The sequence below is a fragment of the Ochotona curzoniae genome, unplaced genomic scaffold, assembly GCF_017591425.1.
Source record: "Ochotona curzoniae isolate NIBS_2020 unplaced genomic scaffold, NIBS_Ocur_1.0 contig_2321, whole genome shotgun sequence".
In the NCBI taxonomy this organism is placed as follows: domain Eukaryota; kingdom Metazoa; phylum Chordata; class Mammalia; order Lagomorpha; family Ochotonidae; genus Ochotona; species Ochotona curzoniae.
The window spans coordinates 13,218,108-13,490,442 of NW_024465421.1; the positions used below are offsets into that span (position 1 = coordinate 13,218,108).

Below are 272,335 nucleotides of genomic sequence, written 5' to 3' on the forward strand. Positions count from 1 at the left end.
CTGTCAGCTTTTAGGTCAGCCCTCCTTAAACACCCCCCGTCACTAGTTTGGATCCTTCCGATCTGGATCGACCAATGAGACGGCGCCTCGCCCGGGGCCGCTCTAGGCTCAGCGCTCGGACTTCGGGTGCCAGGGGACACATGTTTGGAGGGATGTGTCCATGGCTGTGTTCTGTGGGCCGGCGTCTTGCTCCTTGTCCGCTTCTCGCTTGGTGAAGCCTTCACTAGATCCTCAATCTCCGTGAGAGCAGGGGCCTCGTCCAGGCTGTGTCCTCCAGAACAGGCCGGCGATGCACGTCCGTGGGTTCGAAACCCAAGCGAAAACAGCGAAGGACCATGCCCGCGTGGAATTGACTTTTGGGGGCTAGTGTTTTGTTTGAGAAGTGTTTTCTCTAGGAGAGTGTGTGCTTCCTACAGGAGCAGGAAACTGCCTGCCCACAAAGGGTTGTAGCTTTCGAAGGGAATGATTGTGGAGCTGCCAGGCTAGAGGTTAAGGCGTGCTACGGGCCCCGTGTTTCCCGCTTGGGAAACAAAGTACCAGCAGGGATATCACTTGGGAGTTTTGTTAGAAATGTAGAGCCTCCAAGTTCCCCCATTGGCTCCAGTCTGGATCCTGAGGTGGCAGGTGCGTGTTTAAAGTTTCAAAAGCTCCGGTCATGTAGACGTTAGAAGGCCTAGCCAACGGTGGACGGCGTGCCCAGTTGCACATGTTGGATTTGGCAATCCATTGGCGCCTGCAGAGGACATCTGGTACCGTAGCACAGGAAGGAGGGCAGTACAAATTGGTCAACTACCCCAGCCAAGCATCAACTGCAAGTATCTGGGTGAATGGAGACTCTAAAGCTGGACAGTGTCAGCCAGTGGACCTTGGAATGAATTCCCCCTCATCCTTGGAGTAGTGAGATCAAGCGCATTTCAGAGCTATGGAAGCCACTCTAGCAGAACCCTCAGCATGCTCCACATGGGGACCCTGGATGACACTGAGTGGCTGTTCCGCATTCCGGGGTACAGAGGCGGGGTTGGGAGGCTAGGTGAGGCTTCTCCCCTAATCCCCCCTCCCTTCCCCCAGGTACAGGAGAAAGAAAAGGAAAATGTGTAAACAAAGGTCTCACCCACTTTTCCACTTAGCCTTCCCACCCTAATCAACTATGTAAACATCAAAAATAAAATCAAAGAAAGGAGGCATGGCTAAATCTGCCTTATTTTTGCCTTGTCGCAGAAATTCTCCACATGTAAATATGTCTCTGCTCTTTCTCTCCAGCGATCTTCCAATAACCAGTTATGAAGAATCTGGTCCATTCTAGTATCTTTTTTTTGAAAGTCAAAATTTTTTTAAAATAAAATATTTCAAAACCAAACAAAAAACTAGATGAAGCCCAGGAAACATTTTTTATGTGAATAAAATATTAGTATTCACATTTAAGAAAATTTTACCCAGAAGGCAGAGGTTACAGAGAAAGAAGCAGTAAGTCAGCTGTCTTCCATCTGCTGCTTCACTGCCCAGCTAGCTGTTACAGCCAAGACGGGCCAGGCCAAAGCCAGGAGCTTCGTTCTGGTCTCCCAGGGGTGTGGCAGGGCCCCAAGCATTGGGCTCATCTGCCACTTTCCCCAGGAGTACTAACAAGGAGCAGAATTTGAAGTGGAGCAGTTAGGAGACACAAACCAGTGTTCAAATGGAAGGTTGGTGCCCAAAGGTGGTGGCTTGATATGCAACACTACAACTCTGGCTTCTACTGTCATGTTAAAAAAAATTAATTTGATAACTAATGAACATAAAACAAAGCAGCGTGCATACTTACACTGCTTGGACTTACAATGCCCGGCAGACGCCATGGTGTCGGGGAGTGAGGGCTGCCAGTGCTCAGGTCTTTGACTTGGCTTTAGGAAGGCACTCGGGAGCTATTGGGACAAAGGCAAAGAGTGAGTGGCAAGTGTTTTATTGGGAAAACAAAGATACACACTATAGAGAGGAGGGGCCTCAGGAGAGTGGCCCTTACCAACTCATAACCACCCATCCAATCCATACTGCATGATATGTTTATTTGAAAGGCAGAGTGGTGAGGGAGTGTGAGATCTTCCATCTGCTGGTCAGGTAATTTCCCTTCATGTGGTAGATTTACATGGTGCATCTGATGGTTTCAAACTGGAACATGAAAAAGCACAGTTCCATTTTAATAGTTTATTATGGCAAGCAATGCTAATTATAAGCTTCCTCTTTAAAGACATTTACAAAAGGAAAAGTTCATCTAAAAAATGTTACATAGGGGCTGGTGTTGTGGTTCCGCAGGTTCAGCAGCTGCTTTTGATGTGCATCCCATATGGGAGTCCTGATTCCAGTCTTGGCTGCTCTGTTTACAAGCCAGCTCCCTGCAAATGTGCTTGGAAAGGCAGTGGGTTGGTGGTTCAAGTGCAAGGGTTCCTGCCACGTGGGAAATCAGATTTCCAGTCTCCCGGCTTCCTCTTAGCCCAGCACTAGTTGCTGCAGCCATTTGAGGAGTGAACCAGTGGGTGGAATATCTTTCTCTATTCTGGTGCCCTGACTTTGGAATACATAGATCCTTTAAAAAATGTTAAGCAGCTCTTGGTGATTTGGATACATGGCAAAATTCATGAAAGTATTGTACTGACAAGAGAAACTCTGGAAATGCTCATAAGTTTTCTGTACTTCAAACTCTTCAATGATTTAGTTTTTCAGCATAAAGTTCAGTTTTACTCATGTGTCGTACAATACTATTTCTAACACTTTTAAAAAACTTACTTATTGGAAAGTCAGATATACAGAGTTAGGGAGGAACCCGTACCCTTATGGGATCTCCACGCATACAAGGCTAGAACTTTAGCTATTAGGCTACTGTGCTGGGCCCTGTTTCCAACACTTTTAGATTACCACTCCCAGCTTAGAATCTGAGCAGTGGAATGTTATCATTTCGCAGTTCAGGTAAGATGGCAGTGACACACATCTCCATGTACCTGGGCACAGACATGTGCTATTAAATGTTCCCTTATAGGGCCCTAGCGCAGTAGTCTAGCGGTTAAAGTCCTCACCTTGCATGTGCTAGGATCCCATATGGGTGCCGGTTCTAATCCCAGTGGCCCCGTTTCCCTTCCTGTTCCCTGCTTGTAGCCTGAGAAATCAGTTGAGGATGGCCCAAAGCCTTGGGACCCTGCACCCATGTGGGAGATCCGGAAGAGGCTCTGGGCTCCTGGCTTTGGATGGGTGCAGCTCTGGCCATTGTAGCCACTTGGGGAGTGAATGAGAGGATGAAAGATCTTCCTCTCTGTCTCTCCTCCTCTCTGTATATCTGACTTTGCAATAAAAATAAAATCTTTAAAAAAAAGTTCACTTATAACCCATATTGTAACCCAATCTACAAATGTTACTGTAAGCATAATCTCCTAATGAATAAAGAAAATTCTATTCATTCTGTGGGGGAATTTGAAAAATTGGTATAGTCTGATAAATTATAAAATATGTAGTTGATCCAGTGGTTTTTTTTTTTTTTTTTTTTGAGCCAGTGTTTTACAGTGTTGCACAAGTTCCTGTCAAGCTTCAAACACACAAGAGTGCCATCCTGTGGTCAAATCTACTACTGCCATGTCAAGTACTCCACCTGAATTGGCTCTTGTGGAGGGCTCTGCCTTACATGGTCAATTGATATTTAACCTTTACTTCCTTTAACTAAAGAAACAAAACATGACTGACGTTTTCAGACATAAATAGAAATTGAAAGGCTAGTACAATGAACTCCTTCCTCTTTATCTGTCACCCAGTTTCAATCATCATATTTTTCTCTGTGTTGAATTTCAAGTTCCTTAATGACACGATTGAAGGTGGCGTTTGTCATAAGTGAAGTGCCAGGATATGCGTCACACCTAAGGGAGGGTAAGGCACTGGTCTTGCTACCCTCACAGGGTATATGTGGCTAAATCCAGGGGAAGTGTCGGGCCACAGGATCTGAATCATGCATAGATCTCCATAGCTAGTGTTCTTTGTCTGTCTCTCCCCATCCACCCCATTCATCTATCTCATACACAAATCCATGTATCTCTATCATTTGCAAGTGACTAAATAAGTCTTGGAAGCATCGTGCTGTGTTACTCCTTTTCTTCATTCTACATGAGATTTCTACTTGAGTCTTCAGCTATGTTCTCCCGGTAACCAGGTAAAGATGTGGTAGTAACTATGTTACTAGGCAATGTTACTTGTGGTAGAAACAGACCTTGAGAAATGATAGCTGGACACGAAGAAGCACACACACCTGACAAAGAGGCCATGCCCTGGGCATCCTGGGGTGTAGTGACCTTTGTCACTTGGTCTTGCCTATTGTGGAGACTCTGGAAGCTCAGCCTGTGGGATTGTGTTTCAAGAGAAATGGGCACTTGTGAGATATGAGGCTTCAAAGCCAGAGATTTCCCTACCTGCTATGAATTGTCTTTTAGTGCCTTTAAAAAAATGTTTTTATTGGAAAGTCAGATTTATAGAGAGAAGGAGAGACAGAGAGGAAGATCTTCTATCCGCTCACTCGCTCCCCAAGAGGCCGCAAAGGCCAGAGTTGAGCTGATTCAAAGCCAGGAGTCAGGAGCCTCTTCCAGGTCTCCCACATGGGCGTAGGGTTCCAAGGGTTTGGGCAGTCCTCAACTGATTTCCAAGGTCACAAGCAGGGAGTTGGAAGGGAAGTGGAGCAGCCAGGATAGGTACGGGCATCCATATGGGATCCTGGCGTATGCAAGGTGAGGGTTTTAGCCACTAGACTGTGCCACGCCCTTCCTGTGCCTTCTTACGCCACAAGAATTTTAGAAGAGCAGTACATAATGCCAGCCTGCCATCCTGCTAGTTTCCGCCCTGTGTCCCTGAACAGACAGACGTACCAAGTATGGCCTTTGATAATCTTATGAAGTACATACATATAAAGACAGTTCTTGGTAAGCTTATGATGGATCCACAGCCATAGAGAGTGAGCTGGGCCTTTTTTTTTTTTTTTTATCACAGTTATCCCATATCCGGTTGCCTAGAATCAAGTCTTAGCTGTGCCGCTGACTCCAACTTCCTTCTATTGCACACCTGGAAGGCAGCAGGAGATGGCTCAAGTACACCCCTGTGGGAACTACGGAGCACTGCTTCCTGCCTTAGCTGGCTTAGCCTTGTATGTTGTGGGCATTTCAGTAGGGAACCAGCAGATGATAGATCTCTGCCTCTCTCTTTAATCTTCTAAAAATGAGCAAAGGTTGCAAAAGGAGCTAATCAGGTCGTAGCAGTTACTGCTAGAGAGAATCTTGTTTGACTAAATCCTCTTGAATAAGCACCCGGTCTTAAGATTAGAATGGGTGAGGGGAAAGCCATCCTCTCACCCGAAGTTATCGATGAGTTTATTGTAAAGTCACCTCAGAGAAGGGCACTGACTACATTTTTAACAAATGGCCATTGTGGCCATTTGGGGAGTCAATCAACGGACTGAAAATCTGTATCCCCCTTTTTCTGTAACTGTCTTTCAAATAAATACTCTTTAAAAATATATTGAGTACCTCCTACGGACTGTATACTATGTCAAGTATTTTATAGTCTTACTGTGAACAGCATGTCTGTCTCAAACTCGAAAGTATCAGTAACCATATGAGTACGTCCATGTCAAAGTGCTGGTACATGCAAGGCAGATGCTTGAGGTCTCATTAGTTAAGCAGGAACATGCAAAATAAGGCCAAAACTAGTTACATTTTATATCCATTTAAGGAACATATTTGGTTGCAGGAGTTGGACAGGATGTGAATCAAGGTCTTTGACAAGTTGGAAGGGCTAATGTGAATCACTGCAATATTTTTGGAAGATAACTTAGCATCATGTTGTGGAAGTTGAATGCTTCCCTACTTTGTCACTCATGATCTGCACTTCTGGGTCTAGTGACTAAGAGATGATTTTACACTAGCACAAAAGCACCTTGAAGGGCATTACATTGTGTAGCAAACAGGAAGTATCTTCAGTATTCGATAATGGATTATTGAAATTATGAAAGATTAACTATACTTATGCTGAACAGCACAGTTGAGTCTTAGAAACTGCTAATTTGAAAAAAAAAAAAAACATTCAGTGACTACATACAGTATGATGCCCCTTTGGGGGTTCAAAAGGAGGAACTACACAATACAGTAAGTGCATGTGTAAATGATTTAGACTAAAGAGAGGGAACAAATCCCATAATTAGTAAAAAAAAAAAAGGGGGGGGGGAAGGGAAAGGAGATAATTTGGTGTGAATTAACATATTAGTAGAATCTATACGGTGAGAAATAGATCTACAGATTCAATGCAAACTAACCAAAATCTTCAACGATCTTTTTACAGACACTACGAAGGTGGCTCTAAAATTTACATGGAAAAGCAGTTTTAAAAAGGGGTGGTTCAGATGCCAATATTCCACATTTAAGTGCTTTGGTTCAATTCCCAGCTCCAGTTCCTGACTGTAGATCTTCCTGCTAATGCAGACCCTGGGAGAAAGCAGTGAGGGTTCATATGGTTGGACTCTTGCCACTCTTGTGGGAAATTTCATTTCCAGCTCCTGGTTTTGGTCTGGCACTGTCATGGTTATTGTGGGCATTTGGTGAAGTGGACCTATGGAAGAAAACCCTTTCTGTCTGCCCCTCAAACAAATCACATTAAAAAAAAAATAAAGTTGAAATAACATAAAAGCAAGGTATATAAACTTGTAAAGAAACAGTGAATATAGTAGCAGAGTCCTGGGAAAAGCAGAGGGGAGAAACTATTAAATAAGACATTTTTTTTTCCAGAGTCTAAGAGTTTATATTCAGAGTCTGTTGGGTGACAAAACGATTAAGATGTTAGTAATACCAACAGTCATTCTCATGAGTGTCAGGGATAGAGGGGGAAAAAAAGATTTGAGGGAAGCCAAGAGCTGGCTTTACCTCCAAAGGAGTACTCATCGGTAACTCTAGATGTCAGGAGGGAGACTGCAGAAATATCCTCAATAATTTTGAGAGACTACTCAAAGTAGGATCCCATATATCGACACTCCTTCTTCCCCTCTTGACTAGATTACATGTGATTTTACTCTGGCAACAGGATAGTGGAAATCAACAATTAGGAGAAGTGTACCAGGAAAAATGGAATCCAGGAGGATAATTAAGATGCCAGGATGATGATGCATACAAATTTAGAACCCTTGTTCCATGCATATGAAAATTTGGCTGCTGGTCTTTCATCTTTTTTATCAGATAACTCTGACCACACTTTGTCATTTTCCTTAGCCTTCCTGAGAAATCTGTAGTAGACGTCTGGTGACGGCCCCTTTTCCTATGCAAAATGTTAGCACCCGTGTCTCCATCATCCTCATTTCTGTGGCAGTTGTTCTACTTTTTTTTTTCTTTTTTTAAATCATTCATACTGTTTCTAAGGTTACAATCGATAGAACTCAAAGAACAGGATAGAGGTAATCTACAATGTTTGGAGAAATTTTTCCAGAGGGTAAGACGATATAGATATTAAAGATAGATATTACTGGGACACACTTTTTCAGGAGTCTCTTGCATTTCTGCATGAGTTATAAGCAGAAGTATTCGCTAATTTTTGTTCTAGACTATTTTATTTTTTTGTAAGCATGACTACAGAACAAATGGCCTTTGAAGAAAGACAGTATCTGCCTCTGGACAAGAGGAGAGATTTATTTTAATGTTCAATATAACGGGTGTAATAAAAGTATTTTCTTCCAGAGCAAACATCAGGCAGGTTTGCTTACTGACTGTTATAAAGGAACTGGGTCCTGCAAGCTCAGGATTTCTCTCCTATCATAGAGCAAACATCATTTAGCTCTTTGGCTGCACTGTGAAAAATGGGGACTGTTGGGAAATTGGCACTGTTTACATTCTTTTATTGCGATTGCTGTGATAGAGTTCTCTGATGTTGTCCCAGGATTGCCCATGTGTTTTGCCATCACCAGCAGAAGTGTGGGCAAGCTGATTTGTTAATTTGGAGGAAAGGGAACGTCTCAGATTCTCTCTAGTTCTTGACAACAGGTCACTCACTTTAACTCCCCCAAATGGTGAGTTTTCTTCTTTGGAGTTTCAGTTTGTGTTTGCTTGTGCGCAGAGAGTGCGAGGCCCAGGGCAAGAGCTCAAAGGAAGAGTGAGCGCAACAGAGCGATTAGCATCTCTGTGCAGGCAGTGGCAGGCGGAGGCTGAGATACAGAGGGCGCTCACTGACTGGAGCTGCATGTCACAGTTGATCTGTTATGATCATCTTGCATTTGATCAATATCAGCATAAGTCAGGAAGATTTCTTCCAGTGTTATCTTGCTGATGGAATAATCTTGTAAACTGAATAACACTTTTGCTTCCTCCAAAACACGAAACACCTTTAACAGAAAAGGAAACCATGTTGTTACCGCTGCAGTATTCCCACACGAACCCACCCACCCCCACTAGCATTCCAGGTTTATGCTTAGGGAAGAAAAGAACAAAGAAAAGAAAAGAAAAGGCCCAGAGCCAAAATACAACCTCTCCTCCACCAAACCCTAAACATCCATAAGGGGAAAGTAAAAAAAAAGGAAAAAGATGTCTGAAAATCAGGAGAGGAAGCAGTTTTATATTCCCATTTTCTTGATAGGGATGGAATGGTAATAGAGTTTAGGTTCAGAAATCTCAATTGAAGTGCCTGGAGAAGTCTCTGAACAGTGATTTGCAGTGTCTGATCCTCGGTCACTGTCAGGATCCCAGTCCAAAGGCTTCCTAGCAGTCCTCTATTAACACATGTTACAATCATACTGTTTCTACAATCACCTTTCCCCAGCAAATTTCCTCACTGGGAATGTGGCAGAAAATAGTCCCTTGATATTCTTGGTTTATGATGTTACCTAATGAAGGAAAGATTTTGACAAGTGAGTAGTGAAGAGAAGGTCCTTATTTGATAGAGCTTAACAAAAAAATCTCTAAATAATTCAAATTCCAATTATCCAAACTAATTGAGCTCAGAATATAACCCATATGCAGTGAGTATATAAACCAGCTATGGTATATAACCCAATTATAAGCCAGGAAGCATTTATTTTATTTTTGGTAAAGTTAATGTAAGTAATACTGTTTTTCACTTTAAAAATTCTGTTTGTCTACTGCTGGTGTACAAGAAAGTGAAATATTTCTTTATATTAACATTGTCTTTACCCTTACTATATAACAGTTTATTAATTCCAGGAGTTTTTGTCAATTCGTCCAGGTTTTTCTACATAGATAATCATGTTCTCTATAAACACAGTTTAATACTTTCTTTCCCAAACATGCATAGATTTAATTCTATCTTTATCTTATTCTATGGACTGGGTCGTATAAGTAACGGTGAGACAGAACACTGGCCTTGTTCCTGATCTTAGCAGCAAAACTGAATTTCCCACCACTGAATAAGCTAATTACCATTTTCATACACATACTTTTTGCAAGTTGAGGAAGTTTCCCTCCCTTCCTAGTTTAATCAGAGTTTTTATCATGAAGTTTGGTTGGATTTTATCAAATAGTTTTGCTTTCATTTATGTATACAATTGTATGGTTTGCTTCTTTAACCTGTTTCTGTGAAGCAGTCTATTAATTGAATTTAAATGCTGAAGCAGACTTTCATATCTTGGATAAATCTCATTTGGTCATGATGTATAATTATTTTATATACATTTGGGTTCAGTTTAATAACGTTTTTAGCTAAGGATATTTGCATCTCTATTCATGAAAGATATTTTTCTATGGTTTTCTTGTAAGATCTTAGGTTTTTCTCATATTAGCATATTGTCAGCCTTATAAAAATACTAGACAGTATTCTCTGTATGTTCTGGAAGATGCCAAAAAGAACTGGTACAATTTTTCTTTTAAAACGATTGGTAGAATTCACCAATGATCCCAATGGGACCTGGTGCTTTCTGTCTTGGAAAGTTGCAAATTACTTATTTCAGTTTCTTTAAAAGGTAGAACTATTCAGTGTCTTTATTTACAAGTTTTGGCAGATTTTATTTTTCAAAGAATTGGTCCAGTTAACCTGCTTTCAAATTATTGTGCACAGAGTAATTCATAAGATTCCTTGATAATACTTTTAGTCTTTATGGATCTATAGTAATATTCATTATTTATTTGTGATATTAGTAATTTTCAACTATTTATTAGCCTGTTTAGAGGTTTATCAACTTTATTGTTTTCTTTTGCTTTTATTGTTTTTAATTTCATTATTTTGACTGTATTTTTATTTATAATTTTCCCTTATTACTTTGATTTTGTTCTTCTTCCAGTTTATATGGAAGCTCAAAATGCATGATTTTAGATATTTCTTTATTTCTAATAAATGCATTAAATGCAGCAAATTCCCTTCTAACCTCTTCTTTCACTGAGTCACACAAATTTAGATAAATTTCCACTTTTGTTCATTTCAGAGTGTTTAAAATTATTCTTGAGATTTCCTTTGTGAGATGTTATTTAGGAGTATGTTTAATATCCAAATATTTTGGGATTAATCAGTTATCTTTATGATACTGAATTCTAGTTTAATTACATTATATTCTGATGCCAAGCATTGTATTTGCATTCTTTTAAATTTATTAAAGTGTGTTTTATGGCTTGCAATGTGGTCTGTGTTCGGGAGTATTCCATGTGAACTGCAGAAGAATGTTTCAATTTTGCTATTCTTCATTAGGTCCAATGTCAGTGTTGTTGATTTTTGCATGAAACATCTGTCCACTTCCAATGGAGGAGTGCTGATGTCTCACAACTACATTTTAAAAAAAGATTTATTTATTTTTATTGGAAAGGCAGATATACAGAGAAGAGGAGAGACAGAGAGGAAGATCTTCCTTCCAATGATTCACTCCCCAAGCGGCTACAACAGCTGGAACTGAGCCCATCTGGAGCCAGGAGCCAGGAGCTTCTTCTGGATCTCCTAAAGCTTTGGGCCGTCCTCGACTGCTTTCCCAGGCTACAAGCAGGGAGCTGGATGGGAAGTGGGGCTGCTGGGATTAGAACCGGCGCCCATATGGGATCCTGGGTGTGCAAGGCGAGGACCTTAACCACTACATTTTCGCTCCAACTACATTAATGGACTCATCTCTCTCTGTTTGCAGTCTTGTCAGTTTTTGCCTGTCGTATGTTGATGCACTTTCATGGCAACACATGCACTTCAAGGGCCATTATGTCTTGTTTCAGAATTAATGCCTTTATAGAGTAACCCTCTTTTCTCCTCACAACTTTCTGTCTGAAATGAACATAGTTACTTCTACCTTCTTCTGATGAACATTAGTATTGTATATAATTCTCCATCCATTTAACATATATGTGTCTTTATATTAGTGTGTTTGTTATAGACAGTGTACAGGTGGGTATTCTTAGATCCATTTTGAGAACTCTTTTTTTTTTTTTTTTTTTTTTTTGGTAGAAACCCATGACATTCAGCAGGCTTACTATGTTTAGGATATTTTATTACTATCTGTTGCTCTTGCTCTTTGTTCCTATTTTTGCCTTTCATCCCTTTTGGCCTTTTGCAATTTTAACTGAGCATTTTATATGATTCCATAGTCTCCACTTTACCATTATATTAGGTATGCTTTTTAAAAACATTTTTGTTCACTTTTACTGGAAAGGCAGATTTACGGAGAGAAGGGGAGACAGAAAGAAAGATGTACCATCTACTGGTTCTACTCCTCAAATGGCCAGAGCTGAGCCGATCCTATCCGTAGCCAGGAGCCAGGAGCTTCTGGGTTTCCACGTGGGTGCAGGGTCCCAATGACCTGGACCATCCTCTGTTTGCTTTTCCAGGTCATAAGCAGGGAGCGGGATTGGAAGTGGAGCAGCTGGGACATGAACTGGTATCCATATGTGTTACTGGCATTTGGAGGTGGAAGATGGGTTAACTGAGCCATCGTGCTGACCCCTACAGTTCTGGTTTTTAACTTAGGCCTCTGTTACTTGTGCGGACGTTTTGGCTCCTAGATCCTTCTCCATAATCTTTGGGGTGTTCATTGCCACTTTCACATATTTTAGAAGAATTGATTTTTCAGCCTTTTTAAGTGTTATGAGGTACATGCTGTAGGAGATAATTAGGATTAGACGAGGCTGTGAGTGGAGCCCCATAATTGCACCTGTGGTTTTATGAGAAGGGAGAGGTGCACTTGCTCTGTCCTATCATTTTATGCAGGAACAAGGTCCCCTCACAACCTGCTGAGTAGATAACAGTGTCATACACTTGGGCTCCCTAGCCTACAGAACTGAGAACTTTTTTTTTTTTAATGTCCCAGTCTCTAGTATTTTATTGTAACAGAAAATGGAAAGGTACCGGGCCTGGCGCGGTAGCCTAGCGGCTAGAGTCCTCGCTTGCAGGCACTAGGATACCATGTGGGTGCTGTTTCACATCCTGGTGGCCCTGTTTCCCATTCTGCTCCCTGCTTGTGGCCTGGGGGAGAGCAGTCGAAACGGCCCAAGGTTTTGGGACCCTATGCCCACGTGGGAGACCTGGAGGATGCTCCTGTCTCCTGGCTTTGATTGGCTGGGCTCCAGCCACTGTGGCCGCTTGGAGAGTGAATCAGTGGACAGAGAATCTTCCTCTCTGTATATCTAACTTATCAAATAGAAAATAATAAAAAGATGGAAAGGTACCTATCAAATCAAAATTATTAAAATGTTTGTTATAAATCTGTTTAATGATTAGAATAAAGTAGCAGGGATAGAAAAAAAAACTAGATGCTATAAATGACTATTGTACTGTGTGTGCAAGGGTGACCGACTGAAGTCAGCACATGAAGCAGAATGATCTTCATGCCACTTTTCTTGGTAATTTCCTTAAGAGGAGAACAGGGAGTTGACTCTCCCTGTTTATATTTCTTAAGAATTGGCTGATTTAGGAATCAGGAAAAGGAAGAGAAAGTGTGCTTAACAAGAAAGGAACTTGAATTAATTAACAAAGATTATGAATAAGACACTGATCCCCAACAATTTATCTTTACACAAAGACAGAAGAATAGGTTTATCTTATTGGCTGATTCCTATAAGATATTAGCGAGAACCTCGACCATTCTGTGCAAGCTTCTTAGCACAATTGTGACAAGTTCATAGAAATTATACAAAATGAGCTTAATGTAAATGCTCAATACACATCACTGTATTATTGGAAAAATAATTATTTAGGATATGCAGCAGCTCAAATAAATATGACTTAACACAATCCCCACAAGTCAGCCCTACTTACATTACCTGGAAAAGTATTTTCAATGAAATTTTTGAACATCTGTAATTTTTCTTCATTCTTATCAATATTAATTTTTGCTGTCAGAATGCATATATTACCATACTTTATCCTGAGGTGCCGAGGGCTGCCTAGGTAGGTGAATCTGCCTTTTGCCATGATGGCGAGCCTGGTACAGAGGGCCTCGCATTCTTCCATGCTAGGAGAACAAAGGAGACAGGGCTGAAGAGACTTCCTTTCAGAGGACAAATACTGCACTGCAAACAGCCAGGACTGGAAGACTTAGAATTAGAAAGCTTAGAACTTTATATCTGGGAAGAGATTTTAAAGTTCAAAGTAATCCATTAAATCGATACTAGGAAATTAATTGCTTTATTGTCACTCAATTCTTGATTCTAATTGCTCAAATGAGGATTTCTGAACTACTTATGTAACATGTTCAGCCTCTACCCACATGCCCTCCTCTGCAGTTCATCTAGAGTGACTATATTCTTGCTCCAATTAATTCTATTTTATACTGATTGCAACCATTTATATCGTTCAGCTGAGCCTCCCAATGTGCCGTACCTGTGAGAAGTTAGGATGATAGCTTTACCAGTTTTACAGATCCATTTAATGGTATCCCAGAGGAGATGCCGGGCTATTGGGTCCATGCCAGTTGATGGCTCATCCAGGAAGACGACTGAGGACTTTCCCATGAGGGCGATAACAGCGTTAAGTCTACGTTTGTGTCCTCCACTTTGAAGCCAAAGAAGGAGAAAGAAAAGTGGAGGGGAAAAAAAAAAGATAAAACACATGTCATTAATTCGCACGACAGAACTAGCTCATACACCTAGAATGCTGATTTGGTAATGACTAACAAAGCACACTGACATCCAAATGTATGTATGTATCAATTCATTTTCATAGAAATAATTTTTTCAGTAATTTGTTTCAACATCATCAATGATGAACTGCTTTTGTTTTAGGGGAGATGACAAAATAATTCATGGAAACAGAAATAAAGGTGTTCTTTTTCTTTTTTCTAAATGCAAAGGCTATGGTTCATGTCAGTAAAAAAAAAAATCAACATATAAGTGGGATTTGCTTTATTACTGGTATCTGAACCTTGACAGCCCATTAGGTTTATTTCACAGTCATTGGTTCTATGTGATTGGGATTTAAGATGAGTTTGCAGGCTTGATGCTAAACAGTAGAGTCAAGTATTAAGTATAATCAAGGATTAAGCATGGGTAGGCAGCTTACTACTACTTGCAGCAGTGTAAAGTCTCACCTGTATGTGTAAACAAACTTGTCGGCATAGGCATCCAGGGACACGGAATGCAAAAAGGCTTCCACATATTTGCAGATATCTGGCTCAGGGACCCCCCACAGCCTGGCATACATGACCAGCAGTTCTCGACCTGTCATGTGGTTCAGCATGGAGTCAGGCTGAGGACAATAACCAATTCTTGACCTAACCTGAATCAATAACACAACCGTAAGTCACAGACCCACATTCACCAATAAACCCAGCATGCAATTCACAGAGATGAAATTGAAGACCTTCAAGTTTTTGACTCATGACATTAAAAAGAATCTCATCATGAATTTTTCATAGACCATTCACTAAGAATTTTTTCTCAGTTCTATAGAATCTTTATAGCTGGAACTTACGGGGGTAAAATGGAATACTAACATTCATAACTGGGATTTTTCAATACATGCATGCTATTGTGCACCCAAAGGTTTTTTTTTTTGTTGTTGTTGTTAGATGAAGTTGCATATCCAAATATATTAGGAAAACGAGGGGATGTTGTGTTACAGTGGGTTAAGTCACTACTTGGGGTGCCCAGATCCCATATCAGAGTGTCTGAGTCCTAACTCCTCTGCTATTGATGCAGTTTCCTGTTACTGTAGGGAAAGCAGAGGATGATGGTCCAAGCACTTGGCCCAGCCCTGGCTGGTGCAACCCTCTAAACAAGGAGCCAGTACATGGAAGATTTCTTCTCTGATGCTCTGCCTTTCAAAGGAATAAATAAGTGTTAAATATTACTATGAAACAGTTCTAGACATTAGTATGCAGAATTCTAATTCTAGTAATAGTCAAATAACATCTATTAGATCAATGCTTTCAAAATAATTAACTGTAGCTCATATATTCATATGCCCATGAATCTATTGTATGTAAGGTATGTATAGCTAGCTATACAGTAGATATTATGTAAAATACTTTATACAAGTTAATGCTATAAAAAAGTGAGATATCAGCTAATGACTAATACAAAGTTTTGATGTGTGAGGTTCAGCTATCTTAAATGCCTGTTGAAAACATTCAAAACTACTTGAAGGAATATAAAAAAATGAAAGCATTCTACAATATATTATCACAAAGTTAAGGATGCAATCAAAACTAACTGAAAAGTGAAGAACCAGGCAAATACTACTCTTACTTCAGGGAAAAGAAAATGGAGACTGATTCCCAAATAATCAAGATAGCAAGATGATCAGAAAAAGCTTTAAAGAAATTCTTACAATAATGCTCAAATAAGTAAAGGAAATTAGAAAGAAACTTACATCCCACACAATAATGTCCCAGCTCTGCTTCTAGCTTCCTGCTGTTGCACATCTTGGGGGCTGACAATAGATGGCTCAAGTATTTGAATCCCTGCCACGTACCTGTGAGACTGTAATCAACTTTTGGGCTCCTGGCTTCAGCCTAGTCCAGCCCTGGTCCCTGTGGGCCTCTGAGGCAGTGAACTGATGGAGGATCTCTCTTGATCTATTTCTCTTTATCGCACTGTCTTTCAAATAAATAAATGCTTTTTAAAAAACCTGATAACAGACTGAGTAAGTTTGCACTACATACTGGCAAGCATGGGAACCTAGGTAGGGGGCAGGCCTGGTGGAGGTTATGGGGAATCGCCCCGACTAGGCTGCAGCTCCTACTGTTTTGCATAAGGGCCGAGTATTAAGTGGTCAGGATTGGGCTGGACTGCAACACCCACTGGTTCACATGCAAGACAGGGCTGGGAACAGAACTGACCCAGCAATTGCAATCACCAGCATATGCATGAGCTGACTGGGATGACAGACTGTGCTGGACCCTGTAATTCTTGTGCACTATGAACCAACTAGAGCAGGTAACTCCTTGACTATGATGGAACAAGACACAAACAAGGTTCTGCACTTATGGACCTGTATCTATGCACCTATAATCTGTACTTTTTCTAGTAACAAAAATTTGTTTAAAAAGTTTCCAAAAAATATTAAATTGACCAAAAAAAAAAAAAAAGAAAAGAAAAGAAAAGAAAAGAAAAGAAAGAAAGAAAGAAATATGGCTACTCCACGACTATGGCGGAAATAAAAGGGAATCACAAGGAGATTAGTAGTGGCACAGGCAGGACTCAATGGGCACCCATATGAGATACTGGCATTGCAGGTGACAGCTTTGCCTGTTAAGCCATAATGCCAGTCCTGTTCCATTAATTCTATTTTCATAACTTTTTAAAAAAATAAAATTGCTGTTTTATTTCAAACTCTATGCTACTGCAGGTTAAAATGCAATTACTATTCTTCCTATTTCCAATTTGACCGTCATGCTTACAGATGTCCCGCAGCCAGAGGAAGGCTTGCCTTTCCTCAAAGTCAGTATGTTATCACGCCTATCACTGCTCATTAGACTTTTGTTACTTTCTGAAAAATAAAATTTATAGTTTCAAGTCCCTTAGTTTTCTTTCCATGTCCCCCATCCTGCCTAGTTACCTTCTTTAAAGCACCAAGTCAGTGACGAGGTTGAAAAAATACTTTTCTGGGGTCCAGCATGATGGCTCAATGGCTAAATCCTTACCTTGTAAGCATCAGGATCCCATATGGGCGCCAGTTTGTGTCCTGGCTGATTCACTCTCCATCCAGCTCCTTGTTTATGGCCTGGAAAAGCAGAAGGTGGCCCAAAGCCTTGGGATCTTGTAACCACGCAGGAGACCCAGAAGAAGCTCTTGGCTCCTGGCTTTGATTTGGCTCAACTCCAGCCATTGTGGTGATCTGGGGAGTGAACCAGTAGGCAGGTATTCCTATCTCTCCTGCTCTCTATAAATATGATCTGCCTTTCCAATAAAAACAAGTAATATTAAAAACAAGAAAAATACCTTTCTGATATGTTCAATGATGCTGATGCCATCAATTAATACAACTCCAGAGGTGACAGTCTCATCTCCAGTCAACATTTTGAATGTGGTGGTTTTTCCAGCTCCACTTAACCCAAATATTCCAAAGCATTCTGACTTTTTGACTACGAGGGAGATATTTCTTACAGCTTGCACAACTGGACATTTAAAATAAACCTGAGGAAAAAGCACATACACACACACACACACCACACATAATGTAAAGCAGCACTGACTATGGGTGGTTAGCAACACCATAAACTGACAGATGGCCTCCTGTGGACAGTTTCACAAGAGTTCTTTCCTATTAAGCTCTCTATTTTACCAGAATATGTATAGCAACTGTGGCATTCCAAATGAACTAGCAGGACCAACCACAAATTCTTGGCAAGAAAAACAGGTACGGCTCAGGGCGATGGTGACTGCTTTACCTTTCCAAGTTCTTTGATAAGCAGCGGAGCTTTCTGTGAGATTTGAAGCATATTCAGTGCTTTATTTCTTTCATTTTTAACATTTTCATCTTCATAGTGTTCGGTTACTTCGTTGGACACTGTGGCCTGCATTTTCAAGACAAGGATTATAGATGTGAGTACTCTTTGGACGACTCATTTAAAGTGAGTTGCTTGAAATGATATAAGAATGTCAACTCCCAGAAGTTGGAAAATGCAACTTTTTGGAGCCTTTCCACCAATTTCCTGGGCTCAAACACATTCTTGGCTTGTTTACATTTGGCTTGTTTATATGTACAGTCATGAGCAAATGTCTACAGCTGTAAGTAGGCAGTATGTTCTTGCCAATAACTTAGACAATTAATGGAAAATAAATCTGATACTACTAATTAGTTATTGTTTGATGTGATTTGTTACAATTAAAATATATTCAAGACACCATAACATGCAGGAGAGGAGAGAATAAACTCATTTTTCCCTCTGAGAGATGGTTTTTTCATGGGTAGAGTATGAACTGAATTTGAAGAATAGGCAAGAATGTATTCAAAGAATGAAGATTTCAGAAAAACTGAAAAGCCACATTAAAAAAAGACTGTAGTAGAGACTTAGGAATACATAAGAATGAAATAATAATATGGTATGTTCTGTGAGCAGTAATTTGTATTGATTGGGCAACATCTTACCAATTTCGGCATCAAGTAAAGTATTAGTTAAGGAACATTTAGGCTGAATCTGTTCAGTTAAGTCTACATGCTAAGGAGGAGAGCTACCTTATGGTGTATAGTTGTACAGGAGTGGAGAAAACTGTCATTCTTGTCCTATTTTCAATCGTAGCAGGAAAACATTTGGTCTTTCACCACTAGGTTAGCTGTAGGCATTGCATAGATGCCATTTATTAGGAAGAAAACTAGCTCCTTTCTTTTTAACTATGCCATTGTTCCCCTCCCTGAGTGGGTACACCATTCCTGGAGGTACTGCAATGCCATGTCAATGCATGGAGTGGAAGGAGAAAGCCCCTATTCCAACTCTTAATTCCAAAAATCCATTCACTATATTTTTCTTGGATAGAGGCCATATCAGATATTAAACTGATAGCAGAAAGTATGCTGTTATTATGGTAAATGAAGTTGAAAAATTTTAAATGCTTTTTCCTGAAATAATTGATATGACTTTTTATTTTTGTTTTTATTGGAAACTCAGATGCACAGAGAGGAAGATCTTCTGTCCATTCACTACCCAAGTGACGACAACTGCCAGAGCTGTGACGGCCCAAAACCAGCAGCCAGGAGCCTCTTTTGGGTTTCTCACATGGGTGCAGGGTCCCAAGGCTTTGGGTTGTTCTCAACTGCTTTAACAAGGCCACAAGCCTGAATTTTAGCGAGGACGTTAGCCACTAGGTTACCATGCCGGGCCCTGATATGACTTTTTTTTTTACTGAAGATATTGAATATTGTGGAATACACTGATTCAAACATTAAGCCAACCTTATATTTGTGGAACAAACACCACTTGTTCTATTATTTCTTTCACATTCATCTTTTACTGGATTATATTTGTGACTATTTTGTTAAGCATCTGTGTATCTATGTTCATGAGGAACACTAATGTCTTGCATTGTATTTCTCTAGTTTTGGTACCATGGTAATTATGACCTCTATAAAAGTTGGTAAATTCTCTTTTCTCTTTTACTTTCTGGAAGAATCTGAGTGGAAAAGATGTTATGTTTATTTTAAAAAGATTTGTTTTTATTTGAAAGGCAGATTTACAGGAAGATGTGTGTTTGTGTGTGTGTGTGAGAGAGAGAGAGAGAGAGAGTGAGAGAGAGAGAGAGAGAGGCACTGACTCTTCCATCCACTCTTCACTCCCGAGATGTCTGCAATGACCACAGCCGAGCCAATCCAAAGCCAGACAGGAGCTTTTCTGAGTCTTTCACATGGGTGCAGGGGGGCCAAGGACTAGAGCTATCTTCTCATTTTCCTAGGCCAGAGGCAGGATGCTGGATTACAAGTTGAACAGCCAGGACACTTATATATGGGATGTGCTATGAGTGGAATATTAGTTTGCCATCATGGTGATGCCAGCTTAGTTTGGGAATAACTGAGTGATATTCTATGAAATAATGGAGGTATGCAAATGTAAATCTATACCCTCTGGTATAATATTGAGCTTTCTTCGAATTATCTAAAGTCCACATTTGTTACTCACTTTTCTTTTTATGATTTTCCTATAGACATCAGACACAATGTAATAAAAGATACAACTTTTCAGGCTCCATAGTACAGTCTCCAGAAGCAAAAGCAAGAGGAGGAAAAATAAACCCATGACAGCCAATGTAATCAGGAACTTTGCAATTCCATGTTCTCCAAAATTATAGACATCATTCTGAAGAACTGGGGATGACAGGAAGGTAGCCTTACTTTAATATCTGATCTTTAAGATGGAACTAAATAGTAAAATATATAGGATGACTTGTTCATGAGTTTAAAGAAATATATATAGAGAAATACAGAATACAGGAAACAAGTAACTGCATTGATGCACTGTTTGATCTTCTCTGATATCCTTGATTATTAAAGTTCTTCAGTTACTCATCCTTGTTCTGGTTTAGTATCAGCTTTGGTAATAAAAATCACATAGAAAATGAATTTTAAAGACTGAGCCTGTGTGAATAGAATACTTAGTAACTGAATAAAGCATATAAAATAAAGGTATCTAATCCTTACTATAGACCACGCAGATATCCTTAAGGACCTTCAAAGATAACTCTATTCCATAAATATGGAAAAAGTTTTAACAGAGCATACTCAAAATAACTTAACAAAATAAAATTTAAGAGCACTATAGCTGAAATTTTTTTTTTTTTACCGTACTACAGAGAAAGTTTTCTAACAAAAACAATTCTATTCTGGATATGAAAATAAGGGACATCACTGAGAAGCAAAGATAATAAAACCATCCTCTTTTTATAATAATTGTATTTTTTGTCAAATCTACGTTAATATACAGAAATGCACTATGAATTTGTTTTATTGTAATATTTACCTTTAAAAAAAGATTTATTGGAAAGTCAGATTTACAGAGAGAAGGACAGACAAAGATCCTCCATCCGCTGGTTCACTCTTCAAGTGGCCACAATGGCTGGAGCTGAGCCAATCTGAAGCCAGGGCCAGGAGATTCCTCCAGGTCCCCCATGTAGGTGAGGGTGGCAGGGCCTTGGTCCATCCTCTACTATTCTCCCAGGAGGTTGTAAAATGTGAGCTAGAGCTCTCAGCTCAAGCTGACCTCCCCATGCAGCTGTGTTTACACTTTCATTACAGTACTTTCCAAACTCTTCTCAAGTATACATATTTCTCAAATTGGGGCTTGTTAGAAACGGCAGGAAGTCTTCCACATGGCTTTGCATATATTCAGCAGTCTGACATCTTACGGCCGCCACAGTCAGAGCACAATTCTGTTCTTCCAGTTGATCTTCAATGGCTCAATACATACAATGGCCATCTGATGTTATTTGTTTAATTTCCAACTCTCCAGCAGCCAATATTTGAGCAAGTTTTCACTTTCTGTATGCCTAGCTCCAGATAAATCCTTAATTTCAGCTTCTGCTATTCTTTCCTTCCCTCCTTTTCCAGTGCAGCTTCTTTTTTGTCCTTTTTTTGTGCTTTGGGTATCATGGTGGCTGCTTCTCCAATGCTAAGTTTGAAATGTTATCAGCAACAGAAACTATCCTGTTCTCAGACATTAGCTTTAATAGACCTAGCTCCTCTTTATGTGTCTGTTCCGGTTCTCATTCCAGCCTAGCAACATTTTCAGTGAGCTGCTTCTTCCTCTTTTTTCATTCTTGGGAACAGCAGTTTTTTTATACCCTGAATTTCGGCTTGCAACCTGTTCTCTTTAGGATGCCTTTTCAACAGCAGCTCCTCTTCATCAAGTTCTTTACCAGACACGGCCTCCACCATGCCCAGGCAGCCTGGCACATGTGACAGAGGAAAGCCTTGGGTGCTGTAAGCAGACACCTTCACCTGGGACGCCATTGGCTTTGGGCAGTATCTTAGTAAGTTTTCTATGCTGTGATCTCTTTATTTATGATACTAGATTTTCTATCTTTGTCTATATTTACAATTCTGTGATCTATTTAAACAGCAGCATGGTAAATCTGTAGCTGTTAATAAACAATAAAAAATACGGGGGAAAGTGGTGGGAGCAGAAATTGGGGAGGGACAAAGTTGGAGGGAAAATGGGGAAGCCCTATACCTACAAAATGTATCATGAAAAATAATAAAAATAATTTAAAAAGCCTAACATTATGTTTTCTTTGCATTAAATAATATTTCAATTACTGAAGTGATTTTGAAACAGATAAAGTCCCTCCCTAGTTATTCCTAAAATCAAATATTTATCTATACACATTTCTTACCTCAGTCTTAAAATAGTTCTTTGACTATTCTGTGAATTTACTGCAGCTAAATTTCCATTTAATAATAAAAGATTAAATTTCATAATTGCCTTCATCTACTTGACATTAATTCTGAAGTCACAATCTTAGTGAAATATACTCAGCTATATATATTTATTATACATAAATTAATATTGAATGTTACAAAAAAACCCCATATAATACTGGACATAAAACTACTTGCACATCGTAGGTGAGTGACTAATACTGATTTATTCTAAATATGGTAATGACTTACCGAAATTTGTCTTGGATTCTGAGTTTTCACTCTGAAAATAAGACACAAAATAGCCAGTCTTACTTGTCTCCTTTGGAGTGATGACAGCTTTCACTTACCGTTCACACTCTGAACCTCAGTACAAAAGGCTGTAATGGAATACATTGTTTTGGGGAACCTGAGGAGTCCAAATACTCACATGGTTCACTGCAGTCCAAGTAAACATTTCGAAATGGCTTGGCACACAGCTTTTTCACCTCATAGTCATCAAACAATCTGCTGATACTCATTGCAAAGTTGTATGTAGGAAGCACCATTAATACACGACTTACGAGGTTTTTAGTGGGGTTTGAAAATTCAGTCTCTGTGATTGAAAAGATGATGGGTTATCTTCCATTAAATTAAAAAAATATATAGAACCTGACTAGAAAAACAAACTCCTCCATCAATGTTTAAACCATTCAGAGTTGCCAGTCTACTAGATGATCCTAAATTTGTTTACCCAGACAGTTTGTCAATTACAGAGTTCAAAAGAGAAGCATTTTTTAATAATATTTCCCTGGGATCTGTCTTCCTCCCTTGTTATACTGCTCCCTTTTACCCCTCCCCCTTTTCCAGTCATCCTTCCCTCTCCTTCCTTTTTCCTCTTTCTCATTTTGCCCAGACCTATGCGCACGTATCCACTCAATAAACATTTATTGATTTCCAAAAAAGCACAGGCTTTTCAAAATTTTTACATATTTTAATCTTCGACCTTTTCATCCCAATGTATTTAAAAGTATTTCCCCCCCCCAAAAAAAGGAAAACTGTGTCAGGTTCTTACCATGATTTTTTATTACAGTGTGAATGATGATACTGAAAACGGTTGAAAAGTAGTTAAACAAAGTAATCTTGATGTAGGCAGTGGTACTACTAGAAAACAGGAAACTTCCAAGATAAATGAAAGGAACGACACACCAGCCGTACAGCATAAAGATCAACACTGTGTCTAGGAAGTGGTAATCTACCACAAACGCATCCACGTCACAGAGCACAAATACTACCTGGATTGCAGAGCATAAAGGCAAAAAGCAAAGTCAAAGAAAGTGTGCGATAAGTCAAGACAGAACACTTAGTAAGGAAAAACACTTCATTACAGCACGGGAAATTTCCTAACTTAAATCCCTTTGTTCATAGTTTCAAGAGTCTTAACTTCTTGAACCTGAAGTGAACAACCCAGTCCTTCCTTAACAGAGAACATTCCGGTCAACAGAATGACTATAATTGTTTTCTCTCTTCACTGTAGTTTTAATTTTTTCCATGACCAAAGTAAAAAAAAAAAATTACATATGCATAAAGTCGGTTTTTGAATTATCCTAGAAAAATGCATAGGAAGTCAGTGATTGAAGAGTTTGCCCTACTCCTGGCACTTGGACTGCACCCTGGTCTCTGCTCTTGTCTCCATCTCAGTAATTTGGGTCCTGGATTCCTGAATTATTCTTTATTGTATCTGAGAATCAGACAAGGGAGCACAAATTTAGAATGGATTACAAGAAGAAGAGAGAATCTCAAGAGTGATTAAAAACTGATTTTAATTGGTAAAGTTTCCCCAGTTATAGCAAAGTGACTGCCTCTTTTTGAGTGATGAAATAATTACTCAGAAGGCTAACTAATAGAAGGAAAGAAGAGTCAAAAGAATAAAAACATCTCTAGAAGTTTAGAAATAGTCTTTAAAGGTAGTATATCAAGATAATAGTGACAGAGGGTAAAAAAAAAAAAAAACCTTAACAGTTACAATTATCGTATGGTTTCCCTCATGCCAACTAAGAGGAAATCACAAATTTAGTCAGAGAGAAATGCTGGATCACTCAGCAGCACCTTTGCTCCAAGGTGTGTGAGGTTTGCAGGTTCCTCAGCTGGAACCTCCTTTAAAGAAAACTGAAATGTGTATTTGAGGAAATTGAGGCATTCACCACCACTCACTGTTAAGCAGGACCTGAACACAAGAAAAGGTAAATTTTCCCCAAATGAGTGTAAGTAAAAATAGCAACGGAACTTTATTTTATTTTATTTTGGAAATAAGATAAACTGATTTCAAAGTTTATCTATAACATGTAACTGCCATAATTACTATAGACTGATAGTGGTACACTAGAGCTATGTTAACTCAACAGAAAAACAATGTAAGATACATTGAATGAATACTGTTAGTCAAGACGAAATGAAAAGTGTTTCAAGACCATGGAAAACAATGTTCTTTAAATTAAAATTATTTTTATTTACTTTTGATTTTTCATGAGAAAACAGTGATTTTTACAAAACATGTTAGAAAACTAGATTAACTCTTATAAAAAAATCTTTACTTGGCTCTGCATTTAAAAATATGTTCATGAACAAAAGGGAAATGGAATAATATGAAAATGGTAAAGTTGTGACTGATGCATTCTGGCCTGGAAGGGGGAAAAATCTTCCTATCGACTTTCTAGTTCTAAGCTGTATGATGATGCGAAGGGCATAATTTTGAGGAATATTTCCAAATCAATACTGAATTATCTGTGTAATCCTTTGGCAAGACCAGTAATTTTAATGCTGACTAAAATTTATCAACAGATAAACCTTGTCTATTTTCTCTCTGCTGTATTCATAACAATAGCAGGAGCTCAATGTTTGTTGTATAAACAGATAACTGTTTACATTCAGGCAGCCCTCCAAATAGAATTTTTGTGTGTTGTGAAGGGACAAAGAGGATTAGCATTGGAATTCAGTAGACACTGGTGACAGATATCATTTAGAGTTTCACAGGGGATTTTGGCACAATGATGAGCAAACATACAGAATGCCAATGTAAGACAGACTTTACAAAGAAAAACGCTATTCTTGAAAAAGAAAGTTTGTGCCAAGGTGGTGGCACTTCAGGTGAATTCTCTACCTGTAGCACTGGCGTGCCACCTGAGTGCTGGTACTAGTCTTGGCTGTTCCATTGCCAATCCAGCCCCCTGCTAATGCAACTGGAAAGGCAATAAAGGATAGTCCCCAAGTCCCTGGGACCCTGCACCAACATGGGAGAACTAGAAGAAGCTCCTGACTCCTGGCTACTGGCTTTGGATCAGCTCAGCTCCAGCCATTATGGCCATTTGGGGACCTCTTTGTCTCTCCTTTTCTCTGTAACTTTGCCTTTGAAATAAAAATACATTTTTTTAAAAAGAGAACATTTGCATAATGAGGTTTCTATAATACACTCTGGCATAACAAGACAACATAATTTCAAATCTTTGACAAGCATTAGTTTCAGGATACGATTAAGTGGACAGGTTTTTCTTGAGGGGGGGCGGGAGAGAACATAAGTAAAATGACACTTGAGATTAATTTCAATTAACACTCACCAGTAGTAAGCAGCAGGAAATGAAGAAGCTGATGAGATCCCACAACAAAGCAGAAAGCCAGTAAGCAAGCACATAGACCCCACTCACAAACTGGATGTGCTTTGTTTTACTGATTCTCTCATTCACTGTCTGAAGACAGAAGTTACCCACCACAACAGAAATGCCAAAAGCCAAACATAATACTATTTGTAGTCCATTTGTAGGCCTACAGAAGATGAAATAAAAGTGAAAATGGTGATTTCAGTACATGTTTTCAAATAAAGTTGCCCAGACATCAACAGAACATCTTAGGGTTCAATTTCAGCAAAAAGAAAAAAAAATCATACATACACCATGTTAGAACCATAGATGGGGAGGGGTTGAGGCTTGTTGGAGACTCTGATGGAGGCATTGAAGCCAGAAAGTGACATAAAAAGTACGTTGTCTAACACCGCCAGGGATGTTGGAGCTGAATGATACGCTTCATTGTTGAACAAAACAGTCAATACTATATTGTTTTCCTCAACTTCAATGGAAAGTGCAATAATGCAGAGCTCACGACACTCATTAGTTTGGATAATGAAATCCTTTACATTGCCTAAAATAGAGAAGTCGGTCAATGACTCAGTATTTAATATATCACCTACTATATATATACTATATATATACATATATATATATATATATATATATATATATAGGAGAGAAAGGATAAAAAATCATTTTTGGTAATTCATTATTGCTTTTTAAAAATTTCCCATATTGGTTATTTCAAATATTCATCTTTTTCTTCAAGAATTTGGTTCTATCACTGATCCCTATAGTAATCTCAGATACAGTCGACAATTCAATAGAAGTTAAAAAGTTTAGTTGGGGCCCAGTGCTATGACCTAACGGCTAAAATCCTCGTCTTGAACGTGCCAGGTTCCCATATGGGTGCTGGTTCTAATCTCGGCAGTTTCACTTCCCATCCAGCTCCCTGCTTGTGGCCTGGGAAAGCAGTCGAGGACAGCCCAAAGCTTTGGGATCATGCATCCATGTGTGAGACCTGGAGGAGGTTCCTGGCTCCTGGCTTCGGATCGGTGCAGTACTGGCCATTGCGGTCACTTGCGGAGTGAATCATCGGATGGAAGATCTTCCTCTCTATTGCTCCTCCTCTCTTTGTAATAAAAATAAATAAATAAATAAAAATAAAAAATTTAGCTGAATTATGATAGAAATTGACACTGAATCAAGATAAATTTCGGAAGAAATGCTACCCTAACAATATTTAGTCTTCCAATCTCAACACAAAGTGTGTCTCTGTGTATGTTTACTTTTCCTCAACAATATTTTAAATGTTTCCAATTTTCATTTCTTTTAACTTCATGAATATGTTTTTGTTTCTGAAGCTATCGTAAGTTTTTTTTTTTTTTAAGAGGCAGTTAGAAAGGACAGAAAGGATACAGAGAGCGAGAATCTTCTATCCACTAGTTCACTCTTCAAATGGCTGCAACGGCCAGAGCTGGGCCAGTTCAAATCCAGGAGCTAAGAGCTTCTCTGGGTCTCACACAGGGCGGGTAGGGGCCACTTGGGCCATCTTTCACTGCATTTCCAGGTGCATTAGCAGGGAGCTGGATCGCAAGTGGGGCAGCTGAGACTAATTGGTGCCTATACGGGATGCTGGTGCTGCAGACGCTGGCTTAACCTGATAAGCCACAGCACTGTGCCCAGTACTGAACACTTTGGATTAGAGGATTTCTTTCTATGTGTTTTCCTTTTGGTGATTCTTCATTTGTACCTTTTTGATTTAAGTATATATTTTAGACTGTAGTGTTTTAAGTTCCTTTGTTGTTTGACTCTCTAAAAATTTTATATTTGGAAGATGGGACAGATATACCAAATTTGAAAGTTGCTGGTTCATTTCTTAAGTGCCTGCAATAGCTAGGGCTGGCACAGATGGCAGTCAGGAGCCAGGAACTCCATTTGAGTTCCCCACATGTGTGGCACGGACTTAAGTACTTGGAATATGGCTGACTGCCTCCTTGGTGCAGCAGAAGAAAGTTGGATCAGAAGTAGAAGAACCAGAACTTAAACGGGCACTGTTGTATAAGGGGGCATCTCAAAGCAGTGGCTTAACCTGCTGTGTCATAAGGCCTGCCTGCTTTTTAATATTTACATCTGTTACGATTTTTTTTTTTGCCAACAGATGCTCTCATTTCTTCATATGTAGCAGATTTACTGTCCAGTTTCTTAATTTCGGAGTGAACAAATTTCTTTAATATTTCTCAAAGGTAGCAAAGTTTGCTGGTGATAAATTCTATGTGTTTACATGGGAATGCCTTTCTTTTCACTTGCTGAAGGAAAAATGTATTAGATGTAGGATTTTTTTTTAAGATTGATTTATTTTTATGGGGAAGGCAAATTTACAGAGAGAAGGACAAATAAAAAGATCTTCTGCCCACTGGTTCACTCCACAAGTGGCCACAATGGCCAGAGCTGAGTTTATCCAAAGCCAGGAGTCAGGAGCTTCTTCTGGGTATCTCACGCGGGTGTAGCATTCTAAGGCTTTGCGCTATCCTCTGTTGCTTTCCCAGTTGCATAAGCAGGGAGCTGGCTGGGAGGTGGAGCAGTGCCCATATGGGATCCTGGCATGTGCAAGGTGAGGATTTAGATTTACATCGACATGGGAGACCTGGAGAAGGATTGGCTTAGCTACAGCCATTGTGGCCATTTGGAGGAGTGAGCAAGTGATGGAAGATCTTTCTGTGTCTCTCTTTTCTTTGTAAATCTATCTTTTAAATAAAAAATCTTCAAAAAAAAAAAAAAAGAGTCTGACCATTTTAGAATGGCCAATAGAATTAAGGTCAACTTTCAGATTTTGGAATCAACATTTTAACCTGTCAGAGTTCAGCGACATGTTTGAATATAACCTGGTTAGTTAAAATAAAAATTCTATGCTGTTATACTATAGTATTTTGATTCTGAAAGCTAATGCAAGTAGCTGGAAGGTCTCCTAAAGTCAAAACATATACACTAATTATTAAGTTTTGCTACCAACTATCTTTTAAAATTTTTTAATATTTATTTCTATTGGAAAAATAGATTTACAGACACAAGAAGAAGAAGAGAGATCAATCTTCCATCCTTTGGTTCACTCCCCAAATAGCCACAATGGCTGGAGCTGGGCTGATCTGTAGCCAGGATCCAGGAGCTTCCACCAGGTATTTCACACGGGTCTAAGGTCCCAAAGCTCTGGGCCATCCTTTGCAGCTTTCCCAGACCATAAGTAGGGAGCTGGATGTGAAGTGGAGTAGCTGGGACATAAACCAGCACTCATATGATGTGCCAGCAATTGCAGGTAGAGGATTAGCCAGTTAAACCATTGTGTTGGCCCCACCAATATATCTTGAATTGAATCTTTTTTTTTCTTTTGAATTAACAGTCTTCATTAAGGTTGAAAAAAAAATAAACGAGTAACTGTAAACTACAGTTAAGTCCTTTCCAAGAGATACAAAATCATCTTCTTACATGCTACCCTGTGGATTTTACCTGGTACTTTTTTTAGTTGTTGGTTCTTGGCGTGTAGAAAAATCTCAAGGTTCTTTATGAGTTTCAGAGCCAGATCAGAATTCCCTGAAAGTGAGTAAGGAACAGTAGTTCGACCGTATTGACTCAGATCAATTTCTCGGGAATGCACACTTCCTACTTCCAGACTTAATAAGAGATATGAAGTAACAACTAAAATCACTATTAACTGTAGCAACATAAACTTCCAGTTGCGCCAACTGAATAGTGCCCTTTTTATAAACATGGAATAAAATTGCTGGAGGTAAAGTGGAAACTAAAAAAGAAGAAAACATTACAGTAGTTAGTGATTCAAGTAGGATATTCATGCTAAAAACCATTAATATACATGCTTAAAAAAACATGGTGAAAATATATATACTTAATATTATTGTAAGCATTAAAATGAGCCCAAGAAAATAACAAAAATATTATATTTGTTTAAGGTATTAAGTAAAAGGATTAAGACCTGGCTTAATTGGAGTCTTGTTTCTTACATCTGCAATTGGATATCCACTTGCCCCAACAGCATTTATTGAAGAGACCAACTTTTTCCCTTAAGAAAATGGTTTTCCAGACCCAGTGTGCTAGTCTAGTGGCTAAAGTCCTTGCATTGCATGTGCAGGGTCCCATATGGGTGCCGGTTTGTGTCCTGGCTGCTCCACTTTCCATCTAGCTCACTGCGTGTGGACTGGAAAAGCAGTCAAGGATGGTCTAAAGCTGTCGGACCCTGTGCCTACATGGAAGACCCGGGAAAAGCTCCCGGTACCTGGTTTTAGATTGGTTCAGCTCTGGCTGTTGCAAATACTTGGGGAGTGAACCAGCAGACAGATCTTTCTCTCTTAATATCTGCCTTTCCAATTAAAAAAATAAATAAATCTTTAAAAAGGAAAAAAGAAAATGGTTTTCCTTCATGAACATATTACATATTTCAGATGATAATCAAAATTACATATTACTTAATTTTAAAAACAATTATTTCTTCTGCCTCATAAAGAAAACATCACCATATAAATATGATTTTTTGCCTGGTTGTTACAATTTATGGTGAGAAAAATGTTCTCAATTTGGTAAAAAAAAAAATCATTTGAGTACTGTATTTCTAAGTTCTGGCCTTGTTAGAACTGAACAAAGGGTAAATTTGCAAGGCAAACTTTTAATCTGAGAAGTAACAATGGTGAGAGCAACAGCTGTAATCTTCATCTAGAATCTATTTCTTTTGCATCTCTTAATGGGAGTTATAGTGCTCACTGGCCCAAATGTTTTTCTAAGGATTAGATAAAACCAGTGTGAAGATCTTACACCCCAACCAAACACATTTAGTATTTTTAGTAAATATACTTACCCCAGTATTAAATTTAATGGCAGCAGTGTCATGCAAATTGAAAGTAACTGTTCTTTCACTTGTTCTGGGTATATTCATATTCTGATTCTGATTCTGCTTTATGTTTTGGGCTTTCAAATAAAGGGAGTTGAGAGCCCGAACTTTTAATTCAGATGTTGCCAGCTTATTGACCCTATAAACACACACACACACAAAGCAGAAAGTAGCTTGTTTCAATCATATTCTCAGTCTCTTACTTGAATGTTGAAATTTTAAATATAGAAGATTCACTCATTTTTCTCATTTATTGGAAAGAAGAACACTGTATAGAAGTAGTCTGGTGACAGTGATTCCCAAGAAATAAGTCTGAGAAATACTGCCGATCTCTGGCAGGGTTCCATCGTTCCAATCGGAGTAAAATGCACACGCGAGGGAAACAGTTCTGATATACCGTATCTCATTAAGTTTAACTTGTTTAAGTTAAATGACTCACATTTAAGTTCTCCTTTTGGGGGAATTCATTTTGAAAATTTTATAAAATGATAGAGACAACTGAAAAAAAAAGTCTTTACAACTTCTGTTATTGTTTATGTCTGAAGCTTGGTCTTCAGGTGTGGATATTTAAAGATTAAAGAGAGATACACAAACAGTTATCATCTAAGGAGGGAAATGCTCAGGACAGTATTAGAAAGAAAAATGTGACAGCCTAGCAGAAGAATGGAAAAATTATTTTTAACAGTAGAAGTGGTAAAATGCTTAGTGGAAAATAGTTATCCAAAAGGTATATTCTAAATCACAGAGCTATTACAATCATGTATGTATCTTCCTGATGGCAGTTACACAGAATACAACATGAGTAAACTCTCAACTATGAGGTTCACAATGAATAAATCGATGTTTTAGCTGACTTTTAAAAATCAAAAGTCAAATACAGATTTTAGAACTTCAAAATGTCCTTAAAGCTTGTTTTCTTGCTTAATAGTAAAATGACGACCATGTGCTGTAACATATAATTACTGAATATTTTATCACTTGTAAGTTTTTAAATTATTTATTCACTGACAATAAATTTTCACTGGGAATATCTCATATGAACTAGCCAAAGAATCTCCAGATGCTATGTCTAGGTGGCTAGTATGTACTGCCCATTGTTGACCAAAACATTTTATGTGTCACATGATTGTAATGCAAAAAGTGACATATTTTGGTTTATAAATAACATCTTTCCATTTGTTTTCCATTTGCTCTCATTTACCTTTTAACTTTCATTTGGAATCATCAGATTTTACTACAGTTTTACATTTTGTTGGCTTGTGTATTATAAAGTCAAATGGTTACCCTAGAGACACGTATTTTTGAATTACTCTGCTACAAATGAATGGTTGACTACTTTCAAAATAATACAAACACCTAAACTAATTCTACATATCTATCCAATGTATCTTTTGCAGTTTTGTAAACTTTTTAATTTTATACACATATTTTTAAAATTAAAAATTACAGTAAAATACCTATAACATGACATTTACTGTATCACTCATTTAGATGCAAAGCTTACTGATATTAAGTACATCTGTATTCCTTTTTCTTAAGATTTATTTTTATTGGAAAGGCAGATTTTACAAAGAGAGACAGACAGAAAGAGCTTTCATCCGTTGGTTCACTCCCAAAATGACTGCAATAGCCAGAGCTGAGCTGATCCAAAGCCAGGAGCCAGGAGCTTCCTCCACATCTCTTGTGTTGGTGCAGGTTCCTTGGGCCACCCTCTGCTGCTCTCCCCGACTACCAGCAGGAAGCTGGATGGAAAGTGGAGCAGCTGGGACGTGAATTGGCACCCACATGGGATCCTGGCACTAGTAGGTGGAGGATTATCCAATTGAGCCATTGTGCTGGGCCCAAGTATATTTATATTTCCATGTAATGATCACTGCCATTGATCTTCAGAACAGAATTGTAACTAGAGCAGCCAGGACACAAACTGGTGCCCATATGGGATACCAACACTGCAGGTGTAAGAATAGTTCCACTGTGCTGGCCCCCAATCTATTTCTTTTAATTGGAGAGTTAAGATCATTTATACTCAAGTTTATTATTGATAATTACTTGCTTTTCATCAATCTGTTTTCACATTCTAATATTGAAGCGTCATCGTGTTCCTTTTGGGAAGTCAAATTGCCTTCCTTGTTCATGTTTGTTCTTTCTATATTTATATTCTATATTCTTCTTTTTCTATATTTATTTTTTGGAACCACTTGTTGGTTTCCTCCTTTGATGAAATGTTTTTGACTTTGAACTAGTCTGTGTCTTTAGGGTTTCTGCTCCTTCAGTGGATATCTAAGGATTCTGGGTAGAGATAAGGGAGCTTTTAGCCAGTGCTCAAGAATGGGACAAGAGCTAAGGTGACACTCATATCATTCACAGAAAAATTCTATCAGCAGGATGTGGGATATGATCTAAATGGCTGCTGTCATAGCATCAGCTCTTCTCTGTCACACACACACACACACACACACACACACACACACAGAGAGAGAGAGAGAGAGAGAGAGAGAGAGAGAAAGTTGTATCTTCCATCTGCTTGTTTACTCCTCAAATATCTATAACAAACCAAGCGGGGCCATTCTGAAGCTGGGTCTTTATTACTCACTTAACATAGACATCTTCCATGGTAGTGACTGAAGCACTGAAGCTGGCAATGCCAAGGTCTTTCTGTTTCACTTCCAGTTCATTAAACAAACCTTCAAATCTAGAAGGGCAGAAGAAATAAGGAACTAGGATTAGATTTATTAGGTAAATTTTATTTACTTAAATTCACTTTAATTGAATGAAAAATGTGAACACTTCTCATTTAATATTTCCAATTGTCTTCTTCCCTATTATCTTTTATTGTAGTAGATTGTGTAATGTAAACATTTGCCATTTAAATTAAAATTTTTAACCACTGTATGAATTTTATCAATAGAGTGACACTAATATAAGTTGAGGTGGTCTTGTTCACATAACACAGGACTTTCTGCCTTATAGAAATTATGTACTTATTTATTCCTCCTCTGTTTCTTGCCCAAAAATCTTGCCCGTTTACTGAAAAAACTCTGTAGATTTGTTTCCCTCTGAAGAAATGACAAAAACTGTTGAGTGCACCACCTTATCCACCCTATCCATGGGAGAAATATATTCACCCAGATAGAGTATTTTGTTGGCTCCATTTAAAATTATTTGAAGTATACAATTTAAGTACCACTAAGTACCTTCACAATGTCATACAGCCATCAACATTACCTAATTCTGAAACATTTCTGACAACCCAAAGTGAAACTCTATATCCATTAAAGAGTAATTTCGCTCTTCTCCTTTCCTTTTAGTCTCAATTCTTCATTTCTTTGAATTTCCAAAGAATAAAATATTCATCTTTTCGTGTCTGGCTTATTTCAATTAGCATACTTATTTCTGGATTCACTCATGTTTTAGCATACAGTACATATTATTCCTTTTTCTAAAAAAAGACTGAATAATATTCCTTGTTATATATTGTATATTGCTTATCTCATTTCCAAATTTTGTGTACTGTGAATGCTGCTGCTGTGGACACTGGTGTACAGATCTGTGCTCCAGTGCCTGTTTTTAGCTCCTTGGGTTATTACATACACCCAGATGTGGAATTGCTGCATTACATGGTAATTTCACACTCTTAGTTTCCACTTATCTTAACTAGGATGGTCATTCCAGCTAAAATCATCCTTTTCTGTTCCTTCTACAACTAATCTGGCTAACTGCTGGGGTCAATCTTTGTGTCTTTGTCACCTCTAACTCCGAAAATAGTTATCCAAACTACCTTTTACCCTTATCATTTAATACATTTATACAAGAAAAGTGATACACTATGAATATATTACCATGAGTTATCCTTTAATAACGCCAATAAGCAATAGCCACTAGGTTGCAACCTCTCCCTTACTTCTCCCTGCTCATCATCATTCCCCCCTCCAAACCCAAGCTAAAAAGGAAAATATCAAATATTGCTGGGGTCCATGTGGTGGGTGTGGAAGACAGCAGGGTGCGAAGAGTTCCATTGTTCCATTACAGGCAGGGCCTCAAGGAATTTCCCTCTGCTGCACCACAGGGCCCACCTCCCTTTGCATGGACACTGGACAACCATGCTGAGAATTCTGTTTAGGCCTTGTCTACCACTGCGGGAGTTGGTGTTTACTACCAATGTGAGCTTGGAAGTTGATGTTGCTGATACTGTTTCAGCAAAAAGGCCTTTTATTATTCATGCTGTTTCGGCCTTCCCCATTGAACATATGCCAACCAAGGGTGTTAAGTCCCCCATTGATCATGTTAATCAAGGGTATAGCAGGGACCTATGCTTAGGGTTCTCCTGCCCCGCACTGACCATAAGCTGATCAAGGGTGTTAAGTCCCCAGGTGGAGTGGGAATCTATTCTTTCCTCTCTTCTTGATCTTTAGCTCCCTCCTCCTGTGATGCTTTCCCTTCCTTAGCTGATTCAAGACGAAGTTGTAGAATGAGGATTGTAGCAGGAATGTGTTATTGATTGATATGTGCCATCTACTGCAAACTTCCTGACCACATATTGTGCCTCAAGGAAACATGTTGGCATAATATCCTTAGGAATACCCGCTTGACCAGGTGTGAAAAATCTATACCAGCCTTTGTGATAGCTTCTGTATAAATAAAGCGGACAGCTTTCTCGCATTGTCCATTATGATCCTGGAATTGTAGTGGTCTGTTTCATTTCTCTTTGCGTCTCATCCACACACCCTTCACGAGTTCTGAACTCAGCTGGGGCTGTACTCCGGCAAAATATGTCTTGAGAATACTGAATATACAAGGCCGTCTTTTGTTTAGTGAGAGGTATCTTCAGCTAAGAGCATCCTAACTCTAGGTGGTGAATGACAGCTGTTCACTGGAGACTTTTTAGTTACAAAAACATTGCTCACTAAGCTTATTAAATCTACAAAAATTAAAAGAAAATGATTACTGGCCACTCCAAAACTATTAATCTAGAACTCTCTGGATCCATACCTTGTTGTATATGCTCTGGGCAAGATAAATGATAATTCGTCTTCATTATCATTCTCCATAGCGGCATTTGGAACATGAGAACGAATCACTGCGGAGATCTTTTGTACATCACAATGTGGTCCTTTCTGCAAAACTATATGATATCCAGCACCTGAGAGAAACCATTTAGAATAACAAAGGAAGAAATTTCTAATTCCCTTGTTGGGATCAACTTTGGCTGCCAAGGTCCACAAAGAGGATAGTGTGGAATGTGCATGACATTTGGTTATGACTCTAACAAGGCTCATATTTAAAGCTTCCAAATGATGTTTTAAAAAACTGATATCATAATAAAAACATACTTCCTAGCCAAACAAGACAGATAATTGAACAGAATGTTAAGGAAATAGAAAGCAGATAAAGGACATATAAAATGTTGAGGAAACATTATTAAGCTGAGACAAAGGTGTGCAGGTATTGTGACATCCTGTGTTAAGCTACCACATCCTACGTCAAAGTGACAGGGTTCCAGTTCTGATAACTCTTCTAATCAGGCTCCTGAGAATGTGCCTGGAATGGAGCAGGTGATGGATTAAGTTCGCGTTTCTCTGCCTTGCATGAGGGAGACCAGAGAGTTCTAAATTTTTGCATTTGGCCTGGTCTAGCCCTAGCTGTTGCAGATATTTGAGGAGTGAACAATAAGATAAAGGATCTCTTTTTGTCTGTCTTTGCTTTTCAAATATGTAAAACCATGCACTGAGAGGATGAAAAGCCAGTTAAATAAATCATCACCTAGAAGGTCTATACTTAAAGCTTATGATCGATTTTTTGGATCTATGTAAGAAACATAAAAACGTGTTAGGTCGTCATAAACTCTGAACTAATTAATGGGTATTTAAATATGATGGTAGGAAAGTTTTGTTGATATGTCTGGGTGAAAGTTAGGTATTTTATAAAGTGAAGTTATTATTCGGAATTATTTTCAATAGAACTGGGTAGTATAACAATCAATATACAGAATATAACTGAAATTGAATAAAAATAATACTAAATAATTTATGAATCACTGAAGTAAATAATCCTTAATTATTTACACATACATTTATATCTTCTCATTTTAGAAGCCTATGTCTATAATTTTGGCTTCAATAACTTATTATTTAATATATTCATTTATCTCCCTTGCAAGCTGCATATTTACCAGAGTCCAGAACATTCTTGTTCTACTTATATAATCCTTTCATTATGCACTACATTTTACTGTCAATTGTCACATTTCAGAGTTATCTCAACATTTCAGGGATTTTATGTTGATTTGGCATAAAATCAGGGTCATAGATGTCTTATTTCTCTTCTTACCTTCTCATCAATCAGTTACTCAAATATATCTGGAGGCACAGTTGTGTTGTAGGGACAAAGAAAACTGTCATTACGTAAAAAATTTTGCAAATAAGCATGGTCTTCATAAGAGGACATCCTGTGTCTGATGTTATGTTCTGACAATCACGGGGTAAGTACATAATGAAATCTACACACTGCAAAAATCAACTCTATGGCTAAGACTCAGGAAGACAGAGGGCTGTTACTGAGTTTTGGGTATATGAGCAACATATAATAATGAATATCACTACAGGATAATGCTATTAATACAACAATATTTTAAGAATGATCAAAGAGAGATAGAGAGACCATATATTTGTTTCAGGAAGACTGAAGAGCCACAACAGTGCAGGGTCCCCATGACCATGATGGCAATGCGGTCACCCAGAATGTCAGCTTCATCCATGAACTGGGTAGTCATTAAGATGGTACGATTGTACTTATACCGCTGAAGGAGATGCCAGGTGACCCTCCTTGAGGTTGGGTCCATGCCAGATGATGGTTCATCAAGTATCACTACCTAAAGTTAGAAGGAAAATTCCATGACCACTGATGATGCTATGCCACTTTTAGGCTTACCTACTATTTGATGGGAACACACTGAAGCCAGGATACAGAATTCAGAGTTTTTTTTTTTTTTTTTTAATTCTAGGGGAAAATAAAGATTTCCACTCTATGATAATGACAGCTAGACAGACATTGTGAATCTCTAGCAAGCCTCCTTTTGGCATCATATCTACTCTTTGCTTATTGTCAGCTGAGATTTCTAAGATAAGCTAGCAGGATGTAAGAGTCATTGTCCCATCCCCCATACTGTGTGCTGTCTCTCCCTCCCCATACCCACCAATACCTTGGCGCCCCCTATAAATGCTATGATGATGGACAGTTTGCGCTTCATTCCTCCACTCAGTGTCCTTGGGAAATCATCACGCTTTTCCAGCAGGTTAAAAATAGACAGCATGTGGGCAATTTCCATAGAATATATCCTCTGAGGCACTCCTTTTAGCTAGAAAGAGGACAGAATTTACATAGTGTTCTGACCTTTTTTTTTTTTCTCAGAAAGCTCTTGGATCACAATATCTTACATATGAAATGAGATATGCTTTTGAGAGGGTTTCTCAATTTTTTTCCCATAACTTTTTAATAAAGAGATTGGACATCATCGCAAGGAAACGAAAGCCAATTGATGGCTTCAGGTATAATGGAGCAAATGCACATGCCTCTTAATTTCCTATTGAATTCAAACATTCAACATGGAAAAACTCTGAAAAGTCAAATATCAGCAGCTGGGGCAGGATGAACACAAAAATTAAGGTATTACTAAAACAGTGGTGAGTTTACTATTTCTTCCCTGTAGATACAATGGTCTGAAATCAAAGCATTCCAAAGCATGGAGTGAGCAGTACAGTCTAAGCAGAATGAGATTAAGCAGACATTCTCTCATTCTTGATTTAGGAAAGGAAAAGGACACTCCTGAAACTAACAGAGTTGGGGGCAACTATTTTTTTTCTCTGTTCTCTTGTTCCATAATTCATGGAATCCTTGTGCCAGGGATGGTGAGAAGAACAGACAAGAATGGAAATCCTGCAAGAACTAAAACTCCAAGGAAGAGAGACCTTTTCCACTTCAGTGAAGACGTGGCTGTAAGAGGGAAAAATCAAAAGTAACTGCATTATAATGCTTGCTGTTTTTATGCTACTGGTATATGTTACAATCAAGGAAAGTGGGTAATTAATAATGATTGGAGGATAAAGGGATACTGAGCAATCAGAGGGCACTAGAAAGATAACAGTAAATAAGCAAAAAAAGTGATATTATAAACTTGCTTATGAATTCTTGTGCTTACTTAAAAATTTACACAAATCCTAATTAGTAATTTCATACGTTAGAAATAGTATAAATGGGGCCCAGTGTGGTAGCCTAGTGGCTAAGGTCCTCGCCTTCCATGCACTGGGATCCCATAGTGGGCCTGGCTCATGGCCCAGCTGCCTTGTTTCCCATCCAGCTCCCTGCTTGTGGTCTGGAAAGGCAGTGGAGGATGGCCCAAAGTCTTGGGACCCTGCACCCGCATTAGAGAACCAGAAGAATATCCTGGCTCCTGGCTTCAGATTGGCTCAGCTCCGGCTGTTGTGGCCACTTGGGGAATGAATCATTGGACGGAAGATCTTCCTCTGTCTCTCCACCTCTTAGTATAACTGATTTTTCCAACAAAAATAAATCTTTTTTTTAAAAAAAAAGAAATAGTACAAATGAGTAGGCATCTGCCTAGTTGCAAGCCTGATGAATATTACAACTATGGGAGAGACTGAAATAGCACTGTAAATACTTTGCATACTGATTTGGTACATACAACATAGAAAGGTTAGAAATAAGATGCAGAAGGGCTGACTAAGCTTTCACCTTTGGCACTGGCATCCCATATGTGTGTCAATTCAGATACCAGTTGTCCACTTCCAACACAGCTCACTGCTAATGTGGTGGGAAAGCAACAGAGAATGACTCAAGTCTTTGGGCTTCTGCACCCATGTAGGAGACCCCAAGGAGACTCCTGGCTTCTGACCGTCAAAGCTCTGCCTGTTATGGCTATTTTTGAACCAGCAGATGGAAGATCTTTCTCTTTTTGTCTCTCCTTCTGTAACTCTACCTTTCAAATAAAGATAAGCCTTTTTAAAAAAGAAATAAGATGTAAAGCCTCAATGTATTACTCAAACTATCCAGAATAAAACCCAAAATTGTTTGGCATACAACAAAAAACCAAAAATCTCATCTTACATAGGAAAAGACAAAGGGGCAGACACCAATGGCACGATTACCTGGCTCTGGAATTATTTTCCAAATTACCAAATGTTAAAATGCCTAAGCAGGGTCCATCATTGTGGTGCAATGGATTAAGCCTGTGATATAGGCATGTGATAGGAGTGGAGGTTCAATTTAATGGTTCCACTTTAAAAAAATCAATTTATTTAGTATTGGAAAGTCAGATTTACAGAGAGGAGGCATCCCAACATTTGGAGATAGAGCCATCACACCAGGCCCTTTGTAAGTTTTTAATAGAAAATTTTATTGAACTAACTAATTAATTACTTGAAAGGCAATTCCAAAGAGAGAGGGAGAACTTGGGGAGGAGAGAGAGATTTCCCCATCTGCTGGTTCACACCCCAAATGGCCATAACCAGGCAGGAACAGACCAGGCTGAAGTCAGGAGCCTGGAACCCAATTGAGTTCCCACATGGTTATTAGGATCCCAAGCACTTGGACCATTTTTCACTGCTTTTCCAGGCACATGAGCAGCAATCTGGATCAAAAGTGGAGCAGTTGGTTCCCGTATGGTAGCCTTATGGCTAAAGTCCTTGTCTTGCACGTGCTGGGATTCCATATGGGCATCAGTTCTAATCCCAGCAGCCCCACTTCCCATCCTGCTCCCTGCTTGTGACATGGGAAAGCAGTGGAGGATGGTCCAAAGCTTTGGGGTCCTGTACCTGCGTGGGAAACCCAGAAGAAGCTGCTGGCTTCTGGTTTTAGATCAGCTTAGCTCTGGCTATTGCGACCAGTTGAGGAGTGAACCAGAGGATGGAAGATCTTTCTCTTCTTCTCTCTGTAAATATGTCTTTCTTATAAAAAAATCTTAATAAGTTTATAGAAAAGTGGACAAATTTCACCTGTATTGTAATACAGATTTAGGAGCTAATAATACTTCCCATCCTACCCTCCTTCCTTCTCACATTCCCCACCCACCTCCCTTATTATTATTATTTACAATAGCATACTTTCAATTCAGTTCGTAATCACAGACTTATTACTCCATCAGGTAAAGATATCAGCACATAGTAAGAAGAAAATAATAATAATAACAAGAATTTTTTTTTTAAAAAAACCCTCACTTATCTTCAAGAATATAAACAAAGACTGTACACAATAATCAAATCCTGGAATGACTGTTTTGCTGCTGCTACAGATTACATTTTTGTGCTCTGTGCACTAGTTGTCAAAATCAGAGAAAACATATTATATTTGTATTCATGGAACTGGCTTATTTCACTAAGTATAGTGGTTTCTAGTTAGATTTAGAAGGAAGACAAGATTTCATTCCCTTTTAGGACTGAGTGATTAAATTTTCTTTTTCAGTCACCCATTGATGATTCCATATCTTGGAAATTTGGAATTCCAAGTTGATTCCATATCTTGGAATTTGTGAATTGAGTTTCTATGATCTAAGGGTACAGATGCGTTAAAAGTTATAGATCTCTACACATATTAAAAGATAAAAATGTCAAATTTACTCTTCAAATTCATAGAATATATCTCTGACTCACCACTGAGTAGAAAAAAAGATGTTCTGTTACTGTCAAATCATTGAACAACAAGTCATGCTGTGGACAGAAGCCCAGGTTTTTTCGAATTTCAATTATGTTATCTGAAATGTCACACCCATTAATATAGGCCTTCCCTCTGGTAGGAGGAAAACGACCTAGGATTAAGCAAACAACATCTCAAATTAAGTCTACTTGTGGATTACTCAGAAGGAATAGTTCAGAAAAAATATTAACCCTTGGATCAGTATAGTAGGTTTCAATACACTAAGTAGTGTTTGCAAATTCTATAATAGTTCTTGTCCTTCCCTTCATAGCCCATTAATATACTCTCGTCAAATTCAATGTCACATCCCCTCTTTATTGGGTAAGGAGCATTCTATCATAAAATCTCCTTTTGCATGTGGTATTGTAAATTCCAAATTGATTGTCTATGTATCCCCGCTAGAGTACAAAATTGAGATAAATTATCTAATAATCAATATCATACTATAGACTCCTACAGAAATATCTGACATATACATAAATATTTTGACTAAGTAAAAAGTTCATTTATTACATAATGTAGTTGTATTGTATAATTTGCATGCATTACAAAGTGTTTATTACAACATCTTGACTGTAAAAAATTGGAACTGTAGCAATAATTACAACTTTAAGCATCACTAAATTTATTGCGCATTTATTGGTAAAATTCATTGATGTTTCTTTAGTCTTAAAAGGAGCCTGACTTTTGTTCTGGAAGAAGTGAACACATACCTGTGAGAATAGACAACACTGTGGTCTTTCCTGCTCCATTATGCCCCAGAAGAATAGTGATCTGATCCTTATACACATTCAAAGACAAGTTGTTTACTGCTGTGTTGTCATCAAATTCCTATGACATAACAGACATCTTTCATGGACCAAATCACTACCTGTCAATACTAAACCTGAATGTAAATACTTTAACCCATCAATCAAATGTCACACATTAGCAGACTGGATCAAAAAGCAAAACCCAAATATCTTGCTACAGGAGATGCATCTCATCAACAAAGATATGCAGAAACTGAAAGTGAGAGAATGGAAAAGAATATTCTAGGCTAATAGAAAGGAAAAACAAGCTGGTGTAGCTATTCTTCTATTAAATAATACAATTCTTTATCTAGTTAAAGTACCTTGCAGAAATCCTCCCACTCAGATCTAAAGGTTACTATTACATCAAGCTTATTTTCATCATATAAATTATTATGCAAACAAGTAGCACTTGTTGCTAAGTCCATCAGATAATATTCAAAGTAATGCATAATGAATGCAGCAAGTCAGATGATATTTGTAGAGCTTCATCTATAAAAATGGCATTAATAGGTAAGTTTAAAAAACATTTCCAATAAATGCATAATTTTTCCACATGTATTTTATAAAATCTTTGAAGTTTGCTTAGTATGCATGTATTTCAAAAGTTGTTTTTGCTCCAAAATAAACTTGTCTTTTAGTTGTTTTTCCCTAAAACTTTGAGATATCCTCATATTTGTTTGTTCTATTAAATGCAGTTCCAGTCAAGTTCTGCCTTTTAGATAGCAACTGTATTATGACTCTACATTTGTTTTCTTGTAATGACCTGTTACGAATACTTCCATTGCATGTGGACAAACGAGTCTCTTTGCAAAAAAGATGTACTGGAAATCGTACCTTGTGCAAACGTTTGATCTGGATACCCGTCACCAAACTAATAGGTTCATCTTCAAAAAAGCGGCTTTGGATTTCCGCATGGTCACTGATTTCTTTGTTCTTATTAATTCTTGGTTTTCCACACCAGTATGAACGCTAAAAAAAAGAGCAAATGTAATTACCCAAATGAATATTAATAAAGGAAACACTCTATTTGAATAGATTAATTAGCAACCAGCGATTGAGTTAGTGATCAAGAACCTCCTTAGAAGAAAATTTCAGGACCAGATGGCTGAATCGAATTATATCAAACAACAAGTAACAATAATCTTTCTCCAACTCTTCCAAAGATACAGAAGGAAATACTTTTTAGCTATTCTATGAAAACAGCATTATTCTGACACCAAAGATATGAGGAAATAAACTGCAGAAAGACTTATAAAACCCTTTAGAAGTATTGATATAAAGCTTCAAAAAAAAAAAAACTGTCAATCTATTTCCCTAGTAAAAGGATTATAACAAAGTGTTATTTATCTGGGTGCATAAAGGTTACAGAATTCACAATTTTTAATTCAACAAAGGTTTTCAGTGTCTTATCCCCAGATGTATGTATCTGCATATGCAGATGGTTTTGAGTTGTATGAAGAAATAGCTAGCGTTTCAGTAGGTAAGGTATATAGAGAAGAGCAATTTGCCATTTGATCTTCTTATTTGATGATAAATATTACAGCACAGGCTCTTAAGGACTAAAGCCTTTTGCAATAACAGTAGCACTAAAGCTTACCATAAAGAAAAAGTACCATGGTTGGGGCAAGCCATTCTGCCCGGGAAAGACACTTTCTAGATACCAGGCAACAAGGCCATACAAGAAAGCATCAAGTAAAAGCATTCCAACTAGATAGCCAAAGACAAGGTTATCCTCAAGGATGGCTGGTGTCCAAAAATTACGCCATTTAGCACCAATCTCTGAAAAAAAAAAAAAAAACAAAAGGCAGTAAACATGAGAGCTCTGTGAATTAAACAGTAAAGAAAAAAGTTTAATTGTTTCAGTTTGCCATTGCAATTCAATCTACCTACTATATTGCTTTGTATCTAGATCTAGAAAATGGTAGCATCTATATATCATTGTAAAATTTTTAAAAAATAGGAATGATTAATTAAAAAAAGATGACTGAGACTCAAAAAACAAGCAATAATAACAAAACAGTAACAACAAAAAGCAGTAGTATTTGGTCCTACTGTCCTGCCAGGTTAATCTTCCACTGAAATAATCATGAGTCTGTATACATTTTGAAAAAAATAATGCAACAGCACTATGGATGAATGCTGACTATGGAACAGAAGAGAAAAATTAGCATGCTTAGCTAAATAGGCTTCTATATAAATTTAGAAAAACAAAGTCATCAATATGGTCCTTCACTGTTTACCAACAGATATAAAGAATAACAAGTCAAGCATTCGGTTGAGACTGAACCATTAATTGAAAGAACACTTGTGAATACTGTACATTTTAGCAAGATAACAGAAAAGATAATAATTTAGAAAAAATATTTATTAGAATAAAAACAGTTTACTAAAAAAAAGCCATTTTCAGAGGCAGTGAAGAGAAAAAACAGAAGCCATGGGGGGGGGGGGGAAGAGAGAAGGCAGAATATCGATTTTATAAAGGCTCCTATAACTTGTGAAATTCTCCTGCCCTAAGTACAATAAGGGTTACTGATATAAAAAAAAATGACACAGAAAACAATAGTCAAATGATATAAAAAAAAAACGGTAAAAAAACAAATTAGAAAACCAAGAATGGTAGAAAAAAAGAAAAAAAGAAAGCCAAGAGTGGATATCCGACTTTGGATGAAACCAATGAGAGTCCCACATGCAGATAAAGCAACATAAAGTTTTACTGTTTTATGGACACAGACTTACATTAGTGCTTGTAAATAAATTACATATACACACATACATTCTTAATATTGGCTATTCCTTGAAAGATTTAAGTATAATATAATAAGGTCTCTAATTCCAAACAGAAATTTTTATAGAACTTGACTGATCCTAAAATTCAAGTATAAAGAAAAGTAGTAAGAAAAATAAAACAGCAAGATGTAGAGACAAAGATTAAGAGATAAAATATAATATAAAGCTAAGGTAAAACCAGTGTGGTGCTGGAACACAGGGAAAATAAAAAAACAGAACTGCAGTAGAAATGCTTGCCAGGAAAAGAGCCATGCATATGTGGGAAATATATATGAAACAAAGGTGGAATTAGAGATCAGTAGAAAACAAATGCCTCAGGTAGATGTCATAGTTCAGCTGTCACACACAAAAAATAAAACAGAGTTCTTGCCTCATGACTAATAGGAAGAGAAACTGATTATTGAAAAGTTAAATATAAAGATCATTTTTGTTATTAAGTTTTAGAAGAAAGTGTAGGATGATTATCTTTATTACCCTGGGTACGGAAGAACTTTTTTTGACAAGATTTAAGTATACCAATGAATGAAAAGACTGAACATTTTACTTAGATTAAACTTTTGGAAGAAAATAACATAAACTCAAGTCTAATGAGCTGTAGATTAAGAATTGTTATGATATCTATAACATATACAGGACTCAAATTCCTCCTCTCAATCTGAAAACACACTGAAGTGCCATTAAAAAGAAAAAGTTAGAAAAAAGTAAAATTATTTCATGGTGTAAAGGATATAAAAATCTGAAAAATCTGCCTAAATTGGTTCATACATTTGGTCCTGGATTAGTAAACCAGTTTTTCTTTATCCTATACCAAGGGTTATAGTATTTGGGATATAGCAATGTAAATGTAATTTTGAAAAGGAAATTTTATTATAGAAAGGAAGACACAGGAAAACCAGTACCATCCCACTCCAAGAAAAAAAAAAGATTAAAACTAAGGTAGTCAATACATTACTAACAAGCACATGGGCTCCATATTTCCTATTGCAGCGATACTATACGGAAAAGCTCAGCTTGTATCAGTGACAAATAGCCACATGGTGCTGTAGTTGCACTGGTGCTGTTGGAGTGAAGCAGTTAGAGAAATGGACCTGCAGCAGTGGTGTGCCCGACTTCTTTTTTGCAAGTGACATTTAGAACCTGAAGAAATCTTTATGAGTTATTGAGGACCAAAGAAAGTCTTAGCAGACAAATAAGTGGTTGACTTCTTTCAAAGCTGGGGCATGTGGCTAAAATTAGGCCTGCCAATTGATGCTGTGAAACTGTGTCATACTTCACCAGTCATACTTCCATCAGTAAGGGTCCATAAGGCAGCTCAAGCCAGGTACTTTGCTACAGAGGCAAAAGACCCAAAGAGAATGAAAAGAGTTGAAATCCCCACTTCTAAGATCTCCTCAATTCTCACCTGTACCCATACCACCCAGAATAAGGGAAGGGAGAAGAACTTATATAACACTGATTCTTTCAGAACAACCTCCATAAATATTTACATCAGAGTCATACTAGCTTTAGTTTTTTTCCCCCTATAGTGAGGAATTCAGAGGAAAAATGATTACAGGAAATAAATTAGAACAATGTATTATTTGAAAAAATGTGGAAAAACTAATGTATTTTTAGCAGAATAAACAGACTGTGATATTCTTCTGTGATTCAAATAAAAACTAAGCTGTAATTATTTAATGCGATTTTTTTTCAGATTACTATGTAGCTAAATATATGTATACCATTATGGATAACAGGAAAACATTGGAAATACCTTAGACATGCATTGATAGAGACTGAGTTAATTAATTGCAGTACTCATTTATAGCAGAAACAGTACTTAAGGAACAAATAAAAAAAAAAAGAAAGAAGCATAGCATTATATTAGAAGAGATCCAAGGCAAATTATTAAGGCAACAGAGCAAGTTATGCAATATTTAAAATTATTTGATTTGGGAGCTGGGGCAGTTTCAAATCACACTAATCCTCTGACTGTGGAGCCAGCATCCCATACAAATGCTGATTCTAGCCCTGGTTGTACAACTTCTGATCCAGCTCCCTGCTAATGTCCTGGGAACAGTAGCAAAAAGCACAGTGTAAAGCTCTGGGCTCCTGCACCCACGTGGAGACTTGGAAGAAGTTCCTGGCTCCCGTCTTTGGACTGGCTCAGTGCTGGCTGCTCCGTTACTCTCTGTGACTTTCAAGCAAAAAAAAAATCTTTTTTAAAAATCTATTTGATTTGATAATGTAATTTTGATTAATTGTGGAGCGATGGGGAACTTTAAACACAATGTTTCATAGTTCACATAATTGCCTTACATAAATATAGAAATCTGGCACAAAGAATCATTGTAACATTTTATCTTTGCATCCACTGTATCCCTCACAATTCCTTAGGCCACTTGTTAAAGAACTGAATCAGAAAAGCAAACACTCACCTTTTGTTTCCAACTTGAACAAAAGATTAATCCCCAGGGCCAATGCGACATTTGAGCTGAGACAGGCAACTACCTTGTAAGCAAGAGTTATTTCTCCATAGTGTTGAATGATAAAGTTAAATGGAAAGAAACTGGCAAAAAACAGGATATTTCCAGCAGAAGCAGCCAAAGGAACTGCAAGGAAGAAGGACTTAATCAAGTCAGTTAAAGGCAGTCTGTATAACAGTGAATTACAATTAACTCTTCATACAAGAAAGCACTAATATGTAAATTTTAACAGGAAACTAGTGTCTGTTTTGCACCCCAGAAACTAGGGTACTAGGAAACATTACCTTCCCTTCCTAAAGCTCATTTATGGCTTCTGCTTGAAAAATTATAAATGTGTAGCATTGCTATGAACTACACTGAATCTATAAAGTTCCCAAAGAGTTTGAAGTTGTAGGTTGAAGAAAAGCCCTTGATGAATTTTAAATATATGCTTTTGGTCTCATTTTAAAAATTGAATAATAAAAGAACAGTTGAATACAATCATAAATATTGAATATTGAGACTTGGATGTAGTTAAATACACAAGCATGAGATTTCTGTATGCCTATAAAAGAATTTGAGTGAAGATAAAACCAGATAAAAGTATGACATGCTACTCACTAATATTATGGACTTGCATTCTTCTATTGAGTTTATCCATATTATATACTATGCCCTCAATAAGTCCCTTAAGAATCTCCAAACTGCATCTGTACAAAAAAATCTACCATTTCAATTTTATACCATTAACATTATCTTAATCTAAGCCATCATACGTTTTCTGGACTTCTCTGTCCCAGTACTTTTTTAAAAAGTTGTATTTATTTTTATGGGAAAGGCAGATTTGCACAGAGAAGGAGAGACACAGAGATTCCATTTGCTGGCTCCTCTTAAAAGTAAACATATTTCTCTCATTTCTCAAGACTCCTGGAGGGTTTTTAGTATATGTGCTGCCGAAGCAAGCATTCCTCCTGGAGGGTTTTACATCATTTATGTTTCCTCCTTGCTTTTTCTGGGGCTTGTGGAGCGCCTATCAAAAATACTGAGGAGTAAAATAAACATACAAAGGACCCCATAGGACCCCATGAGGTCTTATGCATTTTGGGAATCCCAGAAGAATGAAGAAGACTAGATAGAGTGATTATTTTAAAAACTTGATAAAAGACGTAAATATAAACATATAAACATTCAAGAAGCTCAACAATCTCCAAGTAGGATGAACTTAAGAAAACTCACACCAAGATATGATATAATCCAACTGCCAAAAGATCAAGAGGACCTAAAAAGTTTCAAGAGAGAAGTGACTTGTCACATATAGGGGATCCTCAATAAGACTTCATCAGAGCTCTGTTCAGCAATCTAGGAAGCCAAAAGATTGATTTAAATTGCTGAAAGAAAAAGAACATACTGCAAGTCAAGAATTTTACATGAAGTAAACTGTCCTTCAAAACAGAGAAGTGTGGGCATTTGGTCTGGCAGTTGAGCTGTCAGCTGGGATGCCTGCAACCCTTATCAGAGTACAGGCTCAGCTCCTGATTCAAATTTCTCAGTAACCACACCTTGGGATCGAACAAGTGTTGGCTCTATTTATTTGGGTTCCTGCCACCTCAGAGCAGAGCTGGACTGGATCCCTGATTGTCAGTTTTGATCTGGCTAGTCCCTGCAATTGTGAGCATTTGGGGAGTAATCCAGAGAATGGGGACTCTGTTTGTGTGTCTGTCTCAAATAAAAAGAATTTTTAATAATGGAGAAACTCGGACATCTACATACAACCAAAAATATCTGCTCTAAATGCTAAGGAAGTCCTTCAGACTGAAATGAAAGGTTATTAGGTCTCACTAACTTGAGACCATACGAAGAAAGATATCTGTTAAATTTAGAATCACGGACAATTATTACAGCTAGTATCATTGTAACTTTGGTTTGCAACTCTTTTTTATTTTCTACAAGATTTAATAAAAATTTTATAGAACAATTATCATCTCATTTTTAGACACAAAATTATTGATATCCTTTGTGATATCAATAATTAAATTGGAGATCTTACATGTTATTGAGGTTAAGCAGTTATCAATTTAGAGTGTTGTAATATTGGGCATTTGAATGCAACTTCAATGGGAAACCACAAGAAACTGTGCAATACAAACAAAAGAAAATAAGAAGAAATTAAAACTTCCACTCCAGAAGCAACAACAAAAAACCCACACCCTACAATAGACTGTAGCAATGCAAGAAACTGGGGAGAAATAAGCTAGCAAAATGGAAGCAGTACATTTCTCATCAGGAATTATTTTGAATAATTTTGAATAAAATTTGATTAAACTCTCCAATAAAAGACAGAACAAACATTTCAAACTACATGATGTTTAATTCCAAAAGCATGCGCAGGTTGTAAATTAAAGAACTAAAAAGATATTCCATGCAAAAAAGAGTAGCAGTGGTTCTCTTAACAGATAAAACAGACTTTACATCTTACAAGTTCGTAAGAGTAAGGGCCAGCTCTGTGGCACAGGGAGTTAAGTCTCCATAGCATCTCACAGAGGTGCAGGTTCATGTCTCGGCTGCTTCACTGCCAACCCAGCACACTGTCAAGGTGCCTGAGAAAGCAGCAGAAAATGGCCCAACCACTTGGGCCTCTGCATCTACGTGGTCATTTAGGGAGTGAATGAGTGGGTAACAAGATATCTGCTTCTCCTCTTTTTGCAATTCTATATTTCGAATAAATAATCTTTAAAAATAAAGATACAATACAATATGCATCTCTACTTCCAAAAAAAAATGGACTCCCAGTGGAATTGTTAAATATATCTTTACAACAGGAGGCTGGACTCTGCCACCGTCCATACCTAAAACGTGAGGATACACTTAAATAGCTGAAGGATCGACTTAAAATTGTTTTCTGAAGGACTATATTTCTGTGATAAACTAGGGAAAATCGGGGGGAGGGGGGTAAAGTGGGGGAGGGAAATTTCCAGAGCCTTGGAAACTGTATCATAAAAAAATTTAACCCAATTAAATAAAAAAATTTTTGAATTAATTAAAAAGATAACATATTTCCTAATCAATCCTAAAAGATAGTTTTGCTGCATAAATATTCCCTAGTTGCAATTCTTTAGTACTTAAAAAGCATGCCGATTCTTCTGGTTTTAAATAGGAAATTTTCAGACATTTGAAGTGACATTTATCCACCTGTATGTAATACATGGCTCCTCTCTTCTTGTTTTACATTTTTTAAATTATAATTTTAGAAGTTTAATTATGTCTTGTCATGAATTTATCTGTGTTTCCTTAAGCTTCCTATCTTCAATTTTACTTATTCTATACTCTCATTATTTTCAAATCTGTAGTTTGGTTCTTATTTGCAGGTTCTCCTTTTTTTTGGCAAGATTTTTATTTTTCATCTGTATCAACAGAACTCTTAATTGCTTGACAAACTATCCTTAAGATGGGTGCTTAAATATTTTTCAGATAATTACAGTATCTGTTTTATGTCAGTTGATGTCTGTTGAAATTTTTCATTAAAAAAAAAAGATTTATTTTTTATTGGAAATGGAGATTTACAGAGAAAGGAGAAACAGAAAGAAAGATCTCCACCCTCTGGCTCAATTGCTAAATGGCTGCAAAAGGTCAGAGCTAATCTGATCTGAAGCCAGGAGATAGGAACTTCTTCCTGGTGTCTCACAAGAATTCCGGGTTCCAAGGCTTTAGCCTATCCTCTGCTGCTTTTCCTGGCCACAAGCAGGGAGCTGGTAGTGAAGTTTAGTAGCTGGGATATGAACATGTGCCATATGGGATCCATATACGCTTGTAATTAGAGGATTAGCCAATTAAGCTGTTGTGCCAGGCCTGTAATTTTTCATTCCTGTGATTTTGCTTTTTTCTTGGCACGATTTGTAATTTTCTTGTATCCATAATGACATAATATAGGTAAGGAAAGTGTGGGGGAACAGAAGGCTAGTTAGGATAGGTTCCTCTTCAGCCTCCCTGACACCAGAGGGTTTATGAGAACTGACTTGTGTCACCTACTCACCTTATTCAGTCCCTCTGACTCAGCGTGGTGTGGGGTGTGGCATTTCAGCTCACTGCTGGTTTCTGATGTCAGTTCTCTAGCAGTGACTGGAGTATCATTTGGCTCCACAGGACGGGTAAAGAATGGAGGAAAAATGTCTACGACATTGGAGAGTGAAGTGTTTCTACTGGGTGTTTGGAGTACGGTAAGTACACAAAAAATTACTAAAGCGCTTTTTCAGCTGTTAGGCAACCCTTTACTAGTCCTTTGGTTTGGGAGACCAGCTCTTCCTGGATCTTGTTGCCTGTTGGTGATCTGGAGGTTTTGGCAGTACTTCTTGAAAGATCTATGTATAGAGAGCAATGACAAAATCACAGGGAGGGGAGGGACCTGTCACTCTAAATTCTAAGTTATCTAGGCCTGTCACCTTTTCATTTACACATTTCAGAGACTTCCCATACTTGCGAGGGAGACGACCTAAGGGAAATGGATTGGTTGAGCCAGAAAGCCATCTATCCAACATTTATACATTTTGGTTGGGGTAACTGTCTTTTTGTGTCTGGCTTATAACACAAAATACAAAGGGCTCCAGTTTCATCTAGCCTATAAATATCAGGATCTCATTTTTCAAAAAAAAAACACTTTTGTTCTAAAAAAAAAAAAAAAACTAAACATCTCCCACTCCAAAATGAGTGAGTCATCATTGTCAGATGTGAGTTGATGAAGATAAACCAAGACATGAATGATAGTGTCAAAGTAAAACAACAATGTAGAGATGAATATTTATGTGAAAAGGTTTAATTTGGAACTAAGAAAGAAAAGGATTGTGAGGCAGGACAAACATGCACAGGCCAGGGCAGCCTCTGGTATGCCCCAGGAACTCAAGAAGGTTTGAGTTTATTAGGGAAAGAAAAAAGTTACGGAAGATGTTTAGAAAGGAAATTCATCACCTATGTTAGAATATATGCAAAGGCTATACATGAGGCAGCTAAAAGGAGCATCCAATATATCTGGTAAATTAAAATGGAATTTTTGTTACAGGAGCTGTTGTGACTCACCTTTGTTGAAGAATGTGCTAATCATAAAGCCAAAGAAGATGGCCGCAACGGCATAACACATCAGAAAGAGAAAGATGAAACTTGTGTCACTGTAGCGGAAGACTGGCCTATTAAAAATCTGAAAGAAAACAATTACATACTATCAGCTAGGACGTGCATTAAGTAGTGCCACAAAATTTCAAGGCGAGAGGAGAAAAATGATGTCCTAATGTGATAATTAGTGATTAAAACTCAGTGGGATGAAGAGTTAACCTCTTTGTAAGAGGATGTAAGTCTAGCCTAGAGACTGGGCTGCCTCTGAATCTCCGGAGTAGGGGAATCAATGAAAAATCCTATTTCACTTTCCTGGCAACCTGAGGCTGATCAGTCCAGGCCATGCTTATTCTTTCCTTCTGCAGAACTGCAGTACAACGCCCACAGGTAGAGTTCAGTTGTGCATACAGTACTCATTAGCCACATTAAGCTCTCAAGCACCAGAAATGCAGCTAGTATGACTGAGGAACAGAGGCTTGAGTGTTATTCAGTTTAAATAAGAATACCACATTAAACATATGTAAAGTATTTCTTAAATATAATTGTCTGAATTCAGATACAGTGTAAATACAAAACTCACTGGATTTTGAATACTTGACACAAAAATTGTAAAACAACTCAAATTTTAAATAGCTTACATTTCGACACATATATGTATGTGTGTGTATATATATATATATCAAATTTGAGCTAAATATTTGCTGAAAATTTTTCACTTATTTCTTGTTACTTTAAAAATTTCTAGTAGCTACTAAAATTTAAGATTACCTATATGGTCAATTGCATTTATATTGGACAATATAAAGCTAGACACTTGCCTTGACAAAGAACAGCATACATAGGAAAGAGATAATAATTATATACCAAAAGAAGAATGTCAAGAAATAGGCAACCCAGATCATCCAGCTTTTGAGTCCAGTTATGAGTTGGTATTCCTGTAGATAATACAACAGTAACCAAATATCATATATATCTTCAGCTTATAGGACTTACATGTAATTTAAAAAATTTAATCCTTATAGAAACCTTCATAAATGGAAATAATACCTCTATCTTATAAACGAGAAAGTCAAGGCTCAGAAAGTCTAATGTGTTGATTTTAAAAAAATGCAGTTAAAAAAGGTAGGTAGTACTAGCCTAAAATATATTTCTCCTGAGTTCAAAGACTTTTAAAAATATAGTACACCTGGTTGGGTCAAAATAAACTAACATTTAAAAAGCTTTAAAGCACCAAGATGAGTATTGCATTTCTAGTATACCCTGCTTCCAGGAATACTGGAGGAAAATGTCTACAATAATGCCTTTTTACCTCCTATAATTTCTTAAGTTTGAATATAATACCCCTTGTATTCAACTTTTAGATTCTTTCCTCAGCTGGATCGGGCATACTGACAAGCCTGTCAACAGCATTCTTCATTTATGTTAGTGTGTTTTTCATCTTTACAAATTTCATTTGACTGCTATCATTCTGATTTATTTGCCTATTATCTACTGTATTTAAAAAGAATGCAGAAGGTTTGAGTCTGAGTCTGCTATTATTAGAAAGACAACGTTTGTATGACTGGTTCTTGGCTGGCATATGGGCACTTGGTGTCTGTACAAAGAGTACAGTTTATACTGTGTATGTAATCATGATGTTTGGAATTCGGAATATTTTAGACAGGGTGAGTCTACATGACCAATTCTGAATTGAAACATTGGGTGCTTGAATCCCTCACGGATAGAAATTTTACTAACATATGATGGGGTTTTCACTGTTGAAGCAGGACTGCTCCCTAAATCCATGTGGGTTTACATGAGAAAGCCAGCAGGTAGATTTCCTCAGGCTTTGCTTACATTTTTTTCTCCTTGTGACACAGCTTTAAATTCTTACATCACTGTTATATATTAGCTGTGAGATAAATTGTATGCAGAGTCCAACGGTCCTTCTAATGAATCTCACAGACTTTAAAATATTGACCATAGTTATTTTAAATTTTTTGACATTTTCAACATCTGTGTCATTACAGGCTCTGGTAACTGATGACTTATTTGGACTATCTTTTTCTTGCTTTTTATATAATTAATAATTATTTTTTGAAAATCAGACATGTTGTCTAAGGAAGTACACATCAAAATAAACACACTTAGTGAGGAGACTTAATTTATGAAGGAGATGGTTTTGTTTGAAGTGAACCAGTACTTTTCATATCAGGGACTTTATGTTCCTCTGATGACCACTTTCTGTCTCCCTCCATGAATTGTGCTACTTCTCAGGGTCCGTTTGTTTCTGAAGTTCTCCCAGCTTTAGACATTAGTAAGGGGCTCCAGTGTTCATTCTTTTCTGTAGTTGGATTTACTGCTACAAGTTTGTAACAACCCTCCACTAAAGCTGAATAAGTAGAAATAATGCAATTTTCCATACAAAATTTTTAAAAATATTTATAGAAATTTCATCAGTGTTATTACCTTTAATCTTTTCTCCTTTTCCCACACAATGTATCGAACATTGGAAAGTACAATTGGAGAGAATATGAGTATGAATATCAAAGGGAGAAAAGAACCAATGATCTTAAGTAATCCATCATGACAATAAGCTGGGTATGGAAACCTCTGTATAAAAATGCTAATACCATCAAACAATTTTTGTCCAGTGTTGTTCTCATGATATAGCATGATGGCCTTATCCAAGGCATACTGTATAACCATGAATCCTTCTTTGATATACCCTGCAAGACGGAGCAAACATTGTTAAGTGAAACAGGCCACAGAACAGTTCAGGTACAAAAAGAAGAAGGAAGTTCAAGTTAAGTCATAGTATGTCACCTACAAAATCAAAATTGAATTCTGTATGAAGACCAGTTATACACAATTACTGTATCTATCATACATCTGCATGCTTGTGGAAAACAGAATTAGAGAGAATAGTTAGACATTAAGAGAGAAATAAATGAACGTATGATATATAAAATAATCAGGAAGAAAAAAAGAACAGTACATCAAACTAAAAGGTCACATCAAACTAAGAAGTTATTTGCACAGCAAAGGAAATGATCAATCAATGGAATGAATGGATAACCTACAAAATCAAGAAAAATATTTGAAAATTATTCATGACAAGAAACTAATATCCAGAGTGTGTGTATATACACATATGCATACATTCACACCGGCTGTTACAGTCACTTGGGGAGTGACTCATTGGACTGAAGATCTTCCTCTCTGTCTCTCCTCTTCTCTGTATATCTGACTTTGTAATAAAAATAAATAAATCTTTTTTAAAAAAAAAACCTTTTACATCTAGTCAAGAGAAATATGTATAGGTACAAATAGGCAAGAAATGTCAATAAATGTAAATTTACATATTTGCAAAGCAAATTACTCAACTACAATTGTAAAAAGATAGGTACATTGTTATAAGAATCAAAATTGAACAAAAAACAATGTTTATAGCTGTATGTAACAGTTTGGCATTAACTGTAGAGCTGAATATTTATCTTGACCGAATAGAAATTTTCAATTGAAAAGCTCATCACAAATTAGGAACAGACACCTTTTCTCATTTGTTAAATAAATGTGTGTATGGGTGCACACACACACCCGAGTGTGTGTTCTAGTATACAACTGTGATCAAAAAAAATTTCAGTATGTTTATGATTTGCTTACCAGGACTTCCTCCGTCAGACTGAGATGGGTTCCTGGGTCCTACAGAAGGACGATTGGGAAAGAGAAAGCCTGTTTTCCATCCTATCCTGTCTGGCCACCAAAGAGTCCTCTGTACCCTAGCAAAACGCAGATGATATTTTACCTAGAAGTAGCAACAGGAAACAAGCTATGTTTAAATAAAAAACAAAACTGAAAAGCAAATGTTGGAAACATGGAAAGTTAAAAGCAAATGGGCAACCATGTGATGTGGAACACGAGACTTATCTGATGTCAAAATGATTCTGAGTATCTAAGAATGATAGTAACTCTGAACCATAACATGGATCAGTATGCTCCAGTTGTACCTGATTTGAATTCAACTCCAAAGACAGATAATGCACATAACAAGATATGACACACATATAAGGAAAGAGTCTTAATGTAAGGCAATGAGATAAACAAACATTACTTAAAATTGCAGAGATTTTTTTAAGGTATTGTAATGTCAAACCAAAAGCTTAACATACTCTTAACAAAGTTGTAGAAAAACAGATCCTTTTTAACAGTACACTTTTCATGGAGTATCATAACATATCTAACAAATTTTATAAGCATTGCTTCAGTCTATGATGCTATTCTAGAATATATGAGATTGGTCAATACATGCTGAACAGGAAATTATTTTTCTTACATTTCTGGAGCTTTAGAAATTTGCTATCAGAGCAGTTTCAGGTTTGGAGATTCTGATTCAAAGACAGCACCTTGAACACTAAGTCCTCTGCAAGGCAGTAACACTTAGTCCCTCCCCACTGCAGAAGGTAAAGGGCAGCAGTGCAAAGAGATAAAAGGGGACAAACTTGCTCTTTTATACCAATATTAATCTCACTGGCAGATGGAGCTCACAATTCCTAATTATCTTTCAAAAGTCCCCTCCATTAATACTCTCAGAATAGCAATTAAGTTTCAACATAAATCTTGTAGACAACATTCAAAGCATACCAGGAATTTATTCTGCTTCAAGAAACATGTATGTACTAAACACCTCCAAGAATATGAAGAAAACATGTGCAACTTTGTAAATTTATCTGTGGTAGAAATATATCTGAATTAACTTAATTGCTTCCAGGGAGAAGACTGGAAAATTATGACACGTCTACATAAGAATGTACTATTATCTGTTCATTGTATTGCCAGAAAACGAACACCATATTCTGCAACTAAAAGGACAAGAGAATTCTAAGTTGGCAACAGAAACAACAGGAAGCGATCATTAGACCTAGGACGAAGGTAGCAGAAGCAAGAGGTGGGAATTAATAAAAAGTATAAACTGACTGGAAAGACTGAGGGACTGACACTCAGAAATTCAAGGTGGGGAGGTCAGCAAGGTAGGAGTTGGTTTCTTTTTGATTTTAAAAAATATTTATGTATTTAAGTGGCAGAGTTATACACACACATACTCACACAGGGAGAGATAGAAGAGAGAGAATGGAAGAATGGAGGTAAAGGGAGGAAGGAAGGTAGAGGAAGCCAGGCAGGGAGGAAGAGAGAAAATTTTTATAACTTGGTTCATTCCACAAATTGCTGCAACAGCCTGGGCAAGGCTAGGCTGAAGCCAGGAGCTTCATCCATGTCCCTAACTCGAGTATAAGGATTCAGACTTGAGTCATCTTTTGCTGCTTTCCTAGGCACATTAGTAGGAAGTTGGATTGAAAGCAGAGCAACTGGGACTTGAGCCGGCACCCATTTGGGATATTGGTGTTCCAGAAGGCGGTTTCATCTGTTAGGCCATGATGCAAGCCCCCGAACTTGGTTTCCAAGGTTGACAGAGAGATACTCTGAGACATGGACCCAGACTTCCAAGTAGGAGCAACAGTTTGTTGGGACTGGTATCTTTGATAGGATGTGATAAGAACGAATTAAAAAAATTTTTATTTTTCATGATCGAGTTCCATAACCTTAGGGATTTCCCCTTCCACCCTCCATATTCTTCCTTCCTCAACTGTCAACTGCTTCCCCCATATGGGGCAAAATAAATAATATTTAGCAAGTGCTGGTCAATTTGAAGATCTTTAAAAAGATTATACATAATGATACTCAAAGATAATCAAAAGAATACAACTAGACAATTATATAAAATCAGGGACACAATGCATAATGTTAATCAGAAATTTAGTAAAAAGACAGAATACTGAAAAAAACCAGAAATATTGGAATTGGAGAACTCAATGAATCAAATAAAAGCATAGTTCAAAGTCTTAAGAATAGGTAATATCAAATAGAAAAAAGAAAATCTGAAATTGGAGGCTGGTGTTTTGAGACATTCAAGCTAAGGCTTCGTCTCAACCTCAGCAAGGAAGGAAAGACAGACAGAAGGAAGGAAAGAAGAGAGAGAGAAGGAGGGACTGAAGGAAGGAGGAGGGGGGAAGGGAGAAAGGAAAGAGGAAAAAAATTAAGACAGCTAAGATGTTCTTACCTGAAGTGGTAGAGAATCATCTTTACTTTTGAAGTCATGGTCGAAAACAATGGCAGCTAGTGCATAGTGAGATGAATAATCATATTGAATGTACTTCTCAAACTCAGTTTCTGAAGAAAAGCCCCGAACTATAGAGAAAAAAAGTCTACTTCCATAAAATTTTTTTTTTTTTTTTTTTTTTTTTTTTAAAGATTTATTTTTATTATTTTTTCATTGGAAAGGCAGATATACAGAGAGGAGAGACAGAGAGGAAGATCTTCCGTCCGATGATTCACTCCCCAAGTGAGCGCAACGGGCCGATACTATGCCGATCCGAAGCCAGGAGCCTCTTCCGGGTCTCCCACGCAGGCGCAGGTTCCCAAAGCTTTGGGCCGTCCTCTGCTGCTTTCCCAGGCCACAGGCAGGGAGCTGGAAGGGAAGCGGGGCTGCCGGGATTAGAACCGGCGGCCATATGGGATCCCGGGCGTGCAAGGCGAGGACCTTTAACCACTTGCGCCACCGCGCCGGGCCCTTCCATAAAAATTTTTAACAATACATCTTTTTGAGAAGTTGGATACTACTTCACATGAACAAAATCCTATCTAAATATTATAATTTTTTTTTTCTGTTGGCACATCACAGTTAAACTGCTAATTGGAATGCCTGTAACCCATATCAGAAAGGTCAGTTTGAGTTCCTGCAAATATTATAAATTTTAATGTTTCTTAAATATTCGCATCATGACTAACTAATGGATATTTGACATACAAAGCAATATAAGCCATCCGATGAAAGACATAAAACACAATGGGAAAATATTTCACACCCAGTGAGACAGATGCATATATTTTTAATGTTGAAAGAAAATATTTCTCAATGCAGAGTTCTATATTCAGTAAAAATATCACTCAGAATGAAACTAAAATAAAAACATTCTCAGGTGATGGCAAACAAAGAGGATTCACTAATAACAAGCCTACTGTGATAAATTGTAAAAGGAAGATTTTCAGTAAGACAAGAACCCTGACCTTCAGGAAAAAGCAGTTAAAATCTAAAAGTATTTTCCTCTCTCTTGGTTCTTTAAAACCAAATTAAGCAATAGCCATGGTAAATATTTTCACTTTTTGAGTTATTTCACTTTTTAAGTTATTTTTTTAGTTTTTGTGAATTATTAAATGTTCCCAGTGAAGTTCTCAATTTTTTTTGCTACTTTTTAAAAATTGTATGATACTAATCCATAGGCTCTGGGATTTTCCCTCTCCTCTCCCTAAAGCCTCTTCCTCCACTGATTTCCCCTATATTATTACAACAGTATAGTCCTTCATAAACAGACATAAGTCCATCATAATGCCATCTAAGTGTATTCTGACATTGTAGCTATGAACAATGGCAGAGTCCAGCATCCTAATGTCAAGATATATTTAATAGTTTTATTGCAAGTCAATCATTGATCTGGAAGTAGAGATGCCTACTGCATTGTATCTTCTCATCTGGATTTGACAATCTCAGAAGCTTTCAATTTTCTTATATATATATGAAAATTACAATATAAATAGGAAAATGTAAATCTGCCTATTATGATAAGGATTCAACATTACAATAAAGTAGTAAAACACTAGATATGAATAAACTCAAGAACAACCAATTGTTGTTTATGTTAGCATTATATACTAAAAGTCCTAGTTATCTTTTAACCTCTATACATCATGATATTGATATAACATCTAAGGATTATCATAAGTTGCAAAGATTTTATCTTACATTCTTTCCTAAATTATTTGAAAATCTTTTCACATTTAGATCTGTGAGTCACTGTTTTTTTTTTTTTGCCTAAAAATTTAAGTTTCATTGCTTTAGCAATTGGAGTCCAATTGTGACACCAATGTTTGTGGAAAAAATTATGTTCTCAATGAATTCTTTCATACTGTTGCACAATTTTATTTTGGCATGTTAATGTAGGCTTATTTCTGGCTTAGCTATTCATTTTCATTACTATGTGTCTATACCTTTACTGTCTGAATTACTATTCTTATATGTACATCCTAAAATGGAGGAAAGTAGTTTCTCCAACTTTATTCTTCACCAACATTATTTGATTAAGTGTCTCTAAAAACAGTCATTTCTTGTAGAAATCTTTAATGACTAACCTCTTATACTGATGTTGAGATTCCTCTTCACATTTTCAGTGATTTCTTTGACTACACTAATATTAGAAGGTACGTAAACCAATTCCCAGTTTTTTGCATTTTTAATGAAGGCAGGCAAAGTACTGATGGGCTGTGAAGTGTAATTGTATGGTCCTTTAGTCTTTGCTTCAGTAAGTGCACGGAATACCAGAAGCATTAGTGCAAATACCAATCCTGAGAAGATTTCCAAAATCAGTGTTGTCCAATGCCTCCTCTAAAAGAGGAACAAAGGGGCGGTGACAGTCAAGAGAATACATTAGATGCAAATGGACAGACAGTTCTCTTATATTGAACTTTTATTTTACTCTATGAGTATCACTGCTGCCTGGTCTGTGTCATTACCTCTGCTAGACATCACATTATTGAATCACTTAGTTTTACAGATTTGGAAGAACTGTCTACAGCTCTAGAGTAATTTTGCTCTGTGTGATTTGCTCTGTGTGATTTACAGAAATTGAACAAATGGATAATTATGTCTACTCCATGGCTGCATTCACCTACCTTTATCGTAAAATTTTTCCAGAGGAGTACTGCAAATTGGTTGAGTGTCAACAATTTCATTCTTCCACCGAATGGAGAAATTCTTCTCCTGAGATGGAGAAAAGTCATTCTTTGAAATGCAAAGTTACTAATCATCTGAACATCAAGTAAATATTAGGGCTGTTTCTTTTTCTTACTCTTTTCCTTAACCAGTCTCAAACATTGATAGCAAAAAAGTTTATGTAATTAAAGAAAACTGTATAGGTCTTTTTCCTTCATTTAATATGCAGTGAAGTTCTACTATGTATAAAACATTGGGAAACAGGGAAACAGAAAAATCAGTATCAATAAGATGTGGTTCCATTTGTCCACGTAAAGTTGGCACAAAGCCAAAGAGATTTGATTTTTATACAACTTTCATTAAAATAGTTGACAGTATATACAATAAACATTATCATCATGGCAAATTATGAAAAGCAAAACCACTGGAAAGGATTAATTTTTTTAAGGTTCTTAGAGTATAACACACCATTTAAAGTATTAGGAGTTTTTATTCACTGTTAAGGCATTTATTGCACATTTACTATGTGTCACTCATTATGTATCATGTATTAGAAGTCAATGGTTCTTGGGCCCGGCGCGGTGGCGCAAGTGGTTAAGTCCTCGCCTTGCACACCCGGGATCCCATATGGGCGCCGGTTCTGGTCCCGGCAGCCCCGCTTCCCTTCCGGCTCCCTGCCTGTGGCCTGGGACGGCCCAAGGCTTTGGGACCCTGCACCCGCGTGGGAGACCCGGAAGAGGCTCCTGGCTTCGGATCGGCATAGTATCGGCCCGTTGCGCTCACTTGGGGGGTGAATCATCGGACGGAGGATCTTCCTCTCTGTCTCTCCTCTTTGTGTATCCGCCTTTCCAATAAAAAATAATAAAAATAAATCTTTAAAAAAAAAAAAAAAAGAAGTCAATGGTTCTTCTCCACAGGAGAACAACCATTCATGTGTTGAAAATTTAAAATATATTAGAAGCTTTGAGAATCTACTTAGAGGCATACAGAAATGAAAAAAAATACTTATTTAAGATCATCAACTGATTTTAATAAAAATACCAACTACCCCCAAGCCCTCAGTGCTACATTATGAGCTTTATTCCAGGCAAGTGTGACACGATGACGGGACTCCGTTTCTATGACACGCCCAGTCGAGGGCTATGGTTGCACTCTATAAGGGGAAGACTGCTGGGCAGTTCTCACCCTTTTCACTCCAGGATGAAGCAGTTACATTCCAGGCAGATGAAAATGAACAGTCTCAGGATTTCTTAACCCACTCAATTTCCTTTTATAGGGAAGAAGCTCTACTACTGGCACCAGCACCTTGCATTGAGAACAACAGGGATCTGTTCACCCTTGAGCAAACCTTCCGTAGGGCAGATAATACATGCGAGGAGGGACAGGACAAATAAACCAAACAATCCAGAGTTGCCAGGTGCCTGTGCCTGCTCAAGACTGAGGGTGGGTGCACTGGGAGAAGCATACCGATCTCTCAACTCTCAGTTCTGATGAGATAGAACTGAGATTCTGCCCAGGAACAGAGGTGGGATACAAGATGAAGAATTCTGCATCTCTGCTGATGAGTAAAGTTTTTGTTTGGCGCATAAAACTCAAAACTCATGCCAGGGATTCTTGTCAAAAACAAGGAAGTTTTGGCGTTGTAACATGGCTGGTTAAGCAACTACTCAGGATGGCAGCATCCTGCATTGGATCAGAAGCCCCACTACTAAGCTCTCTATTAACAAGCTGGAAAGTAGCACACAATGGCTTAGTACTTGATCTCCTGCCACCTGCACTAGGAGATGCAGTTGAAATTCAAGGTTGCGGGCCCGGCGCGGTGGCGCAAGTGGTTAGGTCCTCGCCTTGCACACCCGGGATCCCATATGGGCGCCGGTTCTAATCCCGGCAGCCCCACTTCCCTTCCAGCTCCCTGCCTGTGGCCTGGGAAAGCAGCTGAGGACGGCCCGGGGCTTTGGGACCCTGCACCCGCGTGGGAGACCCGGAAGAGGCTCCTGGCTTCGGATCGGCATAGTATCGGCCCGTTGCGGCTCACTTGGGGAGTGAATCATCGGACGGAAGATCTTCCTCTCTGTATCTCCTCTCTGCATATCCGCCTTTCCAATAAAAAATAATAAAAATAAATCTTTAAAAAAAAAAAAAAAGAAATTCAAGGTTGCTGGCTTCATCCTGGACCACCTACTGGCTTTGATGGTCACTGGGGGATGAATCAGCAGATAAAAGATTTCTCTGTCACGCTTCCTTTAAAAAATATTAAAGCAACATCAACAAAAATGAAGGATAAAGACCTGGTTTCTTATTGATAGAGTGAAAAGCAAAAGGACCAGCAGAGTGATTGTGTTAGATAATCAGGAAAAGAGATAAACAAAAGAACCTGCCTAGGATCACACACACCTTTAGAAGTCCAGAAAGCTGTATCTACTCAGGAGCAAGACCATGGGCAAACCTGAGAGTGACATCTGTTTCTTCAAGCAATATTGAAAACATAAAAACACAAAGTGGGAAATGTTGAGCCACACTTCCCCATCACAGTATTTTGAGAACACGTGGGTCTCCCGAAAGGTCACCAGCGCTGTGGACAGCCAGAGACCTGCACACCGGCTCACCACACGCTGTTCAATACTCCACTTGATTCTGGGAGACCCACTGCCTTTGGGCCTTGAAGAAGCCGGGAGGAAACCATAGCAGCCCAATCCCTTACTCAGCACAGTCCGCTACCTTCTTCCAGCACCTGGTGACACCGAGAGGCTGCGGGCCCGGCAAGTGGCCTCGGGTGTTTTCGGTTCTGCAAGGTGAGATGTGTATTCTGTACAACTGCATGCCAGTCCTGTTACAGGAAAGGACCACGTTATGGAGAAAAAAAAAGCGAATTTTTATTTTCTACTAAAATGATTTCCCTCCTTTTCCTGGGTTGCGCAGTTTTCAAAAACTGACCCGAGCCAAATTCTGCTAATTAAATGTGAGACTTCGGGAATGGCGGGTCCTTCACAGTCCTCATCCTCTCATCCTTTTTGGGGAGGCAGGTCGGGCCACTCAGGGAACCTTCTGTTTATCTCGCTGTGGGACCAGCCTCCCCTTTGGAGGTGGTCGCCCTGCCTCCAGGATTCCCATTTCACAGATGAGCCCGGGAGAGGTGAGCCAGAAAACGGCAGAAGAGCCGGGAGTCAGGTCCACTGAGCTCCCCAAACCTTCGCCTTCTGTCACGCGAGTAATAACCAGAGGAACGGACCCCAAACCCCAAAAGTCCCTCACGGTTCGTTTAGCTTCTGAGGGAGGACAAGGCGTGGAGGGTCGGCACCCGGAGTGCCTGCTCGTCTCCGGAGGGCGTCCTGGGGACCTGCAGGACCCCGGCGAGCGGGGCGGCCAGCGCAAGGCGCCTCAGGCAGGAGGAGGAAGAGCCGGGGGCACAGCCTGGGCACTCACCGCTCAGGCGTCGCAACCGCCACGACCGCCGCCGCCGCCGCCGCCGCTGAGGGGCGCCAGTCTGGAGCGCGCGCCGCCGCCTCTCAACGCTCCTCACAACCGCCCCACCGCGCAGGCGCCCCGCGGGCCTCGGCCTCGCGCGCGCAACTGCAGGGAGCCGCGTCGGGGCTGCGTGAGTGGGAAGGAGCCAGAGGTACGGCCTTAATCTCCGCTCTACCTGCTGCTGCTTACCAGCCTCGGTGCTGTTTCCGAGTTTCAAGCTGTTTACTTTTTTATGGCACATTTGCGTAAGCTCGATAAAATCGATTATCTTTGCAGCAGGATTTTTTTCTTTTCTCTTTTTTTTTTCCCCCAGCAATGGTGTTTATACTGCCTAGGTTCTGCATGCATGAGATTTTGTATTTTTGGACAGGCTCAGATGCCTTTTAAGGCGCTGGGAATTCTCTATGAAACCGTCATAGCCCTTGGAAAAATCGGTTTGATAAGTTCTCCGTATATGCTTTAGGGGACGTTCTGACCTTTTGGTTTAGTAGAGTGTCACTGTCTAAGAAACCCCAAGAAGACAAAGCATTTTGCAGCTACTTGAGGTGAAACTTGAAGGGGAGTTCCTGGGTTGGCTTCCTAACCCGAAGAGGCTGCTCCCTCCCTGCCCAAACAGTGCAGACAAAAAACTTGCTCTCCCACACTCTTGCAATCAAACAAAAGAAAAACACCCCCCCCCCCCTTTCACGTATAAAAACCCCTGCTTGGCACTAGCTTGCAGGCCCCTGTGCTCTCTTTGAGGCTGCTGGACAACTCCTTTGCTTTCCATAAATAAAATGTGGCTCCTGATCCGTTGAGGTCTCTCTTTTTCTGATTAATTTTCCCAACAGGCCTGACTACCCTGAAGGACGTGCAGTCAATGTATCTGCCAGATCTGCTGTTTGTGAACTTACCAAATGCCTTATTCACCAATGTGGTCTTCCACATAGCGTTGCTTCTGCATAAGGAACTCAATTCAAAGCAAAAGATGTGCTTGTGGGCTTCACTGGGCTTAGAATGTTCACCACCACCACCCAAAAGCAACTAGTTTTACACAATGGTCAACTAGAGAGCAATACTTTGAAGGACTGCAGATGTTTCTCTAGAAACTTCCACATGCTTCCGAATCAGTCTCCTATGGTGCTGTTTCTGCCACAGTGGGGATTCATTTGGTCCAGAAGTGGCTGGGTGGAAGTGGCAGTGAAGTGACTCACAAGCAAAATTTTTTTTTTCTTTCTATTCTTGCAATTTTATGTTCTTCTAACCTGTAGCACTAAGCGACATAGTAGTGATTGCATTGAACTGGACCTGGCCACCAGGCCACTTTGGACTCATTATGCCCCTCAATCAACAGGCAAAGAAGGGAGTTACGGTTCTCATTGGAGTGACTGATCCCGACGGCCACGGGGAACCGGACTACTACTCCAAAGTGAAACTAGAGAATATCTGGATTATAGAAGATACCTTAGGACATCCTTTTGTATTATAATGCCTTATAATTAAAGTCAATGGAAAAATACAACAATCCTATCAGGAAGGACTACTTTTTACTTACCAGGTAAAGATCCGTAATTAAGTGAGGTGTTAGCTGAGACAAAGGGAATACAGAATAGCTGATGAAAGACAATAGATATAAATACCACATACAAGCAATTCATAAGGCTTTTTTAATATATAATTTTTAGTTGGCCACATCCAATTAACAATCTAAAAATGGGACTGGTGCAATGGTTTAACTGGCTGATTCTTTATTTCTAAAGACTGCAATACCATATGGTCACTGGTGCGTGTCCTGGGAAAGCAGGAAAAGATGGCCTAAAGCCTTGGGACACTGCATTCACCTGGAAGACCCAGAGGAAACTCCTGGCTCCTGGCTTCGGATTGGTTCAGCTCTTGCAGTTGCAGCCACTTAGGGAGTGAACTAGAGAATGGAAGATCTGTCTCTCCTTCTCTCTGTAAATCTGCCTTTCTGGAGCTGAGCCGATCCAAAGTCAGAGGCAGGATTTAGTCACTGAGTCATCACGTAGAGCCCTGAAAATAAATATTTAAAAAGAAATCTGAAAATGTTGAATAAGCCATCCCCAAAATACAGCAACTTTATCATCTAATTCTACAAGAAACACCTTAATTGTTTCCTCATCTGCCCACAAATCCTGGATATGTGCTTAAATTTCTCATGTTGTTTATGGGTATACTCTATGATTAGACATGCATCAGAAAATCTCCACTTCCCTCTATAATTCATTTCTCCTTTATTAAAAACTAGAGTAGCAAGTGAAATGCTACTTTTAAACATATTTTTTTTCTGTGTACTTCTAAATGTTCTTGGTACAAACATCCTCTTACAATTAAATTATAAGATTTATTTTGGGACTAGTGTCACTACAATTCACTCATCTAAATCTGAAAAGAAAGGAACAAGCATTTTTGTTTGTGAAAATATTTATTAAACGAATATATTTATACCAAGCTATACAAACAACAAAATGTCTCTCTAGGTAGCCAGGTGTAGTTTAAGAAAGCTAAAAGTGTCACTGACTGCAATTGTATATCATGGCTTCTTTTGTGGAGCATAAACATCTATGTCTTCTGGATTAGCAAAGGTGAGAAAGACTTGTTCCAGCGTGATCTGACTGATAGAATAATCTTCTAAATCCAATTCCTTTTTGGCGTTCTCCAAAATGCCAAACATCTTTGGGAAGAACAAAAGGACAGTGAATTGGGATCTGATCACCTTCCCGGGCCCTTATCCAGGTTGAGTTTTTCCTTCACTTCTCCCAACTTCTGTCAAGTTGATGATGGGGGCAAGAAGTATAGAAAGGGGAAATGAGAAGGCAGAACTGGGTAAGTGGGAAACCAAGAGTAGTTTTCCGTCCTCATTCCCTTTTGGACCTGGAATCATAGTGCATTTTGCTTGAAAAGTAACACAAAGGTTTTACTCCTCCCACAATACCAGGATCTCACTTCAAATTCCTGAATCCCAATATAGTCTCATCATTAGTGCTATTTTAATCGATTATGTTATAAAGCATAGTTTCTACCATCACCTTTCCCCAGCTTCTGTCCTTGCTGGGAATGTAGTAGTTAAGGATCTTTTGATTATGGTGCTTCAAGATACTACCTAAGGAAGGAAAACAAGACAGGTGAATAATCTTACAGATTCCATTTATAATTGCTGAAATATTGCTGCAAGCACTTAATTACATAAAAAGGAGGAGTGAACAGATGGGGTTAGTACAAAGTGGATATGACTTCCCAAACCCCCTACCTTTTTGACATACATGACATAATTAATGCTTCTGGTTTATTCATGATGAGCTACATTGAATATGCAGAGTTTATAGCAATTATGTCAACAAACATATCAACTTACATATTCAATGCAAAAATTCCCAATTTTTATAAATTCTGTTGCTATAATACTTTATTTCTAAACATCAGGTTATAAAATATGAATTGGGAGAATTTTCTTTCTGGTTCTGTGTGTGTGCAAATACAGCATTTGAAAGAGGTGAGAGGGGCACAAATTTGTGTTATTATGCTAAACACTATGCACTTCTTCAATTATGTGAAAGAGTAAATCACACAATATGAATCACTAAAGTCTGTGTGTTCACATCTCTGTTACAAGAATCACTGATGGGATTAAAGATAAGAAGGTGGTTTTGTTTCTAATTTGAAGAAAAAAATGCATGGCTATAATCATGTATAGACTTTCTTAGTATTAACCATAATGCATTTACTGCGTTCTTGCTTATGCAAAGCTCTTTTTATTTGAAATAGGTGCATTTCAGAGCATAATTAAGTATTCCAAACAAGCACTGATGAAACCACCCATCTAGGGCAAGCATTAGTAATGCACTCACTCACGTGTGTGACTTCCCAGTCTCTGCATCCCCAAATCATCAACACCTACATCAACATGATAGCCATTTCACTTTTTGATTGATCTGTTCAAATTGGCATAACATTTAAATATATTTATTATGAACAACATATTGTTTAAAAGATCGCTATGAACTTATTGTAAAGCAGTACTGAAGATCCAAGTTCTAAAGATGGTGAGAACAACAAATACAATACATCTCTAACAAAGTTAGCACAACCTTATTTACCTGGAAATGTGGTTTTGATAAAATTTTTCACATTTTCCAACTCGTCTTCATTGTTGACCTTGATCTTCACGATGTAAATATTGCCGAACTTGTTCTTGAGATGCTGAGGGCTGCCCAGGCACATGAACCTCCCCTTGACCATGATGCCTAGCCTGGTACACAGAGCATCACATTCTTCCATACTTGCAAAATAGGAGAAGAAAATAATATAAGACTACAAAGTTCTGTTTGGGAGGACATGGTGTAGTTCAATCAGAGCTAGAACTTGGTGATTTTCCTTTCAATCAGGAGCTGTATGTTTAGTGATAAACAGCGTAAGTTTAGTGCTAATGTTTAGTGATCAACAGCATAAGTGGAACATTTCCATGAACTTCATTTTTGCTCCCCACTCTTGATTAAAAAAAAAAAAAAACTTCATGGAGGATTCTTGGCGGCTTTATTCATCATGGTTAACACGTGAATAACGACTCCTTGCATTCAGGCAAGTTCATTGTTGTAAATTCTTGGCCTCAGATATTTCCCTCTTATAATCACTATAGCTCCTGCCAAACCTCGGGTATGCCTCTCCATGAGCTATACCTGTGTGAGGTGATGACAATAGCTTTTCCATGATCCCGTGTCTTGGTCACTGCATTCCAGAGCAGGCGTCGGGCTACTGGGTCCATGCCGGCTGATGGCTCATCCAGGAAGACGACTGAGGATCTTCCCATTATGGCAATAGCAGTACTCAGCCTGCGTTTGTTTCCTCCACTTCACAGCCAAAGACAAACAGAAAGCGGGAGAAGAGGAGGCTGTACAGATCAGTTATTTAAAAAGAAATAGCACAAATAACTTAAATGCTCAGAGTCTCAGCAAACAGGCTGTATATCCACAATGCCAGCAGGAATAACAAGATAAGAGGACCAAGAACATTTTTGTATATACACCCGTGTACACGCGTGCTCCAAATGTGTGTGCATGTACACACACACAACTTATTTTAACTGAAAATATAGAAGAATAATTTTGTCACATTTTGGCAACATTATCAGAGCTTACATTTTTTATGTTGTTAAGGCTTCTCAGATACATAAACCTAAAGGGCACACATTCCTCTTTATTTGGAGAAAAAGAACTGTAGCAATGCAATATAGAAAGGTGCTCCCCTTTGAGATTCAGAGGCTAAAATTCAAATAGAAATAGAATTTTAAGTTTCATCTCAACAAAGGGAAAGATATTGAACCACATTTGTCTGTTTATTACTGGACTCTGAAAGAAAATTGTTATATTGTTTCATAATTAGTAAATTATGTGACAGAGGAGCTTAGGTAGAACTGTGTGCACTTATTTCAAACATCAAGAATGCCAGGAAACACCTTATCATTAACAACAATAACAACAACAACAACAAAAAGAGCAGCAAGCTCAATGACTCACCTAAAGGTACTAATAATCTTGTTAGCAAGAGGCTCCAGTTCCATTGAATTCAAATATTGGTTCACATACAGATGAATATGGGACTCAGAGACTCCCCAAACTCTGGCATACATTATCAGTATTTCTTCAGCAGTCATATATTCCAGCAAGGCATCAAATTGAGGACAATAGCCAATTCTTGACCTCACCTAATTCCAAGAATTGTCTTACGTAAAGACCGAAGTCATCCATCACACTGAACATCTACAGATGGCATGGAAGAACCTGCAGCCATGTCTCAACTGGATGAAAGACTTAAGCATATAAACTAAAGCTTTAAACTCGTAGAGGAAAAAAATAGGTAGAGACCTTCATGACATTGGATTTAATGAGAAGTTTGTATGATTTTAAATAACAGGCAACATAAAATTAAGTAAATTGGGCTTAATCAAGTTAAAGACCATTATGTATCAAAGGATATTGTAAAATGAAACCCATATAAAGGATAAAAATAATAAATCATGAGATATATGAAGGGATTAACATTTGAAATACATGAAGAAGTTCTTCAAATCAACTCAACAAAAAAAGCGTGCAAAAGACTTTGACATTTTTCCAAAGAAGATATAAATGACTAATAAACATAGGAAAATGCCTGCCATCATTAACCATTAGGGAAATGTCAATTAATACTACATTGAGATATCATCACAAGTGTTCTAGGATACATACTATTAAGAAGGAAAGTAAAAATTCTTGGTGATAATGTGAAGAAATTGGAACTCGTGTGCACTGCTGACTGGAATGGAAAATGGTGTAGCTGATACAGAATACAGTGTGGAAGTTTCTCAAAAAAAAAAAAATAGAATTACCATAGATTCTGCAATTACATACTCAAAATGATTGAAATTGGACTCAGATATTTGCATGTCATTCTGACAGCAGTATTAGATGCCATAGATAAAAGGCGAAAACATCCTAAATGTTCACTAACAGATGAATTAATATATTATTAATGTTCATACTGATATATATTGCTTAAATCTAAGCTAAATAAAATTCTAATAAAATTCTTGAAGGCATTAACATAGATGGAATATACTAGACACAAAGATAAATATTTTAAAGTTCTACTATATGAGGTACCTAATGCATAGTCAAATTCATAGAGATGAATTAGAATAGTTGTTAGCAAAGCGGGAAGATTTAGACTAGGGTGTTTCTCCTGCTTAACTGGTACAGGTTTTAGTTTGAGGTAATGAAAAGGTTTTGGAGATAGTGGGAATAGATGCGTAAAAATGTTAATGTACTTAATGCAAATGAATTGTATTAGGCATTGTAGAAATGCTTAAAATGGTAAATATTATGTCAAGTATTTTACAACAATAAAAATCAATCTTAACATATTAAAAGGCCCAAATAAATGGGAAATAGAACTACTTGTCACATGATGAAATATAAGAGATGTTTCAAAATGGCAAACTTGGAGAGACTCTCTTCAACTATTTCTCAACTCGGATTCCACTGATGGCATCTACAGTATCAACAACAAAGCTTACATGAATTCCCATCTATTAATCCTAGACATTAGCGTTACCTACATTCTTGAGTCATTATGCTTCTCAAATATCATACTGTAATAAATCTTACCTTTAGGATATTTTTGTTGATGCTAACACCATCAATCAACACATCCCCAGAGGTAGCACTCTCCTCTCCAGTCAAAATTTCGAAGGTGGTAGTTTTTCCAGCTCCGTTGAATCCAAGCAAGCCGAAGCACTCTCTCTTTTGGATTGCAACAGAGATATTTCTCACAGCGAAGACGGATGTAATATTAAAGTATATCTAAAAAAATTCATAAAAGAGAATGAAGAATGTTTACAGGTCAAAATACCACCAGTATCTCAGTATCCTAAGGATCACCACCTCAGCCTGCTTTCTTTGAAAGGATACAAATAGAGTTTGAAGGAAATCGGTATGCATAAGTATATACTTATTTAGAGGTGGGGAGGTAGACCAGTAGGCAGCAAAGTTACGTTCTTAAGTAGGAATGAAAATAGCATATGTTAGCCACTAAATGACATTACCTTCGTGAGTTCTTTAATAAGAACCATAGAATTCAGAAACCTTTCAGGATGCTCTAATATTGCAATTCTCTCATTTTGTACATCTTCATCTTCAGATTTTCCAGATAGTTCATTGGTCACTCTATTCTGTATTTTCAAGACAAGAAGCATGGAGATGGATACTCTTCAGGCAAATGCTCTAGAATGAGTGGCTTTGTAAGAGCTAAACTGAGGGATAATATCAGAGATATAAAAATAGAAGGTTTGAATAATTTCCAGGAGACTTCCTACACACCCACTTCACTGTCATGCACAGCTTGACTAACTTTTGAGAAATAGGCTTCTGTGAACCAGACAAGAGGGAAAAGATTTTCCTACAGTAGAGAAAGAATGAATTAACATGCTATCATGTGTGATTAAAATCTTTGAAAGATAAAATTTAAAGTTCTCAAAGAATTTACTTTATCACCTGGATCCTCATCTCAAGAAAGCAGGGAAACTTTAAAAAATACAATCTTGACAATGCCAAAATTAAAATGGAATGGGAGCTCAGATAATCAGCAGGTTTACTTTTCCTGTGAAACTCACTGGGCCATTTCACATATATTTTCAAGGTAAATGTTTCAGATATGAATATTGTTTGGTTGTCTTCACTAAACAGTGAAGCTTCAGAAGGTAACTGAGCCCCAGCACAGTGTACTGAATGCAGATGCCAGATACTATCAGTCCTGAGTCTCACATACTCTTCGTTAAAATTTCCTTGTCCTAATTTTCTGACTGTATGCCAACCTCTTACTAAAATTAGCTCACTGCACCCGTGTGGGAGACACAGAAGAAACCCCTGGCTCCTGGCTTCGGATTGGTTCAGCTCCGGCAACTGAAGCCACCTGGGGAGTGAACCAACAGATGGAAGATATTCCTCTCTGTCTCTCCTTTTCTCTGTAAAATCTGTCTTTCCAACAAACATAATTTTTTTTTTAAAAAAGAGAAACATGATCAAAATCTTTTTGATATTGTTAAATATAAAGGTAAGAGAGGAGCTAAAAAAATTCAGAGCATTGGCTTAGAATGGCCCAAATATGCTCAAAAACATTAGTTTACAATTCCAGGGAATTTACTGGATAGCAAGTATGGCAAACAGAAAAATATTCATACTAGCATGTTAGTAAAAATGCTGAAACCAAAAGAGCAAGGAGAAAATCTCGAAATCAGAAAACACTTATATTAATAGTAGCCTCCCCTCCCGTAGGGTTAACAGTTGATTCCACCAAAAATGATTTATTTATTTAAAAGTCTGAGTGACAGAGAGGTAGAAACAGGGATCTTCCATCAGAGCTGGGCCAAGTTAAGGCCAGGCTCCAGAAACTTCATCCTGGCTTTCCACATGGATGGCAGGGAACTCCGGTACTTGGACCATCTTCTGTTTCCCTCTGCTGCCTTCACATTGAAATAACACGCCAGAAACTCAAGCCAGCAAGATAAAGTTTAGCCTAAAGGTTAAGATTCTCACATGGTACAATACCACGCCTGGCTTCAATTTCTGGTTCTAGTGTCTTACTCCAATTTCCCAACCAGGTCGCCCTTGAGAGGCAATGGCTTCGGCTTGAAGGAGTTGGGTCCCTGGCACCCTCATGGGAAATTGGGATTGGATTCTCACCTCCTGGCTTTGGCTCTTGCCCAGTTCTGGCTCTTATGGGTATTCAACTGTTAGGGGTATCTGAGGAACAGATGGGAGCTCTGTCGTTCTTTTTGGATAAGTTCCCAAAGAAAATCAAGTCACCGTTTTATAAAGATACCCGCACTGGCATTTTCATTGCAACATTATTCACAACCTCTAGGATATAAATCAATCTAAGTATTCATCTACAGATAGATTAGGAAAAAGCGGTATGGGGCCAGCACTGTGATGTAGCTCCACTCCCTATCCAACTCCCTGCTCATGGCCTCAGAAAAGCAATACATCATCCAGATGTTTGGGTCTCTGCCACTCCCATAGGACCACTTGGATGAAGTTTCTGGTTACTGACTTCTTGGTTTTGCTCAGTGCTTGCTATTTAGGCCATCTGAGGAGTGAACCAGCAGATGAAAGATTGTTTCTCTCTCAAAAAGTAAATAAATATGATAAAGGAGGAAAATGTGGTAAATATGCCCCATGAAATGTTAAGAGGGGCAGTTTGTAATCCGTGACAACATGGATACTTACATAAATCAACACTAGGAAACATTATGTTACATTATGAACATTTTCTTAAGTAAGTCAAGCACAGAAAGAAAAATACCACAAGATCTTGCTTATATGTGGAATCTATACAAGCCAAACTCACAGAAGTAGAGGATGGAATGAATGATGGTTATTAGAGAGGCCTGCATAAAACAACACAGTGTACATTTTTCAAATTGCTAAAAGAGATTTTAAATGTTTTTACCACAAAAAAAAAAAAACCTTGCCTTTTACAAGTAAATGGATGCAACTGGAAACCATTATACTTATTGAAATAAGCCAGGTCCCAAAGGGCAAACTTGTATGCTCGTTGATCCATGACAACTAACATACACAGCACCAAAAGACATAATCTCTGTATATCAGATTAGCATAGTGGCAACTAACTGTTTTTCTAGCCTGCACCAATATCCTGAGTAATAGCAGGATCTCCATTTTAATTTTACCTTATTTTGTTTTTTCTCCTCTGCTTGCTATGTCATGACTTATCTATATATCTGAAAGTCAGACCTGTTACTGTGAAGTGAAATGAATAGCTGTTGACAGAGAGGCATCTCTATGGTTCTAATTTGTATCATGAAAAATGTGAAATTACTCATTTTATATAAACAAGCTTAACAAATAAAAGGTAAGAAAGACCTTAAAATATCATAAGAACATGAGGAAATATAATTGAGAATCAAGTTGATCTAATCATCCCAAATGTAAATGTATATCAAAATATGACATTGTATATTTATGAATATATATAATAATCATAAACCATGAACATATGCAATAAGCAGGATTAGGCTTTTCAGGTCTAATCTGCAATGCTCTTAGTGCTCTTCTTAATTGTACTCACCTTCTTGAATATCTTATAGATTCTAAAGAAAACTTGTTGATTGAGAAATGCTCTTACTCGCCAACAAGTAGTCTCGCAAAGTAAAAGCAGGAGAAGTAAAATAAAGCCTGTGATGGCCATAATAATAAAATACTTTCCAAGCATACCCTTTTCCAAAGAGTAAATGTTCTTTTCAGTATCTGAAAAGACAGGGAGAGAAAGAGGGCAAGGAGACAAGAGAACTTAATGTTACCGTACACTGATAATAGAGACTTTCGTATAACCATGAACCCCAGTGTCCCTTATTAACAACACACATTAATGTGTTCAACATCAGAATTAATAAGGTGGCAATACATTAAGTACCTAACTTTATCATATTTCCTAGTTTTAAAAAGATTGTGTTCCATAATCTAATCGAGGAGGCCACATTTAGTTGTGTCTCTTTAGATTCATTTTGGCTGGTTAATATCTCATATTTTTCTTTTTTAAAGTCACGACTTTTTTGAGAATTGCTATTTTGTAGAATAGAAATTAGAAGTTCTTTAACTGGATTGTTCATTTTATTTTTCATGATTCAACTGGGGTTATGGATTTTTGGAAGAAAGACCACAGAAGTGCTGTTTTTGTCACATCAAAGAAAAAAAGGATACATACTAACCACATAAATTATCATTGTTGAAGGGATCTTCATCACTTGGGTTTTTTTTCTCTGCTGTGAATTTCTTAATCCTCTTCCCCAGTTTATCATGCAAATTATAAATTTCAATTACAGGTAAATATAATATCAGTTAAATAAATCATTCCTCTGACATTTATATCAAAATAGACTGACAAATTTTTTGATGCTTGGGTTTATAATCTAACACTATATTTTCTGCTCAACTGTGGCAGTTTAGGCACCTGTACCCTTTTAATGAATCATGTGTTTTTCTTGTAGTTCATACATAAAATACAATTGAATTTTATGGTCATATTTAATTGAATAGCCACATTTAATAAAAATCTAGTAATTAATAGAGTCATTAGATTTCTGGGTAGACCATCTAACCTAGTTGTTTTTTTCACTTCTCACACATATATATAAATGCTAAGTATAATATCATAATGAATTAATCCCTCCCCCAAATTAAAAGTGTGAAAATAGTTGGCAAATACTTATGTGTATCTTCCCATTTCCATCATTCCGAGGTAACTATTATGATGAACTGTGTTCTGCATTCCTACTCAACTGACATATACAAGTGGATTATTTTATGTATATTTAAATAAATAACATCAAAATTTAAACTTTATAAAATAGTATCATTCCCTACATCACCTTTGGGAACATGTTTTCTCTTAAAGAAAAATCTAATTTTTCTTAAAAAAAAACTATCTTTTTCTGAAGATTTTTTTCTAAAGATTTATTTATTTTACTTGAGTGAGTTACAGAGGTGAGAGTTCCATCTGTTGGTTCATGTCCCAAATGGGAGTAAGAGCCAGAGCTGGGCGAGCACAAAGCCAGATCTTTTGGGGGTGTTTCTCATGCGGGAATTGGTGCCCAATACCTTGGGCCATCCTCCACTGCTTTCCCAGGCCACAAGCTGGATTGGAGCTGGAGCAACTGGGACATGTACCCATGCTCACATATATGTGATATTTGTCCTTCTGGGATTGGCTTGTTTCACTGAACATAATGGTGGTTAGTTGGGATCACTGTGTTGCAAATACAGAATTTCTTTCTTTTTAATGGCTGAGCAGTACACCATGAAGTAGATGTATTACAGTTTATTTTTCCATTCCTCTTTTGACAGGGATCTGGGTTGTTTCCATATTTTCAATACTTCAGATTGTACTGCTACAAATATAGGGTTGTAGGTCCCTTTCTCGTATGCAGATTTCATTTTCTAGGGATATATCCCCCAAATTGGGATGGCTGGCTCATTATGTAGATCAATTTTTAGTAGTCTTAGCACTCTCCATACCTTCATTTATGCAAGATAAAGATACTACACAGATCAACAAAGATAATACACAGAATCAACAAAATGTAAAGTTTTTTGAGAACACTAAAGAAATTGACAAAATCAAGAAAGAATAGATGATAAGCAATATTAGGAATATCATGAATGAAAACTGGGATGTAACTATAAATCTTACAGAGGTTAAAATATCAGATCATGAACAAATTTACTCCAGTAGATCTGACATTTATATGAAATAAAATAAAACGAGTACTAATTCCTTCCTCAAATTATTACTATATAGTAAAATAATTTTACATTTATAAGAAACAATCAACAATTAAAAATTTTCCTAAATGAATATTTCCCTCATGGGAAATCCAGGTGAACCCCCTGGCTTTGGTTTTGCCCAGTTCTGATCTTTGCAACCATGTGGGGAGTAAATCAATAGATGGAAGATCCTTCTTTTTCTCTTCCTCTCTTTCTGTAACTCTGACGTCAAATAAATATATAAATCTTTAAATATTTTATGTAAATCCCAATAAAAAGTTTGGCTTTGTGTGTTTCTGTGCGTAGCATGGATTCTCAAATGTACCCAAAATTATCAAGAATTAAGAAGCAGCCAAGTTCCAATTTCAAAATTTACTATAAAGCTACATCATTCAAGGTGGAGGTGGTAATGGAGGAAGGACAAATGTTTTCATTAATGTAATAACTGAGAGTCTAGTAATCAATTCAAATTTCTATGACCAACTAATTTCAGCAAGAGTGCCCAGTCAATTCAGTGACAGAAAGTCTAATGAATGGTGCTGAAGCAACTGGATAGCCACTGTGAAATAATCAAACTTGAATCCTGTATTATACCATATACAAACATCGAAAGATGCTTTAAAGACCTAATTACAACAGATAAATTATAAACAAACGAAAAAAAAAGAACTAAAAAAAGGGGAAGAGAGAGAGAGCAAGAGAAAGAAAACAAGGACTAGGCTTCAACAAAAGTGAAAACAATGACATTCAACATCACCAGAGGAGTAATATAAATCAAAACCACGAGAGGCAGAATCTACCTGGAGGATTATATTTAAAACAAAACACACACACACAAACACACACACACACACACACGAAAACAACAAGGGTTGGGAAGGATTTGGAGAAATTGGTACTCTCAAACATTGTTGCATAAAAATAGCCCCATGCCCACCACGATGGCTTGGCAGCTAAATCCTTGCCTTGTACTTGCAAGGATCCCATATGGTTGCCGATTTGTGCCTTGGCTGCTCTACTTCCCATCCAACTCCCTGTTTCTGGCCTGGGGAAATTAGGAGAGGATGGCTCAATGCACCCACGCGGGAGAACTGGAAGAAGCTCCAGGCTCCTGGCTTTGCATTGGCTCAGCTCCAACTGTTGTGGCCACTTGGGGAGTGAGCCGGCGGGCAGATCTTTCTATTTCTCCTTCTGTCCGTAAATCTGCCTTTCCAATAAATAAATAAATAAATAAATAACCTACAGCTCTCCTGGAGGCTCAATCATATCATAACTCCTCAAATCACTATATTTTAAATATTTCTTTCATTTTTTTCTCCACTTCAACATATCCCCTAAATTTTACTGTCTATACAGTTTACACTTTCTCACTGTTATCTCTCAAAGTCACCGACTATTACACAGTGAGGATCAGGCTTACTAATCATTCCTCCTCACTTTACACTATCACAACAAGGATTTTCAGATTAATGAAAGATGAAGTTTTATCACACAGATGCTAAAGCTAAAACTGCATGTTTACCCTTTCCTGTTCCATATGCCGTGTTCTTCCTGTTCTTCTCATTTCTCTTCATCGTGCTGCTCTTTGTCATCCACATCACTACTTCCTACCTGGAACATGTTTCCTAAAACTCCTTTCTTTGGAAGAAAGGCAGGCTCTTTGGATATTTCCTGGTCTGCCCTTGAAAGCGATTTCTGTGAGGCTCAGACATACTTACTTTCTTTACTACAATCAAGTACGGTAGATGGAGTCTTTTGAGAAAGGCACAGTATCTTCATTCTGTAGATTCTGGTATATTCACCTATGCACTTTGCAAGGTTGTAATTGGGAAATAAATGGAATGACTCGCGTAGCAACTTTTTGGTGTTGTTTGACAATCTTCCCACTTTAAAAATGATGACAAAACCAGGTTACTTTTCAAGAAATGAACACCCCTAGAACAATAAGCCCCACTAACAAACAAGTCCAACTCTAGAAATTAAAAACCAGATGATTATTTTTGAAGGATGTTGATTATTCCCCCCAACAAATTTGTTACAGTTTATAGCTGGTCACACAGCTTGTGTTGATAAATGTAAAATTCTCAAGCATTTTTGGTGAAGTCTAGGTCTGTCATTTTCTTGTGAAAATGATTTTTAACTATTAGTTATTTGAACTCGTGTGCTATATTTCAAATTTTTAGCTTTTCTTATGTAATACTTAGTAAATTGCCTTTTTTAAAGAAATGCAGCTACAATTTATTCAAAGTATACACAGTTGTTGGCCTATATTTATCATATCATCCTATGTTTTAATAGTATTTAAACCTTGTGTGTATATGTAAATACATGTATAACTGCATATACTTTATTTATATTTTTGTTCAGATATCTATCTCCTTTTTATTGCTAATATTTTATTTACTAGTTTTCCTTTTTCTTTTTATGGACCAGCCATTTTATCAATTTGATGAGTCCTTTCATCTAACTATTATGAACTTATTGAAAATAATTTACTCAGATTTTACTTAGTTAATATTTGCTTTCATTTGTTCATTTGTTCTACTTTGATTTGTTGTTATTTTTCTGACTTTAGCCATTCTAATGTTAGCAGTGAAGGCTATAAAATTTCCTAAAAACAATTATTTAGCTGAGGAGATTTTATGTTACTCTTCAGTTGTATCTATTTTCTAATTTCTGTTACGATATCCTCTTATGTCCTTTAATGATGTGAAAGTGCTTTTAAGTTTATAATTGTGTGTTCTTACCTCACGTGTCACTTACTGATTTTTAACTTAATTGAACAATGGTGACAGTATCCTATATATTATTCTCATGGTCAGTTTTTGAAAGTTTGAGGTTTTGTGTTCTATATCTGGCTATTAACTGTGAGTTTGTTTCTAGCATTTATTCATTTACCTACTGTTTTAACCGTCAGTTACAAGAAGAAGGGTTAAAAATCTCCTGTGATGCTTATTTTACCTTTTAATTCAGACAATTCTGGAAATTTTGAATTTATAGGTAAATAAGCTTTTGCAATTCTTCAACTCCTTGTTTATGTGAATTTGTTATCTTGTGAATGTGTTTATCTAATGCCCTCCTCTCTGGGACTAAAAATAACTACGTCAGTTTTTTTTTGTGATATGTCCTTCACCATTCTCAAATTTCCTGCATCTTCATTTTTTAAATAGTACTTCCTTTAAACAATATGAAATGAAAATCTGAAGTTGAGGTGAATCTTTTAGAATGGCAAATCTGTCACTTATCTAAAAAACATGTTTTGTTGCCACTTTTTATTATTGACGCATTTGAGTTAATTATTATCACATTACTTATTCATTTTTAAATTTCATCTTTTTCCCCTTTGCATCTTTTGAATATAATTTAGTTTCAAATTCCACTTTTTTTTCTATTGCTTATCTATTGCATTTTTCTGAAACACAGTGATACTTGAAAAACATTCAATGGTTATGCTGGACATTTAAACATAAAGATTTCAGTTTTTTCTCTGGCTGCCTAGAGCATCTTTTCTTTATCCTTCATGTTCTAGTTTCATGGTAACTTATCTTGGCAAGGATTAAAACAGAAAAATTCAGTGAACATTTGAAACTGGGGATTTTTGTCTGAACAATCCTGAAAATGCTTAGCCACTTTCTTTTTTAAAGCACTATTTTCTTTTTCTTCTATTTTTTATTTTTCTTCTACTTAATTTTTTTCTTTTATTATTATTTCTTTGTGGGCCTATATTCGACTTTCTCACTTCTTCCTGCCAAAATTTTCTAACTCAGTTGCAAAACAATCCTTAAGTCATATGTTGGAACTATAGGAGGCAGTGGAGACAGAGAGGAGGTATCCTGTCGGAGGACCAGGTACACAGGCTCAGTCCTGGCATTTTAATGTGAGGATCCTGGAGTTGACATGACACCTACCACACAAAGTTCACTGACTTACATCAAGTATGGATTTCCCCACCACACGTACAAGTTCCTAGGTATCTGTAAGTCTGCTTACTTATTGGCTGCTCTCTTCTTGAGGAAGGGAACGTTTTGTTCAACCCTTACACTTACTGTAATCTACCGTGCTGTCTATGAGAACACACAGAGTGCCTGAAAAGTAGCTGAGCAGGATCAGTTTGATGTAGGCAGAAGCTGCTCCAGTAAACAGGAAGCTCAACACATAGATGAAGGGGATGGCAGACCAGCCAAACAATATGAAGATCAGCATTGTTTCCAGAATGTGGTATTCCGTGATGTAAATATTAAGTCTGTAGTATCTGAATGCAATCTGAAACACAGAGCGCAGAGAGAGGGGCAAGATAAAAGGTGAAGGGCAAGTACAAACAGAAAAACACATCAGAATCCTTAGAAAAAGAGATAGTAAATTCCATTTTACTTAGTACAAAGGTACTCATTAAATGACATAACCTGCCACTTAAACACACCTTTGAGATGTGCCAAGTCAGTTCCACATCTCCAGAGGACATGCTGATGAGTAAAACCCACCACACTTGATTATCTTGTTTTCTGCATGGAACAGTTTTTTTTTTTTTAAAGGTTGGATTAGATGAAGACCCATGGCAATAGGCTTATTTTAATTTAATTGCCTCTTTGATGGTCCTATCTTTAAATATAGTTATGCTGTGGCTTACAAGGATTAGGACTTCAACATATCATTGTTGTGGGGATAGAGTTCAATCTACAACAAGTATCAATAAGGGCTGTGAAGATTTCAATATACATGCTTCCTGGTTAAACTATATACATATTTCCATGGGTACTTGATGGGAACTGTAAAAACTGGGTCACAGGTTATGCATACATCAATCTCAGAAGATAATGCTAATCTGTTTCCAGAAGCTACTATTGTTCCATATCACTGTCATTATTTTGAAATGGCATTTTTATTAAAATTGTTGACTAACATATAATGATATATCACTGTGGCTTACATTTTCACAGTCTTTTTTTTTTTAATATTTCTTTGGAAACACAGATTTACAGAGATAAGTAGAGATAGAAAGATTTTCCATCCGCTGGTTCACTCCCCAAGTGGCCACAAGAGCCAGAGCTGAGTTGATTCAAAGTGGGTCTCCCACGTGGGTGCAGGGTCCCAAAGTTTCGGGCCATCCTCTATTGCTTTCCCAAACCACAAGCTCAGTGCACTGCACTGGTCCCACTGGGTAAATAATAATATAGGTCCAGGTGGTTCTCAGACCTAACAGCAGGCAGGTTTTGACAAGTTTTGCACCACCAACAACCCAGTTATTTATTTATTTATTTATTTTATTTTTTTTATTGTTGCTTACATTGTATTATGTAGTACAGTTTTATAGGCGCTGGGGATTCCCCCCACCCCTCCCATACCCCTCCCCCCATGGTGCATTCCTCCACCTTGTTGCATAACCATAGTTCAAGTTCAGTTGAGATTCATTGCTTGCAAACGGACGTAGGAGAAAGGTAATACAGGCACGGTGCAGCCACAGCACGGGATCACAGGAGGAGCTGGAGCTACAGAGACTGTGGTGGAACCTAACACAAGAATCCGGACCTGAAACTTGCTGGAGGGAAGGGCACAAAAGACTACAAACAAAGAACCATGCACCAACCAAAATAAATAAAGTTGAATTGTAGACCTGTGGGTGACACAGTATAGGAACCTAAGGAGAAGAATATGCTAACCAGAAGTACAATGACCAAGAGCAAAACGAAAGAGGTACAATTAATATTATTGATGCCTGCCCCGCAAAGGAGAAAAACCCTTTCTTAACCTCAGAGTTAACTGAGGAAGACATTGAGGAAATAGGGAATAAAAAAAAAACTTTAAAACTTTGCTATAAAGTTTCTTAGCAACAAGAAGTACATACAGGAATTTAAGGAATTTGTTACCTAGGAAATAGCAACACTGAAACAAAAGCAAGCTGAATTATTAGAAATGAAGGACACAAAGGAGCAAATTAAAATTCAGTGGAAAGCTTCAACAACAGAATGATTGAGGCACAAGAAAGAAACTCAGAATTGGAAATGTCTATATAGTTTCTTTGTTAATATTGTTGTATAGCGTTCTGGGAGCAGGGTGGCATGCACTCAAATGTTTTATTTTTGCTGTAATTTTTCACTTGTTGGTATTATACGGATATGACTTTTATGTGAATAAGGACAATCAACCTCATTTACCTCTCCAGTGTATGATGTGTACTTACTCTCATAGAGTTAAGGAATGCAAATCATGGAAAATAGCTTAACCTTACAATAGTGATTGTGCACACAGTGCTCCAACAGGAGCTTGAGATGGGACTTAGATTTAAGCCAAACTAATGCTGAGTCCCAAGATAGAGTCCAATTTATAGAAAGAATTATATGTGTGGATATATAAATCTAGGTAATACATTGAAGAGATTCAGAGTGAAACCACAGAAGATTCCAGTGGTGTAAGGAGAGACAGAAGGATCACCAGACAACAAAACTGGTTACATGAGACAAGGGTAACAGTTTTTCTACCTGTAGAGAAGTTGTGAGAGCTAGCATAAGTTGATAATAAATGGGACATGGGTCCATGAACAATCTGTGCTGTTACGGGCAGAGCTAGATTTGTAAAAAGAACACTTGGAATTTTTTTTCATGTTACAGAGAGAAAATAAAGTTGAGAAACTTTACCTAACACTCACCAGCAGTAATAAGATAGAAATGAGGAAGATGATGAAATCATACAATAAGGCAGAAATCCAGTACACTAAGACAGAGGTCCCACTCAAAAATTGGATCTGCTTTGCCTTGGAGATTCTCTCAGTCACTGTTAGGAGACAAAATCCACTGATCATAATAGCTATGCCAAGTTGCATATTTGAGGCCACCACATTTCCATTTTCTAATCTACAGAATAAGGAACAAAAGAAGATACATAAAAAATCAAAAAGATAGGAAACACACACTATTATAAACAGTTAATACTGGCATGTATCACATAGGCTGGAAAAATTATTTAAAATGTGAAACTTAGTTCTAATGAAAAGGATAGCATACCGTCGCTTTTCCTTATTTATAATGCTACGACGTGGCTGAGGCTTATTGGAGATTGTTAACGAAGCATTCTTGCCAGAAAGTGACATGAATAGAACGTTGTCTAACACTGCTAAGGCCAGAGAGGGTGAATGGTATGCTTCATTATTGAACAGAGCAGTGAATATTGTCTGACTTCCTTTAATGTCAATGGAAAATGCAATAATGCATGCACGTTTATCTTTACTTTCCATCAAGTAATTCAGTAGGCTATCTAGGATAAGAAAACAATATTGGTCAATGTATCCATAATTCATGTCACATACAACGCACGCAGGTAAAAACAAAGAGTTTAATCTATTATACCTTTCAATTTCCCATAATGATTGCTCAAAACAATTGTTATTCCACTCAAGTACATTATTCCATCATTAAATCTGAAACTCTCAGTTTAAAATCTATAATATAAACTATAACTTCAATGAGAAAACACAATATGAATCTCTCAATTTGCTTAGCTGTGTTATACTTAGGTATAATTAGTTCCACTTACGGCACTGATTGTTTATATAGTACAACTGATAATACTTTATACAAAACAAGAAAAGATATATATAAATATATAAATGTATGTATATATATACATAAAGATTTTATTTTATTGGAAATTCAGATTTACAGAGAGAAAGAGAGACAAAGAGAAAGATCTTTCATCCACTGATTTACTCCCCAAGTAGCTGCAATGGCTGGAGCTGAACCAATCCAAAGCCAGGAACCAGGAGCTTCTTCAGAGTCTCCCACATGAATACAGAGTTCCAAGGCTTTGAGACATCCTCTCCTGCTTTCCAAGGCCACAAGCAGAGAGCTGGAAATGGAGCAGCCAGGATATGGATTGATGCTAATATGGGATCCTGGCACATGCAAAGTGTGGACTAACTACTAGGCTACCACGCCAGGTCTGATCACATATACTTTTTTTTTTTTAAAGATTTATTTATTTTTATCGGAAAGGCGGATATACAGAGAGGAGGAGAGACAGAGAGAGGAAGATCTTCCGTCCGATGATTCACTCCCCAAGTGAGTGCAACGGCTGGTGCTGTGCCAATTCGAAGCCAGGAGCCAGGAACTCTTCCAGGTCTCCCACACGGGTGCAGGGTCCCCAAGGCTTTGGGCCATCCTGGACTGCTTTCCCAGGCCACAAGCAGGGAGCTGGATGGGAAGTGGGGTCACCGAGATTAGAACCGGCCATCCATATGGGATCGTGGCACATGCCAGGTGAGGACTTTAACCATTACGCTATCGTGCCGGGCCTGATCACATATACTTTCTTTTAATATTAATTACTTTGCATTATATGATATCGTTTCATAGACTCTGGGATTCCCCCCACTTCTTACACCCTCCCCACCCCATGGTGGATTTCTCCACCTTGTTGCAGTATTATAGTTCAAATTCAGTCAAGATACTTTCATCGCAAGCATATACCAGGCATAGAGTCCAGCATCTTATTGTCCAGCTAAATTCAATGGTTTCTTGGGGAGACCATCTCTGGTCTGAAGGCAGGGCTGGAAGAATATCATCCCCATCAATTAAAAGCTACAACATAACATCAACAACGATTTACAACATCATCGAATTATTTGACATGGTATTGAGTAACCGATATGTTACAGTATACAAGTTCTTAACCATATACTATGACTACTTCACTGACATTTCAATTTTAGTTTATATACAATTGGCTTATATACACCTTAAAATGGCTATAGGGTACTATTCAGCTGTCTCGTACCTATTTTCATTTTAGTATTTAGCAGTTTATAGTGTTGAAGCATAATTTTGCTGAACTTGGCAGATATTTGGATAGTGTAAGCTGGCTTATAACTCTAAGAAGGCTTATGTCAACAGTTGAAGTGCAGAACAACTTTTAGGAGGGATGTGCGGAGAAATCCTCAATACCTCAGTGAGGAGTAACTAATCTGTGTCCTACCTAGAAGGGTATGTGGATCACATATACTTTTAAAGAACCTCTTTGAGGGTATTGGAGATCTAGAAAAACAATCTACATCGTGTGACCAAAACTCTGGGAAGAGTAAAACGCATTAAAGGAAATTCAACATTTTACAACTCCTTTTCCTTTATTTATTTAATGATACGTTTGTCTTCATAAAATTTTGAGTTCTCCAAAATGGCTCTCTAAGCAGTGGCATGTTCTAACAGTAATGAAGATATAAAAGAGGCATTCAAAAAGTTTATGAAAAAAATGAGTGCTGCAAAAAATGTGCATGGATTAAAAATTATTTACATCAAAATATATTGATCTTTTGATTACATATCTCCACAAACTTGTTGAAGTACCCACATAGACTATAATAATTTCAACTAAGCCTCAAATCACTTCAATTTCTAATTGGCTTTACTGCTTACCTCTACCTTACTACCTGCCAAAAATTAAACCAATTCACTGGAGAAGATAAACTCAGGCTTGCCAATTCTGCAACCTGTTTGCTAACCTAAGGTCCACTGTTCAACAGGGGGCACTTACAAGAGGAAGGAAGTAATTTATTTAGTATTTAGGAGGAAGTAATTATTCTTAAAAGGGAATAGACTTTTTTTTCAGAAAGTTGATATGGTACAGTGAATTGTAAGTTTGTGAATTCAAGGAAGATCTGGTTAAATTCAGTCTCTGTATTTCCTATGTGTCTTATATGGGACAAATTATCTGACTTACTCAGATGCTAATGCTTGATTGAACTGAGGGTAATAAAAATTTGTAAAATCAATATTGATGACTAGCAGTAGAAAAAGACAACAACAAAAAAACAGAGTTAGTACACAAATAGTATAGTTAAGATTCTTCTTTGAAAGTAAGAAAAAAGATTACTTAAGAACATTGTTTTATTTTTATTTTCTTTTACTGGATCTTACCTTCTACTTCTTTAAGTTTCTGGTTTTCAGATGTTAGCTTACTCTCAAGAAGTTTTAAGAAATCTGTAGTGAAATTTGAATTTCCAGAAATGGAAAAAGGCACAGTGGTCTGACCATATTCGCCCAAATTCATTTCTCTGGCATTCTCATCAGCATTTGAAGGTTTACCAATCTCAAACATAAAGGCAAAGGAAGCTACAAGTCCCAGTGTCTGTAACAACATGAGTTTCCAGTTGCGCCGACTGAACATCATTCTCTTTAAGAACATGGCACGAAACTGCTGGCAATAGAGCAGACACTAACAACAGAAGAAAGAAGAAACAGAACGTCATGATAGTACACGCCTAAACCAATGCTCCATGATGAAATAAATTAACATGACTGCATTGAAATGTTATGATATGAAGATATATAGCATAATCATACAAACTTCACCTACATTAAGTACATGGACTGGAACCTGCAGCAAAGTATTAAAGGACATCCTAGCATGATCTGCTTTTGTGGCATACGCCAGGTAAGAACAAGTTATGGCCTGTTTTTGTACATAAAGTTGTACTGAGACATAGCCATGGCCACTGATTGCTGGCTTTTGATATAGCATTTAAATCTCAACAGCAGGGTTTTGCTTAGATCCTGATAACCACATTAACAATGGTACTTTACTGGAGGAATAAACAGTGCAGAATGCAAGAGATGTGCTAACTCAGAGACTTTCCAAGTGGGAATCACAGTGCTTAGGGAATGGTCTGACAGGCAGTAACAGCTTCCACTGCAGAAACTTAAAAACATATTGTTGAAGATTTTAAGAATCAGGCTCACTAATAACCTTATTTTATCTTCAATGGAGCAACAAATGTCTGGGTTATCAATTTGAAAAGAATATAAAAAAGAACAGAGGAATGACTGCTGTCTTTTTCTTCCAAGGTTTGTCTTTTCTCCATACCTTAGCACATTACCCAGAACCTCTCTTCTGTAACAGTGTATCAGTTAGGTGTGATGCAAGAGACTGCATTTCTTGTTGGGGCCCTCAGTGACTGAACCTCAAATGCCTTGCACTTAACCATTAAAACGAAATGCAGGGCCTGGCGTGGTGGTCTAGGGGTTAGGGTCCTCGCCCTGAAAGCGCCATGATCTCATATGGTCGCCGGTTCTAATCCCGGCAGTTTCACTTCACATCCAGCTCCCTGCTTGTGGCCTGGGAAAGCAGTCGAGGACGGCCCAAAGCCTTGGGGACCCTGCACCCATGTGGGAGACCTGGAGGAGGTTCCTGGCTCCTGGCTTCGAATTGGCACAGCACCAGCCGTTGGGGTCACTTGGGGAGTGAATCATTGGACAGAAGATCTTCCTCTCTCTGTGTATCTGACTTTACAATGAAAGTAAAATAAATCTTAAGAAAACAAAACAAAACAAAAACAAAAAACGAAATGCACTTTACCCAAACCAGAAGTATATCAGATTTCTCAGTCAAGGCGCTTACCCCAGTATTAAACCTAACAGTTTCCCGTGACAAGGAAGAATGCACTTCTCTGACTTCTGATGCATTCCTATTCCAGTTTGTGGTGGGTTGAACCTCTCGGGAGGAAGGTTGCACAGCTTGGCTATCTGCCGATACATTTTCCATATGACTGACCCTGCATCCAAACAAAAAGCAAAAGCAGCGAAACCATAAGCTTTGCACTTCAAACTCCTCCCCATATGTTGGTTAGAGACTGTGAATAGCAGTTTCCAACACAGAAGCTTCCCTGGTTTGCTCACTGGTTGGCAGGGACATTGCTTGGAGGCAGCAGGGTCACTAAAGTAGAGCAGTGGCTCCCAAATTCACTTCCGCCTCCCCAAAGCCTACATATTTCTAGTTGGTCCTTCCCACTCCAACCCCTCCACCCAAGGTTTACTTTTCTCTATACATTATCACTTACCTGAGGAAGACTTCTTCCATGGTAGTGATAGAGACACCAAAGCTAGCAATACCCAGTTCTGGCTGTTTGCTTTCCAGATTAGTAAACAGAGCTTCAAACCTGGAGGCAGACAGGCAGAGTAAGAGCTGGCAACAGACTAGACGGCTTTCATATGTGTATCTTTTTATTCTAAACGGATTAGCTCTCATCAGTGAGGAATATGTAGCTAATTCTTCACTTCATTGGTTATTAATTCATGCTTCTGGTAAATCAGAAATGTGGAAAAACAAATAGAAAGAAACTAATAAACTGATACAGCAAAAATTTCCCACTGTTCCTGGTTCTTGGATAATTATGGTGATTTTTTCCCCACGTTTATCAATTTATTTATTTTTTATTTTGAAAGGCATAACAAGAGTGACTGAGTAAGTGAGTGAGTGAATAAGATCTCTTTCATTTGCTTTAACCCTCCAAGTACCCACAACAGTCTAGGCTAGGCCAGACCTTAGCCAGGAGTTCAAGATTCTACCTAGATGTCCCATGTGGTAATAGGGACACAAGCACTTGAGTTGTCTTCAGGGTGCACCTTAACCTGACGTTGGATTTGAAGCAGAGGAACAAGTGACTTCACTACTGCTATTGCCAGAAGCCCACTGCTGTTTGTTCGTTCGTCTGTTTGTTTGTTTTGTTTTTTTAAGGATGATTACCGCAGGCTGAGTTCTCTCTCTTATTCTCTTTGATGGTAATTGGAGACTTTCTACTGCTTATTGCCTCTGAGTTCTTGTTGCCTTAACTCTAAAAAGTACCATTTAAATAGTTTCATTTTTAAATCACATTTTTAAAAAAGATGTATTGACTTGAAAGGCAGGGTTCAGAGGGAGGGAAGGAGGGAGGAGTAAGAGACAGGGAGACAGGAGTGAGGGAGGGAGAGACAGACTATCTTCACTATCTGGTTCATTTTCCAAATGACCACCAGAGTTGGGAGTCGGGCCAGGCTGAAGCCAGAAGAATGCACTCCATCTTGGTCTTCCACATGGGTGGCAGGGGCTCAAGCACTCAGGCCACCTTTTCCTGCTCCTCCCCACCCTTCCAGAACATCTGTAGGGAGGTGGATTGGAAGTAGAGTACCTGGAACTTGAATCAGTGACCATACAGGAAGCCAGTGTCACAGGTAGTGTCTTGAGCTGTTGTTCCACAATGGCTCTGACCTGTACTTTCTTATTACTCCTCTTTACTCACCAGCAGTGATTTTTAGTCTACCAAGAATAAACTATACTCATGGTTACAGTCATTAGGTAATATCTCTCTCCTCAGTGCAAATGATAGCTTGAAAGAAGTTATATTTTAATAAAAAGTTAAATAAGAAACCAGGAAAAACCACAATGATTTCTGGATATTTAAAGCCAACCATTTAGTACTTTTTAGATTCATACCTGTGTATATAGTCTTGGGGTAGAATAAATGACAATTCAGTTCCAACATTGCTCTTCATTGTAGCTACTGGCACATAATTATGAATCAATTTTGCAACTTCTTCAACATCACAATGAGGTGTTTTCACCATGACTATGTGGTATCCCACACCTGAGAAAATTCATTCAGAGGGAGAAATAAAACAATTTCGGACTTTCCATATGCTTGTGAGACTATACTTAGCTTCCTATTGCTTGAATGAGCTAAAAATACAGCATGTCACAAGTCATTTGATTACAACTCTAAGAAACCTCGCAAATTCTTCTTTTTAGAATTTGCATCAATTCTTAGAAACTGATAACGATCTGGATCATATAACCAGTTATGGAAGGTAGTCGCTGTTATCTGACTTCTAATTTTATTTTGAGGAAATAATTATTTGCTTGAAAAGGCAGAGTTATAAAGAGAGAGAGAATTGAGAGAGAAAGAGAGGATGGAGGTTGGGACTGAGGGATACAGCGAAAACAATGTCAAGAGCCATGTTTATAGAAGCTTGTTCTTACATTAAAAACACAGAAAGATTCTAAACAAATGACCTAACTGTGCATCTTAAGGACTTAGGGGACGATACAAAAAGCAACCAAAACCAAAATAAGCAGGAGGCAAAAAAATAACAAGAATTAGGGCATACATAAATAAAAATTCAAACAAAAAAACAATACAAAAGATGAACAAAATGAAAAGCTTTTTATAGTAACTTACAAAGGGAAAAAGGAGAAAAACTTTGAAATTAGATATGAAAAATAATAACTAATACAACAGAATACTAAAATTATAAGAAACTACCATGAATAACTGTATGGTAGAACATTGGGAAACTATGAAAATGGACAAAGTCCCAGATACATACAACCAATAAAGATTAAATCAAGAAGATTTTGAAAATCTAAAAAAAAAAAAAAACCCCTCAAAACAAGTAACAAGATTGAAGCAGTGCTTAAAAGTTTTCCACCAAAAAAACATCTAAGGCCTGATGACTTTACTACTGAATTCTACAAAGTATTTAAAGAGAAACTAATTCCAATACAATTTACATAATTCCCAAATACTGAAAGATACAGAGCTCTACCAAACTCTTACGAGGTCACACTGCCTCTGAAATCAAAATCGAACAAATACACATACTAGAAAGGTATAATTGCATTGTACTGGCATGAGAAGCAACACACATAACAAACGCTAGCAATGGCATAGAGAAAGGGGAACTCTGACGCGTTATTGATGAATGCAAATTAATGCAGCCACTGTGAACAATAGTTTGGAAATACAACACACATAAAAAATTAAAGATACGAATTACTGATTTTTCAGCAGAAACTGTGCTAGTCAAAACATGATGCAGTATCAGTATTACAGTTCATGGGCAAAAATCAGCAACGTCTTGTTCTACAAACAGCAAAATATGTCAAAACTTAAGACAAGCAAAAATGAGGCAATTTATTATCCACAAATGTTCATCTGTTTAAAGGATGCACTTTAGCCAGAAATAATAGTACATTTTCACTAAACAATTAAAATATAATCTGTTTTGTGTGATGTTGCTAATAAAAGGGTTTTAAGAATAGAGATAAACCTTTACATCAATAAATAACATCAAGTTCATAAAGCAAAAAGTTCAATACTATTAAGAAGCTCATTCTTCCCCAAAATAACATACAGATTAAAAGTAATATGAACCAACATTCCACAAGATTTGTATGTACCATTTGATAAAATGACTAAGATTAAATGGAAACAAAAAGGCCTTAAAATAATTCAAGTGATTTTTTTAAAGAGAAAAAAAATTGGTGGATTTAAGTTACCTCCTTTTAAGAGTTTAGTAACTCAAGATAAACTATTAATGACTGGTAATCCTAAATGGTTAGTTTTAGATTAAACAACAGAAAATTTGGACATATATGTATTTGCAGATCATCCAATGATTTTCATCAAAGGTGTTAAAGCGTCTCCATCATAAGTCCTTAGCATTGTAAACTTAGGATTGTAAAATGTCAAGAAAAAAAAAAAAAAGATATCTTTGCAGTCTTCAGGTCAGCAAAGACTTCCTAGGAAGAACACAAAGAGTTTCAAAAGGTCAAAGAAGACTGATGCATGATGAATCCTGAATAATTGCCAAAGAGACTTTAGGAAGCTGTCAGGATGCATTTAAAAAATTCTTTAGATTGGAAAAACTCTTCAGAGCAGAATTAATTTAATAAGGATAATAAATGGATAATAATCCATTTACCCACTCACCTACCTATCTGCCAACCACCTATTTCAGTAAAGAGATAGATTAAATTTAATTTTAAGTAGAAATCATATGGTAGACACAAACATGAACAATGGAGAACACAGTAAATATAATAGTGGGAAATAATTTTGAAGTTTGAAGGGAAAATGAGTCTTACTTCAAAAGGGCTTATAGTTGAAAGTTTAGCATGGTAGAGGGATTAACTGAAGTACTGGGTAGATAGTCAATAGTGAAAATTACAAGGACATTATTAATACTTATTGTATTATCAAGGCATCAATATCCTAGGAATGATAAAAAAAGACATACCATATAATTTTTTCAGGAAAATTGAAGATCCACAGCACCGCAAGTGTCCCTGAACCATGATGGCGATGCGGTCACCCAAAACGTCAGCTTCATCCATGTAGTGGGTGGTCAGTAACATGGTACGGTTCTCTTTATAGTTCTGAAGGAGATCCCAGGTGGCCTGCCTCGAAGCTGGGTCCATGCCAGATGTTGGTTCATCAAGTATTACCACCTGACGACCGGGAGGACAATTCAATGACCATTGTAAATATTATGTCTAGGTGCCAAAAGTGTCTTCCCAGTCATGGGTTTCTTTTGGCTTTGCTTTTTTAGTTACTTGCTCAACTAAGGCAGTAAGTCAAGGCAATGAGATAATAAGAAAAGACAGTAAATGTGGAAAACACTGAAATTAGGAATGTTAGAATAATTCTAACCATTTGGTCATTTCATAGAAATGAGATTGATGATGTGAACTCTTCACTGATTCTCAATGAGGAGGTTGCGTCTAAGATGTTAGATCCATATCAACTCCCAAGTTTGTGTTGCCAAGTGTTTTAGGCAGTTGTAACATATAATGGGGATAAAATTTTAGTTTTGTTTTACCTTGGAGTTCCCTATAAGTGCTATAATGATGGAAAGTTTGCGCTGCATTCCTCCACTCAGTGACTTTGAAAACATATCACGCTTTTCCAGCAGGTTAAAAGCAGACAGCATGTGGTCAGTCTCCTCTAGACACTGCTCTTGAGATACTCCTTTTATCTAGAAAAGGGTTAGATTAGATGGGTGCTTCCAACTCCATTCTTAGAAATATTTCACATCAGCTCTTTCCTAAAATCATTTATATGGTGATTTATTCCCTTTGTCACTCTTATATCTGAAGGAAAATCCAACAAAAGTCAATCTCAACTTCTATAAGGATATTTCTAGTTGCTAAACTACGAGTACATAAATGGGAGTAGGGGGTGTAAAGAAAGATCCTCTTTGGCTCACCGCACAATAGAATTGAAGGTGTTCTGACACTGTCAAGTAATCAAACAATAAATTCTGTTGGGGACATAGCCCCAGTGATTTTCTGATCTGAGTCATCTGCGTTGAGATGTCATATCCATAAATGTAGGCCTGTCCACTAGTAGGAGGATAGAGACCTAGAATCAAGAATATACGGACAGCAACAGCTTTTCTGAGGGAATTTCACAACTAACTACTTACTAGTACTTCAATTCTTAAATATGCATGTGGATTATTCATTACATTGAGCAATATATCTCACATAGGAGAAAAATCCAAAAAATATGCTGATATTTTAGGGACAGAGAGATAAAAAAAATACTTTATTTTGTACTTTTCTATATCTTTATGCTCTAATTTTCAGCAAAAAAATCATTTGAATAATAAACACTGCCATCAGTCATTTGGCGACAATTATGAATTGTTATAATCTGTACACTGCCTTAGACTATGACAAATTCTTAAATTCTGAAAATTCAGGGCAATAAAACCATTATCCTTAGAAAATTTAAAATCCAGTTAGAGGAAACAGCACATAGTAACCTAAAATACACTTAGAATCATTCAAAAACATGTAATAGCACGTCATCCATAGCTGTTACAGTCGATTAAATTCAAATGGGGAAAATGTCATTTTAAATCTGGCAATTTCGTACTCCTATTACAAAAACATTACCAAGAAGCCAGATGTGTTCAGACATATCTATTATAAGAGACCATATGTCCCAAATTACTCCTGTTTTCCTACAGTCTCATTCATTTGACATTTGCTCCACTTTTCATTTCTAGCCAGTTACTGTAATTTTAATTGCTTTAACATGAGCTTATTTGACCCTTTCAATTCTAGTTTCTGTGAAAGACTTTTCATTTTTGGCTTTAGTAATCGAATCTGCTTTATTTCTCCTGGCTCATCTCACTAAACTTTGTCACTTCTAATAATTATTAAAAAGAACATATTTTAGTTCACTTTCTGTAGTATTTTAATATTCCCGGTTTCGTTAACTTGCATAATCTATATGCAGTTTTCTCAACTTGCTTTCAGTTTAATTTTTTTTCTAAAATGTAGTCACTTATAGTCAGTAAAATTGTGACTCATATGACAAAATTGTGGTATGTTGTATCTTGATTTGTATCAAATTATGTCCTAATTTTCTTTGTGATTTTTTTCTTTGATCATGGGTACTTAGAGATAATTTCCACAAATCTGTAAATTTCCAATTTCCTCATTCCACTATCATTTATTCCCACATAGCTCCTTTGTGCTGTTATTATCAAATATTCATACAATATCTTTTATATGTTACAGCCCAGCAAAATTATATATATATATTTTTTCAATTTTCATACAATTTCTTTTTAACTTACTTGATAGAAATAGATACTTACACTACTTATTTATAATTACCTAACTATCAGTTGAGTGTGTGTACTGAAATTGAGGATTTGCTCTGTATACATATTAAGGATTTTTAGGCCTTGTTGGTAGATTGACCTTTTTGTAATCATATAATAATCCCCAAAGGAACATTAAATTTAATCATTTGCCAACTTTAAAGTTTACACATACTAAGCTATGTGTTTCTGAAATGACCATATAGTACAGGATAGCTGAAAGCCTCACCATTTCTATATAAAACCACTCTTTGAATAGAGTTGAAGACCTACCTGACAGAATTGACAGAGTAGTGGATTTTCCTGCCCCATTGTGTCCTAGAAGAACAGTGATCTGCCCCTCATACAAATTCAGAGACAGTTCCTTTATAGCTACTTTCATAGTGCCCTTATGGTAGAATACCTATGGGGGGAGGGAAGCCACAAATGCTATTTTATATCTATCACAATTATTTTGTAACAAGAACTCATATCAGCTATCTACAGAAAAAACAATGCTGTATCATTCATCTCATGAGAAAAAATAAAATTGTGAATGGATGAGTTTGTAAAAAAAAAAAGGAAAAAAGGAAAAAGACAAAATTTGAAGACAAAACAGGCATCTTACAACTTCATGGAATTACAAATATCTCCTGAGTATTCTTACTCATTCCTGCTTTGTTTCAGCTGCCATCTTAAAACTGATAATATCACACTGTTCTTCAGCCAGTCTTTGTCCTAATTTGGAGGAATGGCCGATTCAAAACTTACACATGGATGTTCACCCCAAGTTCCTTAAGATGGAGACAACAAAGAACACCATTCCTATGCTAGTGACAAACAGAAACTGAATCGTTTACTTTTCTTGAACAAATGAGAGAAGTGAGGCAACCAACTAGGTTAAAATTTAAGCAAAAATACCTTTAATGAGAGGTGGTACATGAATATCTGCTTGCCTGGAGCAGCTATGCATGGATGTGTGGATGCTATTTATGCCTCTAAGAAGATATTGACAAAATTTCCAATAAATTGGAAGTAAAAGAAATATAAAAATGCAGTGGAAGGGTAAGTATTAAAACCCATGTCAGCTGGCATGACCTAGTAGGTAAGCTGCTTCCTGAAACACCAGCACCCCACCTACGCACCAGGTCAAGTCCTAGCTGCTCCTCTCCCAATCCAGCCCCCTGCTAATATTTGCCAGGGGAGGCAGCAAAAGTTGACTCAAGTGCCAATGGATGGGAGGTTTCTCTCTCTATCTCTCCATCGCCCCTTCTCTGCCTTTCAGAGAAATAAATACAAACAAAATCTAGTTCAGAATTAAGTCACGTTTTCCTTCCAATACAATTTATTAATCATGAATAAAAGCAAATATCTTGCTTAACAGAAAATAAGACATCATTTCATTTCTACCCCAAATGGTAGTTTTTTCCTTACCTTTATTCATCTTGCAGTAACTGCTTATGAAATCTCTGCTTAGATGAATGTCTAAAGTGCTTATACTCAAAATGGAGCTCTTAAGTTTATACTCCTATACTTAGAACCCAAGCCCCACCCCCCCTTTTCACAATATGGTCAAATAGAAGTGCCCAGCATTCACCTTCTCACACATGTAAGAGAACCAAATTGACAAATAAGTAGCTACACTTTTAGGTAAGTGCCTGAAAAAGAATACAGTAATTCAGTAAAGCAGTCAAGAGAATTGAGAAGGAAAAATGGGATGGAATGGCAGACTGAGAAACAAAGTTAACATGCAAACAAATCCCTAACCTGATGGTCAGAATTCCAGTTTCTTAGCAGATTCCAACTACCTGGACACCTTGTACTAGTAATCCCAGCTACAGGAAGAATTTATGTTATCACAGAGTAAGGAGCCCAGTAAAGGAGAGCTACCTGCAGAATTCATGGTAGCTTTTAATAAGAAAATAAAAACATATATTATCCTCGCAAAATCACAGATGTTGTAGTGTTTCACCATCAAGAGAAAGGATCCTTGAAACGTAATACAGCAACAAGGTGGAGGAATCCAGCATGGGGGGAAGGGATGGGGAGGGGTGGGAGGAATCCCAGAGCCTGTGAAACTGTGTCACATAATGCAATGTAATTTTTATACATATGCTTTTTTTTTTTAAAGAAAAAAAGAGAAAGAATCCACTGAGGGAATCCCTCCAGCTGTACAATACGGAATTCTCTGCGTAACCACTTTCCCTGGGGCACCACAGACATCCCACCTTATTAGCAAAATAGACTGTAGTTTCATTGATCCAACGTGATTCAGCAGAGCAACAGTGACCCCTAGCATCATCTCTTGTGCAGCACTCTATACTACATGGGACAGTAGAGGCAGAACAGAAGTGTGATCCTGCTCCCAGGACTCTACTAACAAAGCACCTGCCTTTTCAGACTTGTGGACTGTCTCCCCCACATTCCTTCTACCCTGGACACCACTGACTACTACCGGGATCTTACCCACTGGGACTCCTGGCCACAGATCTTATGACCATTGTCTGTTCTTTTTGCCAAATGTGTTCAGAAATGTACTTATGCTCAAAAATGTTGATGGATTTGATCACTTTATGCTGTATTCCTCTAACAAAATGTATTTCTATGTCCCATAAAGAAGAACAAGAATTATGTTAATAAAAATTTTAATGCAAAGGTAAAACCAAAACACCAGTAAGTAAACCACAATAAACCCTAAATTCTCCTCTAGGATCTCCAAAATCCATAAACTGCTCAAATAACCGTTCAGGTCCTCCAGCCACAAAACCAACAGCCACTGTACTTTCTTCTACTTTGCTCAGTCATACATTGGACCAGTGAACAAACATTTTCCATTCTTATGACAAAATACATTTGAATCTTTACAATTCTATCTCCATTGTCACCAGCCTGGGCTACAAGGCCATTCTGGCTGATCTACTGGGAAGTCTCTAATTTATCTCTTCCACTCATTCACGTCACACAAGTCTGAATGGTCTTTTCAAAATACGAAACAGACTATGACCCTCCCCTTCACAAAGGCCTATGAATATCTGACATTTAAAAACAGAGATCAAAACTTTCGTATAGCTCCTGAGTAGTTTGTATCATGGCTTTATTCCCAAGTTCATCTCATGTAAATCTCTGCTTCATTCACTTCTATTTCATCTTTGCTCCTCGATATATGAAGCACTTTCCAATCTCTGGTCTTTGAATTTTATTTCTGTTGGTTTGAATCTTATGTTCTCAATTTTTCAACTATCAATCATTCTTTTTTATTCTGGTTTCAGCACAAAAGTCACCGCTGCAGATTTGATTCCCAGGAAGCACTTCTCATAAAATTGGGATATATAAAGTCTATTAAGAAGCATTCTCGTGATTGGTGCCTGTGGAAGGAAGAGCTGATTTTGTGGAGGATAAAGTGCAGCCACCATGTAGTTACTTCACAGCTTCAGGGGAACCCCACCGAGGGGCACTCAAGCTCTAGTGGTCCCATAGAGTCATCTCAAGTCAAGGGAGAAGGCCTTACCATTCTCAGGGTGGCCACTTTCAGGGTTTTAGTAGCCTGAAGGAGGAGCATGAACTTGTTTGTGGGTGCTCTTTTCATCACAAGAAATTTCGAAGTGACAGCTGAGCTGGAGTTGAGTCTGCAACATTCTTCATGACTGAAGTTTAGAGGGTGGCATCTGGGCAGTGCATACATCCAAGTGGATTGTGGGGATTCCTAATTTACTCCTCTTTGTTATCACTGGTAATAACCTAACCTACTTCCTGAAGATCATAGTCAATTCTGCTTTTTTTTTTTTTTGCCAGAATGTTCATTCCTTTTCTTGTCTGTTGGTCTCTTGTCCAAAGTGCATTGTTAACAAGTTTACAATTCAAAGTGGCTCACGACAGGAAGCACAAAATTTCCCAAATGGATTGCTAGAAGCTTTGGCAAGAAGCACTACTGCTTGTAAACTTCGATTTCAAAATATGCATTCTACCTTTTGGGGACACAGCACTGTAATAATGGCCATGTGTGTTAGCATCTACACCCTGGAGGGTGGCACCTTATTTTTGAAAGTTACTATCTTCAGGAAGCTGCCTCAAAATATGTCTTTAGCCTAGCATTTCATGACTTCTCTAGGTTCACAGGCTCTGGATGTATGTGGTTAATGCACCCCATGGTTGTCATCTCACTGCTATGCCTTCTTTACTGTAAAGTGTATTTCCTGTCTGATGTGATATGTTGTGGAATCCCATACTAGTAGATAAACAAATGTCATCCATTCCTTTCTACTGATAATTAAAAAGAAAAAAAAACTGTGATATTGACAGAGGCCCTAAAAGAACAAAAGCCAAAAACATGACTGAAATATATGTTGATTCCTAACAAGATGAAATGAAGATCCTTTGGGAGGAAAGAGGTCCACTGGACTAATCTGCTCACCAAATACTGGCTGTTTTCCTTAAGAAATTGTGCTCATTGAGCTTTGTTGATGACAAAATGAGCTGCCACAGAGCCCATACAGGTATCTTGTACCTCTTCCAACTACTGAGATGACTGAAAAGCCATGGGATGTCCACTGAATGAGTCACCTGTAAACTTGGTTATTCTATGTCTCTTCTTTGGTTTCTGGTGGATAACATGCTTCACAGAGATCTTTACATTGTTTCTCATTCTTAACAGTTATCAATACATGCCCTTCCCTTAGAATTTTTTATTCCTAATCTTCCATTCATTCTCCTTTGAGGTCCTCAACCAACTGTCCATAACATTCATAACTGTCCATAAGTTCGGAAGTCTGGAGCCAAGGTACGTGGTATAAAAGACCACATGACTGTTCTAAAGTTATTTTGCTCAGTGGGATAGCCCTTCTCTTTAACTTTGAACATAATTCTCACTTGGGGGCTCTGGTGCAACTAATAATTTCTGGCTTTTACCTGTGTACCAAGCTGATAAACCAAACTCAAGCTTTTCTCTATTGTGTAAATTAATTAAAGTGGATCTCCAGCAAAACTATAATTGTGAGCTGAGGGAGAAGTGCTGATTTAAGAGTGGTGAATAACATAAGGATTTGGGCTTTCAGTATACAAACCTTGCTCATATAATTTGATTATACTCATGTTCAATCTCTTATGTACTTACTTTCATTTTGAATAATTGATCATTTTATTTGCCCTTACTGATTTATCAGGCTGATAAAAAATAACTAATGATAGTCAGGTCTGAAAACGTGTGTTCAGAAGTCACAATGCAATTGCTTCTTCCCTATCAAGGGCCAATAGCAGCAGGCCAAGAGAAAGATATGATTCCCTAATTCGACTGCAGATGGAATGTTCTTGATTTAAAATATTAGAAGTTTTTATTGTTATTTTCCCAGTGAGATTTAGCATAAAATCAAAATGTTGACATCTCTTTAAAAAATTTTATTTTTGATGACATTTACATAGTTGATCAGGGTGGGAGGGGTCCAGGATATCTGGGGAAAGTGGGTGAGACCATTGTTTTCACAATTTCTTTTCCTTGTATCTGGGGGAAGGGGAGAAACTAGGGGAGAGCATCCCTAACCTCCCAATTACCTCAGTACCTGGGGATGGGGAACCACCACCCAATGTTACCCCAAGGTTCCCATGTGGCGCATGCTCCAATGGTTTTGCTTAAGTGGTTTTGATAGCTCTGAAATGCTGTTGATCTTGCAGATGCAAGGATGAGGATATCTTTCCAAGGTCCTTTGGCTGACACAGTCCACTTCTAAGTTTCCATTCACCCAGAAATTTCTTGTCCTACTTCACTGGGGCAGTTGACCAATTTGCTCTGCTCTCCTTTCTCTGCTCCACAGGCTCCAATGGTTTGACATATCCTCCATGTGCCTCTAAGTTTGCCATCCACTGCTCCATCAAAGCCATTGAGGAAGTCCAGTTTTGACACATGCCCTCCACTCTCAAATCACAGGTCTGGTTACTCTCCCCATGGTTGGAGTTATGAGTCAATGCTGATATTTCTAATACCATAAAATCTAGATCTGCTGTTGGAACCTTTCCCTCTTTGGACGGCACTCAAATTTGACAGCTGATGTCATCATTCATATTCAGTAATACAAACACTGCTTTTAAAACTGGAAAAGGCCTACTGTTATTATTTTTCACAGTGGGAAGTATAAAGCATAATGATGCACAAAAGTATGTTTTACTTTGTAAAGAATGTAGTAGCTGGTCCAAGAATATCAATTCTTAAACATTTTATTGATGTGTGATGAGCTCTCTAATCTTTATAGGCTTTATCTATACCTACCCCCACCATACTCCACCCCACTTGCACCGTATCTAGTCCTACTGAAACAGTGCGGCATCAATGCAGTGCACCAGTGTTCATCAAATCTCTACAAGATGAACAGCCATTTCAGGTTCCTTTCAATTATATTAGGACAGAGAGATAAGTTGGTAATATAGACTTGGATTAACACATAAACGTAGACTCCTGCTGTACATTTAAATGATTACCAAAATTTCTGCTTCTGCTTTCTTTAGGTTGTGTAAGTGTGCTATTACATCACATCTGAAAAAGTCACTGCGACTGGGTCAATTACTTGCTTTGGTTTGTGATGGATACACTGTCATTACTGAGAATCCACCAATAGATCTATGGCAGGCTGATTTTTAAGTTGATAACTTTGTATGACTTGTGAATTATATTATAAAGACCCAAACTGTCCTTAGTAGAAAAAAGTTCCTCACCTCTAGTTTATAGCATATGCTCAAAGTGCAGAGTCTCGATACTTAAATTGGGCCTAGGTGATGATGAAGCTTCAAAACATCCTCTAGTGTATGAAGACATGGAAACCACAGTAACGTAGATCTCTACACTTTACTCTTTCCTACAAACCAAACACAGGTTAACCACCATAAATGCTCTCATTAAAGAAAAAAAAAAAAAAAAGCACATGGGAGTCAACAGAAAACCTGAAATCCAATAGTTGGCCTATTGGCAGTTCCTTGATTAGGACTCAAAGAATGATGCTCCACAGCTCTTGGCCTGCTTTCTGAATTCTTCCTTGAAAGGCAGCTTGCATCTGCAGCTGAGGTTTTTTTTCTGCCCACTTCCTACTTACAGAAGTTTAGCCTTCCAAAGCCTTCTTTTTTAAGTTTTGTATTGTCTGTTCTGTTCTTAATTGGTTGTGTTTCTTCTAGTGCAACTTCATAGAAAATATTAAGCACATTTTGGCAATAAGTCCCTTCCACAAAACGTTTGAGACAATCTTCATCTTTGGAAGTATCTGAGAGCAATGCCCTCAAGTTGTTGTAGTTCCTGTTTGGCTGAATAGCTCTTGGAAGCACCACATTTGTTACATTTTACAACAAGAATGCAAGAACAATGAAGCCAGAAAAAGTTCCCTCAACAATATGCCTGGAAATAATTCTTATACCAATCAATTCAGTATTGCTGAATGTGATGACGTTGAAAAACTTCCTTTTCTTTTTTTTAAGATTTATTTTTTTTATTGGAAAGTCAGATATACAGAGAGAAGAGGATACGGAGAGGGAGATCTTCCATCGATGATTCACTCTTAAACTGACCACAACGGCCGGAGTTGTGCTGATCTGAAGCCAGGAGCCTCTTCCAGGTCTCCCACACAGGTACAGAGTCCCAAGGCTGTGGACCGTCCTCGACTGCTTTCCCAGGCCACAAGCAGAGAACTGAGTGGAAAGCGGGGCCACCAGGATATGAACCTGTGCCCATATGGGATCTTGGTGCACACAAGGCAAGGATTTTAGCTGCTAGGCTACTGCACAAGGTCCAATAAACTTTCTAATAATACATAGCAAGAATTTTCTTTCCTTTAGTTCTGAAAAACAGATCCTCACCATTGTGTAAGTCTTCAATTGAACAGTCCAAGAGATCTAGGTTTCTACTAATAGTGTATTCGAGGCATTTTAAACTTTTACCAATATTCTCTTCAAGGTTCCAGGTTCCACTGAATTCCAGTCCCAAAGCTACTATGACATTACAGCCTGGTAGGGGAATGCCCACAGATCCCCTACCAAGCATGTTACCAGCTCCACATCTTGCACCTGCCAGGGATATTGCAGTTCAGCCTGACATGACTCACACCCAGTCCAGGGCCTGCCAGCTGGTGCTGCAACCTAGCCTGGCTGACCCGCACCCATTCTGACTCTCGTGCATGCCAGTGGGTATGACAGCCTGCCTCAGACTGGACTGCCACTCGTCCTAGTGTCACACTCACCAGTGGAAGCAGCAGCCTGATAAGGGAGTCCCCGAAGTTCCCCTAACAGGTCCACTCCCAGCCCTGGTGTCCACTCCCACCTGAGTGTTCTATCAGGTGCTGCAGTTCAATCTGAGATGGCCTGCCCTTAGTCTCAGCATTTGCCAGCAGGTGTTGCAACCTGGTTCAACCCATCCCACCTCCAGGCTCAGCTCTTGCTGGCAGGTACAGCAGCCTAGACTAGTGTGACCCACCTCCAGCCCTCATGTGATCTGGCAGGTATTGAAATTCAACATGACCTGGCCTGCACCACTCAGTTGCTGATGCCTGTGTGGTAGACAGCATGTCCAGATGCACATGGGGAACATGATGGTCAGCTAATCTAGGCCAGCAGAGGATGGAGGATGGAAAGTAGAACAGGTTGGATAATTCTTCTGGCCAAGCTTTGCATTATGTTCCTGAGTCTGTGGATACACTAAGGTAGTCTTTATCAATTAACAATGGAAAGATTTTCTCAACCCTGGAGCATCAAAACCAACAAGTTCTCAGAACTATCAAAATTGCTCAAGTAACACCCTCAGAACACTCTTCCTCACATCATCGAGGTCCTGAAGGCACCATCCAATGACTGTCCTGAAGGATGATGATGTAGTTTGACAGCAAGGCACAGCCCTGTGTCCCTTCTCCTTTGCAGAATCAAGAGAAAACAAAACTGATGTTTCAGAGTCCTAGATTTCTCATCCTGTGTCTCAGTACCATTCATTTACAACAATACTCTGATTGATTTTCAGACTTTTGGCTAAGATCAAGTGTATAATAACACTCTGAATTCAAATCGCTGAGAATTTAACTTTATCTGGAGTTTTATTCTTTTTTCAGAAGATACATTTACTTTTCTTGGAAAGGCAGATTTACAGAGAGAAGGAGAGATGGAGACATGGAGAGAAAGATTTTCCACATGTTGGCTCACTCCCCAAGTAGCTGCAATGGATGGAGCTGAGCCAATCCGAAGCCCAGAGCTTCTTTCAGGTCTCCCATTTGGGTGTAGGCTTCCAAGGCTTTGGACCACCCTCCACTGCTTTTCCAGACCACAAGCAGGGAGCTGGATGGGAAGCAGGTTAGTCAGGACATGAACTGGTGACCATATGGGATTTTGGTACATGCAAGGTGAGGACTTCAGCTACTAGGCTACCATACCAAGCCCTAGAGTTTTATTCTTATGAGTCAGCTTGAAGCTTAAGTCTCAGCCTTCTCTGCCCTTCAGTTGCTGAGATGAAAATCTCTTTCTATAGTTTCTGAAAGACACACTAAATTTCACACTGGACTCAATTTCACACTTGTCCTCAGATGATTAATCATATAGAGCCTTTCAGCCTTTGTCTCCAGAGTAAAATTTCTCCCCAACAATTGCCATCAAATTACAAATGACTAATTTCCTCATAATTTCAAGTGCTGGATACATGTTACTAGCTAGTGAGCTTCATTCCCTTGGTATACCATCTTAATTTACTGTCTGTGAACACTATATTGCCACTTTCTATCCAAATGTATTCTCAGGTTATCATTCACTTATTCAACCAACTCAGGCTATCAACAATCACTAGTTAACTTTCCCCTAAAATACAGCCTAAGGTTCAAGTTAACATACAGGAAGAAGGTAATTAGTACACAGGGGTGTTTTTGAGACAAACATCTGTGAAAATAAGAGAACAATATAGATATGGGGGAAAGACTAGTTGGGCTTCATTACTATAACAACAAGATCAACTAGGCAAGTTCTATGGCTTGGAAAACCACTAAGAACAGACTTAGGACAGATGAAAGAGCAAGACCTTTAAAAGCCCATCTTGAATATTTATTGAATATAGGTTGTCCCAGAGAAATAGGCGAAATTTGGACAAGGTGGTTTTATTCAGCAATTACTATTAAAAAGAGTGAGCAGTATCCACATGGCTGTTTGCTGAGGGACTTCATTGTACACCTTATCTGAAAATTCTCACTTTGCCATCTTACTCCTTAATTGCTACATCATTACCCCATTTACTATAAACATCTTGCTCATTTGATTGCTAACCCACTTTAATCACACTAGAATCTAAGTTTCTTGTGGGCACAGATCTTATCTCATTTTTCATTGCTATATCAGTACCTAGAACTCTTTGAAGTAACCAACCCCTTCCATCAACCTTACTTCACAGGCTAATAATATTCACACAAATGTTTCAGATATGTAGATTTTCTTAAAGGTATCAGGTAAAATATTGAGTTTTACCCAAAATTTAGACACCACATAATACAATGAAGGCAACAAGGGATAAAAGAGCTTAAATACTCCAAAAGTCAGTCAGTTTTCAAGTCTCATGGTTTTTCCGAGTTATGAAATTAGGGGCTCAGATCAATACTTCTTGCCTGCAAATTATCTAGATAAACTAAGAGAACCAACTATCTCTCCTGATACACACTGAAGCAGAGGACATTTCAAGTGGATGTATGTAAACCATTTGTGGTCAGAGATCAATGTTATTATAGTCAAATCATAAAGGTTCCACTAGGTTCTAACTTTTAAAATAAGACCAACTGTGTAAGATACTGTTATATTTCACAAAAGAATTTAATTCAATTCTGGAGGAAAGAGAACATGTAGCTTTTATTATATGCTACATACACCTTGATCTTTCTTAAAGGGAATAAAAATGATGGCTAAGACCTTTTGGTAACAAATGATATTTTTCTTGACATTTCTAGTAATGAATGTTTATAACACAGTCACATGAAGAAAAAGAGATCTCTGAGACAATACCTTGTGCAAGTGTTTGATTGTGATACCTGTTACCAAACCAGTAGGTTCAGCTTCAAAATACTTGCTTTGTACTGGCTCATGAAATTGGTGTAATCCAGATGTTTCCACAGCTGGTTTCCCAGACCAGTAAGAGTACTAAGAATGAAGTAAAAAAAAAAAAAAAAAAAAAAGATACAATCACTGGCAGAGAACTGAATAACTAAGTATCAGAAAATACCTCTTGTCTTTCAGCTTTTGTATTGAGATGTATTACGGAAAACTTCTTGAGATTCAATTTTGTGACTATTTGGCTATAGCTTGATTAAATCAGACTATTATATTAAAATCATGGCAGGGATAAATATCACCTGATACAGGTGAATGATCTGCATAATGTACTGTTATTTCATGTTGGCTAGTATTTTGTTGAGGATCTTTGTGTCTATGATCATTAGGGATATCAGTCGGTAGTTTTCTCTTTCCGTGAATCTGTATCTGTATTTTGTATTATGGTGAAACTGTCCCCATAGAAAGAGCTTGGAAGGACCGCCTCCATTTCTATTGTTTGGAATTGCTTGTGGAGAATTGGGGTTAAGTTCTTGAAACATTTGGTAGAATTCTGCAGTGAAGCTATCTGGTTCAGGGCTTTTCTTGGTGGGGAGGAATTTAATTACTGATTCAATCTCAGCCCTTGTTACAGGTCTACTTAGATTATTAATTGCTTCATAATTCAGTTTTGGTAGACTGCATGTGTCCAAAAATCTATCCATTTCTTCTAAGGCTTCTGATTTGTTGGCATATAGTTGCTTCTAACAGTTCCTAATAACTTCATGTATGCCCAACATATTTATGGTTACATTTCCTGTTATATATCTCTGACCTATTGGTTCGTATCTTCTCTCTCCTTTTTTGATTAGTTGGGCTACTGGAGTATCTATTTTGTTGATTTTCTTGAAGAAGCAGCTCTTTGATTCATTGATCTTGTGTATTGTTTGTTTGGTCTCTATTTGGTTCAATTCCTCCCTTATTTTAGTTATTTCTTTTTTCTTAATAATCTTGAGATGGTTTTGCTGCTATTTTTCTCACTGCTTCAAATGTATGGTAAGCTAATTTATTTGGTGCTTTTCTAACTTCTTGACATAAGCATTGATTAAGATAAAATTTCCTCTTTACACTGCCTTGTGTCCCATAAGTTTTGATATGTTGATGCTTTCATTATTTCAAGAAATCTTTAAATTTTGCCTTTGACTTCCTCCATCATCCATTGTTCATTAACATCATATTACTTAGCCCCCAGATCTTTGCATGTCTTCTGAGGATATTTTGACTTACTGGTATCCAGTTTCACTCTATGATGGTCTGAACTGGGGATACTCTAAATGTCAACTGATTTTTTTTCACATGCATATTTAAGGATCTTTTCCTTAGTTCATCTGAAGAGGTTTTGATTATCATGTCGTGATAAGGTTCACTTTTTGAGATCTATTGGGAGTTCCATACCCCTGCTGTATGTTGTTTCAAGTTATTTTTCCACACTAGGGAAATTTTCATTTAATATTTCATTGACTACATCTCTAAGCCCAGCTTCTTTTTTCTGTGCCTTTTGGTACTCCCATAACTCTTCTACTGACCCTTTAATAGTGTCTCTTAATTCCTGATGACATTTTTTGGCTTGATTCAGCTCGACTTGCAGCTTTTTGATCATTTCCCCATTGTGGCAAGAAACATCTTCTAATTCTGAATTTCTTTCTTGTGCCTCAATCATTTTATTATGGAGACTTTCCACTGAATTTTAATTTGCTTCATTGTGTCCTTAATTTCTAACAATTCAGCTTGATTTTGTTTCATTGTTGCTATTTCCTGTGTGACATATTCCTTAAACTCCTTGAACTCTTATATGTGCTTCTCTTGTATTCTTGTCTTTAGAGCAGGTTCCTAACTTGTATCTCCCATAGGTCTACAGGTCAATTTTACTGATGGCGTTTGGCACCCAGGTCTCTGTTTGCAGTCACTTGTGCCTCTCCCTCCAGCAAGTTTCAGGTTTGGATTCTTGTGTTAGGTTTCAATCACTGTCTCCTGTAGCCTCAGCTCCTGGCTCACCAATCTTCACTTCTGTGATCCTTTGCTGGGGCTGCACCATTCCCTGTACAACCGTTCTCTCACTTCTGGTGCAAGCAGTTTCTAGGATTAGGAAGATGCCAGATGTCCTAAATAATTGGTGTGTTGGTGGTGCTGATTTTGCCAGAACCTGCCTACTGTTAGCTCTGAGAGCCACTCAGACCTATTTTTTGGTGGAATCTGTAGAATGCAAAGTCAGTACTTTTTTCCCTCTGGGTCTAGTGCAATGCAGGCACAGCTCGCTCTTATCCTTCCAGTATCACAACCTTTGCCTCACAACACCAATTGGTTCCTGAAGTGGCATTGTGGCAATATGGGCTGTGAAATTCACCCTATACATGCACTGCCTTCTTGGGTTCTGCTGGTTTATTTCTGCTTGTGGTCAAATCAAACAAATCAGCAGGACAGGTCATTTTTTTTTTTTGGCCTGGGTTCACCTCCTGAACTCCCAGTGAAGTCCCTCCCACCCGACTGCCAGAGGAGCTCTGGCTCCTCAGTTTACCGCTTGCTGACCGCTGCTGGAGTATTTGTTCACTGCAAAACTACTTCATTGTCACTGCTGCTTCCCTGTGTCCTCAGGTCTCCAGGTACCCCTCTGCTATCAGCCTGTTTTCTATTTCCTGGAATGCACCCTCTCTGCTTCTTTCTGGCTAGTGATTCTCTGTAAATTTAAGCCTGTCCACACCCTATGTCACTATCCTGTCTCTCCCAGAGCCAGAGGCTTCTTCGGGATCTCCCACATAGGTGCAGGGTCCAATGGCTTTGGGCAATCCTATGTTGATTTCCCAGGCCACTAGCAGGGAGCTGAATGAGAAGTGGAGCATCTGGGACACAAACTGGTGACCATATGGGATTCCAGTGTATACAAGGTTAGGATTTAGCCACCAGGTTATTGTGCCAGGCCCAACTCGTGTTAGTTTTCAGATAATGAAAAATAAATTCATCAAACCTTCTGCCTCTATAAATAATATTAGAATTAGAACTCACTTTCAAGAAAAAGTTCCATGGCTTTGGGATACCATACTTTCCAGGACATACAGCGTCTATATACCAAGCCACAAGGACATACAAGAAGGCATCAATTAGTAGCATTAACAGAACATAGGCAAAGAAAAAGTTGTCATATCCGTTTTGTGAGAAGAGATTATTCCATTTAATTCCAGTTTCTAAGACATAAGAGAAGACATTAAGTGCCTGCTGAAACTAAAACAAAATTATACTTCTGTATTGTAACTAAATAGTGAAAAAAATACCATACTAATGCTCTCTTGGGATTCATACCAGAGTCAAACATTTTCTTACACTCTCAGATTTATGTTGGCCCACAGTACATCTGAGTTAGTAATCATATAGTGTCCCCCTACCAGATTCTAAAAAAAAGCACTTTACTACAAATGATTGAAACAAAAATCAAGCTTAGCAAAAATTTTGGAAAGTGGCTTTAAGAAAAATAAGCAAGTGTACAGGTTAAGATGGTGGTTCATCTCTCTTCACTCCTCCTCATATTAAGTATTCATGTTCACTGGCATTTATAATTTTAAAAAACCATAATCACTGAAAAGTAAGAGTGGATTTTAACTACAAGACACAAGTCTAAAATATTTTTTTAAATATATAATACAATGGAGACAGAAAAGAGAAGGAATTGTGTCATTTCATACCCCTCCAGTAGATAGAAGGCTGTAACTCCAAAAGGAGTAGAAAGAGGCATTACTACATTTGTAGTGTGTGCAGAGAATGTGGTACCATGTACATGCTGCAAGTGGTGATGTAAAGCAGAAATTTTTGAAGGGCAGTTTAGCGCTATGAATCACTATCCAAACAAAGAATATACAGTAAAATTACAAAAATATCTGCTGGAACAGTGCAATGCATAAGATCTATACTCACTCGTCATTTCTGATTCAACTATGAATTTAAATCCCAGTGCCAATGCATAATTTGAACTGAGACAGCCCAACAGCTTCTGTGAGAATGTCAGCTGCCCATAGTCGGCTAACAGCTCAGCAGCTGGGAGATAGCTGAGAAAAAAACAGAAACCTCCCAAAGTGGCAGTGAAATAGGCTGCAAATAAAAAGTAGTTAATTTAGGTGTCTTAAGTATAATAAAACATATATTTGCTTTAAGAATGTAAAAAAACAAAGTTCTATAAGAAATAGAAACTTGACTTTCTTATTCCACATTGTTTCTCTTAGCACATAATATCTGGGACACAGTAAATGCTCAAAAATAAATAAGTAAAAGGCCAAAATATGATAATTCAGGAGCTAATTCATTTTGGAATTTATCATTCTTCATGATTGGCTATGAGCATTATATTATTTCAATAAAATTTATAGATTCATTTGTTATTACTCAGCATAAGTAATCTAAAATGTGAATACTGCTACTAGTACAATGTAGATTATGTTTCTAGATATTATAAGACTTAGTCTAAGTCACAATACAGGGGACGGAGGAAAGAAGGATGTCCTAGCAAAGACAAAGTCAGTGTAAAAAACGTAGATGCAGTGTCAAATATTAGTAGTTTCACAGTGTGACTCTAATATCCAAAGAGACCACATTATAAGACTGGAAATGCCTCAGTTTCAATAAAAAATGATGAAGAATAGAAATAAAAAAAAAAGAATATGGCACATGCTCATAAAGAAGAGAAACACTGTCACTTTATGTAGTGGCTTCGAAACACTGTCACCGAGGATACTCAGAGGAGGGGAAACAGAGAGCAACATCTTCTGTCTCGATTCACTTCCTCAGTGGCCGTAACAGCTGGAGCTGAGCCAATCCAAAGCCAGGAACCAGGAGTCTCTTCTGGGTCTCTCATGTGGGTGCAGGGTCCCAAGGCTTTGGGCCATCCTCTACTGCTTTCCTAGGCCACAACCAAGGAGCTGGATGAAAAGCAGGGCTGCCAGGACACGAACTGATGCCCATAAGGTGTGTGCAAGGTAAGGACTTTAGCCACTAGGCTACACTACCAGGCCCTTTTATAACCTTTTTCAAGAGCAGAGGGAATGCTAAGTAATTTATAAAGTTAGCATGACTCAAAACAAAACCAGAAAAAAAAATGACAAGAAAAATATCCTATAAACCAATAATATAACTCATAAATGTAAAACTATTTTATGCAATGGTAGAAAAATTAAAACAGTGTATAAACTAATTATATGCTAAAATCTACTGGGACAAAGTCAAGGTAGGTAAGGCTGGTTCAAAATTCAAAAATTCATTGATGGGGAAGTGTTTGGTACAATGGCTAAACCATCACTTGTAATACCCAAATACTTTATGAAAGTGCCTAGATTCAAATCTGTTCTCCATTCCATATTCCAGCTAATGATCAGCTTAAGAGTCAGCAGGTGTTGGTTCAAAGAGTTGGGTCCTTACTATTCACATAGGAGACTCAGACCGAGTTCCTGGGCTTCAGCCTGGCCCACCTCAGGCTGTTGAGGATATTTGAGAAATGGACAAAGAAGTGTGAGATCTGGTATTCTGCTTTGCAAATAAAATATAATATATAGTTTTTAAAAAATCAATTACACTGAATGCTAAAGGAGAAAAAGAACATGATTATATCAATAAACACAGAAAAAGCATCTGATAAGATGCAACACTCATTTCTAGAAAAGTAGAAATAGAAGTGTGATATCTCAACTTGTTAAATGCTATCTACAAAAAGGACAGTATCTAATTTCAAGACGTAGTTTTATACTACGCTACAATAAAGATTATGCAATATCGGTCAAAGAATAGACAAATCAGTGGAACAGAAGAGAGAATACAGAAATCGATCCATGCAAGTACAGTTAGTCCTCGGGCAAAGGCACAAAGTGAATACAATGTGCAGAGGCAGTAGTTTTGATACATCATATTAGAACAACTGGTCATTCATATGCAAAAATTCCAGTTAGACTTCGATGTTACATCCATCAAAAGTACTCAAAACAGATCAAAGACCTAAATGTAAGGAACGAAACTATAAAACTCCGAGAAAATAACTCAGAAGAGCACCTAGGTAATCTTACGGATGTTCATTACTTTGGCATAATGCACAAAAGATCGCTACTAAGAGGAGGAGAAGATAAGCCTACAAATATGGCTTTTGCAGAATATTGCAAAAGATACATCTGATAAAGAACCATTAAATCAACTATGCAAACAACACTTAAGCCTTAACAATAGGAATTATATTGTTAAAAAACAGTCCAAAGATCTTAACAGATACCTCACCAAATGTGACATACATACAGCAAATTAGCATGTGAGTATTTCTCAGGGAAATGCCAATAAAAACTAGAGATACCACTACACTCTTACAATGGTCAAAATCTGGAACACAGCACCAAATACTGGCAAGAATATGCAACAACAGATTCTCTTTGCTGTTAGAATTGCAAAAAAGGATACATTGTCACTTTAGAAGACAGCTTGGCAATTAATTACAAAGCTAAGCTTATAAACCAGCAACTATACCCCTTGGTATTTACCTAAGGGGGTTGAAAATCTGTGCTTTCAAACTGCACATTGATGTTCACAGCACCTTTAATTCTTTTTTAAAAAAGGTTTTGTTTTTATTTGAAATGCAGAGTTAGAGAAAAGGAGAAAAGTAGAAGAGGGGAGAGAGAACAAGAGAATGAGAGAGAAAGCTAGAGAGAGAGGATATCTTCCATGTGTTGGTTCACCTTCAAAATGATCACAATGACAGGAGCTGGGCCAATCTGAAGCCAGGAGCTTTTCTGGGTCATCTTTTGTGGCTTTTCCCAGGAATAAGTAGAGAGCCGGACTGGAAGTGGACAACAGGGGCAATAACTAGTGTCTATATATGATATCAGTGCTGAAGGCAGATGCTGACCCTATGTTGCCAAGGTGTCGGTACCCATTAATATATATATAATATATTACACACATATATATATAAGATTTATTTACTTTTCTTGGAAAGACAGAAACACAAGAGGAAATACAGAGAGGAGGAGTGATAGAGAGGAAGATCTTCTGTCTGATGATTCACTCCCCAAGTGGCAGCAATGGCCAGAGCTGAGCTGATACAAAGCCAGGAGGCAGAAATTTCCTACAGGTCTCCCGCATGGGTGCAGGGTCCCAGGGCTTTGGGCCATCCTTCACTGCTTTCCCAGGCCACAAGCAGGGAGCTGGATGGGAAGCAGAGCAGCAAGCACATGAACCGGTGTCCATATGAAATCCTGCACATGCAGCTGGGTCACAATTGTGCAAAACTGTTCCTCATAATAAATTTTTTATCTGACATAGTAAATTTCCTGTTGCTTTTGTTTCCCTGAAGAACTTTTATATTACTATAACTTTCAAATATTTTTGTGTGTAGGATTTTTATTACTGCCATGTCAATTTCAGTTCTACAGGGGAAGCATATTTCAAATACATAACAGACATACATTTAGCACTTACTGGCTAAGTGTTAAAAAGCATTTTTTTTTCCTTTTTCTTCACATGTACCAGGATCATCACCACAGGCAGCATTATCCCCTCCAATATAACACACAAAGTTATTTCCATCTCATTTCTTCTCAGTGAGAGGGTTAGACAAACACTACATCTGAAGTAGCAGTTAAACTTAAAAAAGACCCCTCAAATCCAATGCTATTATATTATACTGTATCATATCAAGCTGTTAATCATAGATGTTTTCTTCTCTATAGTTATCACTCTCTTCATTCCCTTTCAAATCATTCATGTGAATATGGCATTTGCCATTTTAGATCGTACACAAACAGAGGCTAACATTAGGGTAGCAACTAACACAGAATGGTATTTCCAAATACAATTTTGTTTGGGCACTGAACCACAGGAAAAATCGTTAAGACTCACCATTACTGAAAAATGTGCTAATCATAAGGCTGAAGCACACGGAGGTAACAGAATAAATCAGCAAAAAGATGAAGACAATAATTGGGCTACTGTATTGGAAGATTGGCATAGATTCAGTCTAGAAAAAAAAAATTTAAAAGCCAGGTTAGTCATGCTTGAAGTGATATCACAGCAAAATGAATAAGAATAAAGAAAGCATCTTAAAAAACTTCAATAATCCCAGTGAAAGTGATAAGACTACACAGTGACATGAAGACTTAGTAATTCATTTTCTACAGAAGGTCCATTCACCCAGGTTTCAAGTTTGGTTCATTGAGAGACTAAGGAAACCCCACTTTCCCACAATCAACACAAGCTATTTTTTCATTCCCAAACAGAGATGTATTAGCTCCACAATGTGCTTCTAGGTTTAGCTCATGCACAATGCACATACTTGCCTCGACATAGAAAATTATGCATATAAAAATGACGATAATCAAATAAGAAACGAAGAATGTGAAGAAATAGGCAGCCCAGAGCATCCAATTACTGAGTCCTATCATGAGCTGGTATTCCTGTGGGAGAGTTAACACAAGTCAAATATCAAATAAAATAATTTAACCACTTAGTAATTAGAGTTTTCAAAGTTGAATTCATAAATATTATCTGCTTTAATATCTGTAACCGTAATGGATGAGGTGACAAATGCTATTTAGAGAGAAGGAAACCAGGGTTCAGCATACTAAATAACTTTATTAAAACAATTAAGCTGGTAAAGACTGTGAATTACACAATCCCATATAGCACCCTCCTGGCAATTCATCTGACATCAGTGGGAAGGCACCAAAACAAGCAACAAAATCTTAAACTGGTATTTTTACTTCTTTACTTTCTTTTTATTACGTCCTCTTTCAGGGAGTACTAAAAAATTCTACCCCCATGCTTACTGTAACTGAATTCACAATAACTAAATTGTAGAATTAACCCAGATGTTCATCAACTGATGACTGGATACAAAAATTACAGTATATCTACAATATGGAAGGTCTCAGCCACACACACAAAAAATCAAATTATAGTCTTTTGTGACAAAATGAATGCCAACTGGGAACCAATTATGCTTAGAGAAATAAGTTAGTTCCAAAAAGACAAATATCATTCATTCTGATAAGAGGAAGTTAATATAGATTACAAAAAATGTACATGAAATAAAATGAACGTCTTGCGATTTGATTATTGTCTCCAGCCCTGGCTTATACTCCTGTGGGTCTGTGATGTTTCCACTTATCACTTGTTGGATATTGCAGCTAATGGTGCATTATGCCTGTGATTATAGAGTGGACTGAAATGACATATATATATATTTTTGTAGCGTGAAATCTTATCTTTCACAACAAAATAGATAGAGCAGGAAACGATTATACTTCATGAAGAAGCCAATCCCCAAAAGGCAAATATCATGTATTCCTTCTGATTTATGATAATTAATAGAGTACAAAAAACATAATTTGTATAGTGATATCAGCATACTGAGAATTAACTGGTGTTTGCAGTCTGCATCCATAATCACGCACATGAGTAGGATTTCTATTTTAATTTTTGAAAATTTTCTTTTCTTTTTTCTTTACTTGCTATGTCATGATGTCTTTATATATCATAAAGTTAAGCTTTTTGCTGTTAAGTGAATGAATATGCTATTTTGATAGGGAAAAAAGATAAAGGAAAGACAGGGAGGGAAGGGGGAAGGTGAGGGAACCCTAAGTTTCTGAATCTACTTGGTGAGAAATGAAGTCTACTCATAAAATTACACAAAAATAAAAAATACGTTTTTTGCAAAAACTAAAAAGAAAAAAGAAGGGAAGTGTAGAGGGAGGCAGAGAAAAGAAGTATGCTTATCTTCTCAGAATTAGATCTACGGAATACATGAAATCTAAATCTCTCTATATTAACATTTTAAAATGTAAATATGTCCTAATTCAGTTATAACGGCTAGAAATAAGAATTAAACATAAAAAATTGACAAAATACATGTTACAATGTTCATGAATTTTACATTTTCTTCAGAAGCAGTTATTTACAGAAGCAGAAATATGTCACTTATCAAGGCTTAACAAAAATGATATAAAAATATTTAATTAAGAATATAATGTGGAAAACCAAAATGGATGTCCAAATTAGTGGTTATGAGTTTTAAGAATCTATTTTAAGTTTTTCTATTAAGTTCTACTGCTGTTTCAAGATTAAACTTTGTAGTTTAGACCCATCTGGAGCAAATGTAAAGAGCCTTCAAAGAGTTTGTAGAAAATGGGTCTCATGAGAAAGCTAACATAGATTTCAAACACTTTTGCAGCAGATATTATCATAACAAGTTGTCACATGTCTGAGCAAGATCTAGTTTGAGGGACCAAGAAGTTTAAGTTTGAAAACAGTCGTTCTCTGAGCTGCATGAATGCTGTTAGAACTGAAGCAGAAACAAACATCAGATTTATAACGAAGCTTTGTGGAAGAGTAGTGATGAAATCACTGAAGCTTTTCGAAAAATTTTTGAGGACAGTGCAATTCCCAAATCAGCAGTTCACTCATGGATAATTCATTTTGAGAAGAGATGAGATGCTATTGATGATCAAGCTGGTAGAGGTGGACCATTCACCTCAATGTGTGAGGAGAGATTACTCTCATTCCCTGATTGAGGAAGAACAACAATAACAGCAGACACAAAAGCCCGAACCACAGAAGCTTCCAATGGTTCAGCCTACATAATTCTGACTGACAAATAATGTTGAGCAAACTCTTTGATATGTTCCAAAAGCTATTGTACCTACATCAGTTGTAGGTAAGAGCAGCGGATATTTTAAACAAGTAGGTTTAAGATCCTGAAACGTTTCTTTAAAGAATTATGAGATGAACCATGGCTTTGCCAGTATGATCCATGCACAAAGTACAATCAAAACAATGGTTTTCGACTGTTTCCGTGGTTCAGTCCAAGTAAAAGCAAACTGATCAAGAGCAAAAGCTTTTTATTTGGCCAGGGTTGGTGGGGGATATTCACGCCGGTTGACTTTCTATAAGCCTGAAGAAGAGTGAGTGTTTGAGTGTCTGCTTGTTATGTATGAGTGTCTTAACAAAGTTAGCTAAAGCTTCAGCAGAAAAATGCCTGAGACACCTTCACTGACAGGATCCTTCTTAGTTACAGTGCTTCTGGCTCATTCTCATCAAATAAAGGAAACCTTTTTGAGACTTTCAATAGAAAACTGTTAGATATCCATCTTATATCTCAATCTGTCTCCTTCTAATAGTCTTGTTTCCTAATTCAAAAGAAATATTTAAAGGGCACCTACCACTTCTTTCAATTAATAGTATATAATTGGGCCTGGCATGGTGGCCTAGTGCCTAAAATCCTCACCTTGAATGTGCCAAGATCCCAGATGGGCACCGGTTTTAATCCTGGCAACCCTGTGTCCTGCTTTCCATCCAGCTCCTTGTTTGTGGCCTGGGAAAGCACTCGAGGATGGCCCAAGACCATGGGACCCTGCACCTACGTGGGAGACCCGGAAGAGGTTCCAGGTTCCTGGCTTTGGATAAGCTCAGCTCTGGCCATTACAGTCACTTGGGGAGTGAATCATCAGATGGAAGATTTCCCCTCTTTATCTCCTCCTTTCTGTATATCTTATGATGATATACAAGGAGCTGGATGGGAAGTGGAGCATCTGGAACATGAACCAGTGCCCAAATGGGATCTCAACATGTGCAAGGAGAGGACTTTAGCCACTAGGCTCCGCTGGTATCACTTTTTATGAAAGTGTTTTGTACATTTTTTAAAGTAAACATTTATTTACTTAATTTACTTGAAAAAGAAAAAGGAAGAGAGTGACATACACAGATTTCGCTCTGTCATTCATTTGCTCCCCAAATCTCCCTTACCAGCCAGGGTTGGGTCAGGGTGAAGCCAGAAGCTGGGAATTCATTCTCAGCCTCCTAGTGGGATCAGAAGTAGAGGCACTCTGATACAGGATGCAGGCAACCTAAGTGGTGTCTTTACTGCTATGCCAAACACTAGTCCTTCTGAAAACAGTGTGAAGGTCTGAGTCTGCCTAGCACACACAAGATTAAATAAAGGACATCAGATTTGAAAAGGAAGATATCAAACAGCACCATGTTTCAGTTCAGCAATTCAAGATAAGGAAACTTCCAAAAACTTGTGGAAAACAAAATTAAAGAATAAAGAATAAAAAAAAATGTGTTACTTAGCTATTTATAGCTCACAGCAACAGGCTGAGTTGTAATAGTTTTTCATAAATTTCGTTCAATATTATGACAGTCATGTAAATCAGGTACTAATAATCTATGTTTATACCCAAGAAAATAAGTTAGAAAGGTTATGTGACATATTATAGACCAGAAAACAAAGCCAGGTTCATGGGCATTCCAAGAACAAAGCAAGTACTTTGTAATTAGTAATAAATAAGTAGATATACAAGTAATCAGTGAAGAAATCATTGGTTAAATAGATTAGTGAATTCTTATTTATAAAATACTTGACTTAACATAACATGTGATAGACTAAGACACAATATCTGGAAGAACTAAGACCGTTTAGAAAAAAAGAATCAGAGATTAAAAATTGGTCTTAAAAAAATCAGAGGACCATACAGTCTAGGAATTAAGTCATGTCTCAGTTGATCTAGATAAAATTTCAAAGTACAGATTATTTCTTTGTTCCAAACTTGTTTTAGGGCATTTTGTGTTTAATATCTATTTATAATAGTCTTGCAATTTTCTATAATTATAACTAAAAATCCTACTAAGAATTCTAGTGGGGGTGGTGGGGGAAAACTTTAAATATGCATAGAACTAAGCATTTGCTACTTGACTGCTGCTGTTTCGTGTGTGCACAGGTAATTCAACCCTCCCAATACAGATTCATAATTTCCTATAGAAGTTCTACCTACTACAAGAAAAGTGGAATTACCTTCAGTCGATTGGCCTTTTCCCACACAAGAGATTGAAGCAGGGTAAGATGATTTATAGAGAAGATACACACAATGATGAAAGGTATGAAAACGGAAGCAAATAAAAAGAAGGCATCTTGATAAAATAATGGGTATGGAAACCTCTTAACAAAAACCCTGACATCATTAAACAGTGCTTCTGCAGCTGTTCTGTTATGATACTTCATGATGGCCTTATCCACGGCATGCTGAACAGCCAGGAATCCTTCACTGATATACCCTAAATGAGGAAAACAAAGATTGCTAGGTGTAACAAGCCAAAATATAGCTCAGCTGAACAAAGAAAAGGCAATTAATGTACAGCCACATGCCCCACAGTAACATTTCAGTAAAAAATAGACCACATATACAATGGCAGTCCTACAATATCACAGAGTGACATGGTATCTTAGTCTGTGCAAGTATACTCTGATGCTCATTCAGTGACAAAACTGCTTACACGAATGCCCTTCTCAAATCCTACTCCCAGTATACATGACTACATCAAAGGCAAAAACAAAAATAAAAACAAAAGCAGGATTATTGCAGTGGTGTATTTGGACTAATCTTCCCCTACAGGCGCTGGCTTGACTCCCAGCTGCTCCACTTCAAATTCAACTTCCTGATAATGGCGTGGAAAATGGCAGAGGCTGGTCCAAGTCTGCAGACCCTACATGTGGGAGACCCTTAAGAAATGCCTGTCTCACAGCTTTGGACCAGCCAGCTCTGCTGATTGTGGCCATTTGGGGAATGCACCAGCAAATGGGAAGTTCTTTCTCTCTGTAACTGACTTCCAAGTAGAGCAAACATTTTTTTTTTTTAAAGAGCAAACAACAAAATTAACTGTTGCAAAAAGGCTCTTCTAATACAAATACATAAAATAATTTCGTAATTTTAAAACTTTTTATTTCCTTTCCAGTATATACTAGAATGCCAGTTATGATGCTGAATATAAATGACAAAAGTTTTTTACTTTATTCCTAACATTAGGAAGGAAGGAATACATTCAATACTTTTTACCAGTAAGCTACAATGTTTTTCACATATTAAGAGAATGCACCTGTTCGCTTGGAGAGTTTAAGAATATATTTATTTTATGTTGGAAAAATAATCTAATTTTACAGAAAGTTACAAAGGCAGTATATGTCTTCCTGGTAGAAAGAGTAGAAACTAATTTTGTATTTTAAAATGTATTTAGCCCATTTACACACGTGATCTTCAAGATTTCACAGAAAATTCATATTGTAAGAAAACTATGCATGAATTTCAAAAATGTATGGACCCAGTTTAGCTTACCTTGAAAATTCTTTAGTTTTATTTTCACTTACAAAGCAAAAGAAACAGAGATTTCCTTTCTGCTGGTTTACTCCCCCAAATGTCCACAATGGATAGGGCCATTTCAAAAGTTGCTAAGGTATGTTATGCTTATGTTTGCTGGTCAAGAGGCGTTGTAACTGTTAAATAGTTCCAAGTTGTGGGATAATTCTAAGTATTCTTGCCTGTAAGGTTTTACCATATTATTTTCAGCCTTTTCTAAATATTTATCACTGATACACAGAAATATAATCCTGTTAACCTGGTAGTTTGTTAAAGCTACAGAGTTTTAAAACACATACATCAGTGTTAAAACAAACGCCAGTCTTTCTCACTAGTTGTCCTAACAAAGAAGGTGAGTCCAACACAAGACTCTTCTATTCACGTCCCTATGGATCTGTAAGTGTGTCATTTGGTTTTCCACTCCTAAGAGCAGACTGATTGGGCTACCACTGCAGAATGCTCTGCCGACCGTGGTGTGTGCACAGACCCCCTTCCTCTAGCAGTGCCCTTGGGCCTCTACATATAAACCTGAAAAATCTTAACTCTAACAGCTTTCTACATTTCTTTTTTTTTTTTTTCCATCAAACTCATAGGCATTTCAAGGCATTGTCTATGACTGGAATCATAATGTAGCAACATAATTTCAAGAGGTATAAATTTTACTTCAAATTTTATGACCAGAAAGATAAGGTTCGGGGCTGTTGAGGTAGTATATGGGCCAACCATTCATGTGCAAGTGTACCGGCCACTGCACGTCTGATCCAGCTCTCTGAGAAAGCAGTGGAAGACGGTCCTAAGCCTTGGGGCCTTGCACCCACGTGAGAATCTTGGAAGAAGCTCCTGGCTTCCAGCTTTGGATCAGCTCAGCTGACCCAACTGTGGTCTGGGGAGTGAACCAGCAGATGGAAGACCTCTTTCTCTCTGCCTCTCCTCTCTTTAAAAAAAAAAAAATCTACCTTTCTTCAAAAAAAAGAAAATTTTCAAAGTGTTTTTCAAGTTAATAGCAATAACATACCACACAATCCCATCACCCTAACTTAGCAACTAGTTTCCTTTTGGAAATTTATCCCAAATTTTATATGGATGAAAATCTAGGTTAGACAGCTATAATTTCATAACTTTGGTGCTTCAGAATATTTAATTATGGTTACTTTTGATGATTACAATGCTCTGTCAAGTTATATTTTATATTTCTAGCTAAAATTTTTAAGAATTAAGATAAATTGGTCATGATGCTACTTATTTTGTTGAATAACTTATTCAAAGTAAACTTGCTTAAATTGTAGATTAAAATAACACTCTATATTAAAAACATTTTTAGTGGTAGTATTTAAAGTTAAATAGTTTGGCCCAGCACAGTAGTCTAGCAGCTAAAGTCCTCGCCTTGCATGCACCGGGAATTCCATATGGGTGCCGGTTCTTGTCCTGGCTGCTCCACTTCCCATCCAGCTCCCTGCTTGTGGGAAAGGAGGAGAGGATGATCCAAAGGTTTGGGTCCCTGCACCCACATGGGAGACACAGAAGAAGCTCCTGGCTCCTGACTTCAGATTGGCTCAGCTCCAGCCATTGCAACCATTTTGGGAGTGAATTAGCAAATGGAAGAGCTCCCTCTCTGTCTCTCTTTCTCTCTGTATATTTGACTTTCCAATAAAAATAAGTCTTTAAAATAAAAGTTTAATAGTTAACATAAGTTTAAATTATAATGATAGTGAAAACTGTTCATCATTCCAACAGAATAACATAAAAAATATCATTATCTGTGTCAATACCCAAAAACACATTGATACAATAAAGGCAAATTTTAAAAATAATTCTACATCTAAATACAAAGTCATACAATTTCTTTTATCCAGGAAAGACAAAAAGGTCATAAAATAGACTAATCAAGTGTATAGTTTCGGTATGTGGTTCTAGATAATGAAAGTTTAAATGAAAAAAAAAATCAGTGTAGTAGGTTAAAAATAGCTGGCTTTTATCACAAAGCTGAAGGAATGAATATAAGTACTAACTTATAACAATTCTTACTATACAACTGGGAAATTAACAGACATAAAATCCACTTACCGGGATTTCCCCCAAGTGTATCATACTGGTTTCTGGGTCCCAAAGAAGGGAAAGATGGAAAGAGAGAATGTGTTAGCCAAGAATCCTCTTGAAATTCGTACATAAATCTCCTGTTTTTCTTAATACTGCTAAAACGCAGGTGGTATTTTACCTAGCAGAAATAAAAATGAATAAACAATATTTAAGCAGGAAGAGTCAGAAACACAAGGAGACCAAAAGTACATGTGGTAATATGTGATTTTAAGGCACGTGGATCACCAAAACACTGAACACCAGGAGGCGACAGCAAACGTCTCAAAAGGCACACAGCAGAAGGCTCAGCTCACACCTAAGCTTGTGCATGTTTCTCTTTTAATCTGCCTCCCCTAACTCTGCAAAATTGTTTTTAACTGAACTCTCCATAACATGTGGATGTTTACTGTAGAGCTGAGGTAACCAAATACAGGCGAAACCTGTATATGTCACTGTGAAAGTATTTTTTCCTAAACAGACAGCTGGGAAATAAAATGTCATGAAAGAAACACTAATTTATCTTCCCATTATGCAGGCCAAACGTTCTAAGTAGAAAGTCTCTTCCCCTCCTAAAAGCTATTTTAACTTAAGACTTTTAAAGGAAGACAGGGCAGTAATAGGCTAAGTGATTAAGTGTAGAGTGTTACATATTTTTAATTATTCACTGAAAAGATAATACTAACTCTGAACAGCCGAGTTGTTTTCAAAGTACATCATGTTGTATCTAAGTAGCTTTAGATGACAACAAATGAATCAAGAGTTTCAAAAAAATCTGAAGGGTCAGATGAGGAACATCAGATCAGAAAGATGTGCAAGTGAATATTCACATGTTCACAAATCAACTCACAACTGGCTAAATGAAGACAAATGTTTCAGGAAGCCAGATAATGTTTAAAGCCCTTTTACACAATTAGCTCAAATTCTAGTTGAGGAAATATTTGCTAATTACATTGTAGCATAAAATTCAACTACAAAGATATGCTTAGGACCTTTAACTGGAAAATAAAGGAAGAAAAGGGGGTGCGTTGGAAGGATAGACAATGTAGAGTCCAAGCAACAGTCTTGGAGGGTCAGTAAGGGCAAGCACCATGGGGGCAAGGTTAGCAGGACTATACAAAGGCAGGTGATCTCCTGTTTTTCTTAATAGATCCCAATTGTGCCAAAAACATTTTGCCTTGCTCTACCCACAATGTTGAGCCTACATCATCAGCCCATACTGAGTCAGTAAAGCGGGAAGGCGACACCTATGGAAGTAATAAGGGAGTGATAGTGCAGAATAAGGAAATCCCATTCTACTTTGCTTAGAATGTGGTGACCTTCTTTACTTCTAGTTATGTTGACACCACCTGTGTCCTAAGGGCAGTATTGTGGCTCCACGCATGCCAGCAGCAGAGACCAATTCAAAGTACTCTTTTCATATTTTCAAGGCCATTATTAGAACTTTTCCCTGTGTCTCCAGTTGCCATAATTCTAATTCAGACTGGCTAAGCTTCAGAGTTATTCTCTAGATTTAGAAGTAGAAATGGGGATATAAAACTGAGCAAATGTCTTTTCCTGCTGTGTCCCTCACTAGCGCACATGCATCTGCTTCATCACATCAGATACTTTGATCTAGGAAATGTACAATCACTTCACTTCCTCTGGACTACAGATAATGGCCACATCAGACATAGTGGTGAAATAATGTTCTTACTTGATATTTTTTCTTGTGATATTAAGAATAGGGCTTGGTAGGCTATAATAAGTTCCTCATCAAAATAAACCACTGATAAACAAGTTAGATTTTGAATCAAATGCCTTGCTCTACCATGTACAAGCAATGCAATCTTGGGAAAGTTAGTCTCACCACTTATAAGATTAAATAATGACACTTTTACTTCATTAAATCTCTGGAAACTGGAAGTACAATTACAAGGTTTCTATATAAAGTTTTCTTACCTTAAGTGGCAGGGGATCATTGCTATTTTGGAAGTTGTGGTCAAAAACAATAGCAGCCACAACTTTCTTACTGTTATTAATTTGTTTAACATAATCTTCAAAGTCTGTTTCCAAAGAAAAGCCCAGAACTATAGAGACAAAGAGAAATCTGGTATATGAGCTGTCCATATAAAGGTGAAATATATGGCAGCACTTCCCCCCTGAGAAACTATTTTTATAGACAAAGAGTTACCATACTAGTATAAGTTTCAAAATGTTGTTCTTCAAAAACTGGCATAACAAAATAATAGATATTTGGAGTACACACATTTAAACGTAGATAATGTTTAAAACTTTATAGCAAGTTTAAAATAATAATATTTGATACCTATTGAAAAAGGTGTTTCAATGCTTTGAAATTTCCACATTGAAGATTAGAAAAAAACTGGTCAACATAATTTAAAATTTTATCTTAATATCTATATAAAAATACTTAGAAGTTTGGGAATGAAATCATTGTGATTTCATTTTAAATATCATTTTAAAGATTTGTGGAAGTTACACTCAATGTATGAAATAACTGATTTAGGATAAACTAAATTTAACCTGACTAAATTTTTTGGCTCTCTTAATTTAAGTCAAAATATTCATTTTAAACATATGTATATGATTTTCTTAACAATAAACATATATTTTCTGTATGTAGGATAACAATAAACATATATTTTCTGTATGTAGGATATCAAGGATTTTAATAGCCTGTTGGGGACTTGGTTCCTGGGCTCCAAGGCCTAACTCTTTCTGAATATCACAGACTATTATCAAGTCATTTCCCCAAGCCACCTTGATTTACTAATTATTTACAAACAAATCTCTCCAACTTATAGCCCCCAGTCTTGATAGGGTCTTTTCTATGTAGGAAACATGGAACTTTGGTGAAGACTCCTGTGTTTTCATCGTCTAAAACATCTGCACATAGGTGGATGTGGGTATTTTGGTATGCTTCATTAGGAGTATTGCTATCTTATAACTGCACCACAATCTTGGGGGTCAACTCTGTCAAATGTTTGAAAGAATCCATGCCTGCTGAGTTTGAAAAGTCCCAGCAAATCAGCCCAACCCTACCTAACGGAACTGAAAGAAGCCCTGACTGTGTAAGTCTCTAATCTGCAAAAATAGCATTCTCTTCCCTTGGTAGTAGCGAGTCCCTTTCAGGTCTGTTCCCAAATGAACTTGTCTAGCTGTTATGTCTGTGATCGCTTCTTTGTCTTGTTCTATACTAACAGGGTACATACTGGATACCTGCCCACAAAGTCAGTCATTCTTACAGCTGTCTGTCTGTCTGTCTGTCTCTCTCTCTCTCTCACACACACACACAAATAACCTGGCCCAAAAGAAGAAAAGGGGGCAGGTGCTCAGTGTAGTGATTCAGACAGGCCCCACGTCTCTTATTGGAGTACCGAGGTTCTGATTCCAGCTTCCCATTAATATACACCCTGGGAGGTTAGTCTCCCATCTGAGACCCAGATTGAGTTGATGACTCCCAGCTTGGAGCGGTATGTTAGTTTCCACGAGTGGGTTGTTATTTTAAAAAAGCAAACAAAGACACACACACACACACACACACACAAATCAAGACTAGTCCTTTCCTGGTCTTTGGCTTCCTATATTATCATGTAACTTTCCCTTCTAGCATCTGTTCCCACCTTGATGCCATTTGTCATATTGTAATGTAGGCAAGAGGGTCCTGAGTGAAGGTCAAATAGATACAGCCACACGACCTTGGTCAGTCAACCTCCCAAAGCATAAGACAGATAAACCTCTATTCTTTATACATTATCCAGCCTTAGAAATGTTTTAATAGCAGCAAAAAATTGATCAACATCCTTATGACTTACATATGCTTTGTATATAAACAACACTTTAAGTAAATGACTGCTGAGTATGCATTCAGAATAAAGGCTCATGATGACCATGTGCCTTTGTATATCCCTGGAGTTACTCAGAAGCACAACTGAAAATAAGGAAGACTTCATATCACAGAAATGGAAAGCAACCCAGATTAATACAAATCAGCCTTTGAATTTTAAAATATTATTACCTTTTCCAGACTCCATAGAAAAAAAATTGCATGCATCAAGCTTAACAGAATCCATAATATATTTAGGAGATTAATACCTAGTTCTCATGGTACATTACAAGGTTTTACTTGAGAGTTCCATATTGGTTACTCAATATCGTGTCAAATAAGTCCACAATGTTGTAAATTGTTGTTGATGTTACATTGTGGCTTTAAATTGATAGGGATGATATTCTGCCAGCTCTGCCTTCAGACCAGAGATGGTCTCCCCAAGAGACTATTGAATTTATCTGGACAATAAGGTGCTGGACTCTATGCATGGTACATGCTTACGATGAAAGAATCTTGACTGAATTTAACTGTAATATTGCAACAAGGTGGAGAAATCCACCATGGGGGCAGAGTATGGGGAAGAGTTGGGGGTATCCCAGAGCCTATGAAACTGTGTCACATAATGCAATGTAATTAATATAAAATAAATACATTTTTAAAAAGGTATGTCTTTGCCAAAACAGTTCAATAATATATTTTTTAACAGAAAAATCTTAATTTCTAACCTTTCATATTGGTGTGTAAACTTTGTTTCACATTTTCAACAATATTCTGTACTACTGTACTTTTGGAAGGCACGTAAGCTAGTTCCCAAGGATAGGGAGTAACGGGGGGAATCCTGATGAATGCAGGTACGTTCTCAACATTCTGAGCAGCATAATAGTAAGGTCCACTCTTCTTTGCAGCAATATATTTGCGTGTTAACAAAATCACAAAACAAAAAACAACCGTCAAGAACATTTCAACAAGTAAATTCAAAATTCGCCGCCTCTAGAAGTGGAAAAGAAAATAAGATTATGCTAACTGATCTCAGAAGTCTTTAACTTCACAAATGACTAACTCTTTTACATTAAGTTGACAGATATATCATAGAAGAAGAATATGTAAGTGGTCATCAAGTACAGCTTCAATCTGTAATAACAAAACCCCTGACTCGTTTTCATTTTCATTTCTATGTGGTATTCTACTGTTATTGAATTCTGTGGGAACTCTATATTTATACATATAATCCCAGACTTGGAACTAGAAAAATGAAAACATAATAAATTGATACAGTGAATCAGGTTGTCATCATTCTCCTGTGTGGCCTTAGAGCTGTTGCAACACAACTACAGAAAATTCAACTTGCCTTATAAATAAAATTCTTCCAGAGAAGACTCCTAAAAGCTCTGCACCCCAACCAAGCCATTCTTCAAGAGGGAGGAATTTCAATTCTGCAGGGAGAGAAAAGATTTAAATAAAAAGGAAAATAATTAAGAATAGCCAATAATATGCAAATTTCATACACTTATTTAGTACAACACAGAACGATTTTTACTGAAGAAATTCAAGTCGCTGGACACAACAAAGATACATCTCATCAAAGTGCTAAATGTTTTCTCACAGAAATTCTGCATATCCTACAGATTCTAACACTGATTACACTTTCCAGAACATAGGAAGAAATTATCAGTTCTTTCCTAGAGAGTTCATTTAGTAAATACTGAACTCAGCACATCCTTCCATTCACAAAACAATAGTAATTCTACAATAATCTTGGATGGAACTGTGATAAGCATAATCCAACATCATGTTTTAAAATAATTTTCCTTCATTGCCCATACACTGAGTGCATTAAGAAATCTCTCCCTATCAGAAGTCTACAAAGTCTTCCTCCTATGTCTTCGTTTAAGAGCTTTCTAATCTTGCTGAGTGTGTTCTGGCCATGGAGTGAAGCTGGCACAGCTGGCACAGTAAGTCAGGATGTTAAGGTTTTTTGTCCTCTTTCCAAGCCCAAGGATTCCTGCCTCTTAACCAGCATTTCTCTGCTCCTCGCAGGGACACTGGCTCCTCCTCTGTGGAGGTTGTCTCCCTGGGACCACCTCACCAGGGCTCACAGTGTCCTTTCTCACGCCCCAAAGTGATGGTGGTGGTGGGGCTTTGTGCTGAATATGGGGGACACTGTCTGAGAAAAACTCTCCTCTCTGACACTCAGCCGGGCTACCTCCAGCACATCCCGTGGTCTTAATTGTTTCAGACCCCTAGTAACCTGGGGCCAGTTCTCCAGCAACCCTAATATCAGCCTCCCAGACTCCTCAAAAACCTCAACTTTCTATCCTGTTCCACCTAACTTTGATTTTGCTCTATTTTGGCAGGACTGATAGGATTTGAACATTTTCCCAACTTACTTACAATTTCCCTGGCTAGTGTCCCCCTTGGAGGCCGGCGTTCAACCTACCCCCACCCCAGATTCCCATTTCACAGATGAGCCCGGGAGAGGTGAGCCAGAAAACGGCAGAAGAGTCGGGAGTCAGGTCCACTGAGCTCCCCAAACCTTCGCCTTCTGTCACGCGAGTTGTAATCAGAGGAACGGACCCCAAACCCCAAAAGTCCCTCACGGTTCGTTTAGCTTCTGAGGACAAGGCGTGGAGGGTCGGCACCCGGAGTGCCTGCTCGTCTCCGGAGGGCGTCCTGGGGACCTGCAGGACCCCGGCGAGCGGGGCGGCCAGCGCAAGGCACCTCAGGCAGGAGGAGGAAGAGCCGGGGGCACAGCCTGGGCACTCACCGCTCAGGCGTCGCAACCGCCACGACCGCCGCCGTCGCCGCCGCCGCCGCTGAGGGGCGCCAGTCTGGAGCGCGCGCCGCCGCCTCTCAACGCTCCTCACAACCGCCCCACCGCGCAGGCGCCCCGCGGGCCTCGGCCTCGTGCGCGCGCGCACTCCAGGGCCTAGTGCTGGGAGCCAGCTGCAGTCCCCGCTGGATCCACCGGGGTCCAGCGGCTCCAGGCGCGCCCTCCTCCCGCCATGCCTAGTGCCTGGGGCCTTCCTCAGGTGACCCCAACAACCTTGCTTCTTGTGTTCTGACCAAACCCACCCATCTCCTGCACGGACCTTTGTCATGAAGTTAATCCCCTTTCCTGGACTACCGCCTCCCCCCTCATAGTGGGTCCTTTTAAATAACCTTTTGGGAATTCTGGGCGCAAAGACCACATCAGACAAATACTAAATGTTAAGTTAAAAGTTAATGTGTTTTTCCCCCCTTTAAAGAAGGCCCACTTGGGAAACCAGTTTTATAGGATCTGAAGTTGGTTTCCAAGGATCTGTAGCACAGGTGTGGGAATGAAAACTGAGGCAAGACATACTCTAGCCGAAACCAGCACAACAGAGACGGACTTCTGGACGTCACTCTAGTACTCAATATCCAACTATGGCTGTAACAACTTTTGGACAAGCCATCCCCAAATACAGCAGCTTCGTGGAACAGCTCACTCTTTATGTTGGTGATTCAGTAGCACCTATTCCACCTATCTGATTATCTTTCTGACCACGAATCCTAAAGACCGGATTAGGTTTCTCATACTGTTCATGGTCAGCAGTTAAGCTGTCTCTTGGGATGCCTGCATTATTTATTGGCGTTATTTACCTGGATCCAAGTCTTGGCCCTGTTCCCATTCCTACTGTTACATCTTGGCAGGCAGCAGGCTCAAATACTATCTGCCACCCATTTGAATGGAGTTTCTGGTTCCCAGTGTAATGGAGCGCCGCCATTAATGGCACATACCACTTGTCAGGTTGACAAAAAGTGGACAGGGCACTGAGTTTCCACAACCCGCCCTTCCTACCTCCTCTCGCATCATTCATGTTAACTGAAGGCACCTAAAGTGCACACTGCCCCTCCTGCCTTCCACAGCACTCACAACTGACAGCACGTTACTCTGCAGGTTCTGCACACCTGGCCCCTCCTGCCCTGATGCCTTAGGTTAGTTGGCTGTAGGACAACTTTGGGTTCTAGAAACTTACTTCCTGCCTGAAACTTTGTACTGCATGGCTCTCAATCTGATTGGAGGATGAGAGCTTAAAAACCTGTGACTTTTGCTGCTTGGCACAGTGGCTACTGGAGTGTAGTGGAAGCTGGTGTCACCAAGCTTGGACAATAAAGATTCCGCCTAACAGTGTGATCTCGCTCGCACTCTGCAACACCAGTTTCCACTTGTCTCAGGATGTTGTGGATGTTGAAGATAATACCTTTCAAGTAAGTAAATAATTGAAAGCGGAGACAAGGACATTTTTGATTTCTTTCCCTTTCCACTTTATGACTTCTTTTCTTCTTAATGAGAAATAGGGGTGGGCCAAGGGTAGAAAGAACACTACCCAAAGGAATGTTTGCTTCTGCTCTTGGATTCTAAAATGTTCTCAAGAGTGAAGATTCCCTTACAAAGGTAATATGTTCCTTTGAGTTGACTTTAGACTTCATGATATAAAACCCGTGTGTGCATGGGTATCTTTACGGGAAAGAAAGATTTACTCCAGGCTTTATTGCTTCATATCCATAACCTGATGTGAAAACATCATAAAACAATATAGGCTGTCACATTTCTGGGTGTTTCTGTTCAAACATTCAGGATACTCAGGAATAGGTGTCCTTCCCACTCTGATAAATGGTGCTCCCCTAGTTCTAGGGGTGAAAACAGGAATTTAATCAACTGTCTTTACATTTGCAACATGTTGTATGCATAGGCCACCCAGTGAAAACTGCAAAGAAAAGGAAACAAACTTTCTCACTGGGGAAAATTTTTATTACTTAAATCTATTTACACCAAGATATACAAACACAGCAATTTCACTCTGTGTATCCAAGTATAGCCAGTGAAAGATACAGGGTAACTGGCTGTAGCTGAAACTCATGGTTCAATATTCTGACGACCTGTTGTAGCTAAATTAGCAAAGCTCAGGAACACTTGTTCCAGGGTTATCTGACTGATGGAATAATCTTCTAGCTCGAATTTCTCTTTAGCTTTCTCCAAAACTCCAAACACCTTTAAGAACAGCAAAAAGGACTGTTAGCATTGCAGTTTCCTCTCTAGCCCCCAGCCTGGATTCGTTTTTCCTCCACTTTTTCCACATCATGTTATGTTTACTTGGGAAGACAAAGGTTACACAAGGGGAGGATGAGAAAGAATAGGAAATCATGGAGTGCAGAGGATGCAGGTCACCATTCCCAGTTTCTTGACAGGTGTGCATTAATATTGGGACTTAAGGGAAGCAACAGAAGCAATTGGGTTTTAGGTATCTGAAAAGAAATCTAAAGACTGCTTCTATAATGCTGGGATCCCATTCCATTTGTCTAAATTTCAGATACTTTCCACTATTAGTGCCCTCTTAGGATGTTAAAAGGGCATAGTTTGAGCCATTACCTTTCCCCAGCTATTTTTCTTACTGGGAATGTAATAATTAAGGAATCCTTGACTCTCTTGTGTCAATTTGCTGCCTAAGAAATGAAAAAAAAATACAGGTAAATAATCTTCTAAGCTTCATTGATAATTGCCAAAACATCGCTTCATTAATTTAATCGTATGCAGTGGAGGAGTGAGTAGGGTTAATACAAAAGGAGATATAATTCAGAAAGAAAAAAAAAACACTCTTCAGTATACATGACTAGGTTAAGGCATTCAGAAGATGTGTTCCCAATGGAATAATTTTATTATGTGGAGTTCAGGGGAATTATTTTTTTTTTATTGCATTTCATTTTATGACATCATTTCATGGGCTCTGAAGTTCCCCCAACCCCTTCCTGTACCCCTCCCCATGGTGGATTACTCCACCTTATTGCAGTATTACAGTTCAAATCCAGTCATGCTTCTTTCATTGCAAGCATGTACCATGCATAGAGTCCAGCACCTTATTGTCCAGATAAATTCAACAGTTTCTTGGGGAGACCATCTCTGGTCTGAAAGCAGAGCTGGCAGAATATTGTCCCGAACAATTAAAAGCCATAACATAACATCGATAACAGTTTACAACATTATGGAGTTAATTGACATAGTACTGAGTGACTGATATGTTACAAAATGCAAATTCTTAACCATATCCTGTGACTACTTCATTGACATTTGAATTTTAGTTTATATAAACCAGCTTCTATACACCTTAAAATGGCTATAGGTTACTATTCAGCTGTATCGTGTGTATTTTCATTTTTGTATTTAGCAGTTTATTGTATTGAAGCATGATTTTTATTGGAGTTCAGGGGAATTCTTAAAGACACAAATCATCTCTCATGTCCCAAAAACCTGGGCCCTCCAAAGTTCTGTTATTACCAGATTTTATTCCTAATACTCAATACACATTCAGTAAGTATACTCAACTTTCCAAGCATGTGAATAATTCAAAAAGTTCATGGAAAATGGCATTAAAAGTTAAGTTTATTTTGGTGCAAAAATTCAAAATCCATGAATTGTTGCCTTCACATTTCTGATGTTGAAAGAAGCCCTAATCACCGTGTGATTTTGTAAATGGGGCCTCTAAGGAAATAATGATACTTAAATGAAGTCATTAGACTGTTAATTCCCTGTGATTGGTGTCCTTACAAGGAAAGAAAGAGACAACAGGGATATGCACACACAGAGTAAAAGTTCTAATGAGGACAGAGCAAATAAAAGTTTCTCTTCAAACCAAGGAGAGACTTCAGGAGAAATGAAGCCTGCTGACATTCTGAACTTGGACTTCTAACCTCTCTGATGTTTAACCTATCCAGCTTCTGGAATTTTCTTATGATAATCCTGCATAAAATAACAGATTATTTGTTCAAATAATTGAAGTTACGCTCAAACTTTGTGGCCTGAGATAATAAATCATATGGATAGTCCAAACATACAGCTGCCTGATTAGTTATGCAAGAGGCTGGTGAATAGTGCTGTATCGGGGAAAACTTCTTAGCATCACCAGACACAAGATGTTTATAGGAACACACATCCAAATAGAAAACTCTATGTGAAATATATAAATAACTCAGATGACAAGTTATTGGAGACATACAAGATATAGGTAACGGGTATTATTAATAATATCTAACACATCTCTAACAAAATGAGTCCAAACTAGCTTACCTGGGAAAACTCTCTCGATAAATGATTTAAATTCATTTACTGTATCCTCATCTGTACCAGGCTTGAATTTGATATTCACAGTGTAAACATTGCCGAATTTATTCTTGAGGTGTTGAGGGCTTCCCAGGCACACAAACTTTCCCTGCACCATGATTGCCAGCCTAGTACAAAGAGCATCACATTCTTCCATGCTGGAAAAACAAGATACCAGAAAAGTTAGCCTATAATTATCTCACTGGAAGATATTCTGTAATCCATCCAGGATTTTGCCAACTCTCCTTGAAATGGGAAGTTGGAATTGTTATAATCACATGGATAAAAGGAGCTTTTTTCAAATTAAACACTGAAGGAAAGTCTTGGAAGCAACTGTAATTTCTATCCTTTTCCAGAGATTCTTGGCCATTCCATTCATTATGATCACAATGAAGCTCACATACTCAGGCAAATTTATTATCCAATATTGATTTTCCCAAATAAATTTTATCATATGATCATTTCAACCCTCCATAAGTCCACACCTGTGGGAGGTTATGATGACAGCTTTTCCAGTTTCGCGTGTCTGTGTCACCACATTCCAGAGGAGACGTCGGGCTACTGGGTCCATGCCAGTGGATGGCTCATCCAGGAAGATTATTGCGGGTTTTCCCATCATAGCAATGGCATTGCTTACTCTACGTTTGTTTCCTCCACTTGGTGGTCAAGGAAGAAGAAAAAAGATGAAGTTAAACATTACAATGATTTAATACACATGTGTATGTACTTATATATTTATATGTAATCATATTTATGGGGTATAGAAGTCCATTTCAAGATTTTTAATTGACACATAACAATTGAGAATATTTATGCAGTGCAGTATGTTGTAATGTATGTATACAATGTGTAATGATCAGATGAGAGGCTCTTCTGCAATTCAAACAGAAAAAGGTTCATTTTATCTCTGCAAAAGGAAGACATAGTACTAGCACATTTATTCTATTGCTGGTTTTTCAACCCTGGAAGCACATTTGATTATTTTATAGTCATTCTCTGTCTGTGGAATGCAAATTAAAATGTGGGCATTCATTTCAAAGAGCTGAATCACAGGCAGATTAACACTCTTGGCTGCAATGAGAATACTAATATGGTATAACAGCTCACCTGTAAGTATAGATATACTTGTCAGCATGGGATTCCAGTTCCAGCAATCTCAAAAAATTGTTCACGTAAGTGGGAATCATGCTCTCTTTGACACCCCACAACCTGGCATACATTGTCATTATTTCTCGAGCAGTCATGTATTCCAGCAAGGCGTCAAACTGTGGACAATAGCCTATTTTTGACCTTATCTAAAATAACAGAATGGCAACCAAATAAATTAACAGTAAATATAGATGGCATAGAGTATATAGTAAATATGGATGAAACAGAGGACTGGAAATTCTCCAGCCCATGGTTCCAACGACGTTACCCACTCCCATCACTGCACACACTTTACAGAGAATTTCCTCGATCCTTCCCACCCTGATCAACTATCAAAACATCATCAAAAGTAAATTAATTAAAAGAAAAAAAACAAAAAAATATGATGACTGTTCTCAGAACCTCCATATGATTGGATTCAACTATTTTTTTTTAATTTGCCACAATGTTGAAAAAAAATGAAAATAGTCTGAAAACTAAGGAAAATAGTCATCAAATGCTTGAAACTAGACAGAGATCACAACACTTCCTTTTCTGACTTGTGTGGCCAAACTCTGACAAAAGCAATAATATATTCTTCATAAAATACTTCCCAAAAGTTTTTGAAAAAGAAATGCTGACAAGATAACAGATAATAAATGTATAAAAATAAAAAACAATATCAAAGATAAATACTAAGTTTTATTTCCCTGAAAATATCTACAAATCTAGAAATATAAAAGTTTGAGTTTGATTGCTTCAGATTTGACACAGAGAAAATCCAAAAAAATTTTTTAAAATAATAAAATAATAATAGTAATATGAGAAATAAGCTATTAATAAAAACTAGAGATACACTCCTCAACCTTGACTGAATAAGATGGTCACTTCTGTGCAGCAAAAAAAAAAAAAAACCAAAAAAACAAAGAAGAAGAAAACGAAATCAGTATACTGAAAAAAAATCTATCCTCCCGTATTCACTGCAATGAAGTATTACTCACAATAGCCCAGATATTCAGACATCCTGTATAAATATCACTGGATTAATGGATAAGAAAAAATGCAGTATATATACACAATGGAATTCTATTCAGTCCTTAAAAATAAATGCTGTAACTTGCAGTAGTACTTACAAACCCAGAGGAAATTATATTAAATAAGCTAGGCACAGATACAAGTAAGAATTATCTCACTTAAACTTGGAACTCTTTGGAAGAGTAAAACTCAAAGAGTAAAGTGGCAGTTACCATAGACAGGGAGTTGGGGAGAATAGGAAGATACTTGATGAGAGGATACAAACTTTAAGTTAGGCAGAAATAACACTTTTAGGATGTGTAGTTGAACATTGTTAAAATGACATATTTTGATTTTTCATGACAAAAATAAGCCATTGCATTAATAGATTTATTAATTAGGTTTATTTAATGATGGATTTCTCTCTTCTTCTCTTCTTGACTGTTCAGATGAATAAGGCGAGTTGGATTTGAGTATTTCCCCTACTACAGCTATTTAGACTTTGATAAAACCCCAGCAAGTTATCAGGTAAGTGCTGCTGGAGGTATGACACAAGAACAAATGCTGTGCCTATGCTCTTTTTCCTGTCTCATTCAGGACTGCAGAGGGATTTTTCTAGCTGGTGCAATGGCTCAGCTGGCTAGTCCTCCACCTCTAAGTGCAGCATCCCATATAAGCAATGGTATGTGTTCCAGCTGCTCCACTTCCCATCCAGCTCCCTGCTTGTGGCCTGGGAAAGCAGTGGAGCACGGCCCAAACTCTTGGGACCCTGCACCCACTTGAGAGACCAGGAAGAGACTCCTGGCTCCTAGTTTCAGATTAGCTCAGTAATTTGAGGAGTGAATCAACAGATGGAAGATCTTTCTGTCTCTTTCTATAAATTTGCTTTTCCAATAAAAATAAATAAATCTTTAAAAATAATAATAGTAAGGAACGAGGGAAGTGGTAAGAACATCAAGAAACAAAACTCACAAAAAGGTGGGGCTTCCAGGAACTGAGTCCCCATGGGGCTTTAAAACCCAACCTTGTGGTAGAGCCTCCAGCAATGCACCAGTAGTGGTTCAAGTTTTCCAGACCTGGCACTCATTCCCTCTGTAGTCTCTGCTCAGGATTGGAGCGCAAGTGAGCTATAATTTGATGTATCCACTTCTTACCATCTCCAACTTGAGGACAGTGATGTCCTCTGTGACTGCCCTTATCTTTTGATCTAAAAAAGTGGCTGTTCAGGTCTTCACTTGTTTGGATGCAGTTAGTGATCTCCAAGTTTCTTAAATATTAGGCCAGAAATTGTACGTCCAACTAATTTGAAAGAGATTCCAGCACTTTATCTGACATATAGCAGAGGTATTGCTTACAGAATTTTCCTTTTACTCCTGTAGCTTCAAAGAATTCAAATGATATTCTTGATTTACATTCTTCAAATAAAACTGCCTTTATTACCTCCCTGTTACTCTGCTAAAAAAAATTGTATTTACCCATTGTTAAATCAGTACTATAAATACCAAGGCTTTTCCATGATTCTTTCCTATAATCTCCTACCACTTGCCTCTTGCTTGCACTCCAAAGTCACCATACGTCTCACATCATAAGTAGTGTCTTACCTTCATGTTATTTTTGGTGATGCTAAAGCCTTCAACGAACACATCCCCGGAGGTAGCAATATCCTCTGCAGTCAAAATCTGGAAGGTAGTCGTTTTCCCAGCTCCATTCAATCCCAGCAGCCCAAAGCACTCCTTTTTTTGGACAGCAAGGGAGATATTTCTCACAGCCAGGACTGCCGGAATCTTAAAATAGATCTTTAAAAAAATTTTTAAACATTATATACATATATACACATATATGTATGTACATATGTATATAAACATAGAAAATAAAGACCGCTATAGGTTAAGTACAACCCATACCTCGTATCCCCATAGACAACACCACCTGACAGTATTGTAATAACTCCTATTCTACAGAGAGAATACAAATAGATCCCAAAGAAGGGCAAAAAGCCCCTGCAACACTGTTAAGTGGGGATGAAGCTGGCCTATGTTGGTGAATGAGTGGCGTTACCTTTATGAGTTGCCTAATAACAACTGTGGCATTCAGCAATTTCAGGGGCTGGCTCAGAACTCTGTATGTTTCCTCTTCTATATCTTCATCTTCAGATTCTCCAGATAATTCCCTGGACACGGTTTCCTGCATTAACAAGACAAGAATCACAGAGATGGATGCCCTGTGGCATCAGGTTCTATATCGGATGACTTCAGGAAGACTGAAGTGGGGCTAATTTCAAAAATATGAAAACAAAAGATTTCAATCATTTCCAAGAGACTTCCAGTATATCGTCTCAGCTCTCAAGTACAAACTTATCCCCTGCTGTCAAAGTTCAGAAACTGAGTTCCTAAGCATGAGTAAGAAGCATGTTCTATCAAAAAAGATACCACAAAACACTGTATTTTTAACAATATGTATTTGAAATGTGGAGATACCCACAAACACACACATGCATACACACAGCAGCCTCATCCATCCACTGGTTTATTTTCCAAATGGCCGCATTGGCAAGCATTGGGCCTGGCCAAGCCAGGAGCATATAACCCCATCTAGGTTTCTCATGTAGGTGCCAAGGGCCCAAGTGCTACAACATGCACTGTTTCCCCAGCTACGTTAGCAGGGAGCTGTACCGGAATAGAACAGCTGAACTAGGAGTGTACTGAGATGGGTTGCCAGCCTCACAGGATATGGTATGTGACACTCTGCCACCACACTGACCCCTGCCAATAATTATATTTGTTAACAATGAAGTATATCCTGATCTAGAAGCTACAAATAATGTTAAGAGTGTGGAAAAGATTGTTTTTCCCTCCTCTGATAAAAAGAAGGAAAAACCAGGATTTTATGCAGAAAATGTTTCATTTGAACTTAAAAGAAGTAACCAGGAATTCACGATATCTTTTAACAGGGAAGATAAGAAAGGTAGGGCTATGATATCACTAGCTAATAAAATCTTATTGCATTACTGTCCTTTGTGTGGTCTATTCATGATTAAAATGTAGTGGCAATCCACTGTTGGTGTGAATGTAAACTAGTACAATATTGGAAGTCAGTATGGAGAGTGCTTAGACAACTGAAAATTGATCTACTATATGAGCCATTCCATTACTGGGAACAGACCCAGAGGAAATGAGATCTGCATCTGAGAGAGCTACCCACAACCCTATGTTTTTGTCAGCACAATTCACAATAGCAAGCACATGAACTCAACTTAAATGCTCATCAATAGAGAAACTGATAAAGAAATATTGGTACATATACTCCATGCAATAACCATGCAATCATAAGGAATGAAATCTTGCCATTTATAACAAAATCCAAGACAAGCAAAAATTGGAGTACTAATTGGAGCCCTGATTGTTCTTACCCTGGTCTAGCTTACTGTTAATATGATTGGGAAGATGAAGGTTCAGCTTCCTGGCTTTGGTCTGGCGCAGCCCTAGCAATTGCAGCCATTTGGGAAATGAACCAGTGGATGGAATATCTTTCTCTCTTCTCTGCTACCCTACTTTTAATGCCTCTTAGATATACTTTCAGTATTTTGTGATTTTTTTTTATCAGAACACATGCTTTTTTTCCTGGATTTTTTTTTAGTTTTAATTTGATAGAGACTAGCAATTTGTAGTTTAAAAAACAATCTAAGGGCCAGGTGCAGCAGCCTGGTGGTTAAATTCTAGCCCTGTATCCACCAGGATCCCATATGAGGCTGGTTTGTGTTCCAGCTGCTCCATTTCCCAGTTCAGCTTCCTGCTTGTGGCCTGGGAAAGCAGTGGAGAACAGCCCAAAGCCTTGGGACCCTGCATCCATGTGGGAGACCCGAAAGAAGCTCCTGGATTTTGATTTTGGATCAACTCAACTCCAGCCGTTGCGGCCACCTGGGGAGTGAACCAGCAGACAAAAGGTCTTTCTACATCTCCTCCTCTCTGTATATTCGTCTTTCCAGTGAGAAAAATAAAATAAATATATATTTTTAAAAAGCCAATTTGCGGGATTCTTATAAACACCAAAAGTAAGAACAGCCGTTCCAGAGAATTACTAGAAAATGTGCTTCAGACAAGCAGAATCAGTATCACCTGGGGATTTAGAGCTATGGCGTGGTGGTGGCGGGGAGAGGGGTGGAACTGGAATGAATGGAAAGTTCCTTAAGGGAAAGATTTCTATTATAACCCTCTCCGTATATATTGCATATTCAGAGCGGGAAAGGACACAATGTTAAAAAGAAAAAAGTCACAAAATTCAAGTTGTGATGAAGATTTCTGATTCACAAAAGATCCTGATCAACATGGATTGAATGCTTTTTCACACAGCCAGAAACTGAGTGAAGTATGGGTGATGCTATACATTTGTTATAGAGTAATCTCTATGGGCCACGTTCAGTCACTTACCTTATTAAATTTTTTGTAGACACCAAAGAAAATATATTGAAACACAAATGTTTTCAATCTCCATGCATATGTATCCAGAAAGAGAATTAATAAAAAGTAAGCAAATCCTGTGGCAGCCATTGCAATCACATACCGTCCAATTGTATTGTCATTCATACTATATACATTGCGACTATTTACTGATGACAAGAACAACAAATATGGTAGGGGTTTACTCTTTTTTTAAAAAGAAAAAAGAAAAAATCAAGACAATGAACAAACTACAAGAAACCAACAAATGGGAAGTACTATAGCATCAAGTAAACACAGAATCAATGCATTTACTGGCTGTTTGCTTTGTATGCTAAGCAGTGCATAAACATTCTTTAAGGGACGCAGGCATTTTTAATCCTGTAGTTTTTATGTTGGCAATAGTTGTAAGTATCCATACTCAACATGTACCATAAAGCCGCAATCATTTGGTGAATGCATATTCACACTAAGCAAAATACAGAGTAGAAACAGAGGCCCTCTTCGCTCCTAAATATTCTTTCCTTTGATGATACTACAGAGGGTAGTTCTGAAAGCATAGAGTAGTGGCTCTACAAAACTTTGATTGTAATATATTTTGGCATGGATTTTATTTTAACCTATTGTGGGTTTACTCTATAGGTTTTTATATTTTATTTGCAAGAATTTCAGCTACTATTTCTTAGACATTTTTTTTTTCCAGTTCCTCCCTCCATCACTTCTATTCTGGACCTCCAATTTTATAAAATGTAGACCTTCGGTTATGGTGCCATAGAATTCTGAGGCCTGGCTTTTTTTTTTTTTTTTGACTGGCTAATTTATATTCTAGCTTGCTGATTTTTTGCTTGCACAACTTCACTGGGCTTTAAGCCCACTTCCGGAGTTTCAGCATTGAGTCCTGTATTTCATTTCCTTGCTGAAACTTTTTCTTTTTTTTTCATACATGTTCATAACTGCTCACTGATGCATTTTTAAATCCTTGTCAGATTTCTTCAAAATTTTATTGAGATAGAATCAGCATCCATATAGTAAGTCCATCTCAAGAGTGTAGTTTGGTAGTTGATAGGTGAAACCTCCACCACAGTTAATTTAGAGAATTTTCATCACCTCAAAAAGCATCCTTTATCCTTGAGCTTATCACTGCCCTAAGCTATTGATAATCTCTCTAGAGTTCCCACCTGGACCTGCCTATGAATGGAATCATCTTATAGGATATTTTAAACATCCCTTTCATCTTGGTGTGCACATCTATTAACTTGGTATGAGAACTGATGCCTGGACATTTTGCGGGTACAGTGGATAACTATAAGTTTTCAGTTCTGGGCCCAGCGTTGTAGCCTGGTGGCTAAAGTCTTCTCCTTGCAAGTGCCAAGATTCCATAGTACCAGTTCTAATCCCAGCGACCCTGCTTCCCATCCAGCTCCCTGCTTGTGATCTGGGAAGGTGGCCGAGGATGGCCCAAAGCCTTGGAATCCTGCACCCAAGTGGGAAACCCAGAAGAAGCTCCGGGCTCCTGGTTTCGGATTGGCTCAGCTCTGGCCATTGCAGCCACTTGGGGAATGAATCAATGGATTGATGATCTTCCTCTCTGTATATCTGACTTGCCAATGAAAATAAAATAAATTAAAAAAAAAAGTTTTCAGCTTTGCCAGGCCATGTCTGACACTGTGCTGGCAAGGGAAGGGTGGCCACACTGTAGCAGAGAAGGCATTGGGTTCACCACCTGGATCCCTTGCTAACAGTGAAGGGTCAACGAAACACTAGCTCTTCCTGCTAGATTTCTGATGTCAATAACTGACCTCCAGGACTGACTTTGTGGTTGCTGCGGCACTGCCTCATCACCACTAGGTAGTGCAACTCCCACCAGTCCATCGGGCTTCCTGGAACACAACCCTGGCAGTGAGTGCAGATCTAGGCTTTCCCTCTGTCTTTGCCGGCAAGGGTAGGAGGGGTAGAAACACGATTTTGCCTCTTGCATTTGGCAGGAGTAGAACGGTTGTTGGCTAAATGCTTTGCTGGTATCCTAATGTACATGAGACAAAGAGAAAATCCAGGGCACCCACCACATTTCATGTTGATTGTACTTTTATAAAAACGTTTTCATTTATTCGAGAAACTTCAAACATAAAATTTGAATGAGTGAAGTGATCACTTAGATGTAACAGCATTTTCTCATTTATGGCATGCAAATTCTGCCTCAATAAAATGAATTATTTATTGGAGAGGGAGAAGTTGAGAGAGAAGAGGAAGGAGGAGGAGGAATGGAGGGGAAGGAGGGAGAGAAAGAAGGGCGAGAGAAAAGCAAGAGGAGGAAAGAGAAAGGAGACAGGGAGAGAGTGAGAGAGAGATTGGGAGGGGGGAGAGCCTATGGAACTGAGCCATAAAATAATAAAGAAACGGGAAAAAATAAAACGAAACAAAAAGAAACAAGCAAAAAGATTACACTTTCTGAATTGCTTGCTGCACAGAAGAATTTAATTGGTACGCTTGTTTACTTTAAAAAGACATCATTACTGGATGTAAACATTGCTGTCCACATTTTTTTACTGAGATTCTTAATCTCAGTTTCTCTCTCTGTAACTCTGCCTTTCCACATGTCGGCATCTCTAAATCGGACCTCCTGGGTGTGACACCCAGAGGTGGGTTCTGACTGTGGCTTCTGCTACTGTGGACCCTGCAGAGGCAGTGGAAGATCAGAACTGGGTTCCTGATTCTATGATTTGGCTTGGCCTGACTGGCTGTTGTGAGCACATGAGGAATGAAGCAGCAGATGGGAGCGCTCTTCCTCTGTTTCTCTTCCCATGACTTTATCATTTTACTAGATTTTGTAACATTTTGGAATACTGCTTTCTCATTCTTTCCCCCTGAAGCCATCCATTTAAGGTTATTGGCATAATTACATTTTCCGTTCAACTTACCCATGAACTTGTCAGCTACTCTGTCATGCTAGACCTGGCTTGTGCTTTCAATGTGTGCCTTCCTTCCCACTTTCTTTTATACAAAGTAATAATTATTATAAGGCCACCATTAGGGATCCTGAGATGAAAATGGATGTTAAATATTTTTCTTTGCTGAATTATCACTTTTATTCTTGCCTTATTTTCTTTTTTTCCTGTTTAAATGCCCCACACCAACACTTAATTAAACATTTGTGTGTCTACTATTGTGCTGATTCCACAAAAGATAATGTGAAATTTAATATTCAACTGGCACCTTCCACCCAAAAACTAGTGTTCTGGAAGAGAAGTATGGCAGAAACACAAATATTAACAGACCGCAATTATATACATGCCCTAGGTATTCAGTGCCACATAAGTTTTAGCTGTATTTTGTAGAAGTTGTGTGACATAAGCCAAGTTATTTATATTCGTATAAGATTTTCCTCAAAACAAACATAACTATGATGATGCATTATTTCAAAGATTCACAATATTGCATGTGGATTGCTCACATGTGCTTAGTAACTGACCGTTACTGTCTCTCTGATGGGCTTTGGAAAGCCCCAAATACTCACATTCTTCACACGGGGCAGTGGTAGGAACGTTTGCTGAGGAGGAACACAATGCTTTTTCTTCTTGAAAATCATAATATTTGCAAATGCTCATCCCAAGGTTATAAAAGGGCACCAGCAGGAGTGTATTAAGTATGACACTTTTTATAGCAGTGTTTACACCTGTGATTGAGAAGATAGCGTAGTATGCTTTATATGGTATGACTTGCCTCAAAAAGAAGAAAAACCCAGAATATTCCCAAGTTAACCATGTTAGACTGAGAAAAATACAAAGCACCACAATACCATCCTCTCAAAAACTCTAAGGCCTTGCCAAAAAAAAAAAAAAAAAATTTTTACCTGTCTTTTCTATCTTAATACCCTTTTGTGCTGACAGAGCTTTAGAAAATAATTTTAGGGAAGTTGATGTTCATTTAAGCTGGCTTCCCCTCACCTAATACGCACAGGAAACCAACACTGATTATTTCACACATTTCTTATTCAGTGTGGTCAATAATGAAGTAAAGTTATGCTATGAAATTTAGTCACCAATTCAACAGTGGGAGAGAAATATTTTGTCAATGATACGATGATAAATATTCAGAGAAATAAATACTCTTACATGAAGTTTCTATAAATATTGAAGTCAATTTATATAATAATTGAATGTCAGGAAATACAAAATGTCATTGAAAGGACTTAAAGGGTTTCTTAAATAGTTGACATCTTCTTTCCACAGGAATCAGTCCTTGAGTATACATTTGAGGAGGGGTGGGATAAAACTTGCTTAAAAGTAAATTTGTGTATGGCCCTCCCCTCAAAATGTGAGATGTCTGGAATATCAACTGGAATAATGTTTAACTTGTCCATGAAATGTTGAAACATCAGTTAGTGTAATTGTGTGTAACTTAGAGTCAGGAGCAGTACTGAGAGGCACATCACAGCGAACCCTTACCCTGCATGTTGCTTAGCACAAAATCCATAACCACACCAAAAAATCCTATGCATTGGTTGAATACGAAGAGCTTCATGTAGGCACTGGTGCTACTATTGAACAAGAAGCATGTTAGGTATAAGAAGGGAATAACAGACCAAGCAAAAATTGTAAAGATAAACAGTGTGTCCAGATAGCGGAAGTTCTTGATCAATAAGTCCAGCTCAGCGAGTAAGAACACCACCTAAGACACAGAATACACAAAATCGGTGAATCAAACTACACAACATCTAACAACTCAAGTTTTCAAATTTACAGAAGGAAAAAACTTATTTTAAATATAGATTATGTATTATCACACAGAATTATTCATTGATGAAAATATGTACTTATGAGAGGTACATACACTTCTTTAAAAAGATAATTTATTTGAAAGTCAGAGTTACAGAGAAAGAGAGAGAGAGAGAGGGAGAGAAAGAAGAGAGAGGGGGCCCGGCGCAATGGTGCAGTGGTTAAGGTCCTCGCCTTGCACGGCCCGGGATCCCATATGGGTGCCAGTTCTATCCCAGCAGCCTCGCTTCCCATCCAGCTCCCTGCTTGTGGCCTGGGAAAGCAGTCAAGGACGGCCCAAAGCTTTGGGACCCAGCACCCGCGTGGGAGACCCGGAAGAGGCTCCTGGCTTCGGATTGGCTCAGCTCCAGCCGTTGTGACCGCCTGGGGAGTGAGTCATTGGACGGAAGATTTTCCTCTCTGTATATCCACCTTTCCAATAAAAATAAAATAAAATCTTAAAAAAAAAAAAAAAGAAAGAAAGAAAGAGAGAGGAGATCTTCCACTCATTGGTTTACTCCCTAGATGGCCACCACTGCTAAGGCTAAGCCAAGAAAAGCCAGTAGCTACATCCAGGTCTCAACATGGGTGGCAGGGACCCAGGCACAGCCACCAGCAGGGAGTAAGATAAGAACTGAGCAGCTGGGAAAAGACCGGGCAGCCATGTGGGATGCCAGTGTCGCAAAAAGCAGCTTTACCCACTAAGCCACAATACTGACCCCTCCTTTAGACTTTCTTCCTTACCAATAAGCAGAATCACTCTAATTGCATTTCTAACTATTTTTCGTTTTGTGTTCTTCCTAGAAAAGACCAAAGTGCATTCTCTCCTCTGAACGGCAAATAAGTCAACTCACAATATCTCTAGGGCTCAAATAACCGAGTAGGAAAACTTTTATGTAATACTATGGATGAAATAGTGGGGAGAGAGGAGGATGGGGGGAGAGAAAAGGGAGATGGAGGTGGAAATCCCTATATCTAAAAAACCATATCATGGGAAAAAGAAATTCTCCTTCTGAGCTGCAGGCCACACTTGCCTTTTGCTCCTTTCTAATTTTAAATTCTGCCTTTGGCATTATATATATAATATTTTTTCATTGTATATTATATTTATTATGTATTTTAATATATATTTTATTATATATATATATATATATTTTCACTCCTCTTTTTTCCCATCTCAGCCACAAGGAAGCACACAAGGAAACCCAAAGTTACAGGAGATTTGGGTAAGAAAAAGATGAATCTTAAAGAGCTCCGGAGAAAAATAAATTTCCAAAAATGTTTTACTAATTGTCAATGATATCTTCTCCAACTATTCCAGGGTTGTTCAACATATGCTATCAAATGGTTATGTAGGAGGATCACTCTGAAGTAGGCAGCAAGGTTCAGAGAAAAGAGCTATTGTTTTCAATGGTAGTGGGAAAAGTAAGAAAGGAATCAGCATAATTTAGGTAGAAGCATTCTAAAGCACTTATGACTATAAAGTAACCAAGAAAACCAACCACAAGTCAAGGCCAGGAACATGCTCAGAAGAGAGATGGTCGTGTGTACATTTGATGGGATAGGATGAAACCGAGTTTCAAGGAGAACAGATCTGACACACAGCTAGTTGTCCTCAAAGACTGAGAGGGGTGGATATTTTCAGCATTAACACCAAATCACAAGTCACGCAAAGAAACAAGCAAAAAATCAGCCCATTCAAGAAAAGAAATAAAAAGTGATCCAAAATAAAAATTGCCAGGAAGAATGAGAAGGAATAGAAAAAAAAAAAACAACGATGTAAACATTACCTGTAAAAGAAACATTCATTCATTAAAAATAAGTATGTGAAATTGAAAAATGCTTGATCATAGCAATGTAAAATGTGAGAAAGAAGCAATTTAAAAAATGAGCTTCTTCTGGCTCAACAGGGAAGTTCAGGGAAGTTGAAAAGCAATGTAAAGCTAATAGCAATTAACTAAATGCCCAGGTCATCTTCAAGAGAGATATGAAAGCAATTACTAACAATGAAACAGGAGAAAATGGGTAATTCCAATAGAAAAAGAGTAAGGTGATAGTACAAATACTTATGTCACTCTCATTCTAAGCTATATCATCTGTGTGGGGAAAAAAAATCTAACACAAAATCTTACTACTTACAAGAGATTCTTTTAAGTATGAGAACCAAGACAACTGAAAGTAAAAGAAATGGCAAAACAAATACCGAGAATGGAATAATAGACCAAAGTGAGGATAGCTTGGTGCAGTTGGTAAGATGCTGCTTGGGGTGACTGCGTTTCCTATCAAAGTGCCCGGGTCTGAGTCCTGGCTCCAGTTCCAGGTTCCTGCTCATGGGCATTTTGGGAGGCAGCAGTGCTGACTCAAGTGCCTGAGCTCTGGGGTTGGTGTGCAATGCTGAGCTCTCCTGTTGGCACAGGTTCACTGGCTGCTTCACCACAAAAACAACTCCCTGCTAAAGGCGGACTGCCAGATGGGGAGATTTCTCTCTCTCTCTCCCTCTAACACTGACATTCAAACAAATGAATCTTGGAAAAAACAAGGGGTCCGTGTAGTGGTGTGGCAAGCTAATCCTCTGCCTACGGCACCAGCAACCCATTTGAGTGCAGGTTCATGTCTCAGCCGCTTCCCTTTCAATCTAGCTCCTTGCTTATGAAAGGGAAAGCAGCAGAGGATGGTCTCTACAGCCAACTAATTTTTGGCAAGTGAATCAAAATCAACACAGGGAGAAAGGGCAGTCTTTTCAACAAATGGGGCTGCAAGATGTAGGCATAAACACATATTTCTTTGAAAAGATCTCACAAGCGCAGGTAATTAAAGCAAGAAATAAGCAAATGGGACTATATCAAGCCAAAAAAGCCTCTGTACTACAAAGGGAATGGTCAATAAACAAAGCAAAGAGACAACTAATGGAATGGACGATGAAATTTAAACAGCCAATAGACAACATGAAAAAAAAAATGCTCAGGTTCTCCAGGTATCAGAGAAATGCAAATAAAAACCACAACAAGCTTCCACATAACTTCAGTGACAATGACTGACACAGAGAAATCAACAAATGAGAGTTGTACTTAGTGACTTGTTCTTGCATTGCTAGGTGTACGTCCTGTAACTAAAAATGTAACAGCATTGAGCTTCTTTCTGCAGAGGGAAAAAGAATATCATGACACACTCACTTTTCTGGACATGCACTGCACTCCTTACCACTTCCACTCTCTAATCCCTTCGTTCTGCTCTAGTTTGCTAGATCCTAGCTTTCTCTCTAAATCAAAAGTTGCAACCATCTAACCCTACAACCCTGTGGTAAGTTCTAATGACCATGCGATCTGGTATAATTAGGCTCCAGACTTAACATTTCATTTCACGTGCTTTAACTTTTATAGCACTGTCTCAATTATCCTTTCCATAGGATAGGGGCAGGCACTTGTAAAAGAAGATGTCAGATGTGGAAAGAAGAAAATAGGAAACATAGATATGTAAAAAAATTCTTTTAGGACTTTGCTTACTGTTGTATATGTATTAAGCATCTGTTCATTATCTTTTCATTAGTTTACTATCTTCTTTCCCCAAAAGAAGTCCTTCCTACACACATACACACATGTTGAGAGAGAGAGATAGAGAGATAGAGAGAGAGAGAAAGAGAAAGGCAGAGTTGGCAATACACTTGATCTTAGCCAAAAGGCCAAGAAGCAATGGCAGGGTTGGCAATAAAGAGAGAATTTAAATCGTCTGTGGCACAAAATTAAAAATTCTTGATTATAACATTCTCATGTATTGTTTGTAGATGAAAACTAAAAATAGCATATGAATTATTTCTTCATAACAATGTAAAATGGCAAATAATAAGGAAACAATGGGGTCATGAAAAAAATTTGTCTTTTTAGTATGCTATGTCTGATAATGGGTTATATCCTTCCATATCATAGCAGCTTTAGGGTCAGTTTGTATTGGGGGACAGGGTAAGCACATCAAAAACCAGCTCAATTCTGTTTCAACATACTATATATATATGTACTTTTTTTAAGGAAAGGAATGTAAAGGAGAAATTATTCATTAAGAGACATATTCCACATTGTAGTCTCTGGCAAAATGTGCCAAAAGTATGTTGATCTTTCTTTATAGAGATTCAGATTAAGGTTAATATTAGCTAACTTAAAATTTTCTATGGTGTATAGAAGACTTGAACCCTCAAGTCACTTGACCCAGCACTCACCAGCAGTAAACAGCAAGCTAGAAAGAGGATGATAAAATCCCACATCAGAGAAGAAAACCAGAAAATAAACACATAGACACCACTCAAAAACTGGATGTGCTTTGCTTTACTGATTCTCTCATTCACTGTCAGGAGGCAAAAACCGCTGACCAAAATACTCATACCAAAAAACAAATTAAGGGCTATCTGGATTCCTGATGTTCTTCTGCAAAAGAATGAACAAAGGGGGCACGTTGGTAAAACAATAAAATGGAAGAAGACTAACAGTAACTTTTACTTAAGAACATAGTCAAATATGGAAGTATATATGTAAGGCAAAAAGTAAATACTAATAAAACATATATGTATATATATGTACGTACCTATCTCTGGGTGTATTACTGGTACCCCGAGGCTGAGGTTTGTTGGAGACTGTAATGGAAGCAGAAGAACCAGAAAGTGACTTAAAAATAGTATCGTCTAATAGCGCCAGGGACAATGAGGGTGAGTGGAATGCCTCATTGTTGAACCAAAAGGTGATGGTGGTTCTGAATCCAACAACTTCCACGGAATATGCAACAATGCATGAGTATGTGCACTGTTGATCTTTTGACAAGTATTCCAAAAGGTCACCTGGAATGAGAAAACAAAATAACATTTCGTGAACTTGGTGTATAATGTGGATAACTATGTACTTTAGAGACAGGAATCCCCTCAACTCATACCTGGCTGGCATAGTTTTCCTTTTTCCAATGTCTCAATTTCCCTGATCTATCTTGGGTATTCACCTTAAAAACTCATTGCTGACATACACAGTTACCACATCCATTAGCTCAATTTCACTGACAGGAATAACCCACACAAGCTGAAGGAATCAATAAGCTAGCAATGCAACAAGAGCTTTGTTTTAAAGACTTGTTTTATTATTTTAAAGGCAGAGTTACAGAGAGGAAGGGCAAGAGATAGAGATCTTTCATCTACTTGTTTACTCCCCACAAGTGGCTGCAACAGCTGGTCTTGGGCTAGGCTGAACCCACGAGCCAGGAGCTTCATATTACGGGTCTCCAATGTAGATGCAGAGGTCCAAGGAATTGAGCTCATCCTTGGATTGAGCTCTCAGACACATCAGCAGGGAGTTGAATGGGGTGTGGAGCAGCCAGAACTCAAACCCATATGAGATGCCAGCTTTGCAGGTGGAAGCTTAACATGCATGCCACCACATTGGCCTGTACCAAGAGTTTTCAAAAGTTTTACAAAGGGTCAGAGTTGTGGCACAACAAGATAAGCAACTATTAAGACAGCAGCATGCCCTACTAATGACTGGGAAGGCAGCAGAAGTTAGAAATACTTGGATTTCCACCACCCATGTGGGAGACCCAACTGGGAGTTCCAGGTTCCTGGTTTTCACTTGGCCAGCCCTGGCTATAGTGGCTATTTAAGGGACAAGCCAGTTATCTGTCTCTCCTTCTCTCCATGATGCTACACATTTAAACAAACAAACAAATAAACAAACATGTTAATAATTTTGTGAAATGTTTCATGAAAATGAGGAGATAACAGTCTGAAGTCTATCCAAGCAGCTACAATACAGAAATTCAACATCCAGAATGAGAAAGGCAGAGAAGGCAGCCTCACACTCTGTTAGGGCTGGGAAATGACCTGAGCTCTGATAGTTTTGGTCATAAATGAAGAATTACTACTCCATTTTTAATTGGTGAGTAACAGAAGAAGGCACAAGAGGGAACAAAAAAGATAAAAAATAATTATTATTTGTGACTTTTTAAAAAAGATTTATTTTATTTTTACTTGAAAGGCAGATTTTACAGAGAAAGGAAGGAGAGAGATCTTCCATTCGGTAGTTTACTCCCCAAATGGTTTCAATGGTTGTAGCTGAGCTGATCCAAAGCTAGGAACCAGGCACTTCCTCTGAGTCTCCCATGAGGGTGCTGAGGCTAACGTACTTTGGTCATCCTCTCTGATTTCCCAGGTCATAAGCAGAGAGCTGGATCGGAAGCAGAGCAGCCAGGACACAAGATATTACCAACATGGGATGCCAGTATCATAGGATGGATTAGCCTGAGGCTCCATAGTACTGGCTCCTGTTTGTGACATTTAAATGAAAGGTTCATTTATTTGAAAAGTAGAGTGGCAGAGAGAGGGGACAGCAGCAACTAGATAGTCAAGACTGGTACAGTGGCATAGCAAGTTAACATTCCACCTGCAATGCCAGCAACACATACAGGTGCCAGTTCGAGTCCTGGCTGCTCTACTTCTGATCCGGCTTCTTGCTATGGCCTGGGAAAGCAACAGCAGAAGGTGGTTCATGTCTGTTGAACTCTGAACAATGTGGGAGATTCAGAAGGAACTTTTGACTCCTGGTTTCAGATCAGCCCAGCTCTGGCTGCTGCATCCATTTGGAGAGTAAATCAACAGATGGAAGATCTTTCTTGCTGTCTCTTCTCTGTAATTCTGCTTAGAAATAAACATAAAGTGAATCTTTAAATAAAGTTCCTACCAGAAGCATATGCTAAATATGTATGATTATTGTGTTTAAAATGTATAATTTGAGTAGCCATAAAGCCTTCAGACCTGTATGCTTTAGATAGGACCAATCTCAGAAACTTGGGTGGTGGTGTGCCTGGATTTCTATGAAAATTCAATGTTAAATCTTACAACAAAATAAATTGGTTACTTTTGATTTCTGGAAGATAATCTTCATTCAAATTCATTAATCATCAACCTTTACAGTCAGCAGCCCTGAAGGATGGCTGACTGAGCTGCCTTTATGAAGTTGGTACTATCAAGAAAAAAAATCAGCTGGCTTAATATTCCAGTTATGGATCTTCTTTGAAAGTGACATAAGCAAGTCATCTGCTAGATTAGTTTTCCTTTAAAAAAAAACCTACCTTTTACTTCCTTCAACTTTTGTTTCTTAGCTTTCAATGTTTCTTCAAGGATTTTGATAAAATTCTGAACAAACACATTGTTGAAATTAACTGAGTAAGGCACGATGGTTTGACCATATTGTTCCAAATCCATTTTCAGGGCAGGCTCTTGCTGCCTTGCAAAGGCCACACCACTCATTTGAAAATAAATGGCACCAAGAAGCCCCACCAACTGGAGCAGCAGCACCTTCCAGTTGCGCCAATTGTACAATGCCCTCTTTAAGATCATAGCATGGCACTGCTGGAGGAAATGGTTCCACTGAAAAGACAGAAACATAGCATTACAATGGTCACAGAATTTAATAATATCCATTGACATGAATGTTTTGAATCTTATGATAAGTTTGATATATTTTTAAAAATACAACCTTGAACAGAATGTAGCCTGCTAGTAGAATAAGTAATAAACAAAATTTGTTTTATCTGTAATGCGTTGCTTGAAAGGAATAATGCAAGCCTTCCAAATCTAACTATAATGAACTCCCCCAACATAAAATGATTTTTTTTTTTTTACCATCAACATACTTTTAGCATTTCTGTGAAGAATAATATCACACTCCTCTCTATTGGTACAAAATAATTACCTTTCAGTCCTACCTCCATTTCATAAAGGAAATATACACAGAAAGTATGCATATGAATATATATTTACATTACCAGACTTTAACATATGTGATTTGTAGGACTGTGGAAAATCAGAGAATAGAAAACGAATTTATTTTTAAAACACAATATTTTTGCTGTGATGTCTAAATTTAAAAGTGAGTCCAGTGCTTGCTTCAGCAGCACGCATACTAAAATTGGAATGATTCAGAGAATATTAACATGGCCCCTGCACAAGGATGACATGCAAACTGGTGAAGTGTTCACCCCACCCCCAAAAAACGGGTACAATTAATAACCTAAAATATGTATGTAGATTAACAAGAAAATCATTGCTTTAAAAATATGTTCATCCTATTTTCAATTCCCCATAAATCATAATGAGAAAACACCTCTAATTATTGATCAATATTAGAAATAAGACAAAGTTTAGAAGGAGAATTGGACCTGGTGCAATGGCTCAGTAGCTAAATCCTCGCTTTGGAAGTGCTGGGGTCCCATATGGGCGCCGGATCATGTCCTGGCTGCTCCACTTAAATTCCAGCTCCGTGCTTGTGGTCTAGGAAAGCAGTAGAGGATGGCCCAAAGCCTTGAGACCCTGTACACACGTGGAGCACCCAGAGGAAGCTTCTGGCTCCTGGCTTCAGATTGGCTGAGCTCTGGCGGTTGTGGCCACTTCGGAAGTGAGCCAGAGGATGAAAGATCTTTCTCTCTGTCTCCTTCTCTCCTTAAGTCTGATCTGTCTTTTCAATAAAAATAAATAAATCTTTAAAAGAGAAGGAGAAAATTTTTTTTCTCATATTATCTTTATTGAGGAGGAAGTATTTCCTGGCTTTTGGAAAACCAGTTATTAAACATACTTCTAAAATTTATTACTAATCTAGGAATCAACAACCTTTAGGCTAGTCTGCCCCATCTGCATTCCTGTGTCAAGAGGAAGAAACGGGGGAAAGTGACAGGGCAGCGGGAATGTGCAAAAAGGAGAGAAGGAAACGTTTCTCAGATAAACAACACACAGCCTACATTACACTGGCATCAAACAATTTCACAGAATGAAGCTGAAGCACGTATACGTTATGTGAACTGGCCAAACACAAATTGCTTTTACATGAAAGAGCAGGAATTCCAGCTCTATCTGACCCAAAATTCTACGCTCTAGTTCCACCCACTCTGCCTCACAACTGGTGTGTAAGTCCCTCGGGGCTTGCTTATAAACAGCTTGGAGAAGTAAATGCCCTGCTCTGTAAAGCCCCAGTCAGAAACATTAGGGAAAAATCACAGAGAAGAGGAATTAAAACAACCAAAGAGATGCTAGACAAGCTAACAAAGTTTTTCATGGGAACAAAGTAACAAAGCAGTTTGAAAAAAGCAGACAGAAACAGTACATTCAAATGTATAATTTTAAATGTCTTTCATGCATGCAAGTGAAAGTAATGACTTTTATCAGCACCCTTTCTCAAACTCTGAATAAAGTAACAATTTCAAAAACAAAGAAAAGCAGCTACCAGGAGTAACAATGATCAGAGTACAATCTGATCTTTACCTAAAATATCTCAGATTTAAGTCAGAAAATTAAATTGCTTTACAAACTCCCAATCTCCTTTAAGTTGGAGCACTAAAGCAAAATGTACCTCTTCGAGTCCAAACAAATACAAATACAAATTAGCATCAAATTCTTGGCAAAAATGCTTACCCCACTATTGAGTTTCATGGAGGTAATAGACCGACGCAAGGTGCTACGACGTGTACTCCGAATGTTTCTGGGTGCATTCATATTCTGGTTACGGTATCTGTTTTGAAGACTCTCCTTTCCCTCTGCCTTTTCACTGACCCTACACAAACAAAATACACATATACACGCAGCAAATAAATTTTAGTCAAAACACTGCTTCCTAAAATTCAGTCCATTAAAGATTGCCATAAATTGACAGGAAAAACAGTTGGCCAGAACAGTAGGGACTGGACCAGGCTCAAGGCAGCAGCCAGGAGCTTCAGCTAGGTCTCCCAAACATCTGAGCCATCTCCCACCACGTTTCCCAAGTGCAGCAGCTGGGACACAAATCAGTGCCAATATGGGATGTTGAGGTCACAGTTAATGGCTTGACCCACTACACGAGACCAGCTGTATGGATTTCAAAGTTTGTTTGTTTGTTTGTTTGTTTACCAACAATCTAGCTTTTCATTCCACTCGCATGAACTTTTGAGAGTATCTTTGCACATACGTAGACTTACTTTGGTAGCTTGAGGATCACTCTAGGTAGGCACCAAAACTGACCAGATTGTAAGACTGAGGGAATGAAGTCTAGACCCAGATAATATGTCACCCCTTAGATGTATCCTGAATCCCTGGATACTTTGTCTTTGAATTTACACATAGTGCAGGGTTATCTTAGAATATAAACCATATGCAAGTTAAGTAAGTGATAGTCCAATGATAAGATTTGAAATAAGATTTTTTTATTATCATCTCCTATAGTCTTGAATGACACAGGCACCTGTATCTAAGCCGAGAAGTTGCATATGCAGTGTTCTTGCCTATTAGTCTCCTGTCCTGGGAGTTCAATATGTGGTGTCAGTGGCTTTGTGCTACTCAGTATTCTCAGGGTTAACACAGAATAACCTGTGTCCCTAATCTCGCATCTGCTGCTCTCACTCAAGTCCTCCAATGCAGAGCAGCATCATGGCATCAGGGTTATGAATAAGGTACATCAGCAAATGCCTCTGGTGTTCACTGAGTAACAAACCCAGCCAAGTCATGATTTCTTCATGAATCCCAGCCTTACGCAGTGTGAGGACTGCTTTCCAAAAGAGAGATGATATTGAAAGAACAGGTTGTTTTTGTTTGGTTTTGTTTTGCCATCCTCATGCATTATCACTTACGCAAAGAAAACTTCTTCTAAGGTAGTCATAGAGACACCAAATGCTGCGATGCCCAGCTCTTCCTGGCGTTCTTCCAGCTCAGCAAACATGTCTTCAAATCTAAATGAACAGGGAGAGAAGGAAAGAGGGTTAGAAGCAAAGTAGATTATTTTCGTATTTATACTTTTTGTTTCCAATTAATTTCTCCTGAGTTGTACTTTTCATGCCCCTGTTACAGATGTGAAACATGAAGGAAAAAACCCAGCACACAGCTTCTTGTTATCTGATAAACCTATGTAGAAGTAACTTTTCAGGCATGGTTTGGTGACAGAATGGATAAATCCAGTGCCTGTCACCTTGATATCCCATATAGGTGCTAGTTCATGTCCCAGTTGCTCCACCTCCAATCCAACTCCCTGAAAATGGTCTGGGAAAGCAGTGGAAGAAAGCCTGAGTACTTGGACCCATGCCATCTACATGGGAGACCCGGATAGATTTCTAGGCTCTTAGATTCAGCCAGGCTCACCCCTGGCTAACCTGGTCATCTGGTGACTGAACCAGCTTGTCAGCCTTTCAAATAAATTAACACATCTTTCAGAAATCACAGTTTCATAAAATCATATGTGGTTACTGTCCCAGAAATTTATAACTTTGCCATCCCTTTAATATCAGTGATTTTGAAAAATTTTCTCTATATTTATAGGCAATTCCCATGTTTGTTTTCAAAGCAACGTATTTGCTTATTAACATATTTATTACTTTAACTCAGAAATAATATTTAATGATAAGATTCCTAAAAACTATAGCTAAAAATATTTTTAAACAACATGAACATTATAAATGATGCCATAATTATGTAATTTATGTTATAAAAAATAAGGATGCCATAAACATTCTTATACATAAATATCTTAACACTATAAATTTTCACTAATTGTAGTAAATGAATACCTGTGACTGTTCTACTACTTTATTGTAGTTACAAAGATGTGTAGCCTCCTAAGTGTAAAAATATGACAGGAAAATGTTCAGCAAGACAGCAGGACAGGATACCCGGAGCCTCCCATTCCCTTGAAAATATTTATTCAGTAACTATTCATGAATAAATTCTCTTCGTGAGAAATCCTCAGTCAGGTGAAAAGCTACTGAACCCCCAAGAAAATGGAGTATTAGACTTATCAAGGCTCTTGGGGAAATTCAAGGCAGACGCCTTCTCCTGCAGACTCTGCTTCTAGCAGTCACTCCTCCCTCACCCGTCCCAAGGTGAAGAATGTAAGAAATTCTATGAACTCAAACGAAGAACTCAGAGGTTCACACAGACACTTAATCAAGCTTTCAAGAAACAAAGACGAAGAGAAAATCTTGAAGGCAGAAAGAGAGGAGCAACTCATCACATATAATAGGATTCTGAATCATATGAACAGATTTCTTAGAAAAAACTCTGGAACCCAGAAGCAGTGGACTGATACATTCAAAGGGGGAAAAAAAAGTCACCCAACTATCCTTCAAAATAAGGGGTCAGGAGCTGGTATAAGACATTTCAAGATCAGCAAAAGCTGCCAAGCCTATCAAAAAAAAAAAATGCTCAAGAAAATCCTGCAAGTTGAAATAAGGTACTGGAAAATAACTCGAAGATGTATGAAAACAGGCACAGTCCTCAATGTTCTGTAACTATACTTTTGCCATCTACATAATTTATACATTAATACATTTTTAAACAATTCTAAATCAATTAATAACATATTAAGGAAGTAAATATTCTGACTATTTATAGGCTAACAGAGGTAATTTATTTGTTGAGCCCAATGAAACCTGGAAATGTAATTTCTGCTGACCTTACATCTTTCGTCTGGCATTTTCTACATCCATACCTGTACGTATACTCTTTCGGTAACAGAAATGATAATTCAGCTGCAACATCGTTCTCTAAAGCGGCAGTTGGTACATAATCAAAAATCAAGACAGAGATTCTTTCAACATCACAGTTGGGATTCTTCACTATGACTAAATGGTATCCCACACCTGAAAAAAAAATCCATCCAGAAGAACAAATTAAGCAATTCTGAATTTCTTACTTCGAAAACCATGCTTAGAGCTCACGTTTTGAGGTCTCCAGATACACAGGTTAGATAAACATGCTGTGTCATAAGCCTGTGACTTGAAGGAGGTACATTCCCAGAACTTACAAATGCTGCTCTAAAAATTCAGTGATGGGGTCTGGCGCGACCAAAGTCCTCACCTTAAACGCACCAAGATCCCATATGCAGGCTGGTTCTAATCCAAGCAACCTCACTTACTATCCGGTTCCCTGACTGTGGCCTGGGAAAGCAGTCGAGGACAGTCCAAAGCCTTGGGACCCTGCACCCACGTTGGAGACCTGAAAGAGGATCCTGGCTCCTGGCTTTGGATTAGTGAAGCTCCCCAGCCATTGTGGCCACTTGGGGAGTGAATCATCAGACAGGAGATCTTCCTCTCTGTCTCTCCTCCTCTCTGTATATCTGCCTTTCCAATAAAAATAAATAAATCTTTAAAAAAAATTCAGTGATGGTTTTTCTGGTGGGTGGGGTGGCCTACTCCTGAAGATACCACCCAAGAGTAGAAGCTGACATACCCACTCTCTCATGTTGTAATCAATAAAGACCATTCACACTGGGAAAAATAAGCATGTGTAGGGACAATAATAATACATGTTACGTAATCAAATTTAGAGAACCGTAGACAAGCTTTCTGTTATTTAGCCTCCTTTTCTGTGAAACTGTAATCTGTGAGTTAGGAGGACAGCAAGACACATTAACTTACTGAATACGTATTTATTGCACATCTGCTATGAGCCAGGTACTATTTTACATACAACATATCCAATAAAGCCTATGACTATAGCAGTTATCCAAAAAGCTACATTTCAGTTAGGAAATACAGTAATCAGTAAGACATATAGTGTACTGTAGTGTCAGTACTTAGGAGAAAAGTAGGCAATTGTCAAGAAAAGGGTAATATTAAATGATGGAGTGTTGGAAATGACTGAAAGAAAATATTGGAAAAAGTCCACATGAAGTGAGGCAGCTCCCAAGCATAGAAAAATCCCTTAAGATGGAAAAAAATCATGGAGCCTTAAAAATGCCTTCATTATGAAAACAAAAAGCATCAAAAGTTGTTTTGAGGGACTAAGCTATTGTTACAATAGAGGGGAAAGAGGTGGGGAAGGGAGAAAAGGGAAAACCCTGAGCCTAAAACAACTGTATCATGAAAAATAAAGAATTTTTAAAAAGTTGCCTCGGTATTTGCTCTGGCTCAGTCACCTATGCAATAAAGAAGACATAATTATTCCATTTTGGAAAAAAAAAAAAAAGGACTGTCCCTCATTTACAAGCTATTGAAATTAAGTATGCCCTTAGTGTTCCTATACAATCTGCAAAGTAAAAATTTTCCCTATGCTCGTCTTCTGACACAGAAAGTCATTCAATTTTTGAACCCTCACTTTAGAAATTGTGTACGAATATAGGGAGTCATTGAGATCTGAATTATGCCCAGCACCACTCTTGAATTGGTCACAGAACAAGATGCAACCGTCTATTGATACTGATAATGACTGAAGAAAAGAAGAGTTGATACCCCTGTTAACAGGGCTTGTAACATACAGAACTGTGCCATTTTTTCATTAATTCATATTCAGGTTAATGGATACAATTAGCACATAAAATGTTGGAAAAACACTGAACAGCAAAATCAGAATCTCTAGGCCAAGCTTGACTTCCACATTTGGGTTGTATGTGGATAAAGTCATTCAAGTTGCTACTGACATTCTCAGTTAAATTTTGTATTAAAAAAATATTTAATGCAATCTATCCTTAAAAAATACATAATTATTCCAATCAGAAGATCAACTGGCTCTTACCTGTTAGAATTTTAAGAATAATTATGATTATATTTAAGAGAAAATGAACTTCAAATTATCTTAAGCTCACTAATTTCTGGGTTGTACTAGTTTTATAATCTACCAAAACTTCAATTTGTTAAATAGCATTGTAATATATCTTATCCAGATTTACATTCTTTACCTCTCATTAAATATAATCAAGTGCTGCATAACAATTTTCAATCAATTATGGATTGCAAATATGTTGGTGGTCTCACTAAGGAACTAAAAAATTCATTTAATTCACTATGTCACAGAGCAAAACCCATTACTCATGTGTTTATAGTAATGTTCACATAATCAAAACTAAGGCATGATCAGTCACATAAAAAAGTGCAGCAATACAATTATGTGAAAATCATAATATCTGATCATGACAATACACAAGTTATTTCTGACATACACCAAACTTGCTATGAAAACACATTGGGAGAGAGTAAAGAATAGTGAAGATAAGAGGCAATCTATAAAAACCCAAATTTGATGTCCAAGTTTGTCACTTACTACATGTGGCAAATATGCTTAAATATAAGCCCCATTATCTCCTTAAAATTGCGAAGTTCCAAAGATTAGATGAGATAATGTATGTGAAGCTTGAAAACTAGTATACACATTCACAGAAGCTGTTCAATAAATCTGGGAAGACTGAACCAAAATAGCCAAGCTAATGATTAGTGAAATGAAGTCTTCTTTATCAATAATTCTCATGTCTCATTTGCCTCCTGCTAAAATATTTTTGTATATCGGATATATAAACTCAGAAAACATTATGTATAATTGTATGTAGTTCATTTTTGATAAATTCTATTTACTTACTCTATATTCACCAAAGACTCTATTTTCCCACTATTCTTTCACTTCCTGCCCAAAAAATAATAATTATCTGGCTGTCACAGGAATATTTTATTAAAAATACCTTAAAAAGCACTTAGCACACTGCACTAAAAATTTGATACACATTTCGCAAAAGACAAAATTCTTTTAAAAAAAATTAGACGTATCTGATCATTAATTTTCTCCCATGTAAGCTACAAATCCATCTAGCAAATCTCTTAAGGCATAACCATTCCTGTGGCAAATTAACAATTTAGTAGAAAGTATATGGGAAAATTCAATATGATTTCTGTGGGGTTAATAGAGAATATTTTATATTAGGATTTATTATAGGATATATTAGGATCTATTTATTCGGTTATATCTGAAGTTATTGAAGAGATGGTCTGTGTCTAAATTTGGCATTTGGTGCAATGGTTGGATGTCATTTGGAATGTTCAGAGTGCCTGGATTCAAGTCTCAGCTCCACTTCTGATTCTAGTTTCCTACTAATGTGCATCTTATCAGACAAGCATTGATATCTCAAATACGTGGATCAATGCCACCCATACGAGAAATCCAGCTTTTGTTCCTGGTTTCAGCATGGTCCAGCCCAGACTCTTGCAAGTATTTGGGAAGAGAAAGAGCAGAAGGGTGATATTCTATCTTTCTCTTCCCATTTCAAACAATAAACATGTATTTAAATTAAAAAAGAACCATAAAGTCCAATTTAAATAGTTTAGACCTAATGCAACAAGACATAAGGATCTACTGAATGTGCAGAGAGACTAAAATTATGATGTTAGAAAAAGTTAGGCACCATATCTTTTCTTCAGAAAAATGGACGAGCCACAGCACTGCAGAGTCCCCTTGACCATGATGGCTATGCGGTCACCCAGGGTGTCTGCTTCATCCATATAGTGGGTGGTCAGTAACATGGTTCGACCCTTTTTATACTGCTGGAGAACATCCCATGTGCTTCTCCTTGAGACTGGATCCATGCCAGTTGTTGGTTCATCAAGTATCACTACCTAAAGATCAGAGAAAAATTTCAAACATATTTAATCTATTCTTTTACTTTATGGGATAACTTCCTTTTCATACCACACATACTTAATCTAATACACAAATCCCAGACTATACTAGAGGTAGGGACACTGCAAAACCCATGGCAACATCATATCAGCTACATTAGTGACATGAATTCCCTCTGATTTCCACTTGGGAAATTTCTTGTGTCGACTCTGGTTGCTTGTGTTGGGCAAGTTTGATGCGGACGGGGACTCGTATTATAATTCATTTACCTTGGAGCCCCCTATAAGGGCAATCATAATAGAGAGCTTGCGCTTCATGCCTCCACTGAGTGACTTAGAAAGTTCATTACGCTTCTGAAGCAGGCCAAAAGAAGCCAGCATTTTGTTCATTTCTTCCGAACGACCCTTGGAAGGCACTCCCTTTATCTAAAGAAAGCAGTTAGAGTTTACATGGGAGTTACAATTTTATCCTTAGAAAATTCTCACATCAGAACTTCTCTTAACACAGCTATCTAGAGGTAAGACATTTCTTTTTTCCCCTTTATCCTACAACAACACTTTAAGTGACGTTTTTAATAAAGGTAAGAATGTTGACTCTTGCTCACACCACCTAAAATACGTGAAAAGAATGGAAGAGAAGAACACATGTATCTGTCTCACCGCACAGTAAAAAACAAGATGTTCAGATACTGTCATATTTGGAAACAGCAGGTCATACTGCGGGCACAAGCCCAAACTTTTCCTGACATGAACCATGTCCTTTGAGATGTCATATCCACTAATGTAGATCTTTCCACTGGTAGGAAGATAGAAACCTAGAATGAGGTAGGAGGTATTTAGCTTTGACAAGGAAAGCCAACAATGTACTGTCATCAGAACATAGTGTCCTTACAAAATATCTGATAAATTTATTAGTATCTCCTATAGGAGAAGTACAACAAATATCGATGGTGATCTTTAAGAGAAATAGAAAAAAACAACCTAAGCTTTTTTATTTACTTACATATTTTAATGTTTAAGGCATACAACACAATAAAAATTATTTCAGTAATATCTGAAAATCATGTACGCAGCCTAAACATGTCATATTACTTGGAATACAGTTATAAATATTGTTTTCATTGAATTACACCATCTACACAATAATACATGCTTCTTTCCTCACTTCCTGGTTACTGTCATGAATCCCACATTATGCAATACTAATATCCCTGTCTGCAAGATAAACAGTGTTATATTGCATGTATACATCTAAATAGCAAGTAAATATGGCAAAGTGTTAAAAATTGTTAACTCTAAAAGGATATATTTGTGTTTTGAATGATTTTCTATACTCTAAAAATCTAGTACTTCTACCAGCCATTTGACAATACATTTGTATCATGTTATGATCTGAACCCTGAATTATGAACACTATGCTTGATTTTTTTTTCTAAAAAAAGCTCACGATGCAAAATCATTAAACTTAACAAACTAAAATCTAGGTAGAAGAAAAAACAATCAAATAGTCTAAAATATTTAACGTTTGTGCTTGAGTGGCAACTTGGCTATCTGTGAGTGAAATATTTGCTAATATACTACATATAGCTACAAGCTACTTAAATGTCATAATTTATTAATTCCAGTAGAATTCAAAGATAAGAACTCAAAAAGAATGATCATATTTTTCTATCTACACCTTGCCTCAAAATAAAATATTCTAGTTGATCTACAAATGGGAAAAGAAGCCTTGCTCCCAGTTTTTATTTGACATTCATTTCATTTTTGTCATTTATTATTGTATTCTATCTTAGTGTTGTACTCTCTGTCCTCATTTCCCGGGACTGAATGCCCTGGTAGTATGCATAGCTCTTTCCCTTGTGGTCCTCTTATCAAACTGGGATTAAAGTTCATTTGCCCGCATACCTACACATACCTACATTCATTTGCGGTAGCAGGATGACATACTAAGTTCAAACTCTGTTTTCTGACTTCTTAAGCTATGCTGTAAAATTTCTACTCACTCATCAGCATCCCCACTCAATGGTAAGGGCCTTCTAGACAAAGACTTAGTATAGAATACTTAGTATTCTCACTTTCTGTCTTAATTCTCAGAATACTAAAAAAAAATCATGTCATGAAATGGATGAAATTATTGCTTCAAGCAAAATTTATTGGTAATAATGAATGATAAATGAAACACTTGAATAACAAATTTTCTGAGATTAAGGTGCAATTATCTGCCTTAATTAGTATCAAGATAACAGAAATATATAAGCATAAACCAAAATTCAGGAAGTAGACACTTGAAATATAAGCATTTTAATTATCACAAAATTTTATATGAAAAGAAAAAATCTATTTTATATATGATATGCATGACAAATTATTAAAGAGAAGTATATTTGTGTCTAAAACTAACTGAAATGTGCAAAATGGATTAACAATATGTTACAAGGATAGTAAAATATTACAAGGATAGAAACCATGTTGTGGTTTTATGGGTGTTCACTGAAAAACTTCCAATCAGATATATTTGAAATTTTCATAATCCATGCATGCTTTCATATAAAAATTACATGGTTTACAATGAAAATAATCCTTATCAAACAGAGGATAATTACTTCCTATGAACTGGGAGAGAACAGAAGGGAATGCAATATAGGAAAAAATGAACAAATAAATGAATGAAAATTTAAAAGAAAAACATTTGCAATGATCAGTAAGGATGATAGCCTAATAAATGGGGAGTTTGATGCAACCAAGATAAACAAATAGACACAATTTTCAAAATTTGTGGTATATTTTACTTTAAGAAATAAGGGGGTTAATCATCAGATAGATGTATCACTTAAATGACAGTGATGTCAATATCAAGAGTATACACATTCCCAAATACACACCAGTAAGAATAGATAAAGTGGTTGTCTTTCCTGCTCCATTGGGTCCCAGAAGCACTGTGATCTGGTCCTCATAAAAATTCAAAGTCAAGTCTTTTACAGCTACAAAGGTAGTATTATTCGGTAGTTTGAATTCCTGTGAAAATTAAATTTAAAAAATAATAATTTATTACTATTTCTTGAACTTATCAAGTATCTGAAAAAATGAAAAAAAAAACCCCAGATTATTAGTCTCAAAAAAATTTTACAGCTGCTCAATAAGTTAAAGAATAGGATCACTATATAACCCAGCAACTTCGCTCCTAAAATATGCACTAAAAGGAACAGAAAACTTACATTCAGATAAACCTTTTATAACAACGTTCAAACAACACTATTCATAGGAGTCAAAAGACAGATGAACTAATCAGCTGATAAACAGATAAACAAAATATGCTAAAAACGTGTAATTTAATGTTATTCATACACAAAATGAAGTGCCAGTACATACAATAACATAAAAGAATCTTGAAAACATTAGCTAAGCATAAAAGCTAACTACAAAAAGCCACACATGCTATTATCCCATTTAGATAAAATATTCAGAATAGAGAAATTTATAGAGACAGAAAGCAGACTAACATTTTCCAAGGGCAGGAGGAAGAGGGGACTGTTCGGTGATTGATAAGTGACTGATTTGGTCTTTTGTCAAGCAAGGATGGTTGAAAACACTGTTGATATGCTAAATGCCACTTAACTTTGAACACTGAAATGGCTAGAAACGTAAATTTTATGTTATATACATTTTAATATAAAAAAGATTTCCAGTCAGTCTTCATTCACAACTGTTTTTATAAAAATTGGCAATGTATACATATTAAACTATATTAAGCATTTTCTGTATTTAATAAAATGCTTTTCTTCTCCCATTTTTAATGCTTATATGTCTTTATTTTTTCAAAAATTACTTGAAAGAAGAGATACGGAAAAGGGGGTAGGAGTGAGCTTCCATCTACCAGTTCATTCCACAAATGGCTGCAACAGCCAGGGATGGTTCAAGGCCAGAGCCGGGAGTTGGGAGTTCAAACCAGGTCTCCCAAATGGATGGCATAGAGATCCACCTACTTGAAGAATCATTGCTGCCTCCCAGGATGTAGGGAGCCAGATTCAGAAACTGTGAGAAGAACTGAACCCAGATATTCCAAACGGAACACAGCTGTCCCAAGTGGCATCTTAACTATTGTGCCAAATATCCACCATCTTGTAATCTGGAGAAAGATCTAGAAAGTGGTGAACTAAGTACTTTTAATTCAGGGAAAGCCTCAAAGGAAAACTTGCAGAGAAGTAAAAATAGAGAGGTAAGATATGAATGAGTATATTGGGTGAAACAACTGAAGATCATGTTCCATTATATAACTCCATTAAGTTTCAATCCATATTAAAAACTTAAAATACGGGCCCAGCACAGTAGCCTGGTGACTAAAGTCCTTGTCTTGTATGTGCCAGGATCCCTTAGGCTCCATTTCACATTCTACCTGCTCCACTGCTCATCCAACTCCCTGCTAGTGACCTGGGAAAGCAGTTGAGGACAGTCCAAAGCCTTGAGATCCTGCACCTGTGTGTGGGAGACCCAGAAGAAGCTCCTGGCTCCTGGCTTTAGATAGAGTCAGCTCCACTTGGGAGCGAACCAGCAGACAGAAGACCTTCCTCTCTGTGAGGAAGGCTTTGTGAGATTAAAGGTTTGATTTAATCTGAAGCCCCTACAAAGTAAGGTGAATGCTAGAAAATCTAAGGTTTACCCAAATAAGTCATGACTTGAGTTGATCCAGATAAATGGGATTGGACAGAAGAGTGTTCAATCAGAAGCCCATCATAAAGCTTGTCAAACAAAATAGAACCAGAGTGAACAGAAGTGAATATCTGCATATCTATCAGAATCATAACTATGTTCTACCGCTTATCATGGAAGAATCATACAAGAGATAATTATCGCCTACAAAACCAAAGAAGACAGGAAACAGGTGGATTTCTATTCTGTTTTCATGCATTTCACTTTTACCTTGTCTAAGCTAGTAAACGTGCTAATTAACACCTTAAATTAACACAGGAGTACAGGTAGGGCTATGACAAACATTTCATTTACATTGTAGGTTAACTTTTACCATTATTCAGAAAAGACCTACAAAACAATACCTTGCGCAAATGTTGGATCTGGATACCAGCCACCAAACCAACAGGTTCAGCTTCAAAATAGTAACTTTCCTCAAAATCTGAAAGCTCAATATTTTCATTTATCTTTGAGGTTGGATGCCCAAACCAGTAAGATTTCTAAAAGAATAAAACCAAAATAATTTTATCAATGAAAAATGAAATGATTTTTGCACTTATTTAAAATGATACTGTCCAAGGAGCCAGCACTACCTACAATGCCAGCATCCATATTAGCATGCTAATTTGAGTCTGGCTATTCCACTTCCCATCCAGTACGTGTAGGAGAAGAAGATTCATCTTCATGGAAGACCCAGATGAAGTTCTTGGCTCCTGGCTTCAACTTGGTCCCAGCCCTGGCCATTTCTGGCCATTTGGAGAGTAAATCCATAGAAGAAAGAACTCTTATCCTCTCCCTTTTCATGTTCTTGTCATTCTGCTTTTCAAATAAATGTATGAGACAAAAGGAAATAATCTCAAAATGGCACAGTGAAAATTATTGCGTCATGTTCCATCAAGCCTTTTCATTTGGATACCCAGTCTCATTGTGATCCCTAATCATTCCTCGAGCTTTCAATTTGTCTTGGAGAATCAAAATGCTTTCGATGTGGGACCAGCACTATGGTATATCCAGTAAAGTAGCTGCCTGTGATGTCAGCATCCCTGATAGCACCAGTTCAAGTCCTACCTGCTCAACTTTCAATCTAGCTCCCTGCTAATGGCTTGGGAAAAGCGATGGAGGATGGTCCAAGTACCTGCCCAAGATCCCACATGGGAGAACCAAATGAAGATCCTGTCTCCTGGGTATGGCCTGGCCTGGTGCCATAATTCAGAAGAACAGCACAAAACTGCATTAACCTGTGCTTGCCTTCTTCACCATCAGAGACTTAAGAAGGAAAAAAGCCTCCCTCATTTAGTTATATATATATATATATATATATATATATATATATACACACATATATACTATATTATAGATATTAATTTTATATAAATAATACATATTTATAAAACTACATATATATAAAATGGAAAGATTTAAAAATGGAAAGATTTCCCATACTCATGATTGGAAAAACTAATATTAAAATGAACATACTACCCAAAGTGATGTACACATTCAGTGTTAACCGCCATCCCATCAAAATGACATTTTTAGAGAACAGAGACAAGATAATCCTAAAACTCAAATAGAAACATAAATAAATTTGAGTAGCTGAAACAACCACGGATACAAAGAACAAAGCTGAAGATATCACAATATCAGACTTTAAATAATATGCAGAGTTACTGAGACAAAAACACACTGCACTGGCATAAATGTAGCCACAGAGGTCAATGACACAAAACAGAGATTTCAGAACTGAACCAATGACTCTGAAACCAAGTGATCTTTGATAAAGATGCCTAAAATATATATTGGAGAACAATGTTTTTAGTAAATGGTGCTGGTAACGTGGAGACCCAGGGGCAGTGTGGTGGTTCAATGTGCCTTGCGGTATCAGCATACCATATGGGTGCCAATTCATGTCACAGCTGCTCCACTTCCCATCCAGCCCCCTGTTGTGGCCTGGGAAAGCAGCAGAAGATAGCCCAAAGCCTTTAGATCCTGCACCTGTGTGGGAGACCCGGTAGCTTCTGGCCCCTGGCTGTGGGCTCCTGACTTCGGATTGGCTCAGCTCTGGACATTAAGGCTATTTGGGGAGTCACTCTAAAAGACGGAAGACCATCTTTCTGTCTTTTCTTATCTCTGTAAATCTACCTTTCCAATAAAAAAATATTTTTAAAAAACGTGGATACACACACAAGGCACTGAATCTGGATCTCCCATTGACCCATATATCTCTCATCCTATTAAAAAAAATCAGCTCAAAATGTATCACAGATCTAAATTTAAGATCAGAAACTATTAAACTGTTGGAGCAAAAATTAGATGAAATACTTGGTATTTCATTGGTAAGGATGATTACTTTTTAAATATGACCCCAAAAGCTTGGGAAGAAAAAGCAAAAATATACAAATGGGATTGTATCAAATGAAGAAGATTCTGTATAGCCAAGGAAAAATCAATAGAGTGAAAAGATAACTCGAACAATCAGAGAAAATGCAAAATATTCATCTGATAAATGATTAACATCCAGAATATGTAAGAATCTCAGAAAGCTCAACAAGAAAACAATCCAGTTAAAAAGTGGGCAAAAGGTCTGGATACACAATTCTGGAAAGAAAAATACATTAGAAAATGCTCAATACCACAACCCTTCAGCAAAACTAAACCCAAACCACAATAAGATTCTATCTCAGTACAAACACACTGGCTAGCATTAAAATGGGAAAAATTTCTAAACAACTCATGAGGATATGGAGAAAATGGAGCCCTTACACATGGTTGTTGGGAACACAAATTAGTATAGCCATTATGGAAGAAAATACGATATTCCCCCCAAAATAAAAAATAAATGCAGCATCTGACCAAGTTATTCCATTTTTGAAATATATTCAGAGCAAATGAGCTCAGCATATAAAAAAAAAAAAAACCTGTACTCCCATGTTTATTGCAGAACTGTTGATCATAGCCAACATGTACCTGTCAACAGATTAACAGATTAAAAGAAACATATGACATATATACACAAAGGAGTATTATTTCACCAAATGTTTGATTCTATGATACATGTTACAAAGTTAACCAATAATAGTTTTAGTTGAGATAGGAAAATAAAATACCTGTCTCAGTACATAAGAGTGGGACACCATGAGGAAGGTACTAAAGACGATGATATTCTGGGATCAGCACTGTGGCACAGCAGGTGAGGCCATGGCCTACAGTTCCAGCATCCCAAATTGATGCTAGTTTGAATGCCAGCTGCCTCACTTGCAATCCAGCTCTCTGCTTATGGTCTGGGAAAGCAGCAGAGGACAGCTCAAGTCTTGGAACCCCTGCACCTATGTGGGAGACTCAGAAGATGCTCCCAGCTTCTTGCTTAAGTGTGGCCCAGCACTTGCAGCCATTTGGGAAGTAAACCAATGGATAAAACATCTCTCTTCCTCTTTCTCTCTTGTCCTCTCTCTGTATAACCCTGTCTTCCAAATAAATAATTTTTTAAAGGCAATGGCTCTACAAACCAGGTACAGAAGTGCTAGGATTTCTCTAAACAGCAAAGCATTAAGACTCACCTGAAGAAAGAAATACCATCTCTTGGGCACACCATACTCCCCCGGAAAGACAGCTTCTATATACCAGGTCACAAGGCCATACAAACAAGCATCAACTAAAAGCATTATAAACACATGGCCCAAAGTGAACGTGTCTCCTGGGATCACAGGTGAAAAAAGGTTATCCCACTGGACTCCAATCCCTGAAACATAATAGGATATAGTTACTTCAAATGTTCAACTATGACTAGAACAAAAATCACCTGACTGCTACATGATTAAACAACAAAGAACAATGTCTCAAGACAGGTATTGCCTTTTTTTTTTTTTTACTATGTGACGATATTTTTGATTTTAGGTTGTCTAAGAGAAGAATAAAGTGTATGACAACGTAAGAAACCTCTTTGGGTGGCCAAAACTAGCTCCAATCCCTTCTAGCCATCCAACCAGTCATAAGAAAGGGGAAAACTGAGAAGCACTAGTCTCATGATCCAGGAAAACAGGCTCACCAAAAGCCTGGGACTTATCATAGGACTCCAGTAGGCTTTCTTTCCCTTACATATTATCATCACACAAGTGAAGGCATACATACACTATGATTCTCTCCAGCCATACATCATGCCCACAATTTAGCTTAATAGAACTGAAAGTACACTAAAAGGTACATAAATGGTTTTAAGACACTGAACTATGGTAGCAATGAGGGAGATTGGATCAACAACTCCGATTAAGATTAGAGACAGATATTATACTTCATGCATCTAAAACAAGTTGACAGACAACTAAAGAAAACAGCTTGACCAAACCTTTGGCATAGAGTGAAGAGACAACAAACCAGTGCACAGAAAAACTTGGGGTGACTACCTACAAATCACAGAAAGCTGTTTCTTTACCAAAGACAACTGCCTAATTGCTGTTCATACACTAATACAATGAAATAGATTGCAATGACATGAGATTAGTTTTCACCTAATAACTGGCCACTCAGCAATCAGGGTTCATCTATTCTAGCATTATGTGACAGGTACAAATGAAACTTTCTTTAAAAACATCTTACATAGATTTGCTCTTTCCCTGATAAAACCCAAACCTTTTCCTTTGCTCCTCAAAGTTACCATAGACCATTTTGGTCTGTGCACGTGTGTCCATACTCATAATCTTATTCTTTGCTATTCCCCAAAATAAAGCGTATTTATATACAGATTGGGGTTTATATGCTTGTTTAACTTCACCTGAGAAAATTCTACAGCAAATCACTGGGTGAGAGAACAGAAGTTTCAGGGACACAAAAACAATACAGACACAGCAAAAAGAGTCTGGAAAAATCACTAAACAGAAAAATGCAGCCCTCAACAAGCAAAAACAGTTAACACTAAAGAGAAAATTTGATTTCCAGACAATATTATCACAAGATGATATTAAATTGATAAAAAAAATCCACAATGAATCAACATCAAACTTATTAGAAAAGACTAGAACTCTATTGTGTTAAATTTGTTCAATAACAGACCTCATGGTGGCACACAAGCTAATTCTCCACCTGCAACTGGTGGCATCCCAGATGAGGGCTGGTTCATGCCCTAGCTGCTCCACTTCCAATCCAGCTCTCTGCTATGGCCTGGGAAGGCAACAGAGGACGACTGAAGTCTTTGGGCCCCTGCATTCCTGTAGGAGGCCAGAAAAAGGTTCGTGGCTCTCAGCTCCTGGCTTTGGATATGCTAAGCTCTGGTCATGGTGGCCATTTTGGGGAGTTAACCAACAGACACCAAGACTTTTCTCTCTGTTTCTCTTTCTCTCTCTGTAAAACTATAACTTAAAAATTAAAACAACTGCATCTTTGTTTTTTAAAAAAAGAAAGCTAAATAAAATCCACTATAGACTACTAACTAAAAGAAACTAGGGGGAAAATGTGTGAACACATTGTGAATATCACTGAGGAGATAGAAAATGTTTAAAGAACCCAATGTGCTCACTCCAAGGCATCTAGGTAAGATGCCCTCCACATCTCAGTGATGGGATTGCTACAACTGGTACTCTTAAGTCCGTGAGACTGGGGATAGGTCCTAACTGCATTCCATTAGACAAAGCCCTCAGCTACCAGTTCATAATCCCCAGCATATCCAAAGATTGCCCCACAAGGATCTGGGACAGGTTACACCCACATTTTTTGGCTCCAGAACCATGGTTGTTGTTTCTGCATTGCCCATTCTATCTTCATGAGACAGGGTAATGTACCATCACTCATTATACCCAAATACTGTAGCTTATAATATCACCAATCACTTGTTGCATAGTGACTGAGGATGGTTTTATATGCAGCTTGAATAGCTAAAATTGCAGATGCTGGTGACAGAGGTCCCAGTGTCACCAACACCCTGTTGGACCTTATAAGGTCACAGCTCTGAGTCTTTGACTATAAAATCGCCAGTCACCTTAGCTTATTCTGTGGGACCTGGGGACAAAGTTCCCACCCTATCTCTATCCCACCCAATATCCTAGCAGATATTGGTGTTATAAGCCCCAGTGTCACTCATAGGTTCCATTCATCTCCCTATGCTCCAGAGTGCTGACGTTCAGCGCCTCAATCACAGAATTACACAGGGTAACTAAATCCGGATCTGGGAACAGCCCCCCTTGCTGTCCTTCACTTCAAGATCACAGCTATTGCAGTCACGAACTCCAATGTGCCTGCTACTTGATTCTAACAGGTTCATAAGGAATTTGCTCCTTTGGAGGCCCACAACTGCTGCAGAATCACAACACTACTTCTGTGAACTGCTGAAGTCTAGAAAGTTGTCCCACCAGATGACAATGACACTGATTACAGCCGAAGAAGTCACATGCAGGATGCACTTCAAGGTTTACCTAGAACCAAAGCCAAAAGTAATGACTCAACTAACATCCCACATTTCATCTAAATATATGTCTTTCTCAATGAAAGGTACGCCAAAAAGAAGATAGCACCAGACATTGAGCTCAAAAGCAGAGACCAACATAGAAACACAAGAAATGTGAAGAAGCAAGGAAACAGGAGCAAGGAAAACTCAGAAGGATCACAGTATATCTCCAGAAATAGATCATGATTTAAAAAGAACTTCAAGTAATGATTCTATAAAACTCAATGATACTTAAGAGAATATAGACAGATCATTTAAAGATATGAGGAAAATAACGCATCATGGATATTATTTTAAAAGAATCTATCATAAATATTGCATATACTATACTTATTGAAAGAACACACCTTCTCACCCTAAGATTGGGTACAAGGCAAGAATGTCCAATTTTACCACTTTTATTCAACACAACACAGTTAAAGGCCAAAAAGGTTCTTTTGCTCCCCACCTCTTGACCAACTGCATACTGCCTGCCTTTTCTTTCTAGAGATAAAACCATTAAAAGCACTTATGCAAAGAGAGACTCACTTTTCATTTCCGACTTGCACAGTAAATCAATCCAAATAGCTAGTGCAATATTTGCAATCAGACAGGAAGTTATCTTCTGAGTGAAGCTCATTTGTGCATACTGAGCTACAATGATTACTTGTGGAAAGAAGCTGACAAAATAGAAAAAACCAGTAATAGCGACAGCCAAAGAAGCTGAAAAGAAGATAGAATCTGTTTACACAGCTACAAAATCTTTTTTTTTTTTTACAAAATCTTGAAATAGAAATATCTTCACTTTATTACAAAATAACTCTAGCATGTAAACTATAAAAAGTAAAATTGTTTGGTTTTGTTTTGTTCACTGCTGTATCACTGGTACTTGGCATAGTGCCTAACACAAAGTAGGTGCTCAATAAATATTTTTATTTGAATTAAAATAGATAAATGAATGATGCAAGGAAGAAATCTTGTAATTTATCCTCCTTCTTCTAATACTGCAAATATTTTCTCATTGAAAGCACTTATCCATATGCTAATAAAGTTTTAATTTGTGTTCATCACCACTAAGCCTAACAAATCTCAGAGATTTAAAACAAGACACTACTATAACCAATACAAGAAACACAATCCTTAGAAAGTGTTATGGACAACTGCGTGACAGGAAATTTTAATACTCCCCACTAAACTCAGAAAGTGGCTGTATATGATTCCAGTCATACAAAATATCCAGAATCGGTAAACCCACAGAGGCAGAAAGGCATTAGGAGTTGCGAGGGTTAAATGGAAATTAAAACCCCAGAAAAAAAAAATGATTGTTTTATTAATGAAGTAATTCATTGCTGGCTGCCTACATTATACCATTCTTCAGCATATCATTTTAGTCTTTCTTACATTGGTATAACAATTTTTATAACCATACTTTCATTGTGCTGTTATGTGTTAATATGACTCTCTGTTTTGTAAGATCCACCCATAGATTGTAGTGTTATTGCTAAAAAAAACAAAAACACCAGTGCAATGTAATTTTTTTTTTTTTTTTGGCCATAAAATAGCTTGCTTCATAGGCTTTGTGGCCTAAACGGCCAAAAGAAAAGTAATAATTTTCAGTTATTCAGCACATGATACATAAAATTTTTTTAAATGGTGAAAAACCTCTTGTCTGAAATGGAACATTTCCTTATTTCTTAAATAACAAAATAATGGTCCCTAAAAAAATACTCTACAAATCCCTTAGCTAAAAGAGTTTGGATCTCCCCCAGAAACATATGCTCCTCCTCTTCCTCACTTGTCAAACACAAAAGAGAAGGAAAATAATTCTTATTTGTTTGTCTGTGTTTGTGTGTGTGTGCTTGTGTATCTAACATGATTTAGGAACATAGTAAATTATCCCGCGACCTCAGTGAATAAAGCGCCTTTTTCTATATGACTCCATTTAGGTTTATATCTGCCGGTCACATATGACCTTATCTTGATTGTTAAACTCCTCTCAAATGCATTCTATGCATGTTAACTTTCATGGATCTTTGTACTTCTCAGACCTCTTCACATGCATGTTATTCCTCTTTACTCACAACTTAAGTAGAAGATACATAAAAAGTGTCATCTAAACTATAAGTAGAGCTCTCAAATTTTTGATCAATTTAAGGCCCAGCACAATTACCCAGTGGCTAAATTCTTGTCTTCCACATGCCAGGATCCTATATGGGCGCTAGTTAGTATCCCAGCTACTCAACTTCCCATCCAGTTCCCCGCTTGTGGCCTGGGAAAGCAGTATTGGGTGTCCCAAAGCCTTGGGATCCTGCACACACGTGAAGACCCAGAAGAAGCTCCTTGCTCCTGGATTTGGCTCAGCTCATCTCCAGTCACTGAGACCACTTGGAGAGTGAACCCTGGATGGAAGATCCTTCTGTCTCTTCTTTCCCTCTAAATCTGCCTTTCCAATAAACAATAAATAAATCCTTAAATTTTTTTAAAAAAATCAATTCAAGCATGAATAGTTTAATATAAAGAAGTTCTACACTCACCATTAGTGAAGAATGTGCTAATCATAAAAGCAAAAATTATTAAGCTGGTGACATAACACAGGAGAAACAGAACAACGACTGAGGGGTCACTGTACTGAAGGACTCTCTCATGAGCAAGCTGGCAAAATAATCAGGAATCTGGTTTAGACACATTCAAAGTAATATTACAAAAACAAAAGGATAGGAAAACAAACATTTGGTGTTTGGGCCACACTGCTCAGTGAGATACAAATTAACTGAATAATTCATTTCTCACAGAATGCCACTAAAATGCATGCCCCACCCCAATTACTTTACACATCTTGAAGTTTAACTGGAAATTCTCTGTATTACAACTGATTACTTGCCTTGAGAAATAGAACTCCATACAGCAAAAGGATAATAATTCCATACATGATAAAGTACGTGACAAAATAGGCAGCCCAAAGCATACTATTACTGAGTCCTATCATGAGCTGATACTCCTATGGGAAAGTGGACACAAACCAAATATGAAAAACGATTACTGATTTTCAAAATACATTCACATGCATTATCAAATTTAATTACCACAATGACTTAAAACAGGGTAACTACCATAACATCCAAAGCTCAGAATGGTCTGGTGACTAATCAAAACTATCCTCCTAGGAAATGACAAAGCTGAAACTTCAGCTCAGATTTGTAAGTCTGGTGATCTTCTCTCCAATAAATTACTAGCTGTGGTTCTGATGTAAAGAATCCTTAAATAAACATTTTAAATGCAAAATGACTGCCCTTATTCTAATTCTGTCTCCCCCTCCCCCGAGGAAGCAATAAGTCAGAAGAAAAATAAATCTTTTAAAAAAAATTTAGAAAAAGAAATGTAAGATATTATAACCATTATGGAGGAAAGTATGTGATTGCTCAGAGATTTGCAAACAGAGCTACCATATGACTCAGCTATCCCACTCCTGGGAATTTACCCAAATAAAAATAAATCAGCATATGAGAGAGTTGTTTATATACTTATATTACAAGGATACCCATCAACTCAAGACAGGATAACAAAATTTGTGACATGTAGACTCTATAAAATACTACTCAGCCATAAAAAGAACGAAATTCTGTCTTTTGCAACAAAATGCATACAACTGGAAACCATTATGCTTAGTGACATAAGACACCCCAAAAAGGTAATTAATATATGCCTTTTGGTAATTAATATTCAAAGAGTACAAAAGCATGTAATTGGTATGAGTGAGACTGACTTTTTTGACCCATCTCCATAGCAATATTTTAAAAATAGCAGTTTGATCAATAAAACTACAAACCAAATCAGGAATTTAGTTAAAAGAAAACATCAGAAAATTGATAAATGGTATAGGGTAGGTCTCATTGACCTAAATTTGCACATGGTTACAGCAACAAAATTCACTAGTGCTAAATATATAGGCATGATCAAACCTTCCACATACATCTGTCCCATAGGCCCAAAATGTAACAAATAAAATGAAGTTACCTTTAGGCGGCTTTCCTTTTCTGACACAATGGTCCCAACAATGCTAAGTACATTGTGAGAAAACACAAATACAACAATCCAAGGAAATAAACCTATAAAAACCCACATAAAATTATCATGGTGATAGGCAGGATATGGAAATCTTCTAGCAAAAATGTTCAATCCAGCCAAGATTATTCCAGCATTGTCACTATGATATGAAATGATAGCTTTATCTACGGAATGCTGCACAGCCAGAAACCCTCTCCTGATGTACCCTAAATGAGAAAATAAAGATCATCAGCGACAGTATACTATGAAACAGCAGGAAAAACTGAAAAATCCCAATTCAGAGAATAAAATAATTTCAAAAACACTTATTGTGATTCTGGACCTAACATATAATACATCACATGGAAATGTATTACCATCATCCCAAAACTACATAGGACATGAAAAATGATACCATTGTTTTATGCAATTGCACTAGTCAAACTAAAGGAGAATTCAAACACATACTACCAAGGCCTTTTGCTATACTTTCAACATACATGCCCCTCAGAATTCAAATGTTCAAACTTCATACCCAGTGTGTCAGTGGCCAAAGGTAGAACCTTTTGCTAAGTGGGCAAGTCATGCATGCTCCGCCCTCACACATGAGATTAGTGCTCTTATAAAACAGACCAAAGAAATATCTGCTATGATTCAATATGGTTTGTCTCTCTCTGAATTCATGCATAAAGTTAATTCCCAAAAATACATGTTGATTATATTAAGGCGGAAACTTATGACTATGATGTTTGGGATAGAGCTCCCATGATTGATTCTTACTTGTTTTACAAAGGGTGGATGTACAAAGCTACAGACAGGCATGGACACTCCTTGTCTCTCATCACGTGACACCCTGTACTGCTGAAGGACTGTGCCAGAAAGTAGGCTACCTGCCACACAATGACACAGCCAAAAGGAGTCCTCCAAACAGCCTGCACTTTGTTGTTTAGCTACAGCTAGAACTTATTTCAGCTTGCTGTGTAAGAAAATATATATATATATAATGTGGGGCTTTTGCTCTGGTGAATGGCTTAAATCTCCACCCATGGCACTGGCATTCTAAAAGGATGCTTGTTCTGGTTCTAGCCGCTCCTCTTCCAGTCCAGCTCCCTGTTTATGGCTTGGGAAAGCAGCAGAGGATGGCTCAAGTCCTTGGTCACCTGCGCTCATGTGGGAGACCTGGAAGCTCCTGGCTCCTGGTTTTAGATCAGCCCAGCTCCAGCTATTGTGGCTATTTGGGAAATAAACTAGCAGATGGAAGATATCTCTCTCCCTCTTTTTTTCTCTTTCTCTGTCTCTTTCACTTTGACTTCCCTTTTCTCTGTAACACTGCCTTCCAAATAGAAACAAACAAACCTTTAAAAAGTAATGCAAGAGAAACTGGATTAGAGCCAATTACTCCATTCTCATTTCCCATACCTTCCTTGGAAATGACTGTTTTGACATTAGATCCTGGAAGTACCCAATCTTGATTTTTTTTTAATTATTATTTTTACAAGACTAATGGATTTAAGAGTTTGTCTTTAGTCTCAGATGAAAATTTAGACTTTTCTATTAATGTTGGACTAAGACTTTAGAACTGCTGCGAATGGAATGGTTGTGTCGGAAAAGGACATGAATTTTGGTGGACGAAGGACAGAACGCTATCATTTCTTTATGGTGAATTCCCCTAGACTCATGTAGACATTTAATTCCCAAAGTCATATGTCAACAACATTAAAATGGCAGCTACTTAATCTAACTATGGTGTTTAGAGGTGGGGGCCTTTGGGAAATGATACGATTAGGTAAGAGCATTAGAGTAGAATCACCTTGAGTGAATCAGAGGCCCTTCTCTCTCTCTCTCTCTCTCTCTCTCTCTCTCTCTCTCTCTCTCACACACACACACACACACACACACACACACATCTCTATTTCTTGCCATGATGAGTTTATGTCATCTAAGGACTGCCAAAAAGAAGGCTATCCTCAAAGGAGACCCCAAGACCTTGCATCTCCAGCTCAATGAGCTACAATAAATCTTTTTCCTTTATAAAGTAGTCCATATCAGAAACTCTGGAATACTAGAAGAAAATTTGTTAATATAGTACTTAAATCCCTGTTGCCCTTTTCACTTTCTACCATGTAAGGACCCAGCAATTGTCCCAAGAAATTGCCGGTTTGGAAGCATTCAGCAAACCTCTGCAAGGTAAGGAGTCTTGTAATACCTTGATCTGACACTTCATAAACTCCAGAATTGTGATAACTAAAGATTTCCATTATTTTCAAATTACTCAGTCTGTTGATATTTTATTACAGCAGCTGGGAACAGATTAAGACACCACTCTACACTGAACATATAAGTAAGTATATTCGTTAAATTGTATTTACAAAATACATGAAATGTTCTCTTTTATTAATAAAAGAATATACATTTTAAAAATAAATATAAATAAAGCTCAAAATAAAACTTATACAATCTGATTTACAGTAATATCAAACAAAATAAAATATTTAGAAATAAAGTTAATGAAGGAGATAAAGAAAATACTGAAAACAACAAAATTGCTGGCAGAAATTTAAGACACAAATAGTGGAAACACACTCCATGTTCATATATTTGAAGAAACACAACTAATAAAAATTTCTACACTGGGGCCAGCGCAATAGCACTAGTGGTTAAAGTCCTCACCTTGAACACACCAGGATCCCATATGGGCGCCGGTTCTAATCCCGGCAGCTCCACTTCCCATTCAGCTCCCTGCTTGTGGCCTGGGAAAGCAGTCAAGGACACTCCAAAGCCTTAGGACCCTGCACCTGCATGGGAGACCTGGAAGAGTTCCTGGCTCCTGGCTTCGGATTGGCGCAGTTATGGTCACTTGGGGAGTGAATCATCAGACAGAAGATCTTCCTCTCTGTCTCTCCCTCTCTCTATATATCTGTCTTTGCAATAAAAAATAAAATAAATATTTTAAAAAGTCTACACTAGCAAAGTGAACATTAATTTTTAACAGCTGCTTTTTAATATATCAAATAGTCTATTATATTCTTAACCAGGTCTTGAATACAGAACATTTCTATTGTTTACATTTTTCACTGATAATGGCCAAGTACATGTAGTTTTGACTACTGTTGAATAATTTCCTAAAGAGAAACATCAGATATGTTAAAAACCTAACCCTTATTGGTGTTCTTTTTTCTTCAAGGTAATTTGCAAAACAAAAATCATTTAAAATTGTCATTAAAAAAATCATTCAACTCAAAATGGTATAAAATACAGGCCATGTTAATATTCAAGATATGTGTCCACTCAGCAGATGAAAATCTAGGACCATATAGACAGGTAGGACAACGTAAATGCATAAGGGTGCAAAGTTTGGGAAATTAGTTAAGGTAATAAGAGGATAATTTTTTTAAAGATTTATTTTTATTATTTTTTTATTGGAAAGGCGGATATACAGAGAGGAGAGACAGAGAGGAAGATCTTTCGTCCGATGATTTACTCCCCAAGTGAGCGCAACGGCCGATGCTATGCCGATCCGAAGCCAGGAGCCTCTTCCGGGTCTCCCACGCGGGTGCAGGGTCCCAAAGCTTTGGGCTGTCCTCGACTGCTTTCCCAGGCCACAGGCAGGGAGCTGGAAGAAAGCGGGGCTGCCGGGATTGAACCGGCGCCCATATGGGATCCCGGGCGTGCAAGGCGAGGACCAAAAGTAAGAATGTGAAAATGTGTGCTGAAGGGTTTACTCACCGGGATTTCCTCCATCGCTCCTTCTCGGGTTCCTGGGCCCTAGCGTAGGCACTTCTGGAAAGAGAAATGCTGTATCCCAACTTGCTGACTGTCGACTCCAGGTTGACCTTTGTAAACTATTACGGTCAAAAGTGTAATTACTAAAACGTAGATGATATTTTACCTAGAATGAACAATAGAAAACAAATCCTTTAAACCAATGAACATTAAAAGGCAAATATTATTAGTGAAAAGAAACAAAGCATTAATTTTTAAATTGTGTCTTAAGGGAAGTATAATAACTTAGGATTCCACCACACAGGCTGGTAATACACTCCAAAAGCGCAATCAGTACAGGTTGTAGCCACACACTGTGATCTTTATGACATTTTGCTTCTGAGTTTCAAAGACAACAATCATGTTATCTTCATCGCCACTGTGAACATGTTTTTTTCTAGACCTGGAATTGGTACGCCTACCGAGAGAACATCAAAAGTCCCTTAGAGGGACATCAATCAGATGTAAAACAGCAAATCCGAGGCTTCACTACACCTCCCACCACAGAACGAAAAGCTGCCAACAATTCACAGACAAGATGATCTTATTTTTTGGGGAAAAAAAAAAGTCTTCTACGTAGTTCACAGAGCAGAATGTAACATGCACAAAGGGCAACAGCATCAGTAAAATGACTGAAAAGAGCAAGAATAAGGAACTAACAGCTAACTTAAGTGTTTGAGGCAAAGCCTTGTTGTGCACGGGAACGTGAGAGAGGGCTATAAAGAGAATCAAGATTGTATTACCGAGAGGTGAAAGAACAATCTGCCTCTACTGCCACAAACCCCAGGTTAGGGTCAGCTCAAAGAAGGACTAGTGATAGTGGCAAAAAGTAAGCAGAGGGTTTTGCTATGGGAGAATCCTTCACTCCTCAGAGGCACTGAGACAAATCTAGGGAACTGCCAAGAACACACAGCTGTATTACTAGCGAGGAAAGAGCGCGGCCCGAATGACGCCTCCCCCTACCCAGGCTGCTGCTGCACAGTGCAACGTCGGGACCACGCCCACCTGCAGCTCATGACAACTGCTCAGAAGCCCAAACCCAGTAACAAGCACCACATCCAGAGCTTCCTTTCTGCATCTTACAAAACAGCCAGATTACTAACCCCTGCCAGTGAATATGTCTCATATTTAGAAAACTCAAATTCCCAGCTGACAGCACACTCCCACATGCTCCTGTATGTAGCTCAGGTAACTCCACTTGTTTTCTCCCAAAATTACCAAAATGACCCCAACTGAAATGATCTCCAAGAGTATCTTCTGAATCTCCCATGTGGGTGCAGGGTCCTCCACTGCTTTCCTAGACCACAAGCAGGGAGCTACATGGAAAATGAAACAGCCAGGACAAGAATCAGTGCCTTTATGGGATGCCAGCACTTGGAGGCAAAGGATTAACTAGCTGAGCCAATATGCCATCCCCTAGATTGAAATTTCTATTCTTTGTAAGTGAACAGTTATATTCTTGGACAAGTTACAATTTCTCCCACTTATAAAATGGGACTGTTACCTATATCTCACTAAATCCCTTAAATCAAAAAAAATATTATCAGGTCTTTATATAAACTTCCCCACCTGAAGCGGCAAGCTGTCTTTGTTTTGGAAATCATGATCAAATACAATGGCAACCAGTACAGGAGGAGAATTTTGGCTGTTAACATAATCCTCAAATTTTTTTTCTGAAGGAAAGCCACGAACTGTAAAGACAAAACTCTTATGATGAACCTTCACTATGCATATCATAATCCTGTCATGATATCATAAATTTCAAAGTATTGCTTAAATGTTGACATCATTTACCACCTTAACCCTATAGAGTACAAAAGCGTATAAATAATACCTATTTGAAAAATAAATTATTCACATAATGCAATAGGGGAAAATAGCCAATGTAATAGAAATATTAATTTTAAAAATCTGAAAATGTTTGTTATAAAAAAGAAGATACACAGCTAATAGTGATATAAAAATATTCAATTAAATCAGCAAAGTTAAAATTATAATGATTTCAGTGCACACTGGCTAGAAGTTACATCAGTATTTGTATCCATTAAACGAAACAATATACTTTTCCTTTTGCTATATAAGCAAAAGCATATAATCTTTACCTAAAATTTAAGTGATTAACACTGTTCTCTTGCTTTGTTTTTGTTTTAACAGAATCCAGGGAACTGGTCCTTCCAGATACATATCTATAACCTGATGAAACATAGGCACATAGGACCCTGAATTTACATACGCTCCCTCTTTTTCAAGCTCATAAAAAATCTTGCTAAAATTTAACACAACACATAGCTAATAATAAAAACAAAATTAAAAAGAAGATGATGAAGAAGAGAGAAGAGATGAAATATTTAGGTTGAAGAGATGAAATATTTAGGTTCTATAGATGAAAAGGGAGATGAAAAGGAGAGCACATGTTTTATTCCTTGTCTCCATTTTCTTAAATCCTATACTTTATCAATAAGCAAATTATTAATTTTAGCAAATTAAATGTTTTGTATAACTTTATCTGAGGTGGACATTTGGTACAACAATTAAAATAGTCTGTGCTGCCTGCATCCCCTATGGAACAACCTAGGATGGAGTCCTGGCTCCACTTCCAGTTCCAGTTCCTACTTACGTGTAAGGTGATGGCTAAAAGTAGTTGGGGCCCTGACACTCACGTGGGAGATCCAGACCGAGTTCGGGACTCCTGGCTTCAGTTTGGCCCAGCTCCAGTTGTTGCCAGCAACTAGAGAATGAATCAGTGGATGGAAGCCCACACTCTTTCTCTCTCCCTTTCAAATAAAATGGCATTCAGAATTTGAGACTCCACATTAACTTTTACACTATTTCTATGAAAAAAAAAATGCCATTGGAATTTCTTATAGAATTCCATTCAATCTATAAAATGTTTTGGGGTAGTATAAACATTGTATGAATGAATACTAATTCTTTTCATCCATGAACATATTTCCATTTAGGGGACTTCAATTGCTTTCATAAATATTTTATCATTTTCCATTAAATTGATCCCTGAATGTTTCTTTTTTGATTCTGATGTAAATGATACTGTGTTCTTGATCTCCTTATCCAATCATTGTTTGTAGAAATACAGTTCATCTTATGTTGATTTATCTACGCCAGCCTTGCTGAATTTCTTTCTTTTTAGGTTGAATCTTCAAGGACAAAGTCATCTGCAAATACAATTTTACTTCTTCCCTTTTGCTTTCTTTCATGTCTGATTTTGCTAGTACTTCAAGTTCTGTGCTGAATGCAGGGGTGAGAATGGGCATCCTTGCCTTATATGGGATTTTACAGGAAAAATTTGCAGTTTTTTCCCATTCCTCCTGATGCTATCTGTTCACCTTTTTCAATAAATTACCTTAATAGTGGTGAGAACATTTCTTTTTCATGTCTATTATTTTAGACATGAAAGCCTATGCTCTTTGAGTCCCTGATTTACTTACCGTTAGCCAGAGGCCTAGCTGGTGCTTCGCTTCAGCTCTCGGACACAAGTGGACTGATTAGCTAGAAGGAATGCTTTCAGTTCTGGTTAGGCTCAGAGGACTACTACTTGTCTGCCCTATAAATTCCCAATCGCGTGCTAATTTGAAGCCTGATGTAAAAGCAGCGGCTGGAAAAGTTGATTGCTGGGAATCATGATACAGCAAGCACTCAGTTCACTCTGCTTCACTCAGAAGCAGATCCAGTGATACACTCAACAAATGATCTTACAGCTCTTTTTAGGTCAATCTGGCCGTGATAAACCCTTTCAGTTTGTCTAGGAATGTCTTAAGTCCTTCACTTTGGAAGGACAGCTTTGCTGGGTACAGCATTATGAATTGCTAAGTTTTCTTCCGTGCCACTTCGAGTTCATCATATCGTTCATTTTGGCTTGCGAGGTATCTGTTGACAAGCTATTGTCAGCCTAATGGAAATGGCCTTTTATGAGAGATTATCATCTCTTGATGCTTTTGAGATTCCTTCTGTCTTTAGCTTTTGACCAATTTTGATTATATAAGGCCTCAAAAATATCCCTAAGCACTGATCCTACTTGGAGTTTTTACAGCTTCAAGAATCTGCATGTTCATATCTTCCTCACCCTTTCCCCAAGATTTGGAAATCATTCTTTAGCTTTCTTTCCTGTTCTCTCTTCTGTATACGTAATTCAAGCATAATTCATGCAGTCAAGGTGTCCCGTAAGACCCTTATATTTCCATCACCCTTTTCAACATTATTTTATTTTGTTCCCTCTAAGTGGTTAATTTTGAATGATTGCCTTCATATTCATTAATCTTGCTACACGACCAAGTGTACTTTTTTCAGATGTGTTTTGTTCTTTGGTTCAAGAATATCTTAGGTTATTTTTATGGTTTCTTTTTATTACTCATTTTTTTTCTGCATCATTTTCCTAACTTCACTCAGTTTGTCCATATGTGTTTTCTTGTACCTTACTGAGATTCTAGGACAATTTAAGTCTTCTTTCAGACTATTAGCAGACCTCCATTTTGTTGAGTTTCTTGCTTTGTTAGTTTATTAGTTTCCTTTGGTGGCTTCATGTCTTCCTGATTGTTTATTATCCATATAATATTTGCATTAGCACTGCTTTTTGGTTTGTTTTTTTATTGGAAAGTGAGATATACAGAGAGGAGAAGACACAGAGAGGAAGATCTTCCATCCATTTATTCACTCCCGAACAGGCCACAACAGCTGGAGCTGCGCCGACCCAAAGCCAGGAGACAGGAGCCTCTTTCATGTCTCCTATGCGTGTACAGGGTCCCAAGGCTTTGGGCCATCTTTCACTGCTTTCCAAGGCCACAAGCAGGGAACTGAATGGGAAGTGGGGTCTCCAAGATTAGAACCGGTGCCCATATGGGATCCTTGTGCATGTACAAGACTAGAACTTTAACCAGGCCCAGCACTGCTTTTTTCAAAGAGCATGTACTTCTTCCAATCTTCATAGATCTGTTTAATCAAGTTAAGCCCATTTCCTCTCCCATGCTAATGGAAGGGCTTCCAGGATGAGAAATCCTTGCACAATTTTTCCATGATTCATATTTTCTGTGACCTTTTTGAGGATCCCTGGTATGCACAGATGTCAAGAACATTTGAAAGAAAATAAACATCTTTTAATACCATTTTTCATACATGACTGAAGTACCCTTACACATTATACCAAAAAAATTTTTTAAAATTTTTAAAATTTTTAAAATTTTTAAAAATCTCACCCTCAGATATTACAAGTTCTAACCTGTGAAATTGACTTTTAAATCTCTTTTCACCCACTCAGTAATATTTTTTGCTACTTCACTATTAGAAGGCACATAAACGATTTGAAATTCAGGTTGAATAACAGTGATGGAATTGGGTAGCTTGAATGAAACAGGATTAAAAGTAGAAGCATTAAAAAGTGGGCTTTGCGCATTTCTGCGCATAGTCAAGATCAAATGAAAGAATAGAAATGTCAAGAGTATTTCCACGACTAGACCAATTATCTGTCGACCCTAGGAAGGAAAACAAAAGACTGTTAATTACCCTAAAATTATCTATATGTATTGATACTCCTATAAACATACAACATATACACAATACAAACATATCATTCTTTTATTCTACAAAATAGGGAGTTCCCTAGTTTACACACTATTAATGAAAATGTAAATTAGTGTAGCTCCTGTGAAAAACAGTGCGGAAATTTCTTTAAAAACTAGGTATAAAGTTTCTCAATTTATGGTTTGTGTGTGCTCTACCTGCAGCCCAAAACTTCAAGAGGGCAGTACTGGCATTTGGAAACACAAGTCTGGTGTAGTCTCCTGCCTAGACAGAGTAGAAAGAAAAGAATACAGAAGAACACAGGCCCAATAGTACTTTTATGATATTTTGGTTTTGACTGTGTGCAATACTAAGGTGGAATCATTGCTACGTAACAGCTAGCAGTACAGCATTCCCGGCTGCAGGACTACTCTTGGAGGGCTTGGGAGGCCTGGGGTGCTTACCAGCTCTCTGAGGACCACAGGGTCATTTGGAATTTCCTAGCTACATTTGGGACCTTGCCTGGCATTATGAAATTTAGATTATATCATACTGGAAAATATGTGCCTGCAGAATTGCAGGTTCCAGTTTGCTGGTGATCACCAAAGTTGGAATTGGTATGTTAGAGAGACCCCATTAGGTAGCATCATGTCCCAGCCCAGTCTCAGGCATAATTAAAAATCCCTACACTTCACTATTTTCAATGTATTCTGGAAATAAGTGTAACATTTTTATACACTGCAATGTTTCAGCTTAAAAATGGCACTGAACTTGGCAGTGGGAAAATTAATCTTTATTATTAAAGACCGTACAAGGATTGTAAATAATGTTATTATTCATTCTATTCAATCAGTGGAATTCATTATGTTAGGTGAAACAAGTCAAGCACTTAAAGATAACACACATAATCACTCAAAGTGGAACATTAAAAAGTTTATCTTACAGAAGTTACAGTACAGTGGCTATCACAGAATTGAAAGTAGTAGGAAGAATGGGGAAAGGTTGACTAAAACCAATTAAGCTATAGTAAGATACCAGTAGTAAATTCTGTTGTACTATTGTACAGTAGACTAACTATATGTAATGAAAATGTATTGTATCTGTCTCCAATTAAAAAAAACTAAAATAATGGATTTTGAATATCTTTACCATTTGAAAATGTTCAGTCTCTAAGGAGATGGACATTTTTGCCTTGAATTAAACATTATGCACTATATACATATAAGGAAACAAGGACAGTAACCCATAATATGTATAGTTCTCACATGTCAGCAAAAATAAAAATTTAAAAGATTAAGTGCTACCTCTAGCCTTGGAGTGGAAAGAAAAAGAGACTGAATTGAAGGTGAATATGCTATTAAAAAAAATCGCCCTTTGGTTTCATTAGCCTTTTCAACCATTTCCCCAAAATTCTACTTACCTTTAAAAGAAAATTCTTCCAGAGGAGGGCTGAAAATTGTATGGGCCATGATGAAGTCATCTGATCATAAACAATAGAAGTTCAATTCTTAAGAAGGAAATAAAGTTTAAATGTTTAAGTCACCTGCAGGAATATTAAATTTAATCAATTAAAAGGATGACTTGATTGTTTTGCTCTTGCGTTTTTATTTGACAAGCAGGGAAACATAGTGATCTGGATCCAAGAACTAGAAACTCAATCCAAAACTCCCAAGTGGCTGGAGCCATTACTGGTACCTCTGGACGTTCAAGAGCCAGAACCTCCTGTTATACCCTGATTCTTCAACTTGGGACACAAGCACCTTACCTGATATCTTATCCACTAAGCTTAAATATTCAGTCTTACTTAATAATTTTTCACAAATTCTGAAAAAAAACATGCTTGAAATAATTATTTGTCTGCTTCTATATGCATCACATTAATCCATTAAGTACACACCAAAGGATTTACATTATGTATAAAGACATTAGGCAATACTGATGTAAAGAATAATAACCTGCAACTTATTTTCACGAAGACATAAAGTACAAGAGCAAGTATTGCAGTGCAATGGGATAAGCACCACTTGGGATGCAATTCCTTGCCAAAGCCTGACCTAGCCCTGCATGTTGTGGCTATTTCAGGAGTAAATCCGTGGATGAAAAAAACAAAATCCTTCTCTCACTGTCACTCTGCCATTCAAATAAATAAAGCTGCTTTAACAAAGAAAGATGTAAAACACAAATGCATTATGTCACCTGTTATTTGTTTAGGCTCTGAGAGAGTTTCACAAATTTCAAGGGTAAGTATCAATTCACCCTTACTCTGTGTCATGCCCCATGTTAAATGTGAGATCAATTCAAAACAATCATGACTTTCTCGTCATAGATGCAACAGTACGGTAAGTATGGTAAATAAATTAAGAATCTAGAATCTGAACACAGGCAACTTGGGTTCAGATCCTGTTTAACAAGTTGTATAATTTTGAACAAAAACTAGACAAAAAAGGTCTGCTTTCATCTTTATTATTCAATATAGTTCTGAACATTATAGCCAGAACCATTAGGAAAAAAAAAAGAAATAAAAGAGATAGAAATTGCAAAGATGAAAGTCAAATTATTACTATCTGCAAATGACATGATCCTAAATACTGGGAAATAGAAAGACTATTAAAAGACTACTGAAAAAAAAAGAGAGAGACTATTGAAATTCATAGGCGAGTTTGGTAAAGTTGCAGGATATAAAAGCAACACACAAAAATCTATAGCCTTTACACACACAATGTTAGAAATACTTTTTAAAATACTTTTGAACAAATTTAGCGAACGATGTAAAAGATCTTTTCAATGAAAATTACAGAACAGAGACTTCATGGAACAGCAATAAGAGAAGACAGACGCACCATTGCCAGGCATTGTTTTGTTTACACAGTTCCAGCTCTAGGGTAGGGGGTACTGTCCTCCGAGGGCAAAGTAATAGCCCCCACTACTGAAAACTTCAAGGGGGAAATTCCATGCTCCCTATTGGTTTCAAGTCCAGCCTGGGAAGCTGGTGGGGATCTGGGCAACTATTTTGCCCCATGTTGCCTCCCTCCCTTCCGCCAGTCAAAGTGCCAGACTCAATCAGCTGTAGAGTTGCAACTGAATTGTGTCCTGAGTTGGGAACAGCAATAATTCTATTGCTTTCACAGGTCATGGGGTGGTGGCCAAGACAGGAAAGCTTGGAAGGAGGAGAGCAAATCTAAGTAATTCCACTAACATCCAGAAGCAGACAAGGATGTCCACTCTCACCCCCACCTTATACCCTACATAAAAATCAACTCAAAATGGATCAGGGATCGAAGTTTAATGCCTGAAACCATCAAGCTACAAGAGGAAAATACAGGGAAATGTGCTCATACTATATAAATAAAACAAGTGATATGATCCTGTGATCCTTCTTCTGGGAATTTATCCAAAGGAAGTGAAATCAGCATTTGAATGAAATAACAATAAACCCTTAAAACTTGGGAAGAAATCTTCATGATCTGAATTTAGCAAGTCATCCTTAGATAGAACACCCGAAGAAAATCAAAATAGGCGTTATCAAGATGAAAAACTCTCCAGCATCAAGAGCACTATCAGAAAAATGCAAAGATTACCCAAAGAATAAAGTTTTGGCAAGTCATATACATCACAGAATTTCATATCCTGGATATATAATCTTATAATTCAATCACAAAAGAGAATCCTGTTCAGTAATAGACATCCTTAAGTAAAAGGACTGAAGTAGACATCTTTCCAAATTAATACAACCGGCCATTATGTTTATGAAAAAATGCTTGACAAAATCAGTTACTAGAAAAATACACATTAACACACAATGTGATGATACTTCATAACCCATTAGGATAGGTACAATGGAAAATAAGCAGGGACAAGAATGTGGAAAGCGGGAACCTCCACTCACTTTTAGTGAGAATGTACACTGATACATTGCCTATGAGTAACAGTTTGGAAATTCCTTAAAAAGTTAAACAGAATTAGTCTCTAATTCCAATCCTATAAACACACCCAAGAAAGTAAAAGGCAAAAGTTCATGCAAAAACATGTACAGAAATATTCATAGTGGTATTATTCATAATAAGCAAAACCAGAAGAGACCCAAAAGCCCATCAAAGAAAACAAACACACAAAATGTGGTACACGATTCAATGGAATATTACATATCTTATGAGGGAATGAAGTCCACACAGATGCAGGAACCTTAGAGATAAGCCAGGAGGGCACAGCCACACTCAAAAAGGCCTTGTTACATGCTTCTATTTCTACAAAATTGTCAGAATTCACAACCCACACACCAGTTTCTTTTGGTGGGGGGAGGGAAACAAAGAAAATGCTCTGGAAATAGTGACCACGATTGCCCAGACTTGTAAATGTAGTAAAAGCCACTAAATTGTATACTTCAAAAGTATATGTTAAAAGAAAGAAAAAGAAACGGCAGCTGAACACAAAACTTCATATTTAAGAAAAACTCTGCGAGCTAAAACGCTATTTCTATGTAACAGAGAAGACCCACACAGATGAGAACCAAAATAGAAGCAAAGTTCCCAAGTCCCACTGAGTTCCAGCTGTCCAAGATGCCAACAAGGAGTAGCAGGTAGTAGCAAGATTCCCCCCAGGGGCTCTTTTTTTCCCCTCAGGCCTGAGACGAAAACTCCGGCCAAGGGCTCCCTAAAACTGCAGCCTTCTCAGCAGAACCAGCCAGATACACGCACAAGCCACAGTCCCCACTCGTGAAGGCAACCTCTGTGACGAAGAAAATACACAAAACTCAACCTGAACTCCCCAGCGGGCTTTTTCTTTGCGCCGTCGGCCAGGACACCACCTGAGGCGACACCGCCGACGCTGCCGCCACGTCCGCCTTCGCCGCTGAGGGGCGCGCGTCCACCGCGCGCGACGCCTGTTCCCAACGCCGCCTCAACCGCCCCGCCGCGCAGGCGCCCCGCGAGCCGCTGTGTGGACGCCGCCTCGCGCCAACCGAAGGCGCGGACGCAGGAGGACGCCGGGAGGACGAGGAGAGCCGAGGGCACGCGAGAGGGGCAGCCACGCGTGAGGGGCAGCCACGCGTGAGGGGTGAGAGCCCGGCCTTGGCTCCCCCGGTGTCCGACCAGATATAAGGGGAAACCAGTTCAGTGAAGTATTTCAATACAGTGTATGTATATATTAAAATTTTCAGATAAAAATATTGTAAAGTCCAGGAGAGGGCACAGAGGGAAACTGGGAAGAGACAGCGACTCCAGCCTCTTCCTTACTAGTAAGTTCATTACTGCTCTGTGAAGCCTTTCTTGCTAATGGTAGTTTTATTGTTTTAATAATAAACTCAATAATACCTAGCAATGCTTTTTCATATACTACTTAATAATAATACCTATTTAATACATACGCACTACACAAGTGGCAAAATGATCTCATTTATGCATCACAGCTCTGGAAGGTGTGTTCCAATATTGCTGATAATATCTAATTTTACAGTAGAGGAAACAGGGTCAGGGTTGGTAAGTCTCCTGTTTGAGATTGTCCAGCTTATACCATGGCAGAGTCACGTTTAGATCCAGTCTGCCTGACATCAGAGCCCTTCTCTGGGAATTACTAAACGTGAAGTTCCTGGTCCTTTACTGCCCATGCTGAGATTCCAGCAGAAACATAGTAGCACTCTGATAAAAAAAACATAGGAACAAATTGAGATAATAGAATATTTGCATATCCAGTGGATCACACCAGTGAGTTAAAAAGTAAGGAGAAAATAAACTCAATTCCAGCCTGCATCTAAAATCCCTAACACCTTTCGGATCAAAGTGTGTTAACCCCACAAGCTCTGATGTCCCACTTCAAAAATCCTCTTCTCGCCCCTGTAGTACTAGGGACAGGGCAGAGTTTATTGTGCAGTTCCTTTGCTCCAGCAGTCCCCGGTGCAGCGACAGTGTCTATTCCTTAATGCTCATCTTCTAGTATTCAGAATTAACTAATTAGTGTGCCTAGCACCAGTGCTGTTACTGCCAGGTTAGGGACGAGAAAGAATCCATTCCCATCCCAGCTAGCTCCGTAGTGGAATTTCTTTTCTACTGTTGGAAACTAAAGTTGGCAACTGAAACCTTATGAAGATCCAGGTGACATTATGCAAAGTCATATAAGGAAAATTACCTCCTCTGCTGCCTTGCAGGGTAACTTTGAAAAAAAAAAGGTCTTTTCTCCTCTCAGAGCTGGGAGCTTCACCTGGACTGCAAAGTTAAGCATGTTGCGTATACGCCTCGGAGACTGCTCTGCAACTGAGTGAGACCCTGAACTACCAGCGCTAAGAGCAAACACCTATTGCTGCTGTTTTTATTTCAAACGTTAGTTTTTCCTTCCAGCTCCTTTCCAACACCCTTATCTAACCAATTCAGGTCAAAAGGACCTCTTTTCTTTACCAAGACACTTGCTTTTCCTATCACTGATTTGGTTCACAACTCCTGGAAGAAAAGACCCTGCATTTTGGCACTTTGTGTGAGAGGCCAGTACACCTTGCCCTGGGCAAAGGTTAGCGAAGGCACTTACCCTGGGAGAAACGGGTGATGGGAGGATGATGGAATCTTTGGGATTAAACTCCAGAAGGGGACAGAACTGCAAAGGAAAGTGTTCAAGAACTCACTTTTTCCTTTAATCGAAGATCTCTTCGCAGCAGGTAATGATTCAAAATAATAATAATGATAATAATAAGGGGCCCATGCTCTTTCTCACCATCGCTCGTTCCCCAGGCCAGATGATGCCACAAATACTAACATTTCAAAGAATGTGGCTACTACAACTGGTCACAGGAATTGAGAAAAGCGGACGCAAAGAACACCAACTTGCAGCTTGCTTCCGGGATTCTGTCCCTAGCTTTGGGGGACCCACCTCGCCCACTCTTAGAAGTCGGGGTGGGGCAGAGGGGCGGAGTCAGGCCTGAGGGGTGGGACGGGTTGTCCCGCCCTCGGAGGCTGGGCTGGCGCTGGCAGGCGTCTCCGCAGCACTGCGGGCCCTCTCCCACACTGAGCCTAGCCCGGTGGGTAAGTGGATTGCATTCCCGAGCTTAGGGTAGAGAGCAGGTGGCACAACATGGAGCGGGCGCCAGCGTTCCTGAGCGCGGCCGAGGTGCAGGAGCACCTCCGCAGCTCCAGCCTCCTCATCCCGCCTCTGGAAGCGGCACTGGCCAACTTCTCCAGCGGCCCCGACGGAGGGGTGATGCAGCCGGTGCGCACCGTGGTGCCAGTGGCCAAACACAGGGGGTGAGTGCGCGCCCTGTTGCCAAGGGCCATTCGGGGGTGAAAGGGGGAGCGGAGGAGAGGGCGGTGAGTGAAGAAGGCAGGAGTCAAAGGCAGGAAAAACTGGAAAAGAGGAAGAGGAGGGAGCGCTAAAGAGAGGCTTGGGATAAAGAGAGAGCTGGCTTAATCACTGCTAATTAGCCACTTAATTGTGCACTACCTACTGTGCCAAGTAGGTGCTTTACAGGTGTCACCCCATTTAATTCAGCACATTTCTCCCAATAGGTGGGTACCGATTAGCCACCTGCAGGTGGAATCAGACCCAGAGAAGTTACTTGACGTCCCCAAGCTGACTGAGCTCACAGTGGCAGAACTGGAATGATTTTTGGATCCAGAGCCACACTCTGGAAGGCAAAGGCATAGGAATGGGCAGATGGGGACAGTGCCTGTGGGACAGTGATGATGGAATAGTGGAGTTAGAGAAGATTTAATAGGAGACCTCAGCACTGATGGGAAGGTTTGAAGCTGCTACCTCCCTCTCTTCCCTTTGTAGCTTCCTGGGGGTCATGCCAGCCTACAGCGCAGCAGAGGATGCTCTGACCACTAAGCTGGTCACCTTCTACGAGGGACACAGCACCACTTCCACAGTCCCCTCCCATCAGGCTACGGTGCTACTCTTTGAACCAAGCAATGGATCCCTGCTTGCGGTGAGCAACTCCCTATACTGGGGGTGGGTAGGGATGAGGAGGTCTGGGGGAGTGGAGCGACCGGGAGTTCGCATGCCCTCTATATCTGTGTATCCACGACTGTGAGGCTTATCTGTGACCATCTCCCAATTTTCCGTGTGTGGGACTGCCTGAAGGTGACCTCGGCATCAGAGCCCACAGCAGTGGCAGGAGTGCTGCAGTGTGGGAATAACACTATTATTTCCTTCTTGCGTGTCTTCTTGTCATAGATTCACATGCCCGTGATAACAGAGATTGGCCCAACTTGACACAGGAGGAAACCAGTGCTTAATGGGCACCTGTCGACATGGAAAAAAAGGGCCATTCTATAGTTTGTGGGAGTCTTTCCTAAGGTGTATCCAGTGGCCTGTAGCTGGAGCTTGCATCCGCTGTTATTGTTGTTGTTAAGGTGACAGAGACTGTTCCACACTTCAAATGTGCTAACCCTCTTGAAATTTAAAATCACATTATAAGATAAGTAATATGCACCATTATCCACATTTCACAGATGTGGAAACTGAGGTACAGGGCAATAATGCCAACTATCCAGATATTTGTACCTAATAAGGATGAAGGTAACTGTAAGAAGTTCATGTATAATGCATATTATTTCGTTTAAATGTGCATGTACATCAAAAAATGCACCAAAATGTTATCTTTTAATTTCATTTCCTACCAGCTTCATAACATCGCTGAGCTTCATGCATGCTCAGGCTGTGTCCAAGGCTGTAACCTCTAGTGCCTTTTAAATTGTCACTTATTGAGCCCTTATCAGCCAGGGCGGAAATATAATTGATCATGACAAATTCATCCGTGGAAATTTTTGTTGTTTCCCCTTCCCAGTTTCTGATGAGGTCTCTGAGACCGATTCTCGGAGCCACTTTACTTGAGCTGATTACTGAAAGACCCAAGAATCACTCCTACGCCGTCTACTGTGGAATTCATGCTGATAAATCTTATGATCTATGTTCTGCAAACTGGCTGTTAGACCCTACTTATTATTCTCCTTGAATTTCTGGCTCTGTAAGGAATCTATCTGGCACTCCTCTGAACAGAGAATCTAGCCCTTCCCAATCTGTACTCATCCAATTTAGGTGCCATCCTAACTACCTACCAACAGTGGTTCCCCCAGGACAGTAGGACCTGGACCTTTGAAACTCAACCATAGGACTTTAGATCTTTGCTCAGTCTGCTCAGTAGCTATGTGTTATAGTTCCTCACCTGTAAAGTGAGAATAATGTCTGCCTTCTAAGGTCAGCAAGGGTGGGTAACTTATTATCAGACTACAGTGCAAAGGATGGTTATTAATATTAGCCATGCATAATACTTAGATTTTACTGTAACAGAATCACCTAGGAAGCTTATAAAAATAAGCTTCCCCTAAAGATGCAAATTTAGTTGTTCTAAGGGTGTTGTCTTAGTGTCTATTTCTTCACAAGCTCCCCACATGGGTACAGTTGAGAACCACGAATGTGATCTTTCATGACCCTTCTCCAAATGTCAGTGGCAGTTATATTCCACAACATCCTTATTTGGGTATTTTGAGATTCCTAGAGCTCAATTATTGGCCAGTTTGAGGGCGTCCCATAAGCTGGATGCATCCATGTGGACCTGTGTGTTTGATACTCACACCAAGCCTCTTAATTATTAGGAATATTTTGTTTCTACAGATAAGGAAATCAGTTCTGAGAGACGAAAATGTTCAAAATTATGTCTCAGGAATGGAGGAAATTGCTATGAATCTGACTCCATGGTCAAGTCTTTTTTGTAGGATTCTGTAAAAAGTTTCCAGAGCTGCTTTTCCAGAACCACCTCATCAGTTTATGTGGTGGACAGGGATGCCCTTGCTGACTGCCTCTCCTTCTCTCCAAGGTCATGGATGGAAATGTCATAACTGCGAAGAGAACAGCTGCTGTGTCTGCCATTGCCACCAAGGTAAGAGGAGCGGTTTGCTGTGCTGTCAAGATGAGCTGGTGAGTCGGGTTGGGGCATCTCAGTCTCGAGAGAATAAGGGAGAAGTGAGGACCGTGTTCTGGTTTTCCTGTGGACATAGCTGGGACTGCACATGCCAAGTATAAGATGTCAGGTGGACACAATGGCCAGTGGAATTATTAGCTGTCATTTGCTATACAGGACCAGATTTAAAGCACGTTGCCTCTATCATTCCTTATCTTCCAATCAAAATTAGTATCTCCATCTGCTGAGCTTAGAGATTGTGGCTCGGAGAGATGGTGTGACGTTTCCAGGGTTGTACAGCTTATGCATGATGGAATCTAAAATAATTTAAATCGTGACCTGTCTGATTCCTGGGACTGTGTTTCTACCTTTGTATTAAACAACTCCTGATTGCTCCATGGGTCAGAACCAGTACTGCACAAGAGACACCGGGTGGACAGACACTTCTGAGGCAGATTGACTTGCTTACCCAGCGTGTGCTGACAGTGTTACTGTGTCAGGTGCTCTTCTAACTACTAAGGCTACAGCAGTGAGCAAGACAGTGACACACACAAGGAAGGTGGACAAAAGACATGTTTAAAGAGTGAAACTGTATGTCACATAATGCAATGTAATTAATTTAAAAAAAGAGTGAAACCATGACTTTCTTTAAAAAAAAACTTTTAAGCTCAAGAGTGTTAATAATCATAACCAAGCTGTTAATATATTTAATAATTATGTAATTATTAAGAAGTAATAGTGTGGGCCTGGTGCAATAGCCTAGTGGCTAAAGTCCTCATCTTACATGCATCAGGATCCCATATGGGTGCCAGTTCTAATCCTGGCAGTCCCACTTCCCATCCATCTCCCCGTTTGTGGCCTGGGAAAGCAAGACCTTGGGACCCTGTACCTGTGTGGGAGAAACTCCGGGCTCCTAGCTTTGGATTGGCTCAGCTCCAGCCATTGTGGCCACTCCAACTGTTGCAGCCACTTGGGGGAGTGAATTAGCATATGGAAGATCTTCCTGTCTGTCTCCTCCTCCTCTCTATATATCTGCCATTCCAATTAGAGTAAATAAATCTTAAAAGAAGAAGAAGTAACAATTTTTAGATTTTGCTATAAGTAAAATGCACAAAACCACATTGGATGCTAGAAAGATGATTATAAAGCAGCATGGAGAGGTATTGGGAGCGGGGGTGGGATGCATTTAACATTACCCAGGCAAGGTCTTGCTAAGAAAGCGAACCCTGCAAACACATAGAGGCCATGCCAGGCAAGGGGAACAGCCAGTGCTGGGAGTGATGATGCTTCTAAGCAGTGCTGAAACACTCTACCAGAAAGGTGATATTTTTAGGGTCTGAGGAAGAGAAGGATTAGAAAATGTTGTGTGTGAAAATGACTAGAATCTGGAATCCTTCATGTTGAAGGAATATAAGCTCTTAGGCTGCTGCTTTTCCTGAGCATAAAATTGTAGTGTGTCATGGAGTGGTTGGAGGGGAGGGTTGAGACGGCACAGACCAGGTGTTCAGATGGAATGTCAAGGTTTGCTAGATACACGAGGGTAGGAATAACCCAATAATTGTAGATATGGGAGTAGACTACCATACCCAGCTAAGTGAGCTGGTTTTTAATCTATGGAAACTGAATTAGAAGATAAAAATAAACAAAAGACTCTTTGAGAAGTGTTACTGGTGACTTATGATCAAATGATTCTTACATTGCCTTACATTGCAGAGAGTGTTAATTTCTTTCAAAATAATTCTCATTGTCTGGATTTGGAGTTTTGTGAATAAAGCAGAACAGGTGTTATTATTGGCCTCATCTTGTGCAGACTACAGTTCCCTGAAATCAGCTAAGCAGGTACCTGAAATTGCTGACAGCTGGATCTAGGAAACTAGTTTTTTTTTTTTTTTTTAAATGTCCATAGTCAATTCTGATGACAAACTAGGTTTGGGAATGCACTCTGGTGGACCCAGCCCTCAGGGTTACTGAGTAGGCCTTGTTGAATTAAGAAACACCTGCACTCCCAGATAAATTTAGAAACAAAATTTAAATTTAGGCTGAAAAGTTTAGGCTGAAACTTCCCAGCTTTATTCTTAAGGGCTCTTGTGGGCTATCTCATTAAGAAAGAATCTATGTCTTTATTTTTTGGTCTTGCTGAAAATTTTCTTGTTTACCGGGTCTCTTTCATTTAAGGCTTTGGGGTAAAAAGTATAGGACACTCTGGTGTCTGATGGGCACAGTAACTTCTGTGTGTTTGGGTTGTACATAACTTTAGTTAAGCGCTTTGGCGTGCTTTACTAAGGTGACAGAATTTATCAGAATTTATCCCTGACATGCAATTATTCAATAAATATTGAGCGTCTCCCAGGTGCCAGGCTCTGTGCCCAGCAAGGGACAAAAGACTGAACAAATTCAAATATAGCTTCTGCCATCATGGTACCCAGGATGCATCTTGGGACAAAGAATATTAATCCAATGATTACATTGAACTACTACCCTGAGAAGTGCTGTGGGAGCATCAGATGGGTGGATCTATAAAATTCAGGAAGATTTTTGAGCTCACATTTGAAGAGTAATAATTCCTCAAGAGAAGTAGAGAGGAAAGTATTCCAGAAGAGGGAAGAATCTGCAAAGACAGGGGCGTAGACATTGGCAGAGGCATCTGGGGTCTCAAAGACAGAAAATGCTCAAGGAATGTGACCTGAGGAGGATGGAGAGATGGAGAGATCCTGTAAGCCTTGGTAAACGCAAAAGAAAATGTATTTAATTTGTTTAAATAAGAAACCCTGGTGTATTCACATACAAGTTCTTATTTAACTGCAAGCTAATGAGGGGGAAATGAAATGCCACTAATTCTGATGTGATTTAATAAGTCTTTTCTTAAACTATTTAAGGAAAAAAAAAAGATGTCAATGGTAACATTATTGCCAAAGCAACCAATTTTCAAGTAAGGTAACCAAGGAGAGTTTCAGATTTACTTTCCAAAGTTTAAGATCACTTTTACAGAATCCTGTGACAATTTCTGAAGAACAAATACATTTCCAGGAATAGATTCATATTAACTGAGAACAGAAAAAAAAAATGGTAGCAGTTAAGGAAATATTATTCTCTTTTATCAAGAGCATAAAATGGTGGATCTTTTGGATATTTTCATTTTGAATATCATATTCTTTGAACTGTATTTTATGGTGCAGAATAGCACTGCTCTTTCTGTGGTTGGAGTGATTTGAATCTGCAAATATTGCTGAAACTCTCTTTTGTTACTAATTAATCATACAGAAAACTTCCCACTTTTAAAGTTACATGGCAGAATATCAATGAATAGCATCATGAGGAAGCGTAGACACAAAGAGCTCAAATATTATGAAATAGACAAAAAGCAACAAAATGTTCTGTGGAAGGCAATCTTCTTTCCTCTTTAGCAGTAGTTCTAAACTGAAGAGGATTTTACTACCTGCCCCTGAAATGCTCAACCATGTTTGGAGACAATCTTGGTGGCCACAACTAGGAGAGAGGGAGGAACAACAGGTATCTCTAAGCAACAGAGCCCAGAGATGCCAGCCAGCCCCTCTGCCTCTCAGGGCGGCACATTCCCTAACAAGGAAGGAGCCAACCCATAGTTCAGTGGTGGCGAGGTTAGGAAGCCCAGCTTTGTATTTGTAGGTCATAATGTGTATGTATAATTCTATACAAAAGACTATGTATGATAAATACGTAATAGGTATGTATAATCCTATGCAACTAGATTGCCTCTGTCTTTGTTGGGGCTTACAGCTTAGGACAAGAAAATAAATCTGTAAACAAATGAATACATGGGAAGTCAGAGTTGACGCCTGATGTAACTTGCTGACTGCTGACCTCAAATATAGACACACATCTACTCTTGGGGGGTACCTTAGTTGTCCGCTCTACAGGAACAGAGAAGTTATGCAATGATCCACAAAGAGTGTATCAATTCTTTTGGTTTTTGCACCAAAATAAGTTGATTTTAAGAATATATATATATATAAATTATTATTATTATTTGTATATTCAAAAGGCAGAGTGATAGCAAAGGAGAGCCCACAAGCTCTTTGAGAGAGGTGAAAATAGGACATATGTCACCTGAAATTCAAACTCTAATTTTCACTTTGTCTGTTAGTGTCTCCTTTGACTGTGTCCACCTCTTTTTCTCTCAAATAGTTCTTGAAGCCCCCTAGCAGTGAAGTGCTGTGCATCCTCGGGGCTGGAGTCCAGGCCTACAGCCATTATGAGATCTTCATGGAGCAGTTCTCCTTTAAGGAGGTAAGGCCTGGGGCAGGGAGAAGAGGGAAAAGAACAGCAATGAACTCTGTACTGCTTTACTGGACCATTGGTTATTCAGAAAATTAGGTGGAGAGTCTGAGTATGATCTTTCTTGGAAAGACTTCCCCCTAAGCCCAGGTGGAGGTAGAGAGCCAAAGAACAGTCAGATCACCTCTTTTCAGGTTCCCAGTCCACGGGGCATGTGCCAAGGGCTTCCTCCAGGTCTCCCACATGGGTGCAGGGTCCCAAGGCTATGCGCCATCCTCCACTACTTTCCCAGGCCACAAGCAGGGAGCTGAATGGGAAGTGGAACAGCCAGGACAGGAACTGGGGCTTCACTTGATGGTGGAAGATTAACTAGCTGAGCCATCACATCACCCTGAGAGCGTCTTCAGTCTCTATTTTCAGTTGACGGTTCTCCACCTTGGACTCATCCCTTGAAACCTGTTGATTTGTAGGTCCACAGCTCTTGATAAACTTGGTGACACGTATCAGCCCCTAGCATCTTCCAGAATTGTAATTATAGCCACCATTCTTGGCCTTTTCACTGGGTTTATCATTGACCTACTCTTTACAAACCTATACAGTTGTTAGAAATCAAGTTATTTTATGTGGGGCTCTGCCAAAAAAATCATCGTTTTTATGAATCTCGTACCTGCTACATCATGTCACAAGGACTTCATAAGTATGAATCTGATATTCATCTCGCCCGGTTGTCATTTCCATTTTTACTGACATGATAAGCAATCAGAGGCAGCTGCAGAAAGTTTAAGAAAAATTGGTACAGTTAAATACAACAATCACAATGCATAGACTTCAAGATCTTTTGCACTCCCAACTTTTTATTCTATTTTTCAATAAACATTTAATTAATTTATTTATTTTTATTGGAAAGTCAGATATACAGAGAGAAGAAAAGACAGAGAGAAAGATCTGTACACTGGTTTACTCCCCAAGTGGCTGCAACAGCCAGAACTGAACCAGTCTGAAGCCAGGAGTCAAGAGCTTCTTCTGGGTCTCCCACATGGGTACAGGGTCCCAAGGCTTTGGGCTATCCTCCACTGCTTTTCTAGGCCACAAGAAAGGAACTGAATGGGAAGTAGAGCAGCTAGGACACTAAGAGGCGCCCTGTGGGGTCCTGGTGGATGCAAGGTGAGGACTTTAGCCTCTAGGCTACTGCACTGGGCCCCTTCCATGCACTTTTTGAAGTGTCCTCACTTAATTTCGGGAACAGTAAGTGACAAAAGCAAAGATTGATTCCCTGCATGCCTGGCTCCAGTCCTCAAACTGAAAAGTAACTGTCGAGCTCTTGAAACTGTGTGTCCAGGGCTAGAACTGAAGAACTTCTACTCTTCTTTTTCATAGTAAGAGAAAGTGGTAGGAAGATCTCAGTTGGAGTCTATTCAAACGCCTGGTGTCTATGCAGATCAACACAGTATCTTTGATCCATTCTTCCTAGGAAATGATTTCAAGAACCACTAACCCCCATCCCAGAGTGATTCAACTTTCCCTTAGCATACCAGGTCTCAGTGGAACCAGAGAACCCAAACTAAGGCACTGATGTCCCTCTTGTTGTTCCCCAATGAAGGTGAGGATATGGAACCGCACTAAAGAAAATGCAGAGAAGTTTGTAGACACAGTGCAAGGGGAGGTACGGCTCTGCTCCTCGGTCCAGGAGGCTGTGACAGGTGCTGATGTGATCATCACTGTCACCATGGCAACAGAGCCCATTTTGTTTGGCAAATGGGTGAAGCCAGGAGCCCACATCAATGGTAAGTGCAGTGACTCTCCATGAGCCGTAGGTGAGTGGTGACCAGCTCCCTCCCCAGATGGCACTCAGGAGCTCAGCTGCAAAGGCTGGTTCACTCACTATGCAGCATAACCAAGACTTTTAAGGATCTTGAAAGAAGATTAGCCCTGAGGGGGGAAAAAATATTTGCTTCAAAAATCTAAAACAAAATTAGACATGAAACTAGCAAAAAAAAAAAGTATCCTATAAAAGGTAACACTATGGCAAATAATTAAGCATAGTTCAGTTAACACATGAAACATTCTATTTTTATGAAGTACTGTTGTGATGTTTTAGTCCATGTAGATATATGTTGCATAATGTTCAAATAATGGTAAGCATATCTCTCCAAACATTTGCCATTTTTTAGTAATTTAGGGGGGAAGAATTTCCACTGTTCTATGGCATTGAAGGGTGACTATAAAAAATAATAATGCATTGTATGTTTCAGAAAAGCTAGGAGAAAGGATTTTGAATGTTTTCACACCTCAGATAATAAATGTAATGAAGTTAAAACACAAAGGTCAAATTAATCACTTGAATTTTCTCAAAGTTTTTATTTACATTCATTCTATTTGAAAGAGATGGGTGAAAAGAGATGTTCCATCCACTGATTCACTCCCCCAGATGCTAACAACAGCCGAGAGCCTGGAGCCACATCTAGTTCTTCCTCTTGAGTACAATGACCCAAGTCTTTAGGCATCCTCATTTGCTGCCTCCCTTTGTGTACATTAACATCAAGCTGGATTGGATGCAGGGGACCTGGGACAGTGATAAGAGATTCAAGCATCTGACCAGCAGGTGTACCATTATATTAAACAACCCTCTCCTCTAATCATTTTTTTGGGGGGATCAGGACTATAAAACTTTCCAATGGGCTGGCATTGTGGTGTAGCCAGTGAAGCCACCACCTCTAGCACAGACATCCCATTATAGTTCATATCCTGGGACTCCACTTCCAATCCAGCCCCCTGCTAATGACCTGGGAAAGCAGTGAATGATTGCCCAGATGTTTGGCCCCTGCCATCCACATGGGAGTGCCAAATGAAGTTTCTGGCTCCTGGCTTTGGCCTGCCCCATCCCTGGCCATTGTAGTGCCATCTGAGGAATGAACAACAGATGGAAGATGGATTTCTCTTGTTCTCTCCCTCTCTCACTATAACCCTGTCTTAAAAAAAACAAAAACACAAAACAAAAACCCACTTAAAAAAATACAACACTAAAGACATTTCATGTGACATGTGGATGCTTTTTAAGATGTATGATGGGTTGGAAATCAGAGACAAGATTCTAAACATTGGAGTACCTTGTACCTCTGAAGCTCTAGGAGTTATAGCAATAGATATTGTTTATCAAATACTATTGAACTACTGGGTACAGCATCTTGTATATATTGTCTTGTAATCTTTACAACAAGCTTATAAGGTGAAAACTATACCCATTTCACAGGTGAGTAAACAAAGGCATGCAGAGATTAAGTAATTTACCCCAAGTCACAAGTTCTTAGAGGCAGCAGTGGAGTTTAAAGTGAAGCACTCAACTCTCAGATGCCATGTTCTCCAATAATCCTTGATATTATCTTCCAATTCTGGAGAGCAGAACAGGCAAAGATAAAGGATTTAAAGTCAGTATCAGAGGGCAGGCGTTGAGACACAACACTTAACATCCACTTGGGACACCCACTTCCAATACTGGAGTGCTTGAATTTGAGTCCCCACTGAACTCCCAATCCATCTTCCTGTTAATATGCACCCTAGGAGGCAGTAGGTAATTGCTGAAGTCCTTGGGTTCCTGCTACCCATGTGGCAGATTCTGGTTTCCTGGTTTCAGTCTGGCCCAGGGTAAATAAATAAAACTTAGATATTTATGTGCCATATTTTGGTTACAGGTACATGATGTGAACTCAGAAGTTAACTCTACATACATGGACAGATGAGTAGGCAAGAGCCCAATAAAATAACACTCATGTACTAACATCTGCTGAATCACTACCACATACCAGGCACAGGTCCAGAAGCTGAGATGCCGCAATAAACTGTGTACTCAAGGTCACTGATTTCCAGGCGATTACATCCTAGCAGAGGAAGATAAACAACAAATAAACACACACTAGATGGATATTTCTGACTAAAGATGAGACTTTAGAAGAAGTAAGGCACTATGTAAGACAGTCTGATAGTAGAAGGCAGAGTTATAAGGAAAGAGAAAGATCTGTCTCACTTCCCAAAGGGTTACAAGGGGCGAAGCTGGACCACTCTGACATCAGTTTCTTCTGGGTCTCCCACATGGTTGCAGGATCCCAAAGCCTTGAGTCCACCTCCATTGCCTTCCCAGGCCATTAGCAGGGAGCTTGATTGTAAGTGGAACAGCTGGGACTGAAACCAGCACTCATATGGGATGCTGGCCCCACAGGTAGAAGCCTATCTTACTACACCACAGCACTGATTCCTTTTTATGGGCTTTAAACTGCTTGCTGTTCTCTCCCAGCTTCTGTGATTTAGGAATGAGGAGTGAGAGATCCAGGTCCTAGCTTAGGCTCCTGGGGATGAAATCAGGTGCTGTACAGGCTGCAGTCTCATTTAGTGCTCCAGGTCCAGCTTCACCCACTGTGGAAGAATGAGCTGCTTACATCATAGGATGGAGGCCCTGTTTCCCAGGAGCTTCCCTCGGCTCCTGGGAACCTCCCACATTCTTCATCTTGTGGACACTTCTCCCTCTAAGCCTCCCTTAGGCCATGCCCGTCTCATAGTTTGAATCTCTCTCTGGGAAGAACTGGCTTGATTTTGAGGCAAGGCTTTCTACGACAGCTCCCTGGCCTAGGAACAAAACTGGTTTATATGTCCCCAGAGGGATCAGAAAAAGCCTAAAGTCGAGTGTTGCAAGAAGACAAGAGGACAACACCGACTGCAGAGTTTACTTAGTTTGCAGATCAAACTGAGAGGCAGGTGCAATTCCACTGTTCTCCTGCCTTTGCCCTCACAGTACACATCAACCAGTCCTCCAACCCCCCACTCCATCTCACTGCTAGTGAAGCAAGGCCGGAGCCCAGGCTGAGTCAGACCCTGCCGTTGCTGCCTGGTCTCCCTCCAGCTGCCTGAGTGGCCTCACCCAATCCTTTGAGTGGTGACTGTATGAGGGAAACAATGCAGTGCAGAGGGTTGGACTGAGAAACTGAGGTTTCCCCCCACCCCAATGGCTAATGATTATTTACAAGCTTCATTAGTTAAGGCTTTTGTTCACTAGAACTCCCCACACAAAATTTACCTTGAAGCTGGATGTTTTTACATCACTGTTTGAAAATCAGAAAGAGAACAGAAGAGGGACTAAATCGACAAAATTGGAATGTCGTGCAGGAAGGCATGCCAGTGCTGCTTAATATCTATCCAAGGCTTTATAGCTGTTTTCAAAGACTCACTCCCCGGATCTAGCCAGCATGTGTTCGGTTTGGACCATGGAGTGTGGTAGAAATCCAGAAGTAACACATGCCAGTATATTTCCTACTGTTTCTTCTTCTTCTTTTTAATACAAAAGAAACATTGGGATATCCATTCACAGCGGACATGCACTCACACATGGCAACAATTAGCTGGGACTGAACAATGGCGGTCCCCTTGTAAAGGTCCGCTTTCTTCTGTGCACCTCCTCACTCCTAACAATGCTCCAGCCAGTGGCTCTGGCCAACTTGGCTTCTCTTCCTTGCTTGCCTGGCTCTGCAGGCATTCTGTTGCAGCCGTCCCAGTGCCAGAAGGCCTGACATGCCGCATTCATCGCTCTGCTCCCGGGCTCCTCGGATTAGAGCGAGGTCAGGAAGGAGCCAGGTTTCTTCATACTGGGGTTTTACTGGCAACTTTGACGCCAGGCTCTTTAATCAGGAGTTGAGAGAAAAGTGGTCCGGAGGTGAGGAATGGGAATGACTGAAGAGAGAGCAAGCAGACAGAAGATGAGGAAGGTGGGGTGTGGATAAAGCCCCGATTCTCTCTAGAAGTTTTGCTAAGGAAGTTGTTGCCCTGGGAAAGACGTGAAAGCCAGAGTGTTCTCACTGATGTGATGCAAAAAAGTGTGAGGAAATGGAATTAAATGGGTTTTTTTTTTTTGGTACGCAGATTTTTTTAAATCCCTGCACTTCTTTTTCCATAATAAGGCATTTTCCATGACTTTTTTGGAGATGATTTATATGATTGAGTTCAATTTTCTTTTAATCAAAATACATTTACCTTTTAAAAAAATTGTTCTTTATCTGCAAACAAATTTATTTTTAGAGATCCTCAGTAATGGGTTATCACAATTTCTTTTTTCTTTGTGTTTGTGTGTGTGTCCGCACACATGCATGCACACACAGAGGATGGCTTAGCTCCTTGGGCATCTCCATTTCTTTCTTTTTTTTTTTAAGATTTACTTATTTTTATCAGAAAGGCAGATTTATATAGATAAAAGGGGATACAAAGATCCTGTGTCTGCTGGTTCACTCCCCAAATGGCTACATCAGCTGGAGCTACACTGATCCATAGCCAGGAAACTCTTTCAGGTCTCCCACACAGGTGCAGGGTCCCAAGGCTTTGGGCCATCCTCCACTGCCTTCCTAGGCTATAAGCAGGGAGCTGTTTGGGAAGTGAGGCAGCCAGGACACAAACTGGCACCCACATGGATCCTGGCACATGCAAGGCAAGGATTTAGCCACCAGTGCTGTCGAACTGGGCCTTGTTACAGCAGTTTCAAAGGAAAGAACTTCATTCTTCATCTTAGTTATTTTCCAATACACAGAAATTTTTATCTTTTAATTCCACTTTCCATGAACATTTTGAAGTGCTCTGATAACCTTGATGAGAATCTTCACTTCTGTGTTTCAATTTACACCTGATAAATGGAACTCAAACATTGAAGCATACTTGTGAGAACTATAAATAGTTCAAGCTAAACATCCCTCAGAGAGAAAGCACCCAATAAATGAATGCCAAGTCAGCTCAGATCTTTTAGGAATGAGAGAGGGCACAGAATGGATGAGACAATAAATAGCAAGTCTAATTCTTAATAAATATTCAGTCTTATTGATTAGAAGGGGCTTGGCCTGGGGACAGATGAGGAGTGCTTCAAATCTGGATCTCCCCATTGGTTCTCCCTCCTGTCCCCAAGGAGCCCTTCAGTTTCCCCTTCAGTGCTCAGAGTCTGTTTCGCTGTCCCATAGCCATCGGCGCCAGCAGGCCTGACTGGAGAGAACTGGACGATGAGCTCATGAAGCAGGCAGTGCTGTATGTGGATTCCCAGGAGGCTGCCCTGAAGGAGTCCGGCGATGTCCTCTTGTCTGGGGTGAGCTCCCTCTCACCTGTTGGGGTGTCATGAACTTCCCCTTTGCTTGGCCTGCCCCAGGCCTTGGTCACCAGACTGCTACATGAGGAAGAAACTATCTTACAACCCATTCCAGAAGAATGGCCATTATGGTCATAGCATGTGCCTTCCTGTCCTCTCAGCTTGGTGAGAGAAGCTTGGCAGATTTTTCTACTGGGCTAGTCACTAGGATAGTTGGATTTGGGCCAATCCAAAAACCTGCCCAGTATGGTTGGCACAGTAAGACTCTGGCCACCTCCTGGCTGCCTTTTTCTCTAATGAAATAAGCATATATGTGTTCAGATTAGAAACTGCATGTTCCTCATGGATGGACATAGAAGTGGCAAGGCAGCCTTTTAGGCACAGACTCGGGTCTCCTGGTTCATGCTATCACAAACACTGATGCTACTCAGAGAGGACTCTGGGGGCTAGTGGCGTGATATCATTCACTTCACAATTTATCCTTTTACGATTGCATTTGGGGACAACCTGTGCTGGCTGCAGAGGTGAATCCTGACTTTACCTTCATGCCTGGGTCAGTGTGTGTTTGTCTTGCAGGCTGAGATCTTCGCTGAGCTAGGAGAAGTGGTGAAGGGAGTAAAACCAGCCCACTGTGAGAAGACCACGGTGTTCAAGTCATTGGGTAAGAACCATCGCTCCCAGGACCCAAAGCCAACTAGAGCGGAGGAAGGTTTGCCTTTGGGGGAAAAAGAGATGAGTCATCAGGCCCTGTAGTTAAATCATCCATCCTTCCTTCTGGTCAATTATTCACATATCTTAGCATAGCAATTAAGCCCTTGAACCCTGGAATTGTGCAGTCCTGGGTTGGAATCCCTTCTCTCTACCAGACTGCATGTGTGTCCCTGGACAATGACCTGACCTCTGTGAATGAACCAGTTTCCTAACCACCTGTTACCTTGAGTTGTTTGGACAACCAAGATACAAATGCAAAATTATGTGTCAGCAGATCAGGTTTGTATCAAAATGAAATTCAGAAATACTGTCCTTCAAAGGTAGAGGGCAAAAAATAAAGGTAATAAAAGCAGGGAACAGGAGTGGTGGCACTGGGTGAGTTAGCCCACCATCCAAGTCAGAACGCTGGTTCAAGTTTGCCCAGTTGCACTTCTGATTCAGCTTCCTGTAATGGACCTTGGAGGCAGCAGACGATGGCTCAAGTACTTGGGGCCCTACTACCCATTTGGAAGACCTGGATGGAGCTTCTGGCTCCTGGTTTCTGTCTGGCCCAGCTCTAGTCATTGTAGCCATTTGAGAAGTGAACCAGTGAGAAGATACCAGTCTTTCTCCCCTACCTTTCAAGTAGATGAAATAAACAAACATGTGGCAAAGAGGTGAAAAGAAGTTTAAGGGAAATGTCAGAGATCCAGCCTGCATGAAATTCAGCAGGAAATACGATCTGAGACAACTTCATTCTCTTCTTCCCTACCTTCCCACTTGCTGCTTCAAGGGGGTTTCAGTAGGACATTCCGTTCCACCTGAGCTGAAGTGGTTAGAAGTCCAGCAAAGGGTGGGCTCCCAGTGGCCTGCCTGCCCCTTGACTCAGCTTTCTCATTTTCCTAGATTTAAGGAGACAGAAGCGCATGGAAACAGGTTGTAGTCATTGCTACACCTAAAAATGTTGAGGTACTCCTATATTTGTTGGCCAATAGCTGCTACCCTGAGCACCTGGCAAGTGCGTTCTCTCTCTCTCCCCAGACTCTCCACGCTTCACAGCTAAGAAAACTGAAAGATCTGACATGAACATTGATAGTGTTATGCCACTTCATTCCACCCCCAGCAATCATACCTTGCAGGCTGTTAAATATTTTAAGGTTGCTCATGCACTGGAACACAGAAATAAGCAAAGGCAGGGTGAACTTTGCCCAGGGTCTGGCTCGGAAGCATTACCCTGATCCAGTTCTGTCTGAATGTTTCAGAGTTCACACCAGATCAGATATCATCCAACCCATCTGGTCCATGAAATCCCCAGTTTCTAATTCTGTGGCTATTTCAGCAACGTGATATTATTTCAAAACTTCTATAATCTGTATTGTTGCTCAATTTAAATTTCTACAGGTGCCTTGTAAATAGGCCAGTGGAACACACATTGCTTCTGAAATCTGCCCTCCCCTTTTGAGCAGTTTTTCTTCTCATCTTTGGAAATTGGGACATCCTTTCATTTAGCAGATGCATGTGAAGCACCATTGGGTATCTACACTGGGTGCAAAGGTGAAGGTCCATCTCCCAACCTATAGTTCGAGTATCCCTTATCCCCAAAACCTTAAGGCCAAAAGTATTTCAGATTTTGGAATATTTGCACCAGGTTATCTCTAGTCTAAAATCTGAGATCTGAAATGCTCTGAAACCCAAAACTCCTGGAGTATATCAGCATTCAAAAAGTTTCAGACTTCAGAGCATTTTGTGTCCAGAATTTCCACAGGAGGGACACTTGTACTAAGACAAAAGGAAAGATGTTAAAGAAAGTAAATTTTGAACTGGGTCAGGAGGTCATGAAACTTTCAGTAGTTGAACAGTAAGTATTTTAGGCTTTATAGTCATATAATCTATATTACAATTACTCAGTTCTGCCCAAATAGTGCAGAAGTGGCTTCATGTTTGCCCTGCTCCAAGTATCCAGCTGGGTTCCAATAAAACTTCATTTTGGAAACTGATGTTTGAATTTCAGATAATTTCCATTCATTTTTAAAAATCACTTGAAAATGTAAACTCCATTTCTAGCTCAAAGGTCATGCAAAAATAGGTGTTGAGCTGGCTTTTGCCATCATGCTGTAGTTTGCCAACCCCTGGCCAAGTCTAAACCTTACTTCCTTTAGCAGCCTTGAAAGAAACACCATTTTCTGAATGGGTTTCTCTTGTTTCATAGCATAATCCCTTTGCTGACCTTCCAAGACTGACCTTTGCTGACCTTCCAAGACTGAGCTTACTCTTAAGTACCAATCCCCTATTATCCTATGGGCACTAACAACAAAAATAACATATCTGAAAACTTCCAGTCTTGGGACCTGGGTTGTTTCAGGGAGAAATTGTACTGATAAATTGTGCTGTCAACGGTATTTCTGTCCTTTCCAGGAATGGCAGTGGAAGACATGGTTGCAGCCAAACTAGTGTATGACTCCTGGTCATCTGCTAAGTAAAGCAAAGAACTCTGTGTCGTGGCGCATGTACTGCAGCTCAAGGGATGTTGCCATTTGGTAATCTCATCATTTCTAGATCAAATGGGGGAGTCCAGGCCCCAGTGAATTCTAATGTTGTGCTTATGTCTAACCCTAAATACTGAAATCCTCCTCTTTGTTTGTGGCTGGAGAACAAAACTGAGTAACCATCCCTCCAGTTATAACATCTCTTTTCCTTGTTCTTCACTACCCTTGGTACTTCCCTGTAATAAAGTGTTTTTCTGATTCTGTAGTGCTTGCTCCACTAACTTCTGTTCTTTGTGGCTAGGGCTTGGCGTGATGGATATTTTAAACTTTTTTTTTAATGGAGGTACAGCTTACATGCCATAAGATCACCATTTCAGAGAATAATTCAGTGGTTTTTAGTGCATGCACCGAATTACAACTACCATCATTCTCCAATTCTGGAACATTTTCATTACCCAAAAAGGAACCTGATGTTCATTAACAATCATTATCCATTAATCCCTTATCTCAATCCCTGGAAACCACTAAACTACTTCCTACAACTATAGATTTGTCTGTTCTGGACCTTTCTTATATATGGAATGATACATTATATAGGCTTCCTAAAATATAAAGGAACAAGCCTCTATATGGGTCAGGTCCTCTTGGGTCACAAGTGGTAGAGATCACAACCCAAACCACCGTAAGATGAATGAATAAATGAATGAGAGATTGAGTGAGGAGTGGAATATGTTGGCACTTGTAATCAACCAGTACCCAGGTACCAGGTTTCAGCTGTAGTTGTGTCCGGGGGTGTCAAGTGTCATCAGGACCCAGCATTATTCCTCCTTCCCCTGGGTTCTGGTTTCTTTAGCTTTGGATTCATTATCAAGCAGATTCTCCCCTGCTGAAGCAGGACACATGCCAGCAGTCCCTGAACTATATATCCTGCTTTCTTTAACACCTCACATAAATATGCTTTATCCACAGTTAGAAGACTCACTGAATCACCTAGGTCATGTACCCATTCCTGAGCCTGACACCACAGCTGAAAGGAATGGAATACTGCTTGCTCTTCTCAGACATGTGCCTGCCACTAAACCATTGTGTTGTCCAGGGGTGGGGATGGGGAGGATTTGATGTTATCCAGGCTTAGTTCACATGCCCATCCTTGAAGTGAGGAGTAGAATCAAGGAGTCTTTTACCCTCAAGAGGGAAGACAAAATCTACAAACGACCACTAGGAAATCTGTCTTGCAAACGCCAGCAGGACTTCCAGCCTCTACCTTCTCAATATACAGATGGGAAATCTGAGTTGCAAAGATGCTGTTTTCTGAATCATTGGTAGAATTACATTGTCTTGTCCTTCCAGGAGACCCTGTCCAAATTTGGCACCTACTTCACCCCAGACTGGCCACCAAATAAATCAGTAGCAAAATAAGACATGTTAGTTTGCTTTATTTTCCTATTCATACTCCTCCTGGCAGGGCCTGTCCATGTTCCAGTTGGCTTAGCCAAAAACATGAGTTTGTCTGGCAATCTAGACAGGGACCTTTGTGTTGAAATAAAGTACTCACCTGGGGTGAGCCTTTGCCCTAGCTCTTAAGTCTCTGATAAGAAGGCCCTTAGCCTACGTTGTAGTGCCTGGGTTTAACCAGATTCCAGCTTCTAATTCCAGCTTCCTGGCAGTGCAGACCTAGGGAGGTGGTGACGATGGATCAAGTGGTTATTGCCATCTACAGGACAGATCTGGATTGAGTTTCTAGCTCCTGGCTTCCACTCTGGCCATTTAGATTTGCTGGATAGGAACTCTGTTAAATAAAAAGCAAAAAAGAAGAGGAAAAAAAATACCACATGATCTAATTGTGCACACAACATGAGAGTTTCTGAAGATATGTGTAGAAAAGAGTGTATGATGAGGGAAATGTTCATTGATTAATTTCTTCCTTTGTTCTGTCCACAAATGCCCCTGTCCTAAAATTGTGTTAGTCTGCTAAGATACAACTGTAAAGAAGTAGGCTTCAACCACTTGAAGAACACACAGTCCAGATGGGAAGAGTGAATATGCTAATTACACTACATTTTCAGGAACAGGGTGTCTGCAGGAAATAGATGACACAGACAGCATGATTGAAGAGAACTTAATGAAGATTAGAAAATAGCACCCTGAGACTAGTAACAGTAGGAAGCTGCTGCCACTGCTAAGCTTGAAAGCACAGCACATGGATGATAGCAACTACAGAAGCTGTAGCAGTGGCTGCCAGACAGCAGCTGAGGGAAGGCAGGTATTTTCCCACAAGAAAGAATCCACAAGAGTAAGGGAGCTCAGTGATGTGACTGAGCCAACCATCTGAGGGACGGAGTGAGGGAGAGGTGTAAAATAGCAAGAGAGGAGATCTGGAGGGGCAAACAGAAGACAACCTGAATAGCTGGAAAGACTTCTCCATCCAAACTACTGGTATAAAGAAGGGGTGAGTCTTAATGATACTTAAAAGATGCTCTCTTGACAGAGAAGAGGAATAGCACCCACCAAAACCAAAGGCAAATGTGGAGAACATTCCAGTAAAATAACAATGGAAGACTAAATCAATTAACAACCCATTGCTAAAATGACAGGACCAAATTACATCTCATCCAAATTAACCCTTAATGTAAACGGCTTAAACTCATCAATCAAATGTCATAGAGTATTAGACTGGATTAAAAAAAAACAAAACCCATCTATTTATTGCCTAAATTTTCTTTTGGGCCCTTTTTGTTGCCACTTAATTTGAAAGATTTAAAATTGTAGAACATGTATAAACTTTTTTATAGCATTATATAAGCCTTTATAACATTATAAAAGCCTTTTTTATAACAATGCTGTCTGATGAAAGTGCTATCTCTTCAGTGTTATGAAGTTGGGACAACTTTTACTTATTAATTCTGTAAATTTGAAGAGGCCTAGAAGAACATAAAAGTGTCTGATGGGACCCACAGGGACCTCCTATAACAGTAAATATCTCCCCTCCAAGGGGTTAAGTTACATAGTCAGGCTTATTTCTCCCAAGTTAACTGATTATTCTCTCCTTGTTATGTAACTTGAAGTGGGAAATGGTACCTCATCAGAAAGATTCTGGGGATTATATGGAGGGGCCAGTCCTGACACCTACAATAATGAGATAAAACAGAAGCAGTGTAGACGATCCTGAATGCTTGCTATCGGCCCAGCTGCTTTTGTGCACGTTGCTCAAGACAAATACAACTTTGAGTTGATCCCAGACCAATTAACCAGAGTATCTGTAAATATAATTATCTCCCAATGCAACACATTTAGTCAATGAGTTACAAGCTTTCTGAATTCATCCATTTGGGGAAACCTGGGCCAATTATGCATCACATTTGAGCCCTTGGATCCTCCCTGAACTTACTTCTTTAGTGCCTCTTGGAGCCCACAAAAGTGTGCCAAAGATAAACAGCTGTTTCTATCTTATATACACAATCACTAGTAAATTCCAATGAGGTAAGCCTGGCCATAAAAATCCAGTGAAGCTTAGATATTCAGCAAGGTTTCAGTTTGAAATTGGGATTGCCATTCAAACCCAGGTTGGCTGCATCCAGCTATACTATGTCCAGTTTATGCTGTAGAAACTAACACATCTTCAGACATGCAGCAATGGTGATAAATAACAGTAAAAGATACATGCACAATATACGCATGGAAATGTCAGACTTTACCTTTATCAGCAAATTTCTCTCTACAATAAGCCTAGATTTTCTTCCCCCCTTTTTAAGTTGCAAGTGTCAACCCTAGAAAAGGCATTAGGTAACATTATTTTTTTCCATTTCTGTTTTCTCTTCCCCTGCCTTCTTGCATAGGAACCACAATTCTCTGCTACGGTTACCAGGACAAAACACCTCAGAAGGAGTGGTTCAAACTAGATATTATTTTTTTTTTCTTCACAGCTCTGGAGGCTGGAGGTCTGAGACTGAGACGGTATCAGGCTTGGTTTTTCCTGGGGCCTCTCTCCTTCACATGCAGATGGCCACTATGAGATGGTGTTGTGTCCTCACAACATGCATCCTTCCGTGTCAACATGCATCCTTAGCATCGTTTTCTTTTCTTATATGGACACCAAGTACATGAGATTATGGACCCATCCTTAGGATCTCATTTATTCTTAATCACCTATTTAAAGGCCCTCTCCAAAAACAGTTACATTGATGAATTAAGTCCACTTTGTTGGTACGATTCAGTTTCTGATAGGTGCCTTATATTTTCTTTCTTTACTCTTCCAACCTGCCATACGGCCTCTCAGCTAGGAGTATGACAGACCCACTTCCAATATTTGCGAGCGTGTAAAAGTCTGTTAAATGGTTAGATTGATTGTTTCTCGGCCTTTTGGCTAAGATCAAGTGTAGTAAAAGGTTAGATGCACTGAAGTGGGGCATCAAGCCTCAGGCCGATGCCTCCATTGAAATTGCAGTCTCCACCATCAGATAAAGTCATAGAGCCAACAGCAGAACCATAGTTAGAACCCCAGCCTATCACGACTAGAAAGTAAGCAGCATACAAGTATGATGAGAGATTGTACACTTAAACCCAAATTTAGAAAAGTAAAGAAAGCTTCTTTCCCCTTTCTGTCATCCATTTGACCCTTTCTTCATCCACACACATCAAAAAGACAATTGGAGAAAAACGCCATTTTCTTGTTCATAGGTCATCTTTAGTGTCTGGATAATGGTTTATTTGGATGGGGTACAGAGAATTTCCCAGACAAAATTTGGACTTCTTTCTGGGGTAGGCATCTCTAAAACCCTAGGAGCCATTCCCAATGGTCTGGCATGGAGTAGAGAAGGGACGCTGCCTGGAGTGCTTCTCAATGATGCGAGCTCACTCTGTGGACCCACCCCTCTCCATCAGAGACTGGTGTCAACCAGCTGCCCAGGCTGTTGCAGTACTTGCTTCCTTCTATTTATGGCATTAAGAACTTTCTTCCTGGGACCCAAGTGCATTTGGATGTTTTGAAGATCCTCGTCAGAGCAAAGCAATAGAGCTTCTAGATCGATCTCCTCTCTCATCAAGATGGGGAGGACTTCTTCCAGATGATGGGACTGCAGGAACACTTCCAGGGGAGTGGCGTTCGCCACGTCCTCTTCCCACTCCACTTCAGCATCATCCCAGGGCAGGTCATCTTCGGGCCTGATGTCCTCTCCCTCTTCATCAGCCTCAGCTTCATCAGCCTCTGCTTCTCCTCTCTGAAGCAATTCCACAGGCATTTGGAATCCCAACTCCCTCTTTCTCTCTGAGACATCTTCAAGGCTTGATGCTCTGTTTCCTTGAAAAATGATGTTTCCTAGACCTGGACGATTGAGAATGGATTCATGTTGCCCACTGCTGCCTTCCTCTGCTGAGATCTGGAGCTTCTCTCTGAAGTCCTCTAAGAATGAGTTTTCTTCCTCTTCTCTGAACACTTCCATCACGTTCCTCTGCCCAATTCTATTTTCCTTTTCCATCTTTTCTGCTGTGTCTTTGTTCTTCTTAAACTTTAACTTGAAAGTGTCTTTAATGCCCTTAGACAGTGACCCGAATGTACTGGAGGCAGAAGCACTTGAAAAAGATGCGTCGGAGAAGGTGCCCTTGGATGTAGAGAGGGTCCCAGATTCTTCCTTGCTGTAGGAACGGGCCATCTTATGTTGGTGCTTCTCTTGGAGCCTTTCGCACTCTTTGATCTGCTTCCTGGCATTCTTCTGAGCTTGCTCCTTCAGCCTTGTGACCCTCTTGGGGTTTATGCTATTCTGGGTAGTGGCAGCATTATCTAGGAGGGCCACACATTCATTCTGCTCCCTGCTGGCAGCAGCATCCAGTGGAGACTGTAAGTCATTATCCAGGGCAAAGATGTTGGCCCCAAACTTGATGAGGAATGAGACACAGTGGGCATGGCCGTTGGAAGCTGCATAATGGAGAGGAGTATTTCCCCAGATATCACATCTATCAGGATCCCCTCTAGAAGACAGAATAGAAAAACATATTAAGCCTTTTTTTTTCTGTCCTCTGAAAATGAGATGTAAAACAAAACAAAACAAAACAAAAAAGAACAAAATGCATACTGATGTAACCATGTCTCTACTGCCTTGACAATAAGTCAGATGTTGTGAATCCAAAAATGTCACATCAAGATATCACATGTCCAGAAACAGGAAAAAAAAAATCTACTCTGTATCTCTTTTTTAGGAGAAAATCTTTCCAAGAAATTCCCTAGCATAATAATTTCTATGCTTCCTTGGCCAGAATTGGGTCATATGCCTAAAGAAAGGGAAATACAGTACCATATGTAACTTCAATTAGAATTACCCCTGAATCTAAGCATAAGATTTTTCCATGGTGGGTGGGTAACTTTTTAACAACTAACTCATCCAAGAAACTTAATCAAAGGTTTGTTTTTATATCATGTGGCAGTTTCTATTGTATAAATCCTGTCATCATGTCAAATTTCAAGCTACCAATATTTGGATGCAGAGTTTGGAAGACATGTGCATTTGTATGTTTTTTGAATTACCGAGGGAAGGGCTTTTGGTCTGGTAATCAAGATGTGAGTTAGGAACCCATGTTCCACATTTGTATCTGGATTCACCACTCAACTCCACACATTCACTCTGGCTTCCTACTGTTGTAGACATTGGGAAACATCCGTGATGGATCAAGTAACTGGTTCCCTGATGCCCATAGGGAAAACCTGGATGGAATTCCTGGTTCTGGCTTTTGCTTTAGCAAGTTTTTGTAGGCATTTGGGAAGAGAAATTGGGTGGGTGAAAGCTCTTCCTCTGCCCATATCTCTCTACATCTCAAATAAACAAATACTTTTTAAGAATTGTTTCCACCATAAAGATATTCAACAGGTATTACTACTCTTCAGAGATAATGGTAAAATGTGGTAAACTAATTAGGAAGTAATGAGTTTCAAGTGTTCTTTTTAATATAATTTATTACAGATATATATGTAATTTTGTTTCTAATAATCACTGTTTAACTTCCTCCAAACTTCCCCCTAAAAAAGTTGTACTTAATTTCTCCTAAGCTAATAAGAGGTGACCCCACCATACTGTAGCTAACTTCCTCTGAGTTATTTGTACGAAAGTAAATACCTGAACAAAACTGTGTACTCATCAGCAAGAAAAAAAAGAATAGATGCTGGGTTCATGGGAAACAGTTCCTGTTATAACCATTATTTATAGAAAGGATAAAACACTTCCCTTTATTCCTCATCTTAATTCCAGTACCATGTACATGATTTGTAAAATGAGTGTTTACTGGAAACCGTGCTTCCAAGATATCAGCCTCGCTCTCCTGGGAGAGTGCAGACTCCAGGGAAAGACACAAGAGAGAAACTGAGAAGTCTTCTTAACGTTTCTGGAGAAAGGACGATAGAAACCGAAGAATAGGTCTACACGCTTGTAACTGACCTGATGATGTACTATATAATCCCCTCTACTCCTTGCTACTCAAAGGTTGGCTCCTGGACCAGTAGCAACAGCAGTAGTATTACCTGTGAGCTAGTTAGAAATGTACTATCTGCCATTCCAACCAAGACCTACTGATATCAGAATCTAGAGTTTAGCAAGATCCCTGGATGATTTTTAGACTTGCTACAAATTGAGAAGAGCTGCAACCTCTCATTGCATGAAAACAGTTTGTAACCCCTCCTGCCTCAAGCTTTTCAATTGTAAAGCACTTTCACACTCATTGTCCACCACCAGTGTCCACCAAAATCCCCCAACTTAAAGAGGACAAGGATAATTATCACAGGAGTAAAGCAAGACTTGAGACCATTATGCATTTGTCAAGGGTGTGATGCCAACAGACGTAACACTTGGGTCTTCAAGTCTAATTGTCTCCAACACAGCCCATCACCTTAGCTTAACACATTTTAATTTTTCCCACTTTACCAGCTACAATGCTTCAAGCTTAAATGAACTTTTCTAGGATTTCTGGTCTGTAAATAGAGAATAAAAATACTACCTAAAGAGTTGCAGTGTTAACTAAGTAACTTAATAGGCACAAAGCATTCGAAAAACGATGCATAGTGAGTTGTATAGAAACATTTGTTGTTAGCATTTCCATTGCATCTAAATTTATAATCCTTAAATTCAGATATTTTTGTCCTCATATCCATCTAGTAAATTTTTGCAGCACAATAACCCTTCAGTGTGAATGTCAAATCTTTATGCTTGGTCTCCCTCGTTAGATAATAATTCCCTGAAGGCAAAGTCTAGGTCTCCTTCTTTGTGTCACCTATCATTAGCTGGTCTCAAACCCAGCCCAAAGAAACAAATTAGATACTCAAAGTGACTGAATGGGGCCAACTTTGTTCTTCCCTCAAAGTCATGGTGAAGTGTGTGTTCTGTGTGGAAAGCACAGTAGGAGCGCCCTGTCTCTGATGCTACTTTAAATGAAAGCAGATACAATATTCCCGGAGAGTCCATTTTTTTTTTTTTCAAGCAAAGCCTCGGATGTGGAATTTCACGTGTAATTTTTTTTTTAAGTGTTGGCTCAAATTTGAAAGAAAAATAACAGTGAAGTCCAAATAAAACACATTTGTGGGCTAGATCCAACTGGCAAGTTGGCAATTGGCAATCCCCTTCTGTGCAGAGAGTACAGCATGCGAGCAGATGCGTGCATAGAGCGAATATCACAGGCCACGCTTGGGGAACTAGGAATCTGTTACCATGTCTAGTGTGCATGGAGCTGGGGGCAAGAACAAGGTAAGGAAATAAAGTGAAATGGAATCTAAGGAAAGTAAATATTAAATAACCCAGCTTTGCTGGCAGCCCCTCTCAAGATGGCTCTGATCAGGCAGTGTGACTGAGCAGCTCCACCCTGAAGACACCCTTTTCAGAGCTAGCACAGTCAAGCAACTTAGGGGAGCACAATGCCTCACCCTGTCCCCAAACATGTGATTTCACTTTATTTGTTTTAATCAAACACCAGATTCAAAAGACTCCTTAAGTACAATAATCACAAAAGGGATTATATAAAACATCCAAGATGGCACTACAAACAGAAACCAAAACCAGACTGATTAAATTTGCCTGTAATAACCCCTAGATTGAAGAAAGTTAAAAAGGAAATTATTGGGAGGCGTGACTGTAGCAGTGGTATGACAAGGTATTAAATCAATTGCTTAAGGTCATAGAATAGTAGAAGTTTGCCAACTCTATGGATCTCAAGAAAGGAGGGATGGCATGGACAAAACCTGCGAGGATCCCAAAAGGTATGTCTTTTGAGAAAATGTCAGTGCAAAATTCTACATTTGCTGATTTCCCTACTACTTTTAAGCTGTTTCTACATATCAATAATCCTTTTTTTACAGACAACTTTCCAAGTTTATGTATAGCATAATTTTAAATATTTTCTACTGACACATTTCGTGGGGTCCCTCTGAATTCTGTCCCTGTTTACCGTTCAAATGAACATCTGCCCAGACAGTCTCACAATCGGCATCTGGCAATCTGCAGCCAACACTGATGTTCTGGGGTTTCCTTGGGTGATGCTGAATCCAAGCGTTGACTTTTTTTTTTTTTTCCCAAAGAGAAATTCACTGGGGAGATTTTTAAATAATTGGTAGATTAGTGCACTTGAGCAATGCTTTTAAAGCTGGGTTGGTGTTATTGCAACTAAATACACAATCAGCTTAAATCAAATTACTCCAAGCTTCTGTTCTATTCCAATTTCTTCTTCTGAAGTTGAATTGATTTTTTGGGGGAAGTTCTCAGAAAACGAGTGTTTTTTCAAAAGTGTTTTTCTCTACATAAAAAGGAATTAGTTGGACTAGTATCAAAAAATGGCAAATTAAATGATATGTTTCTTTTTGCCTATTTGACAGGCAATAAAATAAAATAATAATACTTAATTGGATAGGAGTGTAAAGAAAGAACTATCACTGGAGGAAGAATGATCCAATTTCCTTGTATAATATGTGCCATAAGTCTTTAAAACATGGCACCCTTGTAAATCAACAAATTCAAGTTTTCATATCAACAAATTCCTAACTTCAAGAAATTATCCTAAAGAAACATCTGATCCTTGGGTAAAGATTGGTAAGTAGAAATGTTCATTCCAACTTGACTTATAACCATTATGTCAAAATAAAATGAATCAATGGGCCCGGCACAATAGTATAGTAGTTAAAGTCCTCGCCTTGAATGCGCCAAGATCCCATATGGGGGCTGGTTCTAATCCCAGTGGCCCTGCTTCCCATTCAGCTCTTTGCTTGTGGCCTAGGAAAGCAGTCGAGGACGGTTCAAAGCCTTGGGACCCTGCACCCGCGTGGGAGACCTAGAAGAGCTCCTGGCTCCCGGCTTTGGATCAGCACAGTACCGGCCGTTGCGCTCACTCGGGGAGTGAATCTCGGATGGAAGATATTTCTCTGTCTCTCCTCCTCTCTGTATATCCGCCTTTCCAATAAAAATAAAATAAATCTTTAAAAAAAATGAGTCCATGGGCTTGGCAATATGGGAACTAATTTCTATCCTAGATGCTCAACTTCCAACCCAACTCCCTGCTAATGATTTGGGAAAAGCAGTGGATGAAGGCTCAATACTTAACCCTTGCCACTAATACAGAAGACTCTGATGAAACTGAAGGCTCTTGTTTTCATCCTGGCTCAACCCTGACTGCTGGGTCACTTGGGAAGTGAATTAAAAGATGCAAGATCTCTCTCGCGCGCTCGTGCTCTCTTTTTCTCTCAATTCCAATATCTCCCCACCCTCTTTTTTTTTATACCTTCACATAAATAAGTAAATATTTAAGAAATAACTAAATAAAATGGGCCCAAATAAAATATATGTGTAGGCACTGAATAAATCATGGAATCACTATTAAGCACCTATCAATGAATGACTAGATAAAGAAAATATATCACACACAGCAGCATGCAATTCAGCCTCAAAATTAGGGAGACTCTGTCATTTATATGGATAAGCCTGGAGGATGTTGTGTTAAATAAAATAAGCCAGGCACAGGAAATAAAATACTGCTTGATCTCACTAGGACAGATTCTAAAAATGTTGAACTCATAGAACTAGGGAGGGCAAGGAGTTACAGAAGTGTTCAAGGAGACGAAATTTCAGTTAGGAGGAAAAAGAGATCTATTGTACATATGGTGACTCTTGGTAATAACAAAGCATCATACAGTATTTTTTCCATACACATACAGACACAAAAGATAGCTATGTGATGCCATATAAATGCTAATTTGCTTGATTGAGCCATTCTGCAATAAATACTTCTAATCATAATCTATATCATAATACATACTATTTTTTATTTGCCATTTAAAAAGTGATCAAACTATAAGTCATCATGTCATGAGTCACTGAAATAGTGGAATATATCTCAACTTTTCAAATGGATTGTAATATATTGTTTAAAAAAAATTGGAAGGTTTCGGCACTGGTTGTATGACTTTTAAAAAACAAAGTTACATGTCTGCTGTGTCCTCAAAATAAGTCCTGAAGGATCTATAGATGATCCCTAATTTGTGATGGCTCTGTTTAACAATTTTTTGACTTTCCATTGATGCAAAAGTGATACACAAACTCATTAGAAACTGCATTTCAAATGCTCATCTCTGCCCTGGCTAGCAAAATGCCAACAGGATACTCTATAGAGTCTGGGTAGTCCCTGTAGCAACAGCGACTCTCAGCTGTGTGACCGTGACGGTAAACAACAGTGCCTTGTGTTGCTAAGCTGTGATGCCCGGCTGGAAAATGACAAGTGCTATGAGCCATGGAGCATCTACACCGTGTATCCGTAAGTTAATGACTGTAAGAACGGGCGTGTGATTTTTTTTTTTCTTTTCATGACAGATATACTGCCAGTCTGATGTGAAATGTTACAGTAAATCTATACTCCCTTAGGAATCAGAGAGAAATAAAAGTTACATCCTTTTTAGAAAATAAAACTAAACAAAACTCAAACACAGGCAGGGGTAATTGAGAATTCCAGTGTAATGAATGCTTTCTGTCCTTAAATTTTAGAAGAAAATGTTTTCTCAAAGCTGAGCTTGGGTACTACAAGTTAACATAATTAGTTAACTAATTTTAAACATATAATCAGATGGAAATGAATAGATTCCAAATTAATTTTTTTCTTCTTTAACCCCCTTTAGTCTAATTAGTACTTAGATTTCACATTTTCCCGAACAACTGGCTATGATCAAAATGGGAGGTAGGGCACAGGCAGCCTAGAAATTAAGATGCCAGTGTCTCACATCTGAATGGGTGAGTTCAACTCCAGCTCTAATTCCATATGCCAGCTTTTTGCTAATGTAGATCCTGGCAAGCAGTGGTGGTGGTTTAACTCATAGATGAGTTCTTAACTTCTTGCCCCATCCTGCTCTGGTCTCACCTGTTTTGGGCATTTGGAGAATAAACCAATGGATGGAAACTCACTGTTTCTTTCTCCCTCTCTTTCAGTTTCTCTCGCTTCCTCCTTCCCTCTCAATAACTTTTCAAAATGGAAAGTAATATGAAAACACATTTTTGACCCATACCAGGCCAATTTAACACAGTGTATCTTAAATGCTTCTGTATATGGAAATTAAATCTAGAATATACTGGAATCCATGAGAAGACAAATGAAAGACTGAAAAATACAGGGTGAGAAGAATTTTTGTGCCCATAGCTAGATAGATATAAAGAAAAATGGGCTTGCTTATGCTATCACATTGAAAGAAATCACATGACTATGTCCAACTAGTGAAGAAACAGATGGACTAGATACAACAAATTACAGAGATAAATACCTAAAAATGTGCTAAAGAAAATGTTAGTAGGGAGGCTGGCATTGTGATGTGCCAGGTAAAACCAGAGCCTATGCTGCTGTACTTCCACATGGGCACCAATTCATATCCTGGTTGCTCCATTTCCAATCTAGTTCCCTGCTAATGGCAGGGAAAAAACAGCAGAAGATGGCCCAAGACCATAGGCTCCTGCAACATACATGGGAGACCCAGGTGGAGTTTCAGGCCCCTGGTTTCCACCTGGTCCAGCCCTGGCCATTGCAGCCATCTGTGAAGTGAAACAGCAATGGAAGATCTCTCTCTTTATCTCTCCTTTTGTCTCTGATCTTTCAAATAAATAAATGAATAATGTTTTTTTAAAAAGTCAATTTTAGTCTTGATAGCAACATTAGAATTATATGGCCAAGATCGGTAGATTTATATGTATTATCTTCAGGTTTTTTTTTTTTTTCCTAATTATATGCCCTACCTCCCATTTTAATCATAGCCAGTTTTTAGGGAACATCTGAATTAGACTGAAGGTAACTAAAAGAAGAAAGGATATTAACTTTGAAAAGAATTTTTATAAATCAATGAGAAATGCTGAAGATTCCAATATAAAAGCGGAATAAGGTTGCCCATAAACAGGTTACAAATATGGAACCACAACATCCATTAAGCACAAAATGAATTCCCAATCTCACCAGTAACCAAAGAAGAGAAAACTAAAGTCACTCAGATGTATGATTTTGTGCCTATCATGTTGGCAAAATGAGTACCTATGTTGTGAAGCACAATTTGCCAATTTCAATCAGTCTTTAAATTGAGCACTTGCTTCTGTGGTTTGCTTGTTTGTATCCTCTCTGAAATGCATGCTGAAATTCAGTCTTCAAAGCAATAGTGTAAGGAGGTATTACCTTCAGGAGGTGCGTGATTGACAAAGGCTCCACCCTCATGAATAGGACCAGGTACCCTAGTAAAAGGGCTTGACGGAGGGAATTTTCCGTGTCCTCCCCTCTCCTTCCTTTCTGGCTGGTGAGAACACAGCATTCCTCCCATCGGGAGAAGGAACAAAGCACAGTCTAGGCTCTCATCAGACGACGGAAAGTGATACAGCCTTAGTCTTGCACCTCTACGTTTCTTTGCTTTGTTAAGTTATCCCATTCAGAGTGTGTGTGTGTGTGTGTGTGTGTGTGTGTGCACTTTTAGAGCAGCTCAAACAGACTGAGATGCATGCCAGCTGACCCAGAAACTTCACTTGAGAGAACTGAGTCTCAAAAAAGTATGAGAAGGGCCTGGCACAATTATAATGCCTAGTGACTGAAGTCCTCACCTTGCACACGCCGGGATCACACAGGGATGCTGGTTCTTGTCCTGGCCGCCCCGCCTCCCATCCAGCTCCCTGCTTGTGGCCTGGGAAGGGAGTGAATCAGCAGACGGAAGATCTTCCTATCTGTCCCTCCTCCTCTGTGTATATCTGACTTTCCAATAAAAAAAAAAGTATAAATCTTTTAAGAAAATGTATGAGAAAATGTTTATATTGAATGCTCATCATAGCACTTTTCAAGCTCGGATAAAGCAAGTATATGTACATCAGGGGGAATGACTAAGAAATGTATTTATTGACTTAGAATACTAAGCTTTTGACATTCATATTAGAAGTGTTGATGTACATATTGACACACGTATATCATATACACTGCATCTACAATAAATGTGGTAATCACATATAACATATAAATGTTAATTTCATAGCATTACAGGACTTTTGTTCCTTTATATTTGTTTACATACATGTGGCTTAATTTTCTGGGTCAGCGTCTTTTTCTGGTCCTCCACAAGGGCCTCAAATCTCCCAGGCCTGAGTTCTCACTATTATAAAAGTGCCCCATTCTTCAACAGAGTGTCAGCACCCACAAGTCGACCACGTCAGAACCTGGGGGCCTTGACCTTCCCCTTTTATTACCTGCACATACCAGTCAATCCTTGGTTCCGCATCCAAACTGCCACTCCAATCCAGCCACGCCTCCTCATTCCCACTGACACTGACATAGTCAGTCATTTCATCTCTACCGTTAAAACAGCCCCTGGACACATTCTCCCTCATTACAACTCCCTGGACAAATTTTATAAACATAAATTTGCCTGATGATTCTCCTGCCTCACCCCAAGACATAACTTTTCCAGGTCCCTAGTACACTCCTTAAAAACCCTTTAACAGTGTTCACAGGATGCTGGTGACGTGGCCTGCTTTCTTATCCTTGTTCTGTCCCCATGGAAACCAAGACCAGCTACATCCAATCTCTTCAGGTCCTAGATTCCACAGTACTTCGTCTTGGGGGAAACCCTTTCATCTTCACCCCCTTCTCATCTTCCCAATCTCAGCTGAAACACTTACCCCTTAGTAAAGATTTTCCTGAAACTTGAGGTTAGGGTAGATTAGTCTGGGCTATTTTGTGCCCCTCTTGCTTCAATTTCTAAAACACATATCTTCCACTCTCCAATCTGATCACCATGAATGACACCGTATCTTTCTTACTGCTGTCAGTATCTCCAAAAAGATTGGCACATAACATACACAAAATAAATGGTTATTGAGTTGAATTGAGTTGGCCTTGTTGGTTACACCTTTTTTTCCTTTCTTCCTCTACTCTTTTTTGGATTGTAATTGTTTATACTGCCTAATCCCTCTAGTAACAGAAAAAGTAGAAGAAAGGAACTAGCTAGTTGCTAGGTTAAAAGTTAGAGTTGTGGTGGTGGTGTGTGTATCTGCTATTTCTGGTAAAGCTTTCACTGGGATTGAATGTTAACAAAAGGCTGTGGCATTTTAAAAGCATTTATGAAAATTTCTAATAAAAATAAGCCTTTCTTCCAACCAAGGTTGAGAATTCAAAACCAAGTAGAACCATGATTTCTATTTAAATTTCAGGGGAAAGAATTTTAAAAGCATAGAATTAATTTCTCTCTGCCGTACGCAGGGCAGATAATCGCAACTTAGAGTTCAGGGTCTCTTCTCTGTGTGTGCTCAATAATGAGCCACTCCTGTGGTGCTAGTTCCCACTGTAGGAGGCGTATATCCCTTGGCAATGTTTCCCCCTCTCTGAAAAGTCCGGAGAGACAGCAAGTGCTTGCATGGACTTCTCTGCCTCCTTGCTGCTGACTCCAAAAGTCTGTCACTAACGCTGTGTCCCACAAGGAACCGCTGGGTTGAACTCACCCTCTGCTGCATATTATTTCGAGGGCTTCCAAGTTCCCATGATAGGCTGCCAGGAGAGTGGGAGTCATGCCATCTTCGTCAGAAAGATTCAGATCTCGCTTGGTAGCCTCTTTCAGAAGTTCCAGGTAGCTATCGCTAGCAGCTTGGTGGTAACGAGTGGACATTTTTCCTGCTCACCAAACGTTAGCCAGGTGTTTCTCCCCCAGGCAGAGCAGGCTGTTGGCAGGAGAGCCTGAATACACAGCTCGTTAATCAGTTACAAGAATGAGTGTCACTGGGGACAAAGCTCATTGCAGCCTCGCTCCACGGAAGGGAACCAGAAAGGCCCACGTCCATGAACTTAGACCTTTCTGGCATGGCCTTGATGGCACATATGAAAGCCTGCTAAAGCCTGCTGTTTCATCTTGGATGTTCTGAGGCATATTTAACTTTCTACGTCCATGTGTGTGAGTCCTGAATGTGATACTGGTCATCCAGGTATGGGATGAAGAAAACAATTTCAAAAATTTTCAAAACTAGTCTAGTTCAACGGAGAAGTCTTTTTTGCTTGTTTCCGTTTTATTTGAAAGGCAAAGGGAAAGAGAGACAGAGAGAGAGAGACATCTCTGTACGGGTTTACTTCCTAAATGCCCACAACAGTTAAGGCTGGGCCAGGCCAAAGCCAGGAGCCAGAGATCACTGTGGTTTCCCACATGGGTAGTAGAGGTCTGTGTACTTGAGGCAATACCTACTGCACATTAGCAAGAAATTGGATGGGATGTGGAGAAGCTGGGATTTGAACCAGGCACCTCAGTGTGGGATGTGGCATCCCAAGTAGCATCATAATTAGGACACCAAGTAGCTGTCCTGTAGGTGGTGCAAGGCACCGAAGCTGCTACCTATAATGCTGGCACCTCCTACCTAGCTGCTCTGCCTTTGTGCAGCTGTTTCTAAAAAAGGAAAAGAAAAGGAAAAAAAGAATAAGAAAAGAGAGACAGAAGACAGAGACCTCAATGGATTAGGAACTCTGCTTGGTTTAGGCAGGGCAGACAGAGTGGGATGGGTCTCACCGACTGTAAGAGAAGGCAGAAGCCTGAAGCAGGTTGTATTACACATTTTGGTCTCCTGAATCCACCATAAGTATTGCCTAATATTATTATGAAATGTATGGAAGTATGTTTTTTTGAAGTCTGCAACAGCTTATTCTTCTTATCTCTTTTTGTCCAACATAATTATTAGTCAATAGCTTTTATTCCAAGATAAATTATTTGCCTACTCTGAAAGAAGTGTGAACTTTCATCTAGCTTTTCCACGAGATTAACTGGCTTCAAGGGTTCCTATTTGTTCCTGCTTATTCCTTTTTCTGGTTTCTGTGTGAATAGCAGTCGAAAGCATAAAGCTCTGTGAAGGGCAGTGCTGTTTGTTTTAAAAAGGAAGAAAGAACACTTTTTCCCCTAGAAAGAGCAACATATCCACATGCGATTGTGGATACTCTGAGAAAAAGACAACACTTGATCCTCAATTCAGTTTTACGTGATTCATTTCTTTTTTTAATCTGGGCACAAGTGTATTCGTTAATGGTTCCTGAAATAGAGAAAATACACATAACTTGAGAGAGCATTTCTCAAAGATGGGTTATTTGAAGTAAGATCCTAATCAAAGAGTCTGCTATCGGGAGGAGAAGAAAAACAGGAAGAGGAGATTGAGGAGGCAAAAGAGAATGGCAAAGCAATTATGGAAGAGAGGGAGAAGGATCGAAGGGCAAGATGAGGCAGAGACAGGAGTTTCTCAGCTTCGGTAGTACTTAAGCCCTGGATTTAGTCTTCTGTGAATGGCAAAACGTTGGAACTGAAAGAATGGGAGGCAAGAGGGGCTAAGATCCTGGCACTGTCGGTATTTCCTTGGAAAAATTCCTTTCCTGGAGAAGAGTAAGTACAGATGGAGAAGAGAAGTGAGCCAAGTGCTTCTTAAGTTGAAGTTTTCCCATACCTGACTCCTTCGACCTGAGATTAACAAACAGGGCTGAATTCAGAATCCAGGCTCAGGGGCAAGTTACCCATAGTCTACATCTCCTTGAGGGATGACATTAGGAGATGTTGCTAACGATCATAAAACCATCATTCACTAACTTCACAGTAGTGAAGATGAAATGAAGTCAAATTCCTTACAAATTACAAAATATGTTTTTACAAACAAGGAGTTATGGGGTTGTGGTTTAAGGGACTAGACAAAGCAAGAGTTGTAGCTCCTCGATTGATCTGTATTTTTCTTCTCCAAAAGCCCAGAGGAAATAAAATTCATGAGAAATAGCGACAGCCAAAGTTAATGAAAAAGAACTAAGGCAGATTTGCATGAGACGTAGACACTAAGTCCTTATGATGAGTCTCGGTAATTGCAGAGCAACTGAGGATTCTGGCTGCAAGCTTGGTTTGTATGGTATCTTCTGGAAAAAAAATTTTTTTTTTATTGAACAGTATGCTGCTGGGCTCTTGGAAGGTCAGAGAAGAATTGCTGCCACACGCTTGGTGAGTGGCTGTAACCTCTGCTTAAGGCTCTCACCTAGCTCCCTGTTGGAGCCACACTCTGTCCCTACACCTCTTCATACATCTGCAGTGACAGTACGCCTCTAAGAATGTCCTTCCAGGGACTTTTGTGTCCCCTTGGCAGTCATTTCTATGTTCAGAAGAAATAGCTTTTACTTCCTCATTTTCCTAAAACTCTGACACCTTAGCCTATTATCTGCAATGGCACTGTTGCTGTCACAAAAAAAGCAGCCACCTGAGACCGAGGTGACTCTAAACGGGTATTCCATATAACATGGAATTCAATCCTGGCCTAAACGAACCAACTTGTGGATGAACAATTTACCCGAGGACTATGACTATAAAGCAAAATCTCATGTGTTTCTTTGCTCAGAAGGGGGGAAAAGGGTGTAGGGGAACAAAGATTAGTAGTAATTGATAGTTTCAATCTATCCCCAAGAAAAACCAACTGGCAAAGTACAAACAAAATTTGTCCCGCATTGTTCAAAAGTCCATTCATGGTTAATTGGCAAATAAATTCAATGGCTTCTAGAACTCAGAAACACATATTTTTAGTAATGAGATTGCCCCCTGAGCCCTAAGAGATCTGTTTTTCAAAGCAGACTTTGTTTGTTCTCTGAACCTATTCATGTTTAATTACAGAAGAAATTCACTTGGCTTGGGGGTTGGGGGAAGCAGATTTTTGCATGACAAGGAAAGAGAAAGACCTGAGCAGGGAACACTGCTTTTTTTTTTTTAACAAGATTACTTCATCTAATGAGGATCCTATTATGAATTTCAATGAAAATAAAAACAATAACAGAAAGAGAAGGGAATGAAAGGGGGTTACAGAAGCCCTGCTGTTACTTAGGAAACTTACAGGAACCAAGCAAGGACAGAACAAGGCATTATTCACATGCCTTTCTGTATATACTGAACTTGGGTTCATGAGGAACACGTGTTGATAAAGACAGGGTCCCATGTACTGTCCAGAAAATGCCACTTATCCGTGCATTCTTTTCTCAGTAATGAAACAGTTCAACCGATGTGCTGTGGATTTTTCCTATTTAGCAGACTTTAACAACGTTGCCTTTAAACACATATATCATTCTCCGAATAAGAGCAACTTTATCCTCTCCCTCCCTGCTACTCGCCACCCTCCTCCCCCAAAAAAACCCTCAAGGTCACTGGTGTTGTTTTTCCTTAGAAACATTGTTAAATACAGACATGAGGGCATCTGAAGGGACCATTGTCTGCCCTTTTGTTTTTCCTTCTCCAAATGGAAACATTTATGAAAATATTTAGGTGGATAAAAGCACTATTGAAACTGCAAAGTCCCTGAAGTATTGATTGGGTTTAATTTATTCACATAAGCTTCAAGCCATTCAAAGCCCTATTTTTCCTCCAGAAAAATAAAGACAGCGTTGTTATTGTACCATCTGGTTTGCATGAGGAGTCTCTTGGCATCTCTGAACTGCACATTTTATAAATGCTAAATCCCAGATGGCATACATTGTAACAGTGGAGAGTTTTATAAAGGCTTCCAAAAACAAATTCTTTAAAATTTGAATACTGGGTAGTCTAAGCAGGGGCTATGAACTTAAAATTCTACACTTAAATCAACTGGCTTTGTAAGCTGGATAAACTTCCTTTTTTTTCCTTCAATGTCTTTTTCCTGATTATTAGTGTGTGATTTGAAGATTTGGATCTACATAATCCTTCCACCACTGCTTTCCTTCTATGGCTCTGTGACTGAATCCTTACCCAGGACTGAAAATGACAGGAACAATGATCCTGAAAAAAATTGATATTAGCTGCCAGTTTGTTTGAGGATGGCAGAATTTCCCACAAGGGAGACATGTGACAGTACCCTTTAGCAAGTTAGCAGATACCATAAAAACCAAAGCAGATAATTAGACAGTTACTGATGAACATTAAGCCCCAAATTGAATCACGACATTAATTTAGGTGAATTACTTCTCCCTGATACTACATTTGCTCATCTGTAAACTGAAGAGGGTTTTTCAAATGATTACTTATAGAAATGCTGCAACTAATTACTGCTTTAATAGCTGTACAATAGCACAGTGTATGGTGTGTGCAGTGAGTACTCAGTGAATGTACATGAGCCAGACTAGCACTACCGGAAGCAGTAGAAATACCCAACAATGGAAAAGTAGACAGTCTTCTTTCTTTAGCGCAATTGTAAACATAGAATTATTTCATTTTCTACAAACTTCTTTTTCCTATGAATTTTTATTCTCAGTAACAACAGCTGGGAGTTGGTGGTGTTGTTGTTGATTTTTGTTTTGTCCTAACCCTTATCATGGTGTACTAAAAAGAAGATAATACAGCCATGCAGATTTGGATTTTTCAGTCTAGGGTTTTGCGTCGGTGTACCAGACTGCTATAAAAAGTACCCAAGACTGGGTGACTTAAACGGCAGAAATTAATTTGCTTGTGGTCCTGGAGGCTGAATGTCTGAGAGAGGGGGATCAAGATGACTGTTTCTGAGGGTCAAAAGGGAAGATGCTTTCCACCCATCTTCACATTATCTTTCTTCTTGTACGCAACAGCAACCACATCTCCTCTTCTTGTAAGGACACCAGTCATATTGGATTGGAACCACCCTAATACTTCACTGTAAGGATTTCATCTCCAAATGCAGCCACATCCCAAGGTACTGGGGTTTAGTACTTCGATGTCACTGCTGGGTAAGCACCAGACGTAGACTGTCTCCATTCAAGCAGGATCCTGCCATTGCTAAAATTAGCAGCCATTTCTTCCTGTATCCATTGCCTTTTTCTATGTAGGCCATTGTAGGGAAAAATTTACATAAGCATACACACAGACACCCAATATATACATACCACTAAACTCATGTTTCTACTTCTCTTGGCTCCTGAACCAAATATAAGCAATCAGCATAAGCAGAGCCATCTGTGGTATTGAAAAACAAATGTGTATCAAGGTTTTCCCAAACAATATCTCTGTCTACACTCACACACACACACACAAGACCAACGCTTAGTGTGTTTAAAAAAATCATATTTAAATAATCAATTGGTAAGAAATGAAATCACTTTTTAGGAAAGCCTTCTGTAACTGACAAAAAGCTAATGTCACAGCAACAATGACAACAAACCGAGTATCTTACAGAATTGAAGATTCTAAAGAGATGTAATGAAATTTAATAAGTGGGATTCGGAGGAAATTGGGAAATTCTGAATACGGGCTGTATATTAGACAGTATTGTGGAATTGTCCATTTTTAGGAGTGAGAATGGTATTATGATTATTTGGGAATATTACCTCACTCTTAGTAGTTACGTGCTGAAATATTTATGAGGATGATATCCATAACTTACTTTCAAATGACACTATGACAAAAACAGACAGACATAAGGCAAGTGGGGGACATGTCAGTGACTGCCGAATCTCTGTAGATGTTTTCACAGATTGTTTGCTCTTCTGTTTTTGCAACTTATCTGTGTAAAACTTTGAAATTCAAGAGAAAAGCTGCAAATAAACCTAAAGACATGCACAAGACTCTGGACCCAAGGCACTTTTTGGGTCCAACACACAATGAAGCCTTCGGAGAATGGGCTGAGTCTTAACCAGCACCGGTTCTGATCAAGACTCAGACACTACAGGCCAGAGCTGCAGTGTAGTAGGGAAAGCTGCTACCCGACATTCCTCACGACCATCATTTCGAGACCTGGCTGATTCATTTCCAGTCAAGTTCCCTATTGATGTGCTGAGGTAAGCAGCAGGAGGGGGCCTGAATGCTTGGACCTCTGTACCTGAGAGACTCCTGACTCTTCTGGCTTCAGTCTGACACAGCCCATGGTGTTGCAACCATTTGGGAAGTAAAACAGCAGATGGATAATCTCTCTTTACTTATGCTTTCCAAATAAATAAATATTTTTAAAAGGAAAGCTTTACTTAAAAAAAATATTAAAGATTCAGAATTATAGGAAGAATGGGGATTATTTGATTTACTTTGGTTCCCCTTGTTCAAAGGATCATGGAGGTGGCTTGACTATGAAGTCTCAGCAAAATTATTTCCAAAGGGCAAGAGTTTCCTAATGCAATAGCATGGTACCATTAACAAAAGAAGAGGGAAAGATGCCAGACAATATTTAAATTGATTCATTTATGCTAAGGTCTTACATAAGTATTCATAAGAATTTATTTGGTCTCCACCATCAGAAAACAAATCCCTTGAGAGTAGAGCCTGTGTCTGTGCATGTACTTGCACAAGATGTGTGTGTGTGTGTGTGTGTATTGCTTTATGGGAAACTTTAGTTTCAGAATGTGCAACAAGCACTTCCTACTTTCCTAGAGTAATACCTTTAGTCTCATACTTAGAGACCAGGGTCTAAATAATGACAGCTCTTATAATTGTGCAGCAAACCAAATCACCTAAAGCTAAGTGGTATCAAACAATAGACCATTATGCTGTCCACAGGTCTATGGTCAATGGGACAGTTCCTCTGTGCTCAGCTGACCTTGATTGAACTTAGTCATTCTTCATTAGTTAACCAGTGCGTCTGCTAAGGACAATGTTGTTCTAGGTTGGTCTTGAATGGTATATTGTCCGTGTTGTTTGTGACCCTTCACCACTTGCCTGGCTAGCCTGGGCTTGTTCTTACAGAGGGGCTGTCACCACTTGAGATTTGGACTCAGCTGGCACACTTCTACCAGAGTTTATTGACCAAAGCATCTCTTAGCCTGGCAGATTTGGAGGGTAGGGAGCGATGAAATAAACAGGTTGACTGCAAAGGCACACTGCGATTTGTGGGCAAACAGGAAAAGGAGGGAGACTGAAACTTTTACAACATCACCCTAAGAACTTTTTCTTAAATTCTGAAAGAAACACGCTAAATTGCTACGAAACTTTAGCTGTATGCCTGTAGTAACTATTGCCACAGCTGCTAGCCACAAGATTATCTCTAACATTGTTATAAAAATTAGCTTTTAGTTATTATTATACATAAATAACCTTTTATTGAAAACTTCTGAGCGTTACTGAAGTTGTTCTTCCTTTATAACTTGAAAAAGTCTTTGTCTATTTTTTTTTCCTGAATCCATTTCTGTTAAAAGGCTCAATCACTTGGATCTGTTTGAAGGTCCCCATGGGAAAATGACATTAACATTTTATAGTTAAATTGTTAAAGGAGCTACTTATCATTCGACGTACAAAAACTTTCTCATTGGCATAGTCTATCTTATTTTTCCAAGTTAAATTTGTGTTTGATATTTGCAAGTTATTTTAAGCTGTATTAGCATAACTGGTAGAATTTTCTGTGTTTCTGACTCGTATTTTTCTTATACTGCTAAATTCTAATGAATGCCATCTTGTACTTTTAAAGTGAAGCAAACTGCTAGAGAAGCATAGTTTTAAAACACCCCCTCATGCACACATGGAAAATTAAAATAAATTAGAAAGTGGGGCAGGGAGGGTTGGTATCAGGAGATCAGTTTTGTCACTGGACCTCTCTCTGCTGCAAACTTAGTAAATGATCTTAAGTAAGTCACTTAAACCTGTTTAAACTCAATGCCCTTTATGTTATGATAAGGAGTTAGATTTTATTTGGATGCATTATTCTTCAGATCTATTCACTGGGTTATTATGCGTTCATGTCACTGGGTTTTGACCATGAGCTTTTGATACTAGAGCTTATTGGAAAGGAGGAGAGACAGAGAGGAAGATGCTCCGTCCGTTGACTCACTCCCAAGCAGCTGCAAACGCCGGAGCTGTGCCGATCCAAAGCCAGGAGCCAGGAGCTTCTTCCGGGTCTCCTACGTGGGTGCAGGGTCCCAAGGCTTTGAGCTGTCCTTGACTGCTTTCCCAGGCCACAAGCAGGGAGCTGGAAGGGAAGCAGGGCCGCTACAACTAGAATCAGCACCCATATGGGATCCTGGCACGTACAAGGCAAAGACTTCAGCCGCCAGGCGACCGCATCAGCCTGAGTTTTGCATTTTTGATGTTAGCACTCAAGTTTTTCTTCTATCACCTACTTTTAGAATTTTCTTTTTAAAGTATTTAACAATAACTGTGCATGTTTATAGGATACACAGTGGCATTTCAATACAATATTCATCATTAGATGGGTGGATAAAATCATTTTATTTACTTATTTTAAAGATTTATTCATTTTTATTGGAAAATCAGGTATACAAAGAGGAGAGACAGAGAGGAAGATCTTCTGTCCACTGATTCATTCCCCAAGCAGCCACATGGCTGGAGCTGCACTGATCTGAAGCCAGGAGCCTGGAGCCTCTTGCAGATCTCCCACGCGGATGAAGGAACCCAAGTCTTTGGGCCGTCTTGGACTGCTTTCCCAGGCCACAAGCAGGGAGCTGGCTGGGAAGTGGGGCTGCCTGGATTAGAACTAGCACCCATATGGGATCCAGGCACATTTAAGGTGAGGACTCTAGCCACTAGGGTACCGCACTGGGCCCCAAGGATTTAGATTTTAAGATTTATGAATTATGGCTTATAAGAATGGCACTTCAGAAAGTATATTTGTTCAAATGGGGATTACTGGAAAGAATGTGGAAAGCACATATTTGAAAGACACCTCACTTTTTGTTTAGTGAAATATTAAGAACCTATCATTTCTGTAAAGAACTTTTGTTCTCCTATGGCAAGTGCTTAGGTTACCTCTAGGAATGCAATGGTTTAGTTTGCCACTTAGAATACCTGTATTCTCTAAGTACCTTTTCAAGACCCAAGTTGAGCTCCTGGCTCCCACCTTTGCCCTGCCCCTGGCTACTGCATGCATTTGAGGAGTGAACCAGCAAAAAGCTCTCTCTTGCTTCCCTAATATTATGTGTGTGTGTGTGTGAGAGAGAGAGAGAGAGAGAGAGAGAGGAGAGAGAGAGAGAGAGAGAAACAGGTGTGGAGGGGTGTGTGTGTCTGCCTTTCAGATCAATATAAAAATAAGTGTCTATTTTAAATATTAAGATAAAACTATGCATTTTAAAAACTGTCATTTTTCAGTCATTTCTTACTCATTTTTAAAGCCAGATGTGCTGAAGACATTTGTATCCTGCAGCACTCATACAGGACTTTTCTGAAGCAGAACTGATTCTCATGGGTCTGGAGCTATTTATTCCCTATCTGCCCCAAGCATAGCACTGGCATGATTCAAGAGAGGCCAGTGAACTTAATGTCCAATGCACTCACCACTGCCACCGCCCCACCTCTTATCTTTATGGCTTCTGCTCAGGGCCCTTGGCTGGGGCTCTGATCACAGCTGCCTCTTCTAGGGAAGAAAGGCACAGGCTTAGCTAGGGAAAGGAGGAACCAGCTTATAACCTGTCGTCTTTCTGACAACCTTCTCAGTAGGTCTTTGAGTCTTGTGTCCATTATTACTCCTACCTCATCATCTTAACCATCCTGGGAACAAATCTACCTTGCATTTGTTGCAAAAGGGGCCACATTCTGGAAAACACGCTCAGGATGAGAAAAAAAGACTACTCTCAAAGTGAATCCCTTCATCATCTCAACACGCACCCCCTGCCCAAATCTGCTGGTTTGGATCTTAACCCCTCTCTAGTACTTAATCCCATAACGAGGCTGACCACTGAAAACCACTCATTTTCTTGCCTACCTCCTCTAGGTATTTTCCAGATTTTCTTGATCGTAGGGATCACCTATGTTGCTTATTAAGCAGTTCTTACCCAGACCCCTGCCCTGGATCACCTGATAGTTTTTGTGTGGGATCCAAGAATCTGTGATGTTAATGAGAACCACTTGATCAGTAAAGTCAGGAACGCTAACCTATGGTGGCATTTCAGACACCTGTAACAGAATGGGAACGACTCGAGGAACACATTAGCTGTAGATACATAAATCAGCGATTACAAGTGCCACCCTGCTTCTTGTTCAGTTTGGGCATCATTCTCATCAGTTACGGGACATGGGCCTCACAGATATCTGTGTCTCAAAGAACAATGACAGGTGGTGAGATGATCCAGTCTCAGGAAATCAAAGCTCCCGATTTGGCCCTGACGCTCGTCAAAGCTCAGGCTGCATAACATGACCTTCTTGTTTCGAATCATTCCCTTTTGGCCTACTTTTTGGGACTCTACTTTCCAGAATTTATGCTGAGGGTTAACCAGAGAACTGTTACAAGTGTGTTCCTTATATTATTGTACATAGTGAAGGATGGCTCAAGTCCTTGGGGGACCTGAAGGAAGCTCCTGGGTTTGCATTGGTTCAACTCTGGCCATTGTGGCCACTTGGGGAATGAACCAGCAGATGAAAGGTTCTCTTTCTCTCTATAAATCTTTCAAATAAAAGAAAATTAATCTTTTTAAAAAAAATTGTATGTGACATTTTCTAGAAAAAAAAGACTATAAAATTTACAGGCCTGAATATTAGCAGTGGCAAGATTATGGCTTATACTGTTCCTCTGTAATTGCACTTTTTGTATCAAATTTAAAACTTTTACATTTTAGGTAAATGATGCTTCCTCTATTTTAAAAAAAAAAAGTGTTTCTGAATTCACTGGATATGGGAGATTTTCATGACGGCCAGAAAATTAGAGGTTACTTACAGGAAAGATCTGCTGACATGAAAAAGACACGTTCTTATCTCATAAGCCTTACCATCCTCATTAGACATGTGTTGGAGGTGTAAATATGTGGCCCCAAAGATCCCAATTTCTCTCAAAGCTATGGGGGGAAAATATCAAATCACCTGGAGCAAAATTCAGGGAATTCGGGTTTCATCCTTGGCCCAGAGAGCAACTGGAAGAATACCCAGGGCAGATGTATGTCAGGAAGGGAAAATGCCGCTTCCTCCCTAACTCCCTCACGCTCAGCTGGGAGGGTGGTTGGAGATTCACGTGGTTCAAATAGAAGCGGGCAGGGCCAGAACCTGCTTCCTGTTATAAAAGCACAAGAGCAGCAGACCATGTGCCTAGCTGATTCGTTCTTTTCGTCATGGCGTACCGGCAAATGGGAGGCTCTGGGAGTCTCTCAAGCTGGTTCAGTGCAGGCTTCAGGTGAGTAATCCTGAAAGCGGAGGGCTGCCATGGCTTTGTTTTAGTGAGTCCATTTTCCCTTAACTCTTGCCTCTATTCTCTTTCAGCGTCAGCCGGTGTCTTTCTGTCTTTTTCACTCTTGTGATATCAGTGAACTCAACAGATTTTCTTCAGTTAGCAAATCCTGCTTTCCCAGGTATGTCTCTTGGTGGAGAGGGACATATAGGAAAGAAGGTTGTGGTTGTATGGCCAAGAAATAAGGGACTCTATGCACCACTTTCCTTAATGGTTCAAGTTGCTTCCACTGCCTACTGCAGACTTGCTATACCTATTAAATGAAAGAACTTTAAAAGTCTGCCCTACATTGCAAGGCCTCCATGCCTCAAGTTTGATAGCATCCCCAGAACAGTAAATCACAGCACTAAAACCCATTCTCTGGGAGCAGCACCTCTAAATTCACATCAACATGACAGGGAGACTCGGGTGGATGTCAACTGAGACATGGAGTTTTTCCAGAACTTTCACATGAACCAGAGGTCGCAGAGCAGTGAGTTGGGAGCAGAATTTGGCCTAAAAGAGAACACATGTATTGGTTTTTCACTTAAACTTGAAAAACCTCTAGAGATAGCTTTAGTTCTTCGGTCGTTCACAAAATCGTGGTCCACACCTCCTTCAGCTCTACCATCAAGGTTCTTGACCTGGCTTCCATGGGCATGCTTGTTAACCCTCAGCCAGGGCTCCTCCTGGAGCGCATCAGAAAGCCATAGGCATGCCTGCCTGAAAGCTGAGTTGTTGGTATGCTGCCTTGCAGCTGTCTGACTTGTCTCACCAATTTGTGAGCTCTCCAAGAACAATCTTTGTCTCTCGCCTGACTTCTTTCCCTGATGTCTATTGGAAAGCAGGACTCTCCGCATGCTGTTGTAGTGATTTTTGCCTTCTGTACCTCAAGAAGGTCCAGCATGTTTCTTTTGTTCTCCAGGCACTGTTACTTGTGATGAAAATGAAATAATAGTGAAGTTTCCCAGCCATGGTGGCACCAAGACGTGGCTTGCATCTGTGGTAGGTAAGTAACTCATACTGTCTCACCTAAGTCTTGATTAGCACAAGACAACCATTGTCAGGTGCACAAAGTACACTAAGTCTAGAGTAACTGGCATCCAGCTCCCACAATGCCACGGAGGGAGGGATTTCTGGTTTGCATGATGCCATCAAGAATGGCAGAAACAAATCTCTTGTTTCTGTAACACTTGGCGTTGCAGAATCTCCTGAGACACTTACGCCTTCGTATCCCAGCATCTCAAAGCTTGAGTAATATCTACCTGCTAGGTCCAAAATTAAGTGATTAATTGGCATGCTTTGGAAACAGACTGATAGGCAGGCAGGCTTAACTGCATAGCTTGTCTGACTCTGCCGCTGGAACGTACTCCTTAGCCATCTCTGATCTTCTCTGGCTTCTACAGACCCCCAAGGTGGTGAACTGTTGAACTGTTCATATATCATGGACCCAGAAGGGCCAACTCTAACAGCCCCATATGAGGCCTGTGCCAAGACAGTGGTAAGTAGCGGCTTCAAGAATGATTGGGGAAAGTGGTAATCTAGTAGATGCTGGGAGTGAACCTAGTAGTCAAGAATGTAGACTGGAAAGTGAAGCAGTAAGTCATCCAGAAGTGTGTCATTTATCTTAACCTCCACAGAAGACATTTGGAAATGTCTGGAGATACTCTCCATTATCAAAACTGAGGATGGGGGGACCATGATGGGTATCTAGTGGGTACAAGTCAAGGATGTTGCCAAATACTGCACTGACCAGGGCAGCCCTTGTAACATGCAGCTATCAGCCCTGAAACGGCAATGCTGAGATAGCCTGATGATCTAATGTTTGAGCCATTTAACCTCATCTCTACTACTGTATTTTCTAAATTTCTATTCTCATTTTGAAAAATGAGATGACATCCCCACAGGATAATGGAAGACTATGACCCTATAGACGAAGATTTGTCACAGTACCCAGATAAAACAAATGTGCAAAAATAAACTATTTTGATTTAAACCTACTATGTGGGCTGGAAGGTTATATTGGTACTTGCCAATAAACATCGCTGGTTTATAAAACCAGGTGCTAAAAAGTTAACAGTCCCTAAGCCCTAAGGGTTTCCTTATTGACAAGCACTGGTATTGCCAATCAAGGTTATCAGGAACAACAAAGCTAGCCTGTTTTCTCTGCTTTAGGGTGCAGAGAATCGCTTGGGAACACAAAGATTTGATAATACAGCTCTAATTAACAAGTGACATAGTAGGTCTGGAGTGAGTCCTGGAAATGTGCTGGTTAAATAAACCAAACCCTTTGTGCATCTAGTCTATGGTCTCAGCTTTGTACAGCTACTTCCTTTGACTCTGCTCTAAACAGACTTGTGATGATTTTTTTTTCAATGAAATTATGTAAAGATCTAGTGATGTTTAGTGATTACTCTCTAGTTTTAAAATGGACCTCTTCCACTTTAGCGCGCTTGGAAAGTGCCTTTTTATAAACCAAAAATTTGAAAACTACAACTTGGGGATAATTAAAATCTGTGTGTGTGTTTTTAAAATGGTCCTCATCAATGAATGATTTCTTAAATTTAACACTTTTATTATAGAATTTTTTTAAAAAAATTCATTGGATCTATGGATTGTATGTGGCCCATAATCTAAAGTTATCTGAGTCTTAAGTTTGGCTGCTGCCTACGAGTTCCCTAAGGTTAGGAACAATAGCAAAGGTGGGTTTCTCCAGCACTTGTTACAACAGCAGCTATTTAGGGGCTCAGTAGATGAACGTGCTTGACTAACCTGGGTAGAGGACCCGTATCAAATGGACTGTGATACCCAGACACAGGGTAAATGTAAGAAAGATAAAAACTAAGCTGTGATATGTATTTTTGATGGTGTAACCATTAGTAAATCTTTGCTATATCACAGAGGACTATCTATACAATCTTCTGTTACAGAAATAAGGCATCTTCCAGAACTTGTGTCTGTAACTTTAAGGGATTTTCCACCCAGGTGGGTCAGATGATATTTGAAGTCAGCTTTTCCACTAAGCAGTGGCTCTGTTCTTCCCATTTGCACACAGCATGGCGGACACCAGATGAGCATCAGAGTCCTGGACAGTAGTTCTCTTCTAAATCGTGGGGGTGTCGTGTATCGGTTCTTCTGTCCAGCTACACAAGTAGAACAGATCTTTGAATTTTCAAAATCCATAATCTGCACTGAGGACTCCATGTCTGTAAGTGAAAAGGGATCATGACGTCTCACTGGGCTCTTTCACGGGGAAATAAGGTATTCAACAATTCCATGCTCAGAACTAGGTTAGGATTTCAGTTCTGTGTTCACTGCTTGCTGTGTGACCATGATCAAGTTTTTTTTTTAACCACACTGAGGCTGCGTTTTCCTACTTACAAGGTAGTGTTTAAGTGTTGGCTGTGTTTAGCACTTGCTGACTAGAAATAAAAAGGGTCCAATCTGCAGTTATGATCACATGAGTAATCATTTGATAAATGAGTATCTCTCATGTTCCAGGCCCGATCCTAGATGCTAAAACAGAGCATGAGCAACACAGCCCGGTCACATCTTCATGTGGCTTAGGTCTAACAAACTTCACTAGCTGTTACTTTATCGTAACAGCGAGACTACATTATTTTATATAACATTTGACTTTTTTAAGGACATAGTGAAAGATTGCACATCTAAGGATTGCACAATTTGCAGCTGGAAGAGTTTGGATTTCCCAACTGCCTCTGCCACTTCAAAGACATTAAAAAAAATGGAGCTAAGGGCATAACCAGGATTCTTGTACCAAGAACGATTTAGCAGCTGCTTTGTTTTCTGCACACACTAGCAGCTGGCATGCTTCAGTAACTCTCTGCAAAATTAAAGATTCATGTATCGCTTAATGTTTCATTTTTGTCTTCCAGCTTTCCTTCCCACACATTCCTACTGACTTTGATAGCATTATGGTATGAAAGTAATTTTTAAATAACTTTATTAGCCCTTAATTCATTATTAAAGGGGACATGAATTTTAGTTTCCTAAGACTATTAGCTACTTATTGTTTTCAGTGTGCACCAGACCTGTAAACAAACTTCTTGATTTAAGGTGAACCAATCCCAGACGGGATGGATGATTGAGATTGGTCATGATCCAAGAACCCAAACTCTGACTCTAAAGGAGGCCCTAGGACAAGGATTTGGTATCCTGGCTGACAACAGGTTGACCCTCAACGTGCCATTCAACGCCACTGGAGTCACTCACTATGTGGTAGGTGAGAAAATGTGTATGTAATCCCAAGGCACAGGGCTGTATGCTTAAACTGAAATGTGAACTTGAATGTATCTTTCAATTAACTGATGATAAAAAGGAGTTTAATGCCTGCTTTGTGCCAAGGACTAGATGTTAAAGACGTAACGGCGAACAAATCAGCCATGGTCCATACTTTAATTCATAAGGCTCAGGAGTACTCATACTTCACAGTGTACTGAGAATTCAAGACTACAGACAGGAGAACAGATTCAAGCACTACATTTTGGTTATCGATTTCCTAGGTTTATGTATACACACACACACACACACACACACACATTTATATGGATATAAGCATGTTAACAGTGGTGAGGCACTGCATTAAATGCTAATGTGGTTAGGACAGTCCTGGCCTCTAGAGTGCTAGCACTGGCCACTTTAAGAACTTCACATTGAGTATAAGCTATTGCCGAGTTCTGTAAATATTGATTGCTGACACTAGAGAATAAGGTCAGATTTATCTGCTTAGACATCAGACAGCACTGGCCTTCCAGATGTTTCAGGGGATGACACTAAGACTAGAATGCCTTCAGAATAGTTGCTGGAAAAAAAATGTGTAAATTCAACTTGAGAGAACGTGGTTCCTGGTACTTAAAGTATATGCTTGTTCGGATGATTCTTAATGGTTTGAGGGTCTAGCAAACCAATACCTTAAAAACAAAACAATACTGTCCCTTTAGGAAGGTGACAGCCATCTCCACCTAATCCTTCTGAAGCTTTCGCATGTGTCCCCTGGACAGATGATCGCCTTCTCATCACAGGCCATTTGTTTGTCAGGTGAGGCTCCAGGAACCTGTAACTTTGGTTGTGGAACACGTGGTTCTGAGGGCTTAAGACTAGTAATGGACATTTCTGTCAATCATTTCTTCCAGATCCTGTGTCTTGTAATGCTACGCATATGACTCTTACCATACCAGAGTTCCCTGGGAAGTTAACATCTGTGAACATTGAAAACAGAAACATTGCAGTGAGCCAGCTGCACCACAACGGGATTGATGTAGAAGCCACCAATGGCTTGAGACTGCATTTCAGCAAAACTCTACTCAGAACAAAAGTAGGTTCTGTTACCTATCGTTCAGCTCTATGTAAGCCTGACTTGAGGCATAGTTTCTGTGGGTGGTCGTGATATAGCCTGTGATTTGCTCATAAAGTAGTTGCTGGTGTGACAGTCACACTTGGAGGGACTCATTGGATCATTTTCTATAAGTGAATTTTCAAGTGTCGGAAACTTAATCTCTAATACCAAGCCTTTTTGACTTCAGAAATGGAAATCTGCCCATGTTCGTCCCTCAGTTCATTAGGCAGCCCAAACTCCTTGTCAAATAACTAATGACTAACCTTTCATAATGCTCTACAACAAATGGGACAGCTTGACCCAAACAAAAGGATCCCACGCCGTCCTTAACAGGCCAGTTTTGACTGATGTGATTGCCAGCTATCAGTGAGAGTAATCTTAAATTGGGTTGTGTGTTTTGCAATGTCTCCTTTCCACTCAGACTTGGCGGAGTCCTCCACTGATCCTTGGAATTCGATCTGTTAATTCATGCTTTAGTGCTTAGTACAAAGAGCATGCAGTGCTGAGTCCTGCAGGGCATGAGTTTAAAGCAATAGATTTCCTGCCTCGGGAAGCATCCTGATCTGGGAAAGTGATAGGCTCTCCCTTGTTCAGCTTAAAGGGAAACCAGAGAAGTCTGGAGTATACCCTGTAGGTATTGAGTGAACTTCCTGCCTGCCTCCTGTGATGACTCTGGGCCCCAGACAGGCTGTGACTAGCCTAATTGACATTCTTCTCTCATTTTAGTTTTCTGGAAAATGCCTCCACAATCGGTTCTACATATCTTCACTCAAGTTGACCTTTAACTTGCAACGGGATACAGTGTCCACGGTGATTAATCCTGAGTGCTTTTGTGACTCACCAGTTTCTATAGGTGAAGACTTATTAAATCGCCCTGTCTACCTTTTTCTTCATTGGCTTTTGTGTGCAGATGGGGAAACACAGATGTTCCGATTTCAGTGTACTGCTTGTGGGTTTGAAGAAATTGGGAGTGCTCAAATAAGAAACATCACTCCAGCTGCCATTACGGGGATCTAAGTCCTATACAATTTCTAAAGGTCTGATATAGATAAAATGGTAGCTCTCACAGTCACTGTTCAGTGTATAAATCAGAATGACATAGATTAGAGGCTTCAGCCCACCATACAGGAAGAATGCCTCACAGTTCTAGTAAGAATCAAAGGCTTAAAATTGTCCCAAGTTACTACAGATTTCCTAAAGAATACAATGGGTAACTTCTGTATACGTAGCATTGCCTCTGGTTCCTGGGATCATGTTTACTCTGACATGTTACAGATTAAACAGAAAAATAAGAACCCTTGCTTCATTTTTTTTTTTCCTTTTCAAACTATGGAGAATTTACTAGTGCAATTTGCAAGTTCCTCATCCAAAACTCTTAGAACCCAAAATATTTCAGATCCTGAAAAGTGTTGTGGGTTAGTGTTTGTCTTGATGTTTGGTTTGGTTGGTTTTTTTTTTTTTAATTTGCGGAATTTTGAACTCTTTGCAGAGGCATTGACAGCTGATCATCTCACATTTGAAAATCTGAAATGTGTGATGCTCCAAAATCAAATTTTAAGCAAGAGCCTTAACATTTCAGAGCACTTCTGACTTTGGATTTCAGATCTTTGATGTAGGAGGATGGGATGCTCAACCTGTATGGAAAGAAGGGATCTAGTAACACAAGGGGTGTTAAGCCCCCTAAGTCTGGTATGGTCACCACAGTCCTTCTTCAGAGCTTTGTCCTCTAGCTCATATCCTAGACACCACTTCTTTCCATGTCCTTGGCCTTTTGCCTCTTGGAAAGGAAAATCATCCTGGTTTCTCACATAGCAGCTTTGCTGTGGCTGAAACTCCTCCTTGCAACTTGTAATCAAGCTACTTTCCAAACTTAGGCTTAAAACAAAATCTGGTCTCCTGCCAAAAATAATTAAAATTTCCCTCCCCATAACACTTCCAGGTTGATAGATAATATCACATGGGAAATAAATTGACTCTAGAAACCTTTCACCGTGGTCTAGTTACAGGTGAATTTTGTACCGAGGATGGATTTATGGACTTTGAGGTCTACACCCACCAAACCAAACCAGCTCTCGATTTGGATACCCTCAGGGTAGGAAATTCATCATGCCAACCTGTCTTCAAGGCCCAGTCTCAGGGGATGGTAAGGTTTCACATACCCCTGAATGGATGTGGAACAAAACATAAGGTTAGTACTGGTGGATGATAGAATGTCACTCTGGATCTTTGAAGTAACTGGTTGTTAATTATACATTTTTCTGATCTTTTTAAGTTTAAAGATGAGAAAGTCATCTATGAAAACGAAGTTCATGCTCTCTGGGAAAATCTTCCTCCAAGCAAAATATCCAGAGACAGTGAATTCAGGTGTGACATATTTGTTACTTCTTAATGAACACAGTTATTAATATGAATTCTTTGTACTACCTCTTCATGTGCACACTCTTACAGAATGACAGTGAAGTGCTACTATAATAGACAAGATGTGCTACTCAATGCCAATGTCAAACACCTTCTTCCTCCAGTGGCCTCAGTGAAACCAGGTCTGCTTGCTTTGAGTTTGCAAACCTATCCAGGTGAGATGCTGCATTCTAAGATAGCTGCTTAAATATTTTTTGGAAACTTTTCCTTCAGATACTTTCTGATGCTTCCAGACTAATGGAGAAGCAGTGACATTTAAGCATATGTTACAAACATCAATTATTTGAATATGGGATAAATTGTATTTCCTTTCAGATCTGTCCTACCAACAGCCTTACAGTGTCAATGAATACCCTATAGTGAAACACCTCCGCCAACCAATTTACATGGAAGTGAGAGTCCTAAATAGAAATGACCCCAACATCAAGCTGGTGTTGGACGACTGCTGGGCAACATCTTCAATGGACCCAACCTCTCTACCCAAGTGGAATATTGTTATGGATGGGTAGGTACTCTGCATATTGTATGGTTGCCTAGATATTCCGCTGGAACTTGATGGTGATAAAAGAATTCTCTTGGACTCAAACAGCAATAAGTCAGAAAGGCCTTGATTTAGTGCTAGTTTCTTAGTCATGGATTCCTGAGCTGATCAAGTGATTCATGCTGCTTTCTTAATTGTCTGAATCTTTAACATTGCGACCCTCCTTCAGGAAACTACTGGCTCCAATACTTGATCACTCACCTGGAGAATGAATGAATCTCTCAAGTCATTATCCATTTACTGAACGCCTACTGTATACTAAGCACTGTGCTGTGCTCTGTAAGCATGAGTTAACTTCTGTGAGGAAGCCACTAGCCATCTTAAACGAGAAAATAAGCTTATTCCTTATACAGGTAGCTCAAAGCAATATTTAGCAGTGAAGTCGGGAGTTGTACACCGGTATGACTCCAGAACCTTAGCACTACAATTCTCTAAAGTTGTAGTTAGCCACACACATTGATACAAAAGGCATTTGTCCTTCCAATGACCACCTGTAGTGTCAAAGGGTTCTTGAAACTCATGCATAGGTTTTCCATAATACACATATTCCATTGTATTATGGTAACATTTTATACAAAAATGAACTGACAATTCTACATTCTGTAGGTTGCATGCTCCTCATATTGTGTTCTTCACAGCATCAACCCTCTGCTAACAAATAAGGTTACAAAATGTGTTTCACCTCTGCTGTCACCAACACATACTGCCTGGGAAACACAGGCATTTGTTACACTTGGTGGAAAGAGCCAAGTCAGTTTTTATGAGGGTGTATAAACTTGTCCCTATTAGAGTTCAGCTAGCAAATAGGTATTTATTTTAATATGCAGTAAAACAGCATGTACCTCGCAGGATTTCATGATCATTATTGTATAAAGTCAAAAGAGGTGAACTGGTATAGAAATCTTAAGATGCCCCAAGGGACACAGTCCATCCATATCAGAGTATTGGATTTGAGCCCTGGCTCCACTTCTGCTTCTGCCTTCCCACTGCTGTACACCATAGAGGCAGCAGGTGACGGTCAAGTGCTTGAACTCCTGCTACATATAACACTAAAACTGGAAAGGCCTAGAGGACTAAGTTCTAGGTTCCTGGTTTTGGCCTTGTCCAGCCCCAACATTTGGGAAGTATCTTTCCATTCCTCTGCCCGTCTCTTTCCCTTTCAAATATGTTTGAAAAAAAAATTTTAAGGCCCATGAAGCGGTGGTCATTTGACACAGCAATGTGAAGTTACTGCTTGTGATGCCTGTGTCCCATATCAGTATTTGGGATTGAGTTTCATGTTTGCTCCCAGCCAATGTGTGCCTTGGAGTCAGCAGGTTGTGGCCCAGTTATTTGGGTTCCTGTCATCTAACTGTAAATACCCACATGAAGTTTCTGGAGTTCACTGGACAGTGAACCAGTATATGGAAAAATGTCTCCTGCTGTCTCCTTTTCTCACTCTTGATCTACGGTTCTCTGATTCTCCAGCTCTCCATCACTTTGCTTTTCAAATCTTTTTAAAGAAAACGTATTAAATATAGCAAAGGTATTGGTCGAAGGTATACACAGTCCTAAGAGTTCTGGAAGGATTAGGCATAACTGTATTGGGGTCAATTCTGAATTGGATTCTGAGGATGCATGCATGTGACTGATTCATCGCTGGTGTGTGCCTTCTAGTTGTGAATACAACCTGGACAACTATCAAACTACCTTTCATCCAGTTGGCTCTTCTGTGACCCATCCTTATCACTATCAGAGGTTTGATGTGAAGACCTTTGCCTTTGTATCAGAGGCTCAAGTGCTGTCCAGCCTGGTAGGTGATTAAGAAAGCCACCGGAGATAGGTTAAATGTGGTTGGAATGATTCCACCTGACTCAAGCCTTCTGTCTCCAGGTCTATTTCCACTGCAGTGCCTTAGTCTGCAATCAACACTCTCCTGACTCTCCTCTGTGTTCTGTGACTTGCCCCGTGTCATCTAGATACAGGCGAGGTAAAAATCCCCAATCCCCAATACCGTGTCTCACTCAAAGCAAGCCTCGGTCCTTTAAAATGGAAGAGCCTAAAAAGAGACAGGAATGATTCATTTTCTGCTTAGTCCCAAGAGTCTGAGGAACTTTCTCTTCTCCCTGTTTGCTTCACTCACATACATCTGAGTCACATAGATTCTCAAGGAAGTTCTTGGAGAACTCATTCTACTTTTCACAGTGAGAGCCATGCCTTCCTCTAAGGCAGGGAAACCTGTGAGAAGGAGCGGGAACATCTACTTCTAGGGAGTCTCAACAGCTTCTCAAGCACCTGTTCCAGGGGTCAGAGACAAACCCGATCTTTTTCAGCTACAAGGAACACTGAATTGGAGAAAGTGACAGTCAGCCTCCCGGGACCAATTCTCCTGTTACCAGACGACTCTTCATTCATAGGTATGGATTTACAGCAAGAACTCCCTGGACTTAGCTTTTTATGCTGAGAGGATAATGCTTAATGTAAGTAATACATTCTCAGAGCATAACTCAACAAGCAGAATACAAGACAAAGCCTCTTTCCTAAGAGGTTAAACTGAGTCCTAAGAGACTAAACATAAACTCTCATGTACCTTTACAAAAATCCCCTTGTAACATAAGTGGGATTGTATGATCTTAATGATGTGTACATGGGCTTTTCTACTATTATAACTATGTTACACCCTTACAAAGAGACTTGCCTCACTGCTGATAGCCATATGGGATTTTACATAGCTCTGCCTTAACTATGGTCCTCATTCACGGACATCTAAGTTATAGTCTTGCCCTTAATACTATACTAGATTATTTAAATCTTGGCCACTGTAAATACTATTTCTTGGATATAGACTTTCTATGATTGATCACAGGGATGTGCATGGTTTAACTTGCTATTGTCAAACTTGTACAAAAAAGTTTAAACTCATAAATAGCTTTCTCATGTGTATTTTCCATTAGCTTCTAAGATGCATAATTTCAAAAACTTTTTACACCAAAATCAATTTAGTTTCTCAGGCCATTTTCCATGACCATTCTAGAACAAATATTTTTTTTTTAACAGATTATGTTCCTCTTGCCATTCCATATCCTCAGTCCAGATAACCTTACCTTTGGGCCTGGAATTTTGAAATTAAACAGTCTTAAATCCCTAAAAACCTGTCAGATCACTCGGTGGGGGGAGAGGGGTAGCTAATGGTATCTGTAGCACCAGAATGTTGTCATACAGAATTGGAGCTCAAAGTAATTCACGGGTGCCAGCCTGTCTGATCTAAGACTGACAAAAGCACATGGAGATGAGAAGAGAAGAGATTGGCTCTCAGGGCAAGGTTCTATCTTATTGGAAACTTTCCAAAGAAATTCTTTAAAGCTTCATTTCCTCTCCTTCTCCAGAGCTTTATGAGGCTTCAACTTACCTTGAAAATTTCACCATGAACCTAAGACTTGCTTGTCTGTTTACTTACAGATGATGGGGACTCTAAGAAACTTGGGCTCGTTGCAGACATTGCCTCTAAAGCAACAGCTATTGTGGCAGCCTTAGCAGGTGTGATGGTAACGCTAGGTTGCATCAGTTACCTGCATAAAAGAAGAACCATGGTATTCAATCACTAACTGTGCTTGCAAATAAAATAGTTGACCTAAGCCCAAGATCAGATGGTGTTGAAAGAATGTTGCTTTCAGTCTGTTCTCTATACAGTGAATATGTTATCTCTTGGGCGGCCTTTGGTCTGTGTGGACATTAATGGGCAAGTTTATAATTCAATTACTTGTTGACTCTGACTCCTTACAACCACAGCTGAATTCTCTAACACTCTCAAGCAGTAGAGAGGTTTTGCTATAGTACATCTCGGGTGGGGGTACACTTATGTCAACATAATGTCTCTATTTCCTCTACTCACATAAAATGATAGTGAAAAAGCTCAGGAAATTTGAGATTTACCTTGGTATGAATCACTTAAACCATGCATATAAGGGGAACTTCAAAAACTTAAATGTATTAAAACTGTATGGATTTTGAATTTTTTACTCAGAATTTTCATTGTTTTCCATGAACTTTCTGAAGTACCCTGCTGTATAGGATACAGGCAGTAAGCCATCTCGCATCATTGACACAAATTCATAGGAAGTGAAAATAGATGTTCCCAAGGAATCGGGCATGCTGATTCAAATTATTTCTTAACTCTAATTGCTCTGAGAAGTAAATGACTTCCTTGAAGGATTTAATCATTCACAAAAAAAGTACTAACCCACATTCTCCCCTGTAGACCCAGTCTAACTAAAGAACAGCAATGTCCTTTTGTTGTGGGTTGGGCGAGGTATAAAGGTCCCAGTTTCCTTGGCTACAATTACAACATTGATATGAAGATTCTAACAGCTGAAACTGAGCCTGAAAGGCTACGTACTCATTTCTTACACGTGATCATTTCTCCCTCCTCAGGCACCCTCAAAGGAACAGCCTACTTATGGTTGGGCATAATCACACCATTAATGCCCACTATGCCTTGTAGCTCTAGCCAATCATGTTCAACATAGCCCGTGCAGAAACAAACTCACTTATTTCAACTAGAAAACATCTGGGAAAGTAAGCAAAAAAAGACTAAGCTTCTAGACATGGGAGAGGTGAAAAACAGAAATCTGAAACACTCTAGTACTTGAACTTAAACTTTAAACTCAATTTTGTGTTAGTATACTATACTCGAGTTTTCCAAAACCTAACCTTGAGACTAGGGAAGATGTATGTCCATTTGGTCATCTTGCAATGCACTGTAGGTCTCTAATTTTATATTGACTTCTTTTGCCCCCTCTCTTTCAACATACCTTTCTGAATCCTTTTGTTAGAATTAAACTTGGGTAAAGTCCTGGAACAGGGAAAGAAACATTTGCATAAGGTCTGGAATTCCTTCAGTTGATGTTCAAAAGCTCCAGTCATTTGTTGGATTTAAAGCATTACTCCCATGATAAAGTGAAAAAAGAAAACGGTCTTGAGTTCAAACTTTCCTATAAGTCACTTTGTCATAATGTAAGCTTTTATATATTATACACTTTTAAAATTTTATTTTCATTGGAAAGGCATAAATACAGAGAGAAGGGACAGATTTTATTCACTGTTTTACTCCCCAAGTGGCCACAAAGTCGGAGCAGAGCCAACCCAAGGTCAGGAGTTTCTTCTGGGTCTCACACACGGGTGCAGGGTCCCAAGGCCTTGGGCCGTCCTCGACTGCTTTCCCAGGCCACAAGCAGGGAGCTATAAGAGAAGTGGAGCAGCTGGGACAGGAACCAGTGCCCATATGGGATCCCAGTGCATGCAAAGTGGGGCCCTATACATTACACTTTCTTAATGGTATCTTCAGAGGTACTGGCTATTGAAATGAATTGTTGACCATGTGAGGCACACCAAATAATGATATCTTCCCTCCCCCCTATGTCCACATCCTAATTTCTAGAGTATGAGAATGTTATTTCCTTGACATGGCATCATGAACCGTGCAGAGGCAATTAAGAGTCTAGGCACAGAGATTACCCAGGCGGGCCTTATCACTACCCAGGAGGCTCAGCGTCAGATGATGCCTTAGTGAAACACAGTTCTATTGTTCCATCTTGGACTGCCTTTTCTGGGAGAAACCATGGAGAGTACTGAAGAGAAGAAGGCTGGTGCTTTGCCAGAAACACTTAACAGGGGAAGAATTTTACAGTGCTGAAGATTAAGTGCATGAGAAGAAAGCTTGCCCAAAATAAGCTCTCTCCTTGTCTCTAAAGGCATATCTACGAAAAAGCTAAGAAACATAAGCAGATGTATAGAACTGAAATTCAAATAATGGGAAAGGCAAGAAAAGCTGCCAGCTTCTATGTAGCAACAGAACCCGAATTGGCATTTGCTATCAGGATTACAGATAGCAATGGTGTTAAGTCCCACAGTCCAAAGAAGTGCTGCAACTTCTTTGCCTTCACCGTGTCTTCAATGGCACCTTTGTTAAATTCCACAAGCCTTCCATTAACATGCTGAGGATTGTGCAAATCTATAATGCATGGGGAGTGGCAATCTGAAGTCTCAGTGAATTGTATCAGAAATGAATTGCCTAGACAAGTAACACTCTGCCCATTCTCTTGGTAAATAGGGTATCATCTGCATAGAGGATTTGACTTATGAGGTCTGTATCATTGGGAAAAAAATGCTTCAAGAAAGCAAACAGCTTCTGTGGCCCTCCCAAATTATGTTGTCCGTGAGATGATATAAACAAAAAAGAACACAGGGCCAGCACTGTGGCACAGGTGAAGCTGCTGTTTGTGGCACCAGGATCCCATGTGGCCACTAGTTCGACTCCCAGCTGCTCTGCTTCTTATCCAGCTCTCTGATGCTGGCCTAAGGAGGCAGTGGAGGCTTTCCCAAGTGTTTGGGTCTCTGGACTAACACGGGAGGCTCCATAGAGGTCTGACTCCTGGTTGTTGTGACTATTTCGGGAGTGATCCAACAGGTGGAACATCTCTCTCCCCTTTTAAAGAAACCTGAAAAAGAAAAAGACCGCCAACTTTGTGGAGAGTGGAGCTAATGATAACAGGGAAGACCAAAAAGACCAAATCAATAGGCTTATCACCAAGATGGACTAAAATGGTCAGGTCATAAACAGAAATGATATTCAATACTGTTGCACTGGTGACTTTGTTTGCCTGTCCCCAACTTGGCTCAACTACTGTGACAAATCTTCATGTGTGGTAAAATTAAAGCAAACCAGCAACCCTTTGCATGTCAAAGTACAGTCCTGTTTGTATTGTCAAAAACATTTCATAATTTGTAAGTTTTTTTTCCTGAGAAAAGTCTTATATTTTCATTTTGGATGGTGCTCAAAAATGAGTCAAAATAGGCTTATTTGAAGAAAACCTGTCTTCTAGGCACCTGTTCATAATTTTTAGGTAAGGAAATAAATGTTCCACTTACCAAACAATAAACTTAGTTGCTGAAATTTCATTACTTTAAGCTTTGACTTTTCTGTAAAGAACTGCCATAAAAGTGCCATTTTCCTTTCATATTCCATTTTTGTTGCAGTTTTTGTATGTTTTGCTCAAAGAGGCAAGTTATTTTGGAGTATCTTAAACCATGCATGGCACAACTACTAAGCAAAAAACTTGAAAGCTGACATTTTATAAACATTCGTGTGTATTGTACATGAATCATCTCACCCAGAACTAGCGCAGTGAGAATTCTGTACATGGAGTATATGATGAAAGTAAAACTTTTGGTGGTCCTACATTGATTGTGCAGTGTAAAATAGATCCCTCAATAAATCATGAATTGACTTATTTTAAATTGTAAGATATTTTCTGCAGTTATGTTCACTTGTTATGGTGACTGTAGGAAATCAAATCACCCTTTATGTGGTTGCTATCCACAATGTGAACAACATATTGCTAAAAAAAAAAAAAAAATACTTGTCCAACAGATAAGAGACTTGAGCCCAGGTTAGCCCGTCCAGGATGCCGTAGACCTTTGCCCTTTCTTCATGAATTGATCCATCTGTGTGATTTCAGAGATCAAAGTCACCTGGACTGTGGGTTATGGCTCTGATATGTCTGCCCCAAATGCTAAAACAGAGCTCTGAGACTGGAAAGCCCAACTGGTAATGGAGCAGCTGCGGGGATGAATACCTGTTGCCATGGTAGCCTGGAACCAGTCTAAGAAGCAGCTGATTCAAGTCGTGTTCTCAACTTTCCAAGGTACGCATCCTGCTGTGTCTGGGGGAGGCAACTTAATCAGAGAAGCTGTGTGGGCAGAGCAGTGAGCTCAAATCCTCAAAGCCTGCAGCACCTTCAGCCACACTAGGGTTTGTAACCTCCCTCACCAGGCAGTGATGGTCATTATTTGTACAGGTGTCAGGAATAGGATGAAAGGATTTGGTGATTCTAACCCTCGCTAGGCAGGTCTCAGTGCATTGGGCTGGAAACAGAACTGTGAGCCTTGGGAAGTCAGTCCTAAGGTATGTTTCCTTTTAGAAGAAAGACTATGGGCATACGATAGTCAGTGTAAACCGAAATTAAGAGTACTTTTAGCCAATAAATTTATTCTTCTTTGGTTTCCTCAAGTACCAAGAGCCTGGCTGTGTTTGTTTTGCCTTCTCACTGGTTACTCTGCGAGGGAAGGGGTCTGATGAAACATGGAGTCATCAGTCACTACCCTGAAGGTGTTTCTTCTAAGGCTCACAGAGACACCAAAATCCATGAATGCTCAGGTCCCTCATGTAAAAGCGGGGTAGTATTTGGATATAGTCTACCATACCATCCCGCATACTTTAAACCTCTAAATTAGTTAATACCTAACGACCTAAATGCTATGCTAATAGTTATCATCCTGTGTTGTTTAGGGAATAATGATAGGAAAAAGAGGTCTGTGTAAGTTTAGTATACAAGCAGTATCCTTCCAAATATTTTTGATCCATAGGTTGATCGAATCTGTGAATTCACAATTCAGCTTCAGAAGTCCAACTGTGCAAGGAGGTTTGTTTCAAAGGAGACGATGTGGTCCCTTATTTCTTACCCACATTCAGGGTTCCTCTCCTCTAAATTCTGCTTCAGGGTCAGAGGGGCAGGAAAAATGCCTCTGAGTATAAGACACAGGAGACAGGAGTTCCAGCTCTGGCACTGCAGACATACTGCAGGAGGACAGGGATGGAGTACTAAGTGTCAGTGGAGGGACAACACCCTATCCCCAGAAACTGATAATCAAAACCCAGAAACTCAGGACCTGCTGCAGATCTGTAAGGCAGCTCAGAATTTGCCATTACACAGCACTCTTCCAGCCCCTTCCACTGTCGAACATTGTGCATATTAATTTAAGCAGTCCGATAACTTCTAACTGCTCTCACGACTATTGAGTCTCTGCAGAACCAGTTTCAGATGACCGGGATGTGACTGCCCTCTACCGGCTGATATATGAAATGCTCTTCTTTTGAAATGTTAGTTTTATGTATATATATAAATTTTATTTTTGATGATGTTTACATAGTTGATTAGGGTGAAAAGGGCTGAGGATTAGGGAAAAGTGGGTGAGACCATTATTTCCAAATTTTCTTTTTCTTTTTCCTGGAGGAAGCGAGGATATAATAGCCTCCCAACTACCTCAGTACCCAGGGATGGGGAACAGCCACCCATTGTCATCCCAGGGTCCCCAGTGTGGAGCATGCTCTGAAGGTTCTGCTAGAGTGGCTTCAATATTTCTGAAATGCTGTCGATCTCACTGCTCCAAGGATGAGGAAATCATTCCAAGGACTACTGGCTAACATAGTCCACCTTAGAGTCTCCATTCATCCAAATATTTACTGTCATGCTTCACTGGAGTAGTTGACCAATTTGCTCTGCTCTCCTTCCTCTGCTATAGTACAAGATGTCCTCTGCAGGCTGCCATGGACTGCCAAAACCTCTGTGAGCATTTGGGCTGGCTATCTACTGCTCTGTCTAAGCCACTTGAAAAGGCCCAGTTCTGAGACATGCACTCTAAGGTTATAGCACAGCTCCTATGATTCTCCCCATGGTTGTTCACTAGTCCACTGAGTCCACTAGTCCAGCTGGGGGGAAATCCCCAAAGAAACCTCAACTGAAATAATCCCAGACCTGATTCTCGTGTGTACTTACCAGTACAGGGTCCACCTCAGCCAGTATGTGCAGCACACTGGTCTAGCCTGTCACACATTCCATTTGGTTCTCAATGCATCAATGGACATTGGAGCCTAGTTCAACCCAACTGACCCCACTCTCCAGCCCACACTCATGCCAGCAGGTTCCACCATCTGTCTTACCAGGCCTGACCCCAGCCCTGGTTCTCATGCTCACCAGAGAGATGCAACCCATTAGGGAGGTGCCCAACATTTCCCTTCTGGGCTCGCTCCCAGTCCCAGATCTTGTACTCTCCCGGTAGTTCTGCAGTCTAGCTTGACAGGATTTGCCCCAAGTCCCAGCACTTGCCAGCTGATACTGCAGCAAAGCCCAACCAGCCTGCACTTACTCTGGCTCATACATGCACCTGTGGACACAGTCGATTAGTCCAACCTGGCTCTCCCCGTAACCCATTTCATGCACAGGTCAATAGGTGTTGTAGCCCTGCCCAATCTGGTCAGTCCCCCAGACCCAGTTGTCACATTCACAGTGCCCTGCTACCAGGTCCGCACACCCCTGTCCGAGTCTCACATGTGCTGCGGCCCAGTCTGGCATGACTTGCCTACCTTGGCATTTCTTGGTGGGTACAGTAGTCTGGCATGACCCAGTCTGCCCCCAGTTCCAGCTCATGTTGGTGGGTGCAGCAGCCTAGCCCATCCCAGCCAGCCCCCAGTCCAGACCCTAATGTGAACTGGCTGCTGTTGCAGCCCGACCCAGCCTGTCCTGCACCCTATCCTATTTCTCAGATCTGCCAATGGGTGTTATGAACTGACCCAGCCTGGCCTGCCCCCAGATCTGACCCCCATATGTACCAGCGGGTATCATAACCTTTCCTTCTAATAATGTTTTTTAGGTTTTTCAGACAAAGCTTGAGGTTCTTGCACCTAAAGAGAGGCACAGAGATTCTGTTTGTCAAACCTGAAAATGTATATGAAAAACAGAGTCAGACACAGAGAAAGACTTTCCATCTGCTGGTTCACCACCTAAATGCTCCAATAGCCAGAACTCAACCAGACAGAAGCCTGCAACCTAATCCTTGAGTCTCCCAAACAGGAGGCAGGAATACAAGCCCTTAAACCAGCAGCTGCTGCCTCCTGTGGAGCTCTTCAGTGGGAATTTAGAATTTGAGATGGAAGTAGGACTGAAATTCAGGTACCCAATTTGGAATTGCAGCATCCTACTAGTGTCTTAACTGCTCTGCCAAATATACTTTCCCTCTTGAGTTTAGGAAAGTGAACAACTTTTTCAAGCAGAGTATCCAAATGACACAGATTAGAGAATAAACTTAATTCCCAAAAGGCCTCAATGGCAGGTAGAAGGAGTTCACATTTAAAAGCACACAGCTGGGAATCCAACGTAGTAGCTCAGTTGGCTAATCTTCCCCTTGTAAGCGCTGGTATCCCAGAAGGGTGCCAGTTTATGTTCTCCACTTGCAGCTCCCTGCTTATGGCCTGGGAAAGCAGTAGAGGACGGCCCAAAGTCTTGAGGCCCTGAACCCATGTGAAAGGCTGAAAGAAGTGCCTGACTATTGGCTTCAGAATAGCTCAGCTTCAGCTGCTGTGGCCATTTGGGGAGTGAATCAGTGGATGGAAGATCTTTCTGTGTCTCCTCTCTGTAAATTTGCCTTTCCACTGAAAATAAGTAAATCTTAAAAAAAAAAACACACACACACACACACACACACACACAGCTTATGAAGTGGATTTTGCAGACAAACTGGGTTTGAATCCCACTTCTAATTCCATGTGCCCTTGGGCAATTTGATCTCTCAGTTTCTGCATGGTTAAAATGAGCAGCAGGGAGGTCACACTGGACACAAACACTACTGTGTACAGGGCTTACAATAACTCCCTGCATGTGGCAAATGCGCCAGGACAAACACACACACCCTGGACACACCAATGAACTAACATTATGACCATATGAAGCCATGATTTTGGTGCCCTGAGGGTTACTAATCATTCCAAATGCACACATTGAGCTGTGTCTTAATAGTCAGTGATATCTTTTGTATAAACAGTGAGTCTTTATAGTCCTCCACAGCTTGGCTAACAAAAAGCCTCTTAACACATTTCTCTTCCAATCAGTTTTAAATAATTCATACAGCCGTACATTCTGACAACTACTCTTCATGGGCTTATTTGGTGTCAGGCGCTGTTCCAAGGTCTAGTACATTCTTTTCCTTCATTTGCCTTGCGCTCAGGCAGTGTGCAGGAGAGAGATGGAAATAACCACCTTATTGGAAACCTCAATTTAGATGCTGAAGTGAGTGAAGCTTAGAACGATGGCTTCACCTCTGCCTTTCAGGAGCTGTTGGAATATGAAAAGCATTCCATGCCTTGTGATTGATCTTTGGTCACAGCCTGATCCGTGACAGGAAGTCAGTACTTCTGGGTGCCGTGAGAGAAGAGCCTCCTTGCACTTGGCAGTGTTTGCAGCAAGGGTGTTTATGTATCCAGAAATAAGTTTTGAAATCATCTTTTGGCTACTTTCTGTAGAACATCCCACAAGAACGTTGTGTAAATCTGTTGCACTGAAAACCATCTCCATGTGTGTACCCCCGGCCTGAATCGTCGACTGGACGTATCCTCTTGATGTCAAAAAGGGCCAATCTGACTTAACAGGAGCACAGCAGGGTTGGCATTTGTACACATCTTTCTCCTCAGAAAACAGTGTCAGCGTCCACCCACTGGCTCAGGCTGGAACTCGTGGTGCCAACTTTGTGTCTAATGCTCCTTCACCCACATGCACCCACATGCAACCTGCTGGCTCTTCAAACGAGAACGGTCTCCATTACCTCCATCCTACCAAAGTTTTAAACTCCAACCACCCTCTGCTCTGGACTTTTCTGCATTCCTCCTAGCTGGCCTTCCTGCTCACAATCTCTTGAACATGGAGTGATCTGATGAAAATCTGTGTTGGATGGTGTCACTTTCCTGTATAAGATTTCTTCATTGTCTTCTCTTGCTTTTTGGGGTGAACTTCTTACCCTAGCAAGTCCCATGTGGTGAGCTCTTCTCTTTGTTCCACTTAACATTTCCTCATCAGGCCAAGCTGTGCACTGTTTCTCTTTTTTTGAAAAAGGAGAGAGGGACAGAGAGAATTTTCCAAGCAGTGATTCACTTCCCAAGTGACTTCAACAGTCAGAGCTGGCCAGGCTGCAGGTAGGAAGCTGGAACTCCATCTGGGCCTTCCACCTGAGAAGTAGGGGCCCAAATAACTGGACCATCTTCTGTTGCCTTCCCAGGCAGCTAGGACACGAACTGACACCCAAATAGGATGTTGACAGTTGTAGGTGGTAGCTTAACCTGCCAGTCCCAACATTGTTAACCATGTTTGCAGGAGAACAATTTATTAGCTCTGCAGGAAAACAACTGATTGGCCAGTGTGAAGCTATGGCCTGCTGGAATCTTGTTGGGAACACTCCCGGGAGCGGTTAATACAGAAATACATAGGTCAGGAACTCCATAATCTAAACCTGCTGCCTTAGATTTAGATAACAGATCAAGACAGAGGTATGGGAACTCCCTCTTGCTGTTTATATGTAAATTCCTCAAGCCCCCCTCCCTCATGCCTAGTTGACACCCAGTTTTTTTTAAAAAAATCTGATAGTGTTAAAAGCTCTGGCTATGGACCATCAGTCAGTAGTCCCTGTGTATAATTATTGGCTCCATGTACCAAGTTCATCGCTGCAGGACAGTGAACATGTTAAGTTCCTGCCAGTCTCTGGGACACCAGTCTGTGGTGCTCAATGCCAGGAAAACCTGCTTTCCAGTGCTTGGCATAGTAGCAACTTTTTTTTTTTTTTTTGTTCAGAGAAGAAATTCCTGATCACTAGAGCTGAAGTGGTCTCTCACAAATATTTGCCACCCTGTGATTCTTCTTCGATATATATATTGTGCACCCGCTGGAGTGGGTAGACTCTAGGGTAGGACCAGAAACACCATCTATGCTTAGCATGTCACTGGGTGATTTCTGGACCTTCTTAAGTACAGATGGTTCTAACCATCTGCTTCTAACCAGAATATGGAAAAAGCAATGGGATGTGAACGACTACACATAGTTATTACCTAAGAATGTGATAAGAAACTCTGCTAAGAATCTTTCTCCTTTTTAATTCTTTGGAGATGAAAAGAGCTGCACTGTGAACAGCCACCTATTGAGGGGTTACATCAAGGAACTGAGGGCTCAGTCCTGCCATAAGCAAGGAATTGGGTGTTGCTTTTAAGAGTGTAGGTTTGGATGAGGATCCTTTCCTAAAGCCCCACTCTGGCCAACACTGTGGTTATAGCCTGACAACGGGCCCCATCAGGCTGTGCCTGGGCTCTTAAAACAGAAATTGTGAGACAATAAATGTGTGTGTAAATTAAAGCCTTTATTTCCCCTCTGTGGCAAAATGCAGCATTCATTTTGGTCTGCACAGTCAAGTTCATTTTCATCTGACCTTGGAACTGTCTCCCATTCCTCTACATATCAGCATCCCCACCCTACGTGGAACAACAGACCTGACCCAGTTCGCCCCCTAGCTCCTGGATATAGGTCCCAGTAAGGGCTCTTTTCCTGGCAACTGTTTCAGGATTGCTCACATGACTAAAACCTGTCTAATCAGAGTCAAACCTGGACTATTTCTATGTGCTATGGGAAAATAGCAGTTTTCTTGCCCAGTACATTGTAACTAGAGCTGGGACCTCTTGTGGGTAAATCTGAGAAAGCAGCTCATGAGGGGAGAAGCAAAGATGAGAAATACCTACAGATATCACTTGAACATCTTAATCCATCAGTGCCTCGACAAGCTACCCTTGGCTTTTGGGTTGGGTGAAATAAATCCCTCCCTTCACTATTTGTATTCCACAAATACCTTTTAGAATTAACTTTGAGTTTTGTCACTACCAACTTAAAACCGATTGTCACCCAGGATCTCCCATAGAACTGACAGAGAACCAACAGGCAGGCAGGCTGTGTGTGGCTGAGGGAAGGCAGGGGAGACGGTAAACCATCCAAACAGCTGATGAAATGTCACAGTAAACAAAACCATTTGAAGTACAAATTCCATAGTATGTTTTATTTTTTTTTACTGTGTAGTCCTTTAACCATTTTTTAAAATAAACGTCTTAATAGATGTCCTTAAAAACAATGCAAAACTATCAAGGGCAAATATGTAAACGATGAACAGGATTGAGCATGTAAAAGTAACCGTGGAAACTTTAAGATTTCTAGATTCTTGGCCACAAAGCTAAGTTTGGACTCTATTTTCCAGCTATCAGAGGCTATTATTTCCAAAAGGTGCGGTGTTTTCTCAATCAAAAGTGAATGGGGCGGAAGAGCTTGCTCTGTTTTGAATTACTCTCTACCTCTTGTTTTAAACCGAGTGACAATAAATAAACAGCTTCCGCATTTCCAAACACAAAAGCAATCCTCTGTTGTCTTCTTGTGAGTCTGTGGACATAAGCCCCAAGGCTCTGACTCTTGGCCCAGATCCTTCTCAAAGTCAAGGCCACATACTTGAGTGGCAGATGGCGGACCAAACAGGCCAAACTGGGCCGCTGCAGGATCCTACAAACACCAAGTGGAAAAGCCAGAGGACACATCTGAGGCATGTCTGACCACCCTGACAGCTTCTCTGAGTCATGATCCCTTGGAGTAAGCACAATCCGACAGCTTTCCTGAGATGTTTGGAAAGAGAGCTCTGGTTCTATCCGGCCGGTCACTCCTGGTAGACTCCCTTCAAGTCTGCAGACTTCATAGCCAGCTGGCAGTCACCACTGGGGTTTTTGTGTGCCGGGGGTCTGTTTAGCAACAAGAGGAGACAGTTAGCTCTGGGGCCTCTTGAGAGCAGACAGAACTGAATGTACAACATTCTTTGAGGCTTTGTTTCCAGCTGCTTCTTGCAACCACAGTGTTTTGGGGACAATGCCAATGTTACAGATGAGGGAACTGAGGCCACAGAAGGTTACAATGACTGGGTTAGGAACAGGCTTGTGGCTCATTCCCCCTGTTCTGCTATGGATATTTTGTGTTTCCACAGTCATTGGTATCTTCACCACAACCCAATGAGAAAGCAGAGCGAGGAGTAGCTTCATTTTGCCAACAGGAAGAAGTTTAGTGGTTTGTTCCAGATCACACCACTGGAAAACAACAGAGATTGGGACTCAGGTCCCTATCTTCAGATCGGTTGTTGACAGCTCCAGTGAAAGGGAGGCGGAAGGTAAAGGAAGAAAAACACTTCTTAGTCCCTGTGACTGTAGATTCCAGAAGGCGATGACAGGGAAGGAAGGCAGTGCTATGAACAGGAACTTATCTATGGATTTTCCCTAAACTTGAGTTTTGCTACCACTGACACACCCCACTGTGACAAACAACAGCACACACTGGAGTCTGGCCAGCTGGGACACATTAGCAGGGCTTTTCTCCTTGCGAGTCTGCTAAGGAAGATGTGTAAGCCGAACACACCCAGCCTAGCGTTTCCTCTGCCAAAGTCCTAACCAATGCTGAAAGCTGTGGGAGAGTGGGGTGAGATGCCAGGGAAGACTTCACATGCCAGATGAAAAGGAGCACTTATTTCTGCCCCCCCAAGTCCCCTCTTCACCCGGCCTTGCATGTAGCTGGGGCACTGGGGCACTTGGGGTTACAGTAGCTATCTTACCACCATGAGGGGAAAAAAAAATAGGCCAAGGGTGGCAACACAGAGAGGCTCAAGGTGCAAGTATAGACATGCATCCACCTGGGCTGTCATCAGCTTTTCGTTACGTAATAATCGTAAATTCCTATTTAGGCTACTACTTATTTCTGTGCAAAAAAGATTTTTAAAATATTTACACACATTTTTTTTCATAATATGTGTTTTCTGAAACTTTCAAGACTCTTCGCTAGAATGATCCAGACATTTAAACATCAAATTACATTTCTTCCATCTAAACTAACTTTCTGCATTGACCAACTTTCTTCCACTCCATCCTAGTTTCCAGTCTCATTATTCTGTTCTCTAGTTGTGTAAGATTGTCTTTGTCAGACACCATAAATGAGTGAGATCATGCAATACTTGTCTTTATGTGCCCAGCATATTTCATGAAACATAAGGTTCTCAAGATTTATCCATGTGGTCATAAATAATAGGATCTCATCCATTTTTATGGCTGAATGTTATTTCATTGTATGTGTACACATTTTCTTTATCCATTTCTATACTGATAGACACACTGATTCCATCACTTGGCTATTATGAATAGAGCCGGAATAAATACAGGAGTGTAGATGCCTCTTTGATAATATGATTTAATTTCTTTTGGAGATATATATATATATATCCCCAGTAGTGGGATTGTGGGGTCCTACGGTAGTTCTGTTTTTAATTTCTTAAGGAACCTTCACATTTTTCTCTATAGTAACCATAGTAAAAACATGTTAAGTTGACTTTTGGAAGTTAAATGGCCATCTTTCTGAAGGAATCAATAATAACAACTTCATGGAATTGCTATGGCTATGAAATGAGTTGTGTATGTGTGATAGATGATGACAGCAATAGTTTGCTTGATAGTCCATGTAAAGTCCCATTTAATGTCTGACATTATGAAGAACTATCAGAAATATCTGCCACTTACAATTTTGCTTCAAGACATTGAAGGGAGTGGGAGGCTTAGGGGATTATTTGTGAAAACTCCCCCATGGGGTAGGCATTTGGCATAATGGCAAAGATGTTACTTAAAATGCCTGCATCTCTTTTATCAGAGTGCCTTGGTTCAAATCCTGGCTCTGCTCTGGACTCCAGCTTCTTACTTACATATGCCCAAGAAGGCAGCAAGTAACACCAAGTTCTTGGGTCCCTGCTAATCACGTAGGATACCTAGCTTGTTTCTGGCTCCCAACTTGAGCCTGGGCCAGCTCTGGTTGGACATTTAGGGAAGAAAGTGGTGGACAGGAGATCTCTTGTCTGTTCGTTTCACTATTTTACAAACAAATAAAATAAATAGTTTGAAAATTATGATAAAGTATTTCATTGACATATATTTACCTGGGAGAAAACCAGAACCCAATGAGGCTGGAAATCATCACGTAGGACATTATGGCTGCCCCTGACACAATGAACGACACGAAGCCCAAGCCACAGAGGACACAGAGCAGTGAGAGGCCACCCACGGAGATGACCAGTCCTAAGACAGAACATAACAGAAGAAACATTCATTTATAACAAGCTGAAAACTGGTAGACTCAGAGTAATGTGTCTATGACAATGATAATTATCTTATGCTCTTTAGTGAGGAGATTTCACCACCCCAACTGGACATTTGCATTGCAACAACTGCCTGGCCCTCCAGCTGCCTCCAGTCCCCACCATCCCTACATTGTATCATACTGGGTATTTTGATAATTTTTATTACCTGTCGAATTTGATAAATGACTTGTCCAAAAGACATGCCAGTGGACATAAAATTCTAACAGACTCCAGGGTCCATATTTTAACTACCCTGACAGACTGCCTTGTGTGGCTTTTGATAAGAACAGAAAGCTTTGACAAGAGTGGCAGATGGCCAATAATTACTGTCCTCCCAACTGAGTCATTTTTCAAACAGGTAAGTAACCAACAGCATACCTTCCAGTAATATGACTCCCACAAGAGCAGCTAAGAAGGTCAACACCACGAAGAAGAGGAAGAACCCAACAGGAAGGGCTGACATAACAATGAATACTAGCAAGGTGAGTGTCAGGAAAGGATGACTGTCCAAGTACTGAGCCACTGGAGACTTCATGAAGGACACCACCTGTGGGCAAAGAATAAAGAGACCAGTTTGAGTGCCAGGCCTGAATCCCAGGTTGAAAGCATCCACTCCAGCTGTGGGAAGCACAAAGAAGTCATCAAGGTGGTCTCTAGTCTCTAGCAGACGCCTCCCAAAACTTGAGTCAACTGAGGCAGCTATTTAAGCCAGTGTGGACAGGGTAGGTCTGAGAGCCAAGTTACTAACCTCAAGCCTTGTGGAAAAAAAAAAAAGAAACAGATCAGATTCCCGCTCAACACAGCCCTCTGCACAGTACACATGTGCAGTGATGGAACACAAACAATCTGCCTTCTACGACACAGCAGAGCTTTTCACAGTTGAAGTCACGGAGGCACAAAGAACTTAAGTCTTCGTGACTTTGCATCACTTGTCGGAAATGCAGCAGCTCTGGCTGTGACCTACACCTACGAACCCTGATTTAGCTTTAAAACAAGATCCCAGCTGACGTGTTACATGCACTAGCTTAAGAACGAAGAAGGGGCCAGTGTTGTGGCACAGTGGATTTAAGCTGCCACTTGTATCATGGACATCCTTCCAGGCCACATGCCTTTTCTCCCCTTCGCAGTGACATTCTGGACCATGTTCCCGTCAGTTTCTGGATTCCAGAACCTTCTTTCAAAACTGATATTTCCCACTTCCTACTCCTTAATGCCTTATAGACCAGCAGCCAAACCAAAGACATACAACAATGACAGGTGTCATTGCTGAACGCATATGCTTCCTAGAAACTGGTCTTCAGCCAAGATGATTCAAGTGACATGAATTTCAGGACAAGCTGAAAACAGGAAAATTCTGTGGTTCATGGTGATGGCAGCCAAAGCGCAAGGCTCACCCTGGGTTAACAGAAGCCACAGCCATCCGACTTGGGACTTCCTCCCTGCCTCCTAGGAGGACCTCTTGAAGCACAACAAACCTCACTTCCTGCCAGGCCACAAAATGGCATAAAGCCCACTTGCTACAATGCCACCCACATTCTACTGTGACAGAAAGTCACCTAACATTTTGCTGTTCCATTTCCACAGCCAGAGGTGAGTGTACTAGGTACGACACCGAAGCTGGGGCTACCCAGCTTGGACACTCCATTTTCAGTACCTGAGATCATACCGAGAACGGCTGGTAAGGGGCAGAGTGGATGTGGTGGTGGCCACACGGGACACAGGCTGGCTCCTCAAGCTGCTCCAGGTTGTCCTGAATACTGGTCACTTCTGTTCCATGCCTATTTCCTGTATAACAGGCAGACTGAACTGTTCTGACTTTTACAATCAAAAGAACCCCAGAGAGCACAATGGGAAGGAGTCGGTGGATATTCCAGGTAAGGGAAGGACACGGTAATGCAAACTGTAAATGTCAGGCTAACAAGGGAAGGCCTGTGTGGCAAGATGAGCCACTGAGGCTGCCACTTAAGTGTCAGACCTAAGGATTTACACGTGCACTGCGCAGCACTGTGGCTACATATGGCCATGCAGCCCTGAGACATGGCTTGTGTGAATAATGCCTGGATTTTCCATCAATTTTAAGTTTTGGAACTGATCCTTGATTCAGTCATTGGACAATTTTTAAAGCACATTTCAAAAAGGCTGAGTATACAGATCTACACTTTTCAACTGAAAATTTTATAAAATCTGAACAGAGAAGGTATTTCCAATGGAAAATGACATCCCAGTTGAAATATGTTAGGAGTGTATAAACAATATACACAGATACATAGCAGGTGAATAGATGGACAAACATAGATAGATATAGGAATGACAAATCTAGGGTGGTACAGAGATGAAGAAGATGGGGAAATGTGAAATGAAAGCATAACAACTAAAGAAAAATGCTTTTCATAAGTAAATTTCACATCAGGAATCTACTAGTAAAGGCATGATTTTTCTTCCACATACAGTCTTTTAGGAATCTACTTTTATTTTTAAGCCTCTTGTCAGCTCCACAACTCCAAAATATACAATTCTTCAGCAAGCAGGGACCATTTTAAGCTGTAGACAGGTAAACTGGACAATTGTCTTTTCCCAGGCAAGAAACATCACCGTACTCAGCTGGTCCACCAAACGTCAGGGAAAGACACATTTCAGTCATGTCCAACAAAACAGAGAGCATTCATTAAACACTCAAGTGCTCAGCCCTGATTCAAGGGCTTTCCATGTGTTTCCTCATGTATTTCTGCTCACAGTGCTGTGAGACAGGTAAGGAAGAACAACTTAACGTTAGTTAAATCCAGAACATTGTAATTAGCTTTCCATTCTCATGGCGACAGAGTTGGGACACAATGGGAGGAAGCGGGAGGGCTTATTTTTCTGGAACACTCTGTAATTTTCAGTGCCTATCTTAGAAACAGCCACAGGTTTCCCAGCCTAGGCTTTCCTGACACAGAGCTTCAATGAAGAACCCAGGAATGCACATCAGACGCCATGTGCCTGGCTCTGTGCTATAAGCCTTTCTCACACAGCAGCACACATAATCCTCACTACATGTTTATGAGCCTGGCATTGCTTATTTTGGAAAAGAGGAGGAGCAAGTTCAATGAGCCAGAGCCACACTTGATCTGTCCAAGGTCAAAGATGGTTGATTTGTAAACCACAAGTCCTCCTTGGAGAGGACCCAAAGGATGGACAATGGAGACAGTATCAGTGGATATGAAGCCTCTACCTGGGACTACAGAGAAGCTGGACACATGCTCAGGTGTCACAGTGCATGAGACAGTCAGTGATTCTATTCCCTGGATCCTGAGGGGAGAATGAGGAGTTGAGAATCATTTACAGCCACTGCTGACAGACAAGTGAAAGGTGCTGCAGGATGGCTTCTCCCAGATTACAGTCTCTGGAGCCCTCTAGCATGGGATTCAGGGGTGGCACAGAGGTTATGGGGAGATGCCCAAAACCATCCTTTCTGGCAGAAAAGGTCTGCAGGAGACAAAACTATTTTGTCAGAGATAATGCACACCAGGAGATATCGTTGGTGTTTACCTGCCCAGCCCATGCTCCGTCTCTCTTCCCTTCCCCATGGTAGGGGTAGGCCTCTGAGTCATGCTCATATCAACAGAGCCATGTAAGTAGAAAAGTCAGAGACGCCAGATTGCACAGACAGGAAAGCACAGCAGATGCACAGGCAGAAACAACAGTGTGAATGAAGCCAGACAGCCTAGAGGAGGTGTGTTAAGAATACCTCTGACTCCATTCACCTACCAGATCCTGCTTCAAATTCCTTCTCTCAAGCCATGGCCAGCTTTACTTCCTGTTGTGGGCTTTAAACTCAGCCTTGCATTTCCAAAAAGTCCTAGACGGTTCCCTTAATGTTTGTATTTCTTGATCTATTTTAAGCATGTCTCTCTCACTGATCTCTAACTCCCAAATCAATATGTATAGCATTTCTAGATCATAAGACATGTATAAGGCAGCAAGAAAAAAAAGTGAGTCATCTAACATGTACATTCCCAATTGAGATCAAACAAGGTGACAATCTGGCATTTGGCTTCAGTTCACTAAACAAATGTCCTGGCCACAGTCAATTTGGTGCTGCATTTTGCACATTTTTGTGCTTTTGCTTCATTGTTTCACTCGTCCCCAATTGAAACAATGGGGGCAATGTCCTGGTGTTACTGAGCCTCAGGCTGGGATGCGCTTCATAGAGAAGGTACACATGCCAGACAAACTGTTCCAGGCACAACTCAAAGTGCTGTCAGTCCCAAGCTCTATGGTGATGGTCACAGACACACGCCAAGGATTCCTTAAACACAAATGCACAAACAATAAGGCTATGCACTGATCGAGAAATGGCCAGGACTAAATCTGATGTTTCCCTCTAGGAAATGGGGTTGGAGGTTTGCTTCTTGCAGTGACTTTATAGAAGGTAACTACCACAAGGACTGAAAAATCAACTCTTGTGAAAAGGGCTTGGGGACCTTGCCCAACGAGCTAACTTTTGAACCTCAGCCAGCTGACTACAAAGTTACACGTACAATCTAAAAATAGGTTGGTAAATCCACAGAGAGTGCCAGATGGGTTCTGGAGTGGGCCCAGAGAAGGTCTCCGGAGAGTTGATTGCTCTGGATTGTAAAGTAGCACCTCCTGGAGTAGACTTTAGGGCTGTCCAGAACAAAACCACATCACATGAACAGTTCATTTTGTTATATATACAAATGCACTTTCATGGGTATATCACATAGCAAAAGAAAAAAAAAAGTCTAGAAAAACAGACATCAAATGTTAACAGTACTACCTCTGAAACCCATTTTTCCTGCAGATAAAATACTGAAATGCAGATAGAGGAAATTACACAGATAAATTGGCCAGAAGGCAGAAAACACTAACTCAAGTTCAGCTGTAAACTGACAAGCTACTAGGTATCTTAAAAGTGGCTAGTTTGAACTAGAATATATTGGTAATGCAAAACATACACTGGGTTTCAAAGAGTACCAAAAAAAGAATGTGAAATATCCCAAAGGGTTTTTTTCCCCCACTATATTTTTTTTTTACAATGACTACAAGTTGAAATGACATTTTGGATATGGCAGGTTGACTAAAGCATTATTAAAATTAATTCCCCCTGTTTCTTCTCACATGTTACATGTGGTATCTGCAAATTTTAAGACATATGCAGTGCACATCATGCCTGTGATTTCTAGTGGAACACTGGAGTTATGGTGTTCAATGTAACAAGTAAGCTAAAATTAGCAGCAAGACAAGGAAAGGATGCTTTCAATGGCAAAGAACGAGAATGGCCTCTAGACACACAGCTAAGGAATTTCATTTGCCTATGCCAGTGGTCATTCAGCACTTTCGGCCTCTGAGAGATGTAATCAGAATCACTGCTACTTTAGGACGTCTCCTTAAATTGGAGGTAGCTGGCAAACATTTCTTCCTCTACTGCTTCATTTTTTTTTTTTTTTACTCATTCATTCTTATTTCCTGGAATATGAATGGCTGATGTTTCAGCAATCTTCTTGGATAATGAATTTGAAAGTTAGCACTGAGAGTAGGATAGGTGAGTCAAAAAGATTACTGACATACCTTCAAATTTCTTCTACTTGGGAAAGTAGATACTTCCTATCTTGCTTATATTCATGTCAGTTGGGGGGGATTTTCCACTATATATAATGACTGGACACTGACCTTTGAGTTATTCTTGATGGACTCCGCCAGCAAAAACAGCTTCCTCTGTAACTCTTCAAAGTCCTTTGAGATACTCGGGGGCTCTTTTTTCACCATCCTGAAGCTTACTTCAAATGTCTTTCTGAGGAATAAGTTTCCTCTCAGAAAATTCTCCAGCAGAGTGAGCAGTCCAATCCTGCATGCCGCTCCGCTGCTTTCTGTCACTGAAGGAAACAACAAAGTCATTTAACCATCGAAGGTCTCCACCCAAGTGGTTCAACAAGAACTTCTCACACCCTGAGGGAGGGCATGCAGATGGAGAACAACTTGGCAATAGGTATTGAAATTACCAATTACATACACTTTGAACCCAACAATTTATTTTCTAGAAACCTGAAGGAAATAATCAAACAGATCTATAAGAATGTAGCCAAAGAAGACATAGCCCATTCCTGTTTGTAACAACCAGCAAAACTTGGCGAAGAAGCTCAGTGAACTGCAGTAAGAAACTGGCTACATCATGGTAAATTCAGTCAATAAAATGATGTTCATGATACATTTCTGAAAAATAATATAAAAATATTCCAAAGTGTTACAAAAAGAAAGCCAAGAAAGCTGAGCATACTATTTCAAGTCACACTGCTTTTGGAAAAAGAAAAGAAAAAAAAGGCCTTCCTAGGAAGACAACGATCCAATGACTCTGGTCAACTTCTCTTCATTGCTTACTACCGATACTGTACAGGTTGGCTCCCAACCACACCAGGCCCTAAACTGATCTCTATTTACCAGTAACAAGACCTTGCCACAGTTACCTTCTGTGATAGAAGAGCCTGGAATTTCTGGATTTGTCCCAATTTCCTGTAAATTTTATTGATTTTTCATAAAGGCAAATGGCAACATAGTTTTGATCATGTTTATTTTATGGTTCCCAGAACAACAAACACATTAGATACTGTTTCCATTTCTCACTTACAATTGATCTGACCTGTAACACAAATGCCTTCCAGATTCTGTCACAGTAGCCAAAATTAACTGAGATCCTCACATGTACTGACCATCCTGACTATTCTACATGCTAATGTGGTGAGTTACAAAGGGGGAGATTTCACAACTAATAACTACAGGGTCTGGCAGGCTAATAAAAGCGCATTTTAAGGGCTCCAGCTAGGTCGCTGCTGGACTAGATCTAGTATATGGGATTGTTCCCCTAGTCTCACCCCTGCCGAAACACGCCCAATTTCCTTGCCAGTCTCCTTTGCCCTGGGAAAACCCAAGTGGCCCATCCAGACCGGTTTGGGGAGTCTGAAAGAGGAGAGCGTGGGGGGAATGCTACCAGCACACATGCTGTCAGGTGCATCTACCTGGCCACCACCTCCCAGGCCCTTTGTCCGTCCAGTCATCCACCCCTGGCAGGGGCCTCCCAGGGCACCATGCAGTCTTCGGAGGAGGTCAGGAGGCCTTCTCCCCGACCAGCCCTCGCAATTTCCAAGGCTTCAAAGCACCACCCGGCTCTGGAGACCCCGAGCCTCGGGGCAAACGGCTGCCATGGAACGCTGCAGCCAGAAGAGAGGGAAGAGGGGCGGGTCGCGTCTCTGGTTGGCGGAAGGGCCCCTTGAGCCCACCCTGGCCACTCTCCTTTCCCATTTGGGCTCCTTTTTTCTTCATCTTCAAAGACCGCGAGTGGAGGGCATCCACGGGAGGAGGAAGAGGATGTGGATCTGGGCGCCCTGTCTGAGGGGTCACGGAAGCCGAGAAACAGAGCCTCTGAGAGTAATTCGAGCCTTTGCACTCGCAGCTTCCCCCTCGGCAGCGGGTTCCGCTGAGGGAAGACGGCACTCATTTTCACTACAACTCAAGAGCAGGTTCGACTTGACGCCATCCCCACCGGACTTCTCAAAGAAGGCGCAGGGTCTCGAGGGGAGGACAGCGTGGGGCTGACCACTCTTGTACCAAACTAGGAGCGGCAGTGGTGTATGGAGCGGAGGGTGGCTGGCACGCACTCCGCTTGCTCCGCCGGTAGACTGACTGGGCAAGAGATGCCCCGTGGTGCTGCCACCCCGGGGCCCCCGTCTACACGCTCGAGCCGCCGCCCCCCGCATTCCTCCACGAGTGCCCCCCGCGAGCCAGAGGGTCTCTGCAGTCGGGAGCACCCTGAAGCCCACGGCCCCCCGAGCTTCAAACGCTCACCTGGTCCCTCGGCCCGGCTGCCCCTACCACGCCTGTAGGGGGAGCGAAAGGAGGCGGGAGGCGGGAAGAGAGGGAGGAAGAACATTAGCCGCGTCCCCGCCCCTCGGCGCGCGCACCGCCCTCGGCTCCGCCCTGGCTCGCACGCCGGAAGGTGGGCGCGGGCTGCCGCGCGGCGGAGACCCCGGCCTGTGCGAGGCGCGCCGGTTCTTGTTCCGAGCTGGCGTGTGCCTCAAGGCGTCCCGGGGAAGTGTAAGGCTGAGGAAACCGAGGCTCCGAGGGCG

General features: G+C 39.2%; 7 protein-coding genes, 1 non-coding gene and 2 pseudogenes across 11 annotated transcripts; 3 read left to right on the forward strand and 7 right to left on the reverse strand.

Moving 5' to 3' along the window:
- Positions 1-7,785: 7,785 nt before the first annotated feature.
- Positions 7,786-64,220, reverse strand: LOC121152009 (phospholipid-transporting ATPase ABCA3-like). Of its 2 annotated transcripts, XM_040973906.1 has the most exons (31): positions 64,083-64,220; positions 61,325-61,412; positions 60,785-61,037; positions 58,659-58,786; positions 56,207-56,348; positions 55,010-55,269; positions 53,386-53,496; positions 52,529-52,646; positions 47,435-47,608; positions 43,828-44,009; positions 43,065-43,199; positions 42,150-42,267; positions 41,394-41,548; positions 37,931-38,086; positions 37,390-37,600; positions 35,722-35,872; positions 33,326-33,424; positions 30,700-30,871; positions 29,340-29,631; positions 26,160-26,406; positions 25,826-26,034; positions 23,291-23,506; positions 22,667-22,831; positions 20,003-20,187; positions 17,780-17,905; positions 17,331-17,525; positions 14,477-14,664; positions 13,771-13,941; positions 13,212-13,402; positions 8,781-8,854; positions 7,786-8,356 (listed from the first exon to the last, which is right to left on the reverse strand). In XM_040973906.1, exons 2-31 carry the CDS (start codon positions 61,382-61,384, stop codon positions 8,198-8,200), a joined length of 5,043 nt encoding a protein of 1,680 aa, XP_040829840.1. In that variant the 5' UTR covers positions 61,385-61,412; positions 64,083-64,220; the 3' UTR covers positions 7,786-8,197. The 2 variants fall into 2 exon arrangements, with proteins under 2 accessions (XP_040829840.1, XP_040829839.1); XM_040973905.1 differs by lacking the exon at positions 64,083-64,220 and having other exon boundaries at positions 61,325-61,439.
- Positions 18,747-18,924, reverse strand: LOC121152080 (annotated as a pseudogene).
- LOC121151828 lies at positions 20,541-21,828 on the reverse strand (annotated as a pseudogene).
- A 3,139-nt stretch (positions 64,221-67,359) lies between the features above and the next one.
- On the reverse strand, positions 67,360-130,676 carry LOC121151869 (phospholipid-transporting ATPase ABCA3-like). Its single transcript, XM_040973720.1, has 30 exons — positions 130,552-130,676; positions 129,528-130,101; positions 127,656-127,920; positions 125,040-125,167; positions 123,090-123,240; positions 119,690-119,949; positions 115,179-115,295; positions 114,742-114,859; positions 109,888-110,066; positions 106,804-106,938; positions 96,112-96,241; positions 94,429-94,583; positions 94,042-94,197; positions 93,460-93,670; positions 90,878-91,028; positions 89,466-89,564; positions 89,027-89,180; positions 87,547-87,844; positions 84,643-84,892; positions 84,288-84,492; positions 81,685-81,907; positions 79,363-79,530; positions 75,450-75,628; positions 72,406-72,531; positions 71,969-72,163; positions 70,340-70,527; positions 69,503-69,673; positions 68,924-69,105; positions 67,856-67,929; positions 67,360-67,500 (listed from the first exon to the last, which is right to left on the reverse strand). The coding sequence occupies exons 1-30, from the start codon at positions 130,674-130,676 to the stop codon at positions 67,360-67,362; spliced, it is 5,508 nt and encodes a 1,835-aa protein (XP_040829654.1).
- Positions 130,677-131,688: 1,012 nt separating this feature from the next.
- LOC121151870 (phospholipid-transporting ATPase ABCA3-like) lies at positions 131,689-187,680 on the reverse strand. Its single transcript, XM_040973722.1, has 30 exons — positions 187,574-187,680; positions 185,873-186,125; positions 182,212-182,333; positions 180,607-180,769; positions 176,851-177,107; positions 175,718-175,834; positions 175,371-175,488; positions 173,386-173,559; positions 169,982-170,163; positions 166,790-166,924; positions 164,621-164,753; positions 162,399-162,553; positions 162,009-162,164; positions 161,525-161,735; positions 157,847-157,997; positions 155,997-156,095; positions 154,810-154,948; positions 152,475-152,772; positions 149,952-150,201; positions 149,590-149,794; positions 145,071-145,293; positions 144,136-144,298; positions 140,617-140,788; positions 138,248-138,373; positions 137,791-137,985; positions 135,155-135,342; positions 134,533-134,703; positions 134,015-134,205; positions 132,323-132,396; positions 131,689-131,944 (listed from the first exon to the last, which is right to left on the reverse strand). Exons 1-30 carry the CDS (start codon positions 187,631-187,633, stop codon positions 131,810-131,812), a joined length of 5,016 nt encoding a protein of 1,671 aa, XP_040829656.1. The 5' UTR covers positions 187,634-187,680; the 3' UTR covers positions 131,689-131,809.
- On the forward strand, positions 153,284-153,390 carry LOC121152093. Its single transcript, XR_005883227.1, has one exon. It is a non-coding gene; the product is annotated as a U6 spliceosomal RNA (small nuclear RNA).
- A 5,518-nt stretch (positions 187,681-193,198) lies between the features above and the next one.
- On the forward strand, positions 193,199-210,830 carry CRYM (crystallin mu). The gene is made up of 8 exons (XM_040973907.1): positions 193,199-193,376; positions 193,906-194,059; positions 195,950-196,012; positions 200,198-200,299; positions 201,888-202,071; positions 207,271-207,392; positions 207,969-208,053; positions 210,498-210,830. Exons 1-8 carry the CDS (start codon positions 193,207-193,209, stop codon positions 210,560-210,562), a joined length of 945 nt encoding a protein of 314 aa, XP_040829841.1. The 5' UTR covers positions 193,199-193,206; the 3' UTR covers positions 210,563-210,830.
- Positions 210,831-214,544: 3,714 nt separating this feature from the next.
- On the reverse strand, positions 214,545-226,688 carry ANKS4B (ankyrin repeat and sterile alpha motif domain containing 4B). Its single transcript, XM_040973908.1, has 2 exons — positions 226,525-226,688; positions 214,545-216,532 (listed from the first exon to the last, which is right to left on the reverse strand). Exons 1-2 carry the CDS (start codon positions 226,686-226,688, stop codon positions 215,446-215,448), a joined length of 1,251 nt encoding a protein of 416 aa, XP_040829842.1. The 3' UTR covers positions 214,545-215,445.
- Positions 226,689-237,982: 11,294 nt separating this feature from the next.
- Positions 237,983-250,014, forward strand: LOC121152013 (zona pellucida sperm-binding protein 2-like). Its single transcript, XM_040973909.1, has 18 exons — positions 237,983-238,044; positions 238,131-238,219; positions 239,003-239,086; positions 239,484-239,578; positions 241,133-241,285; positions 241,974-242,015; positions 242,155-242,316; positions 243,039-243,135; positions 243,231-243,412; positions 244,160-244,286; positions 245,434-245,621; positions 245,706-245,797; positions 245,882-246,006; positions 246,167-246,356; positions 248,049-248,184; positions 248,265-248,361; positions 248,705-248,788; positions 249,831-250,014. Exons 1-18 carry the CDS (start codon positions 237,983-237,985, stop codon positions 249,974-249,976), a joined length of 2,151 nt encoding a protein of 716 aa, XP_040829843.1. The 3' UTR covers positions 249,977-250,014.
- An 11,471-nt stretch (positions 250,015-261,485) lies between these two features.
- Positions 261,486-272,119, reverse strand: LOC121151623 (lipid droplet assembly factor 1-like). 3 transcript variants are annotated; one of them, XM_040973225.1, is made up of 5 exons: positions 272,055-272,119; positions 269,889-270,078; positions 264,594-264,762; positions 264,015-264,153; positions 261,486-261,792 (listed from the first exon to the last, which is right to left on the reverse strand). In XM_040973225.1, the coding sequence occupies exons 2-5, from the start codon at positions 269,982-269,984 to the stop codon at positions 261,711-261,713; spliced, it is 486 nt and encodes a 161-aa protein (XP_040829159.1). In that variant the 5' UTR covers positions 269,985-270,078; positions 272,055-272,119; the 3' UTR covers positions 261,486-261,710. The 3 variants fall into 3 exon arrangements, with proteins under 3 accessions (XP_040829159.1, XP_040829158.1, XP_040829160.1); XM_040973224.1 differs by lacking the exon at positions 272,055-272,119 and having other exon boundaries at positions 269,889-270,245; XM_040973226.1 differs by lacking the exons at positions 264,015-264,153; positions 272,055-272,119 and having other exon boundaries at positions 269,889-270,268.
- Positions 272,120-272,335: the final 216 nt, after the last annotated feature.

Excerpts from the sequence above, each read along its gene's own strand:
- LOC121151623 (XM_040973224.1), bottom strand. The coding sequence starts at position 270,113 with ATGACTTTGTTGTTTCCTTCAGTGACAGAAAGCAGCGGAGCGGCATGC. Across the intron at positions 264,763-269,888 it reads CCATCAAGAATAACTCAAAG|GTGGTGTCCTTCATGAAGTC; the intron begins GTCAGTGTCCAG and ends CTTTGCCCACAG. Across the intron at positions 264,154-264,593 it reads GGGAGTCATATTACTGGAAG|GACTGGTCATCTCCGTGGGT; the intron begins GTATGCTGTTGG and ends GTTCTGTCTTAG.
- ANKS4B (XM_040973908.1), bottom strand. The coding sequence starts at position 226,688 with ATGTCCACTCGTTACCACCAAGCTGCTAGCGATAGCTACCTGGAACTT. Across the intron at positions 216,533-226,524 it reads GAAATAATATGCAGCAGAGG|AGGGGATCCTGATAGATGTG; the intron begins GTGAGTTCAACC and ends TCTGTCTTCTAG.
- CRYM (XM_040973907.1), top strand. The coding sequence starts at position 193,207 with ATGGAGCGGGCGCCAGCGTTCCTGAGCGCGGCCGAGGTGCAGGAGCAC. Across the intron at positions 193,377-193,905 it reads CCAGTGGCCAAACACAGGGG|CTTCCTGGGGGTCATGCCAG; the intron begins GTGAGTGCGCGC and ends TTCCCTTTGTAG. Across the intron at positions 200,300-201,887 it reads AGCAGTTCTCCTTTAAGGAG|GTGAGGATATGGAACCGCAC; the intron begins GTAAGGCCTGGG and ends TCCCCAATGAAG.
- LOC121151870 (XM_040973722.1), bottom strand. The coding sequence starts at position 187,633 with ATGACTTCATCATGGCCCATACAATTTTCAGCCCTCCTCTGGAAGAAT. Across the intron at positions 149,795-149,951 it reads AGTAATACACCCAGAGATAG|AAGAACATCAGGAATCCAGA; the intron begins GTACGTACATAT and ends ATTCTTTTGCAG. Across the intron at positions 131,945-132,322 it reads AGAAAAATAGCTGGGGAAAG|GTGTTTGGAGTTTTGGAGAA; the intron begins GTAATGGCTCAA and ends CTGTTCTTAAAG.
- LOC121152013 (XM_040973909.1), top strand. The coding sequence starts at position 237,983 with ATGGCGTACCGGCAAATGGGAGGCTCTGGGAGTCTCTCAAGCTGGTTC. Across the intron at positions 246,357-248,048 it reads TGGAATATTGTTATGGATGG|TTGTGAATACAACCTGGACA; the intron begins GTAGGTACTCTG and ends TGTGCCTTCTAG. Across the intron at positions 248,362-248,704 it reads GTCATCTAGATACAGGCGAG|CTACAAGGAACACTGAATTG; the intron begins GTAAAAATCCCC and ends GATCTTTTTCAG.
- LOC121152009 (XM_040973905.1), bottom strand. The coding sequence starts at position 61,432 with ATGACTTTTCTCCATCTCAGGAGAAGAATTTCTCCATTCGGTGGAAGA. Across the intron at positions 44,010-47,434 it reads GTTCAAGTTGGAAACAAAAG|AGATTGGTGCTAAATGGCGT; the intron begins GTGAGTGTTTGC and ends TTTTTTTTTCAG. Across the intron at positions 35,873-37,389 it reads CTTCCTGAAACAAATATATG|GTGCTGGATATCATATAGTT; the intron begins GTCTCTCTATCT and ends GGTTTCTCTCAG.
- LOC121151869 (XM_040973720.1), bottom strand. The coding sequence starts at position 130,676 with ATGGCGGCGCTCCATTACACTGGGAACCAGAAACTCCATTCAAATGGG. Across the intron at positions 114,860-115,178 it reads GCATAATTTTCTATGTCGAG|ACTGAATCTATGCCAATCTT; the intron begins GCAAGTATGTGC and ends TTTTTTTTCTAG. Across the intron at positions 69,674-70,339 it reads AAGATTATTAGTACCTTTAG|TGGAGGAAACAAACGCAGGC; the intron begins GTGAGTCATTGA and ends TTGGCTGTGAAG.